The sequence below is a fragment of the Triplophysa rosa genome, linkage group LG15 (assembly GCF_024868665.1).
Source record: "Triplophysa rosa linkage group LG15, Trosa_1v2, whole genome shotgun sequence".
In the NCBI taxonomy this organism is placed as follows: domain Eukaryota; kingdom Metazoa; phylum Chordata; class Actinopteri; order Cypriniformes; family Nemacheilidae; genus Triplophysa; species Triplophysa rosa.
Window position 1 is genome coordinate 21,686,423 of NC_079904.1, and position 277,036 is coordinate 21,963,458.

The 277,036-nt window shown below is 39.4% G+C and overlaps 12 protein-coding genes and 4 non-coding genes across 33 annotated transcripts; 7 read left to right on the forward strand and 9 right to left on the reverse strand.

Moving 5' to 3' along the window:
* Positions 1 to 43,615: 43,615 nt before the first annotated feature.
* papola (poly(A) polymerase alpha) lies at positions 43,616 to 56,495 on the reverse strand. Its single transcript, XM_057353028.1, has 23 exons — positions 56,321 to 56,495; positions 54,960 to 55,130; positions 54,601 to 54,667; positions 54,438 to 54,519; positions 54,221 to 54,330; positions 54,083 to 54,136; positions 53,550 to 53,661; positions 53,339 to 53,428; positions 52,871 to 53,009; positions 52,697 to 52,769; positions 52,249 to 52,369; positions 51,312 to 51,396; positions 49,007 to 49,060; positions 48,770 to 48,889; positions 48,559 to 48,668; positions 48,259 to 48,383; positions 47,732 to 47,865; positions 47,555 to 47,628; positions 46,574 to 46,731; positions 45,746 to 45,808; positions 45,540 to 45,593; positions 45,388 to 45,423; positions 43,616 to 44,838 (listed from the first exon to the last, which is right to left on the reverse strand). The coding sequence occupies exons 1-23, from the start codon at positions 56,326 to 56,328 to the stop codon at positions 44,743 to 44,745; spliced, it is 2,136 nt and encodes a 711-aa protein (XP_057209011.1). The 5' UTR covers positions 56,329 to 56,495; the 3' UTR covers positions 43,616 to 44,742.
* Positions 56,496 to 59,591: 3,096 nt separating this feature from the next.
* Positions 59,592 to 67,487, reverse strand: ak7a (adenylate kinase 7a). 3 transcript variants are annotated; one of them, XM_057353538.1, is made up of 18 exons: positions 66,523 to 67,487; positions 66,289 to 66,441; positions 65,792 to 65,900; positions 65,244 to 65,338; positions 64,464 to 64,574; positions 64,110 to 64,193; positions 63,933 to 64,021; positions 63,720 to 63,810; positions 63,086 to 63,163; positions 62,868 to 63,017; positions 62,608 to 62,736; positions 61,960 to 62,065; positions 61,471 to 61,599; positions 61,324 to 61,389; positions 60,538 to 60,735; positions 60,198 to 60,418; positions 59,861 to 60,019; positions 59,592 to 59,733 (listed from the first exon to the last, which is right to left on the reverse strand). In XM_057353538.1, exons 3-18 carry the CDS (start codon positions 65,865 to 65,867, stop codon positions 59,698 to 59,700), a joined length of 1,818 nt encoding a protein of 605 aa, XP_057209521.1. In that variant the 5' UTR covers positions 65,868 to 65,900; positions 66,289 to 66,441; positions 66,523 to 67,487; the 3' UTR covers positions 59,592 to 59,697. The 3 variants fall into 3 exon arrangements, with proteins under 3 accessions (XP_057209521.1, XP_057209523.1, XP_057209522.1); XM_057353540.1 differs by lacking the exon at positions 65,244 to 65,338; XM_057353539.1 differs by lacking the exon at positions 64,110 to 64,193.
* Positions 66,328 to 73,728, reverse strand: galca (galactosylceramidase a). Its single transcript, XM_057352193.1, has 15 exons — positions 73,686 to 73,728; positions 73,434 to 73,573; positions 73,117 to 73,244; positions 72,793 to 72,948; positions 72,583 to 72,707; positions 71,595 to 71,722; positions 70,445 to 70,534; positions 70,268 to 70,357; positions 69,911 to 70,055; positions 69,645 to 69,825; positions 69,001 to 69,164; positions 67,716 to 67,792; positions 67,519 to 67,631; positions 66,523 to 66,616; positions 66,328 to 66,441 (listed from the first exon to the last, which is right to left on the reverse strand). The coding sequence occupies exons 1-15, from the start codon at positions 73,726 to 73,728 to the stop codon at positions 66,328 to 66,330; spliced, it is 1,788 nt and encodes a 595-aa protein (XP_057208176.1).
* Positions 73,729 to 73,739: 11 nt separating this feature from the next.
* Positions 73,740 to 74,540, reverse strand: LOC130566234 (galactocerebrosidase-like). Its single transcript, XM_057353541.1, has 4 exons — positions 74,356 to 74,540; positions 74,170 to 74,238; positions 74,018 to 74,081; positions 73,740 to 73,799 (listed from the first exon to the last, which is right to left on the reverse strand). The coding sequence occupies exons 1-4, from the start codon at positions 74,482 to 74,484 to the stop codon at positions 73,768 to 73,770; spliced, it is 294 nt and encodes a 97-aa protein (XP_057209524.1). The 5' UTR covers positions 74,485 to 74,540; the 3' UTR covers positions 73,740 to 73,767.
* A 2,839-nt stretch (positions 74,541 to 77,379) lies between these two features.
* Positions 77,380 to 81,952, forward strand: lgals8a (galectin 8a). Of its 2 annotated transcripts, none has more exons than XM_057353411.1 (9): positions 77,380 to 77,544; positions 77,729 to 77,817; positions 78,020 to 78,230; positions 78,423 to 78,542; positions 78,723 to 78,773; positions 78,961 to 78,990; positions 79,712 to 79,800; positions 79,900 to 80,065; positions 80,267 to 81,952. In XM_057353411.1, exons 1-9 carry the CDS (start codon positions 77,506 to 77,508, stop codon positions 80,429 to 80,431), a joined length of 960 nt encoding a protein of 319 aa, XP_057209394.1. In that variant the 5' UTR covers positions 77,380 to 77,505; the 3' UTR covers positions 80,432 to 81,952. The 2 variants fall into 2 exon arrangements, with proteins under 2 accessions (XP_057209394.1, XP_057209395.1); XM_057353412.1 differs by having other exon boundaries at positions 79,715 to 79,800.
* Positions 81,953 to 83,008: 1,056 nt separating this feature from the next.
* zdhhc14 (zinc finger DHHC-type palmitoyltransferase 14) lies at positions 83,009 to 100,738 on the reverse strand. Of its 2 annotated transcripts, none has more exons than XM_057353410.1 (9): positions 100,488 to 100,738; positions 97,501 to 97,661; positions 93,193 to 93,351; positions 92,963 to 93,100; positions 90,479 to 90,527; positions 89,226 to 89,328; positions 88,577 to 88,686; positions 87,172 to 87,274; positions 83,009 to 84,896 (listed from the first exon to the last, which is right to left on the reverse strand). In XM_057353410.1, the coding sequence occupies exons 1-9, from the start codon at positions 100,736 to 100,738 to the stop codon at positions 84,525 to 84,527; spliced, it is 1,446 nt and encodes a 481-aa protein (XP_057209393.1). In that variant the 3' UTR covers positions 83,009 to 84,524. The 2 variants fall into 2 exon arrangements, with proteins under 2 accessions (XP_057209393.1, XP_057209392.1); XM_057353409.1 differs by having other exon boundaries at positions 83,017 to 84,941.
* Positions 100,739 to 101,346: 608 nt separating this feature from the next.
* Positions 101,347 to 108,356, forward strand: tmem242 (transmembrane protein 242). 4 transcript variants are annotated; one of them, XM_057353414.1, is made up of 4 exons: positions 101,347 to 101,452; positions 102,049 to 102,199; positions 103,108 to 103,208; positions 107,231 to 107,562. In XM_057353414.1, exons 2-4 carry the CDS (start codon positions 102,115 to 102,117, stop codon positions 107,528 to 107,530), a joined length of 486 nt encoding a protein of 161 aa, XP_057209397.1. In that variant the 5' UTR covers positions 101,347 to 101,452; positions 102,049 to 102,114; the 3' UTR covers positions 107,531 to 107,562. The 4 variants fall into 4 exon arrangements, with proteins under 4 accessions (XP_057209397.1, XP_057209399.1, XP_057209400.1 ...); XM_057353416.1 differs by having other exon boundaries at positions 101,359 to 101,468; XM_057353417.1 differs by lacking the exon at positions 101,347 to 101,452 and having other exon boundaries at positions 101,956 to 102,199; positions 107,231 to 107,368; positions 107,445 to 108,356.
* A 277-nt stretch (positions 108,357 to 108,633) lies between these two features.
* On the reverse strand, positions 108,634 to 191,460 carry arid1b (AT rich interactive domain 1B (SWI1-like)). Of its 7 annotated transcripts, none has more exons than XM_057353406.1 (22): positions 189,989 to 191,460; positions 186,327 to 186,515; positions 171,563 to 171,703; positions 160,121 to 160,219; positions 141,764 to 142,007; positions 137,774 to 137,857; positions 136,529 to 136,699; positions 127,241 to 127,583; positions 125,778 to 125,903; positions 124,681 to 124,811; positions 124,481 to 124,587; positions 123,105 to 123,245; positions 121,696 to 121,902; positions 120,797 to 121,010; positions 117,109 to 117,247; positions 116,875 to 117,020; positions 113,951 to 114,083; positions 113,750 to 113,869; positions 113,593 to 113,662; positions 112,737 to 113,502; positions 112,494 to 112,624; positions 108,634 to 112,110 (listed from the first exon to the last, which is right to left on the reverse strand). In XM_057353406.1, exons 1-22 carry the CDS (start codon positions 190,994 to 190,996, stop codon positions 110,380 to 110,382), a joined length of 6,441 nt encoding a protein of 2,146 aa, XP_057209389.1. In that variant the 5' UTR covers positions 190,997 to 191,460; the 3' UTR covers positions 108,634 to 110,379. The 7 variants fall into 7 exon arrangements, with proteins under 7 accessions (XP_057209389.1, XP_057209386.1, XP_057209387.1 ...); XM_057353403.1 differs by having other exon boundaries at positions 108,635 to 112,110; positions 116,875 to 117,023; positions 189,989 to 191,459; XM_057353404.1 differs by having other exon boundaries at positions 108,635 to 112,110; positions 121,696 to 121,905; positions 189,989 to 191,459.
* A 9,074-nt stretch (positions 191,461 to 200,534) lies between these two features.
* pum2 (pumilio RNA-binding family member 2) lies at positions 200,535 to 227,214 on the reverse strand. 5 transcript variants are annotated; one of them, XM_057352279.1, is made up of 23 exons: positions 227,045 to 227,214; positions 225,263 to 225,629; positions 224,740 to 224,808; positions 223,850 to 223,955; positions 222,757 to 222,944; positions 220,990 to 221,165; positions 220,544 to 220,838; positions 219,975 to 220,068; positions 219,757 to 219,855; positions 219,527 to 219,675; positions 218,369 to 218,486; positions 217,644 to 217,784; positions 217,203 to 217,505; positions 216,199 to 216,426; positions 209,952 to 210,219; positions 209,739 to 209,868; positions 209,495 to 209,623; positions 209,114 to 209,251; positions 206,837 to 206,962; positions 206,407 to 206,478; positions 203,206 to 203,327; positions 202,884 to 203,076; positions 200,535 to 202,811 (listed from the first exon to the last, which is right to left on the reverse strand). In XM_057352279.1, exons 2-23 carry the CDS (start codon positions 225,614 to 225,616, stop codon positions 202,680 to 202,682), a joined length of 3,630 nt encoding a protein of 1,209 aa, XP_057208262.1. In that variant the 5' UTR covers positions 225,617 to 225,629; positions 227,045 to 227,214; the 3' UTR covers positions 200,535 to 202,679. The 5 variants fall into 5 exon arrangements, with proteins under 5 accessions (XP_057208262.1, XP_057208260.1, XP_057208261.1 ...); XM_057352277.1 differs by having other exon boundaries at positions 209,489 to 209,623; positions 227,045 to 227,213; XM_057352278.1 differs by lacking the exon at positions 227,045 to 227,214 and adding an exon at positions 226,848 to 226,970 and having other exon boundaries at positions 209,489 to 209,623.
* An 881-nt stretch (positions 227,215 to 228,095) lies between these two features.
* On the forward strand, positions 228,096 to 230,634 carry LOC130565507 (rho-related GTP-binding protein RhoB). The gene has a single exon (XM_057352283.1). It carries the CDS (start codon positions 228,164 to 228,166, stop codon positions 228,752 to 228,754), a length of 591 nt encoding a protein of 196 aa, XP_057208266.1. The 5' UTR covers positions 228,096 to 228,163; the 3' UTR covers positions 228,755 to 230,634.
* A 2,363-nt stretch (positions 230,635 to 232,997) lies between these two features.
* On the reverse strand, positions 232,998 to 253,688 carry LOC130565464 (apolipoprotein B-100-like). Its single transcript, XM_057352194.1, is given in 25 exon segments — positions 232,998 to 234,335; positions 234,445 to 238,784; positions 238,912 to 239,285; positions 239,398 to 239,513; positions 239,627 to 239,799; positions 239,890 to 240,062; positions 240,200 to 240,401; positions 240,520 to 240,644; positions 240,731 to 240,904; positions 241,096 to 241,301; positions 241,422 to 241,586; positions 241,735 to 241,938; positions 242,055 to 242,234; positions 242,349 to 242,577; positions 242,663 to 242,874; positions 243,006 to 243,152; positions 243,242 to 243,359; positions 243,573 to 244,023; positions 245,897 to 245,982; positions 246,059 to 246,183; positions 246,355 to 246,507; positions 247,300 to 247,444; positions 247,643 to 247,788; positions 247,931 to 248,043; positions 253,349 to 253,688. Coding segments are annotated over 25 exon segments (9,861 nt in total). The 3' UTR covers positions 232,998 to 233,171.
* Positions 253,689 to 259,697: 6,009 nt separating this feature from the next.
* Positions 259,698 to 267,220, reverse strand: LOC130565465 (protein phosphatase 1 regulatory subunit 14B-like). The gene is made up of 4 exons (XM_057352196.1): positions 267,050 to 267,220; positions 260,609 to 260,689; positions 260,345 to 260,377; positions 259,698 to 260,246 (listed from the first exon to the last, which is right to left on the reverse strand). The coding sequence occupies exons 1-4, from the start codon at positions 267,218 to 267,220 to the stop codon at positions 260,178 to 260,180; spliced, it is 354 nt and encodes a 117-aa protein (XP_057208179.1). The 3' UTR covers positions 259,698 to 260,177.
* Positions 267,221 to 268,549: 1,329 nt separating this feature from the next.
* Positions 268,550 to 268,643, forward strand: trnai-uau (transfer RNA isoleucine (anticodon UAU)). The gene is made up of 2 exons: positions 268,550 to 268,587; positions 268,608 to 268,643. It is a non-coding gene; the product is annotated as a tRNA-Ile (tRNA).
* A 185-nt stretch (positions 268,644 to 268,828) lies between these two features.
* Positions 268,829 to 268,922, forward strand: trnai-uau (transfer RNA isoleucine (anticodon UAU)). Its single transcript has 2 exons — positions 268,829 to 268,866; positions 268,887 to 268,922. It is a non-coding gene; the product is annotated as a tRNA-Ile (tRNA).
* A 174-nt stretch (positions 268,923 to 269,096) lies between these two features.
* On the forward strand, positions 269,097 to 269,190 carry trnai-uau (transfer RNA isoleucine (anticodon UAU)). Its single transcript has 2 exons — positions 269,097 to 269,134; positions 269,155 to 269,190. It is a non-coding gene; the product is annotated as a tRNA-Ile (tRNA).
* A 174-nt stretch (positions 269,191 to 269,364) lies between these two features.
* Positions 269,365 to 269,458, forward strand: trnai-uau (transfer RNA isoleucine (anticodon UAU)). The gene is made up of 2 exons: positions 269,365 to 269,402; positions 269,423 to 269,458. It is a non-coding gene; the product is annotated as a tRNA-Ile (tRNA).
* Positions 269,459 to 277,036: the final 7,578 nt, after the last annotated feature.

Sequence of the window (277,036 nt, forward strand, 5' to 3'; positions counted from 1 at the left end):
AATATATATTGCTGAGGCAGCTAATGTTCAGAACATGGCCAATGATGTTTACATCAATGAGAAAATTTGAGGATTGCGGTCCAAATTGCTCGTATTCATTTGTGTACTGGTCACGGGCGTGATCAAAATTGTATTAATTAAAACATTTTTATAATGAAATCTTCTTAAGGCTGTGACATTATTGGTGAAGTGTTTAAAATATTAATGTTCAAAAATGTCTTCTTATCTTACCCCAATTTGCAAGCAGTAAGCTTATATTCATTTTGTATTTGAGCTGTCATGTACGTTTTCTTGGGAAATGTTAGTCTGACATCATTTGACCTCAACCCACATAAAAGTACTGAAGATGCACTGCAATAATCAGTATCAGACGATGAAAGCATTTTTTCACACTATCTGCCGATATATCCTATTTTTCGAAAGAGGACAGGAAAATGCAATGAATTTGTTCTCTGTACATAGAAAATGTTAAGAAACCTCACCAGTTTGATGTTCAATATTAATAGTCATTATAGGAATGAACAACATTTAGAAAGTTTAAAAAAAATGAATCTTCAGAATCTGTATCGGCAGATCGGTGCATCTCTAGTAAGTACGTTATGCAACCTGCAAATTTATTCTTCAAACAAAGATGCTTAAATAGAGGCAAACGTTTTGCAGCTTTAATTATAGTGTTGAACTAACAGCTTCGATTCTTAGATTGTAAACTCGTGTACGTTGTGTCGATCAGTGCTCACATCACAAGTCATGACCCAGTGGTTGGAGCTGTCAGATAGTGAATGAAAGACGCCACAGGTGACAGCATCAGGCCCTTGTTTCTCTTAAAGAAATGAGCTGACCCAGAGAGCAGGCTGCCTTTGAGCTGAGGCCAAACCATCTGAATCCACTCTCTCCAAATGAGAGCTTAACTTTCAAAGCAGATCCACCGAGGTCAGGCCTCAGCATCCCCACACCATGTGAGCGAATGAAAGGGATGGGACCACAAAGCTTCTAAGTCATAAGACATGGGATACATCATTTTGCTTGATGCTTTTCTTGTCATCATGATCGCATCTGGATGTTACAGCATTAAATGCTAATTCAGCAGGTTACATTTATGGGCCTGACCTGTTGAAAAATGTTAGTTAAATTTTTTTTCTGGCGCCACAGCTGCCAGAATATTATGGTTTTACAGTTTTTTTACAGTGTAAAATAATTAAACTATTGGTTGACTTATGTAATACCACCTGGAAAATGATACATGTCACTACTGTAAAATAATAATATATACTTTGGTGTCCTATGATTTTATCACTATGTGTTCCTTGGGAATCAAATTTTTTGTTCTGCTCATGTAATGCTCTACAAATACGAAATGTATATTTAAAATATTGTTTATTACTGACATAAATGGGTATTTGGCCACAAATGACTAGCTAGACTTTAACTGAGCGATAGCTTAATTTAGGCTACATTTGCAATCCTTTTCCTTGCAACTTTACTGAAACATATACTATTTATCACACAAATCAGAATTTTGAACGATCCCAAATTGTGGTTATAGGTTTCAGAATCTGCAATTTTGCAAAATTTTGCAAAACTTAAAGCGCTCACATAATGTTTAAGTCAACCTGATCTCACAGGAATTGCTATTTTACGAGGTGGCTAATTCGTATGAATTCATGTTGTGAAATGAACAAAAACGTACAATTAGTAGAAAAAAAACATCCAGAATCCCCACGCCTTACTCCGCCCTAACCCTTAAGTCACTGGTGCAAAAGCAAATCGTGCTAAAATGTAAAGCATGAAATCGCATCCTATCACGCCTTTAAAGGTTACGCACCTCTTTACACTGACCAATTATTACATTAACTTAAATAACTGTATTGCCCTGTTTTGTACCCCAAGATTTAAGATGGAAACATTTTGTTAACACATCCCATAATTTCAAGCTCTCACCGGTCATGCTATTCCACATGTAATACCCAAAGCAATCACAGTGAGCATAAATTATTACAAATGAATTAACAGAGTACAGGCAGGGTGTTAGAGAGAGAGAGAGACGTTGCACATCAGAGCATCTCTGATGTGGTCTGGCTCCTAGTTCACAAGTCAATCCACACATAACACTCATATATCTCCAAACAAGACGGACGCAAAGGAAACTTAGGCGCATGCAGTTATGCACATGAAGGTCTGCCAAGCGCTGCAGATCACATTAGGCATTGGCTTTGCAGTGATGCTGATCTCGTCATATCTGAGGTGACTCATTGACGTGACAAACCCAAACAAATCAATTCTCGCTCACAGTGCCGCTTTTGGCATCTCAGCGCTGAGAGAATGTGCTTAAAGTTTCCATATTCTTGTAGTCCAACACTTTGAAAATTTTGTAAAAGATTTGTTGTCAGAGGGTTGAGTTCTGAATTTAAGAGGCAGTCAAACACCAGGGGATGTGAGAACTGAAGAGGCGTAGCCATGTGGTTTAAATGATCATCATTTTTAAATTATTCTGCTCATTTTTCTTTTAGATATTATTTTAATTGTTTCAGCATGCATTTTGCAATTTTGTATTAATTAACTTATTTATTTATTTTACTAGATTTTTTTCTTTGCTGATTGATTCCCCCCAAAGAAATTCCGGAAACACTTTACATTAAGATACCCTTTATGAAGATTTTTTCATTTATAAAGACATTTATAAATGTGTTCATTAATGATTAATAAGTAATTTACAAATGCATTATAAAGCAGTTATAACTGCATGAATAAAAGGGGGATTCTAACGAAATACCTGCCAAATAGTGAGCAGGTATAAGAAAAACAACATAACACCCTACCGTGTCCAGTCTGAAAGCCTATATTGCAAACAACATCAAGACAATAATGAATCTGCTTTTGAGTCAAATAAATAATGAATAAATACATTCATTAAGAATTTATAACAGTTAAAAATGGCTCACTACTTGGCAGGTATTTCGTTAGAATCCCTCTTTTTATCCATGCAGTTATAACTGCTTCATAATGCATTTGTAATTGACTTATTAATCATTAATGAACACTTTTATAAATGCTTAATAAAGGGTACTTTAATGTAAAGTGTTACCGAAATTCCTTCTGTTTTGAATCTGTACTGTTAATGCAGTTCTGTTATGGTGGCAAATTCACAAATTCCAGGCTACTGTACATTACAGAACTTTACCTACTGAATATCTACTGGTATAAAGAAATGTCTTGCTTGTATAAGAACTTGTGTATTAAAGGGACAGTTCACCCAAAAATAAAAATTCTGTCATCATTTACTCATCCTCTAGTTACAAAAGAAAAATAACAATGGTTTCTGTGAACAGAACAAAGTAATTTACAAAAAAACATTTCCTACTATGGTAGTCAATGGTGGCCAAGAAATGTTCTTCCTAATAACTTTCTCTGTGTTCAGAAAAAAAAAAAAAGATTATACAGATTTGGAAGAACTTGAGGGTGAGTAAATAAAGACTGAATTTTCATTTTGGGGTGAACTGTCCCTTTAAGACCTCCCTGAGTAATCATGGCATAAAAACATGAAAAACATACCGATCTCATCTTTCCTTTTTCAGCTTTTTGCTATAAACTTTAGTAGACCTATAACACATTCATTTTAAAGACACACTTTTACTGTTTCTTTTACTTAAAACACTCCCCACACAAACAAAGAGACAGGTGTCACACCCACACTGTGCTGTGTGGCGGAGAGCGCAGGCAGCCGGGTAGATAAAGTGAGCTCTCTTCCTGTGTGAGGTTAAACCCTGTGCCTGCATTGCTCTAACCACAGCCAGTTGTCTTAAACACTGGTCTGGGACCAGTATCCCCCAGCCAGATCCAAACTTTAACCACTACAAGCAAAACTACGCAACAGGTCACAGATCAGCATGTAAGGATAACATCTAACAACATCTCCACATGTCGGCAAAGCGACGTGTGGTTAGACGCCCAGGTGCCTCTAAGTTCGAGATGCTTTGAGAACCTCCGTAAGTCTCTGGTCTCATGTGTAAGCAGGTTACGTGTCATCTCAAGGGTTGAGGTATTGCCGTTGAGACGGTGGTTTAAAATTGTAATCGTTTATGTTTCTTCCCCTTTAAGAGCCCATGAGGTGACTTCTTATCAGTTAGTGGCTTTTTAAAAACAACACTGCTATTTATATGGCCTGGCTCTTAAATTACCTGGGTGAGCGTAGATCATGAAGTAATATTACACGTTTGGTCCTTTGAAGTTTAAATGAAATGGGTGGATGTTGGTGTAGAATGGAAAATTGCTTTCTATCACAATAATGAAGGTAAAGGTTTTTTACTGTTTCAAAACAGCTTTTATGTCATTTAGCTTCCAAGAGCTGGGCTTTGATTGCAGTAATCCTTTCTTGAATGTGGTATTCATTTTACATTCTGAATAACTGTAAATGAATTGAACTCGTATCAAGTGTGTTATTGAGCACATGCACACAGCTAGAGCTCAGGCATGACCGGAAGGCCATACATTCCAGCTGTAATGCACCACGATGATAGGTATTGTGCTGAAAAAAATATTTTACATGGGGGCAGGGGCACTGCAGACTTGCACTTGTCGTGCAGTGACAAATAGCTTCCCCTTTGGATGGGACTTTACAGGTCACAACCAAGCCCTGCCAAGACACTGCAATTGTGGCAAATCAAATCTGCATCTATTAATAATTTTTCCAGGGTTCCTTTTGGCAGAGGTATGTGTCTTCCTCCTGTCAAGGAGTGTGTGATAGAGCGTGGTTTTTATCCTATCCAGGGTTTCTGTCACAGCGATAAACAATTTACATAGCAGTGTGAATAAAGACCTTCATTGTAGACCTCTGGCTAAACAACTTTCTCTTTGTCTTTTTGCTAATTTGCTTTAGCTTGTTATTGTAATGGTTTACTTTTTCTGAGGTTACATAAGTTGACTGGACTGGTGTGACCATTAGGTTTGGAGTGCCACAAAGCTCTGTTTTAGGTCCTTTATTGTTCTCTTGCAAATGCTTCCCATAATTGATATTACTAGGAAACAAGGAGTTGCATTAGCTTTAAATGTGATGCTGATAACATTCATTTTTGCTACAGACGATTTTCATAGTTTCCGTTAATATAAATGTAAAAGTTTCTAATTCCCAAAGAACACACAAACTGATTAGATATAGCTTGAATGCGATGTGCTCTCAGTTACGTTTATGTGAATGACCAGGTTAAAACATAAAAATAAATAAATAAAATAAAAAATCTTCTATGAACCAATGTTGCTACACAGTGTTTGCTATCTCTTGCTCTACTATATCCTCTCAAAATAAAGTTAATAAAACAAAGAATTATACAGCTTCTCCAAAGTGGCAAATAACAGTTGCAAGATGAATTATCTGTAAATAAGCAGATACAAATGTGCCAGTGGGCGGTAAGGGGATAATATATATATATAGAGAGAGAGAGAGAGCTGAGTGTAAGTCTCAGAGGAGGGAAAGAGGGAGTGCCCTGGGGTTGTCATCCTTTTTTCGGGCCAGCAGTCATGGGAAATATGTGGTGGCAGCAGGAGCAGCGGGTTGAAGTGGGACAGGTCCGTAGCGAGAGACGCACTGCTGTGACAGACCCGGCAGAGTGAGAAATGTGCTGCACACCACCAAGTCCCACAAACATGCCAAATTGCTCCGCCTCTGTCTCTCTCTCTCTTTCACTGCCGTGCTTCTCTGTTTGACTTTATCTGTCTTGTTGTCAGCATCCTTCTTCTTTTGTTGCACTGGTATTATGTATATATAGCCATTTTAATAAACGTGTGAGACCTAATAGAGTAATTTATCTACTTATAGACTTGTGGGGCAGTCGTGGCCTAATGGTTAGAGAGTCGGACTCGTGACCGGTTTGAAGGTTGCCGGTTTGATTCCCAGGGCCGGCGGGTAATGACTGAGGTGCCCTTGATCAAGGCACCCTACCCTTACTTGCTCCCCGGGCGCTGCAGTGATAGCTGCCCACTGCTCTGGGTGTACGTGTGTTCACCACTTGCTGTGCGTGTGTTCACTACTCTCTGGATGGGTTAAATGCAGAATTCACATTTCGGGTATGGGTCACCATATCTGACTAATAGGTCACTTTCACTTAAATGTTACAATTTAGGAGAAAGTGGGCCAAAACACTGACATACAGTAAGGCCAAAAATGCTGGAGTTCTTCTAGCTATGAATCCTTTTTAATGTGTAGTTGTTATAAAATGAGTTTGAGACCTGTTCAAAATGGAAGCGCACATTGCAATCTCAGTGTTGCCACACGGGGCACTATAGCGGTGGTTAGCGTACAGTCTTCTACAGTCAGTTTCCTTTTTAAGGGGAATTACGGTCATACCAGACTTTGAAACGAATGTTGTACTGTAAGTGTGTCCTTTGCACTGGCCTAAAATGTTGATACCTACACATTTGGTCTATTGGTACAGACAAGTAACTTATTGAATGTAAACAGCAACATTGCACAGTTGCAACGTGTTCGTCATTCATATCTACATTTTCTTACTTTCATAAAGTATGTGAGGTAAGTATGTGAAGTATGAAGAATATACATCTATGAAATAAATGTGGATAGCATAGCTCAGATCATTCGAACTTGAATCTTCCTGACATTTTTAATGTCTTTAAAAGACTTTTAACGGAAGCCTTAGTATTTTGCTAAATGTGATAACAATATCTTCATTCTTCAGACTTTGGTTGTTTTTTTATTTTTTACATATCACAACCCAGTATGGGTATATTTACATAACCCTCACATATACAGTACCGTACGTCTATTTGATTTCTGGTTGACATTCTGCTGACTTTTTATACTATTTTAGACACTCATTTATTAGAAAATGTGATTGTTCTGTTTCACACTTTCCCCTGACGCATAAGCTCTGACTGCAAAACTATGCAACAGTCTAAAATATGGCACGCATTTCCAGCACTGCAGTAATCATAAAGAACAGATGTTTTAATATAACTGACTCCACTCCTAGCGTCCCATATGCAATTCTGTTCGACATGCAAAAACTCAATGGACGAAATATAGAAATTGCTTTATGCATATTGAAGACACTTGTCATCAGCATGTCACATAAAGCGTGGAAGGACAAGAGGCAGCGTCCCTCTGAGGCCTTTTTCTTCTCAAAAGTATCAAATTAGATTCGAGGAAATGGCCTTGTGTCGGCATGCAAAGCGGAGCGTTTTTGTGTGCTGTTTTGCATATAAAAAAATGGGGACCATGTAAATGGTGCTCGATACACAGACAAATTGGTCATTCCGGATCGGAATGAAAATGACACTTGAGTGCAAACAGGAAATGGAGCCGTGCACCGTGAGAATTAGAGCCGTTAAAATGTCACGCCTTTCAGGTGTCCAGATGTATGGTTGAAGGAGACGCTGAAAAAAGAGAGATGTTGATGAAGGTGACATATTACTAGTCGGGAAAATGCGCCGGCCGGAATGCAGTGTCTGTTAGAAATGCTCTAGGTGGGCTGCAATTTGTACCCAATCATCAACATCACTAAACAAGAGAAGGTGACACCGAAGGGAAGGCCACGCTGGGTACGCGTTTCAATTGGTTCCATATTTTTCAAATCATTCTCGCATCTCATTTAGGGGTTATGGCAATCATTCCTACCCGCGTCATAATTCACGACTCTGTTTTTCTTTTTGGAAGCAAATGATATCCGTTCTCAAGACAGAAGACTAAATGACCCCTTTAACTCCCACTTTGTGTTTTAAATGAGTCACTGTGGCAATTTGCCTGTTCAAATGGACATTACTGCAATGTAATGCCAAGCTCAACAACACGGGCTGCCCCGTTCACGCTGAGCCAATCATCATTTGGACATTCAGGGGTCATGGAATGGAACGCGGTGGAATGGAGATATTTTCGCAGACGGAGTGTGCATTCTGTCTGTATGCAAGCGAGGCGGAAATAAAAGGCTTCTAAATGTAATAATCCACATTCAGTGCATTTTAAAGTGTGTCAGCACAACATTGGCAGCTCCAACTGCAAGCCCGTGGTCTGCTAATCTCGAGGGTCTACCCATTCTGAGACCCCAGCCCGAGGGCTGACAAATGACCTTAATGAAATTGGACAATTCAGCACACATGCATAAAAAGGGACCTTAAATATTGATGCCGTAGATTAACCTAGTCCTGGATATTCTGACGTTTAATATTTTAAGTACCTGGCAGCCTCCATCTGATAAATAGAGCTGAGTATAATTGTCTGGTTTAAGTTTTTGCAGGCCCCGGATAGTGGACGATACGTGCATGAAAGGATGTTGATGTGTGATAATTGTATCTCTTCGGCAATAAAAAATGAGTATGCACATATTCTTTAGAACCACCGCAAGGCATTTACAAGATTGAATTAAAGCAATAGATTTGCACCAAGAGCGTGGACAGATCTTTATTACAGAGTTTCATCAAAAGACAATGCAAGCGTGATTGTTCTCAAATCAAAAATCGTGATCTACTGAATGATGGTCCCGGATGTCAAAGAACCACAAGCCGTGTAATCTTCAGTTGCTTCAGCTACTCTTGATGTGCACTCTATCAACGCTGTCAATTTTATTTGATTGCGCTTATTACGATTTGAATTGTATCAATAAAGTAAAAAGACACAAAAAACATGTTAAAACGAAAAACTATCATATTTTGTATTACTTTATATACTTTATTAGCATATTTTCAATTATTTTATATAAGGTCAACCCTGTTTGGGGTTAATGGTTTAAGATCCTGATCTTTGAAATTTAGCACAAAAAAGAATCTATGAAATAAAAGGTATATACAGTATTAAATATGAAACATATTGATCAATTCATATGATAGCAGTTTCAAAAATACCCCAGAATGGGTTGCAAGTAACAGGGTTGAATTTATTTATTCAGCTGATATTCTTACAAGTCTAGTGCAACCATCCTATACAAGGTAAATTAATCATTTAATTTACCTTAAAACGCTCAATAAAACAATGAATCAAGTGAATGTATAATACTGGCAGAAAAAAAAGGCTTGGATTTAAAAAAAGAAAGGAAATAATGAGAAAAATTGAACGTGAGTAAGATTATCTCCTCTGCTTCTGTCGCGGCCTCATAAAGATGACATGAATAACAATTATTCAAATTCACTCTGATCTGGGTTCTCACAGCAATCAGTTAATGTCTTAAAAATCAATTTCAGTCCCATACGGACTGCCGTTGAATGCCCTCGGAGCGGGCAATTATTAAACACACACACAGACCAAAACCATAATTAGGGGGAGATCATAATAAAGCGTATGCACTGAGAGCGACTGGCGTTAATAAGTGAACGCAGAGCGGGACGCATGGGAAGCGCAACCAGGCCTCATTTACTCACTTCCACCAGGGTTGCCAGATATGTGTAATAGTGTAAACACAGCCGTAGCCCAACAACAACATTTCAAATATGACAGGCTTTAGAGTCTTTATTTTGTGTTTTCAGATTTTTAGGCACGCAATAAGTAGCCACATCAAACAGTTGTAAAGTGCAGATTTTATTTGGTTTTTATTTTACGCTGGAGTACCCAATCAAATCAAGCCAAATCAGATAATATGCATTTATAATATATATGTGTATTATATGAAAACATTTTTACAGTGCCAGATTTTGCGGGAGGACTTGGCAACCCTGATGTTCAACTCTTTCCTGGCACAGCTTGTGGGCACCTCCCCCTGCCCCGCCGCTCCTTCAACCCCCACCCCCGCAGACCGCCATTACTGTGGTGGTGACGCTCCAGAGGGATGACCCTGACAATCTTATTATGCATGTACCCAAAGAAGCCTCCGGCATTTGCATACAGAAGACAGACCAAATAAGGTCATAAATCAGTATCCTATATTCAAATGAATTTGGAGTGGGTGGGGGAGACCCCTGGCTTGCACTTTAAAGACCTATATGCCACATACGGCGTGTGGGGGACTTGTTCTCATTAAGAGACGACGCCCATCTGACCAGCGAGCTTGTATATATCCTACTCATAGCATTGCCCAGGGACAAGCCATCACCCCTAAACATCAATATTCAAACCCAGATGCGACGCAATACTTTCACGCCGCCTCTGTCTTCCGCTGTGAAGTGAAGGTCATGCATTTTTGTATGGAACAGAGAAACACTTTGGACCTCTCGTGTTTTCTATTCACATTAGACATCGTGTGTTTTGAGTCACACTACAATGTGATACACAGTATTACAGGTAGCACAGCTGCGTTTACTGTAAATTTCACCTAGTGTCAAGGATAATGCAGTAGCCTCATGCATACCAAACCCTTAAAACACAAAATACTGTAGCTGTGGTATTGAAGTCTTCAAAGCACTTAAAAGAGTGCAAACACAAAAAGAGGCATGTTCAAATGCTTTTTATTCAAGACAGCGTAAAGCAAGACAGATTTAGCTGTCAGCTAACTGCAGATAAAAGTGAGAATGTTTACATTTTACAGACAGTCAATACTTGAATGAGAATTTCCATACGAGAATAAATCTCTCTAATATTACTTTCTCCTTGTCTCCAGGTGGGGTGGGGACGGGCTTCATTTTTTTAGTTACATGTAAATAACTATCCATCAGTCAATTTGGAGCTTCCAGATCCACCATCGGTTGAGCAGAGGCTGCGAAGTGTGCGATTCAACGCCAACAAAGCACAATCCTCAGCGATTAATTCCAGACCTTCCTCTATTGCTTAGTTTGTGTAACTCGTTTCGAAACCAAACGTAAGATGCCCTCTTATGAATCTCTGCACAGGATTTGCTTGTTCGACATTGCTGGTCTTGATCCTGTGCAAAACAGGAGGCAACAAAATCTGCCTGTTTTATTACCGGCCTTGAACCGGCTGACAGTATCATTATTTCTTTCCGAACACATCGTGATGCAAATGTGCTTGCTAATAATGCAGGTTGGAGGGGAAGATCACTTTATCTACATGCGAGGGAATGAACTGAGGACCGATCGCAACAGCGGGCAAATGGAAATATTATAGAACAGGTTTCCTTTGTAAGTTCATGTTTTTTAGGAGGTGATGCTGAATTCAGTGGTAATGGGTATATAGTAATGCTCAATAAATCATGAGATTCAACGTTTATGAACTGTTTATTCTAAAGAACTACAGCGATTAGAAGCACTAGCCGCTTGGTCCATGACGCTAACATTGTTTCTGATCCTATCATGAATAAAAACTGAGCCTTTGTGGCATCAACTGTGCATACATGAGCATTAGAGGTGTCGCAATATATCACTATAACCCTTATTTTCATTACCATTATTGTTCATACATATGTAACTCTGGACTACAAAACCGGTCATAAGGCAAAACATTTTAAAATTTAGATTTATACACCACCTGAAAGCTAAATAAATATACTTTCCATTGATTTATGGTTAGTTAGGATAGGACAATATTTGGCCGAGATACAACTACTTTCTGTAATCTGGAATCTGAAGGTGCAAAAAAAATCGAAATGTTGAGAAAATTGCAGATGCGCGGTAGCAGGCCGTTGCTAAGAAGAAACGTTTGTCTTAATGCTCTATATCGGCTTACTGCTGTAATGGCGTTGTGGAGGGTGGATGAACCAGAAAGCTTTACATAGATACCAAACTTGAGTGGGTAATTCTCAAATAGCGGGCAGCAGCGAGTTCTTAGGCATGTTTCCGGCCAATTTTGCTGCATCCACTCACAAAAATAAAGTTATGATATATTTATGGTAGGAAATTTACAAAATATCTTCATGGAACATAATCTTTACTTAATATCCTAATGATTTTTACATAAAAGAAAAATAGATAATTTTGCCCCGAAAATGTATTGTTGGCTATTAATACAAATATACCCATGGTACGTATGGTTTTGTGGTCCAGAAAAACATATGATGATATCGTAGAAAATTCAGCACCCCTTCTAAATTTCACCTTAAGCAATGAGAAAAATAAACGAAAATTATATCATTATAAAACATTTAATATGACGCATGTATGATATCAACTGCCAAAAATTCAATCAAATTCCGAAGGATGTAGTTCCAGAAGTAGTTAACTTAAATGTACGTCACCATTTGTAAGAAAACACTTTCACAATCTCCGTTTCATAATAACTTCAAGTCAATGCAGTTGTTAGAGCCACTGCCATGACATAAGGAGGGAGATGACACGAAGCTCGGTCTAGGGGGTTTTATTTAAATAAACATAATATATAAACAAACATGGTATGGAAAGAGATTAATCAGGTAAGACACAAAGAGCAAAGCTCTGCTAGGACGATCGCTCCAGTCTCGCAGCCTGAGTGTAGCAAAGCGGCTTCCTTTAAGTGCACTATTAAGGGTTCACAGCTGGTAGGAATCTGCTCAATGAAAACACAAACACAAGTAATCGCCATTCCAGCCCCTAGGGGCAGACATAGCTTTATAACAAACAAACAAAAATAAATAAATACATTTCAAATGTAACAGCAGTCAATATGACGTTGACTGATATCAACATTTTTTCTTTTTTTTACAATTGATTTAAGTACATTTGTGGGTTACCATGTAGTGAAGGTCTGATATCGAGACAGCCCTAACGGACTTTTCTCACAAACTAAGATCATATCCAGTGAATATGATGACTTGCATTTTAGCAGTCTGAAGACTACAACACAATCTCACAGGAGTTCATAACTATTTTACAAGGCTAATTCGTACGATCTTATTTGTACCGATTTGCTTTCTCGGCAGTCACGTTAGGTGGGGTTAGGGGAGGGGCTTCAGTATTGCCTTTTCTAATAATCAAACATTTTTGTACGATTCACATTACACAAATTCATACAAATTAGCCACCCCTTAAAATATGTACAAGTTCCTGTGAGATCAGATTGGATGGCATAATTCTAAGGTAAGGAGTTTTTCTGGTGATTGACACATAGGATTGCAGATACTGTAACAGTTAAGAAGATTGTGGAACATTGTGGAATAAAATATAAGGGAAAATAATGGCAGATCTTTCATTTTTATTGAATCGTTCCTTCGTAAAGAAACAGAGTGACAGGTGGGGCCACTTCAAAGCCAATGTTTCAAATACCATTCGTGCAAAAGTTGAAACACAGAATTCAGATTTCACAGCAGGTTCCCAATTATATCTTGGTAAACACAATCACAACTCCAAAAATGCATGTAGAGCCAAAGGCCCTGAAGTTTACTCAAAACCTTGAATCCAGTTTTTGGAGAGAACTAAATGAAAATGAGCCAGAGTAAACAAAACATGATTAAATTTCCCTCTGGTGTAAAAGTCAATTGAAGAATGTCTTCCTCCCCCTTAAAAACCCGAAGAAAACGTAGGTCTCTTGAATAACTTGTGACAGAGCGCAACTCAAACAAAAGATCAGTCCAAAGTTCATTTGGATATTCAAATCCTCTTTATTAAAACCCTGCATGATCCCTAAACCTCTTCCCTGATTTGGATTTTAGTGGAGCTATTCGTGTCTGCAGAGGTTACGAGTGGTTGAAACCTTTACGCGTTTGCCCTAGTTGAGATCCGTTGGCTCGCACAAACGAATGTTCATTCGTTTCAGGATAATTCAACAAAGCATCAAACAGGCAACGGTGAGCAACCAGGCACAGACATACAGTGTGATATCTGGCACCCTCTCGAATACTAGGAACAGTATTATTTTGTGTAGTGATAGGCTGAGATTGGGAGCATTTGATAAATCGGTGTGACGACTGAATCACTCTGTTTATTTAAGGGGTATTTTGAGCCAACCATTCAAACCAGTGTGCAAGTTAAGCAACGGTCCTTGGCTAAAACAATTAAGCTCGGTAAGTGGTGGGGTTGACTACGACATCCCCTGTGCGTGCTGAAAGGTATCAGCTCTCAGATGACTGGCTTCAGTGGTTTAGATGTTTAACTGTGCAAACATGTGTCTCCTTTTGTCACGTCCTGTTTAACAGTTCATTTAGTCATCAGATGTTCATGGCTAAACTTCTGTCACTTGTAGTGAAATAGGTCTAGATAAATCACCATCAGAAGGCTAAAGTTTTTAGTAATTGCCTGAGAATTTAAGTCCTATAACCGTTCATTTACCTTTAGCAAACTTACACAGTTTTTTTATTATTAAAGGGGTCATATAGCGCGAACACGAGTTTTTCTGTGTCTTTGGTGTGTTATAAGTTGCCCGTGCATGTATTAGACACGTAAAATTGCAAATATTAAAGTGTCGGAACAAAAGATGCATTCTATCTAAAAGCGAATGCTCACCCAGACCTCGTGTAGCCACACCCCCACAAATCTACGTCAGTTAGTGGTATGATTTGACTAAAACCGCCCAAATGTATATGCAAGTAAGGTGGGAGTACCTGTCAGTACAATTGAAGAGGAACCTGACGTTCCAATTATGGTAAGAGGCGTTACATTTCCATCACACGCTTGCAGTATTCAACCAATCACAACACACTGGTTAACTGGCCAATCATAGCACACCTAGCTATTCAGAGCAATGAGCTTTGTTCAAAATCCACGCGTTTCAGAGAGGCGGGGCAAAGAGGAGACACAAACATGCACGGTATGTGGAAAATACAGCATTTTTAACCTTAAATCGTGTATACACATTGCATTACATCTAAAACAAACGATAATATTCGTTTAAGCCATGTCATATGACTCCTTTAAAATGTCTGCCACATAAATGTAATGTAAGGAATCTTTGCACAGCTCTATCCCTTATATAACTGTAAAAAGTGACCATGGCTGATGGTTTCCTTAAGAGAAATTCTATCATTAGTTACATATCCTCATGTCATTTCACAACCGTAATGCCTTCGTTTATCTTCGGAACTCAAATTAAGATAGTTTTGATGAGGTCAGAGAGCTTTTTGACCCTCCCATTGACAGTAACTCAATGTATTAAAATAGTCTATATGACCACAGTGGTTTCACCTCAATTTTACGGAGCGACACCAATACATTTTGTGCGCAATAAAACAAAAGTAACGACTTTATTTAACAATTTCCTCCCTTCTGCATTAGTCTCCAACGTCCACTTTTATTTTGTAATATTATTGATCAGAGCAGAGCATAATCTTCCTGTCTGCATAAACAATACTGCAGGAAGTTCAATTAGTTTCGCTTAACGCATGCTAAGATTTTCCTCAGTGGTGTCAAGCTGCGTAAAAAGAAAATAAAACCAGGCAAAACGGTAAAAAACGCCAGCTCAAGAATGGCTATTTAATTTTGTTGTCGTTACAATAATTGCTATCGCTATGACACTGTAAATATAATGATTTAACCCTTTTATTTTGTGCTATAGCAAAGACAATGTTTGGCAATTAGCCGTGAAATGGTTTCATCGATATGGGACGATTGTGTGATTACTCCATGAATAGAATGTACTTCTCTTGAATGAGTTGCTATCGTTAGGCATCTGCCATTAAACCGTAGCTTCAGGGCGCCCAAGGCTTCGGTACTCATAAACAAATGATTTATCTGAAGTTTCCGCATCAAAAATCTACTACTTAATTATTCGGCGGGGCGGGCAGATTCATCTCGAGCTGAGTTATGGAGTGGCTCTCCTTTATGAGTGAAGTTGATGGAATATCTAGCACAGAGTCTCGCCATAAATCCTCAATAACGCAAACGTTTGAAGAATCTCTCAAAATAAAAATGCAAATGTGATTAAGAAACGGTTACCTTGCGCTGATACGGCAGCTCATTTTCAAACCCCCGCTGCCTCGTACGCCGCTGGCGCTGAGGAGCGACGGCGTAAATATAGCATCAGACGCGCGATAACATCTGCTTTTACTATGCGCAGCAGAGAGGGCTCGCTGAAAAATAAAAGTGTCCCGCATTTTTAATCTTAGACGACTGCTTCGTCTAATGAGGGGGCATAAACTTTTAGAGGGGTTGCGATGGAGTGCAGGCTCTGACATGCAAATGGAGGCCGTTTGAAAATGGCATCTGTACAATGTGGCGGCTTGTTAGCGAGCGAGAGCCAAACACTGAGGACAATCAAGACACCTCGTCACTTCCTTTTTATCTCTCATCACTCGCAAGATGAAAAATCACTATGAATCCGCTACATCCCTCCACATTAGCATAACAAAGCCCCAGAGGGGGGAGAGAGAGAGAGAGAGAGCCAGGGACAGAAAGAGAGGGAGAGAGAGAGAAGGCAAAAAACCTGTCTTTTTCAAATCTCCCAAAAGTCCCACCGACATGCTTGAAATGAGCAAACTCTCTCTATCTGCTGCCTTTCTTTTTCCCAAACACACGCGCTCGTAAACGTGTAGAGAGTGCAGCTGTCTGTAAGGCACCTCGACATCTCCCACCGCAGCTCCTCACCAGTGCTACGCTGTCAGCACAATAGATTAGAAGCATTAAAGACAGCCGTTCCTGAAGAGGAAGAGAAAAGAAGAGTAAAACACACACACACAAAAATCCCAGCCATATCTTTTTCCCTACCCCATTCTTATCTCCTGTTAAGACACTGGATGAAGAAACATTATGCATATGGAAATATGCTGTGATTGATGTACGCATGGCTTGCACAATCCATTATGGGACACCAAGGCTCTGCTCCAAAATCTAGCGAGCTACCTTGCTAAAAGGAGCACACAATAAGTCACACATTAAGCAAAAGGGCCATTCAACTTCCAATTCATTTCAGTGTAGTTTGCTGATTACCATATTTTGATATTGCATATCAATGTACGTTTATTTGTTATCAACCTGTTTTGTCAAGGCGTGTCGCGCACGTCCTGAAAAGTGAAGCAATTTGATCGCTCCCTTGTGGCTGCCTGCAGAATAGGTTATAAACCCCACCCTCTCAATGTAAACAAACAGGAATAAAGACAAACTAAAAAATCCAATTGCACTTCAAATACATTTTTGCTAAAGATCGTTTCTGTGATTTTAGTTAGTTTTATCACGCTGATGTATGTTCAAGTTCGTTTTTCGAACTAGTTTGGCTGTAGTAAGTTTTAAGAAGTTATAAAAATGGGTGTGGCAACATGTTTTTTTCATTTAGTCATCAGGACACATGGATGGGATCTTGATACCGCGGCGCCCAGCACTGCGCAGACTCCAAATGACGTCAACATTTCTTGGCCATTTTGGGTTCATTTTTCTTTCGTGGAAGTGAATGGGGGAGCATCGTCCATCTTTTCTACCGTCTTGCCATCATAGCTTGTTGCAATGCATTCTAGGATTGTCTACGCTGGAATAGATACAGTACGTACAGCGATGGACAAAGATGGCCTTGTGCTTGTGCCGTCTAGGTAGGAAGCTCAATAGATTTTGGAACACAGCCACAGCTTAAACGTCTCTTCATTTCACTTCTGTGTGCACTGGGCCACACTGATCCAACCAGTTCTCATTATTTTTTCAAAGCAATGAGAAAGCAGGTGAAAAAGAGCAGTTTATATACAAGCCTTAACACATGCCATCCTCAGGGAGGGGATCTGCTCCAATCTGGCCAGGTTTAAACACGCATTAGTACGTCTGTGCATAACAGCACGACCAGCCAACAAGACGCGTATCGCTCGCTAATTCTCAAGCACACATTCTCGCTGACATGTTTTTTTTGTTAATCACGTTATTGTGAAGATGAGGGACAGGTGGTTTAGGCAGGGAAAATGCAGTACCTCTCCTGCTTCTCCTCTCCAGCCTCCAGTGATTGAGGTAAGGCAGCCATTTCCTTTCTGGCCAGCTAATGTGATTGCATCTGAGCAATCCTGCTAAACCACATCCTGCTCTGATCTGCATAGTAATTGGCTGTGCTCTCCTTGGATGTGACCTTGGTGAGGTGCTCTGTCACTTTCCCCTACACCGCCAATCATGCAGAGACACCCAGCTCTCTCTCCATCTCAAGTCTTATCGTTTTTTGCTCGCTTCTTTTGTTCTTGCACCCCCTCCACACACACACACACACACACTCCCAGAATGCACTTCTTCATTTTCAAGACATCAGGCTAACAAATAGGCCCCGGTCAGTGAGACAGATCCATCAAATATTTGACTGGAATTGGAGGCTAATGGCGGTTTTGCTGATCGGCTGTAATATTTTATATTGAATGTGGAATTCAAGGTTTCACTCAATTGTCACGTTAACATTTATGAATGCAGTAAATATGGGTTTATTATTTAAGGCATCAACGTGTGATTTTGTCGGACACCTGGCAGTGTGTGGCTGACCCGGGTTCAAATCCACTGGGTTAAACTTTTCTTGTTCTCTGAGTCAAAATATATAACTAACAGTTGATGGCACGGTGCACTTGGTCTGCGTCAATCGTCATTTTTACTCTTTTCCACAAGCTTCCACTTCCCCCTAAAGGCGTACAAAAATGACACAGCATATCTCTCCGCAAAGATGCAGGCAAACTTCTAAATCTCACTTGTTTGTGTTCTTCAGTGAACGGCTGGCCAGTGCTCCCCAGTCCAATTCCTCCAACGTTCCTCGTGGTCCTTTAGCAATAGTTGTATTTATGATTGATCTTTAGTAGAGACCGCAGTCATATTTATGTTTTATGAACGTGAGCCTCTGGAATGACTTCCAATACACCCCCCAGTCGCACATTTGAAACAAAGGCCTCCAGATTCATACGTCCCCAGATGTCACTGACGAGGTACGTGGCGTCTTTTTTTGCTGATTTGATGTGAATTTCAAACAGAGAACTTCACAATGCCAATGCTGATTTGCAATGGAGATTCTGCTTTTTTCCATTATTCTCTCCTTTGGAAGCAAAACAGAGTGTCAAGTGAGTGACAAGTTTGTTTTCCTGTGAAGATTCCTCCAAACTCTCAGCCCGTTATGTTTTGTTCTCTCCGTCAGTTTGACCTAGTTGTAGTCGAATGCAGCGCCTTTATTTTTCTCTCTCCATCTTACGCCTTGTTGGGTCCCCAGTGCTTTATGTCTATTGTTTATTAGAATACAGATGACTGCCAAACAAACAAATGAATGACTCGGTACCACTGGAAGTGATGGGGAATATGTTAAATCGATATCCAAATGATTTTCGGCAACTGTGCCAACTGCGAATAATTTTTCAGTCTTTGGTCTATCGCGCATTTGTTTTTTTGAGGAACGTTAACTCATTTTAATTGCGTACAAGCGACGCCAATTTCATTGTAAACATTATGCATGAGGCCGGCGGAGATTGCGTTTTATTAGGTCCCCGAGAAAGATGCCGCTGCCAGGGGACCCACACGCCCTACGCACCCAATGGATTTAGCAGGAATGTTCTGAACCGTATTCAAAATGGAGGAATGCTTTGTTACGGGAGCAAACTGCATCCCCTGGGCTGTCTCTTAGCATAAGCCAAAGGCTGTGATGACTTTTCTCACACCAAAGCAGCACCCCCCCTTCTTTATCTCTTTCTCTTCTTCCGTCTATCGCTCACTCTCAGAGCAACGGTGGCATAATTGTGCCACAGGGCTTTAGGCGATGACATATTTGTCACCTGGAGATGTGCCATTGCAGTCTCAAAACAAGGCCCTTCTTCCTGTTAGGGCTCTCAAAGATAAAGTCTTCTTGTTGACTCGAACTCTCTTTCTCTCGCACACTTTTCTTTTCTCTTTTGTCAGAGCTCTGAGGAAAGTTTTCCTCCAAGTGCTTCCTTGCCAGCACGGGAGCTGTCAGAAGTCGACCTTCTCCTTTGAGACCCGGCTGGGTGTTAGTTACATTTAACTGCATCTGCTATTTCATCACTGTCTTGGGAAAATTGTTTGTACACGGTTTGTGCAATGATTGAAAAGATCTTACAAATATCTCCCTTAATCGAAATATGTAAAACTAGGATTGTAGCCATAGTTTTTTCTAAATGTGACCATAACCATAAAGTTTCAAAATTAAACTAGAATTTCTTTAAGATTATGTGGTCATACCGGCCCACATAATGAGTTTATTGTTCAGTGTTCAAACTCATTTCAATTCATTTTACATTTTTACCTAATTTTTTAAGCAGTGTTCCATTATTTTTAAGGCAGCGGCTATTTGCGCTAAGTGAAAATAGTAGTAGGTTCTGTTTGCACTAAGTGAAAAAAGCAGCATTTCTTAGCGATATGCTATTTACACTAACCAAAAATAGCTGTGTTTTCTTCGGATTAAGTAGAATAGTTAGATGCTATTGGTACTTCTAAATAGTGGCATATAACGTTACTATTTGCACCTCAGTATTGTTGTGCATTAAACATTATGCAATAATCAGAGTGTAAATCATTATATTTATAAATATGATTACAATTTTTAATGAAAACAACTGCCTTTGAATGCCAAATGATCTGTAATGTCATAGAAAAGGGTAAAAAGAGCATTTTCAGCGAGAGGTGGATTAGAACCCTGGTCTCCAGTGCCAAAGCTATACAGACCTTACACCACTGGAGTTGCTGTTCTTACACTTTCTCTTTTCCAATCACATATTGGTGGGCGGAGCTAGTGCAAATAGTCTCTGCCAACAAGGCGGGCTATTTATACTCAGTGTAAATATAGACACTCCGTATTTTTAAAGGCACAGATCTCGTTTTGTGGCCCAAACTCAACTTCACAAAAATCTAAAACTGTTGAGTAGTTTATAGTTTACACTAATGCCATTATTATACAATAAAATATTCATATAAATTAAATATAAAATAAAATTTAAATATGAATTGTTACTAGCCACTAGCCAGACCAATAACCAAATGCAGACCGGAAGTTAACTTCGGCCCAGTCACGTGTATCCGATGAAACTGTCTATAGGACCTTTTTTAACATATAGCACTAGTTTTTAACATAAGTATCCCTGCCACTATCCAATAATATCCCTGCCCCACAACACTTGTATCAGTGTTCTTATATAATCTGCTCAAATTAATCAAATTAAATATAGTGAAAACATTATATTTTTATTTTCACATTTTTTCACATTTTATATTATTCACATTTTGCCCACCATGTTATTGCATGATTTTTTTTATTACAAAAAGTCACATTCCGTAAATGTGTGACTCCCAATTGTACTCTTTGTGCAGCATCGTAACAAATAAATAATCCATTTTTATTTTTTTAATTGGGGCATAGACTGCATTTGTTATGGTATATATAGGATCTATTTTGTGGAAAATTGTGTAACATCCAGTAGCAAGGGGCCTCATAACACAGGAGCTATAATCTGTATAACAGTGTCAAACACTATAGTCAGTTTTCAGTGGTCAATAAGGATTACAGCAATCTGACTTCCCATTTTTAGCCGTCTACCATACTGGTGCCCTCCAGATTTACCTCTCTATGAGATACAAGCGTGCAGAGAACTCAGTGGAGAAGGTTTAAGCTGCTCTGTTTGGTGACCTAATTGCATCCAGTCTTATCCTCCTGTTTGTGCTCCGTTCCATCACTTCACATGGCTTCATTTCTTCATTCAAATTATTCATCAGGCATTCAAGCGTTGGGGTTTATTTCTCCCCTGCTCTTTTAGTTTCTGATACCTTTGGTGTGCTCTGGTGGGATTTCAGCAGAAGAAAAAAAGTGGTTCTTTTCTCCTCCCGCGGTACGTTATTGTTGAAACACCTTAAGTCCCAGGTGCGAGGGGGTGCATGCAGGACTGACAGACATGCCTGGCCTATTTAAATGCTTCAAAGGAGGTGTGCCATAACCCTCGGTATCATCATACATGTGATTTATTTTCTCTTTCTGTCTATAAGAAAGTTTCATGTGTTACTGAGTAAAAAAATTGCCAAGGCCCTTGGAGACACACTGGAAATGTTAAGCAATTAGCTTAATGACTATTGACATGCAGGTGTTTAGGAAATGTCTGTGAATACAGTTTTAAAACTGCAGGCATGATAGCAAACTTTATTCTATTGTTTTTGTTTTCTATTCTTTGTAAACCATAAATAGAAAATAGCTTAAAGGAACAGTTCACCCAAAAAGGAGGCTCCTGTCATAATTGTGTAACGCTTTCCATTCCCAAAGATACATGTTGTATACTGTTGTGAATTTGTATTTGTATTTTACGATTGAGCTCATAGTGATCAATGGCTGTCACTGTTAAAAAAAAGTGTGATTAAATATTTCATTATGATATAGCTTTATATACACAAATGGCCATTTTGGTCAGTTCCTAAGACAAACTGTTTGCATGGCAAGAGTTGAATAAAGTTTTTTTTTCATTCCTTTTATGGCTAAAAAAGGCATACGCGTTTGGAACGACTGACAGAGTTGTCATTTTTGGGTGAACAGTTCTTTTAAAATAGATAGTTGGAACAAGCACACAAAAAATCACTGAACATTCAAAGAGCCAGGAACGTGTATGCTGCGCCAAACAATCAAAATGTCAAACAGACAAAACAGCTACACGCATAATCGTGAGTAAAGTGAGCGCCAAAGGTGAGAGAATAATCTGACGTACTCTGCAGCATGTTGGCTTATTAGTATGCACCCTATTTATTGGCACACTGGCTCAGGGTTGGGCTCGGCACTGCGACCCCGCGGGGGGTTCTGGGAAAGCGAAATCCACAGCGAGGCGGGTGACAACAGCTGTTGTGTGGCAGGGGACGCGTGTAGCACTGCTCATCAAATCCTGTCACTCACATTTTCCCCTAATTAACAAGCATCTGCTTCCCTGCTTCATTTACACGCTTTCCAGCGACCCCTGACCTCGGGAGAGGCAGCGGTCGCAAACGGCACTGTGTCAGGAGAGACCGAAAACAACTTTAAATCAAAGTCCACAAAACCCGCAGGTTCCAAGGGGAGTATTTCTTCCTAGGAAATGACTGCATAGGTGTGGCAGATGAGGTAGAGCTGTATCTGTCTTCATCTGTGTCAGGTATCAGCTTCTTGACTATTCGAAAAATTGTGTGTTTTATAAATATTTGTTTGAGCTGAGTCAGTGATATTCCTGACCAACAAAAAGTGAAACTAACGAAAGGTTTTTTTTGTTTGTTGGCGTGCACGTACAGCCTCACACATTTTGAGACTCAAATTGCACAAAATATGTATCTGCCTAACCGTATGTGGGTAGATGACAAATAAATCGCACGTGTGTCATATGATGTGACAGCAAAAAAAAAAAACAATGAAGATAAATCCCTCTTATGTTATTTTATAACTATATATATATTAATATATATAGAGAGAGTTATACTATTATATATATATATATATACTTTTATAAATATAAATATTAATCACATTGAATAATATATTATTAACCATTTGTTTTCTAAATTTTGCTGTCACACCATAGGACACACGGTACGGTTTATTTGTCAGCTACCCGTGTGCTTTGAATACTTTACTACATGTGAATTAATATGCAAGACTACTGATGTATTGGAACTGACAATAAATAAGACATAAATGTCATGTTTGAAAAAGCAAAGGTGGCAGCGTTTGAGTTTTATTTTATTTGAAGTAAAAAAATGGACTTGATGCATTGTTCCTTTTTTTCCATTCGTCAAAATTGTTTCGCAGCCAAAAAGTGACTTGATTGAAGCTAGGATTCATTAAAACTTAATTAATATGCATCATTATGTAAATGAGGGTGCTGTTAATGAGTTTTTAAAAGAAGCATTCCTTAATTAGTTCACTTTTAATGGCATCACCATTTATCTTCCTCTGCTTTGAAGCAAAATGATGAGCCAGACCAGACAGTATCAAAATGCTAATCTATATTTTATCATTTGGATATCTCTGATTTGGTTGTGATTGGAGGGGTTGTTGCGACACGCGCTGAGGAACCACATTATCGAGCATGAACTTGAAATGTACCTAATGACAATTTTATTATTTTTAGTACCAGTTTTACAGAAGCATCCTAATGTGACTAGCTACAAATAAAATGCAAGTATAGTTTATATGGAATAGAATAGAATAGAATAGAATAGGTGTTGTAGTTGTGTCTCTGTTGAGGTAAAGCTAGGGCTCATTATGCTAATGAACATCAAGAAAACAATTAAAAACACATGTACATCTATGCTTCTCCTCGTGGCTGTGAAAAGTCATCAACAGCTTCTTTTAAAAGAAAGAAAACAAGAAAAAAAGATAAAGAATTTCCATTGGCCCTACTGAGAAGGTTGGTGTTTCCCCCTCGCATCACACCATGTACCTGCACCTCATCTTCCTGTGAAAGCCCATCAACTTCCTGTCTGAAAACGGTGTGAGCTCGTGCTGTTAATTGCAGCAGGAGATCCGTTCTGATCTTTGTTAATTTTGTTCTTTGTGTATCAATCACTACACAATAAGCTGTAACCCTACTCCTATACGGGTTGGCAAATGTTTTGAGTGCATTGTCAGGCTTAAAGACCATGTCTGTTGTGTTAATAATATGTTATTTATCTAAAGCAGAAGTTTTTATTTTATAAATAGCATTTCATTTATTTCTGATGATGTCATTACGCCTCTCTGTATTTGTACAGTAACTTATTATTAATAATAAATAATACTATAATAATAATTTTTATTGTTATTATTATTATTATTATTGTAATTGTATTATTATTGTCAAATTCCATCTCAAGTATTTTGGCTTGTGTTATTTACATGTGCATGGCTGCAGAACCTATTCTGTGCGACACATATAAATTACTGTTTAACGAGAAGCCGTATTCCATAAATTATTCAAAACACCTGGGATTACAATATGAGATCAAATGATGGTAGAGAAGCCGCTCTCTTCTGGGAGCCGCATGCGTTCTGCTTCACATCCTCCTTTTCATCTTAAATAAGAGGAGAATTCTGCGAGGCCAGAGGAATGAATGACACGGCACACCTTCACAGCAGCTTCTACAGGACCCCAGTTCCTCGAATCCCACCTGCAAATGTTTCTTTTCTCTATATCAGATTTAACATGTTTGAAGATGACTTATTTAACCGAGAACGTTTCTGTAGGTATGAGCCCTGTGTCCCAGGATGGTGATTTTTAACTACATTTCTCATTTTATTATTTAAAGGTCATATTAACACTTTCTTAGAAACATTTTACCATGCCTTCATCAATTATTTTTGCTAGTTTTCAAATATACTTTTATTTTATGGATTTTGGTGTTTCACCTGAGGCTTATGTGAAACCCCACAATAAAGTGATTGATTTTTCATGTTTATGGTAAAGCTCTAAACAGAAAAGTATATAAACTAGCAACATTGTGTACATGATTTATGTTCATTTTACACATATACACAATCTTGACTCAAGTATCATTTCCACAATGACCAACATGAAAAGTTTTTCATGAGTTACTGCTTACAGATTTGTCAGTGATGCGATGAAGTGTGAGATTTGTGATGTTTGAAGACAAAAAAATCACTGTAAACACCCCCTGCGAACAGAAAGTTTATTGCGTGTCGTTTCCAATCAGGCTGTAATTTTGTCAAATTATGCAAAAAAGCATGAGAATGTTATCAAATAAAATGCTAACTATAAGATTAACCATAGTAAGACAAATCAGTCTGTCACTTTTTACAGGAAATATTTGAAATCTCATTTCCACCACAATGTTATCAAACAAACTATTTAATTTGAAAATTACATTTGTTGGTTCAATAATTGATGGTTTACAAAAAAGACAATTGTCCTGTGAAAGTCAAATGCTGATATTTATTTTCTAATAAATGTCCCCTTATATTTGTTATCAAAAGAAATTACTATATTTTAACTGAAATAATTCATCTAATCTTTTTGCTTTAGCTCATGCATATGCACCAACACAACACATGAGTCACAAAATATAAATATTTATAGTATTAACACAAAACATTTTTGTTCAACTAAACCATATCACACTTTAAAAAAAGATTGAATGCATGAATAAATACAGAAAATTGCCATATTAAAAAAAATACCAGGGATAAGACAATAAAACTATATAGATGCATTAATTACAATACAATAAAATAAAACAATATATACTGTATATATATATATATATATATATATATATATATACAATGTTTTGCAAACAGTTTGTAGAAAAAGCTAAAGTTTAAGACTGTAACTGCTTTTGCGTGTGAGAGGAACTCCTCACCTGACAACGGGCGATGTGCTGTTTGATTATGAGAAAGCATAAGAAAACTGGAGGAGTTGTGTGTGTATGTGTGTGTGTTCGTGCTATGGTACTGTACAAACTAAATCAACTGTTTTGCAAGATTTGCATCATACTCAAATGATGTACTTTAGCGCCCCCCATAGGTTGCAACAGTCTATATTTGTCACAGCTGTATTCGCAAGTGTGAAGAATTTGGGTAACACAGCTACTGGGCCCTTTTCTTGTAACTTTCAAGCACTTTCCCCAGTTTTCCCAGTTGCCATCTCCGATCAGTAATACACACAGAGCGCTGCTTCTGTGGCTAAAGGAACAAAGTCACAAAGCAGAGATGCTTTTCTATTGTATTATTCATCCCAGGGACAAGAGCCGTACTTCCTGTAGGCCAATGTACCCCCACAATGACACGTCAGGGGACTACACATGACACTGAGAGTGAATTAGCAGCATAGCATTTAGCCATCTGCATATGGGTAGGGGCCCAATTTCGTGGCCCTCCAAGGACGACACTGACAGTAATGTTAAACTGATTTCCCATGGGATAAGCCAGAACGCAGTTTACAGAAAGCCAATGAGAAAGTTGTGGAGATGAGACGGGGAGATGGCCAGGCAGGATTATGATTTTTGTCATTTTTGGTACTTTTTTGTTTATACAGAAGGCAGGGTGGTTGACAGAGCACTAATAGACTAATAGTTTCTTCAATACTTTTAAATACACTGATGTAAAGTTCACGATAGTTGTTTATGTAAAATTACTAAACCAGTGGATCCCTTCACATTTTTAAAAAGTCCGGTCTCTAAGATGCTATTTATATACGGTATATTTGATTGTTTGCTCATCTGCAATATACAGTATGTCTCTAAAATGTCTCAGTCAGACGTCATATAGATGTTGTACAATGTTTATGATTTAAAATGTAGGCTATGTAAAACAGCCTTTTCTAAGACGTTTCTAAGATGTTTTTACACAGCAGATGTTTTCCAGATCTTTAGCAGACATCTTACAGACGTACCTCTGCTATCTGGGGTGGCAAGATTATTATTAGCTAATTATAACCAAATAAAAAAATAAAACATTTCATAATTCAAATATTTCAAAAAAGATGCAGGGGTATAGACTTGTGGTGGGCATTATAATTCTGTGGAAATCGACATAACTGTCTAACTATTCGCTATTACAATAAAACAAAATAAGGGTTAAAATTACAGGGAACAAACTGACTTGTGTGATTCTTTGCAAATGAAAATTTGCATCAAACCTTCACCTTCGCTTCGTCATGACTATCATTGTACATCCAGTCAACACGCAAGACACAAGCTTTTCTGCCTCTGTTCCTTCTGTGCGGGTTTAAAGAGTCTGCCCAATAAAAAAAACCTTGTCGTGATGCATGTTGCCTCTGCTGTGTAAAGACATGTGCCACAATTACATTCGTTTATGAGATGGTCCAGTCAACATTCACGTATTGCTGTGCTCGCTTAACAGCGCCGTCACACATATTTATCCTTCGATTTTCAGAGGATTTCTCCCAAAATGTGTAAAAAACGAGAAAGCGGGGCTGCATCGCGCCAGCGAATGACAAAATAACTGCAGATAATTAGAAGCTTTTGTAGCGTGAGCTTCTTTCAACAAAGACACCTGCATTTCCTGCGACACACACGGTGATTGTCATTTTTAATCTGCCTCTCCTGCGGGGCTCCCTGAGTGGCTGCGGGGAGCCTGGTGGGTGTGTGAGTGCCGGGGCGAGAATTCACACAGCGTTCCCGAAGCGTTCCGCTCTGACAGGGCCCCTGCTGATGGATTAATCTGCGCCCGTGCGCGGTCCGCGACAACGCTGCAAAATCTGGAGCAAAACAACAGTAGGGTCAGCTGTTAAACTGTCATTTGAATGTCTTTTATTTTAGCGTAACAAATTAAATTAGCATAGAACCACTGGAGGAAAGGAACGTTTTTTCGAGCTACGCTAGGTGGTGGGAACGTTTTGCTTTTCTTGAAATTGTCATGTTACAAGGTAATGAAGCGTCAATAAAATAAACGTATGGTCTGTTTAATGAGCAAGTCATTTTGTTCTCAGCAAACGTGGGTAAGGAAAAGCGCTTCCACAGCCTAGGCCCGAAGCGATCTTTACCCCGGAAAATTAGCGTGGCTTGCTCTCCTTCATGTCTTCTGCTGAACGGAACTCCGTGTCTGATCGCCAAGCCAATTTGCCAGCCCATGTGGCACCGCACCCGACCCATCCGACCCCGCCCGCTTTCTGGCAATCCCTGCTGAATTATTCCCCCACCCCTCCCGAAATGAAAAACATGCCGATATGCACGGCTGCGTCCGAATGCCCGTCTCTGGCATTGTCAGGATCATTTTGGCTTGATTCCAAACGTATTATATTGATCTCTCTTTTCCACGCACTTCAATGGTTTCAGACAATGCCGATTTCCAGCAGAACATATTAGGCAAATAACGTGAGCCCAGAGGCCGGCGCTCGGAGACCTGCGTCCTTAATATCAATGCCTCAGTCTCAGCCTGCAGCTCAGAAGCAATCAAGACGCAGTGCTCTCAATTCCATCACCATTCACTGCAAATTCTCCACTTCAACTCACGTCTTGTGTTTTGAAAAGTCTGAGAGATTGGGTGTTTCGCCAGCTATGGGAACTTTTGACCCCAAGGACATTGAGAGCATAAAACCACCTTGGTTTGTTTACTTTCCACATGGAAAATGCGTTGCAGGCAAATTCTGTTTTTTTTTTTGCAAAACAACAAATTGCATTTGCATCGTATCTTAAATTATAATGTTTTTTTTAATAGTTTTTCTGCATTGACTATTTTTAGGTACGTGTTTAGGTAAAATGATCATCTTTGTTTCATTCTGTGAACTACTAACTAAATTTGTCCCAAATTTGAAATAGAAAAATGTTGTTTCTATTTGCACTTATTTGCAAAACTTGAAAACTGGAGAAACAACTGAAAAGAAAAGAAAAGATGCTCTTTATTTTTTCAGACCTAAAATACTGCAAACAAAACAATTTCATATTCACTTTTAAGCAATACAACAGTCATATTTCTACAAAGGTTTTTTTATATGATAATCTGGATTTTTATCACAGTTTTCATGTCTGCAGTCTTTCACGTGGCTGTTGGATGACTTTATGTCACTCCTGAGGTTTGATTTTGTTGAAATTCGAATGGCCACAATAGAAATGCTATTAAATGAAAATTTGGAATGGTCTTCTTTAAAAAACTACACTCTAACATTAGATAAAACTTTAAAGGACCAAATGTTGGCTGCTGTTCAAATGCCATGAGTGTGATTCTATAGCAGAAAGTAAAGGATTAAAATATTGTTTGCTTTTTAAAAAGCCTCTTGTTGAACAAAATTCTGATAGTCCCAAGGAATTATACCCTGCTGTTTCGGATTCTGTTGTCTCTGTTGGCTTTTAATGACACTTATCGGCTTCTATCTGCGAGCAGGTCCGCTGGGTGTCCAGTTGGCATGGCGCACTTTGGTTCTTTTGGCACGCTCCACTCTTCGGTGCTTTCCAAAGCAAACGTGGAAGCAGCCGTCTGCTTAAACTGGCTGGGCACAATACACCCCTTAATGGGTTTGTCTAAGAGAGCATCCCCCCATCTCCTGAGAGATCGGGGTTACATTCAACGGGAATCCTCAACACACTTTGCTTGCCAACCTGGCAGCTAGTTACACCCGTGTCTCGTGCCTGCAAATGTGAAATGACTAAGCGTCGGAATCTTTTTGACATGTTTAACGGGCGTCATATGCCTGTGATTGGCAGAACTGTGATGAGTTTGCTATCAGGCAGAAAAAGGCCAGGCTTTTACTATCATTCGTAACACGTCTACGTCTGCTTACGTTATTTCCTTTTGTGAAATATTTAATTTTAAATTAAATAATTTTTTCTAAGGAGCTGGTTATAAATTGTGTAGAAAAAGCGTTTTGATCCTTTTTGTTTATTAAACTGGCAATAGAATTGGCTGGTTATAACCTTGAATTGACACTGATCTGAGTCAGCTGTATTAGTTACCCATAAAATGAGATCTTTTTATATCTCAGTTATTCCTCCTGGACATCAATGAGATTAAAGGGAGAGTAGTTTGCTTTACAGTAGTTTAGTGTGGAATGAGCAGGTTATAAACTTCTAAAACGTATAAAACGAGTTGCTTTAAATACGAGTTGATTATAGAAATGATACTCTATAATACTCTGTTATGTAAAAAATCCGATTATTTCTATTTTATTTCTATTTTGATTTCTATTTAATTTAGAATTTAAATGTGATAGGTCTATACAGTCATTTAAGTTGCACAACATTACGGGCACCACATGGTCTGGTGTGAAATGATGTGGAATAAGTGGGCTAATAAAGACTGAAAGAGAAACAGTAATGGCATTAGACATAGATTCATTTGTTTTAGGTTGAATAAGTATTTGCGCGATTCATTATTTATTTAATTTAATGTGTGGACCTAGACATTAAGACATCTGTCTGCAGTTAAACCGTCCAAAATGAATTCATTTATCAATTAACTCATCTTTGTCGGAATCAATCACTTCCCCATTAGACGGTGGTTTCCTTGTCTAAGTCTTCATGGTCAACACCTCTCCGACTTCACAGAGGACACACATGTGGGATTTTAATTCCGAACTCATTCGCTCAGCGGCTAGTAAGGGGACTCTGGGGAGCCCTATCACAGCTCTATATGCAAATGTCCGTGCACCTGGGCAGTGGTGCAGGCACGCTGCGAGGTTATTTATGCAAATCTGAGCGCAAGCACACATAGCCGCAGACGCTGGCGCTATGATTTTAGATGAGCGGTCTCCGGTTCGGACAGGACGGTAAGGATGGAGTACATGCAAACACAAAAACGAGAGATTTGAAAAAAAAAACTTGCAATGGAGTCCCGGGGACTGCACACACACATAGAATGTTTAACTTAAATGCGCCGTAAATTGAGTGTTACACTGTGTCGCAACCAAATGTGAGGGGACACGCATTTAAAAATTTCCGATGAAACCCTGGATCACAAAACCAGTCATAAGGGTCAGTTTTTTTTATTGAGATTTATAAATCACCATAAGCTTTCTACTGAAAATCTGGAATCTGAGGGTGCAAAAAACAAAAATATTGAGAAAATCGCATTTTTGTCCATCAGGGGCGCTGTAGCAGGCCGTTGTTAAGAAGAAACAGGTTATTTTAACACTCTCTATTGGCTTACCGCTGTAATGACGTTATAAAGAGTAGATGAACCCGAAAGCGGAAATTCTAATCTTTACATAGATAATAAAACTTGAGTGGGTAATTCCCAAAGAGCGGGCAGCAGCGAGTGAAGTTTGTAGGTGTGTTTCCGGCCATATTGTTCGCGATTTTGCTGCATCCACTGACAAAAATCCATTTATAATATATTTACGCTATAGGAAATTTTCAAAATATCTTCATGGAACATGATCTTTACTTAATATCCTAATGATTTTTGGCATAAAAGAGAAATCGATCATTTTAACCCATATAAGGTATTGTTGGCTATTGCTACAAATACACCCTTGCCACTTATGACTGGTTTTGTGGTCCAGGGTCAGTTTTTGTCCTAACCAGCAACGACAGCAAAATGCGGCGAGCGATTTTCTATGTTTGCGACTGCGGCTTATAGCTCCGCCCACACAGCAATCACATTTGCTGGAAGTTTTGCACCTCCTGACTATTCATCATGAAACATGGACGTGGAGAGACTGATTACATAAAAAAGAATTAGAATTATCCATTACAGCATAGCATCCGGTAAGGCATCATGGAAGTCACAATAATAGGATGCATCTCTGTATATACACAAACAGAGACTGTTCTTATTGTCTGTGTTTTGTGATTGATTCACGCCGCATTTTTCACGTTTCGTCTAATCTTTGGAATCTTATCGTGCCACGTTTAGTTGGATAGAAAGAAAAGGAAAAACAAACAGTTTTATTGAAAATGTACTAATGACTTTGGTATTTTGTGTAGAACCATTCAAAAATACTTAACTATGGTTATACATATTGTTCATGGTGTGAAAAGCCTTTTGTCTTTTTATATTAAGATAGGATTTAAGAAAGTACTTGAACATATGTATTAGCACACAAAATATTAGTGTACACACAGCACGTCAACTAACCAAGTATCTCACTGACTTACTGTAGTCCAAAAACAAAAACCACAAACTAATTTGAGCTTGTCAGTAGACAGTGTCTGTCTCTCTCTCTCTCTCTCTCTCTCTCTCTCTCTCTGAATGATGTGGTCGTGAATGTGTTAAAGCAGTGGGTTGTAAATGAGGACAAAACAAATGATCAGCACGCGCAGTTGGAACGCCACCCAACCGCGTACCACTCCTGTGAAAAACATCACACAGGAAATGTCTTTTTAAAATAAACAAGCTCTCACAGCAGACAATGGGCAAAATTAATGTGCAAATGTATGCAAGAAATTAAAAGGCAGAATTAGGCAGGCAAATGAGGAAGCTACTTTCTCAAATTGTTAGAATTACGAATGATTGTGGCAAATTCACCGCTTCTAATATGACTTTTTGGGGTGTAAACAAAAGCTTAATTGTGGAAATTCATAGGTGATTGTGAGGGGCCTTGAATTTTCTTCCATAACTACTGACGACAGTGAATAAAGGGACAATCAAAGGTTACTTGCTTCTTTTGCCAAAAGGTAGTTATGACAAATTCTGTAATCATTTCTGACTCGTCTTTGAGGTCAATGAGGGCTGTTTTACTTCTGGTCCGATGACAATCTGTCAAAGTTGTCCAGACTTTTGTCTTCGCTTCTCAAATAGCGCCTGTGGGTGGACCGGCAGCTTCACCATCTTCACCATCAGCAGGGCGTTTCATCTCAACTCAGGTAGAGGTAAAAGCGATACCCCTCCTTGCGTTTTGATTGACTGCATGAGCTAACAAACTCGTGGTTGTGGGAGCGGCTGTCTGAGAAGGGATCGGAAGATTGAACATTAGAGGAGGATAAAAAAGCCTGGGAAGAGGTGTCGTGGAACTCTACGGAGACTGTGAGGTGCTGGTTTGTTTTGATGTGGTGCTTGACAGACCTTCGAAGTGCTCACAACACACCATGCCAGAAAAAGCCTGTTTTATATGCATGCATACTGTACACCAGATTAAGATCTTTTGAGAATACATCATTATTGTGTGTACAGATGATTATATGTACCAAGACAGGTCAAAAGCATATGGGTGTCCCCTTATGGACTGCTTGTATAACTCCTGCCGTCGTTTTTCAACGAGCGGAGTATTCCGTTGCTTTAGATTGTTTGCTATACACTCCAGACCGAGACGCGTTTAATTCGTTGCATTTGTAAAAATATAACTGGTTTCATAAATATTTATGGTTTAAAGATATTTGGAGCTCCTAACCCCTTTTCAACCATATAAAACACAACAGACAAATAAAAGTACAGTCACCGGTATTTGTTGCACAAACAGACCCAAAAAAGTATGAAAGTATTACAAACAATCAACTTGCGTTGCAGACCTTTTGCCGTACGATAACTTTATACAGAGAACTCCGCTTTCACATCTGTTCCTCATACTAGTCGGTCGTTTGGCTTTGGTACACTGATTTGCATACTTGTATTTTTCGAACAACACTGTGACTGCTTGTATTTTGTGTTTTATATTATATAATAAATAAGCTGTTACGTTACTTGCTCAAACTGCCTGAATAGCGTCCAGGGGCGCCTGAAGGGGGGAGGATTAGAACGATTCTAAGGGCCCACGCACTTTGAGGGCCCCCGCCAAGGTCTGTGCCGCCTGCGCTGCGGTCGTACGAGGGATATATGCTTGTGATGTCCCTTTGAATTATAAAGTGTGTTAAAATGAATGTGAAAGTGGATGATACAAATACATTTATTAAGATTTAATATTACTTAGTTCATTAAGCAAAAAAGAAAAATTGTATTTTAAGAAATAAAGTTAAGTAAGAGTAGGCTAATTCAAGTATTGTTATCAGTTCATGGTAACAAATGGCAGAATGGTTCTTTAGGGTACTAATCCTGTGTTTTAAGTTGCATTGCTTTTATATGTAGACTAATGTGCACTTATATGAAACATTGACTAGTAAAATTGTGACTAGAAAAGTGTAAAACTAAATTGATGCGAACCATACCTTTATACATAGGAACATTTCTCAATTTAAATGTACTGATAATATACTGTAAATACTGTATTTGGTTATTTGACAAACAAACATTTTAATGTTGTAAAAGTAAACACTTAATGTTCTGTCACATGTGCTTTGACCACTTTTAGTTGAACATTGTACAATTATATTTTTAGGACAAATATATATTCGCAAAAAATGTCTCTGTTACAGTTGACATTTGAGGCGTTCTCAAAGGCTTATGAGCCGGAACGCACACCTCAGCTTGCTTTCAAGTGGTACTTGAAGCTCCTCAACGCCAGTGAATTTAGAGAGTCACATATACGGCTTCCAGTGAAAGGACCGAACGGCTCATTCTCACTTTTCCACTCTTTCCTCAAGACTGACAGGAAAAAGAAACAATACAAGATGAAGTGAAAACTTCGTAAGAGCTAGAAAGCAATTAACAGAGTGTTAATGAATTCTGTTTCATTATCCGTGAATCAACAGGCTTGTGTTAATTACGAGCAGAACAGGCTCTTCTCCTCCACAGCTCTACCCTGAGACATAAAACACACTCAGCTCGTACCTGGAGCCACAGGTGGTCCTCAGATGAAATGATGTCCTCACTCAATTTGACTTGATTTACCTTCATCATGAAACAAGAGCCTTTGAACCTGATTGAAGATGAGTGGGAAAATTGTGTGTGGCGTACAGAGCTGCTGGGGCGCGAAAGAGACACACTTCCACTGTTTTCTTTTCTTTTAATGAAGGGGTAGGTACGTCTTCACTGTTAAGCTTGGATGTTGTTGGTTTAGTGCGCATCATACTGAGGGAATACAATGGAAATGGGATATAAATACACAGCTACGGAAAGAATTTCAAAATCTATTTTTCTGATTTTAAATTTGACTATTTATAGGTAAAATTATAGTTTTTGTCTCATTCTGTGAGCTATTAACAATTTTTGACCAAATGTCACACAAAAAGATTTTTGTATTTATTTGCTGAAAATAAAAACTGGAGAAACAGGTCAAAATAACAGAACAGATGCTCTGTATTCGTTCAGACCTCAAATACTGCAAAGAAAACACGTTCAGATTCACTTTTAAGCATTACAACAGTAATATTTGTACATGTATTTAGGGAAAGTTTATGTGATAACCTAGATTTTTATATGTCTTGTCATGCTGTCAGTCTTTCAAATTGCTATTGGATGACTCTTCTGAGGTTTGATTTTGTTAAAATGTAACAGACACTGGACTGGAATGACCACAATAAAACTTTGAAATTTGGAAAGGTCTCTTAATTTTTTTCCACGGCTGTATATTACATAGTAGCAACATGTGTTATTACATAGTAGTAACATGGTAATAGTGTATTTTATTCCAATCTTGTTATAGATAAGTCTGGAAAATTATTTTTATAATGAGCAAAGTAATAATCAGATTAACACAAAAATAACTTTGTTCCTTTCAAGACCTGTAAGGGCAAGTGTTATAACACAAGTGTTACTGCAAAGCACATGAAATAAAATGTGAGAAACGTAACAGATTTGAAGGAAAGAGTTGAACGGAACATAACATGTTTGTTTGTGAAGCGCTTTAGTAGCCAGCTGGAATTTTCTTAGTCACCTTCTGCTCTGGCTTCTTTACTTCAATAGCTTTATATTGAAACACTTAACGTTTCAATGTTTCAATGTTAAGAGCTTGCCGTAATTGTCTTTATCATCAAGTAGGCGGCCCAGCGTCACGTGATGAAGAAACTTTTCACATTTTTCAGTCTGAATAGTGACCATCATTATTCTCTCTACAAGCCCTCAAAGAGACTGCATACCTTCCCATATGCAAATCAGCAACCTTGAGCTTTCTGACTCCTCTATTGGCTATTGAAATCTTCCCGCAAATAACATAGACAAAAACCAATTGTCCCCAAAGGGACCAGAGAAACCTCTTAGTAGAAGGTCAAATCATTTGTATGTGACCATCCGATCAGGAGGTTTTTTGGCGCATTTGTCAGGCCAGCTGATCCAAAACATTTCAGAAAGTCACTTTGCTCAACAAAACATTTGCGTCCCGCCGCTATTTTTCAAATGCAAAAATAAGTTGCTAATTTTGTCAGTGCTCTTTCTAGACAGTGCAGGTTTAATTGCTAATTGTTAACTGGGAATGAATGCATTTGCATATTAATTAGGAAGGCCATTTACATTTTTAATTTGCTGCCTTCAAAGGGGGTGAGATAAAAGGTCGCACAATTTTAAATAATTTATGCTTCACCGCTGAAAAGAAACTGAAAAGAAGAGCTCAGCTGATTTTAACCCCTGAGAGCTTTTACAGAATAAGGCTCTCCAAAAATTGTTTTTACAAATCTAATTAAACGGAAGATGGCTCGGAGCAGACAGGAACTCGGATGCACGTCGGTCCGTGGGTTTTGAAGATCTGTGTGATACTTTTATGTAAGAATTTTACTGTTTGTTTTATTTACTTCGATTTAACACTTTATACATACAACTTTAATTAAAGAGAGTGTTTCCCCAATGATGCATCATACTATGGTGGTTAACCAGCGAGTTATGTGGATGTTCGGGAAACGCACCCCTGATAGGTCACATGTCATCATTTGGTGGTTTCAATACCCATGTGAAGTCTCTACTAAAGTTTTTAAAGCACTTTTTATTTGTCTTTTTATAGTATAGTTTTCCATATTCAGGTAAGTGAATTGTCACATGCATAACAAAATTGTCACATACATAACCATCCATATTTCTCATAAATGGGCACATTAAAAATATATATATTTTGTGGTCCATGAGGTGCCATCCCTTCTCCTGTTGTTTGGTATTATTGCTTCTGGTTTATACATTTTAATTCACAGAAATCCTACAAAGTATCTCATCTTTCAAAAAAGTGCATGCTATTTTGTCACATCCATAACGCATGATTTTTTTCCTCTTTTAAAATAAAAAACTCATGCATAGACTGAGATTTTTCTGATGTCTGGTTCACTAAAATATAAACAGATGGCTCAACATAAATTCTCTGCTAATTTCAAGTTTTGGTTGAAAATGTCACATCCATAACGCTGCAATTGCCCCGTCACAGAACACTTTTCATATCGATCAATATCGATAATACTTGATGTTGTGTTACCATGACAACAGTTTTGTTCAACTGTATAAAAAATTCACAGCACTTTCGTTTTGAACCTTAAAGTCTCAACCCTTTAGTGGGCAAGCTTTTAATAGCCTAGCCCATTAAACGATGTGTGATGGTGCTATGAAACATAGCCTATACGGTCTGTGGCATGCGTTCATTTCTTTCATTCGGCGCGATCGTTCTTCCTGCGTCTGAAGCACATTGTGATTTTTCTGATTCCTTTCTGTACCACTGATCCTAATTACACACCCCAAATGAACCAAGAGCGGCTACGTTTAAAGCCGAATACATTGTCATTGTCTGTTTGGCATTCGCTTTCTATGCCCATGCACTTAAATTACATCCTGACAATCCCGGCATGCATTAGGCGCGAGAAAAGAGAAAGGGTGTGCGTGCAGGAAAGTGTAACTTGTGACATCTACAAAACCAGATTGCATTAAAAAACGTTGAATTCCACGAAACGTCCGGTGAGGAGAAACGTAACATTCGACTGAATTTTGACTGGTGTCTGAAATGAAAGGTCTGCAGTCATTCTCGCCGGACCTGAAACGAAGTGAACAAACGCCATTCAGCCACTATTGAATGAAAGTGAAGGAGGGGTGCCCTCCTGATTGAATAATTGATTTTCTGGAGCGGTCTGTGTTTAAGAGGGATAAGACGACATCCTTCAGGCTGTAATGATTGTAATTACTGCAATGACTGGTCATGTCAAATATGACACTGAAAGGACTGTTATTAACCTTTATTATCCAGCCTGAGAAATTTGGGGGGCAAAGCAACTTCGGGTTCTCTTTGGGTTGCTCCGAGACCCACCTCAGCTGAACGCATGGATGAACCGATTCGAGATCAGCTCGTTGGCGCTTACGTTCGCCGGCTGGTTAATTGACTGTGTAGACGGAGTCACTGAGCTGTCCAAAGTATTGATTCTTAATGTTCCCCTCTCCATTTTAATCAAGCATGATCGACACTCAGCGGGGCGGAACTTCAAAAACAGGTTTACGACGATTCAGGCGTCAATATGTTTCAATATTTATTTGTGCAGCGAAGCAGAGGTCAGGTGACCCCGGCCATCTGATGAACCCAATGATGCTTTAATCGGCTGGTTTTGGGCCTGTCGAAAGCTGTTCCACCACCGAACCAAAGCTTCATTGAGCTACTAATGAGTTTTAGGAAAAAATGCCACGCTTTGGCAGCTGTGCTCATTTGCATATTCAACCACTAATTAGCCCTTTGAGCAGAGAGGAGTGCGGGACCAGGGGGCATCGGGCAGGGCAGAGGGGGGGCACACTCACCCAGATGAATGGAATAAGGGTTGGTGGGCTATTCCTATGCATTGTCCTTTGTTTTTTTGTGTGTTGTCATTTCTATAAAAGGATATCACAGACTTACAGAAATATAATCAAATACACAATAGTTATTGGAAGATCAACATCAAACCCCTGATTCCATCCATCCGTATCCTCTGCTGGATCATGGGCTCAAGGCTATAACCCTCTGTCCATGTGTGGAAAAACAAAGAAAATGTTGTTTTTACGTATTTACGTACAATCATTATATTTTACTTTTAAATTAACATCAGTGTAAAATGCATTTATTGGGTCAAAACAATACTTTGAAGTACCAGACCAAAACAGCACAAGAAAACACTAATGTTGCCACACAGTGACTGTTTAGTCCAAATGCCTTAAATTTAAGCAAACAATTTAGTTTTAACACCAGTTGGCAGTTTTTCTATCAAACACAGCCATGCTGCAGGATGTTTTGCATCTTAGTTCGACTGGGGGGTGGGGGTGGGGCTTGTTCCGGTGGGAAAGTGACGCAATATCAGTGTCTGTACCTTTGTGAAAAGCAAACTTGAACTTGTAAGCTAATCATATAATGGCCCTGATGTCATTGACTCGCTATATGATGCTCAGTGTTTGCAGATAGATTTGAATGTATAGTGCCATAAAACTGAATTTATTTCTGATTCATTTATAAGATGTTTGCCCACAAAAGTTCATTTAACATACTAAAGCATCTCCTATTGACTTCTGTATCGAAAATGCCCATTTTGTCTCTTTGCCAATGTACTGCCACATTACACTTTGTTTTGGTGTCTCCTAAGAAAGAATATAACAAATATGATGTCACTTTCTGCAGGACATTTTTTTATATCTTTATTACTTGATGATAAAAACGAGTGAAAAATATATTACAAAAATCTACCAGTGTGTAAATTGATTGAGGTCACATGAAAAAAAATCTATAAATTAATCAACATAAAACAATATTACAAAGAAAGAACAATGTTTGAACAGTCTCAGTTAGAGGAAGAAAAATTTAAGCACCTGGAATATTTATGATTGAATGGGTATTTTTTTGTTTCTTTCTTTCTTTGTATTTTAATTATGAAGCTATTGTGCAAAACATGGAAAAATGGCAATCTGCCCGAGCCTCAGTAACGTTAGTTCATTTCAAAATTTTCCGTCCTATGATCACTCTATTGTGATGCAATCAAAAAAAAAAGTTGTGGTCCAGAAGCACTTCCGGTTTTATTTTACTTTTTACATCTTAATTACATTTTAAAGACATTCATTTAAACTTTTAATTGGGCTATACATGCTCTGTTGGTCGTTTTTTGATCAAACGTTTGTGCGGTGTTAAAACCGGAGGTTTTTTATAAATGCGTGCTTACATTCAGGCTTAAATGATGAGGACAGGAAACATTTCGACAGCTAACTGATAATTATAGAAAGTCATTTTTCTTTTACATTTTCTGTGAAGAAGAAAACGTAAATTAAAGCAGCCTGGCAAATGTGAAAACAACAGCGACACCTACAGATGGTATTATCGCACTACACACTATTTTTATTGTCTAAACTACTAAATAAACAATTTACTGTTAAGTAAATTCTGAATTTTGAAGACTGCTAATGCTGATCTTTTCCATACATGAAGGCAACGATGAATGAGCTGTAAAACAAACAAAAAAATCGCTATTTTAATGACATGAGGGAAGATTTGTCATTTTGGAGAAAACTTCAAAACAATGTATGGCCAACATATCGAACCTTACTATTATAGGATTGAGTGCTTTAGAAAATACCAAAATTATACACATTTAACTAGCAACTAAACATTGAACTGAATATGGGAAAAGACCTCTATCCAGGTCTTCATTTCAGTCGGCCTAACTTGACAATGAAACAATCCCCTCTACTACCCATAATGCTTTGTTCTCATTAAAAGCGCATGTCTCCGTGCCACAGTGTGTTTTTAACTTCTGAAGGTTTTGATCTGAATGAGAAGACAACCCTTTCATTGCATGAACATGGCATGTTACTTTGAACACAGCAATGTTTTAGCGTGAGTACTTCATTAATGTAAAGGTTACGCTTTTATCACCTGTGCTAGAGCCGTCAGCAACCGAGAGAACGGTCACGTGGATAGACAGGCTTACTGGAACAGAAAAAAGGCAGTACACGGGGTGAAGTGTTTGGTTATTGAGCCTCACAACAACTCTTCAGCACTTACAAAAGGGAAAAGGGGGAACATGCTCCTCTGACCCGTTTGCTAGCTGACTAGCACCAAAAGGTGGCACGCAGTCCCAAACCTGAAGTAGCAACTATCCTGTCACTACAAAAACATAATTCATATAGCATTCACACTTGTAACCACTAGAAATTCATTTCAAAATCTGCCGTTTTCTGAAGTGTGACTAAATATGGAAAAGTTTGTTCACATTAAACAAAACGGCCTACTGATTCACTAGACAGCGGTTCATTTTAACGGCCATTATTATGTCAAGTTAAATAATAAATTAAAATTAAATTATGGGTTGATCAAGTTTGTAGTATCATATGTTTATTAAATCTGTTAAAGTTTTATAGATTCCTCGTGATCATGTAACATTGTAACAAAAATGTAGCAAACATTAAATTGGAGGACAGTCGATTTCTGAAAGACATAAAAACATTTACCAAGGAAAACCTTATTTTTTTAACTTGTTTATATTTAGAAACATTTAACATGTTCGATGCATTAGTGATGTTTGCTATCGTTGTTGCTCATACTAAGATTAATTTGATTTGATTTTGATTGTTTATTTTATTTTCAACGAACTTAAATCTTGGTAGCTCATACAAATGGATAAAATCACACCTCGGTTTTTACGAACACGTGACAGTTTGCGTCAGTCAACATTCTCTCACCCTCTTGTCTTTCAAACCCGTGTGATTTTCGTTTTTCCACAGAACACAAAAGAGGATATTTTGAAGAATGTTGGTCACCAAACAACAGCGAGACCCATTGACTTCTATCGTATGGCACAAAACCAATGCAAGTGTATTGGTTACCAGAGGTGGACAATAACGAAGTAAATTTACCTGAGTACTGTACTTAAGTACACTTTTTGAGTATCTGTACTTTACTTGAGTATTATTTTTTCTGAGTACTTGTACTTTAACTTCACTACATTTGAAAGACAAATATCATACTTTTTACTCCACTACATTTATAAAAAGGTCCAAAAGAAGAAAATGGTTACAATGCAGCGGGGTTTCCTGTGTGCGCAATTTATCTGGCTTGCGATCTGCCAGGACCTTTTACTGTTGCCAAGTATTTCAGTTTTTCTAAGCTCGCGGTTTTCCGGCAGGCTTTGAATGGCCATTTGACAGATTTTTTTACGCAAATCTGGCAACTCTGGGATCTTCCCCGCTAAACTAATGTAAACGTAGGCGCTGCTACACCATTGATAGCACTCTAAAAAGGCAAATAGAACAATAAAAGACGAAAAAGGCACATGTTAAAGTGTGGTGTAATCATCTGTGGGTTACGATCAGTCAAAGATCGTAGAAACATAAATAAGCATCACATACACCTTGAGCTACACGTGCGTGTTAACTTCTGATCTGCTGCTATATCATTTAAAGCGATTTGGAAAATGAATGATGTTTTTACTGAAGTAACTATAGTTGAAGTATTCCTGTTGAAATAAAAACAATAGAACCCTGCCCAAAATACAACATAACATGTAATGGATTTAATGGTTATAATGGGAATTGTACTATGGATACTTGTTGTCTACTTGTATGTGATGGATTATATTGGTGGGATGGTAAATCCTATTGGAATAAAACCCAAAACACACTACAAAGAGGAATTTAATTGAAAAATCTCATTCTAATTCAAAAATTCATTGTTTTTTTCAGCAGGGATGGTATTTGCAGTAAAACCACAGTATCCACAAATGTACCATTTTCTAAATATAGGAACCATACTCCAATTAATAATCTTTAGTAAAACCACAGCAACTAAAAATACCATAGTTTCATTATACTAGCTATAGTTTATGTTTGTAGTTAAATTATGGTAATACAAATGGTAATAAATCCAACAAACACATGGCTTCTTACACTTTACTATTTACAAGAACCTTGGTAAATTGCTGCTAAAACTGGTAAAGGGAATATACAAAATAAAAGAACACTGCTCATAAATACATATAGGCCTAGGGGGCTAATGAGGATAATTAGGCTAAATGATAATACAGGATTATATCTAAACTAAACATATATGTGCTAAACATATAAAGCTCTTAAAGGAGTTGCTCACTGCAAAATTTGCCCCCATTGACTTTCCATGGTAGGAATAAAAATTACTATGGAAAGTCAATGGGGGCAAATTTTGAAGTGTACTACTCATTTAATACCCCTGATGAGCTACTCAGTGTATTCGGTAGGTTGCTTCAGAAACATAAGTTATACGACAATAAAACAATGCACAACTGACATAAAGGAAATTTACTTTTAATACTCGAGTACTTTTAAAAGCAAGTACTTCTGTACTTTTACTCAAGTAAGAATCTGTCTTTACAACTTTTACTTGTAGTGCAGTAATATTTGACCAGTAGTATCTGTACTTTCACTCAAGTAAGGAAGTTGTGTACTTCGTCCACCTCTGTTGGTTACTAACATTCTTCAAAACATCTTTTGTGTTCTGAAAAAGAAAGAAGTCTTACAGGTTTAAAATAAGAGGGTGAGTAAACGATGACAAAATTTACCTTTAATGTAATCCAATGGTTTTATTTTTCATGCTTGTTTTTACACACAAATGTTAGGTTACTTGCCAAATTATGCAAACACAATATAAACTTAAGAGTTGAAAAACCACATACATTTGCCTAACTGAAATCAAAAGCTTTCAGATCTCGATCCCCTGTGACACTACCACCAGCATTCCCTATACATTAAGGTTTATTTTTGTTCTTTTCAACTTGTGCTGCGAAAGCACACTCGCAGCAGTTTTTAAAACTTTCATCTGAAATCCAAACAAACATAAAAATGAACAATCACGCAGTGAGGTTTCTTTTGCAACCATGTAGATCTTTATTTGTGAAAAAGTACAATACATTGTCCTTACAAATAAGCGTATGAAAGAAATGAAAGAACATAGCAAGGCCGTCGAAGGCGTTCTATAGAAGTGAATCTGTGCTGTGACAGTGCTCCTGGGTCGGCAGATTTACTCGTACACAAATCCCCAGTTAACACAGACCAACAAGACAAAACGTGTCTCTGACCGAATCGGCAAAACAGAGTAAGAAAAGTTTTCAAATTGAACGAAATCACTCGTCGGACCCAATAGACATCATTACAGGTAACATTACAGGTAAATTCAAATTAAATGTCTCGCATCCACAACCTCAAAATCAGGTGAACGGTAATAAGTCGACGTGCCATTTTACCGATGTTAGTCGCATCATTCAAAATGCACTTTTGATTCCACATTAGGAAAAAACAGCATTTTAATAGGACAACCAAGCACATAAAACTGTCATTATTTATCATTTAGATTTCAATGAATATATATATAATATATATATATACACACACCCACCATCTAAATTAACAGCCAGCACTGGTCAGTTGGCTGAGATCACTGGAATCAGAGCATGCTGGGAAAACTAGCTATCCCACTCCTTACAACAACCCGAACCAATGCCAAAGGCAAAAAATGACGCGAACGCTAATCTCAGCCTGATCTGGTTCAATGCATTTCTCACGTCAGATCAGCGTCGTCATTAATTCACGCTGCTTCAATGCATCTCCTCCACCTACTACCATCTAACACCTTCAGCTCTGTACAATATGATGGACCGACTGTACCCTGGAATAAAACGACAAGCCTCTTTATTGATTTACCAACAAAAAAAGAAAAAAGCAAAGCGTCATTGTCTTTAAGGTCGAACAAAGGGGTGTGGTTGATTTACAAAGCATGTGCACCTAATCACACGAACACAATTATGAATCACATTGAGAGGTTGTCGGGTGTGACTTTTTTTTGCATTGTATCGGGAAGGGGGAGGAAGGGAGAGGGCACAGGGAAGTTTGTGGAAGAACAGAGCTGCCCCCTTGTGGAGAGCCGCGTCGCACGTGGCCGGAACGCGACCAAACGTTGGCCTCCTGAGTACGAGAAGCAGAGGACTGCGGTTCTATCTGCTGAGTCTCAGCTTGATAGAGTTCTTCACCACAGGGATGGGGTTCGCCGGGAGAATCGGAACGTCCGACAGATCCGCATTGGCTGTTTTCTGAAAGAACATCATCACATAACTGTTTGATGAAGTAGAGAGACTATATTGTTGATTTAAATATAATAAAACATCCAAAATAAAATGTCTTTTATAATTCATTAAGATAGTAGTATTAAGGGCATAGTTCACGTCAAAATGAAAATTCTGTCATTATTTACTCACCCTCTTGACATTTCAAACCTGTATGACTGACTTTCTTCTGAAGAACACAAAAGAGGATATTTTGTAGAGTGTTGGTAACAGAAAACTGTCGGTCCCCATTGACTGGTTTTGTGTCCATACAATAGAAGTCGATGGGGACCAACTGGACCAAATTGGTTTTTGCTTACAGAATTTCTTCTTCTTTCGTGTTTTGCAGAAGAAAGAAAATCACACAGGTTTAAAATGAGTAAATGATGACTTGAGAATTTTCATTTTAGGGTGAACTGTCGCTTTAAGTGCGCTGGTTGCGCCTTTGTACTGTTTTTAGCTTTTAGTTGAGGACAGAAACGTTTCTTGACGTTTTGGCAAGGCAACAATAATGACATAAAAATCAACGGTCCTCACCTGGGTGGGAGGCATCTTCTCTGCTGTGTTCATCTCCTAAGCGGGACCGGAAATGACATCAGAATTGACCCATGCACCCATCAAAGTATCAATGTTAAATACAATGTTATTCTAATTAGTAGAATTCTTCAGATTTTTGAGTGTTTATTTACCGTTACTTCAGCCTCCATTGTGGGTTCAGCCTCTGAAGGATCCATTTCACCCGTCTGCGCAAACACAATAACAATACAGCAATGATAAATAAACACTATCTGTATTTTCACAATGTCCATAGCTTAAACTCTCTACAAATTCAATTACAAAAGAGGATAAACTGGAAACAAAATGTAGTGAAGAGAGCTTATAAAGAAGGAATTACCACTGGATCCACTGCTAAGTGGCAGTTAGCATCACCAGAGGACTCTTCTTCTAGTACTGAGTGCTGGAAAAGATGAATTCATCCATTAGGGAACTTTGAACATCTTGAAAAATTACAATCTAAAGGTCCAATGTATGAAATTTAGCAGCATCTAGTGGACTGGTTGCGAATTGCAACCAACGGCTAACTCCACCCCTCCCTTTCGAAACACTACGGTGGCTGACACAGGACAAAAACGTTGCCACGTTTTTGCTTCTTCGCCCAAGGAGGAGATAACGTATTTACAAAACGCGCTCTGTAGAACAGTTTGTTTAGGGATACTGTAGAAACAAAATGGTGAATGAATTCAATGAAAGGGGACCCGCGGTGTATGTAGATAGAAATAGCTCATTCTAAGGTAATAAAAACATATCCCTTCATTATGTAAGCTCTTTATACACCTCTGAAGTTATAGTTATGTATATTATATTGCATTTCTGTCAATAGATCCCCTAAAAAATTACACATTGGACCTTTAATAAACTCGTTATTTAAAAAGTCTAGGTAGAGGCCAGGCCCAAAATTGACAACACAATTTAAACGTATAAAATTGAGGAGAATAATTCGATCGAAATACATTATAATTTCTGCTTTAAAAATTCACGTATGTTTCATTAGGGACTAAACACTCCTGCTTTACAGCACATTGTTTGGAGAACATTAAAAATACTTTCTCCATAAAAATAATAACAGAACCAGAAATAGAGACCCATTCTTTCCAGATGTACAAGTACTATGTCCCTAAAATGAAAATAAATAGCATGTTAGAAAATGAGAGTGTTGCCTTACGTCCTCTGCTTTGGCTTCCGCAGACAACTTATTCTCGAGGGGTGAGTCGGGTCTCTCCTCAGCGGGTTCAGCTGATAAACACGGACTCGACTGAGGGTTCTGCTCTACACCATCCTCCACTTTGGGTTTCTTGCTTGCAGTGCCCACGTTGCTATCCCCTAAAATAAAATAAAACAACAACAGTTCAGAAAATGTCCACCATTTCTTCGCTCTCATTCAAAACCCATAAAGAACACACAAGCGCCGAAGAAAAAATCTACAAGTTTGAGGTGTGTAAATGACAAAATATGATTATTAATTGGTTAAATGTACAAAAAACGAACAATTCCGAGCAGCATTAACGGCAAGTTGTTACAAATCTGTATACATTTTATTGTTCCACTAAACACAAAAAAAGATTTTTGGAAGAATGTTTGTAAGCAGTTCTGGGGCACCATTGACTACTATAGTAAGAAACCAAACTACTATGGCAGTCAATGGTGCCCCAGAACTGTTTGGTTTTCCACGTTTTTCCAAACATCTTCGTGTGTGTTCAATAGGGGTGTAACGATACACTCAGCTCACGATTCGGTATATATCTCAATATTTTGAACAAAATTAAAAATTCAAACAACATTTATTTTCAAAATATTAATAATTTCAGTAACTTATTTTGTTGCACATACAACTTAATAAAGAATTTTAACATTTTACTGAAAATTAGAATTAAGATCAGTGTCAATTTTGACAGCAAATTTTGATTTAGTTTTAGTCATAGTCTTTTGACTCACTAGAATTAAACATATCGTAAAATATCCCCATCTCTCTACGATGCACATCGTAACATTTTTGCATCGCGAAATATCGTAATACGAAGTATCGTTACACCCCTAGTGTTCAACAAACAAATTTATACAGATTTGTAAAAACTTGAGGCTGAGTAAATAATGACAGATTTTTATTTACGGGAGACCTGTCCCTTTAAGACTTGGATAAACATACCAACAGCTGGGTCTGTGCTTCCACTCAAAACATCCGTTTTACCCTGCGACTCTGAGGCGGTTGACACGGTGGAGCTACAGTCAGAGAAAAAAATCATCATTAAGATTTCTCAAAAGTTATGGAATTGAACAGGTTCACAGGTTAAGTGAACAGATGAGACGAGGGAGATGTTTTTACCCCTGAGGACTGGTGGCACGGGCACACCTGGCAGTTGAAGCTCCAGTGGGGGACGGCACTGACATGCTGTTGTCGCTGTCAACCGATAGATCGAGACTGCCCTCATTCATCGCACGCAGGCCATCAGACAAATGCTAAAGGAAACTCAGTAATGTTAGCATTGCATTGGAATTTTTATAATGTATAAAAACCTCAAGATTACACTTCTGAAAACCTGTTTTAAACGGATAGTTCACCCAAAAATGAAAATTCTTTCATCATTTATTCACCCTCGTGTCATTTCAAACCTGTACGAGTTTCTTTCTTCTGCAGAACACAAAATGAGATAATTTAAAGAAGGCTAGTAACCGAACATCACTGACCCCCATTGACTTTCATTGCATGGAAACAAAACCACAGAGACATTTCTCAAAATATCTCCTTTTGCGTTCCATAAAATAAAGAGTCACATACAGGTTTTGAATGACACGCTGACAAAATTGTCATTTTGGGGTGAACTATGCCTTAGATATAGTTATGACGCTTGCCTTTCTCTTGCCCCTGGGAATGGCAACTTTGGGCAGCAGCTGATGAAGTTGTTTTCTCTTCACATGCATGGCTGTGATTTTCATGTCCTGTTCAAACATCTTACTGGTGATGGCCTGTCTGTAAACTACAGATATTCAGAAACAACACATGATCATTAATAAACCTGAATATTATAGATAAAAATATAAAACCATCCATTAAAGTGTGCGTTGGAACTATATTCCTGTGAAATAATAATGTCATTAGCGAACCACAAAAACGTTGATGATGATGGTGGGATGCCAAGAAAAATGTCTTACCCGTGTCTGTGAAAGACTGGATGTCAAACGTCAGGTCCACGTTAAGATTTTCTGATCCCTCCATTTTCTTGAACACAATCCCTATTACCCACATGGTAGTGAACTCCTCCCTGTACACAAATAAAGAACAGACTCGCGTAAAGAAACCCTGATCCACCTTTTGAATCCCTTCCTTATGTGCTTAAGTGTCAATAAAGGCATCCGGACTCACTTGTCATTTCCCTCTTTTGGTCCCGGGAACGACTGCGGATTAACGTGGGCGAGCGTAATGAACTCGTTCTTCTCCAGGCTTCCCACCAGGATTCGGATCTTTGACTCCACGAGGCCCACCCTGTCGGGCAGAACACACGTTTAGTCGTAATCCCGCCACATTGCAAGTGACGCAGGGGACACGCGCACAACACTGATCCCACAAAGAGCGGAAGATATAACAGGAAACTCTACTCACCATTCTAAGTGCTGCTTCTCTGTCTGTGCGCTTGCTAGCAACACTATATAATGCCTTGGGACATAAAAGACAGAACAACGCCATTACATCTTTTAGTCTACAGTTAATCATTCAGACCCGGCAAAACCTACAGGGCCGACCCGCCCCATCTCAATGACAGCGTACTGTACAGTACCACACCCCTCCACAGACACATACATACGGAGTCATACACACTTGGGACATTTGAGATCATTCAAATCCTCTTTTCTCTGAAACTCCGAAGATCGACAGGTTCAGAAATTGTTTTAAAGGGACAGTTCAACCAAAAATGAAAGTTCTGTCATGATTTACTCACCCTCGGGTAGTTCCAAACCTGTATCGATTTCTTTGTTCTGCTAAACACAAAGGAAAATATTTGGAAGGATAACCAAGCAGATCTCATCCCCCATTGACTCCCATAGTATTTATTTTCCCTACTATGACAGTAAACGGGGATGAGATTTGTTTGGTTACTGACATTCTTCCAAATATCTTCCTTTGTGTTTAGCAGAACAAAGAAATCGATACAGGTTTGGAACTACCCGAGGGCGAGTAAATCATGACAGAATTTTCGTTTTTGAATGGAGAATCCCTTAAATGCCGTTGGATTATGTCGGCTCTTATTGTCATACACTGCAAAAGAAAAAAATGTGCATTTGCCTTGAAGAAAAAAAAAAGATCAATCGACTAAGAGAAAGTGAGGTGGAAAATACATTGTGATTGGGAATTTTGTTTTTGCAGTGTAAAACACAAACTCCATCATAGAAGATAATAAAGGGATAGTTCAGCCAAAAATAAAATCACTTGTAAATCGATTATTTACACTCATATCATTCAAAACCTGTACATGACTCAATTTCGATTGAAAATGAAGGAAAATATTCTGAAAACAGTTTTGGTGGTTTAGTGACCATACAATGAAAGTCAATGGGGGTCAGTGTTGTTTGTTCTACCAAATATCCTTCGTGTTCTGCAGAAGACAGTAAGTCACACAGGTTCGGAATGACATGAGGGTTTCGCAATCTCAAAACTTAAGTTTTACATGCACACCACGATCCGGTACTAAAACACCAATTTGAATACAACTTTCCATTTCAACAGCACAATGCCATAAATACTTTCATACTTCTATGAATAGGAATAGTGATACATTCCGCATTTTGAACACAAAGCACGTTATTTTTCTCAGATGTACTTGTGGCTTTCTTTACGGCGCAGCACACACGCGATATTGATTGGGTGCTTGTATGGACAGAATGAATGTTTCAAACCTTTCTGTACATTTAAACTCAAGTGTGTCAATTCACAAAGAGAGTTTTACACATTCCTGTGACCTACTGGAATCTAATGCTGCTATGTTGGAATGTATAGATAATGTTTTGATAGCTCCAAAGCCAATTTGCTTTTTACATTTTACAGACATCATCATGGCTTGGTTGTAGTAGTCTTCGTTTACAAGGCCGGATGAAGTATTCTGGCATCAAAAATATGTTTTCGTCTTATAGAAATAAATAGGAGCGATAATGAATCCTAAGCGATATTGTCCACACAGTCACTGCAACCCTGTGTGTAGAACGATTGTTCAAAGGGGTAAATAAAAACCCACCTAAAGAATTGAGCATCATGTTTTTTTTAGAAAGCTGGATCTTCAATAAACAAATGGCAGCCACACAAAAGAAAAAATGGTGACTGGCAAAACATCAAGCAATGTGAATTTGAACCTCCTTAATAAAAATAGAAAAAAATAGCGCGAAAAGATAGAACTTCACAACGCTAATCTCAAATAAAAGAACAAACACATACAGACTAACTGCTAAACATTGAGGGGAAATTGAACATAAAATTATGAATGCTATAAAAACACAGACTAACAAGAAATACATTGTACGAATTGTGAACTAAAACATTTTATTTTTGAATTGAATACAAATTAATATGGCACAGGAAAACCAGTAAAAACCTTTTAAATCAAGCAATATTCAACTAAAATACCTACCTTTGAAAATGTTATAAATGTACCATCTCAACAAAGTGTTACGTACATTTCAAGCATACTCTACAATTTTGTTTAGCCAGACTATTACACACAAATTTTAAGGCATTGTTTTGTACTCCATATCAATAGACTGCTAGTATGCAAAATTCTGCTTTTATTTCAAACTGATTGTACCGATTACATAACAGTATCAGAATGAATGTGGGTGCGGTTTTGAAAAAGAAATCTTTATTGAAACGATTTGATCTCACCATGTGTGTCCAACAGGATAAGCAGCTTAATACATACTTGTATTTCTGAAAGAAGTTTGGTGCTTCAAATAGTTTGGACCAATCTGCTTTATTCAGCAATATTTCATCGGTGATGGCGAGACCTGTGGAGAATTAAACAATCAAGATATGCGAGTCAAACGACAATGAACTTTAAACCATCTTGATTCAAAAGAAAAGAAAACTGGCGTTATTCTCTCTCCCGCATGTCCTCCTAAACTGGTGAGAATTTCTTGAGTGTTCTATCAAACGGACTGAAATGGTGAAATAATGATTTTTCAAGCAGAGATGCACCAATACTAAATTTCTCCACCTATACCTATTATTCAGAGCGATATCTGACGGTACTGATTCTGAAGATTAAATGAATATTTCTTAACTTTCTGAATGTTATTAATTCAGATACTATTGAACATCAAACTGGTGATGTTTCTTAACTTTTTCTATATACGGAGCACAAATTCATTGCATTTTCCTGCTCTCTTTTGATGGACAGGATATATCGGCTCTGGTCATCCGCTGTTTTTAGACTATCGGTCGATAGAAATTGCATTTGTCGACCGATACTGATTATCGGCCGATATATCGGTCATCGGTGCATCTCTAATTTCAAGCTGTGACAAAGATTTTAATTAAGATTTTATATGCTTTTAGAAGACAGCAAGCATGCTATTTTAATAGGCCTTGCGTGTCATTTTCTGAGCTTGATGTCAGTTTAGTGAGTCTAGATGGCTATAATGTGTCTGCGCTGACAGGTTTCACTTCAAGCTTACATTTCTAAAATGGCAAGAAAACTCCCTTTAAATAAATCACATGTGCGCGTTGCGACGTTACATTACATTTACCTAAGTTGACATGATATGAGGATGAGTAAATAATGCCAGAATTTTCTGATTTAAGTCAACTATGACTTCTAAGAGACTGTGTGTCTGAAGATGTTCGGAAATGAGACTGACCACGCTTGAACTCTTCCACCATGATGGCTCGGGTGGACGCTGAGACGTTGTAGGTGGAGTTTTGCTGAGGATAGGCTGGTGTAATGATCGGCATGAGGTGGTACCGGTCACTAGGGGTCACCTAAAAAGTAACAAAAAAAATAAGAGGCTAGATAAATAATGACACAGTCATATAGACAAAATCTGAGAGCAAACTTAAAAAATTATGCTAGACAAATTAAATATCACATTGACATAATTGAATATCTGTTCAAAATACTAAATGTGTGGCATCAGTCCGATGTTTAAGAAACTTCAAATATTTGAGGAAAAAAATGATATTGTTAAGTAATAATTAAACATTCTTTAAATTGGTTTTTAACCAGATTATTGCTTTATTTTACTTGCACTAAACCACTGTTTGTTTAAAATGATTTACATCCATAAACAATAAGTACAACTAAAGTACCCTCGGATCCCAGACTGGCAGGTTGAGATTGCAGTCTTCAGGCTGTTTCAGAAGAACTGGGTTTGGCCATTCCCTATAACAGCGAGAGAGAAACGGGTTCAAACACAAGTCTGACTCTCTTTTACGCATTACCAAATTGCTTTCAACCGGATATGCTTAGTTTGTGGAACTCACCACTTTGAGAAAACCAAGAAGAACTTATGGACCAGGGTGGCGGCCACAGCGTTGGGGTAAAGTTGGCAGGTTCTTGCAACCAGCATGGCCCACGACACGCCGCCCAGAAAACCCAAGATGTTCGAGTAGATATTGTGACCTGTAAGAGTTTCAAATAGTGTCTGACGTTCAAAACGCAAAAACGTAAACACGGCAAAATCCGGCTTACAATTAGAAATGTCCATTTATTTCGGTCAAAGGTCACATTCAGTTTTCACAAGTGTCCACTGCACATCTCGACTGAAGCATCACATGCAAGCCAAACAATTTTGATGAGGAACAATGAGCGGCGTTGTTTCTTTGAACAAACTAACAGCCCACAGCAGGTCATGAAAGGTCACTCCGGGGCTTGTTTTCACGCTGGCAGTTCCAGTGACGCATTTAACCAAAAACAAAATACAAAAAAGCTGACGGAAAGCGTCTACTCACGTTTGGCCCACAGTTTGATGGCTCGGAGAGTCAGTCTGAAGTTCTCTATGTTGGGCACAAGATGTAGAATCTCATCCGTCACTCTGCAACCTAATGTGACACGATAGATACGTGTCAATATATGTTCGAAAAAGTGTAACAAGAACACCAAAGAACAATAAATATGCAAACAAGATCCACTGAACTGAAATAAAATAATACAAACAATTACCGTTCAAACTTCGAATGCAGCGAATGTCCAGGTTTCTTAATAAGCTGTCGTCTCGCAAATCCAGGTTTTCTGGAATGGTTTGCAGCGCCAGTCGGGCAAACAGTATGTCAATCTGCCACAAACATATCCATATATTACAAAAAAATATTTAAAAAAAAAATTGACTAAAATTTCATGTAATAGTACACACCGAATAAACTGGAACAATCTTTTTTTATTATTGTTGGATGAAATATTCCTTTAAGATAATGTTCACTGTATATTTATAATGATGATGTTTGACGAGTGTTGCTTTTTTAAATGCACGTTATAAACGATTCAATCTCGTAGAGATTTTACATCGAGCAGTACTTCCTACGGATCAAAGAGCTGTGTTTCACGAAGAAGAGCAGTGCATAAAACACAGAATCGACCTAGACAGGTATAATTAGTGTGAATCGTGATGTACATCGTCACAGCCCTACTGCCAAGCATCCCTCCTTAAGTTCCAAGAAAAACTGTTTTGAGTGTGAATAAATCAACTTGAAAAATACCTCAATGCTATCAAAGCACAGCTTTATCACAGGAACAAACGCTTCCTCCACCGCCTGAAGGTGAAAAGTCACAGTTAGACGAAAAGCAGCAGAGACTGAAAGAACAGTATGGACACGATGCTAATATGTGGAATATACCCTCAAGTCTTTGACTTCTTCCTGCTCCTTTAATTTCTCATAAAAGGAGGAAAAGAAGTCTATTCTTTCCACATGACGGGGAGTGACGCACAGAGCATCGATATCAGCACCTATACACGTAGACATATTTACAGATATTTATATAATACACTATAAACGTCTGTCTATATACCTCCACTGGTCTATAAATTATACTATAGTTATTATTATAACTTACCCTTGGTATGAACTCCAAGCCTATAGGATCCGAATGTGAAGATTTTTCCGCCAACGTTGTCAATCACCGCAGCTGGAATATTCTATACATGTAAAACACCAGTCAGTATCGATCCTACATTTATATATTACTGTTATTTTATATAAAAGAAAAATAAGCATACCTTAACTTCACTGACTTCACAGATCCACTCCTTAACCAGCGTATTTAATTTTCCAAGCACTAGAATTCTACAGGGAGGGAAAGTACACAATTGTATGCTATACAGTAGGCATGGATAGGGAGGCACAAGATTAAAAAAAAGTAATGCAAAGTTCAATTTGCAATACACTGTACAATATACATTACAGTTCGAATTGTATTAATATTTAGCAAACTATAAAATATCATATCCGATATACATGTTTCACGTAATTTTACTAAAAGTTTGCATCCAAAAAGTACAATCCAGATAACCTCGGACTCAACTACATGTGACGCATAAACATACATGTGACTCATTAAAGTGACACACGCACTTACCTCCGCTGCAGCTCCAGCTCTTCCTCAAAGACTCCGAAAGGTCGGAGCGTCTCCGTCAGCTTCCGGGTGAGCACGACATCGGCCTCTTTCGGCTGTGCCAGGCTGATGGGAGATGTGATCCCATAGTGCTTCGGGGTCTGCTGGGCCGTTTGCACCTGATTGGTGATTGGACTGTGAAAAACACAAATATTTCCTTTCAGACTCTGCAATACCTGGGAGAATTTTAACATCAGGTCAGCAAATGCTGCAACAGTTTTCTCATTTATGGCTATGATTACAGGCCGCATCTAATTCTTCAAAACATCTGTTCAGTTTCATAAAAGATATATGTCAAGGTGAGCAAATAACAATATTATAATAGAACGTATTGCAATAATGTATCGTTCAATGGTATTGAAAATTGTAAGGTATATCAGCCAATTTATGCCACTGAGAATTTTATGAAAAAAACAATTTTGAACTTAAAACAACCCAAAAGGCAGTGACCTCAACAATTAAAGGTAGATATTTACAGTTACAGCTTGGGTTTATTTATTATTTAAGTTAAATTGTGTACATATATTTCCCATTTAGTATTTTTCAGTGATCGAACAAAAACACAAACTCGGGATGAAAGACAAAATAGTCAGGGACGATAAAAAATCAAGACACGGTTTTAAAAATCACAATATTATCGTGACGCAGATATTGATCGAATCGACTGATCCCTTTCTTGCATTTATCTCCGCAAGACACGGTAACTTACAACAACATAATTGTTTGTCCAGACTGTTTTTTTTCCATTGTTTACGACGCAAAGGTCATGGGTTCAATTACAGCGATCACAATAAAAAGACATAAAAGTGTTATGTGTTCATGTCCACACGGGCGTCTGTGCACTCGCAGGTTTTTTAACCCTTGTGCAATGATCGACACATTTTAAGGCGTGAAAAGTAGTTCCCACTTTTTTTTTTAAAGCGTTTCTGGACGTCCTGTTGCGCTCGCTCAATCTAATCGCGTTTTAACGCGTCACGTGAGAGTAGCGTTAACATTTTTCACTGACCAACATCAGCACGATGTATACAGCTGATCTCCATCTCTAAATAAAGAATACGCCCAATAAATGCAATATATAAATCATATACGTTATACATGCAAGCCGGCGTGCTTACTGCAATCTGAATCTTCTGTTGGGTCGTTTTATCTCATTACCAGTGACATACGGATTAGTTAAAACAAACACACGGCAACTAGTTCAACAACGTAAGTGTTTTTGTGAACATGTAACGTTAACGTTAGTCTGGACTGATTCGTGACATTAGGCCGCAGACCTGGCGTTTACACTAATCACATCCGCGTTAAAACTCCGGCGACATACTTACAAAGGCATTCTGAAAACCTTCGGTTTATGAAATGCTGAGAAGCATGTTATATTCCGCCATTGTTTTCCTGCTTGCCGTGAATTGTTATGAACCCATTAAAGTTGTTTCTTTTGTTTGAGCTAACATGGCGCTCCGGTAACAACGGCTTCCAATTGGAACGGGAAGTGACGCCATGACGCACGCCGTGCTGACGCATGAGTGTTGTTTTTTAACGTGAAACTCGTGCCATCTATTGGACACGTAGCGTATACCTAACTAAATTGAACAAAAACATATTTTTTACTGTGGACGTTATAAATGAAACATTTAACTACACACATTTTAGTATCTATAAAGTGCCCAGACAGGTATCCCTTTATAAAAGACACGGTTTTTTTTACACTGGTATCTAATATAATGTGACTTAGATTTTCATCTGATTCAATGAATAATTACAATTGCATAAATAACATTGTGAGATTAATGCTTTAAATATAAAATTAAATGTTAAAGGCAAATCATAGTGAAAGTAAAACCGCCAGCAGGTGGCAGCAAGTTATTAGGTTAGCCATTCATTCAACCTATTCTTTTAAAAAGACAAGAAGCAAGTGAATAGGCTTGTTCGACTTGATGCGGCGCCGCAAGATCCGACAGGCGGATGACATCAAAGTACCGCGAGAGCCATTCGAAAACCCATAAAATGTTTGGTTTCGAATCGCTCTCGCGGTACTTTGATGTCATCCGCCAGTCGGATCTTGCGGCGCCGCATGAAGTCGAACAAGACTAATGTGTTTACTGTAAACACACCCACACGACACAAATGTGTTACATAACATCGTGTTATGTGGACTTTATGATGTCATAGGATACACGGTCTCAGGCTATAGAGCACTGTGTTTAGATATTAGAGTCAGGATAAGAACGCTGAAGCACCATCATTCTCACTCTATCCCTCTATCATTCTATCATTCTCACTCTATCCCTCTATCATTCTATCATTCTCACTCTATCATTCTATCATTCTCACTCTATACCTCTATCATTCTATCATTCTCACTCTATCNGGTCAAACCCAGCAAATCCAGCAGCATTTCTATTGTCAAGGGCCGGCTTACCAATGACAGGTTCTGTATAAAGGGTGAGCCCATACCAACGGTCACGGAAAAGCCCATCAAAAGCCTTGGACGGTGGTACACCGCAGACCTTAAAGACGCCGAACAGTTGGAACAACTCAGGCAAGAGACAGCCAGTGGACTCAAGAAAATCAATAATACAGCTCTTCCTGGGAAGCTGAAACTCTGGTGCTTCCAATTTGGCTTGTTACCACGCCTGATGTGACCAATTTCAATGTATGAGCTCACGGTGTCTCACGCCGAGAACCTGGAGAGATTGGTGAGTACACAAGTGAGGAAATGGTCTGGGCTACCAAGATGCCTTAGCAACATAGGGCTGTACGGGAATGGAGGTTTCTCTCTTCCCATTTCAAACCTTGTGGAGGAATATTAATGCACCAAAACAAGGTTAGAGATGACGCTCAAAGAATCCTGTGATCCCTGTGAAGAGATACTGCTCCAACGGTAGCGACAGGGTGGAAATGGAACCCAATAGTGGTAGGAGATGCAAAGGCAGCCCTCAGACATAAGGACATCCTGGGACAAGTTCAACATGGCAGAGAGGGACTTGGTTTGGCATCAACCACACCCACATGGTGAAAAGCGACACCAAAGGAACAGCGTCACCTTGTAGTGGAGGAGGTTCGGGGTCAAGAGGAAGCAAGTAGATGCGCCAGAGCGGTCTCTGAAGCCCAGCAAAGCTGTTGGATGAGGTGGGAAGGCATTGAACAGCGCAAAATCACTTGGAGTGAGCTGTGGAGTATGGAAACAGGCTAAGTTTTATCATAAGAGCTACACATGATGTGCTGCCCTCACCAACAAATCTGCATGTTTGGTGTGGACAGGATCCAGCCTGCCACCTATGTGCAGCTCCAGCAAACCTTAAACATATTCTTGTGGGTTGTAAGAAGAGCTTGACACAGGAGAGATACACATGGCGCTACAATCAAGTAAAGTGCTTGGCTTTAGCAGTAGAGACCAAGAGAGTGGCAGCAAATGCCATCCCCCAAAACGCCCAGGCTAACTCGCTAAAAAGGACGCAATATGGGCTGCCAAATGACCACGTAATAAAATGGTGTTGTGTGTTGGAATGTTACGCCATACGGAACCGGGGGCACTGAGCATGCATTAACGGTGCCAGTGGGGCTAGAACAGCCTTAGCCAATGGGTTGGCGTGTATGGTTGCGTTGATTTTTGGTAATGTGTTGTAATGTTATGCCATACGGGACCGGGGTCACTGAGCACGGGCAGGGCAGTAATAGGACTAGGTGTTGGCTGAGATTGTCTTGTGATAAAGGGCCGAAACACCCAATGAGGCTGAGGTGCACAACTGAAGCAAAGGGCATTATCAGCAACACCTCACCAAAAGGCATCTTTCACCCAGGATAATGGATGTGATGAAAGTGGGACACACAACTCATGAGATGTCTCTCTGATAATGGTAAGGAAAGGTAAGTATGCTATGTATTTCTATAATCATTTATCCCCCAAACAAAGAGGATGCCTACCAGACGAAACAATGAAACCTCAGACCTCCTTGATATTCTTGACTGCTTCCCCCTGTCATGCATAATGCGTGGGAAATGTCCTATTGTGCAATTCAACTGTGCTGAAATAGTGGGATTATAACACCTAGTCCTATTAAGAGAATCCAAAGTTTTATATTATTTATTGGAATGAATTAAAAGAGCCGTTTCATGTCACTTAACTAAGGTAGGTTTATATAGTATATAAAGTAATTAGTAATAAGTAATTCGATACTTTTTGAAGAGAGTAATTTGTACAGTAATCGAATTACACTACTGAATATGTAATTTGTAACTAGTAATTAATTACTTTTTCAGAGTAACTTGCCCAACACTGAACACGTTTGACTTCAGACATCTATGCATGGACCACAAAGTAAACACACTTATCTGTAAGTCATTATGTCTTTTTCCGCTAAAGATTGCAAAACATTAACAATAACACATATAACAAAAGCGTAGCTTGGTGACGATGTGAAGGAGAGAGGAATGATGGGAGTTTTAGTCTTCACTTCCACTGCCGATGGAAATCAATATGACGAGACTCACAAGTCACTGAAGTTCATTTCAAGCCACTTTGCACCTTAATATCATTGTGATTATAAAACAATTATTCATAACAAAAAGACAGAAACAATTTTTAAAAGACTTTATTATTAATTAACGAAAACACAATTAATTACGTTGATAATTATTCATTAATTGACAAATAATGAATCAATAAATCATTTTACATGTTTCATTAATAAATCATTATACGCTAATCTTCAGAGTTGTTCTGGAATAGATATTCAGCCTGAAAAGGAGTAAAAGAACACCATGTAATCCTAAATAAATAGTTTTATGGTGAAATGTTACGAGAATAAGTATTTAGTTGCTTTGAGTGAAAGCGCCTGCTAAATGAATAAATGTAAAGGTGATACCAAAAACTCCACGGGGTCATCAGGTTTGACCTTACAGCAGTCCACCAGTCCTTGTGTAACAGTAGGCATGACATATTTCATAAGGTAGTGCCTCATGGGAACAGACTGTGCCTCTAAAATCTCATGTTCCTGCCTCTTCACCTCAGCCAGGTTCCTGCTCTACACATCCACATAGACAACAACAACAAATGAATATTAAACTTTACAGTAGTTTTAAAATCTGTGCTTGGTTGTCAGGTATTGTATTTCATAGTAAGCAAGTACACTCGATTTTCATGATACATTTATAAAACGAGAGGTATATTTTGCTTTGTTTCACATTTTTTGAGAAACGTACCCATTCCTCCAGAAGCGCGGTCATTTCGGCATGGTCCTCCGTCTCCCTGAGTTCATTTTCAACTTGTTTCTGTTTGAGCTCCTGTTGAGATATCGCTTCCTTCTTCTTCCTCTCCTCCTCTATTTCCTCTGGAGTCAAACCGTAGTTCAATGGCCGTCCCACCGATTTAATAATCTTCTCCAACACCACCATATTCTCACAGTCATCAACACTGTCAATCACTGAAAATGACGGCACCAAATATTAGTGTCTATATACGATATTGCTTCATAACAAGCAACAATTTGATGGAATGGCATTTTCTTATTTGACCACAACAACATTGGTTTCTGTTCCTAACCGATGTGTTCAGGGTGAATTTCCAGCTCATCGAAATAGTCAAGAACAGACTCGTCTTCTGCCAAAGCTTCTCTGAATTTTGCAAGTCTCTCTGTAAACTCATCTTGCGTGTAGTGCTTGTCCTCTGCCACATTCTGTGGAAGATTTCGAACACGCTCCTTAAGAAATTCGTCTGTGGCATCAAGTGAGAAGATGAACTCTAATGGGGAAAAAGTCTTGATGAAACCGCATTCACAAGCCATTTGATTTTCATAGTTCAATGTATTTCTAAGTTAAACAAGAAAAAAATAGAATTATTTTTTTTATCCATTTTATACTGGAAATGGATTGCTTTGGATATCTCATGAACTATCATCAATACATTTACGTACATGCAATACTGTTATTGGATTGGACATGCCTGACTAACAAAGGTTATTTTAGTTTACTAAAATTAAAAGTTTGAAAGCGTTTTTGTTTATTGAAATCAAATCAAATATTGGCTTAAAAATTACTGGGGAAAAATGAATTAATAAAAAAATTAGCTTCAAAAATAAACTGAAATACGTTTAAAGCACTACAATTATAATAATAAACAACACTAAAATGAATTAATCTTATATAGCATCATAAAAAAATACACAAAGAAATAAAAATGGCAAGAGCATATAACAAAGCTGCTAAATATTGAACTAAAATGAACATAAAAAAATCTAAGACTAGAAGCTAATTTAAAAGATAAACGAAATAAAACTAAAATCAAAACTAACCGACTAATACCGCCCATGTCTTTCTGTACATGACCAACCTGGAATCAACACCTCACTATAACTGGGGATTGTTGATCTGGTGTCCTCTGCCTCCATGTTCTCGTCTGAAAAACATTTAGCACATTTTTAGGTAATAAAAGTTGTAATTCTGTTTAATTTATTCATTCAATGTTTTGTTTGCTGACCACGGAAAAGATCTTTAGCTTGCGCATAGGTGTTTGGGTAGCCGTCCAGAACAAATCCTTTATTCCTGCTGGGCACTGAATTGAGTTTCTCTCTTATGATATATATCACGTGTTGCTCATCCAACTGGCCTGCAAGAAAACACAACACAAATTTTAAGTTTGTTACACATATTTTTGTGAACTCCTATTACATCTTTACTGACGGTTTCATTGGATGCTCACGCCTGGCCTGAAGTTAACTGTGTTTGGTTATAATATAACAAATTATTTTATATTTAATTTATATTATTATTTTATTGTATATTTATTGTATAAATTACATTAAAACTACTCAACAGTTACTGATTCTTCGCGGAGGTCTACTGGAAGTTAAGTTTGGACCACATAACGTTTGTTTTTGCCGCTGAAACGGTCTCTACAAAAACGTTTTTTAAACAATCAAACAAAAACATAGACCTGAATGGTGTTAAAGCTTCACTCAATGCATACCGTCATTCTCAAGCATGTTGTTCTTAAGAGTTTCAAGCTGCTTTTGAGCATCACTGAGCATTTCTTCATTCTCGCTTGTCTTCTCATTTTCTTCAAGTAGTTCTTCCTAAAAACATGCAGTCAGATACTCAGTATGCTTCATTCCGATATTTCAACTGTTTTTCAAATCAATTCCACTTGATCTAATAACTTGTAAATAAACTGTAACACAATGACATTTGTTTTGACAATTCTAAAATCGCAAATTCTGTTATGAATTGCTCACCCTCTAGATGTTCCAAACCTGTATACATTGTGTATAATTATGTTGAACACAATTAAAGATATTTGGAAGAATGTTAGCAACTGAGATTTCTGGAGCACCATTGACTACCATTAAAATGGTTGTAGGAGGTGCCCCAGAACGGTTTCCTTCAAAATATTTACTTCGGTAGTCAATGGTGCCCCAGAAATCTCAGTTGCTAACATTCTTCCAAATTTCTTTTTAGTTTTCAACCAAACAAAGAAATGTATACAGGTTTAGAGCAAATTGAGTATTCATGACGGCATTTTCATTTTTGGGTGAACTATTCCTTTAAGGATTGGCTTAACTGTCCAATAACCTTTCCGAGCCATTGCAATATACTATCTGCTATATGCAGCTCTTACCAGTTTTCTGATTTTCTCATCGATGGCTTCCTTCACATGAATATGTTGAAGTTTGTAATATTTGCACAGCTTTTCAGCCACTGAACTTTTGCCAACTGCGGCGGGGCCAAGAAGACAGATCTTTTTTGGCTAAATACAAAACAAGAATAAAATGTTAAACAACCTGCAAGCAGTCTAAAACCGCATACTCAAGAAGTGTGATGACTATATTAAAAAACTCAACAAAAATAAAACAACTAAACATATACTGTATTGCTCACCAGCAGTTGCCTTGTCCGTTTGTATTCCTCCACCACAGTAAATATGTTATCGACTATTCCAGTTTCACAATCCCATCGGAGGTTAAATCTGTCCTTTAAGAAAATGGACTCGGCCCGAAGGTTGACACTGAGGTTATGCAAGCCAGTTTCCTGAAAATATATTCACAAATTCTATATTGTTTATAATGTGACAAAAATGTGTTCAGCTAAAAGCATACCGTAACTTCCTTTGTGCCACAGGCTTCCTCTTTTGGGACTGTTTCTGTTTTTCCAGAACCCAGAGCAGAAGCAATGGCCTAAGGACACAGATAGATGCATTCTAGTTATTTTTTATCAATGCTTGCCTACAGGACTATCACCGGCATACTTTCACACTGGATCTGCACCGGCATACTTTCACACCCTCCTACACCCCATCAAGAACCATGCGTTCAGCAAACCAGCGGCGTCTTGTATTGCCTTCTCATAAGGGCAGTAAATCACTTTCCTGGTGCAGTCCGGTCAACCACATCCCTCACAACATTCAAAAAAACTACTTAAAACCCATCTCTTCTGTGACAGACAAATGAGAAGAAAAAAACACTAACCCTCTCTCTTTCTCTCAACAGGTATTGATCTGGCTTTTGTTGAAACTAGTAAATTTGTATTAGCACCTATTGTATTATTGCTCCTGTATGACATATCGCTTTATTGCTCCCTGAACTCTCTGTAAGTCGCTTTGGATAAAAGCGTCTGCTAAATGACTAAATGTAAATGTATTCTTGCATACTCCGTAGCACGCTTTTGACTAATTGCATTCAGTGCAATATCTAACACAGACAGAAAAAGATGGAACGTCAAATGATTTTATACTTTCACAATGTCTTCAAAAGTGTTCTTGGATTCATCCACAGCAATGAAGTAATGGGTTTTTGGTCGGTGATCAATGATGTTTTGTACCACTCTACAAAAGAAATATTGACAAAATATGAAAATGATTTCGAGAGTAAAACAAAACATGAATCGACACAATTGCAACACTGTAACATTTTCTATATTAGTCTGTAACATGTAGTTTTCTCAAACCTTGAAAGGTCGTGGATGTGAATTGTTGGAATGATATTTGTGCCGGGCCCAAAAATTGGAACGCTGCTACGCTGTCCAAGCCAAGCTGCCTGAGGGAAAGTCAACAGGTAACAAACTGTGATTTTACATTATGACAAACAATTATTCTGTACTCACAAACTATAGTCATTTAAGTACTTTGAAAAAAAAGTGGAACACATTCTCGCCCATGCCGTACTGCAACCCTGCTGTTACAACATAAGTAGCCAGCTTTGACTTTTTCTGTAAGACAAAATCAGCAAGTTGTTTTAATGTTGAGCTATGTTAAATAAAACTTACAACAGGGCCCAAAATTCGAAAACCACATTTTATTGAAATGTCCCTTTAAAAACATTAGTTTTACATTACAATATGACTAGAATGGTTATTGTTGATAACATAATTTATAACAAATTAAAAAAGGGGAAAAAAAGAAGCAGTTTCACTTGTGGTATGACACTTTTGGACCCCACAGAATTTATGATGTAGGCATGGTTCTGGATTCATATTTACAGTTTTTCCAAGTTTAAGCACAAGTTTCTCTGTGCTTGTGTGTTCTTTAAAGTTTGGATGTGGTCTTCTTCTCCTGTAGTCATCTTCAGTCAAAGGAATCTCAGGATCGTCCTTAATTTTAAATCACATAAAGTAACATTTAGCCTTTTTATTCATGTTAACTGTAATGTATAATGTATGTATAACGATCAGTGTTGGTAAGTTACTCTGAAAAAGTAATTAATTACTAGTTACTAATTACATATTTGATAATGTAATTAGATTACTGTACAAATTACTCTCTTCAAAAAGTATTTAATTACTTATTACTAATTACTTTCTATATCCTACATCAACCTTGATGAGTTAAGTGATTCAAGGATAGACATGAAACGGCTCTTTTAATTCATTCAAATAAATAATATAAAACTACATAAAGTAGTATTATTAATTACAAATGTGAGAATTATACATTAAAGCACAGATTTTAAAGCTAGACTTTGAATTTTGATGTCAATTCCACTATTGCACACACATATATTACACAAAGTATTTAGTTTAATTACATCAGAAGTAACTAAATATATTACAGAAAAAATAAGAGTAATCCCTTACTTTACTTTTTCAAGGAAAAGTAATTAAATTACAGTAACTAATTACTTAGTAACTAGTTACACCCAACACTGATAACAATAAATATTTGTCTAAAAATAAAACAATAATAATTGAACGTAATGGATGTGATCATATGTACAGTATAATAATAAATAGTTAGGACCATAGGATCTTAAAGGCACTTACAGGTTCAGCTGGTTTAGTCATAGCCCATGTCATGATGGTTGACAATAGGATAAATATTTTGGGGGCACTAAAATGTTCGATTTCAGAGTGTAGAGCTATGTTAAATACAGAAATAATACATTTAATATATTGTATTGATAAAGAAAAAAATGGACAAAGTAAAAGTTCTTCTATGAATGAATGAAAATGTTGCAATAATCTATTCACCTTCATGCCGTTCTAAAATTTGGATTGGAGGGGAGGATTATGGAGGGGTAAACGGTTATCAATAAAAAATTTGCTAATATGAGTCCGTTCCTCAGATAAAGCTATTGTACGGCTAAAAATGTCTTCAAATGTTCACTAGTTGTAGACTATTGTTTTGATGTATTTAGTCTATTTTGGAGCTTAATATGGAAAGAAGCAACCCAGACAATCCGTTCATCTTTTTGTAAAAAAACAAAAACATAAAAGGTTTGGAGTGACATGAGGGTGAGTGAAGAACAGTAAATGTAATTGAACTTGGTCTTATAGTGAGCTATTTTATAGACACAAAACAAGGTTGTCACCTGATATGGCCCATGTCGCCTCATCTATCAGATCAGCGTTTTCCGTGATATTATACACAATAACATCACACTGCATCAGACACTGCAGAAGCTCGTCTCGACTCAGAAGCTGAAATATGACGCGAGACTGTTTTAAAAAGCACGCTGACAGCCTCTTGATTTTATTTAGTAATAATCGGAATAAGCATAACAGATGTGTATAGCCCACAAGACACAAAACAAAGGCTATAAACAGATTATCTAGGTAACATGAAAACAGTCGTGATAAATGACTGATGAGCGCGCATGAAGAACTTTGTGCATGTGCTGGCACTGCACACGCGAGCGCGCGCACGTCACGTCACACAGGGATGACATGACCGAAAACGCTGAACGCAGTGTTAAGAAATAGGTTTCAAGTAATAAAAGTCACAGTCTGCAGTCATAAGCTACAGTGTTGTTGTGTAATGTTAAAATCGAAGAAGTAAATATATTTAAAGAATACAGGATTTACTAACCGAATATTTCTCCGACGCGAAATTGAGCTTTTCTCCATCTTAATCCGCAACTGTTCCGAATATGCTGAAAGTGTCTTTTGAAGACGCTGGATGTTTGTCGTCTTCTTCATCACCATCATCCAGAGATTGCCCGACCACACACGAGGACAAGAACTGAACATAACATAACATTAAACACCAGCACCCGTGTTATATATTATATGTTTTATTCAGTCGGTGAAGTCTCTTGTTTACCTGAGCGATATATCTGGACGAGTATGAATCGATGTTGTTGATAAAGACTCGTTTAGTGCTGCTCGCGCGGCTGTTGGCCATGTTTGTTTGGTTGCTATAGACAACAAACACGAGCACCTTTCTTAAATGCTATTTTATTGAAAAAATCCCGATGTAAAATCCCTTTTCATTTTAAAAACGATTATAAAACATTTCATTTGTTGACATATGCTACAGTGGAGCTTGGACACTGCTCGCCTCAGATTAGTTGTTGACCAAACTATAAAATAACCCACCACTAACCCTTACGAATATTACCCATGATTTTACCACAGTAAACACAGTTTAAATATGGTAGCCTACTTATGACATCAGGAACTACACTCTACTTCGCCACCATTGCCTACCATACTAGGAAAAGATACAATGGTAGTCAAAAGTGCCCCACATTCTTCAAAATGTCTTCTTTTGTGTATACCATAATACACAAGGGGGGGTGATCTGTCTGGTTATAAGCATTCTTCCAAATATCTTTCTCTGTTCAGAACAAAGACATTTATACAGATTTGGAACAACGCGAAAGTGAGTAAATGACAGAATTTTCATTTTCATTCTTGGGTGAAGTATCACTTTAACCATAATATTAGTAGTAAACTATGGTAACCAAAACTTTACTACATTTTTAATATATTAATATCATGGTTAATTTTCCTAAGGGAACTACACATAATTATACAATAGCATACTGTCATACATCATCTGCTGTGACCATCAGGGTCATTTGCACATTCGTTGTCCCATTGCACATTAACAATCAACAACAAAAAATCCAGAAAAAAGTATCAGAAGATTATTACATCAAATATATATTCATCACAGTGTGTTAATCTGCCATTAAACAAGAAAAAACATTAGGTGAATTTTCCCATAATGCAGAAAGTGTGCAATGTTCATGTAAACATGGGTGTGAAGACTCAAAGTGATCAGGAATCGACAAGCACTTGAAAATTATCAAACTGCGCATATTCAAACGACAGAGTTCCTAGTGCTGCCCAACCTCTCTTGGGCTCAAGGACAACAGCGTTCTTCCACAGTGGGTAGCCATTCAGCATCCCAGAGGCAAAATATCCCTGCAGACCAAAATATCCACAGTTTTATGTCACAAACGATTGTGTAAAATGGCTACTAAAAATAACATAAGACATAGATGTTACCTTGACACTAAGAGTTATCGAGTACCATACACCTGCCCTTGTTCCCGAAAGCCCTTCAGCAAGAACTCTTTGTCCACCTTTATTACGGACAAAAAACATTTGATAATAATTAATAGAATGCATAAAAATCTGTCACAATAGTTAGTTCAGACATTTCATTAAATAATAATCATTTTTATTAAGATAAATATATAGTAAAAATAAAAAATACAATTAAGAAAAAAATAGGAATATTAATTTAAATGAGTAGTTCATGTCAGAATTAAAATTTCCTGGAAATTTACTCACCCCTTGTCATCCAAGACGTCTATGTCTTTATTTCATCAGTCAAAAAGAAATGAAGGTTTCACGACTTTTCCAAATGACTAATTATTTCGCTAGACGACACCCTTATTTATCAACTGGTGTCATACAGCCCTTTGAAGCTGCGATGAAACTGAAATTTGGACCTTAAACCCATTGGTCCCCGTTGAAGTCCATTATATGGAGAAAAATCCTGGAATGTTCTCCTCAAACCTTAATTTCTTTTCGACTAAAGAAATAAAGACATGGACGTCTTGAATGACATGGGGGTGAGTAAATAATCAGGACATTTTTATTTTATACTTGTAATACTGTGCAATTAGCAAAAACATATTGTGCAATAGATTTGTGCAAAAACGATTACAAATATTTGTCTATAGACCAGTGGTTCTAATCAGGGGGGCCGTGGCCCGCAAGGGGGCCCCAGCTGACTTCCAAGGGGGACTCAGGATGACTAATAATTTAAAATTAGACAAAATGAGCATTGAAATTTTGAAACTACAAAAAACCTCATTTTTACATTGAATAAACAATTTTCCAGTTAATATCAAGCTCTGAAATATTTTATTGGGTAGGAATTATGAGATTTTGTGAGTGGAAGGGGGGCCTTTGAATAGTGTTGAATACAGTGGGAGGCCTTGGAGTCAAATAGGTTGACAACCCCTGCTATAGACGGTTTCATTGGACGCACGCGCCTGGCCCAAAGTTAACTGTGTTTGGTTGTAATATAATAATTTATTGTTTAGCTAATTTATATGAATATTACATTATATATATGAATATTACAATACTACATTGCATCACATTAATATTTTATTGTATATCAATTTGATTGAATTAAAACAACTCAAGTTATTATTATTATTTTTTTTGCAGTGGTCTACCGGAAGTTAAGTTTGGGCCACATAGCGTTTATGTTGTTGCTGCAGAAACGGTCTATATAATGAGATTCCAAATAGCGTAATGGAAAACTAATGGTTACCTATGTCATTTGACACTTTATAGGTTCCATTTGCGTAAAGCCAATAAAAGACACCCTTTGCTCGTCTGATGGACTCTCCTCCTTGATCAACCCTGGCTGCCAGGAACACACCTCCAGTGTTGGGAGTTTCAAGAAGCACGTCACATGACACACTGAGGTCTGTCCTGTTGAAAAATACAGACAATACAGTCAGCAGAGAGAGATTTTTTATACAGTCTGATCTGAAACCAAGCAGAAAACTAAAGTCGACTACTATATTCTCAAATTCCTTTTGCAGGGGACAACATCCAGTAGAGATCACATTAGAGTCTGAATATTTGAAAACCGCACAATTCCTAAACTGCAACTGAATAAACCTGGCTGGCACACACCTACAAAAAAGTGTGAACAGCTTTGTTGAATGTGTCTTATTCAGTCTCACTTATAATGTAGGTCTAACTTTTATTATTACTCATGATATAATAATTCATAGCACAACTCCAGCACAACAGTTAATGTAATAATACATTAATTACAGATATATAGCCTAAACAGCTACAACCAATCCCATCAGCAGAATGACACCTTTATCATCAGTCATATAATCAAAACTCACATAAACGCATAATGCATAAACAGGTCATTTAAATAATGACAAAACACACCAGCTGTAGTCCCCGATGATGCTGATTGTCTGGTCGGCATCTGTAGCCCAGCAAACCGGCCGCTCCGTGATCACCTGCCGTAAGGTGAAGGCATGTGGGCCAACGTCTGTGACATTTCTGAAGTACTCGAACACGCCGGTTTGATCAGCAAAATATGGAGCCTCAGAGAATGAAGGGTTATCTTAGTTCCAAAAGACAGTTGTATTCTGTTAGACATGTCGATCAATTTAAAGCAAGCGTACTGTAATATTCCTTGAAGCACTTACCAACAGTGAAATCATCAGAGTAATTTTTTGGAAACAAGGATGGTTTGGGGGGCTCAGGGTAGAAACCTTTCTGACCAGTAGTGATGGATGTGATTGTGTAAACTTCATCAACATCTAATTTTAGTGTAAAGGAAAAGTCATAGACCTGTGTAAAAACAGGAAGAAATGTTCCTTTTTTGAGGGAAACCGCTTATTCTGAAAATAAATTCAATGGTAGGCTTTTTTTTGCCCAACAAACCTCACGGTTACATTCATGTCTGTATAAACAATGCACTGAAAATGTAATACTTTGCATCAGAGGTTTGTTTGAGTCTCTAACCGTAAATGAACAGTTATAATTTCCTTAGCAAGCATTACCTTAATAGGTCTTCTTTTATTTAAAAGGGTATCGTTTTTGGTCTCAAAATCCAGTTTTGAGTACCACACTTGAAGTTCAGTAAGATGTGCCTAAAAAACACAGACGACGTTATGTTAAGCCCCAAGGTTTACAAATAGCCGCATGCAAATGTCAAGATCAGACAAAAGTCAACTTACAAAAGAACCTTTGAGCTGAAAAGTGACTGTTTGCGGGGACACATCAAACTGCGGTAGAGGCGGTCGGATGCACTCCGAGTGATTGTGTGTCTATATAAAAAGAAAGGAGGAGTGTTCATCGTGCACCAGTATGGAAGCATATTGGTAGCTATTTTCAATTTGAAATGCAATACGCAAAATGGCAATGCAGTGTGTAAAATGACAATGCAATTGTGTATTTAAATATACATTTGAAATAACATATGTGCAAAATGAAAATAAAAATTCAATTATATCAATTACATTTGTCAGTTCCACTAGTTTTAATAAGTTATTTAAATGGGTATTTTTAACGCTCTTTAAGTTGCAAAATGAAAATGAAAATGCATTCCCCGGATTGATTATATAAGTTTAAGATAGTCAAGCAAAACTTTAGCAAAATGTAAATCCAAATGTTATTTTTCCTAAATGCATTAACAGGTTGAACATTTGGGATGCATTTTCATTTACACACAGCGCGTTGGGTGTTGCAAAATTCAAAGTGGACTTGAAAATGCATTTCGAGCTGGCCACGCCCCCTCCCCAATACAGCGTCATTGCGTAAAGGCGGAGCCAGCATCGCTCGTTACGTGCATGGATGTGCGGCTGCAGAGCTGATAAGAACATTAAATCGCATGCACACTAAAACTAGTGTAGGAACTGGCAAATGTAATTGAATTTTTATTTTCATTTTGCACTTAATGTTGCACATATGTTATTTAAATGTATATTTAAATACACAATTGCATTGTCATAATACATACTGCATTGCCATTTTGCGTATTGCATTTCAAATTGAAAATAGCTACCAATATGCTTCCATACACCAGGGCTGTCAAACGATTAATCGCCATTAATCGCATCCAGAATAAAAGTTTGTCTTTACATAATATATGTCTGTGTACTGCACATATTAATTTTGTATTCATAAACACATACGCAAACATGTATACATATTTAGGAAATATTTACATGTGTTTATTTATATTTACCAATAATTTAAATTATATATAAATGTTTTTGTATGTGTATGTTTTTATAAATACACATTTTATGCACGAAGATCAAAGTAAATGAGTCACTGAACTAGTGACCTTCACAAGACCGAAAAATATAGCAACTAACCACCCACCATGGTTTGAATTACAATAGTCAGATTCCCTTTGAGGTCTGTTAAGGCCACGTAACTTCCTCCATTGGTGAAATTGCCCACGGTCTGCAGATAAAACCAGCCTGGTTGTGCAAATTGCGTTGTGTGTGCTACAAGATAAAGCGAAAGAATTCTTTAAAAAATAACGTCATTGTAGCACACAACTAACACTTACAATTGTAGATCACTTCGAAGCTCATTATTTTAAAGGAATAGTTTGGGCTGTTCAACAATTAATCGCATCCAGAAAAAAAGTTGTGTTTTCATAATATATGTCTGTGCACTGTGCATATTTATTTTGTATTTTGAACAAAATAAAATATAAAAATGAATAAATGTGTATATATGCATGCAAATATTTCCTAAATATACATACATTTTATAAATACGCACAGACATATATTATTATGTGAACACAAACTTTTTTCTGGATGCGATAAATTGCTATTAATTAACAGCCATGATTTTCTTTAATATGTGGCTAAAAATGTCAAATAAAGCCAGAAAGTAATTAAAGCGATTTATACGCCATATTTTTTAATCTTCCAAAGCTGCGTGTTAGCTTTGTATGTGATTTATTAGATCTATTAAGAGCTATGTCAAACATTATTATAAAAAAACAATGACTTAATGGGTGTGTTCCTTACAGAAAGCCATAGTTTAAACTGAAAAATAAAATGAATAGGTCCTACGTAGGGATAGGGATGTAACGATTCACTCAGCTCGCGGTACAATCTTCTTAGAGACAAATTAGAAATGCCCTTTTATTATTTCTCAAATGCTGCTACAAATTCAAATTTACATAATCACTGTAATGTTTTCATTTGTGTGTAAAAGACATTTCCGCAGCAGAAGAAAACAACACCAGGCTGAGTAAACAGGGACAAAATTGATATTTTTGGATCAACTACACCTTTACAAAAAGAATATAATGAATGAAACGCAGTCTATTCGTTTGCAAACGCGTTACCAGTTATCCATATTGGAGACTCCACTACATAATGTCCACTCCAGGGCTCCTCAGCTGTCATCAACCCATCTCCACCAAAAGACAGATCCTCGTAGTAACTCGCTATCAGATTCCACGATATCGTCCTAACAGGAAACAGCGTAATCTGACCACATGAACATGAAAAGTGCTACAACAGAAACAAGTTACATACGTGTGAAAACAGCTTACGAAGTCATTCTGCCGTTCACGTAGTTCTGGTTTAGAATGCGAGCCCAGCATCCAGCGCCAACGTCATTATTAAATGTGCTGTAATCTTCAGAGGACCAAAGCTTTTTCTGAGTCCACAGAGCTTCCTTCACTGTGTTGGTGCCTGGATAGTGGACACTGTAGGAAGAACAGAGGTCTATAGGTGTCCATTTATTTAAACATTAATTATTTATGTTTAGTTTAGTTTTTATATATTTTTACGTTACATCATAAACATTCCTTTAATATTAAAGCTGTTTGTTCACCAATTTGTGTTTATAAGACCAAAGGTACCACATTTCTCACCCTATCACCTCAACAGCATCGTTCAGATATGGATCCTTAGCCATGACTGGAGCAATTTGCCAGTCCCCATCTGCAGCGATGATCCCGACATCTGTTAAATTATGTTGGTCCAAAGTGTCCCGCAGCACCTGGTTCAATGACAAACGGTGTTATACAGTATTTAAAACTCAAACCCGTTAACTGTAATGATTAACTCTCTTACCCTAATGTACTGTGCATCAAAACTTTTTTCATTCCATATCTAAGAAAAAAGTGGAAAGTTAAAAAAAACATTTTCCTCTAAAACAGCAGTCAATAAGCAGATCGTGCACACATACCCCAACGTAGTCAATGTCCAGGTTATGATGCTGCTTTGCACCAACAATCCAGGAAACAACATAGTTAGCAGTAACGTTAGGAAAAAAGTACGGCCATTGCGTGCCCTGACCGATCCATCCTGGAAATGCCCAGGGAAGACCTTCAAAACCAAACCATTCATTATGTTCAGTACTTCTGATCTTAACATTGCATGCACTTTGTAGTAGATGTAAACAAAAGCTCACAGGATGTAAAAGAAATGAACCGCTTACCGATCAGCTTGATGTCTGGATTTCTTTTTTTGGCTTCTTTCATAAGCCACCACTCATATCCACGGAAAAAGTTTTCATCATCTTAAGTGTGCATATGAGAGGGCTCCGTCCCGTCTGTCAAACAGTGAAAAATGTGAGGTATCAACACTTGGTCAGTTTGGTAAATGTATGGTTTTACGTTCAACTTGTTTACATTTACACATTCAGCTGACACGTTGATCCAAATTTGTTTTGTCAAAGAAGAATTTCACTTCAAGTGGATAGAATTAACGTTTTCACAGACCTCAAGATATTAGACAATTTTTAGATCTAGAAAAGAATTCTTAAAAGACCTGTAGTTTGGGCATCACCTCCTATTTCAACCTTAAGGATATGCAGCGAAGCCCCAAAGTTAGGCTGAATGAAACCAAAACAACAATAAAAACAGGTCACTCAACATCATGTGATAAAATGTCATGCATCTGTAGTTCCTGTGACTGACTACCTTAAACAAGAAATCCAGGATTTGGCCTCGATATGGCTCTTCATAATTTATAAGAAGCCTCGACGTGGCCTGTGTACAAAACGACAGTTTAAGTCAACCACAATGTCTGACACCAGACACACACACAAACAAACTTACAGTTAGTAAACATGACTGCACGCTTGAACTTCCTTTCACATTACTTACCCCTCCTCCGCTTAATCCTCCAATGCCATCAAACTCTCTTCCTAATCCAATCCGATCATCTATAACATAAAATTCTGCAAAACACCTGAGACTGAATGAGATTATGAAAAGCACAGAGTGTGTATACATGATCGAGTGCGCTCGCACGAATGAGGAAAAGCTGCTGAAGGCTCTCACATGGTAAGGGGCGTGTTGACTTTTAAAGGCGCAGCACTGCGCAGCCGATCGGCGAATGATATCGCGAGATTATATCATGATCGTGACTTTCGATTCGCTCTCGCGATGCTTCGTTGTCATACGCACTTCGATCTGCGAAGAGCCGGCGAAGCACGCGTATGACGTCCTGTACAGTAACTTCCGTGTCATGTGCTACGCGAGAAATTCCAGTGGCATCGTTGTTTGTATGAGCACCTACTCGTGTAAATACGAGGACTCTTACAAATAAAAGAACAATGCATTCAAACGTCAACATTTATTTAATTTATCTAGTTTATTTTACTTTTTAGAGTACTTCTCTCATCGGATGTTTTCCCTTACCAGAATGCAACTCACTTTTTAAGTAATAAAAACTGACAACTTATTTTTAAGTAAGTGTTTATTCTATAAATCGTTGAATCAAAATGAAAATGGAAAAGGGACGACGTATTTTTGTACAATATTCTATGCAAGACCCGGAAGCGAGTTTTTTAACACCTCCGGAGACATCGCCTGCCTACAAATGAAGAGTTTGTTTCAAAATGAGATAACTCTTGTTTTTAAATGTCAAAAATCATGTTTTTTATTGTGCAATATCAATCAAACTGCAGTTGGTTTGTTTTGATTTAAGCCATAGTAACTTCAAAAAAATACAGCAAATAACACAATAAAACATGATAACACAATAAAAAACATGTTTTTTGATTTTTTTTAAAAACGGAATTATCCCATTTTGGAAACAAACTCTTCAAATATACGTCAGCTCTGATCCGTAAATATTACATTATCCGTTGTGGCTATTACATAACCTTACAATAATAAGAATAATAGCAGAGGTGTAAAGAGTACCTGAAAACCATACTTAAGTAAAAGTACAGATACCTTGCAGTGAAAATTACTCCATTACAAGTTACAAGTCACCAATTCCAAAACGACTTGAGTAAAAGTCTTCGAGTATCTGATTTGAACAGTACTTGAGTATTTTACTCATACTGAATGTAGGCTCAAAGCAGCACTAGTCCTCAACACTTAAGAGACATGTCAGTGGAAAAACTAGAAACAGTCGATTTGTGATGAGAGCAATCGCATTTATTTTCTTAAATCATAATAAGACTGAACACCTCAAAATTGCAACAAATCATGGCCGACATCATAACCTACTGTATGTCTATTACAAACACCCAAGTCTCATTTAAGCTCAACTGCTCATAAGTAAACCAAACTCCTTCAAAAAGGTCTCTTCAATATAACGGATAAATAAAGTAATGTTAAGTAAAATCAAAAAGTCAAAGCCTTTTTGCACTGGACATGCTGGTTTGGGCCTCATGGCCAGCTGCAGTCATGTCCTCATTTCACATACACTGTTAGCCCTTACCTGCCATTTCTACAGTAATATACTGTATTGGCAACACTGTTGCCTGCTAGTTACTGTAGGTGTTTTACAGTAAACTACTGCAATGGCTGTTTGAAGATACATTATAAAGAATCTATTAACGCACTTAAGTCACACAGTCTTAGATGAACACGTGTAAATAACAGATGAACACAATAAATCTGTCAAGATTTCACCAGAGGAGAATTAAACACAAACATCAATAACATCTTCACATATTACAGACACCACTTTCACTTTATTTCTGTCATCTGTGTAAGATCTTATTGAGATTGAACTCTAGTTCATAGTGGTTCAATTGTGTTTTAAGTCACCATTATGGCGATCAGTGTTTGCTTTGGTTGGACTCTTTGACTTTCTTGTAGCTTTAAAATGTACACTTATACAATAACACTGAAAGGGACTTTACAGGAACCGCAACTTTATGTTTGCTTAGTAACTGAAGATACATCTGAAAGAATTCAATCATTAAATAATAATAATATAGCATTTAAGATTTATTAAGATATGTTTGGTAAAGTGATTACATGTTGTAATGGAAAGATCTCTGTCAGAAAATCTTTCTTTGCAATTGAGACACAATTAGACACTTGACATACAAACCTCATCAATGGTGACAAACAATCATGAATGAGTTTTGTACTATGTACCCAGCATGCATTGCAGCATGAAGCTGTTCAGTTGATTGTCACCATTGTTGAGATTCATATGTGAATTGTTCATTTCTCTGTGTCCGACTCATTCTATAGGTTAATATTTTGTCTATATAGTGTGAGAGCACTTTTGAAAATTGAAATACTATACATTCTTTTTACTGGTTTACATCACTTCATGGCAATAGTCCCACCATATGGTCAAATTTTGAGCAAACATGTTTAGAGCACATTTAGGAAGAGTTAGTTTTAAAAACAAGAGCTTTTGTAGATGTGTGACCTACAGTAACTAGCTGGCAACAGTGTTGCCAATATATTACTGTAGAAATAGCGGGTAAGGGCTAACCATGTATAAACCGCCAGCGATTGACATCTACCTGATACTGCACTCATATTCATATAAAGAAGCCATGTTGACAAGTTTTTGTAAGTTATGGCAAAATCCACAAGATTGTAGTACCTTCATTGCCCTGTAAATGGCAATATTAATTATAAGATAGGTGGCATGCAAAATGTAATGTGTAATTGCATTAGTCATTACAAATGTAGTGGAGTAAAGAGTACATATACTTGTTCAAAAATGTAGTTAAGTAGAGAGTAAAAGTTGCTAATATCTTTAATACTCAGTACAACTACAAAGTAGCCAAAAAGATACTTAAGTAAAGTAACTAAGTACATTTACTCCAATACTTTACACCACTGAATAATAGTAATTAAGTGTTGTCAGCCTCACAAAATATAAGCGGTTTGAAGTGCGCATGACCAGTGGAGGTAACGTAGCTGTAGCCCTTCTAGCCACACCCACACACACTCGCGGACGCGAAGAGGAAATCGAAAGTGTAGCGCAGACTATTTCTTATTTTAATTTTCTGTTGTTAAAGAGACACTTGTCTATACAACATCGACAGTATGGCAATCGGAAATCCGAAACAACCAATACTAAATCCGGTAAGTTTTACGCTTTTCATTTAACGTTAGAGATAATTATTTACGTGGTCTGAAATTCATTATAATCCGTTGATTTACGTTTATTTACTCAGCATGTAATGCCCTTTAGGAGCGTTGCTGTAAAGTAGATGCTGTGACGTTAGAATGATTAGGAAGGTTAAACTGGCTTTAATTCTGCATGTAGGCGATTCCCTTTGCCACGACCATTCTGGATGGACTGCACTGCGGAACGATGGTTCTCATTCAAGGCAAAGTACCTAGTAAAACTGACCGGTGAGGAGAAACCCAAACTCAAATACTCTTTATTAATATTATAATTACCCCCTTTACGGCACTGAATGTCATTATGCATCAGTGATGTTTATATGCTGAAATGACCACATGAAAAGTAGAAAACATCGTCGCTATAGAATCAAGTGTTTACGTCATATTTGATTTTTGCGGATTAAAAGAGTGACGTAATTCTTGCTTTTAGATTCCAGGTTGACCTGACCTGTGGGAATAGCATAACGCCCAGGGCAGATGTGGCGTTTCACTTTAATCCTCGCTTCAAGAGCACCCCACACATCGTCTGTAACACCCTCAAACAGGAGTGCTGGGAAAAAGAGGAGCATCACTACCAGATGCCCTTCAAACACAATGAAGCCTTTGAGATCATCATTCTTGTAGAAGAAGATTTGTTCAAGGTTATAAACCAAGTTTGATTCAGCTACATTTACCGTTTGCTCACTATGGTTTCAACTTTTTTCAATGAAAGAATATTAGGCAAGCATCCAATGCTTTGGAGAGTTTTTGGAGTCCAAAATTCCACCATTAATGTAAATCTTATCTTAACCTGTACCTTTATTATGATCAAACTTTGTTTTAACTGCTCCCAGGTGGCGGTAAATGGCTCTCACCTGCTAGCATACAAGCACAGGTTGGAGCTCAAGAAGATTGACACACTGTCCATATCTGGAAAAGTTGAAATTCGCGCCATTGCATTTATTCCCGGTTCGGTGAGTATTTAACCATTTACCTTAATTTTTTGTGAGTAAAACACATTTCGCTGTGCTTGTCGTTTGTAAGCATAGTACTTGAGGTTGGTTTAATCAGTACAGTGTTAAATCATAAATAAACACACAGTGTTGCTGGTATTGCACTTTGTGATTTAAACTTGATGATGTCATCGTTTTTAGAGTGCCATCAAGTCACCAAATAAAGATGAGAAATCACAAACCACATCTCATGTAAGTTACAACAATCCCGTTTCATTTGTATAGTGTTTTTAGATCCTTTGTCTGGAATTTTTAAACTGCTCAAATACAAAACAAGTAAACCGTATATTAACTAAATATAATATTATGTTTCTTTAAAGTTTAAAGGTGTAGCTGAAACGGTTTTAATAATAACAGGTCCTCCTTTTTTGTCCAATAGAAAACCATCAAATCGGAGTCAGGTGACCTGGTAAGTACACGGAAGGCTGCCACATGAAATTTCTTTCACGTGCATGACTTCATCAAACTAGAAATTCTTCACCAAAATCAGGACATTGAAGCTTTCTGGTTGGGTAGGGCACAAATGCTGGAAATAAAATAAGATTTCCTATTCTTCCCAAACTTTCCTATTATTGTTGCTCGTACTTAGCACAGATACATTAGATTTAATCCTTAAATATTCAACATCAGCACGTCATTTTTCAGAATCACGCAGTGTGTTGATGGAATTATTTCAGCTCCAATGTTTTCCAATAAACTATGCGGCTTTTGTCACGCTACATTAAAGGGACAGTTCACCCAAAAATGAAAATTCTGTCAACATTTACTAACCCTCAAGTTGTTCCAAACCTGTATACATTTCTTTGTTCTGTTAAACACGAAGAAAGTTAGCAACTGAGATTTCTGGGGCATTAAAATGGTAGTCAAAGCTGCCCCAGAAGTGTTCGTTTTCCTCTTCTTCAAAATATTTTCGTTTGTGTTCAACAGAACAAATCAATGTGAAGAATTTTTCTACTGTGGTAGTCAATGGTGCCCCAGAATTGCAAACATTCTTCCAAATATCTTTGCGTTCAACCAAACAAAGAAATGTATACAGGTTTGGAACAACTTGAGGATGAGTAAATGATGACAGAATTTTCATTTCTGGGCGAACTGTCCCTTTAAATACGATGGTATGTTTTTCTCTCAAGAAGCTTCCTTTTAAGAGCCAATTTGACAAAGGACTGAGACCAGGAGATACAATTATTGTGAAGGGTCAGATCAGCAATTCTTCAAACAGGTACAGGAGGATAAACATCATAAATCCTGGTAGTCATAGTTGCTTTATCCAATAAGCTTGTGTCTACTCATATGTCTACGACTTTCTCTGTCGCTGAAGTTTTGCTGTAAACTTGCGAGTCGCTGACTCGGAGGACATCGCTTTGCACCTAAACCCTCGATTCAAGACCAAAGTGTTTGTCCGAAACTCTTTCCGGTCTGGGTGTTGGGGACCAGAAGAGTGCTCCCTCCCCGGCTTTCCCTTCATACCCGGACAATACTTTGAGGTATTAAACATGGCTGTAACTCAGGAAGAGCTTTTAATCAAAATCAAAGAATTTTGACTACAAATGAACAAGAAAATTGAGAACCTTTTAGGCCTTTAGATGTTAGGTATTGCATCACATTACAGTATCGAATGACATTTTATGTTGAATTTAAAGTCTAATAACTTGGTGTCTGATGTCTTCATCTAATGTTTATGGCAGATGATCGTCCGATGTGAGGCTCAGCAGTTTAAAGTGGCAGTAAACGGAGTCCATCAGCTGATTTACAAGCACCGTGAGAAGGATCTGTCGAGGGTGAACAAGCTCGAGATTCTGGGTGATCTAGAACTGGTGGTTGTCCAGATGTGGAATGAAGCTCCAGTCTGAGGACCAGATTCCAACCAATTACAGTGGTTCCGAAATTAAACCTATATTGCCTTAATCTAACTAACTGCACTAATCCAATGTATGCGTGGACTACAATGCTTGACCTGATGTTTGGTCTGGTTTTATTTTAGCTCACTGACGTGTGAACAGTAAAGATGCTTTACAGGTTTATCTAAATGATTCTGGGTGATCTAAAACAGGTGGATGTCAAGATGTGGTATGAAGCCCCAGTCCGAGGATTCCCGATTCCAACCAGTTACTGTACATTCAGTTGTCCAGAAGTTAAATCTATACTGCACTAATATAACTCACTGCACTAATTTAATGTATACATGTCATGTTTACTAAAATAATAGTTGACTTTGAGCTACCTCATTGCTTTTCAAAATCAGTGCTTAATATATGCGATAAAGATATAATAATTGTATGTGACATAGTGGCGCCATAATGGCCACAAAAAATGAACACATTAAACAGGCCAAATGAAAAAGGCAACAATCAAAAGACCTTCCAAATGAAAATTCTGTCATATTTGACTCCTGTTGTCATTTGAAACCAGTGTGATGTTCTTTCTTCTGCAAAACACAAAAGAAGATATTTTGAAAAATGTTGGCAACCAAAAACCGTTGGTCCCAACCGGACCAACTCTGTAAGGATGTGTGAATACACTGTATACAAAAGTCCAAGTTAACTGTGCGGTCACAGTATTTTTTCAAATTACGATATTTTAGAAAGATGTCTTTGAATGACATTCCTGTGCAATGGTCAGACAATATCTGGCAATAGTAAGCATTGGTGATATGCAAATGAGATATACCAGACGCCAAGTAAAGAGATGGCACAAGTTCATCTTTACCGACTTGCTTGAGTTGAATGTAGTAAAAATGGTCTATTCAGCGGTCTTATGGTTCAATATAATTGGTCTCTGCCTACATACAGCAATGTAATACACAGACATAACAAATCAAATGCTAATGTCTTTAGCCATTTGTTTACAGAATCCTCCCAGGCTAATTCCAGGCTTTCTGGAAATTGCAGATTGTGGTAAATCAGATCGTTTCATACTATTACGTTAGAAGCAGGGTTGTTAAACATACCCATTCTGAATCAACCGTGAATCAAGTACAAGTTACGTTTCCTCACTTGCCAAAGATGTGATTAAATCTTTACATCTAGCAAGCTAATGCCCTGAAACTGTATTTTTCATGTCTTGATGAATATGCTTATAAACAGTTTTTCCATCTATTTGACATTACTCGTTACACCTTTTATAGTAACTCTGGTGTCGATTAAGGTATCTTATAGTCATATTATATGAATATCAAATACATTTTTTCCAAACCAACTTATTAGAAAAAACTGTGCCGGTGCTTATTAGAAAAAAAAACTTTAAAGAAAACATGAAATATTGTTCCAATACTCTGCTATTGCTTTGGGCTGTTATTACTACTGTTAAGAACAATGTTATTAAGCAATTTACATCATTAAAATATTTTAAGACAATCTTTTATCTTCTGTTTGACAATGTATGCAAAATGTTCATACTTCATTTGGTTTATTAATCCTTGTGACAATGTAGTATCCTTATTTTTGTGAGATTTCTTAATCTAACATCAATGTAATGCCCACTAGAGAGCACTAAAAAGCTTATGGAAGTTGTTTATGTTAAAGGTATAGTTCACCCAAAAACTCAGCATCTTGTCATTTCAAACCTGTATGACTTTACATCTTCTGCAGAACAGAAAAGATATTGTGAAGAACGTTGGTAACCAAAAACCGTTGGTCACTATTCACTTCTATTGTATGGACACAACACCAGTGCAAGTCAATGGTGAACAACAGTTTTCTGATACCAACGTTCTTCAAAATATCTTCTGTCGTGTTTTGCAGAAGAAAGAACATCATACTGGTTTGAAATGTCAAGAAGTTATATATATTTGATTTTGGGTGAACTATCCCTTAAATGTTGGCGCATTATACTGTGCACAAAATGCAAATAGTATACACTAGTTAGTACACTATAGACGGTTTCATCGGACGCACATGCCGAAGTTAACTTCCGGTCTGTGTTTGTTGATCGGTCTGGCTAGCGTCTAATAATATAACTATTTAAGATTAAGGTTAATTTTTATAAATATTTTATTGTTTTATAACTTTGTTAAATCAACAATTTGTTAAATGGATCGCGTAACTTTGTCGCATTTAAGTTTAGCCAAGTAATGGTGCTTCTACTGGTAACCCAAAATAATACTGGCTAGACATGCTTTTAACTTGCTAGCTAATGTAATTATCTTATTTCTTATGCTTATTATCAGAAATAATCTGCAAGGCACTCTATTCTTTGCAGATGTGTACAACATGTAACAGAAGTTATGTTTGGGCCACAAAAGCGTGCATTTGTTTATTTTGTTGCTTTGAAACCGTCTATAGTGAATATAAAGCCAACTGATATTAGCACCCATACAAAATTTCCCCACCGATACCGATTATTCAGAGTGATATCTGCCGATACTGATTCTGAAGATTAAATTTATATTTCTTACCTTTCTGAATGTTATTAATTCATATAATGACTCATATATTGGCCAATAGTCGATAGTGTGAAAAATTGCTTTTATCGACCGATACCAGTTATTGGCCAATATATCGGTGCATCTCCATTATAAACTGCTAAGATCTTGTAACTCAGACTGATGCTATAATGCTTTCTGTTTTTTTTCTTTTTGTAGAAAGAACTATAACATTTGGTTCATTCAACCACTAGACCCACCTTGTACACATGCAGTGATTTAATGTCACAAACGAACAAATCACTCACAGCACTTCTTTAAAAAATTGTGAATTTATTAACATCCACAATATTCCGCCTTTGCGGAAAACCAGTAAACTGTTTTTTGGCACAATCACATATCACCATAATGTGTTGGCACCTGGTTCAAATCGGATGCAAGACAAACCCAAATATTTCACGAAAGCATCATTATCATAGATAATACCACTGAAGTTGTCGACAGAAACCCAGAGAAAGAAGGCAGTGACGTTGCATTATGTGACCAAACTCCGAATCACAGGCTGTACAAACAAACGTTGGTGTGATTCTCCGTTGTCCCAACAGCTCAGGTAATGTTCGAAGACCACAAATGAAGAGATAAAGTCACACATAGGAACACTGTCCATACAAATAATCCCACCTGTGGGCTGAATGACAGCTCGTGAAAGACGCCCGCCTTGTGTCTGCGCTATAAGTGTACACCAGTAGGTTCCACATGTAAAAATCCCGTTCATGTTCTCCATACAGAAATAATGTATAATAAACAAATAAATCATATATACCATTATATACAGTGTGCCACAATTCATGGATCACGTGATTTGAATTTGCTTCGAAATCTTTCGTTTGAAGGGATACTCCATCTGTCATCATTTACTCACCCTCAAGTCGTTTCAAATCTTTATAAATTACTTTGTTCTATTAAACAAATGTTTGTAACCAAACAGATCTGGGGCACCATTGACTAGGAAAGATGACACTGGTAGTCACTAGTACCCCAGAACCATTTTCCTTCATACAATTATCAAAATATCTTCTTTTGTGTTCAACAGAATGAAAGAATGTTTATAGCCAAACTTGACTACAAAAGGTCTTTGTGTTCAGCAAAACAAAGAACTTTATACAGATTTGGAACAACTTGAGCGTGAGTAAACGACGACAGAATTTTCAGTTTTGGATGAACTATGCCTTTAACAACCAAATTCATGGATGAAATCATAATATATCATCATAAACCTAATACCTTCATATATACTTCGGCTTGAAATTCCAATGGAGAAGGTGAACAGGAAAAATACTTACAGAAAACCACAGAAAAAGTGTCCAGTCACTAATGCGTTCCATTAGTGCAGCTGCTTCTGTAAAACAGCTTGGTTATGTGATACCGGAGCTGGAAGACTTGCTTTGGTCCTCGCTTAGTCCTCAAGACGTCAGTAAGTGCTGCTGTCTCCCCACAAAGTATTAGAAACACCCAATAGAGGCTGGCTGCTGTACATGTATGGCTTTCGGTTCAGTTCAGCAAGGCGGTATTGAAAACACTGTTCACACTGAGCTGAGCTTCACCAAACCCCGCACAGAATCTTCATGGAGCGAGTCTTGGCTGACGGGGTCGAAGAGCTGTGCCGGGTGGATGTGGTGGCCCAGGTGGGTGGCGCAGGGCAGGGCAGCGGGTGGGGAGGGCGTCTCCTCTGGACTGATGAAGTGTTGATGATGCAGGTGATGGTGGCAGTGCATCTCTGAGTCCCGCAGGGCCATCAGCTCTCCTCCGCAGGTGAGGCCGGGGATGGAGGAGGGCAGCGTGGGCTGAGGGGGGCCCAGAGTGGAACACGGGCCTCCCAACGGGGTCTTGGGTTGGAGGGCGGGACCTCCGCTCAGAACCACAGCCTGACTGTGGAGAAGCGGGTTGGTGGCGGCCTGCAAAACGAATTTGGTGCTCTGAATGCACTGGTCTTGAGCACACTGGAAGGAAGAGGGAAAGAGAGAGAGAGGATAGGCAGCAGGAAGTCAGACTTAACAAGGAAACACAAGAATCAAATGTAAGAGAAAAAGAAGTCGCAAGGATTCAAACTGCAGCAGAAATGGTCGCCAACACACAAAATAAAAGAATTGAGACAATATTTCTTAGGTAAAGCAAAAATACTTTGATAATAATTCTAGCATTTCACCCATAACTAAAAATGTTCTTTTCTACTGGAAAATAATTCCCTTCACAAGGCTGGGTCAGTATATTCTTGCATTTTCATTTTTAGGTGAACTATCACTTTAAACAGAAACACTGTATAATATGTAAGGGACAATTTCGCGATAACAGCCGGCTGCTTGTACATTATCCCGCTTATTACAAGGCTACTTGCCACATGAGACAAAAACTAGACATGAAATGTGAATTTGAAATATTTTTGCTCATTTTTACGCAAGGAAAAGCCGATTAGTTTCATTTTTAAGGTAAGAAACAACGTTCAAATGTAACAAACAGCCAATTTGGTTGAATCATTTGTAAATATAATGTCACATATGTTATCAAAAGACATATTTATATTTAATTTGTCAAAAAAAATGATTTGTTGCATCTGGGTTACCGTGTGTTATTTAGTTTTGAGAGGTTGTTATCTGGGAATAACGAACCTGCAAATGTCGCGACATTCAAGCATTCCAACGAGCCGTGTAATACAATAATGTACATAACAGTAATAAAACAGTTTATTATACAAAGGCTACCAAAATTTGAACAAAAATCAAACATCGAAATGTATTGTTTTTTCATCTTCCTTTCTTAAAAGTTAAGCACACAGTTTACATTCTTTAAAAAAAGGTGCTTCAAAAGGTTCTTCGATGCTATTGAATGCATAAAGAACCTTTAACATCTTAAGAACCTTTCTGTTTCACAAAAGGTTCTTTGTGGCCAAAAAAAATGTTCTTTCGATTATAAAAAAGCAAGAAAGAGATGGTTCTTTAAAGAACCTTTGACTGAATGGAACCTTTTAAGCACTTTTATTTCTAGTATAGATAGTTAAAAATGTTCCAAATGGTTTTATTTTGTTCTAATATAGCAACTACATTCAAAACAATTATCACAAATGTGTTGTAATGGAAATGGTCAAAAGTGCTCTATAAAAAGTTTAATTGAATTGAAAATGTCTGGTTTTGGAAGCAGTTTCTTCTGGTCAGAAAGACACATTTGCCCGGTTTCACAGACAAGGCTTAAAACTAGTCTAGACTAAAATGAATGTTTGCGCTTTCCAAGCTTAAAATGACATCTTGAAATATATCAGTGCCATTGGTTTGTCTCAAGATGCTCACCAGAAATGTTTTTTTCCCAGGCATTATTATAAAAGCGACTTCAATATCTTAATGTAACTAAGGCATAGTCCTGACTTAAGCTAAGCCTTGTCTCGGGGCCATTATCATATTATGAAAGATTAAAAAAGTGAAGCTCCGAGGACCAAAAGTGGAAAGAAATACAGAAAAACAGAATAAGAAAACAGAAATCCTATTTTTAAATGAACATTGTAGTGTTTGTTGTATTGCCTTTGGATTGTTTTAAATCAAATCAAGTAGTACAAGTACAGACAACCTCCAAAGAATCGAATGAGATCGGGGCGTGTTTTAACGCGAATTATCTGGTAAGATTCATCCATCTATAGATTATAGACAAAGAAATATTGTTCTGCTAAAGTTTGCAAGGGGTTATTCTAGGTAATAGTACATTTAAAAACACTGCTGAAAAATCTCATGAGGGAATGAATAATTGCCTTTAAATCAGCGTCTGACACATCAGAATTCAGCAGCCCACACTGTCCCAGTCACTTAAATACTGCTGTGCGTCACAGAATGAATCAATGTGATCCATGTTCAGCATTTCATCCAATTCAATTCAACATATGAAATAAAGTCAATTATTATCAAAACAAAGATATGGCATAAAATCTGTGTTGTATTTTTATCTCAAGTATTCTTATTTTTACTCGAGTACATTTTTCAAGTATCTGTATTTTACGTTTTAATTCTGGAAAAAATACTGCACTACATTATATAGCATATACTCACTGTATCATGTTTTACTCTTTTACCTTTAATACAAAGTGCATTTTAAAAATGTAGTAGTTTCCCATTTTTACAAATACAGCCGCATTAGTATGATTGAATAACACACACGCACACGACAGAGGTCAGAGTACAGTCCACCTACCATATGACTCTGAACCTGATTGGAGGGACAGGCGCTGGTACCGTTCGTCTGGGCCACGGGCTGCGGGGTATCTGGCTGAACAAACCCTCTCCTGTCAACCAAACTGCAAAGAGCAAAACAAGCTAATACATTCTGATGAAGTCAGGAAATGTGGGCGAGGAAGCCGGAGGATCCGTGCGTGTGTGGAGTCCTCCTCCAGCTCAACGTGCCCACATTAACAGAGCAGATGGCAGCTAGTGATGCTGTGTGCCCACTTCTGCTTTATGTTCCTGGCTCCACGCGAAACTCCTTAATGGTGTGCCGAGCTCTCGTGTGGGTGTGTGAGCGTGTTTTGACGTCAGCAAACGTCCCCGCTCGCCGAGACACCATCTGAACCAATTTAAGATGTACCTCGGTTATCTAAGAAAATCGCATTTACGGGAGTAAGAAAGCCAGTTTGGTTTTAGCCTCTCGTATTCGTAAATGAGTAAGAGAACTGCTGAGGTCACTATTCTTTTTACAAGATCAGCACAAAGCTCTTGGCTGATATCGCGCCTGGGTAATGATTTGCTGATGGAGTTCCAGTCGATAGACATCTTTTTTTTTTAAAAGGCATTTTTTCTGTAGACTGGCGAATCACATTATTTGATAGTGATACAAGGATTTTGTACACATACACGTATACATTTTATACGGTAAATACAGCCATGGAAAAAATTCACAGTTCAAAATTATTTTCTGTTTTTCTGAATTTACAGGTATCATTTTTGTTTCATTCTGTGAACTGCTAACAAGATTTCTCCCAAATTTCAAATAAAAATATAGTCTCTATTTGCATTTCTTTGCAGAAAATAAAACTGGAGAAACAGGTGAAAATGACAGAAAAGATGCGCTGTATCTTTTCACACCTCAAATACGGCTAAAGAAAATTCATATTTCATGAAATTCAAGTTCATATTCACTTTTAAGCAATTCAGTAGTAATATTTTAATAATAATTATAATACGTATTTTTTTATGTGTGATAATATGCAAAAAGCCTCAACTCCCCCCCAACCCCCAATTCACAATAACTCAAAATTTCTACCCAATAAAATATTTTAGAGCTTGATATTAACTAGAAAAAATGTTTATTCGTTTTTTATTTAGTTAGGTTTTTTGTATTGCGATGCTCATTATTTTCAAATATTATTTATCTTGAGGCTCCTTGAAAGTCAGCTTGGCCCCCCTTTTTGGCCCCCCCGTTGAGAACTCTTGCCTTAATGTAAATGTTCATTTTTGACCCTGCATACTATTATTTGAAACATTAATGCTATATTCAAAAACGGTAGGCAGTATACAGTACATATAGAATAGCACGCAGTGTCTCAGTGTTCAATTCTAAACACAACCAAGGAAACAAAGAAATGAACTGGTCTTGCGTTTACCTCGGCGGCAGAGGTCCACACAGCGCCGCGCAGCAGTTAGTGATGAAGTTTCCGTAGCTGTAGGGGTTGTAGTTGCCTTTGCCTCGTTTGGATGACCATGAACCTTTGATCTGAAACATTGAGAACTACAGTAGCTGAGAGGGACAAGCTGCCAACACGAGAGCAGACAGCCAGACACTGAGATGAACGCTGCTCTCAATACAGCCTGGCAGTGGGATTATGGAAATGAGATTCATTATCTTGTCGGTTCTTCGAGGTGTTGTCAAGAGAAAAATACCTTGGAAAACAAGGGTGTTCAACCCCGAGTGCTTAAGTATTGTCTTCCTAGTCAAACTTTCTCGTTCTCTTATTTGTCACTAGTTCATGGCCTCATGCCCAGGCAGAGGTTTGTCTGAAGGGTCTAAAATCAATGTCATAAATGTTTCATATTTGTGTCAGCACCTGAAGAAAACTAACTTGCATTTGCTTTGGCGAGTGTTCATTCTAGACTTTGTGTGACTGTATTGGCAGGCCATTACGATCAATGCAAAATTAATTTCATTGGTCATTTCATTTTTTTCCTATAAAACATTGGTAAATTTAAACAACAGCATGTTTGATCAGTTAATTACTGATAAAGGAATAAATATACAGAAAAAGTGTCACTCACATCTTCATTGGTGGTCTGGTTGGAGCTGATCAGGTAGGTGTGAAATCCTGACAGACCTACGATGGACCAGACGGAGAAAAAGCACACCACCACTTCCAGAACAGTGCACGTGTTAAGGACGAAATGGAAAAAGAAATCTATATTTGTATTAAAGGGATACTCAAATTGTTCCAAACCTGTATCAATTTCTTTCTTCTGTTGAACACAAGGAAAGACATTTAGAAGAATGTTAGCAACTGACAGTTCTGGGTCACCATTGACTACCACAGTAGAAAGAATTAAAATGGTAGTCAATGGTGCCCCAGAACGGTTTGATTTACTACATTCTTCAAAATATCTTCTTTTGTGTTCAACAGAACAAAACAATTATACAATCATTTTTCCTACTATGGGAGTCAATGGTGACCCAGAACTGTCAGTTGCGAACATTCATCCAAATGTCTTTGTTCATTCATCCAAAAGTTTGGAACAACTCGAGGTTGAGCAATTCATGACAGAATTTTCATTTTTGGGTGAAATGTCCCTTTAACAAACACTTACAATATAACGTAGGGTAAAATGTAGCCTTTAATTTACCCTCATGCCGCCTCATGTGTATATCTATGACCTGCTTATTTCACAGCTCTCTGAAAATCTGGAAATTTTTCTAGTAAGATACCCGCCTAAGTAATGCTTAACTTAATACCGTTGTCCGTGGCAACCAGTCTCCTACACTGTGTCTCACATATCCTATCACACTCTTTCGTCTCACACGCTGAAATAACATCCATTTATATTGCACGCAGCCCCATAACAAGCGGAATATTGTCATATCTGATGATCATTATCGCCAAATAACCCCTCATATCACAACATGATTAAGGAAATGATTTTTGTGTACTCTTCAGATCCTATCGATGCTGTAACTAAGCATCCTATGTTGACTTGCTTGTTTATGTGCGCGAGTCCATCATGAAGCAACGAATGTTGCTTGACAAGCAAATAATGACACGTGTGAACACGACAGCACCCACCGCAACACAAATCACCGTGATACAGGCTGAGGGGAAATCTCGCCAATCCCAGATCCGCAAAGACTTCCCACAGACCGTATTTCATAACATATTTCAATGGCGTTGAAAAGAGAGCGCTACAGAGCGAGGGAGAGAGAGAAGAGTCATTGCGGGTGATGTGCTTTTCTGCAATTGTGTTCTGGAGGTGTGAAAACCAGAAATAGCCGCTTCCCACACGCACACACTTCAGTGAAAGGATATCTAGCTGGGCTGTCTTTGAGAGCGCTGAGAAAGCCAGTCCTGTTGGATCCTGCAGGAAAAGAACGGGTTACGTAACAAACAAAAGCAGTCATGGAAACGAGCAACTTGTATATGAAATGGCAGTCGGCGTAGTGAGCGCTGGAAAAAGAATTTAAACAGCTGCTGTTTCGCAGATGTCTAAAGATGCTTTTAAAGATAGAGACGCAATACCTAGATGCTCCTTCAGCAGCTGTTACCCATAGACACGGAGTACTTAAATGTGGCATTAGCAGCTATTGGAAATTACCGCGATATATAAGAGGACTCTCTGGTGATTTGATCTCAGGTGGATGGTGAAGAAAGACTGAATTTAGAAATAACTTGGAAAGGATTCATTTACTAGAGCTGCGTCACAATATACCGGTATTGTCAATAACCGCGATATCGGCAACCACGATAATTGATAGAATATCGCAAATAAAGGGATGATAAATTCTGTCATCATTTACTCACCCTCTTCTTTTCTTTGCAGAACACTAAAGAAGATATTTTTTAAAACGTTGGTAAACAAACCACTGCGGTACCCATTGACTTGCATTGGTTTTGTATCTATACAATAGAAGTCGATGGGTACCGCCATTGTGCGGTTACCAACTTTCTTCAAAATATCTTCTTTAGTGTTCTGGGGAAGAAAGTCAAACAGGTTTGAAATGACACGAGGGTGAGCATTTGATGACAGAATTTTCATTTTTAGCATTATTAGCAATATCATTTTTTATTTCGCAGATATCACAATAATATCGTTATCATGAAATTTTCAGCCACAATGATTGTGTGGTGAAAGTCTGATATTGTAACATCTGAGAATGCAAATGCGAGTCTGTTGATACCATAACTCAAGTAGTGTACCAAAAACTGGTCTGTGGTGTTGTGAATGATGTACACCTTTTCGGACCTCACAGTCGTCTGCTGTCTTAATGCTAATGGTTTCCGGGGGGCATCTCAGGAGAGATTGGCGAGTAAATAAAAGCACACTGAGTGTGCCCTGTCCAATAAACATCTTATAAGAACCATTTGTCACTACAGCAACCGCAGAACGCCCCTGTCCTCCTGGCCTGATTGATCAGTGTTTCAGTGCAGTAAACAGCGCTGGGTTCAGGCTTACAGACTCTTCATCACTCCCCCCGGGACTTCAACTGCTTTGTCAGCATATTCATGGCTTCTTGCTGCCAGTCAAGGGCCAACGGGAGCTAATCGATGGGAACCATACTGTACCGCAATGAAACACCAGCATTCGGTCTTGAAGGGACAGTTCACCCAAAAATGAAAATTCTGTCATCATTTACTCACCCTCAAGTTGTCCCAAACCTGTGTTCATTTCTTTGTTTTGTTGAAAATAAAAGAAGATATTTGGAAGAATGCTTGTAACCAAACAGTTCTGGGGCACCACTGACTACCGTAGTATTTTTTCTACTATGGTAGTCAATAGTGCCCCAGAACTGTTTGGTTACAAACATTCTTCGAAATATATTTCTTTGTGTTCAGCAGAACAACAAACTTTATACAAGTTTGGAACCACTTGAGGGTGTGTAAATGATGACAGAATTGTAATTTTTGAGTGAACTTTCACTTTAAATAAAAACTGGTGATTTCAGACAACGTTAAACGTGATTGTTACAGTAGTTCTGAGTGCCAAAAAACATGTTCTTTGTTGTTATTTGTGTCTTGTTTTCCATCAAAAACACTAAAAATTACAAAATAAAATCATTGTTTTATCTGTGAAGCAAAATTGCACGTTACATCTTATACATGTTTTATCTTTTTATTATCTTTTCTTATTATTACTTTTCTCATCAAATAAATGAATATTGGTTTAAGAATGTTTGAAGTCGCCGTGAACCAGAAGTTGCTATTGTTTTTACTTCCGTATTCGGACGCATTACCGTGTAAAACAGAATACCGAATGTTAAAAACAGAGGGCGTGGCTTGTGTTTTCCATTGCGAATTAATTGGTTGTATAAAAACTGGTGTTGCATTTTATGGAACCGGCAGCAGACTGATAGTTGAAGGGGAGGAGTTAACGGATGCTCCGCCCAAGCCGTCTAACGTACATCATTTGAGATGGATAGCCACTAGAGGGCGGAAGTGCATTTTCAGATTTTAATTGAAGATTTTGAGGGCACATGAATTTTAAAAAGAGAATGACCCACACCGATAAGATATGTATAATAAACACGTCTGTATTTCGTGAAAAAAATAGGAATTGTAATCTTAATTTCACAGGGTCTTTAAGGATTTTTACTGTTAAATGCTAATGTATTGCCATTTCTATCAAAATGCAAAATGCTCCAGGTTGAAACAACGATTCTCTGTCATGGTCAAAGTGTAACCAAACAACATGGTTGTTTATCTGAATACCATTGTAACTTGTATTATTAAAATTTGTATGTATTCTGGAACTGAAGAGTGATACTACATAAGGAAGTAGATGGTAGACGCTCTTACTCAGTATGACGTGCGTAATGACGAAGGCAAAGATGAAGATGGTGAGGAAGGATAGAGACAGAATAAACAGGTAGAAGAAACGATAGTTCCTCCTTCCCACGCAGTTGCCCACCCACGGGCAGTGATGATCGAATCTCTCTGAGGAAGAAAATCATATGTTAGCGCATCTTTGCGAGGATGCTAACTAAAACAAAAACATGCTAATAAAACACTTTTGCACACACGCTTACCCACGCAGTTGTCACACAGGCTGCAGTGTGAAGCCCGCGGTGGTCGGAAGATCTTGCAGGTGAAACAGTATTTTAGCTTGACTGTTTGACCGTTAATCGTCACTTCTCTTGTTCTGGGTGGCGGTCTGTAGCCTGGACCGCTCGGCCCGTTGGCTGCATCTGAAACATAACACATCAAACCAAACCAGAGGTCAACTCAGAAATCTATGCTGGCAGACAACAACAAAGAAAAGGAATTCTACCTTGCAGCATTGTATAAGCCCTTAAAGAAATACTATTATTATAAACATTTAAAGCTACAATCCGCGGTAATTTTGTGGTAAAAATAATTAGAAGTAAATTATTGAATAAATACATAAGACAGATCAGTGTTCAAAACGATTGTCTTATCTTACCTTGATTCACAACGGAAAGCTTATAACAATGGTTTATAATTTGTGCTGTCGGGTCGCTGTTGTGCTGTCGGGTCAGGTTGTGCTGTCGGTATTTTCCATCTTATTTCGAGTTTTTGTCTACATCAGATGCGAAGCGATACCCAACGGTACAATTGATTCTTATTAGTGATGTTTTAAATGTTTCGTGTTGTATCCGGTCATCATCACGTTGATGTACATTTGCGCTGGCGCTGCTCTGATGCGGAGAGCAGCAGTCAGTAAGCACAGAGCTCGGATTCATCCGCGCGGTGCAGCAGTGCCAAAGCACAACCCACGTATGAAAATAACTCGGCATATAACTGCAATTTTATATTTTAAACTGAGATTGCAACACATTGGCCAAACTTCCGGACTGCAGCTTTAAGAAATTTGGTTTAATAAAAATCTAGTTTAGATAAAATAAGAAATGTGCAGCCTAATTATTATGAAATCCATTACGTTTTTGAATATATAAAAGTGTACATCTAGTAACTTTCTAGGCAGATGTATTTCTGGTAATCCATTTCTAGATGTGAAGAGTTTGGTTCCAAAATGAGTTAACTCCGTTTTTAAAAAATTTCAAAAATCATGTTTTTTACTATGTTATCATGTTTTTACTGTGTTTTATTGTGTTAGTTAGCTGTATTTTTTTAGTTATTATAGCTTAAATCAAAACAAACCAACTGCAGTTTGATTGATACAGTATTAATTGGAAATCCAGATTATTACATAAAAATAATTTTTCATCTATATACATGTACAAATATGACTGTTGTATTGCGTAAAGGTGAATATGAACTTGTTTTTTTTGCAGTATTTGAGATCTGAAAAAATACAGAGCATCTTTTCTGTTATTTTCTGTTTCTCCAGTTTTCTTTTTTTGCAAGTGAATGCAAATAGAAGCAATAGTTTTATTTGAAATTTGGGAGAAAAATTGTAAGTGGTTCACAAAATGAAATGAAAATTATTTTATCTAAACACATACCTATTAAAAAGTAAACTCAGAAAAACTGAAAACAAATTAGAAATTGGTCTCTTAACCTACTTCGACTGTATGTGATGCCATCAATGCATTATTGTTGTCCATTTTATACCTTCTCAGTTTATATTTCTTAGTAAATAATGACTTAAAGATGGGGTAACATGCTATTTCATGCATTCTAACTTCTTTACACTGTTAAACGTGCTGGCTTGTCATGCTTAACATGGTCAACTTGTTAAAAAACGAATTGGACGTATGATGTAGTATTTCTGTGCTCGACACACTCCCCCAGCACTCCAACTTGTTTCGGAAGGATTTTATAAGTCTGGATCTCTGTTTCGTAAAAGGGATCCTATTCCTTTTATTGGCCATTCTCCCGGAAAAGCATGCCCACACGTCATCCACCGAGCGAAAGAGCACGCCCACGTGTCAACCAGCCAGCGTGAGAAAGAGCACGCCCATCAATGCCGCTTCACTCAGCTGACGGAAATTTAGCTGTGTTTGTTTGCTCACTGCATTTCGGTGAAGAATGCTCTATAAACGGTGGATATAACGCTGGATTTGGAGATCGTTTGAAACTGATAGATGGCGCGGTCTCAGCGCTAAAAGATGCCGGAAATGAACCGCACGCGGTAAGTCAAACTAAGTCATATGTCAGTGTTTTGTGGCAATCGGCGTGTACGTGCATAATGTAAACAACACAAAGGGATAATGTGATGATGTGTTGTGTGCTCATGCTGTAGTTACGCCCCCTGCCTGCCTCCAGCAGCTCGTCTTTTCCCGGAAATAATCGTACAGCTGTACCTCTCTCTTATAAATTTGATCAAACTAAATACTCTTCGAAGATACCAAGTATGCAATACTACTGTATACGTACTCAAGATTAATATGAGATTTGCAGAAACTGCCTGTGTTACCCCATCTTTAAGTTTCAGTCTGCTCATTAAGAAAAGCAAATTGAAAGAACGTGCACAACTCCTACCGACCACTTCATTGTTATATTTTTTCCCCCTTGGGGTTCCCCAGGGTTCTATTTTGGCTCCTTTGCTTTTTTCTCTCTATATGTTCCCTCTTGGCTCGATTTTTAGAAAACATGGGTTGTCTTTTCATTGTTATGCGTATGACACCCAGGTTTATTTGCCTGTTAAACGCAATTTTGTGGGTCTTGAGTCTCTTATGGCATGTTTGGCGGATGTGAAGGCTTGGCTCTCATTAAATGTTTTAATTTTTAATGAAAAGTATGAAAAAATAGTTTTCAATAGTTATAATGAAAAAAAAAAGTTATAATGAAATTATAGTTTTAGCCCATCTGAATTTTCAAATTCCATGACTTTGGATTTGGGTGGGATGTCTCCGTGTTTGAAATCATGGGTAAAAACCTGGGTTTCATTTTTGATGATGGCTTAAAGTTTGACCGTCAAATAAATTCAGTTGTTAAAGCTTGCTTTTTTAAACGATTCAAAGAAAATGGTTGTAAGGTCAGATCAAAATAAAAAAGGAGGGGGAGAGAAAGAAATAAAGGCAAAACCTTTTCTTTCTTTTAAAGATTTTGAAAAAGTAATTAATGCTTTTATTTAATCTAGACTGGACTACTGTTACTCACTTTATTTTGGGATTAGCCAGACAGCTTAATCCCGCTTGCATCTTGTTCAGAATGCTGCGCCTCGACTTCTAAGTGGTTTGGCCCCTGCTCATCTCTGTGAGTTACTGACTGAGGATCGACCTACTAGATCCCTTCGGTCTTCCAACCAGGATCTGTTGTTTACCCCTTAGTCGAGGCTTAAGTGCAAGGGTGATCGCGATTTTTGTATAGCTGCCCCCAGGCTTTGGAAGGCCTTGGCACTATCTATTAGACAAGCTGGTTCTCTTAATATGTTTAAGTCCAGGCTAAAGACATTCTTATTTTCTCAAGCGTATGGCTGATGGGCTATTTGTATGATTTTATAATCTTCTTTGCACATTGGTCAACAGAAGTTGTAATTAATTGTGCTATACAAATAAAATTGTCATTGTCATATTTCTTAATATTGACTGCATATTGGAGCATAAAAACGAAAGTTCCAATCCGGGTGTACGTGTGTTCACAACTTGCTGTGCATGTGTTCACTACTCTCTGGATGGGTTAAAAGCAGAGGTCACATTTCGGCTATGGGTCACCATATCTGACTAATAGATCACTTTCACTTCACTTCATTATATGAAAAGCACCTTTTGTGTTGTGCAAAATAAAGAAAGTCCTACAGGTTTCTGGACTAACATTAGGGTGGGTAGAATTTTCATCTTTGGGTGACACTCTCCAGCATCTTCTAAACAGCATGCCGCATCCCTGGGGCTTACAGCAGTGTTTACTTGCTACTATATTATTCATTTGAACAGCAGGGACACATACAGTAACTCCAAGTCCCGAGCTGAAAAACCTCAGCCCAAGTGCACTTCACAGGCTAAGACCCAGTGATTTCCATTTCCCATCCCTTAGGGTTCACCGTCCAAATGCAAGAGAACAAATTCTGTCTCAAAAAGACGGGGACAATCTCATTAGAGCCCTGAAAATGACCACATTAAGTTATAACAAGCATATTCATACAGAGTCCGAGTGAATGAGATCGATTTGTGGTCCTCGCTGGCTGCTTTAATAACACCCTAACATACTCACGAACAAGCGCTAACTCAAAACTGATTAAAATCTCACACCGAATAACGTGAACAAATACTTTAAGAGAGTTGGAATCTTTGCCAGGTATAAATATTTTAGCAGATTTGATATTACTCCAGGCTGACAGCAGCATGCATTATTCATATCACACGCAAATGCGAACAACATCAAAATGCTTTGGCTTCACACTGAGCATTCTGAACATTCAGCTCCATGTGAAAACGAACAGGAAGAGCTATCATCTCAGCATTTCCTCTCACCTATCTGTCTCTCTATGTCCGCCGCTTCCTCTGGTGTGGCCCTGGGCAGGACGCCCGGGTCGCTGAAACTCGCCCGGAGCAGCATTCCCATCACAAAGAAGAAGAGCACTCCTCCGATGGCCGGAATGGCCGGAGTCAGGTTTGACGCCAGAAACGGACAGCTAAAAGAGAAGGAATGGAAACGGTATAAATGCAGCTTGTGTGTCGCTCAGTGCAATGTTACTATATTGCGTAAAAATGCAGTGTTGACTTTAAACTTCAGTTTACATCACTTCCCTGCTGAAAAAATCAATAGAAACCATTAAAGAAGTTATAATGGTTTTATTGGTTTTAAAGGGATTTGTATTGGTTTAAATGGAAACTGTAATGGTTCTACTGGTGTGTGATGGATTCTATTGGTGGGATGTTAAATCCTACTGGAATAATGCCCAAAACACACTACAAAAAGGCATTTTGTAATGGTTTTAATGGAAAAAGCTTATGGTTCATAATGGTGTTTTATAATACAACACAAAGAGATGTGAAGAGGTAGGCTGTTGTGTTTACATCGGTTGCCATAAAAATGCATCACGATCGACTAAACGTTAAATTCCGAAAAGTATGCGAGATTAACGGCATAAACTCTTAAACATTGCTGCTGTTAACTTTTGACACGTCCGTGAATGTACACCGCTCTGTGACTGTGGGGACACTTCCACGCCTCTAAACATGACGCGACACAAAACGAAACGTGATTGGTTGCTTTTTCTGTCAGTCATACGGCCTCTTGACCTTCAGTAAGAAGGTCTGGCTAGTACCTGAGAGTAGACATACCCTAACCAGTCCAAAAGCCTGTGAAAAATACATTTACATGTATTGAAATGTTATTCACAGAGTAATGAGAAACCATTAAAGTTAATACGTTTAATTTTGCAATCTGGGTTCAATCTGTCTCCACTAGTTGCTGTTTTTTTTGCTATTTGATGGCTGTTAAATTGACTAAAACGAAGCATGGCAATTCAATTAGCCAAAATGGTCAGATGCTATCGACTGGCATGTTAAAACAGCTATTCCCCGCGGGGCATTTTAAGAAAGCCTTACTGCGTTTACCAGTATACTATAGCATGCTGTAGTTTGCTCTAAAGCGTCATTGTAAAGTGCTCTCCAGGAAACAGTTACACAGCAAAATCGCCAGTGTTAAAAAGGGTCAAATTAACTTATATATACACTGTGAGTGTTCATTTGACCTTTTTAACACTGGCGATTTCACTGTGTATGAACACATTATGTTAGAGGGGCTGTTACATCCTGACACACATAAGGACGTTCATTCTGGCAACGGTTTATATTACGTCGTACTTCTTGTATTTTGTAAATATTGTTTCTCGATTCTAACACACATGTTTGCATGGCAGACTTTGGTATGCTTTAACAAAAACGTCTTGCCCCACAGACGACCGCTGTAAGTGCATTACAGGAAACTCGATGTTTATGTGATTTTACAAGCTTAGGTACGAGACGAGTCAAAAAGATTTTCCCATCTACCATGACCGTGATATACAAGCTCACTGCAGCCAGCTAGATCATTATTTACGCCTCGCAACGGATTCCGAGTAAACAGGCCGCACTAAACTGCGCAAAAATGCCAAACCCGAATGGCTTTCGCGGATGCTGTGATTTCCGAGATCTGGCCTTAATGGCTTTAAAGGCCTCTGTTACGACTTTTCAAAAAGCATGACACAATTAACCTTAAAGCACAGAAAATAAAACTGCGGGCTGGGTCGTCCCGTTGTTTCCTAGGAGACACAGCCAGTTCCAAAAGCACACAAAGATCGAGAAGGGGAAACCGTTGCCATGGAAACAGGACCACACCACGTCTATGTTTTGGAAGTTGTGGTATGGAATGCATGGGCTTCGGAGAGATGGGGGATGGGACGCATCCTGTGCAGCAGTCTCAGGATAACACCGACACGTTCTTCCACGAAGAACGATGGGTTAGTGGCAGACGAGCGTAGGCTGAATTTATTGCGACCACCTGACACGCTGGCTAACAGTGTAAAATGCTTGCTTGTTTTTTTCCAACAGTGAACCCACACAGCTCCGAGCACAAGGCTCGCTTGTGTCAAGTTTGTCGGAAGTGTCCGGAATCCAGAACGTTATACGTCGAGAGTTACTACATCTTCATTTAAGCCCAACGCACTGAATTGTGACTCATGATAAGTTAACCACTTAAAAAAATGTTCTTCCAAGTAAGCTTACTGGCTTGCTTTGAGGGCACTCCGAACGCACTTCAAGATGTGCATTTCATCTAAAACGCCCAGATAGCAGCACAGGCACGTCTGTAAGACGTCTGCTAAAGATCTGGAAAACATCTGCTGTGCAGAACCATTTGATAAACGTCTTCGAAAATGCAGAAAAATCACAACATGCATCTTCTAGACCAGTGGTTCTCAAACTGGGGGCCCCTGGGGGGCCCCAAGATGGATCCAGGGGGGCCACAGATTTTGTGGCATTTTATGAAATATAGAAATTTATCATAGATTTTATGCAATCAAACATCAGAAAAATGACACCACCAACCAAAAGAATTGAGGTTTTAGCATTGTATAACTGAATGTTTTTGGTTTAATTAAAATTCTAAGTTTAAGACTATACATCTTTATATGGGGGGACGCAAAGCGATGCACTTAACACAAAGGGGGCCTTACAACGAAAAAGTTTGAGAACCACTGTTCTAGACGACTATTTGACATTTGACAGGAAACGTCTCGTTGACGTCTTGCAGATGTAATGCAGACATCAAATAGACGTCTCCCAGATGTGTATGTGCTATCAGGGACACCTGACACAAAAACTCTTATCAAGAGCAGTCTAAAAAAAGGCGGCGAACTAGGCAGATCTGTTTATCCAAGTTAACTTAATTCTACTCTTATAAAAAGAATCACCCCACGGTGTCGTGTTGTCTGGAAAACAAAAGTGTTACTACAGTACCCTCCTATTACACTTACTCGAAAGCAAAGAAGAGGCCACTAGTCACCAAGATGAGAACCATGGTGAGGTAGAAAACCCCCGTCTGCTTTGCCATCATAATCCTCCCGTTGCAATAAAACTTATTTCGGCCAGGAAAGGCCTGCCACTTCCTCTTGATCTTCTTTTTGGTGTGAGGGGTCTCTATGGGCAAGGAGTTATGTGTACAAATCTGATTGTACTGGCACTCTCGGATGGGCTCCTCTCCTCCTAGATGCATGTTGCCTGTCATTGACCCCAAAACAGGCTGGAAAAGTGAACCAGGAATTCAGATGTTCTCCACTTAAGAAGGAACAGACGAAACGGCCGGATCCTGGAGGAACATCAGTGATAGAGAAAGCATTACAACAGCCAGTCAAAGCAAACCAAGCAACCATTTTCGTTGCTCCATGTTTTGAAAGAATTCTTCAATTTTTAAAAGCAGTGGATTGACAACGACATCCGTAACGATATAAGATCCGTGTGTTTGTTTGGATAACTGATTCATTGCAGATGTCTTCACAACAGGATGCGCTCCAGGAGGACACGAAGGCATGTGGGCATCACGTCCAGAAATGTCGCTTTGTCCGTTGCCTTCTCAAACACGCGCTCCGATGAACTCACATCCACCGAAAACATTCAAACGCGTCCTTCCGACGTCCTCTCATATCCCACTCGTGAACGGATTTTTATCGCGTGGACCGCAGAAGAAACATGTTACTGATGGCGCGAGGCGAATATTAAAACATCAGACAGACGCGAGCAGAGAAGAGCACGGAGTTTGTCATCTGTATCGAGAGAAGCTGATGTGGAGGGAGGAAATCACCGCGTGAACTGCGCGAGCGAGCCCAGCGAGCGCGATGACCCTATAAACGGCGGCCGTGTCTCAAACACTAGCGAGCTGACTTCCTACACGGCGTTTTTTAAGCATGAGTGCCAAACCCGTGTGCGAGCTGAAGTCAGTCATGTGAGCTTCCCAGACGGTATTTTACGCACGTGCGTCAAAACCTAGTGAGCTCAGAGCTGACTTGCTAGACGTCAGTTTCTGAGGTGGCGATTTAGGAAATCGTGTATTCAAACCGATTAACCTAATAATATAGGTTAGTTATGCAGTAGAACAGTAAAGAATACTCTAAAAAAATAGGCATTACATTAATTCATATTTAGTTTGGACTAAGTCTGCTGTGTAGACATACAGCACATAGAGTTCACAAATGCCGCCTGTGTAGGCAGCTCAAATAGGTTTTGACACACAACCAATCTGATTATTTACCGACATAAACATACGCATATTTTCCATACCACTACGCCATTAATTATGATTTGTAAATTCAAATATAACAATTGTTTTTGTAGAATTATTGATTTGTGTCAAGTTGGCATTGTGATACATCAAAACCCTGTCTTGTACTTGACATTGTATTTGGTTTCATATGTAATGCATTTTTGCCATCTATTAAATTATACAAATACGCTATACGTCTGAATATAATAACATAACTGCTTAAAACGAAATTTCGTTCAATGACACGTGATTAACAAACCACCTAAATAATTTAATAGTGGGATGTGAAAGGTTCCGCCGGACATGTTTCCACCGGACGAGTGAGAAAGTGGTACGCGTTCAAGATGTCAGTGCACCAGGACAACACGAGTGTTAATGTTACTGCTGAGAATGACAGGGATAAGGACGACAAATTACTCTTGATCAAAGGTTTGTTGTCATTTAATAACTTGTGCAGACGCTATCAGAAAGTGAGAGCAGCTCTTATTAACTGTTGCACGACGTCAATCATAAAGCAGCTGTCGGGATAACCAACTTTAGGTCAGATGGGTCACATCAAATAAACAAATGTAATGTTGTTGTAGTTTTATTTCGGCATTTTGAAAGAGTGGTGGTATAACAGAAAATCAAAAATATCAGCCGGTTGTTATTATTGACGTTATATTATTATTAATAATAATATATTTTATTATTATTAATAATAATATTGATGCAGTTGTTGTTATTATTACTGATACTACAAATAATAATAAACAAAACAAAGTTTAATATTAAAAAGGTGTAATATTTTAATAAATGGTTGAATTGTGGGCTGCTTATAAAAATATAAATAAATCGTAATAAAGCCCAACAATGACCACCAAGTTATTTGGCTGCTTTGTTTATAAAAGTAATTTTCCCCATTATTTTCTCCCTTTCTTCATTAAAAAGAGCAAATAGCAATTTAATCATAGTCATAGCAGTTTTATAGCATTTTTGGGGATTTTATTGGTAGTGTAGTTCATTGGAAATTGATCTTATAAATATTGACAATTTACAACCTCAAGTGCTCGGTATTAAATTCGTATTAATTTGGATCATTCATAAAATGAATAAACATAATTGTATTCTTGTTAACTAAAGATGCTAGCAAGTGTTCAAGTAAAGATTGTTGTGCAATAGCAATTGTAGTTTACATATAAGCGTTTAGGAGATGCTTTTATCCAAAATGACTCAAGTGAGGAGGACATCGAATGAAGCACTTAAACATATAAGGGCAATAACATGAAAATTTGAAGTTCGCTCTCATCTGTATCAGCATGTTAACCTGTGTGGTGTGACTTGTTTATGTTATGCAGGAGGCGCTTTTCTCACTACCGTGGCCACTGCAGGCATGATTGCAGGGTTTGGTACCACCCTTGCCATGGCTAAGAAGAAGAGTCCCGATTGGTTCAATAAGGTATCACGGTTTTCAGCAATATCATATTAACATAGTACTAATATCAGTTAAACCAGTGGTTCTCAAACTGGGGGGGCCAAGATGGATCCAGGGGGCCCACAGATTTTGTGACATTTTAGGAAATATAGAAATTTAACATAGATTTTATGCAATCAAACATCAGAAAAATAAGAGCACCAACCAAAAGAATTGAAGTTCCAGCATTGTATAACTGAATATGTTTTTGGTTTAATTAAAATGATAAGATTAAGATGATTATAAGTCTTTATTCGGGGGGGCCACAGAGCAATGCACTCTACACAAAGGGGGCCTTACAACGAAAAAGTTTGAAAACCACTGGGTTGAAAACAGAAATATACTGATTTGTTTAATTGCAGATAATTACATCAACATCTGCAATTCAGTTCAGTGCCATAATTGCAGAGGCAGAGGTGTGAAGGATTGAATAGATTTTTGGAAAAACTGTCTTCAGAAGTCAACATAGTGGATTAGTGATTTTATTTCTGTATTACTGAACGTAACCCTGTCACTGGCCTTTATTACACAAAAGGCCTGTTTTCTTTTCGGTGAGGCTCATAACTGGGCCGCTGACACACATACGCTTTAAGGTCAAATATACATGTAAAAATGCATTGTACTCTCATCATTTCAGATAAATATATATAAAGTTTCTTTTTAATCATATGCTTGCAATGCCATGATGCAAATGATCTACTTTTTATCTCATTCTATTAACAATCTTACTCGCTCTTTTACTTCCTCACCGTGCGTTTTAATGTGACCGCAAAATCATCACGGAGAAAAATGACAGAGACGCAAAGAGAAAGTTTAGAAACACTACCGGTCAAAAGTTTTTGGACACTTACTTATGTGTTCATATTTTAAAATAATAATAAACTCATAAAACAAAGGAAACTATGGGAATTATGTTGTAACTAAATAAAACGTGAAATGTTTTCTTGTCATTTTTTCCGGCAGCTTCTTGAGGTCTCACCCTGGGATGCTTTTTAAACCATTTTAAAGGACTTCCCTTCTATTCTGTGCTCTTATTGGCTGCTCTTTCGTCATTATTCAGTCAAAGTCATCCATTTCAAAAACATTTTTCATTAAATAAATGTTGTCATAAAAAAGCATGTTTGTTTGCCCAATTATATATTTGTCTTCTAAACTAATTTCAGACATTGAAGCATACACTGTCAAATCAAAGCTTTTTCAAAATAACGACAAACATTGAACTCAAGTGTCCCAAAACTTTTGACTGGTCGTGTATGAATTATTCATCAAATTGTGTGGCCTATATTCTAATCCCTTTAAAGCCATTGGATTTATTTTTACTGGTAGACGTATAAATAAATCTCAGATTGTCCAATATCCCCTATGCCCTCATTCACTGCTCCCTAGATTACGTCATTGAAATGGTACACTTGAAGGACGAGCGAGCTAGTTCGGACGGTAAAGTGCAGTGTGCCGGAAGGGATGCAGGCGGGTTGTTTGCAGATATGTGGGAATTCGTTTGGCATCACAGAGGATCAATAGAGGCTAGCTGTTGAGTGTTCATCGGTTTACACTTGTTGTTGCAGTGCATCATGGGATTGAATGAGTACACGTCCATGTTGTTTATAGAGAACAGTGCTTCTTGTCCTTGTTTATGTCCGATTCTTAAGAAACATGTGCAAAAAGAGATGATTACAGAACATGATGCTCCGTTCCTAATGTTTCTGGATGTCTGCAGAACGCAGAGGTCTAATAACAGCTAATCTAATATGTAGAGCACTGGAGAGATAAATGACATTAGAGCGGGTAACATCATTAGTGTGTCTGTATCAGGAAGTTTTCGTGACTTCTCTACACAAACAACTAGTTTAGTCGTTAGACAATGTGAAATAAAAATGGACGCAAGGTATGTTTCTGGTCTTATTGCTCTGTGCATACAATGTCAATAAAGATTCATTCATTCATTATGTCAAATGAATAAAAAAATAGTAAGATTCTGCACTAATCTGATTCATTAAGTAATGTCATTTGTTAACTTTAGGACCATGCTCCTGTGTGACAAAGGTCAGATTTTCTCGCTTCCACAAAGTACGAAAAATGCTTATTTAAACATTTGAAAATAATGCTAGAGTAACTAGGTCCACTGAGTTTTGAGAAAACTTGAAGGCCCGGCCCGGTTTCACAGACACGGTTTAGCTTAAGCCAGGACTATGCTTTAGTTGAATTAAGATATTTATGTCGCTTTTATAAAAATGCCTTCGAAGAATACGTTACTGGTCAGGGCGAGTCCAGGATTTTATACATGGGGTGGCAAAGGGGGACAAGAGCACAATGAGGGGTGGCAATACGTATCAATCTTCATTTTCGCAGTTGTATTGTAAGGATTAGGAATATTATAGATTCCTAATTATTGATCCCTATTTTAGTCTGGTTTTAGTCAGCAAAAAAAGGAAAGTCTTTAGCCTACATTAAAAATGCAGAGGGTTTAGGTGATGATTACCATGTCGACTTCTTTCTTTGAACAATAGTTAAGGAATAAGTAGTGTTCACATAAATTGTTTAAGGAAAAGGGAAATTCTCCCCTTAGAGGACTTTTACAGTACATGTTGTTTCAAAGCAGTTTTACAAAGGTCACAAAAGAGTGCCTTAAAATCTCTCATAATCATACTGTATGTGAAATTATACACACTTCTTCTTTCATGTCTGTTTCCCAGCACAATTTAATCCAAACATGTGCTAATTTGTATTGTTGTTTCTGAAAGACAACTGCAGACACTTGAAGTTCATTGCTGATCATAGAACAGTTTTGAAAAGGGAATGTGATCTGAAATCCTTCCAGGCTACATCATATTTATAAAAACAGACACATGTATAAAGAATAAGTATGAATATGTACACAAACGTGCAGTTGAGTAAATGGCTGTTATCTATCGAGATCAGATTGACAGATGTAGTCCTCACCTTCTAGCATGCACAACGACTCTTGTCCAGCAGCGCACATTTTGTTTATATCAAACGCATGTAGGGTTGGGAATCGTTTCAATTTTATCGATTCCGATTCCAACTCTGATTCTGCTTATCGATTTCGATTCTTATCGATTCCCAGTTTCGATTCCACAGTTGAAGTAAAACATTTAGATATCTACCTGTATGGTCATTTAGCCTGCTTATTGACTTGTTTGCAATATATATATATATATATATATATATTTATGAGCACCGTTTTGTGTATATTTACACATAGAAACGCACCTTTTCTGATTTATTACCATTTGTATTATCATAGTTGAACTACATCATGGTTAAACTGCAGTTACTATAATGCAACTATGGTTAATTTGTGATTCCTGTGCTTCAATGCAAATTCTATAACTAAACTATGCTTACTATAGTAAAAAAATCGATAATTTTCATAAGGGCTTTTATTGAGATATCAGCAGATCATGCAACGCATGTACTTTTCTGAAAATATGCACACAGGAATTGATAAGAGGAATTCAAATTTTAATCTCAAGTATCCGATTCCTATTCCTTTCGATTCCGATCCGATTCCTAGCCTTTCGATTACGATTCCAAATTGGAATTGATTTTCGATTCCCAACCCTAAACGCATGTGATAGTTTGTTGGGGTGGCAACAGAGGTGGCAAAGCTCATTTTTAGGGTGGCAAAGCTCGTTTTTAGGGTGGCAAAGCTCATTTTTAGGGTGGCAGCTTCCACCCAGTGCCACCCCTGTGGACACGCCACTGCGTGCATCTTGAGACAAAACAATGGCACTGATATATTTTAAGATATATCTGGGCAAGTTATATTCAGTTAAGACAGGTCACGCATTCATTTTAGTCTGGGACTAGCCGTAAGCCTTGTCTGTGAAACCGGGCCGTAGAGTCCAGCGCAGGTTTACTGCGTGCTACCATTACAGCAAAAGAGGACATGCCAAATAATACGAGTTGGTATCTTTCATAATGATAATATACTTTGTAATAAAAAATAATAACACAAGACGCATTTTTTGTCTCCACATGTTCAGGGTGTAGTGGGAAGTGCTGCGGTGCCAGAAAGCGGCGCTTCATTAGCGTTGCGAGCGCTGGGCTGGGGTTCACTCTACGCCTGGTGTGGTGTTGGCTTCCTCAGCATCACCATATGGAAGGCACTGGGTGTTCACAGTGTACGTGTCTCGTCTCGTCATATTTCCTACTTTAATCTGCAGCTGTGGTTTGATATGTATCGTTTCTCTATTGCAGCTGAAAGAATTTCGCCAGAAAATGCAATCCATTTTTCCCGCCATCCCCAAAAATGCAGAAGCTGCGGAGGGCCCTGCTCCGTTTGACTGGGATTCCATCTTCAAGTCAAAATGAGCAGACATCAGACTTTTTCAAAATGGAGTTTATTTTTATCAGGTGGTCTGCCCTTGCGTGAGGCGATGGGTCAGTTCATTTGACCGCTTTTGAGCCCAGCAACTGTAGGTAATATACTGTACAAGGTCACAGCGTTGGGAAGAACGCTGCTGAAGACCAGCCGGACTCAGTGGGATTGTGTTCACCTTCATTTTGTTGGAGTGCCAAGAAGAATCCTTCCGTTCCTTCCTGAAGCACACCACAATAATCACACATTTGGCAATATTGTTAATTTGTACTTAATAGAGTATGTATACTCGCACTTTTGACGACGGTTGAGCATTTTCAGCTCATTTGTGTGGGCCTATTGAATAGAAACTGCCATTTGGCTGGGCGTATATTTCTTGCAATAACTTAAGTAACAAAATAAAACTTCTCTTGTGATAAAGTGGCATCATGTGGCTTGGAATTCATAATAAAAGCGTCATGCAACTTTTTTTCTCCGAAAACTGCTTTCAGTGTCTTGGAAAAGCAAGATTTCCTAGAAAAGTAGGCCAAAGGACGAAAATATTTTACAGCGCCCTGCAGTGATAACTGAAGTTAGAAAAGCAGCAGTTTTAAATGCGCCTGTGTTGTCTGCATATTTACAGCATGTAATCTGATTAAACCGATGTGCGCAATACATGCGACAGCTGCAACACATAAACCCTCAACCTGTGCTTGGCGAAATAGTGCTTTTACCTAGTTGTTTTTGTGCTGTCAAATCAATTCATCACGATTAATCGATTCCAAAATAAATGTTTTTTTGTTTGTATAATATTTGCGTGCGTGTTGTGTTTATTTGTGTATATAAATGCACACACATTCATGTATATATTTAAGAAATATGTGTAATATACTGTATATTTATACATTACATAGATTATAATTAGGACTGTCAAATGATTTATCGCATCCAGAATAAAGTTTCTGTTTACATAATATATGTCTGTAAACTGTGCATTATTTATTTTGTATTTATAAACACAAAAACGTACATGCATATACATTTGGGAAATATTTATATCTATTTGTTTATTTTAACCAATAATTGAAATTATATATCGTTTATTTTTTCTTAAATATATGCTTGTACTGTATTATGTATGTTTATAAATACAAAGTTAATATGCAGAGTACACAGACATATATTACGTAACACAACCATTATTTTGCAATCGATTAGTCACAATGAATTGAATGGACACAACTATAATATATTATTGTAACGAAACGTTTTTTGGCATGTTCAGTGTTATGTTTGAACCCTCCGACACAACACTCAAGAACAACATTCACAGTGGTCGACCAAATTTCGTGTACATTTACTTTTAACATGTGGAACATGTATAAAGACTTTATACTGAATAAACAATGGTCATCAAATCATAAGGAGCAAAAAGAGCTTACATAAAGAGTTGTACATACTTTTTTGTTAAAATCATAGAAGTCATATTGGGGTAACTTTCATTTTCACATTGAAGTACATTTACGCCAGCAGACGTTCAGTTAGCCTGTCATTTACAAAATCTAAGGCCATTAGAGGGAGCCATTGCTATTTCTGTCACACAGACGTCCAATACAGGACACACAGGAAAGTCCTCGGAGGCGTTCACATGGAATGCGTTCTTACGTTATAAAAGGGGAGCATTTATTGGTGCACTACTTCCCATACAATATTTTCTCACATACACAATAACTTAAACGTTAAAATCCATTCCCCAGATTGGTCCTTTACTTTAAATCTGACATTGGACTTTTGAACTATTCTACAACCCAAAAATTGCTGTTCCGTCCATCTGGCAAGTGTACACAGACCAAAAAATGGTGAAAATTCCACACGAGAACGTATCCCGTGTGAACAGCCCCTTACATGTCACATGACCACCCTCACCTGAAAATGACGATTTTATATTATTTGGCAAAATGTCAATAGCATGTAGCATTTACTACTCACTTTGTATAATACCACATCTCTTGGAGAAAAAAATACATGAAAAGGGGCCATTTAATGTACAGTTCCTATATACAAATCGACCCACGTGTATAGAACAGAGAGGAGGGGTAACCGAAGCACTGAGTTCACCGTCAGAGATACAACCCTCTGCGGCTGCACTAATATGGAAGCAAGTCAGTTCACAACCAACACTCACTTGACCCTCAGATACTGGTGTGGTGAAACAGTGCAACACTGATAGTCCTTTCTGAACACGGCCTGTGGTGATTCACATTTCATCATTTCATGTCCCCTCTGAGCCAGCTAAAAACTATTGCACAATGCTTTTATCAGAGCTGTATACATGTACATCTTAAAATCAGTGTTTTTTTGTGTTTTTTCTTTTATCGCAACACATTGCAATATCTACAACGTCTCACAATTTAAATAAACCTGCATTCCCCGAACAAAGTCCCATAAAAAAAACCACACTGCATAAAACAAACATTCTGAGAGCAAAATACTCTTAAAACTAATGGTATCAGATGCCAACTTTGGTTAAACGAACAAAATAAAATACACAGATGAAACAAAATCTTTAAAAAAAGAAAGAATAGAAAAAAAACGAAAAGACCAAGTATTAAATATTTGTATTAAAATCATTTAAAAATCCAAAATGAAAACTGGGAAATGGGGCAGAGGAGCTATATATATTCTCTATATATTTATTTGTATGTAAAAACATTTTTGTTTGTATTCTTTTCCTTAAATAAAAATATAACACCGACAGTTCCGTGTGATCTCTGTGGCTCAGCTTGACCGGCCGGTTCCGTGATGGCACTACAGGCTCCCGCTCCTTTGTGCGTGTCACGAGCGGCCGAGCTTGAACAGTACCTCACACAAGATGGCCGCCACACCAGAGTTCAGCACGGAGGACAGAGAGATATCGAGCAGCCTGCTCTCGTAGAGCACAAACTCGGGCCTGTTTTCCTCCACCTGGGCCATGGCTAGCAGGGCTTTGGCAGCCCGGCACATCATGTTGATGCTGGGTGGCTCAGGGTGGGTGGGGTGTCCCATGTGCAAGAGACTGTGAGGGCTTTGTTGATACTGTGCCATGGCAACGCTGTCCTCCAGGAAGCTTATCAAAGCTCCCACACTGCCTTTCTGAAGGGTGATGGCTCGGGCAGCCGTAGGGTCGCCCTGTGCGAGGTTGGAGAGAACCGCCACGGCCATCTCACGGCAAACCTGACTCTTACGTTCGCCCACGTGCCACACCAATGAGGCGAAGAGGCGTTCCTGTCTGCTAAAAGGGGGTGTGGCCAGCAGAAGGTCTACGTTAGAGTCTTGGATGCTTAGCTTGCACAGACACTCCAGGACCAGTCTCTGTGGCGTGAGCGAGGAGAAGCCGTTGGCCGTGCAGAAGGGGTCCTGGGCCTCCGCAGAAGGACACACCATCCAGTGGAGCAGTCCGTCCAGGATGGGAAGGCAGATACTTTCTGGATAAATGGACAGGTCAAGCTGTCCTGAAATGTTGGCTAGCGTGACCAAGGTGTTCTCACGCAAGGCACCGAGACAGTCCCACCACCATTCATCCTTGCTGCAAGCCAGACCTCTCTCTTCCTCGCGCTGGTACGTAGGCGGCATCCTTTTTCTCTTGGGGTGCTCATGGTGCAAAAGCACAAGCTTGCCGAGAATGAGCACCAAACCTGGGTGCCGAGCTATGTCGCTGTCATTACCAGGGACGAAGGAAAGTCCGCGAATGATATTGGACACGCAAATGCAGCGCCTTGCCAATTCATCCTGCCAGCCTTCTGCTACTGAAAGAGGTGCTTCGTCCCAGCAGCGGGGCTCGTCCTCCAGCAAAGTGATGCTGCCCAGCTTCTCTCTAGTGCGGAAGGGGAACGTCTGAGTTTCACCTTTCGCTAAAGACCCGGGCCAAGAACTTAACAGGTCATCAACAGTGGCAGTGACAATTTCCTCTGAGGGTCCTGGAACGTCTCTTTTCAACTCCTCTTCCCCGGTGGGCTTCTCTTCAGATGTGTCTTTTGCATGCTCCTCCACATTTTGCTGATTCTCCAAAGGCTTGCATTCTTCCTTCTCTTCACATCTCTCGAAGTACGTCTGGATGTGAGTGGTGGAGTCCCCTCCGCCAGCCTTCCAGTGTAGCAGGCCGCTGGTGAACTCCCCAACCAGGCCTAGCAGCTCGGACCGATCCTCCACTAGATCAGCCACGGCCTCCCTCTCCTCGACCTTAATGGGCAGCTTGTCAAATTTACTGGCTTGCTTAGGTCTAGGCTCCAATGGAGAACATGGGTCATCTTTTCCCTCCGTGGATTCCTGTGTCTTCTCCACAGCGTCTGCTGTTGCTGAACCGCTGGACTGAGGTTTCTCCGAGTTCACGTCCAATCGCTTGTCCACCTCTTCAGATTGGCTTTTTAGGTCTTGACTGGAAGGTCGATCTTTCTCTGTGGGCTCTGAACAGGGACCAAGAAGAGTTTTCTGACCCTCTGTGCCAACTTCATACTCCTCCAGGATGCCAAAGATCTCTATTAAACACCTTCTGAAATACTCAACGATGATCTCCATGAAACCGGGCAACTAGAAGAGAAAAAGACAAAGAATTGAGTCTATTCACGAAAGACTTCCGCGATCATTTCCGGGCATTAGCATACAAACAAACGCAGTGAGATTTGCTCTACAAAGGTTTTAATCAATATCACGCTTTGTACTAACTACACCAAATAACAGCATTAAATTACTGGAGGTCATCAGGTTAATGTACTGCTGATTTTTAGTGGATGTAAACACTTGACTGCTGTATTCGATTGTATCAGAAGACAACTAAACTGTTTGTACTCTTATTGGTAGCTACTGCACCATGTGACCTCTGATTAGCAACTCATTGAAAAAAGGAATGGCTTGCTGGCCCTAACCGTGAAATTGTAGCAATGTTGGCATACTACGCTGCGTTCAGAACTTACCTGGGATAAGGTAAAGGAAGACACTGTGCTATCATCATACAGCAAGATATTTATAGTATCTAGGGCCCATGTGGTCTCTGCGAGCAAACCGGACTTCAAAGACATCATCACACGCCAAGCCTCCGGTGTGCCTGTGAGATATAACCAGCGAGAATCTTTTCACAAACAGACCATTCATAATCTGCTTCCTACAAAGCTTTTTATTCCAAGTCCCGCTTGTAAAGGCCAGTGTGGAGCACTTACCAATGTCTTTGGATGTTAACCTTCGACGGGGTTTAAGCTGGGGCTGCGTAGCCTCCACCGAGTCCATCGGAAAACTGAACTCCCGATGGATTGCTGGGAAGCCAGGGCCAGGAAGGCCACCACTCTGAGAGCTTGGCATCGAGCCCAGGCCACTGGGCTTCTGCATCTGCTTCATAGAGGTCATCATATGAGTCTTATTGGGTGACATAGAACCACCCACAGGCCGAGGAAATGGCGCAGGGCTTGGGACTCTGGATATGTGGTTTGCCATAGTTGGAGGAGATTGGTAGGAAGATGGCGGTTGCCGGCTAATCATGGGGGCCATGGAACTGGAAGAGGAGGAAGAGTGTGGTGGGTATGGGGATTGGCGCTGAACAGGCCACTGACTGTCCTGGTTGATCCTGGCTTCTGGATCATCCGCACGGCTCATGGAGTGGTAGGGTGGCCCATGGCCCTGCCGGCCGGGGTAAGGGTAGTTCATGTCGGGCCTGGTGTGCCACATGTTCCCCTGGGGTCCACCGCTGGAATTGGAGCCTGGGGGTGGTCCACCACTCATCATGCTGTGCTGGGGAAGTCCCTGCCCGCCAGCCTGCATGCGATCACGTCCATATGGGTAAGAGAAGGGGCCTTGCATGGGCCTGCGATCTGGGTAGCCATACTGGCCATACATGTCAGGCTGCTGGCCACCGTATTGCATACCGTAGGCTTCGCTCTCATGCCGCTTAGATGGAGGTCCATACATCCCTTCACCAGGCCGCTTGTAACCCTACAAAGCCAAGTATATACAGTGTCTAAAACTATAACATTATTAGCACGCGAATAACTTCTAGGGAAGACATTACAGTAGATCACTGACCTGCTGCTGGGGATACATCCCGTACGGCATGTTGTGTGGGTACTGCTGCCCATAACCGTCATGTCCATGTCTACGATAAAACGCCACAAATACTACTCAAAAGATTTAAACAGCAAAGTACGTTGATATATGCTAAACAACAGTTGTCACTTCTTACCTTTGATGGGAGGGGTATCTACTGCCTGAGTACATGCTGGGATCACTGTTGGAAGGCACCAGGTTGTTTTGATTTCCAGGGGGCACAATTCCACCCTCTGCACCCATGACATGGTCTGGCCTGTGGACATAAACGTTACACACTGATTGATATGTTTGTACTGTTTTAATGCAGTGAACAAACAGTGGCAAACTGTCCTACCTCCTCTCAAAGCCAGGATTATAGGGATATTGGTGTCGTGAGCCCATACCCATTCCTGAAGGTGGTCCACGTGGATACATATCCTGCATGTTACTGGCAGGCATCTGCCCAGTCATGTAGGGGTCAGAACCACCTGAAAAAAAGAACACTTTAAACTTCAAAATGCATTTGGAACACATTTACCTCTGTGTTAGGAACAAAAAATGTATTTGATGTTGAAAAGTGGATATTCTGTTCAGCATCTTTTCTATTGAAGTTGACTGTGGGGGGATGAAAAAATTGTCCCAGGAATGGTTTATTTAAGCCTCTGCTAGTTGGGGAACCAGGATGGTGACCAGGACACTGAGGCTAAAGGCTAGGTTTACTTTCAGAACTTAATATAGTCAAATATAATCCTCTTTATTGTCTTTTCTAAACTTGCTTTTGAAAATTGTGCTCTCAAATTGTGGAACTCCCCACCTTCTGATTTTAGGGAAGCTCAGGGTATCGTTTATCCTTAGCATTTTGTTAGTTTACTTTTTGTAAACTACATTTTGTTAGCTTTCCTGTAGCTCAGTGGTTAGAGCATGGCACTAGCAACAGCGAGGTCATGGGTTCGATCCCAGGGGATTGCAAATACTCTGATACAATGTATAGTATAATGCTTCGGATAAAAGCGACTGCCAAATGCATAAAATGTAACATAAATGTACTTTGAATTATGTTCACGATAAACTGGCTTTAACACGTTTGTGTGTTTTATAGATGTGTTGCAGATGATTTGTTTGTCTTTTATCAATTTTATCATTTTATACAGTGTGTTGCATTTCATCTCTTTTATCTTTTTTTAAGTGTTTTTATTGGATGTGTAGTTGCAACCAATATTTGATTATATAAAGTGCTTTGAGCTGCATTTCATGTTTAAAGGACCCATTGCATGAAAGTCACATTTTTTCTGTGTTTAAGTGCTATAATCGGGTCCCCGGTGCATCTAGCAACCCAGAAAATGTGAAAAACAAGATCCCAGTAACTTTGTTTTGGTAAGCCTTTCTCTGCAAGCATGTGAGAAATCGAGCCGTTCAGATTTCGCTCCTGATGTGACGTAGACGCAGGCTCTTATTATAATATTACCACCCCTTAATTCCACCCACGGCGCTGCTGCCATTGTTGTTTTCACAAGCGACAGCGGTGTACGTGACGCCATGGCTAAAGTTTGTGGACAGCATGCAATGTAGTCCTAACCTCAGAAGAGACAGGAGTGGATTTATTTTATTTTTAGCAGAAATCCTTAAGTAAAAACCTGCTTGTTTGCGCGAATCACTTCAAGCCGGAGTGCTTTATCAACCTGGAACAGTACATGCAGGATTAGCTTCAAAGTTGTTCCTCAAGAGGGATCGAGACCAACTGAACGAGTCAAAGCTGCCGATGTAAGTAATATTTATCAACAGTCTGAATTGACGTACATGTACCGTATATATAGGAGGATAACGTTAGCATACGATAGCGAAGGGAGCTAAATCAGTCACGGGCTAAATAGAACATTCAAAGCCAGTGTTAAACTTACTCTATATACTGTATATATGTTATTTGGCAAATGGGCACTTGGAGTTTAGCTGTATGTATGTTAATACATTATGTGCGTTAACATGTTTAGCTGCGGCAAGCTGTTTGTTTTGCTAATGAACAGGGGCGAACGCTACGGTTAGTTTCGTTTTAAACGTCTCAAATCAATTGTCCTTAGGCTGAAAAATCTGTCACAGCATACTAGTTATGCTCTCACGTTGTGTGTGTAACGTTATAACTTGTCAACGACACGCGCTAAAATCCACGTAATTTTGCTGAGATCTGCAAGGGTGCATTCTGTGGATTTTAGGCGAGCATACACGCACAACGTGGTGAGCGCATAGGATACGCTATTTGCTGTGACGGATTTTTTAGTCTCCGGACGAATGATTTGAGACGTTTAAAACGAAACTAAAAACAGAGGAGTTCAGGAAGCATAATTCAGCTAAACCATTGCCATGGCATTCCAGTACTACTCGTGTGTTGTGTTGACACGCCAGACGGAAGGGGGGTGGGGTTCACTGTAACTCATTATCATTTAAAGAGACATGCACCGAAACGGGTTGCTGTGAGCATAGCTGTTTTTGACGAGGCAAAAAGGGTTTTGCTTACACAGCCATTGAGTGTTTTTAAGCAAAATATGTTCCAGACATTTCATGAAGACCCTAATAAATCATACCAACTTGTTGAAATTGCTCATCCAATGAGTCCTTTAAAAGGTGCTATGTGAAAAAAGTTTTATAATTATTATTGTTATTATTTAGAACTTTTATAAACGTTAACTGGCATTAAAATACTGCATTAACATTTGGACACATTTTGTACACCCTGGCCTAAAACAAACCTTAAGTACCCTGATAGCACAGGTACGTCTGTATGATGTCTGCTAAAGATCTGGAAAACATCTGATAAACGTTTTACATACATTTTAAATCATAAACATCTTATAGACATCTCTTAGATCTCTATAGACACCTGACTGGAGACATCTCAGACACGTATTGCAGATAGAAAACAAAAAAATTCTTGCAGATGTAAATGTAGCCATCAAATTGACGCCCCAGATGTATTTGTGCTATTAGGGTAGCTATCTATTGATTAACATTGACCTGCTCAGCCTTTGTGATAAAATTGTTTTATTTGATAAAAATGAGAACTTTTAACGATTTTTAAAGTCATTTACATGCACAAATGAATCACGTACAACAGAACCAGGAGCATAAATCATTTTAAAATAATTGTTACGTATTGTCTGTAACCTGCACATGCACACTAGAGGGCAGCAGTGTCCAAACAATTCTGTACCTCCACTCAACAGTGTTCAAGGAGGCACCGACTGCCGATGTAAAAATGTAAAACCAGACAATAGTAATTCCACGTACCTTTTCTGGGGGCTCCATAGGGCTCCTTACTAGGGTCAAACTGCATTCTAGAGCTGGCATCACCACTGCCTCCATGCATGGTGTTTCGCTTCTGGAAGGCCGGGTCACTACCTTCAGAAAAGGGGTCTTGTACACTCACCCCACTGCTTCTGGAGTAAAACCAGCAAATCAGTACATGCACACAGCGAAGTAACAGACACTAAATATCACACGATATACATGAACGTAGCACACCTGCCACTTGGCTGAAGAGTGGCTTGTCCGTGGGGTGTGGTAGCTGGTGTGGGAGGCTTTATGTCGCCGGGCATCTCTGTCATAGTGCTGCTGCCGGTCGATTGAGGGGTCTGGGGGCCCTGAAGAGAGCCTGAGTTTGCTGTTAAACAGAATAAAAAGGTTGTTTATTAGATTTATAAAAAATAAGAATTCTAGACAAAGATGCTCAAAATAAGGGTGCTTTTTGTTGCAGTTGTGAAAAAAAAACCCTCTCCCTCGGAAAGGTGGTGAAGAGAATGACCTAAAAAAATGTCAGTTTACAGATTTTGTAATACCTCATTGACAACTGTGCAACTTAAGCACTGACGATTGTTTGTTTTTGCATTGCAGTTTCCTGACTCGAAATGATGTTTTGCATTGTGCATTACAAGATAAAGAACAAATATATAAAAAAACTGCAAGGTTTTCACATAAAAAAAATATTTTTGAACTTTTCCTAAATACATGTACAAATATTATTGTTGTTTTGCTTAAAAGTGAATCTGAACTTGTTTTCTTTGCAGTATTTGAGGTCTGAAAAAATACAGAGCATCTTTTCTGTTATTTTCACCCGTTTCTCCAGTTTTCATTTTCTGCAAAAAAATGCAAATAGAAACTAGGGGTGACCCCGAATAGTCGAAGATTCGATAGGAGGAGCCTGAAGATTCGACTACCAGTCTCACAGTTGAATCTTCGCAGAGATGTTATGCGATGGGGATCGTGCAATTTTGGTTATATGGGCAGTGGCATAGCAGACAGGCATGCACTGCGCCGCCAAAAATATGATTTATGATTTACTATTTGTGGCTTGTGTTTTGAATATACACTCACCTAAAGGATTATTAGGAACACCATACTAATACGGTGTTTGACCCCCTTTCGCCTTCAGAACTGCCTTAATTCTACGTGGCATTGATTCAACAAGGTGCTGAAAGCATTCTTTAGAAATGTTGGCCCATATTGATAGGATAGCATCTTGCAGTTGATGGAGATTTGTGGGATGCACATCCAGGGCACGAAGCTCCCGTTCCACCACATCCCAAAGATGTTCTATCGGGTTGAGATCTGGTGACTGTGGGGGCCATTCTAGTACAGTGAACTCATTGTCATGTTCAAGAAACCAATTTGAAATGATTCGAGCTTTGTGACATGGTGCATTATCCTGCTGGAAGTAGCCATTAGAGGATGGGTACATGGTGGTCATAAAGGGATGGACATGGTCAGAAACAATGCTCAGGTAGGCCGTGGCATTTAAACGATGCCCAATTGGCACTAAGGGGCCTAAAGTGTGCCAAGAAAACATCCCCCACACCATTACACCACCACCACCAGCCTGCACAGTGGTAACAAGGCATGATGGATCCATGTTCTCATTCTGTTTACGCCAAATTCTGACTCTACCATTTGAATGTCTCAACAGAAATCGAGACTCATCAGACCAGGCAACATTTTTCCAGTCTTCAACTGTCCAATTTTGGTGAGCTCGTGCAAATTGTAGCCTCTTTTTCCTATTTGTAGTGGAGATGAGTGGTACCCGGTGGGGTCTTCTGCTGTTGTAGCCCATCTGCCTCAAGGTTGTGCGTGTTGTGGCTTCACAAATGCTTTGCTGCATACCTCGGTTGTAACGAGTGGTTATTTCAGTCAAAGTTGCTCTTCTATCAGCTTGAATCAGTCGGCCCATTCTCCTCTGACCTCTAGCATCAACAAGGCATTTTCGCCCACAGGACTGCCGCATACTGGATGTTTTTCCCTTTTCACACCATTCTTTGTAAACCCTAGAAATGGTTGTGCGTGAAAATCCCAGTAACTGAGCAGATTGTGAAATACTCAGACCGGCCCGTCTGGCACCAACAACCATGCCACGCTCAAAATTGCTTAAATCACCTTTCTTTCCCATTCTGACATTCAGTTTGGAGTTCAGGAGATTGTCTTGACCAGGACCACACCCCTAAATGCATTGAAGCAACTGCCATGTGATTGGTTGATTAGATAATTGCATTAATGAGAAATTGAACAGGTGTTCCTAATAATCCTTTAGGTGAGTGTATGTATCACACATTTTGCCTAAACACATTTATTTTGCACATTGTGACTTGAATCTGGCTTATTTTGTTTTTATTTTTATTTATTATAAAGGTATATTCTGTTCTAAACAAATTCTGTAAATGAATGTTTGATTGTTTTTTGGTGCATCAATGTTGCGCTGTACCCTTGTTAACCACCTGGTGTCCACGCCACGCACGCATGCACACACACACACTTGCGATTCGACTATCAGTCGACTATAGGCAAGACGTGACGTTTCTGATTCGACTATGTAAATCCCTAGTCGAGGACACCCCTAATAGAAACAATATTTTTCTTTGAAATTTGGGAGGAATATTGTTAGTAGTTCACAGAATAAAACCAAACAGATCAATTTATTTAAACACATACCTATAAATAGTCAATAAAAAAAACGGAGAATCATTTTGAAATGGTCTCTTAATTGCACATATATATATTTTATAAGAAAAATAATATCATTTTGTTTTTTGGAAGACATTTTATTTTCTGGCATGTTAAAGCTTTTTGAAGCTCCAAGAAAATAATGCAGAAACTAATCAGTTCTTCCAGCTCGAGGAAAAGGACCCAAAAATCGTACAATTCCCAGAGTGCATTTCCATAATCCAATAACATTTGAATACACTAGTTATTAATTTCAATAGAAATTCAATTGCATAAAAGGACACCACCCTAATAACTTCTGAAATTTTCACGGCTCGGTTGATGCAAAGTAATAAAACCAATTTGCATTTTCCTCTGCAGCTCAGAGCGCTAAAAAGAGCTTCAAAAGATGTCAGCGCAGAGAAGAAAGCCAATAGGGTTTGAGGGAATGAAAAAGCGTCTGCTTTACGAGTCCTTGATCTGCTGCCAGTCGTGAAACCTTTTTTCAGCGCCGAAAATAAACAATACACGGTTTTACGGCGCGACGCTTCCACTTAAAATGACCGCTGGTGGCCTTACGCATATTCACAGTGAAAAAAAGCGAAAGAGAGAAAGTGCTCGCTCACTGGTCTGCAGTGAGCGAGGGGTCAGGCTGAGGTCACTTCTGTTTTCATCCCACACTCCTCCCCCATTAATCTTCTCCGAGGGAATCCCTCCCTCCCCTGCTGTTTGACAGCCCTCTCTCTCTTCCTGTGTGACATCATCAGCCATTCGCCCGCGGAGGGGGGAGATCCTTCAGCTGGCTGCTTGACAGCTCTCGCTTGCCCCACCTCCCCGTCTTTTTTGTCTTTCTCGTTTGGATTCAGTCACTTGTCAGATATTTATAGCTCTGTCTACAGAAGCTTTGAATTTATTGTATGGCGACATGTGGGCGATGCAGACAAATCGTGGCAAGCAAAGGAAATAATATTATACTCCAAAGGCATCTTTGACAGATACTTCAAAGCGCCTCTACAAATCACGACAACTCATCCGAGTAATTGAGAGAAAAGTACGGAAACATTTTCTGACGGAAGTGTGATGGATGCTGGTGCCGGTGTGGTGGATGCAAGGGTGCTCTGTGTGCTTGCCTGATTCGAAAAACCGTTTTAAAACGATAAGAATTCACATTATTCGTCTTTTAGTACATTTAACACAAGAAATGGTGACCGCGACTGAATGCTCAGCCAATAAGGTCCTTTACCAGGTGAGGGTGGCTGGATCTTGGCCTGTTGCGGTTGCTTCTTGCTCTCTCCCGTGGCGAAGACGTCGGGCGGGGGCTCCTCTCCGCGCTCCACTTTGCACTCGTAAGCAAACAGGTACTGGATATAGTGTTTCTTCAGAGAACTGGCTGAACTGCTGGACGTCCCCACCTTCAAGTGACCGGACAGCTCTTTCCATTTCTTGTTCTTATTTACCTGTTCAAGAGGAGACTTTCAGTCAGAAGTACGTCCGCCCGGCGTTATGGATGTGACATTTTCAGTCAAAACGTGAATCATAAATTCTCAGAGAATGCAATATATTACCAATATATTAAATCATCTGTTTAGATTTTACTAGACCCTTGATGATAGAGTCCAGACATCAGAAAAATATCAGTCTATGCACAAGTTTTCTATTTTAAAAGAAGGAAAAATTCATGCATTACGGATGTGACAAAAAAAACAGGACCAACGTTTTTGAGAGATGACATAGGATTTCTAGAAGCAATAAAATAGAGAATGGGTGGCACTTCTCAGACCTCAAAATAGATATTTTGTGCCAATTTATAAGGAATATAGACTCTTGTGCATGTAACAGTTCAGTTATGGATGACCTCTCTGACTATGGAAAACTATGCTTTGAAAACAAAAATGAAATGCTATGAAAAATGTATTTTACCATGAAAGTATGTGTAAGGCACGCTAAAGCAATGTGCAAACTAGTGCAAAGGTACATTCTTTGTAAATTTCCTCCTCGTAAATTGTCTTTGAGACATTTGATTGATGGTTGCGACAGATCCAAGGAAAGGTCACAGTGGTATCATTGTGCTTTGGGACTTCATTACGTTTTTAAGAAATCATACCGGCAGAAGCAATAAGAGATCGTCTGGCCTTTACTCACCATTGCCAGGCCACCGATCTCTCGAACACGGAGGTACAGGCGGCACAGATCCAATGGCTTTTTGCCCACCAACGGCAGACTGGGAACAGGTGTGCCCCTCTCGTCCATGAAGGCAATGTAGCGATCCACCCAAGCCGTCCTCTCCTGCTCACAGCCCATGTCATAGAGTCGTGTTATCTTCTCACTCGTCATGTTCCCCAAACTTTGCTTCTGAATAACATGAGTAAATGAGATGAGACGTGTGTCCACCTACATACGGATTGTCCCAGGAATCAATGTTGTCTAATGTCCAATGGAACTTATATACGATTCATTTTCATGTTGTATGGCTATGTACTGTACCATGCTCAACATACATGTTCATATTCAAGGTATGATTCAAGCTAGAAAAGCTTGTGTACAGATGTCAGTGATGGCAATATATATATATATAATATACCGCGGTGTTATATATAAAATAAAAATAACGTGATCAATCGTATACAGAATAAAAGTTTGTTTTTATAATAGTATATGTAATAGTATGTCTGTGCGCTGTGCATATTTATTTTGTATTTATAAACATACAAATGCATGTATATATTTAGGAAAAATATAAAAATGAATAAATGTTTATATATAATTTAAATTGTGTATGAATATTAATATATACTGTACATTCAGATATTTCCTATATACAAGTATGTGTACATGTGTTTGTAAATATGAAGATAAATATATCCAAAAGATATATTTTTTAAATCATGTTTTTTATTATGTTATCATGTTTTTATGGTGTTTTATTGTGTTTAGTTAGCTGTGTTTTTTCAGTTATTATGGCTTAAATCAAAACAAACCAACTGCAGTTTGATTGATATTAATTGGAATGCACAATAAAAAACATGATTTTTGAAAATGTTTAAAAACGGAGTGGAACCAAACTCTTCATATCTGTCTGTCACTAGTCATTTTTACGGAAGATTATTTTTTTTACAGAAGATTATTTTGTAATACTGTTCTTCCCAGTTTCCAGTCTCCAGTCAATCAAGCACAATTTTCCGGCTCAGTTTATTTAACAGTTGACAAGAAAATAATATCCCAAATAAAAATTCGTAGTCGACCCATATGGGTTTTTTTAACTGTGGATACCGATAACGATATTAAAAAAGCACTGTGGCCGATATAACACAAATGCAATGACATACAGTAATTGAGAGACAAACAGAAAATTGTTGAAACTAAACAAACAGAAAACTGTTGAAACTAAACTAACAATTATTGTGTTTTACGTGGCTAGTTAGTAGCATGTAGCTAATCATTTTCTCAAAATGAGAGAGACTCCCAAGTATTATTTATGGTCAAAACAAAAACAAATCAAAAGGAATGGTTGGAAAAAAGAGAAGCAAGTGAAAAGTGCGTAAGGCACTTACAGGGCTGCTGGGGTTCTTTTGCCAGGCAGGGCTACTAATGCTATCGCTGTCATCCCCCTGATAGGAGGACAAACTAGCTGGGCTTGGGGACAGAGGGGACGGGGTGGGAGGCTGGGACACGCACTGAGAGCCGTAGCTGTCCTGTTACAGAAAACAGAGGGACAAAATGTAAACTCACACAAACACACATTTGTAAAGGACATTTCTTTCAGACGTATGTGAAAAGTGGCTGAAGCTGCTGTGTAACATGTTAGGACACGCTGCATCTGGTTATGCACAAAATAGTTTCATTTGACCGTTTTTACAGAAAACCACACTTTCAATTTGTGTCTAAATGGCATAAGACTTCTTTCATCTTTCGATGACCTCTGTGTGTTAAGATTTTAATACTTGTTAGGAAAGTGCGCACACAAAAACGCTTGGCCTCCCGTGTTTCCTGTGACCTGATAAAAAAACAAAAATCTGTGCTGCCAGCTAACAGCACGACAAACACGAGACATTGAGGTACAAGTACACATCTAAAATGAAGCAATGATGTGAGAGGCAAGATAAGTTCAGAGAGAACGTTCTGCGTCATATCTCAACCAATCAAAAGGAAGCTGAACTTAATGACACAATCAAATTCTGATGAAAGTAAAAGCAACGGCTGAGGAAGAACAATCTATACAGACGTAGAAGTAGAAATCAAGTCTCAAGGCGTTAACATGGGCGTTCATGAGAACACGTGAGAGAATGGTTTTCTTTCGCTTATTGAATAACATACAGAAGTAGAGCAATATTCAAGAACTGACAATTCAATTTAGGTCGAGAGAATAAAAAATGGCAAGAGCATTAAATGTGTGTTCTAACAACGTTTTGTTAAGATGATCATTTTTTTTATAAATGATAACTGAATCAGTAGTTTGGTTCAAATTGTCATCATTTTTTAAAGCTGCAATCCGTAACTTTTGTCTTTCGATCACCGTGTCTGTTTAAAACATAACTGCTGGTTCCTATATGTACAAAAAGTGTTGGTCAAAGCATGAAAAACAACAAAGCAAGGTTTTGAAGTATACTAAATATCCGAGTGATATCTGCCGATATTATTCTTAATTCATTAAATGACTATTTATATTGACCATCAAAATGTGACTTCACATTTTCTAAATACAGAGCACAATCAATTAATTGCAGTTTCCTGTCCTCTTTTGATTGACAGGATGTGTTGGCTCTGATCATTAGCTGTTTTTAAACTATCGATAGCCGATACTGTGAAAAATTGCTTTTATCGACCGATGCCGATTATTGGCCGATATATCTGTGCATCTCTATTTTGAACACAGCACAGAAATTTGCGAGTCTATCCTTGTAAACGAGCTTAATGAGTCTGTTCATACCTTTGGCTTGGGGGGCTCTGTGGTGGGTGTGCTGCCCTCCTCCTTGTGCTCAGGTCTCTGTTTGGGATCGATGGGAATCATGGCATCTCCTGAGCCAGTCAAGTGCCCTGCAGATGATTCGGACACTTAAGATTGCAACATTGAGAGATCTGAACATGTTTCTCCGAATGAAGGCATATGTATGAACAGGGATGTCTTACCTGTGGGGGGCAGGGTGTTGTAGGAGGGCCCTTGAGGGGTCATCCTGGCTGAGCTGTTGCACGGTGGATGGTTGTACGGACCTCCGGGGCCCATTCCAAGCATATAGGAACCACCCTGATACCCGCCTGGCCTGTGAAAAATAACACGCAATCATAAGCAAACAAACATTTGACTTCTATCCATGATGTGGCCAGTTCATCGGTAGATTAGTTAGAATCTATTGTCTTATTTCAGCTGGAAAGCAACAAATACGCAGGGACAGAGAGGGTTAAGACATTCAGCATTAAAAACAGACGAAAAGCAAGTGTGCATCGGTTGTTTGTACCCAGCATTTTAAACGTAAAGGTGGAGCAATGTGTCAAGTAAAATGTGAATTTGAAATATTTTTTACCGAATACTGACCTTCCGCGAGGAAAAGCCGTTTAGTTTCGGTTTTAAAGTAAGAAACGACGTTCAAACGTCACGAACAGGCAAATTGGTTTAATCATTTGTAAATATAATGTCATATATGTTATTAAAAGACATATTTATAATTCATTTTTGTGTAATATTAAACTGCCCCTCTCAAAATGATTTGCAGCATCCGGGTTACAGGGTGTTATTAGTTTTGAGCGGTGGAATTGGAATGTCGCGACTGGCCAATCAGAAGCACACTCAGAAAGTATCGCCAGTTATCACTCTGAATAATCGGCTATCGGTGGAGAAATTTAATATCGGTGCATCTCTAGGAAATTCCACCATTATTTATTCGCCATCCTGTCACTCCGTGTAAACATCCTTTTGTGAAAAAAAACTGATACGAAGCTAAGTAGATAAGGACAGAATTTTCATTTTGAGGTGAAATATTCTCTCTTTCGCTTTGCACAAACGCAAGTCGATTTTTCATCTCTGCAGGCTTCAAAACGTTCTCCTGGTTTCCCCGGAGAATACTTCCTTCTTTAATGCTTAAAGCGTAACACAGCCACAGCAAGGAAGAAAGAAAGGCCGATGCAGACGCTGAGTGTGAAAGTGAGCTTTGTTTCTAGCAGACACGAGCAGAATTAAGCCGAGTAAAGCCGTCCGGCCTTTCACAGCAGGCCGCAGAGCTTCAACCTACCCATACAGCTCAGAGTGCGGCTGCGCTTGGCCCTGCCCAGAACTGTAGTGGGGGTGATGGGGGTGAGGGGTCCGCCCCCCAGGCCCACACAGGCCGGGGTACACGGGGGATCTGGCAAAGGGAGGCCTGAAGCAGGGGAAGAGCACAACAGTCTCTATGGTGCTTACTCACTTTTCATTAGAACTGACACCCCAAAGGATATCTGGCCCTGTCCCAAATACTGACCTCCTCACTTTGGTTAAGTAACGCTAGCGGCCCACCAGTGCGGGCTCAGCAAAAAAAATAAGAGTAAGCATTCTTCCAAATCATAACATGACAAATGGACACACCACATCAAGTGCACTATTTAGAACAGGGCCTTTCTATTATATGGGTTGTCGTTTACTTTCTAAAACAACTTTATCGTAAACAACCCACCCAAAACAAAGAAGTTTCATCTTTTTAAAATGTACTCCATAATATAAAATAGATGTACATTTTTTATAGCTTATTAGAATATAGTTTGGTTACATTAACAACATAACTGTGGCTGGCACAGATTTTTACTCGTGGCCAAAATACTGTAATTCACACATAATTAACTAATACATCTTTAATTTGGAGTTTTCTCTTGTTCTTGACCAATCACACTCACAATGTGAGTGGGTGAATGGGTCCAAACCCCCCACCTATATACTGTATATGTGAATATAGAAAACAAAACCGATATATTGTGACACCCCTAAGAATGACATTTATTGAAATCAATTGTAATGTAATTACGTATGAAGTGTTTTTTGTATTTCACAACAACAGCCCTGTATAAGGATCAATTGTATTTTTTATTTTTAGCCAAAGCCCATGAATGGGCATCTGCCCTACTGCTATGTAGAAAAGACCATCTTTGTCAAATCCACCGATATGAATTTATTCACTGCTTCAAGTGTAGTGCAATTATAAAATGAGACCGTGTCATTTTTATTGTTGCCAAATTTCCCATCAGTTTAAAGGGATAGTACACCCAAAAAAAATGTAAGCATTTATTAACCCTCTTATCATTTCAAACCTTCTTTCTTCTGCAGAACACAAAAGAAGATATTTTGAAGAATGTTGATCACCGAATAACAGCGGTACCCATTCACTTCTATTGTACAGACTCAAAACCAATGCAAGTCAATGGGTACTGCCATTGTTCGGTTACCATCATTCTTCAAAATATCTTTATTTGTGTTCTGCAGAAGAAAGTCATACAGGTTTGAAATGCCAAAAGGGCGAAAAATAAAAACTGATTTTTTTATTTTTGGGTGAACTATCCCTTTAAATAATTTGCACAGATATCTTTTATGTTTTTAATATATTTTCATCTGCGTAAATATGGGTCAACTGTAAACCCCTTTTAATTTAGACCACACAAACCATCTGAGCCTGCTGAAGCAGGAAGCCACATGGGAACTTACAGAAACATAATTAAAGCTGTAATTTACCTGGGCTGGCCCGAGGGCGTCGGGTTCTGCTGGGCAGGTGCGGGGCCGCTCTCATGCGGTTTGCGGCTGACGTTGGGTGGAGGCGGACCCATCCCTGGGCCAGCAGACTGAGGCATGTTAGGAGACGTTGGAGCCATGCTGCTGGATCCGGCTGGGTACGGCCGGCCTCCGCTTGACTGCCCCGGTCCTCGAGCTGTGGTCATGGACCCACAGGGTTGCCCGGGACCCTGCCCGTGCATTGGACTGCTGGCATTCATACCGAGACTGTTGCCCATGCCTGGGCCGGGGCCACTGTTGTTGGCACCAGGTGTCCCTCCATAATTAGGAGGCCGTGGGAAGTTTCCTAGAAATATGACGGGAATGTCATTATCGACACAGTGAAAGTTAGTTGCACATTAAGCTTTATAGTTTTTTTATCTCCCCGGAATTGGACTTTTAATGCAGATTAATGCAGACCAAGTATGTACAACATACAATGTATACAACAAATGACATACAATTCTGGCTTGGAATCTGAAAACATTTATTTTCAGATTTATGTGCACTCTGAATCACAGGGTAGAGAAAAACACACCATGTATTAATGAAGTAAATAATCCTATTTAAAAACTATAATATAAAGATGCACCGATACTAAATTTTAGTGCCGATTATTCATGGTGATACAGATTCTGAATATGAAATGAATATTTCTTTACTTTATGAATATTATTCATTCATATAATGACTATTAATATTGAACATCAAACTGGTGATGTTTCTTAACTTCTTCTATATACAGAGCACAAATTCGGTTCTTTTATGAACCGATACCGATTATTGGCCGATATATCGGAGCATTTCTAATCAAATATAACATTTTTACTCGATATCTTTATTCCTCTCCCTTAAATCAATCCGATATTCAGATCTTAGTGTGGGGCAGCACACCGTTTTCTCCAAATTAACTTTCCTTATAACAAGTGTGAGACCGAACCCTCAGCAATCCATCGGAGAGTCTTTACTTAATGAAGTGCGTCTCCTCGTGACACGTTTCAAGAGCATCTGAGGACATTCAGCCTGACACCCTGACTGGACGACGGATGTCTCCGTAAATTTAATCGCGCCCAAGTCGCTGGATGGCAGGAGGACTTTGCCAGGCATCGTTTCAGTCACAATTAGAACTGGGATTTCCACTCTTGAAGCCGTCCAAACGCAGAGATCTCTGGCTCATTCAGATTTCATGAGTTCCCTGTGGAAATCAAAGCGTCTTTGCATGTTTTCCTCTTTCCCCTTATAAAAAAAGAGAAAAAAAAATGTATTCCAAAACCAGGCTGAGAAGGAAGGAGGGGGAGAGCTGGCTTCTTTGCCCCCGTTTTGTAGTTACAGCGAATGGAGGCCCTTAACAAGCTCCTTCACGGTGGGGAGAACGAGCGCTGCAGCCTGCCAGGATGTAGACGTGGACCTGGAGCAATGCCAATTACACAGAGATGCTGTACCGCTGTCAGACGCTCTGCGGTGACTTTCCTCCAGCCCTGTTAATCCCAACATTCCCTCGGGTGAGGAAAGTGGGAAAGGTGCCATGAATCTGAAGGATACAGGTGGCTGCTCCGCTGACAACCCCTGGAGCGATGCACAGATGATGGAGGGTGTGAGACACAAGAACACAAAGTGAAGGCTTCTGTGAGCTAAAAAGATGCGCGTACCTCACCTTGTTCCAATGACCCTGTGTTTCTGTGAACCTGCTACGTAAAACGGCCATGCTTTTCTGACAAAACAGCACTCATCTTCAACCGGAGTCAAGGGATAGTTCACCCAAAAATATAAATCATTTATTCCTCTGTTACGTCATTTAAAATCTGTGTTTGACTCTTTCTTCTGTGGAAGACAAAAGAAGATATTTTGAGAAATGTGTTTGGGCCCATACAATGGAAGTCAATGGGGGCCAATGTTGTTTGGTTACCAACGTTCTTCAAAATAACATCTTTTGTGTTCTGCAGAAAAAAAGACAGAGTACGAGTACCAATTTTTTTTACTGGTACTTGCCAATACCAATGCCTGTACCTGTATTTGTTTCGGTGAGGTGGTCATTTTCTAAGCACAACACAGTGAGACTAATAAAAATAGAAACGCTTCATAAATACAAACAACTCCACCTTAAACACAAAAAACAATCATTTTATTTGCTTGTCACAAACTTTCAAATGTTAGTCAGTTCTGTCACATGATGTATTGGTCTTTGGTAGGGATGTGCGCTACGACAAATTTGACAGTCATTTAAACAGTTTGTAATCGTGTAGTCGGCTAGTCTAAAACTAAGAATGGCCCAGAAGGCGGTCCAAAAACTCCCTGACCGGATCGTTTTAGAAGTGACACAATGAGCATTTGTTTGCTTTGGCTGGTCTGTGCCTGGCCTCAAAGTATGTAGCCTACACAAAATCCATTTTATTTTCTCCTTTAAGTCTGTTTTTTCGGACTCGAAAAGTTCAATTAAATTTAGTAATCAAATTCAATAAAATTTTAGTAAAAGTACACTGAAATCACGAAACTTAAAATATTTAACAACAATTATTTACAAGCTTAAAAATGAATGTTTCATTATTTGTTTATTTAAATTATGTTGAATGAAACATTGCTTTTTTTAATTATAGCGCAATTTAAGTAGCCTACACGTTATAATAAGGGTAGGCCTATAGCAACAAACAAGATAGCCTACATTATATCATATTTTGATTATTTATAAAGCAAAGCAATGTGTGTAAACAAAAAAGCGAATAGAAAGCAATGGACAAAAAGTACAGAACAAGCTACAGAACACATTTGATCTCGTGCAGAGCGAATGAAAAAGCTGCTAATAAAGCATACTGCCCATATTAGCTAATTTATAGAACATACATAGGCTAAACACTCGAGTCCGCATGTGATTATGATGTTAATATTATTTTACATGTTCTTGTTGAGGAAATGCAAGCATTATGCTCGGATATAAGTTTGTGAACCATAACTCCGTCTGAGGGATCTGTGCAAACTCTGCGTGGGCACACAGATAACAGTGCTAAGCGATCATGTTTGTTCAAGCGCTTTTTTTTGTGATAAACATTATAATCAAAGACATTTCAAAGTTCCGTGAATCTAGAAGCTGAGACATTCTCATCTCAGTTTGTGCTCAAGATGCATTCATTTACAGCTCATTCTGCCATCAAATAACGTCAATCCGTCTTTCATGCATTTTAAATATTAAAATATTGATATTTATTATTAAGTAATTGTTAACATAACTGTTGCTTTAGATCATATCTACTTTTTCATTTTTATGCTTGCATTCCGCGCTTTTGTCCGCATTTTCCACGTCACGGCAATAAGAACCCATTACAGTATGGTTACGCATGGCTCCAGTGAAATTATTGTTATGCTACTTTGATATGATTTTTTTATGTAAAACCTACCCATTTTCCTCCTTCAAAACACCCCCACAATTCATCTTTCAAGTGGTCATTTCTGAGCGTGCTGCAATTGGCACAAAGGAAACGTTTTAAATAGTTTTAAAATTAAAACAATTCGTTCCTGATACACTTTTAAAGACTATTAATAATTATTTTTTCAAACATATTGTTTTAGTATGTAATTAAAAGGTTTTTAAACGAAAAATTAAAATGAAAGTCATTTACATTATAACATTTTGTGTAATTTTTCGTGTAATTGACTGTTGTTTTCGATGTCGACTAGTAGGAGCTCACCGTTTAAACGACTAGTCGATTAGTCTCACATCCCTAGTCTTTGGTATAGGTGTGTTTTTACGAGTAAGAGGACATGATCTTAGTATCGGGCCCAATACCGATACTGGTATTGGTAAATCCCTAAAAAGTAGATGAGACAATGTAAAAAAAATTGTCCCAACCTTTTTATAGTTCTTGTACAATTCTGTGGTGCTAATTGTTGTGGTAATATTTTCATGTAGCATCAATGTTTTAGTGAATATTTAGCTCAAGTAAATTTTGAGCTTATATCACTAATTACGATATATCGGTATATTGCAAATAAACAAAAACTGTACCAATTTTCACATATTTAAAAAATTATTTTCCAATTGTCACTGTCACAGAATTCTAGAAATTTCTGTAGCAAAGGGAAGGTGGGATAAAGCGATGATGGGTGACTACGTCTAGAACTTGGTTTGTGAGGACAGTAGTAGTCATAAAAGATAAAAACGATCAAATGTACACTACTAAAGTTTTGGACGATAAATTTTTATCAACTGTTATGTTAAACTGTTGTTATGAGCTCAGTGTTATGCCAGTACCTTGTAATTTCTGTGTACGAGTAATAATACTGAAATGTATAAATTATAGGGCTGCCAATGTTAACGCGTTAACGTATGCGATTCTTTTTTTTTCAGATTAACGCTTTAAAATATTTAACGCAATTAACGCAGCATCCGTTTATTTGGTAATCCTTTGTTTAGCGTTACGTTATATAATCACGCTCTTATTCATGTAAAGGCCTTTAAACCATTTAAGCGCGATTTGAAACAGTTGCTTTGACGCGTTCAGAATAAGTAGATAGACAGCTTCTAGCTGTGGGATGCGGCACAATGCAACGCGACAGCGGTCCCGTCTGGTGTATACAGTCACGGGCTAGAGGCTGCATTAGTGAATCTCTGTCAGACAGCGCACCAGTAGGCTATCAAGATCTCTTTCATGCTTGAATGAACAAAAACACACAAGATTATGCCAGAAAGCCCATTTTTCGTAAACACAGATTTCAACGTGTTAAATAAAATCCTAAATGAATGCTTTCCTGTAGCTCATTGGTAAGAGCATGGCGCTAACAACGCCAAGGTCGTGGGTTGGATCCCAGGGGATTGCACATACTTAGAAACAAATGTATAGGATAATGAAATGTAAGTCGCTTTGGATAAAAGCATCTGTCAAATGCATAAAAATGTAAATGTAAAAAAAATGAATGCAAATGGGAAAGGGTGTCAGATCTGTGTAGAGCGGCAGCTCTTAAAGGGGCCGCATTCTTAAACCTGCTGCTGTGAGTCACTCCTGTCATTAATGTTAATCAAAGAACAAAAGAAAAAAGGAAATCAATGTGTTTTGTAGCTTTAATTCTGCATTTAATTTAGAATTTAGCATTAAAGAAGTGTTTGAGAACTTAATTCAATTTCTCTATATTTCCTACCTGTTAGACATGATAGCTCTCAATTATACTGTACTTCAGTGTTTAACAGCTATAATTCATGTTAAAATAAAGAAAAATCATCAAAATCATTAGTTGCATTACTAATATCAGAATGTTGGCTTTCATTCATAAAATGATGTTGTTAAAGAAATCTGTTGTTTCTACATTAATCTGGAGATTAAATGTTAAATTATTAGAACGTAAAAGTATATTTAAAAACGTCAATGTTATGTGCGATTAATCATGATTAATCACAGAAAAAAGGTGTGATTAATCGGATTAATTTTTTTAATCGATTGACAGCACTAATAAATTATAATATTTTTGTGTTTTTTGTGAGTACCGGCGATGGTAAAATAATTTATGTGATTTTCGTATTCAGCATGTTAAACTTCTCTAAAAATTAACTGTAAAACTTAATTGTACAATTTTAAGCGAAACAACTTTTTTTGTTTGTGCACTTTATACGATTTACATGGTTGAAGGAACTGCAGACCGCTGGGTAGAACTGACCAATCAGAATCGAGTATTTTAAATATGTAGTAGGTACAAATACACTTTTAGACATTCCTGTAATTTTTACAGTTATTTACTTTATATCACCCAGTATGATACAGCAATTTCTCTATGCAGTAAATAACTGTAATTTCCATTGCATTGTGGGAATTTTGTGTGAGGTCAAACACTAAATACAGTGATTTACTGTATTTTTAAAAATTGATGTATTTTACTGTATTTCCCCTAACGGTCTTTAAACAGAAAGTAATTATTTTGCTCATTTCTGAGGGATAGCATATAGGCTTTGCCCTGCGTTTTGAAAAAGGAACCCCACAGCAGCACGGAGAAGGTTTTTACCGGGGAAGTATATTTGAGAGACACAGTTCTGGAAAACACCTGACCTGAGCTGAAGATGTAACGGTGTTTTTTCGGCGCAGCTGAGAGGGACATTGCCATTTCAGCGAATATTTTATACCTGAGAGAACCGCATATTTCCGACGAGCTGCAAGAACTGCACATTTCCAACGAAGATTTTTATTCCCATGAGAGCAAAAAGCAAGGTAAAGTATTATTACTAAGTTACTTTGTTTAAGCATTTTCCGTGAAAGACTGCTAGCAATATGTATTTCTGTAAGGTTTGCAACCACCATACTGCCCGTTTTAAAACTTGCCCATGCAAAAAGTCATAGAAACCTAGCTAATTACAGATTTTCATGTGGCATAGAACATTGTTTTCTGCATTGAAGTCTCACATGTTCAGAAATCACACACCTGCTCTGTCACAGAAACCAAGCACTTTCAGTGTAGTGGTAAGCACAAATGCAGTGTTCAAGGATGTCATTATGTGGCTGATAATGTTTACCCAAAAATGAAACTTCTGTCATCATTTACTCACCCTCTTGTCAGTTCAAACCTGCATGACTTTGTTTCTTGAATGTTGGTAACTGGCACCCGTTCATTGCATTGGTTTTGTGTTCATACAATAGAAGTAAATGGGTGCCGCTGCTGTTCAGTTACCAACATTCTTCAGAATATCTTCATTTGTGTTCTGCAGAAGAAAGTCATGCAGGTCTGAAATGACAAGAGGGTGAGTAAATGTATGAAACGTATGGATGCTTATTACTTATTTTCCAGTTTTCCAATTATTTCCCTATTAATTTAAGATTTTTAGTGAGGATAAATCCAGAGGATGGAGTCGAAAGACAGGCGAAATTGTGAAGAGAAAAACAACAGCTATTAACACCAGGGTATCATCCTTCCTTCGCCACCTCACGGAATTTGGATTAGGTGAGACACTGCTCAATTCTCAATAGGATATGTACAGTATACAGATAGTTTTCAGTTTACTGGGGATTTATCAGTACAACTAATGCATAGGTTTTGCTAGATCTACCTAATAAACTGGCAATTTAATGCATAACATACTGTTATACCAACTCTCTCATAAGGCATAAAACCTTTTTTTAAGTTTCATTTCTGCCAATAACCTCTGTCTAGTCAATTATCACAGCAGGCTTGAGCGTGAGATGTGATAGCTAGATATACTCTGAGAACAAGGTAAAGCAACGTGGTCGTATTTGATGTACAGGGTTTGCCCTCCTGCGTCCTTCTGCTCACCATCCATCCTTTATCTCCAAAGTCCCTTCCAAGGAAACAGACATTCATCGCTTAATGAAATGTTTTGTTTTACTTATGTAGCTGTTGTCTCCTGATTGCCCTTAAATTGAACTAGAGTACACCAACTTAGAATTGTCATTACATTAATTGTCATACAGAATTGTACCGAAAATACAGTATGTTTACTGTTATTTATATTTATTTTCTTCACATTGTTGCTGTTAACTGCTGTTGATTAACTGCTGTTTGATGCAGTTAATGGTGAATTCCATTTAAAATCAGTTCTGTATGCAGTCCATAGACAATTCTATACAATAATTTATTTCTTTACATTTCGTATTGTAAGTTAATGGTGAATTCCATTTAAAACAGTTCTGTATTTTTTCTTTACATTTGATACAACGGTTTGAATGACAGAAGGGTTCATGCATCGCTGCAAATAACATGAATTGTTTTAAATAGATTTTTGTGCACATTTCCATTTTCAAGTGCTTTAAGCATTTATAATGTAACAGCTTTCATGTGGCTCAGTGGTTAGAGTATAGCACTAGCAATGCCAAGATCATGGGTTTGATCTCAGGGGATTGCACATAGTCAGAAACAAATGTATAAAAAAAATGCAATGTAAGTCGTTTTGGATAAAAGCGTCTGCCGCGTAAATGTAATGTTTTAAATAATTTAAATAAAGAATACTTGTTCAATATTGTATGTGGAGTTACATGTGTTGGATAAAAGTAAATTCTATATAAATATTATTAAAAGCTCATTTATATTTACTAAAAACATAAACCAATAAATATGATTGCAGTGGTGTACTGTTAATCTAGGGTTTTACAGTACCTGGACTGTATTATATAGTTACAGTAGTGTTTAATTACTGTAAAAGTGAAATACAGTTATGGTACTGTAAATCTTAATTACAGTAACTTAAAGTTACTGTAAAAACCCTTTGAAATGTCTAACAGTGTAAGTTGAAAATGTTAGCGTGGTTTATTTCAGCAGTCGGCTAACTTTTAGCTTGGTCCAAGAACATTCTGAGGTGACGTGTTGCGTCAACTAACATCGTTAGCATGCAACTTTTGGGCTTGTAATGTTTCCTCGTTTGTTTGTGGCTTTAGACAAAATATTCAATATTTATGTAATGAGCCTTTGTAACGCGTCAGTGTTGGATCGATGCTATAGCTCCGCACCGGCCCGTTCCAGCTGTCAGTCATGTGAGTGAATACAAGGCAACAGGGACTATCAATCAGCCACCAGCGGAGGCCACAACATTATAAAAGCACGCTTAACAGCCATTCATTTATTTCACCAGTATGCCACAACATTTATGATGAATTACTGCCAAGGCCGGTTAATGGGCTCTTTTCACACGCACACACACAGCGGAAAAAAACGGGATGCTTCTAAGAAAAGTTCCCTCAGAAATTACAATCATGTTGTTCCAAACTTTTTTTCTTTAGTGGAACAAAAATGCAAGATGTTTTCATTCCACTAAATGAAATGCAAAGCTGGCATATACAAGCATTAAAGTAAATTGCTTCCATTGTAATTGATTTTAACTCTGAAAGCGCTTTTGCGACATGACAATATTTATTTGATAGACTCTTAGTTTATTTCGATGTGCACCACAGCCACTTTGTTTTATCAGCTCATGCCAATTATCTGCTAATCATATTTAAGGGCCATTCCACCGATGGGTTTCTGTCCCAAAGCCATTATAGGTCTATTTTACATCCTATATTCACAATGTGTAAGTGGGCAAGTATCAGGATGAAAGAAGGCCACAAATCCTCGTATAGACCACTTTGCAAGATGTAAACACTGTTCCAGAAGCACTTCCGGATTCGTTTTTTAATCTTACATATATAATTAAAGCTATTCGTTTAACATTTTGTTTGGTTATAAATGTTCTGTTGGCTGTATTTTGTACATTTGTGTAGTGTTGTTGAAGTGGTATATACTGTAAGTGGTCTCGCAAGCAGAAAAGCTAACTGACATAAGTGAAGTTACCTGAAGGGCCATACTGGCTGCTCTGGGGACCGTATGAAGGGGCCATCTGATAGGAGCCCACACTGTGATGCATAGGGCCCGTAGGACAGGAATGTGGGGACATCGAGGGTCCAGGCTGCTGGGATCCGTACTGAGGACCAGGTGTGTTGCGCTGCATGTTAGGTGCAAATCCTAAAGCACAAAACAGCAGGAACAAGAGATAAATCTCTGATAGTCTCACACAGCCAAACCTTTGAATAAACCGCATAAAGTCTGGGGCTGGATTCACCAAACGGTTCTGAAGATAAATTATAGGAAGTTTGTAAGCATGTACGATTGTTGAAAGTGCAATTCTTGAAAATTTCCTATTAAGTTCTTTATTCTGTTATTCAAATGAACTTTATTTGTGTAACAAGCACCTTGCAACTCCCATTCTCACATTAGCTAGCATTATAATATTATTGTGACAAGCAGAGCGGGACGAGGGCCGGAGGAGCTCCGGAAGCATAAAAGGAGGAGCGACAGCAGTGAAGGACGAGAGAGAACCAGGCCTGGATTTGATGTTACGTTTTATTATGTTTGTGTGGCCGGCGGTCGACCGTGAGGGAAAACTTTCGTTTTGTTGGTCCTTTAAGTTATTAAAAGTTAATTTAACGTTCGCAGGTTCCCGCCTCCTTCTTCCTTACTTGGAATACTGTTACAATTATTAGTATTATAATACTTATTTGTGTATTACAAATACATCATAATATTTGTGACCTTCTCCAATGTTAAGTTGCTTTGACCTAAAATAAATGTTTTCCAAAAAAAGAAGGCTAAACATTGGTAAACTTATATCAACATTACATTCATCATTGGCAAGTACACAGTCAAAATGATGGCTTCTCACACGATATGCGTCACATGTAAAACAACCAAATACATTTATAAAACCTCTTAGCTTTTAAGAATTATATTCGTATAAATTATATTTATATTCATAGATATCCAGTTAAATGTCCTTAAGAGACTTGAAGCCACTATTGTGACAACACACACAGTAATAACTAATAATGTTTTTGTAGGTTATGCTCACAGCTTCAAACCATCAACATCCCACATCGCTCTATACTCAGAAAATGGCAGCGTCAGCACAGCTCATGAAAAAAAGTTCTGCAGCGTCATGTGGCAGTCATCAATGAAAGGAAAATGAATCCATAACATTCATTAATATATGAGCCCAGTCAAACACTCCGGCCAGTGTGGGACTATGGTAAATGGGCTCACCTCTGTCTTGAGACATGGGCGACTGACTGTGGCTGGAGCCTACATCTGGAACATTCCCTGGGGTCTGAGGGGCCATCTGTGTACCTGAAAAACAAACATGTTTGTGTAAACCAGAGCTGCGTGAGTACACAAGCTTATGATTACAGCTGGCACGATAACATCCCTGATAGCACAAATACATCTGGGAGACGTCTATTTAAAGTCTGCATTTAAGACGTATTTTTTTATTGTTTGCTTATCGGTAATACGTCTCTAGGACATCTCCTGTCAGATGTCATATAGACATTTGGAAGATGTCTGTAAGATGTTTATGATTTAGAATGTATGTAATACAGCTTTTTCTAAGACGTTTATCAGATGTCTTTACACAGCAGATGTTTTCCAGATCTTTAACAGACGTATCTGTGCAATCTGGGAGATCATGAAGTGTAAATCACAACATTTACTATCTCTGCATTAAAAATGCCTTGTCGCAGTGAGCTTCGTGACCAATCAGACACTCTCGCCGTTTACATAAACGCAGTGGCCAATCAGAGGGCAGGGCCAACCAGTCCTCACTTAAAAACAAAATCTCAGTGGTTATTTTAGATTCTTTACCATAGATGTCTTGCTGCTAGCAGTGCAACACCCATTATCCACCGAGCAGCACAGAAAAATCAGAACGTTCCAATTATAATCAAGCAGACATACAAGCACGGTATAAAAGAGATTTATTGTGCAGTTCAGACAGCTTTGTTGATTATAATGGGAGCGTTTGCATAAACCTCTGCGCAGACGACCGGTGAGCTTCTGCCAAACTGCAGGGCTCAGACGGTCACCTCAAACTGCGTAAACTTGCAGCCAGCGACAGCTTTGTTGAGTATAATGGGAGAGATCTAGTATTGTTTCACTGTGTAATTTATTCAGATTGGGCTTTATTCTGATTCAGCATCGCTTTTCATGCTGCTATAAGAGGGCCAATGTGCAGATGACCGCCTGATATAGTCTTGAATAAAAACAGCAATTAAGTATTTTATTAGCTTTCCTGTGGCTCAGTGCTTAGAGCATGGCACTAGCAATGCCAAGGTCATGGGTTCGATCCCAGGGGATTGCAAATAGTCAGAAACAAATGTATAATACAATGCAATGTAAGTCGCTTTGGATAAAAGCGAAATTTCAGGAACAGTTTTTAACTTGTACATGTAGCCTACACGAATAATATAAAAGTCTGTTTACGGAAGTCAAGCCACTCGGCAGCCATGTTTTGTAACATCTCCGGGCAGTCCTACCTAGCTCAATGGGGAGCTCAATCAGATATTTCGAAAATCGCTGGCAAAAACTGAATGGCATATTTTCCACCAACAATTAAACCTGACAAAAACTGTACCATAGGTTTTGTGTCCTAAGCGTCACTCTAACAAAATAAAGGTGCTATATAGCACTAAAAGTGATTCTTGGCTTGTAATCATGGAGAACCACTTTAAGTGACACATAGAACCATATCTTGGTTCTTCAGTGGTTCCTCAAAGGTTCTTCAGGGGTTCTCTGGGATGACTAAGGCGCTACATAGAACCGCTGAAGAACCATACAGGGGCTTAACCGGTTCTTTATAAGGAAGCGGTGCTATATAGCACCTCTGTCATCCCAAAGAACCGTTGAAGAATCTCTGAAGAACCACTGAAGCACCAAGATATAGTTCTATATAGCACCTAAAGTGGTTCCCCTATGATTACAAGCCAAGAACCACTTTTAGTGCTATATAGCACCTTTTTTTAGTGTTCAATTGAGCTAAAAAACACCTTTTTTAGGTCGCTTCAGCTACCGCGCATACGCACAGGTTGGCAAGTGCCTCATGAGCCTCTGTGTGAAGTCCCGCCCCTGAGAATAATCAGGCTTTGTCGATTGGCTCTTTTTACTAGAAGGCACGACTTTCTTCGCTAACGCGGCTGTAATAATATTCGTATAAAAGGAAGGAAGGAGGCCGGAAACGGCGAACATGAAACAAACTTTTAATCAAATAAACAAACAACAAAACGAAAGGGCCGGCAGTCGACCGTGAGGTGGCTACACAAACATAACTAAAACTTAACCAATGTCTAGGCCTGGTCCTCTCTCGTCGTACTTTCCTGTCACTCCTCCGCTTATGCTTCCGGAGCTCCTCCGTGAGAGATGCGAGACCGGTGTAACGCACAGCTGACACTCATTATCACTCGCACCACCGGCCTCGTGTCGTTCCCTCACGGCTATGGTCCCGTCTCCCACGTCACAGCGGCCATATAGAGTACCGCAAAGATGACGTATTTTCGAAGGCCAACCCGGAAGTTAGCGCCACACTGGTTCTCTTGACCAAAGGCCAAATTTTCTCATAGACTTTTGAATTGACAAAGGTCAATGATGTTTACAAGTTTTGTCTATCAAGATTAATACAACATTTGTTACTTTTGAAGCCTAAATACAATTGCCAGAAGTAAAAATCTAACATGAGGCTATAAACAATATCAACCCTCGATATCAACGTGATGCGCGGGTCGTCTCATAACCCGCGGGTAATGTCATAGATTAAAACGTGAAAATATTTAGTTTTGTTAACCACAGACCTTATTTTAGGCATTTCACCAAAAACCATTCAAAAAACCCATAGACTTTAGGGAGATGGAACCGGAAGTGCTAAAATGCTAACTCGATTCCGGGGTTTGCATACAAAAATACGTCATCTATGCGTCATCTCTAAATAACTATATTTCCAGTGCAAACTCAATCTCGTACACAAAACCGCAAATACAGTTAGGGGTCTCGTCCCACAGCTACTTTTCACGATAAATGTCAGACAAATTAGCCCAGAGGGCAGAATATCGAACCGCAAGTCTCATGGGAGGTGTTTAAGGCAAATGTCCTCTCTCCCAGGAGCAACCTGTGTGTGCAGGATATTCACTGTCTGGTAATGGCACCGAGATCATATGTCAGGGTCAGTCCTGCATGCGGCTAATGGCTGTCGGTTCTCCCAGTAGGCATGAGGCAGTTTTGTGTGCAGCGGGGTAAACGCTATCCTGTGGACCTTGTTAGTGACAACCAGAACGGAAGGGAAAAACAGCAGCTTTGGCTACACAAAGCCCTCTGCTGCCGGGCTATCAAAGAAGCCCCGCTAACAATGCAGCTCACAGCAGGAAAGTAATTGTGTCAAAGTGACTCCAAACTGCTAACAGACTTTCAAAACTATTTTAATGACTGGGTGGCTTTTTCAGAGTCAGCTTGAATCTTGTCGCTGACCCACTGCTGCCCGGAGCTCAAATGCAGGTTTTTTCTACCCTCCAGCATAACCAGAACAATTTCATGTGGAAAATTCTACAAGTATGTTCCTAAATTGCCTATTCCCAGACTATTGAAATATATAGAAATCTATAATGTATATTATTTTATAATATATTTAAAATATAACTACATAAATTAGTGCTGTCAAAACGATTAATCGCAATTAATCATTTCAAAATTTGTTTATATAATATATGAGTGTGTGTGGCGTGTATATTTATATGTCTACTGTATATAAATACACAAACAAATGTATATATTTAAGAAATACGTGTACATGTATACATAATATAAATAATATTTAAATATATATATGTGTGTGTGTATATCTACTGTATGTATGTAAATACTTGTTATAACATACAGTATGTGTGTGCATTTACTGTAAACATACATATAAATATACACAATACACACACACACATACATGAAATAAACAAAAACATTTATTTTGGAATCGATTAATTGCAATTAAAAATATAAATGGAAAATTAAATTAGCCAAAATCAATGGGTCTAAAACGGAAAATTAAGATTCTGTGTCATCTGATTTTATACAGAATGAAAATTCTCTACTATTGAATGACAACAAAAAAGTAATCTTAAAGGTTACATTTAACTTTGTACAGCAATCAAAAATTAGCAAGATTTATCGCAGCAAAATCCAAAAATATTTACACAGAAACTCAGGTCAGTTTCTTACCTGGCCCGCTGGCAGGTGATATGGGCCCAGAACGTGATTGGCTGGAACCAACGGGTGAGCCGACCGGTGAGGGCGAAGGCCCGCTGCGCATGCTGGGGACTCTAGGAGAGGCGTGGGGTGAAAAAGGTGACTGGGCGGGGTTACTTTGCTCGCCCTGGCTACTGGTGGAACCCGAAGCGCTGACGGCCGAGCTGAGACCGGCCTCTGTTCCTGTGGGGAGGTCATCGATAGAGCCAGACAGATCCTGAAAAATAAACAGGAGAGGAGTTTGTCAAGACTGAGATTTGGGAACATCAAAAGAGCCAACCGGAACACAGCTATATAAATAGTACAGAAGTAGGTGTTTAAAAAGCATTAACTAGTATTTGATAAGATTTGACTGCACGTCGCAAGGAACAGCACGGCTCACATTATTTTCCTAAATGCTGAGGCGATAACAGCTTCTGGCCCGGATTTCAGAAAAGGAACTTTGGTTTATGTGGTTGTTTTATGAGCTCCAGGCAAGCCGGCGGTTGTCGGGTCTCAACGAGCACTAATGTTTAATCCCTGTGGTATCAGAATGCAAACTGAGGGAAAACGGAATGCACAACATCAACGGCACCAGCAATCTTCTGGTACTACAGAGAGCCGAGCCAAAATAAGACAAATATACGACTGATTTCTTTTGCCATGTAGCACAACAATCTCAAGAGTGCTGAAAGACTATGGAACAAAACTTTCCTACAAGTCCTCAAACTCCACGGCACATCTGCCCGAGCTCCGCCAGAGCGCTTCATGGTCTTAAATGAATTATCGTGATGGAAACTCACTTGGTCTTTGGAAGGGGCTAACTTCACGTTGCAGACTTAATCACGATGACCTAGTTGTGGATGAAGAGGAACATATGTTGGGCTTTGCACAATTCCGCATGTTATCCTCGATGACAGAGCGTCGTGAAGGAAAAGTCTCCACAGGAAAGTCTCTGCGTTTCCAGTTGCGCTAGACAGCTTGTTAATGGTATCGTGCACGTTTTTTCCACATAACCCGAAAGAGGTTTGGCCTAATGTCATCACGTTGGGTTAAGATGGCATAAAATAGAGCCGGTATCTTCTATCTTAGCAGAAACATCATATTTAGTTATTCCAGCTATTTACAGACATTTGTTTTTAGGGTTATATCTTCAAAATCTTCCATTTTTGTAAAACGTACAGTCAAAAAAAGCCACCAGAGCCCAGGCTATCAGAAATATTCTTATAGTTAAGCCCCATCTTTTAACGTTTGCCTCATACTGCATTCATACCAGCACAAGCTTCAAAAACACCCACCCGTACACGTCAATCCACTTCAACCTTGCAGAAATTAGCCTCGACTTCAGCTTGCTTGATTTATGCCCATAATTAGAAATATTCGTTAAGTCTCCGGCTTCTTTAATTGATGAACAATTATTCAGGCTCATTGGTCACTCAAGCTTCCTCTCTTTCCAGAGGAGCGAAGACAGAAACCCAAGAAAAATAAATGAATGCAGCGTCTCTCTCTTCTGATTGGTGGGACTGAGTAATGCGGCCCACCCAATGCTCATCCTTCATCATTCCACATGACAGCCCCTGTACGAGCCAATTAAAACACAGAGGAATTATGGGAGTTTAACTGGGGAGCCAGGCGTGGCAATGCTTTATAAAAACTCTGCAGTCTTTAAGCGCTCGGACCAAGGTCAACACCTGGATTTATGTCCTTCGTCGAAGCTAAATGTCAAAGCGAACCATAGTAACAAGAATAATGGCGATAAATCCTTTTTTAAAAGAATGGTTAGACGAACATTTATTAGCCTTAATGCTATCCCAGGTGTACGAGTCTTTCGCTTGATTATTTAAAAAAACATGGCAGCTCTCCTCGTCTTTGAATGCCACCGGATAGTCCTCAATTTTTGCAGCTCCAAACAGCACCTACATCCATCATAAAAGTGACTCCAGTGGGTTCATAAATGTCTTCTGAAGCAAAACGACGGAGTTGTGTTAGAAAAAATGTTAGCTTTGCCTTAACATGGTTAATGCTGCTCACGCCGACAAGCTTCACAGAATATTTCACAGGAATGAACGCAAGATTTCCATAAAGCCTGCTTTGGTAAAACTCAGATGTGAACCGAATCACTTTAATAAATGAATTGTTAAAATGTATGTGGAAGTATTAACCTTGGAACAAGAGTTCTTACTGATCTTGAAAAGGGATAGTTAACCTAAAAATGAAAATTCTGTCATTATTTACTCACCCTCATTTCATTTCAAACCTGAATGACTTTCTTTCAGTGGTGCCCATTGACTTCTGTTGGATACAAAACAACCGGGACATTTCTCAAAATATCCTCTTTTGTTTCCCCCAGAAAAGGGGGAAGGGGTCATATACAGGTTTTGAGCAACAAGAGGGTAAATAAATGATGACTGATTTTTTTTGTTGGGCTATTAATCTTTACAGTAATTTTTTTTGGTTTGCTATGAAACCATGCTATTTCAAACCAAAAAAATTAATTTACTGTAAAGATTAATTAGAATTATTCGAGTTGAACCGATCGTTAGTAATTTACTCGAAAAAGCTTATTGACTATCGAACTTAATACAACTACATGAAAAAATTCAGTCAAATGACCCCTAAACTTTTGAACGACTGTGTATATCATGTACCGTCGCTGCAGCCGCTGCTATTGACTTGATATTTGGAGGCTTCAGTCTGTGCTTTATGGTATTAATCGATTAATCGAATCGATTAATCAATCAATAATTTTAATAGGGCTGTCAAACGATTAATGGCTTTCAGAATAAATGTTTGTGTTTACATAATAGTATATGTCTGTGAACTGTGCATATTCATTTTGTATTTATAAAAACATACACACACATGCATATATTTAAGAAAAATATAAAAATGAATAAACATTTATATATAAAAATGATTGGTAAATATAAATAAATATGTGTGAATATTTCCTGAATATGTATACATGTATGTGTTTATAAATACAAAATTAATACGCACAGTACAAAGACATACTGTATATTATGTAAACAAACTTTTATTCTGAATGTGATTAATTGCGATTTATCATTTGACAATTTACAGATTGGACAAAGTGCCTGACCAACAACATTGTTCTTTTTTTTTATGGATAATGTTGATAATGATAATTGTAGAAAACACTATCCAACCACAGATCTACATCAGAAAAGAGCTTGTTTCATTATAGTCGACTGCAAAAGCTGGAGGACAAATTCATTAGGAATAAAATGAGAATCTTCTGCCTGACAATGCGAGAATGCCCAACAAACCGATGCCATTTGGGCCAGCCAATCACACGAAGGACCGACAGATAGGTGCGTAACCGCGAGCGTGAGGGCTGTAAAGCGATACGAGCACACGTGACACGCACACAATGCCCTGATGGAGGAATTCTCTTCCACTGTTTGTGATGCCTGACAATCTGAGGAGAGAGTGACATATTGGGTTTGACGAGAGCACTCCCCAGACGCCGAGAGCGTGCCAGAGCCAGGAGTGGAGGTGGATTAGGCAACCGCGGCGGAGACCTGGGAAAAATGACATTCTTCTGACAGGAGAAGGCAACCATAATAAGTCTTCATACTAAAAACCACTGTGGGCACAGCTGGGCTTTTCATACGTCTGGTATAAAAAGGTGAACAGGTAGATCCAGTTACTAACACTAAGACTTCAACCACAAAGATTGGGGAAATAACAAGGTCAGAAAAAACGTCATGCTTTTGAAAGGACTATTCACACAAAAAGCTTTTTTTGTTCTTTTGAACCCAAAACAGATTTCAACTCACATCTCTATTTATTACATCATTTTAAAACTACGAAGGAGATCCATAGGAAAGTACAGACGATCAGATCATTACAGCTTTACTGCAAGAGATTGTGTGTGTAGATGGAAAAATGAATGAAACCGCCCCCCTTTAAAGACACAAAGATAAAACGAGGGACGGAGAACAAAAGATTACTTTATACACACAATGTGATAATGAGAAACGCTGTGACGCGCGTGTGTGTGTGTACAACAGAAGTGTATGAGGGAGAGGATGTCAGGTCTTTCTCCCGTCACCTCATCACATCTTGTCTTGTCAGCGGTAGCATCAAAGCGCTGTCTGTTCGAGCATGCAAAATTTCTACCACCGGCACACGTACACACATCACCGAGTGCAGCTCTCATTCACAGCCCATTAAACAGTGAAGTGTGACAGTGGCTTTCTGTTGTGGCTGATGTCAGTTCTTCAGCTCTGGAGGATCAGACTCGCTCAGCAGGTGCCCTGTCAAAGCCATCCCAGCCATCCTTTCTCACCCAGAACGTCGCACGCAGGCCTTCAACCAAGAAACCCAAGCTCTGTGGTAAAAGATATGGGCTTTCAATACGCTCACCGTTATTTATCCTCTTAGGATGTGTTACGGAACCAACAAGTCTGAATTTGTCAATACTGATCAGACCAATGAATCTCATTCAGAAGGCCAAGGGCAAAAAAAAGGTTACGCTATGGTCATGTCTTTTAAAGTAAAATATCTGATTTAATTTCTTTCTTTTTTTGACACAAAAAGCTTTTAACAATTACTTTAAAGCAGCTTTATAGAAACATTTGAACACTAGTATAAGTAGAGATGCACCAATGCTACATTTCTCTACCGATAGCCGATCATACAGATTCTGAAGATTAAATTAATATTTCTTAACTTTCTGAATGTTATTAATTCATATAAAGACTACTAATATTGAACATAAAACTGGTGATGTTTCTTAACATTTTCTATATAGCACAAATTCATTGCATTTTCCTGTCCTCTTTTGATTGACAGGACACATCGGCCCTGATCATCGACTGTTTTTAAACTATCGACCGATAACCGATTACACAGTGTAACACATTTTTGTTTCGACGAGGATACGTTTTGTGCGCAAACAAACAAAAAAATACCGTCTGTATTAAACTATATTCCTGACTTCCGCGCTAGTTTCCAACGTGCGTTCACGATAGCATCCGGGGTCAACATTGCACGACGCATGCGCGTGGTGCTGACGAGCACAAAACGTATCCTCGTCGCTTAATATAATTAAAGCTGAACCACTGGAGTTACATGGACTTTCAACAATGTCTTTACTCACTTTCAGCGCTTTGAAGTTAGGTTACGTTGCAGTCTATGGAGGAGTCAGAAAGCTCCAGGACCTATGCAAAACTATTTTAATTTGCGTTTTGACGATAAACAGAGGTCCTAGGGTTGACGAACGAATTAAGGGTGAGTAATCTATGACAGAATTTTCATTTTTCAATGGAGGGTCCCTTTAATTGCGATATATCAGTATATTGCAAATAAACAAAAACTGTACAACTTTTCACATATTTTAAAAACTATTTTCCAATTGTCACTGTCAGAAAATTCCACAAAAATTTGTAGCGACGAAATGTGGGATGAAGAGATGATGGGTGATTATGTCTGGAACTTCGTTTGTGAGGACAGTTTTGGTCAAAAAAGACAAAAACGATCAAATGTTCACTTCTGCAGTTTTGGACGACTTATTAATAGTAGGGATGTAACGATTCACTCAGCTCACGATGCGATGCGAGTCACGATTCTGATCTTACGATGCGATTTATTCACGATTTACTCACGATTTATTTTTACAAAATGAGTTGAAACAAATTAGAAATGAACAACTTCCCTTGCATTATTTCTTAAATGCTTCACGTTTCTTCGTATAATTAAATGTTTTATTTCAAATAACAAAACTAAACTGCATTTTATAACAAATTAATAATAGAAAAAGTCTCTTTAATATAAACAAACTAATACTGTCTGAGCTTTTCTTGGATTTTTTTGCAGTTAAGAAATATCAGCATGTCCTCGTTTAGATTTGTAGTGAAAATAGCGGCCCCTGCTGTTCAAAAAATGTATTGCGATTCAGTTCACACCTCAACCGATTTGAATTGTCACTGATTATAACCGATTTTCAACCGGCTCACGGTGAATCGTTACATCCCTAATTAATAGTAACTGTTATGAGTTTTGAGCTCAGTGTTATGCCAGTACCTTGTAATTTGTGCGTACAAGTAATAATACTGACATGTATAAATGTATAAAAAATGTATGTGATTTCCGTATTCAGCATGTTAAACTTCATAAAGAAACAGTAAAAATTTAAGCGAAACAACTTTAAAAAATTTTGATCGACCGTTATTGATTATTGGCCGATATATCGATGCATCTCTAAATGTAACCCAACAAAACCCCCCCAAAAAGTCACTAGTTTTGCTGTTCTGTTTGGTTTCCTCAGTGGCATTTGAAAAAACCCTGCAAGGTATGTGGAATAAATATATGTTAATTTTTTTTATAAATGATATAAAATATAGTTAAAAATATCATCAAACAAAATAGATTTTGATGAGCTGGAACTATGTTTTTGTTTTTAGAGGCAATTTACATCGTATCTGCTTTCAGATCAGAAAAACTGTCTCTGATGGAACCCACCCTTCACACTTGGAGGTGACATTGAGTCAGCTGGAGGTGTCGTTTGGTGTCTGATAACGATTGCTGGGAGTCTAGCGAGGGGAGACAGTGCTGATGAACTACATCCAGATGTGAACATCAACCATTCTTCAGTCAAATCAGAAATGGTGAATCTTTTCAAAATGCGGTTTACCTTGAAGATGTATAATGACCATTGACTGACTTACAAAAAGTTTGAATCATGGATAAAAACATTATTTCCTCAGATATCTCAGCAAATGTCCAATGTCATAAATGTCATAAATTATCTTCTTTTGTGCTCTGCAGAAGAAATAAAGTCATAAAGGTTTGAAATGACAAGAAGGCTAGAAAATGAAGAGAGAATTTTCATGCCTCTCCTTGAGAGACCGATGTCTTGCAGGTCCAGAACAATACACCGGTCCCACACTACAGCAACCAAAGAACGAGTCCCGCTGCCAGGTCAAGATGTTTGCCCACCATACCTCCAGTCCATCAGGACACTATTAAAGCTGAACCGCCACAGAAGAGGTCTCCTGAGTCGGGCCTGAGCCCTCCCCTACATGAACCAAATTCTCTGTGCACATCCTGACCTTTACCGTGCCCTGTTACCACAGTGTTACCAAGCCTTCTTTCAGTTGTTACCATATTCCCCATAGACATTTTATTTCCCAGATTTTAACGTTCAGAAAATAAAATGCTTTGTTCTGGCCACAGAGGGTACATTTATTTATCCCGTAGCAACACAGAAGTAAACGGATGGAAGACTAAACAGAAAAAGGCGGCGAGCACACTTCACCTCAAGTGCATCGCAAATTCAAGCTCGGCTGCTCTGAGAATTTACCACTACGAGCTTAAAAGAGGGGGAATGAGGGACTAACATTCAAGAGCTTCCCTTCTGTAACCCTCGAATCCGATCTTTGTTAAAAGCAGTAATCTTTCATTCCCTGTCAAAAAGCCAAGAGGTCCACAGAGTAAAGCTACAGCAAGACTAAGCTCCAGCATCTCAGCGGCCGAACGACCTTCTTGTCAAGGTTTCGGCATATGATCCACTGGGCTTCGAGCGAGAAAGTGCTTAGGGTTTGGAGTTCCGAACCGTACGAGGAACGATGGCCCTTCACAGTCGGTTTTATATCTCCCCAGACAATCTGAAAGAAGGTCAAAGCTGAAGCACTCTTCCGTCTCCACTTTAACTTCAATGGTGTTCGCTTTGACAGAGTGCCAACAATCTATCCGTCTACCTCGGATCACGAATCCCTTCAGACATCATCAATTAACAAAACAGCACTGTTTGAAGCCTACAACCCAAATTAAAAAAAGAATTGGATCCACTGAACCAATTAGTGTTCTTAATATGGGCGACGAGGCTGCCCGAAGGCGCGAAACAGCTCCGAGATTATCTTTCCTTATTGACAAGCCGGGGTAGGCTCGTTATTTATTTGGAAAGGCGCGAGCGAAGGGGAATGAAAGGACAGATAAAAGATTTGGGCGATATGTAAAAGAGCTTCCTTCGTCTCTCATGCAAGCAGTGACTAATGCATGCGTCTGCAGAGCGAGTTAGATGCGGCAGACAGCGCCAAGGCTGCGCTTGATTTGATGAGCTGTTGATGAGAGCGGCCTGGATCCCTGCAGAGGCTTCGGAGAGAAAACGAGAGCAAGACGCACACACACTGGCGCTCTAGGCCTCGATCCATCCTTCACTTCCTCCCCAAAGAGCAGTTCCAGCCAATCGCGTGGCGGACTCCCATCCCCCCACGCGTCCCCTGCCAACGGCTCGGCCAATCGCGCGCCTCTCTCGTCTGCTTCATCAGCACGGCCCCGCTCTCCCCTCCCTCATTTTCCATCTCCTACGTGCTCGTTCTAATTATGGAGAACAAGTCACGGCGCTCAGAGAGAGGGAGTGGAATCAAAGGAGCACGGCAAGATGGAGTGGAATGGAACGTCGGAATGGTGGGGGAGAAGGGCGCATTGACAGGATACAGATCAGCCTGCAGGGCTCGGGGATAAACAACGCTTCTTTCAAGTTCACAGTAAATTAGAGCGCTGCGGAACGGCGGCGAGAGCGAGTCGGCCGTGTCTGTCTCGCTGCAGCTGAGCTCTTGTGGGAGAGACACCATCCTCCCCCTTCCAGCTAGAGTGTGACGAGAGGATGGGACGGGCAGAAATAGAGCGAAAATGAGTGAAGGAGAGACAACGGGAGGAAAACGAGAGGGGGTAAAACAAGTGAGGACAAAGAGAGAGCTGCTTGTTTAAGCGAAAATGATAAACCCCAGCAGAGATCAGGGAAGCGGCGTAAGAGCCTGTGAATCATCCCTTCACAAATCTAATGAACTGCCTCCTAAAAAATTTAAGGTAGCCTCACATTTTGTGAAGAAGGCACAGTAAAAAATCTAGTTTGAGGTAGTTTGCTGATCCTCCTTTAGTTTGGTTTCAACTAGTTTGATGGTGTTGGAGGTCTAGACCACCTGAAAACCAGCACGGCCCGGCTAAATCAGGCTGGTTTAATGCTGTTTTTCAACAGGGCACTCGTAAACATTTATAAACCATTTGTCCCCTGTGCACTACATTTGCATGACATACAAAGTTGCTGCTTATGTAGAGCATTTCAAATCGGCCACTTATGAGGTTACATTTCAATTATGATTCTGGCTTAAAAGGTAGACAGCAAGCCAGCTCGTTCTGTTTCGGAACAACTCTTCCTCTCCAAATCTCTCTCTCCTTTTAAATTCCAACCCAGATTTAGTCGTGCCCTGTCTGCCTCTTATTAATGGTGCTGAATATTCAGCTCCTGAAGGCCGCGCTGAGCTCTCATCCGCCTCCCCGGCTTTTCCTCATTAACTGCTCTAAATTCTACCTCGCTCTCACATAAACATTGGCCGGCTAGACTGTGTAATTCAAAAACTCAGGACCAAAAGGAAAAAGGCCATGATGAAAAGAGTGATTCAAGAACAGGCAAACATATCATCAACCTGCTGCCTTTTTGGATTTGAACCAAGCATTAAGGTTGAAGGCTCGATGTGTGTTAAATGTAAGATTTTAATGGTATGTAAGTCAAGACCTTTTGTGGAAATACATAAGAATCCTTCAAGCATTAAATGTGTATGGAACAGTGCTGTTTAACACCCGCTTTGAGAAGCACGACTCCATCATGCATACTTAAGCTATAAACAACACAAACAAACATGTTTCGTGCTACAGCTGGAGGTGGACAACAGCATGGCAACTGGCTGATGAAAACAGCTGGACAACCGAATCCACAAACACCCACAATCATTAAAACTACCACCAACTGTTTTTAAATATAATGCATTTACCACAGATTCCACAGGAATCAATTACACAAAGGCACAACCGCAAACACAACAGGTCAATAAGAACAACAAGAACATCTCTTTCTAATAGGACACAGGTTTACCTTTTAAACATCTCATGATAGCAGCTGTTGTTGTATTCAACAGATTCCTCAAAAATTGTCCAAAAAAACAGCCTTTTAGACCTTTCACGACTTATATGTATTATATCTGATAGTACGCAAATGTTATTAAAATGTAATCTTTTGCAATCAATATCAATATTGTGACGGACACAGTAAACATTTTTTACCATGTGCCATTCGCCACATGGGAAATAGTAAAAAAAAATGTCGGCACAACCAACAACGACTTTTAAGTTTTGTTAGCTTTTATCGTCTACATACAAATGTTTGTGTCATTGTTTTGAAACACAGCAGATAATCTTAAAGCTAACATACACTAAAATCTAGAGATGAACCAATATTTCGACCAATAATCGGTATCGGCCGATAAAAGTAATGTTTCACAATCGGATATCGGCCGATAGTTTAAAAACAACCGATGATCAGTATACAGAAAACGTTAAAAAAATATCACCAGTTTGATGTTCAATATTAATGGTCGTATATAAATTAATAACATTCAGAAAGTTAAGCAATACATACTAATTTAATGTTCAGAATCGATATCGGCAGATATCGCTCGGAATTATCGGTATCGGTTAAGAAATTTAGTATCGGTACTAGAATCTACAATACTTTTCCATCTCATGGGGACTTAAAAAAAAAACATGCAGGACACCTGTTGTGATGCAAAAAAAGAGGACACGTGTTTGCATGTGAACCCCCAATTCTACGAGCTAAAGAAAAGGAGCAGCTATAATCCCTAAAAGCTTTCCCAAAAACCTTCTTCCACCAATCAAAAGCCCCCCAAAAACAGAATAATTGACTAGGAGAGACCAAAGTGCAGCCAATTACATCTGCAAGGTCCAGCGCATGTTTATTTGATTCTTCTCTTAAAGGAAGTGCTTGATTAAATAAATAGAGGCCAGGAAAAGCATTTCAAATTCTCTTTAATGGGAGATGATGAAAAGGCTCCAGGCGAACCCAGCGCGAGAGAAACGCGGGCCATCAATCTCGCTTGGGCTTGTACACGCCGCACATCCTAATGTTTTCCCCAACCGCACCGCATTGATGTTTCGAACGCAGGCGAAGACAAAGACTTTGAAAGAATCAGGTAAAAAGGGGATAAACTGTACAGCAATTCCCGCCGGCCGGTGATACCCAAGGCACAGAGAGAAGTTTTAAAAAATGAAGCAGAACACCAAAGCAATATTTGTTCAGAGAGAAATATGACACAGAGGGAGACATGAATAAAGTGTGTGTGCACATTCGGGCTGCGCTGCCGAGACGAACCCATTTACGATAACAGCAACACAAACGTTACCAGAGTAACAGCGTTTTACCCTTCACAGAGGTGAGCGCTGAGCAAACCGCAGGTGACAGTAGCTTTGATACGCAGATAAACAACACTGAGGCTTTTCTCGAACACGCCAGCTGTGAGGTGAGGACTTACATGCTTATTCCCTCTCTCATAAATACAATTCATCTTAGCACTACTCATCATGCAAACGGAGAGATGTGGTCAAGTTGTCCTGTCCCTCCAAATCGACTGCCTAGCAAGGACAAAAATGAAGAAAAACTGTGACAATGATTCACCCCTTCAAAAGCATTGTTCTCTAATTAAACTCAGATTGAAGCTCTTTCTCTCTCTGACGCACTTTCTAATGAAGTCTCTGGAGGTGGAAAACTGTGTCATCATGACTTTAATGTATGGAACATTTCAACCTCGTCTCAAAGAATCCATTATCACGCACATCAGGGATGACAAAGCTGCTGGCACAGGACCGCCAAATAGAGCCGAGAAAGACACCTTGAAAAGCAGACGGAAAAGAGTGACCGTAAAGCAAATGATAAGAAACAAAAACTAAAGCACATTATTCCACGTATTCAGCACACACTTGATCATTTTTCTGTGTCCCCTGAACCCCGACTCTGAAATTGCTACTGCAGCTAAATGTTTTACTAGTTAAATTACACCAAATCTTCAACTTCATCATTTGAATCTACTCACCCTGATGCCATCTCAGATGTATACAACTTCCCTTTACTCCTCAACTAAACAGACAATTTTATATGAAAATGCTTATAGGAGTCTAGATGGCGTAGCTTCAAAAATCACATGCATTCATCATAAAAGTAATCCAAATGAATTCATTGGGATAATATTGTCTTCTAAAGCAAAACAATGTCTATAAGAGAGAACTATTAATATTTTGATCTTATTTAGCAATCGATATGTCGCTTATTGATGTAAACAGACAGACCAATTTCAAATACAGTAAAAATTTGGAATATTTGGAATATATATTTTTTGGGACCAAAAAAAGCTGAATGATAATATGTTAAGAGAACAGTTTTGTAAATTCTAGTCAAAGGGTGGCCATTTTTAAGATGCTGAAATGAAACAAAGGTTTACTAAACAGGGCAAAATAGCGAGGGAGCGCTATTGCGTTGGTCATTATGGGAATGACGCACTGCATGTTTTTAATGTGTAATTTAATTTAATTTCCATCGACGCTTTTTTGAAATTGTGCTCTTGTGCTATTTTGCCCTGTTTAGTAAATCTGGCCCATGTCACACTATGTACGTAACTTTTTTTTTCAAACAGGTAGTTTTCCACATTTAAAAAAAGTTAAATTTTTCTATTTAAATATACTTCATTACACTGGGTTCCAAATTATTATGCAAATGATATCTTTCTCTGGTTTTCCTAATTTGTCGATGCAAATGACAGTCAGTATAATTTTCAAGTAATCAACAGTTAGGGTACATTTGGAATTTTATTGAACAAACCTCCCACTGACAACAGTATTTATTTAAAAAATGAAAAACTCAAAATGCACTGTTCCAAATTATTATGCACAACAGAGTTTGAAAACATTTCATAGGTTGTAAAAAACTGAAAATGGTCATTTGTTGAATTTGCAGCATTAGGAGGTCATATTTACTGAAATCAAAAGCTATTTCAATCAAAAACATCCTAACAGGGCAAGTTACATGTTAACATAGGACCCCTTCTTTGATATCACCTTCACAATTCTTGCATCCATTGAACTTGTGAGTTTTTGGATAGTTTCTGATTGAATTTCTTTGCAGGATGTCAGAATAGCCTCCCAGAGCTGCTGTTTTGATGCTAACTGCCTCCCACCATCATAGATCTTTCGCTTGAGGATGCTCCAAAGGTTCTCAATAGGGTTGAGGTCAGGGGAGGATGGTGGCCACACCATGAGTTTCTCTCCTTTTATGCCCATAGCAGCCAATGACACAGAGGTATTCTTTGCAGCATGAGATGGTGCATTGTCATGCATGAAGATGATTTTGCTACGGAAGGCATGGTTCTTCTTTTTGTACCATGGAAGAAAGTGCTCAGTCAGAAACTCTACATACCTTGCAGAGTTCATTTTCACACCTTCAGGGACCCTAAAGGGGCCCACCAGCTGTCTCCCCATGATTCCAGCCCAAAACATGACTCCGCCACCTCCTTGCTGACGTCGCAGCCTTGTTGGGACATGGTGGCCATCCACCAACCATCCACTACTCCATCCATCTGGACCATCCAGGGTTGCACGGCACTCATCAGTAAACAAGACTGTTTGAAAATTAGTCTTCATGTATGTGTGGGCCCACTGCAACCGTTTCTGCTTGTGAGCATTGGTTAGGGGTGGCCGAATAGTAGGTTTATGCACAACTGCAAGCATCTGGAGGATCCTACACCTTGAGGTTTTCGGGACTCCCGAGGCACCAGCAGCTTCAAATACCTGTTTGCTGCTTTGCAATGGCATTTTTGCAGCTGCTCTCTTAATCCGATGAATTTGTCTGGAAGAAACCTTCCTCATTCTGCCTTTATCTGCACGAACCCTTCTGTGCTCTGAATCAGCCACAAATGTCTTCACAGTACGATGATCTCGCTTAAGTTTTCGTGAAATATCTAATGTTTTCATACCTTGTCCAAGACATTGCACTATTTGACGCTTTTCGGCAGCAGACAGATCCTTTTTCTTTCCCATATTGCTTGAAACCTGTGGCCTGCTTAATAATGTGGAACGTCCTTCTTAAGTAGTTTTCCTTTAATTGGGCTCACCTGGCAAACTACTTATCACAGGTGTCTGAGATTGATTTCAGTGATCCAAAGAGCACTGAGACACAATACCATCCATAAGTTTAATTGAACAATATAAAATTAAATGTTTACGACACTTAAATCCAATTTGCATAATAATTTGGAACGCAGTGTAATGTCTTATTATGTCTGATGAATAAAAACTTAAGCAAAAAAAGCTTAAGCATCATGGCTTCGCTTTTATTTAGCCAAACATGATATGGGATTGACCGTTTAAATGGTTATATTAATGAGAATTTTAAGGCCTTTTTTGTAAAGAATGCTCAATTTTGTGTTAAACTCAGTAAAAACAATTATGCTTTTAAACATGTCATACCTTGTTTTTAATGCATCAAAAGGAAATTTGTTGAGTATTTTTATGTAGATGTTGATGTTCAAATCACCAAAACAAACACACCCCTACCCCCATCTTTCGCTTTCGTCAGCACTCGGCTCGGCTAATGTCCGTCCTGTGCACTATGCACCTTACTGCTGATTGGCTACAAGGTTGTTTTGGTACTCGGCCCGACTCAGTTGTCTAAAGTGTAATTCGGAAATCGGTTACCCCGCCTTTAATGTTAGTAATTAAATGTTACATGATTAAAAACACACAACTGTTTGCCAAAAATAGATATTTTTCACTTAGCAACACAAAAACGATCCATTAGAATTACCCAATTCTGACTGCCAATTTTGGAAGTATCAGTTCAAATGTTTATTAGTTTAACAGTCACCTAAACAATATTTAATGAAATAGGTTGATGGTTTGTGCAAATATCTTATGCTAATGTAAAATAAGATGTCGTTTACAAATTGCACCCCTTGAGTAGTTTACATGAGGCCTACTTTTAATTTAATTGTAAAGCAATACTTCATTAAACAATAATTGAACACAAAAAGTAAAGAATACTGTGGCCTCAAGAGACTTCCATACACAGCCACTAGATGGCGCATCTACGTCATTCATACAGCGGTTTTTGCAAACGTTGCATGTTGCGGTTTTAGTTCATTTAAATGTATGCTTTCAGTAAAGACTTCAAACGCGTTTATATTACAGTGACTAGATCGGCCATTTATATAGTTTCAAGCCATCAAATCACGGAATGGCCTATTTTAGTCTCTGTATATAGATAATGTTTTAATGTTAAATCATATCATCTAGACGTCTCAACTTCCAGACTCGGGATTTTCTGTATACGTCACAAAACGCTGTTCAATTCCCCGCTTAATTAAAAATGACACCACACATTTTTGAGTACCAAAACAGCTGTGTTTGGCTTCTATTAGTCTGTTTGGACTCTCTGAAAACATAAAGATAACTCCCAAAATGATGTTCTTCTGAATGAAGCGGTCGCTCTGCATTTATAACAAGCGTAGAGCGTAGAAAGGATCCTGGTGGCCAGCTGTATGATTACCACGCGCACATCCCCAAACAAACCAACCCCCAATCCCGCCACGAATTAAAATAAATCGAATTTATGCCATTTACGCGGGTGATCCCAGCGAGGTCAAAAAATACGGAAATCCGTATTTATAAGGAAAAATGAACCTACACCAGAGATGATTCTAAACGTCTGTCAGTACACAGTTTAAGACTGTTTATGATCTTAACCGATTCGACTTCGCATGACACGCTGGAAGCTTCACACCTCCAAGGGCAAACGCAACCCTGTCGAAGGCCACATCTTGCTATCGTACCTCACTCACATCGTTCAAAGACTCTGTAGTCGGGAAGCATGAGAGTGGATTACGCCGTGCAAAACTCACGCTGCTTTGGTGCCAGTTAAGTGGATTACACTGCGCTTTCGTAAATAAAAGACAATGAGCCAAATCCGTTTAAAAATCACGTCAGATTTTATGGGGATTCTGCAATTAGGAGCACGACCAGGTGGAGAAGACCGAAAAACAAATTTGCTCCGGCGTTTGACGCACCTCCAGAACGTTCCTCATTTCACAACATACATTATAGCTCGTCCTCCTGATGTCGCGTTGATCCATTTCCCATAAATTCCATGGGAGGAATAACCTGATATGACATCAGTGCACGTTTGTAGGCCGCTGGTCGACGTGTTGCCACGGAAACGCCACCATCAGCACCAGGGCTTCAAAGGCACAGCAGAGAAGCCAGATGCATACTGAATATGAACTAGCAGGCTAACTAAAACAGCTTAATGGATATCCTAAAACATATCCTTACATCATTTCTTCAAATGTGGATAAAACCTTACGGACTAAAACATGACCATGCATCACTCTGGGGTGATTTTGACAGTTTAGCTTGATTTCCCCAAATGTTTGCACATTTTAATAAATTTACAACTATTCAGGTTGTCATAAGTGTGGATCAATACCTACCGAACGTAAACTATAAAATCCGTTTAATAAATCTATTCAATTTGTTTAGTTAGACTATGTTCTGGGTCACATTGTGGTTTCTAAGCCCCATTGACCTGTTGTCATTTTTCACAGTCTGTGGCACTTACATAATTATCCAAACACACGCACACACACACACACACACACACACACACACACGCACACACACACACACACAGGGCAAAGCAGCCATTCATTATGCTGTTCTTCACTCTGTCCTTGCCAGAGTTCACTGGGCCATTGTGTCAGAACCATTTAAAAATAGGTCTGCCGGCACGATACCAGCGGCCGTCTGAGGCTTTCAAACAACGTTACCTCATGCATCAAACCCCTGCGGAAAAGCCATCATGACAGCACGAGAGACTGCAGCTCGATCTCGTGTATACCCATCATCCCCCGACTCCCTGCAAACACTAAGAGCATTACGAGGGCCTCAGGATTGGATTACTATGTTAGGAAATGGACAGTAACTGGGAATTCCTCAAAATAATTTGCATCTTCACAGAGCAGGACTGTGTCACATTTAAAGCGACAGTCCACCAAAAAATGAAAGTTCTGATGACTTATCCTCATGCTGTGTGAGAACGCCTCATGCCAGGTTTGACATCAATTAACAACAAACGCAACAAGCGGTTATTTTGTAGTAACCAATCACTATATGCACCAGTACAAATATGAATTGGAAGACTTGAAATATACCGCAAAATTGAAACGGACCACCTCACAATGTGTGACAAAAACAGAAATTGTGTTCAGCAGTGTCAACGTAAAGTTCTTAAATCTATTTGAGGACTGTGGTTTAGAGACTGAAGTTGTGTCCTGAATGACACACTATACACTACACACTATACATTCTACCATCTAGTGTGTGAATTTTAGAAGGGTAGTATCAACCCAAATGGGATACTTAGCAGTTTTATACTAACAAACAGTTTCCCAGATAAGGGCAAATGACATCTGTTGGATAACATCAATAAATATCAATTTGTACATTGTACATTCGATGTAATTGTGCACTTCTATTTAGGAATTTTTAATGTGAACACACTACTTACACTATTTATGCAACAAAATGGCTTAGAATTGTGCATAAATGCCTTGTTTTGTGTAGATATAGTTACAAAGTAAAACAGTGCAGCAAGAGGGTTTTTTTTAAGCCTGTAAAATTAAATATTAATATTTTTTTAAATAATACATTTGGTTTATGAGTAAACTCCTTTGTCGTGACTTTGTAGTATGTTCCTGAATTCATAATCGATTAGCTCTATTTATTTTCTCACGCCTGAAAAAAATAACACCTGTTATACTGTGCACATTGGCTGTCACTATAAAAATGGGACTTCAATTGTACTTTTTTTATTAAAAGTTATGCATTTTATATCAATTGTAAAATATAAAAATGAGATGATATGTCAATTTTGGCCGTTAGTGATAACTGACAATTATTTAATGTTGGAAGCCGATAACCGATATATTGGCCGATATACAGTATCTAAATATTAATATAAATTTGCCTAAAACAAACGTCAAAAGTGTAACTACTTTTACTTTAAACATTTCAGAAAACAAGGAACCTTACATTTTTTTATGTTCCGAGCCTACTTTACACTAGTTAAATATTCTTTATTTTTTATATTAAATATTCAATACTGATAACAGTAAAAATGACCATTTATCAGCCGATACCGATATGGCCCATAATATATTGTGCATCCCTATAATAAATAAAAAAGGCTAAAACCAGACTCTAGCATGCACTACAGTCTAACCTTCTCAAAAAACATCACTCATCAAATGTCAAACTTCCTGTTGGTTAAACAAGCTACAGAGCAAACCCAAACATTACAGAGGAACCTTAAAGAAGAACCTGTCCTAAAAGACTCGCCCTGCTTTTATAATTAGTTTATAATTTGTGCCACTAGTTCTTTGCCAAACAGGTTTCCCAAACACTCAGAAGAGCTGTATAACGACTTACCGGGAGGCTTGATGGGCGGTCCTGTTGAGCAAGACCCATGTCATCATGGTTGGGTTTTCCAGGTTGACCCCTGCTGCCGTATCCCTCCTGCAGGGCATCCTGTGAAGACAAAGAAACGATTTAAGTGAAACAAATGTTTACAAAATTAACATAGAAACGAGCGACCCCTAAAAGGCAAATAAGGGCCGTGCTTCTCGTAAACTAACAGCCGTTGACTCACGCGGGAATCAAGTAATTAGACAGTCTCAGACAGCGTGATGGTAACACCATCCCATCATTTCTCCTTGTTCAGAGCCTCTGTGATTCACACGAGCTGAACGGCTGTTCACGCAGAAATGCAGAGGCATGCCTGATGCCTGAATTAACGTGCACTGATATCAAGCATTAAATAAGACAATCCACATGAGGGAACAACAAAACAAAACAAAAATAGACCCAAAAATGATTGATTCACTTTTATGTTGTTCTGAACCCATGACTGACTGACTTCTGTGGAGATGTTAAGCACAGCATCCAGATAAATAAACAATGAACACTGTAAAACTAATCCACTGGACTACATTTCAAATGTTCTGAAGCAACAGACACATATTATTTTATTTTATTTTTTGTGAGACAGTTACATAAAAAACTGCCTCTCCATCATCTCTCTCATATCTAATTTGCCCTTGCCACTAGCGATATTTCTCTTCTCAGTACGTGGGTTAAAGTGCAAGCAGGGTTGGGTGAATGTATTGAAGATGGGATAAAGCCTCAATCAAACACCCAGTTGAAAGCTCCTGGATATCATACATTTCAAACTGTTTCAAGTGCCAATGCCAATTCTCACGTCTTGACCGAGAACAATAACTAAATTTAGCTAAAGGTAACAATAACGTAATGTTTATTAATTCATGCTTTAGTCCCTCATTTAAGTTAGTGGCTATAACAATATGTAAACACTATTTGTGATATACTTAGGGATGCACGATAAGTAGGGTTGTTTTCCGATATCGATACCAGTATTGGAAATAACCACCAATACTACATCAAATTCTGGCATCGGCGAGTACTTTAACCCATGTTCCGATCCGATACCATTTTCTTAAACAGGACCTAGCTATGCCTGCTAGCTTGGCTTAACGCTGCAAATAGGAAATCACTTCTTCTTCGCTGCTCAGAATGCAAACACAGGAAGTTGTGTCGTGTCGTCACATGCAACCACTGTTTAGAGCAACGAAGAAAAAATGAAAACGTGCTAGCAGTATGTCTGCTGTTTGGCAGCATTTCAGAGTCGACCAATCAGCCAGTAAAACTGCAACTTAAGAAAAATAAATAATATTACTGTCAAATGTCTGTCAGATAATAAAAATACTCTAGTTTACTGTATGTATTTGTTCATGTTTTATTAAGGGATGAGTCTGAAGCACACCATAAAATAATGCTATCAATTTATACAGGGCTAGTAGTACACACCCAGGTATCGGAATCGGGAAGGGAAAAGGGGTATCGGAATATCCCTAATGATTAATTATCGGCCATATCGGTATCGGACCATTAATGGACATTTTTAATGTTATCGGTATCGGCGGATAATAAAATTTAGGCCGATATATTATAGCCGATAAATTATGAATCATTTCATTTGGTTGAACCACTTCAGCTGCACGCTGCTCACAGTTAAAGTCCCGTACAGTACTGTCTTTCTGTCATGATCATTCACTTACTGTTATTAGCAAAACATTGTTGATGTAGGTACAGTATGTAGATATTTATGAATGTTTAAATTATAGGACCAAAAGCATATTGTTGCACTGAAAGAACATCTATAATTTGTTCATTAAATAAACATTATACCAGAAAAGTTTGAAAGTTAAAGAATCTTTAATTAGTGTAAAGTAGACTTGGTGCATGATTTTCTGGGAAAAAAGTGAACTAATGGTTATCTTGTTCTCTGCAGTAAACATTTTAAAATAAAAGCAGTTGTCCACTTTTAGCCTTTTGTTTCAGTCTCAGAAAAATGTGTATTATTATTTAGAAACTGTATATCGGCCAATATATCGGTTATCGGCTTCCAATGTTAAAGATTTATCGGTTATCAGCCAAACTTTACATATCGGTGCATCCCTAGATATAATATTTGGGTGACAATTTATTTTAAGGTACCTGTGTTATAGTTTAAAGGTCCAGTGTATGAAATTTACCGGCATCTAGTGGTGAGGTTGCGAATTGCAACCAATGGCTCACTGCACCCGAAGAATATAACGTATTTACAAAACGCGCTCTCTAGAGCAGTTTGTCCGTTTAGGGCTACTGTAGAAACAACATGGCGAATTCCATGCAAGAGGACCCGCGGTGTATGTAGATAGGAATATGTCATTATAAGATAATAAAAACATAATGCTTTATCATGTAAGGTCTTTATACACATCTGAAGACATAGTTATGTATAGGGCTGAACGATTAATTGCATTTGCGATTAAACCGCGATGTGATAAAAAGCGATTTTCTAACCTGCGAATCATTATGGGGATGTACAGTTTGATGCGACCCTGCTCGGAGCTGACCAGTACTATCTCAAAAGCATCAAAAAGTGCTCGGGACGGGAGCTTGCTCTCTCTTGGTGACTGCGAGTGAAGAGAGCACGTTGCAACTCACGCGCACAACTAATTTCATAATAAGCCTGGCCTACAGTTTATGGTTAATCTGTCTAATATTCTGTTGGTTACAATGATTTATTGATTTTCTTTATTAAATAATACAGAAGATAAGGTGCTTAAAAATAATCACATATTGGTAAAAATAATAGCAGTTAGATTATTTTTCGTGCGTGTGACGGAAATGTAACGCCTCTTACCATATTTGGAACATCAGGTTCCTCTTCAATTGTACTGACAGGTACGCCCACCTTACTTGCGTATACATTTGGGCGGTCTTAATCAAATCATACCACGAACTGACGTAGATTTGTGGGGGTGTGGTCACACGAGGCGTTTCAGGCAGGTCTGGGTGAGCATTCGCTTTTACATAGAATGCATCTTTTGTTACGACACTTTAATTTTTGCAATTTTACGTGTCTAATACATGCATGAGCAACTTATAACACACCAAAGACACAGAAAAACAAGTATTTGCGCCATATGACCACCTTAATTATACATTTAAGTACCGAGTAATAATAACTAACTACATGTACTTACAGTAGAGTTAGGGTTAGGATTAGGCTGTGGTTTAGGATAAATTGCATGTAATTAGGCATCATTTATAGTAACACTATAGTAAATACATGTAAAATGTGTAACAAGGGCGAAGGGTGAAATAAAGTGTTACCAATCTTTTTTGAAAAAAAGACTTGAGGGTAAGTAAATAATAACAGAACAATCATTTAAGGGCCAAGCACTCTTTTTAAGTCTTTTGTTAATGTTTTTGTTGGGTTAAGAAAACAGCGTGGAAAATTTGGAGTAAAAGTGGATACTTGAATTCCCTCGGCAAATACACTTAGGAAAGGAAAACAGGCTTGGGGGAAAAAAGAGTTTGAAAGTGTGCCAGCTAAGGTCGCCCTGCCTGTAATTCCCTCATGTACACAAACATTACCAACAACTCCCTCTCCACTTACTTCACTCAAGAGTGCAAAGAAAAAAGCAGGGCATTCCCACGCCAGACGGCCGTTTGTGTGTGTGTATTGACTCTGGGTCATGGCCAGGCCAGGCCACACACACAGACGGCTGTTTACAGTCGGGCCATTACATCACAGCTCAGGCATGTGCTGAATCAGAGGCGTAACAGCTGTTCCTCTGTGATAACGGCCAGTGAGACCTCAGAGATTCACAGCGTCACAGCACAACTATGTGTGATCCCTCCCTTGCTGAGTGTGACATGCATTTTCTGTTGAAGACTCGAGATTCAATTTAACTCGGCCTTATACCAGCAACGTCACTTGGCGTTTGAGCTGTCAGCGTTATTAACAGATCTGCAGAAAATGTCTGGCTTGAAAAAAATTCCATCATCAGCTTTTCCGTTCCCTTTTCAGTGCTGTAGGACTGCAGAGCTCTAGGGATGCCCATGATTTCTAAGCATAAAAGCCAGTCCGTAGAACGTGTGTTGGAGGCTTGTTTAGTCTCCATTCCTGCAAATGTCCTCTTTCTTTATACTATATATCTATTTTCAAAAGCATAAATTATGGTCCTGGATGCTAATTGGATGATTTGCTAATCTTGGATCAGAGGTATACGACAATCAGCAGATAAAATAAACAGAAGATTATTATTATTAATTTATTGCATGAATGCACTTGTTGTATAATGTCTGTATAAAGTCAGCTTTTACTGTTAGTAAACATTGTAACGTGTTTTTGTGGGCGGAGCTTAGGAGGAGGCACAAAGATCCCTCTGACTGCATTACTAACGCTAGGTAGCACGTTTTGTTTGCTTGCTTTTTGACAATGACTAAAAAAATTGGATTAAATTTTGACATGTAAGGTCACTCACTCTCTAGGACCGCGATTGTTTTTGAAAAAGTAAACTTTAACGCAAGGAACCTGGCCGACCTGTACACGCTCACTTAATGGATCCAGGGATGAACTGACAGGATTACCTCCAGTTAAGTGGCCTGACATCTACACCTACCTGACAGAGAAACCAAGCGTGTATAGTAAAGAGAAACCGAGAGCGTATACATCTATAGATGCCTGCGTGTACTAACAGTGGCAAACGTTAGTAACGTTAAATGCATTTACTTGAACACAAACCTGACACATAACATGAGCCTTCTCACTGTTCCCTCTCCCTTTATACTAATGCACTTGTGACAATTAAAGAAAAAGAGATGACAAACACTTTCCTTTATGTTTAGTTTCTGGTCGATAGTTAACTGCTAGTTGTATAACTAACAAAGTTAGCTAGCACACCCTATGCATTCAAAAGTGAATGCTACGTGAAAAATAACCTTGCTCCCCAGTTTCTGATTTAGGCATACGTGAGATATTTTTAGACACATGCCCAAATCATAATCCACACCAACAAAAGACAGTCGTTTTTTAATCTTAAATTTTATGAAGTGAAAGCGCAAAAGGGGTCTATTGAAAAACTTAATTACCTCTGAGGGTTATATTGTCTTATTTGTATTTTTAGGGCTATTAAACTATATATATATATATATATATATATATATATGTAAANATATATATATATATACAGTGAGGGAAATAAGTATTTGATCCCCTGCTGATTTTGTAAGTTTGCCTGCTTACAAAGAAACGAAGGGTCTATAATTTTTATGGTAGGTTTATTTGAACTGATAGAGACAAAATATATGAAAAAAATCAGGGGTAAAAATAGCAGTGAAAAAGCATAATTCCATCTGTGCTTCATGCTTTCGAGCCATATGACCCATTTAATAATGTATGAGTAGATACTGAAATTTACATGAACTAAGATGAATAAATCCTGTACAAATATTGTTCATTGTTAGTTAATGTTAGCTAATGCATTAACTTATTGTTAACAAATAGCACCTTATTGTAAAGTGTTACCGATAAATCAAATAAAATATGAATTTAAATGCTGCTGGAAGGTTGTAAGTTTAAGTTACCAGTTACTAAGGCACTAAAATGAACTTCAAATTAATCTACAAAAAAAAAAAAAAATCGACAAAAATAATTTGATGAGGCGGCTATAAAATAATGCATGCATTTTTAAATTTAAAACAGCAATTTATTTTGTTAAAATTGCTATCGGCCAAAACAAATCATCCCTACCAAAAAAAACATTCGTAAAATCTATAAAGAAATACGATTTTTTTCCATCTTAATATTTCCATTTGAGTTTTAAAAAAAAGTGTTTTTCTAATGTAGCTTTTCTGGATGGTAAAGGCATCTATTCTGATTTCTCTTTTAGTTGTTCCTCTGCTTTTATGCAGATGCTTTATAAGATTTTAAACAAAAACATTAATAAAACATCAATAAAGAAGCTCACGTTCCCTCAGGAAACATGATTTACGTCAGTACATCTTGATTTAAGTCAGAGCTTTCTGCACGATTCTATCGTGTAATAATTGTTTTGTGTTTCTGTCTGACTCTGAATACAGGCACTGTGTTGGATAAGACGCAGGGTGTGTCTAGCAGAACCCTTCGGAGCTGTTAGACAAACCCACCTGACACTGCATGAAAAGATCAAATACTTTCAGGATATTAGAGATCCAAAAAGATCTTTCTAAATCTCTCTCGACTCTGGAGTTTCAGCCTGTTCAAATGTCCTTCATGTGTGTTTCACAGGCTGTAGTGATGATGACACATCTAAAATGATCTGCACAGGTGTGATCTTTAGTTCCTGTGTGAGGGATGTAATCTCTCTTTGAAGACGACACAAAATCAAAAGTAAACAGTGACCCTATTTACTTGTCGCTGATCTCATTGTGCACAATTCCTCATTCTCACTATTGAAAAGAAAAACGATTTGTTTGCATAATCTTTCATTAAAATGTCATTTCTTTCTATGCCTCTATAATGACTTTTCTTTTCTCTTGATTATAATCAAGGCCGTGTGCAGCAGGAAAATTAACTGGTAATATTACAGGCGCGCAACAGCTATCCAATCAAATCCCGATGGATAAAATTAGGTCCCGCCCTACATTATACCCTACGAAATATGGATGTTAAATGCATTGCGAAATGTGATAGATTTATATATCAGACATCCAATATACACTCATTTTTCATTCTCATAATCAGCGTTGGATATTTAAAAATGAATATAGGCCGACAGCTAATTGCAAATTGTGTCTTTAACCCACACACAAAACTCAAATTTGGTTTTGAAAGCAGCCTGGCATTTTAGAAATAAAGTGGCCAGCAGATGTTCCGTGATGGGGTCAGCTAGCCGCGCCTTTCATGACCAACACACGGTACTAATCGATGATGTCAGGCAAACGAAGAAAAAAGTCAGACCGGGGGTCAGAAGGGGGCTCTTTAACGAAGCTCTAATGAAAGCCAACCTTTGATTTTACAGGTTGATTTTAACCAGACACCATGCGATGATGTCTCAAGAGATGATGAGAATGCCTGACATCAAACAGGCCTCAGGCCCAATTCACATTGATTTCTATTTTTTTTTCAAGTATTATGCAAGATTAGGATAGTGTGTCCCAATGTTTGAAACTGTGTGCAATGCTGGCCAGATGGTAATAGTTCCTGCAAATGTCTGAAAAGTGCACACTCAGGAAAGTTCTGAGAAGCCTTTGACAGACGCATAAACGCATAAAAGTCGGGTTACTGTAATAGCGAGGAGGGAGTACGGCAAATTAGATTTCCAAATGTGGTTCATTCTCACGAAAACACAGAAACACGGCAGTAATGATTGTAAATATTAATCATATGATTTAGCTAGTAACACACACAAAAAATATTTGTGGTTTACACCTTGAACAAAGAATATTTTAACATGGGAATGGATTATTTTTTTAATCTTACTGCATTTTCTGCTAGAAAACTCTCATTAACGTAATGCGTCTAGCGATGTCTGAGTGCATGACATGCTGTAATTTAAACAATTAAAGTTAAATTAAAATATTCTGAAATAATAAAAGGATGTTCTACTAGATGTTCTCAAATTACAAAAAACCTGACAGAATATTAATGTATAATAAAAATGATTAAATAGAGGAAAAACTAAGCGTCCATGGTTCTCATCCTCCACGCATATTTGTGTATCTTTAATTAAACGTGATTGTACATCTGCTAGTACCTTCCAAATGGCTAACAGGTTAACAGATTTCTTTATATTTCTATATAAGTTTAATAGTCTCTTGACGTACTGTGTACTGTGACAATATTGATAATCATTACCGATACAGGCAGCTTTCCACATGCAAAAAATTGTTACTTTTATAATAGTGTAGATCCCCCAAAAATAAAAACGATGTCAACATTTACTCACCTTTGAGTTGTTCCAAATCTGAAGAATGCCTTTAACCAAAAAGTTCTTGGACCCCATTGACTACCATAGTAGGAAAAATTGCTTGATCATTTTTTTGTTCGGTTGAACACAAAAGAAGATACTTTGAAGAATGTAGGACAGCAAACCGTTTTGACTTCCATTGTAATTTTTCCTACTATGGTAGTCAATGGTGGCCAAGAACTGTTTGGTTACAAGCATTCGTCCAAATATCTTTCTCTGTGTTCAACCAAACAAAGACATGTATACAGATTTGGAACAACTAGAGAGTGAGTAATTCATGAAGGAATTTTCATTTTTGGGTGAACTATTCCTTTAAAGTCAAATTATCTATGAGGAATAAAAACTTCTCTTTTCCTATTGACATTTGCAGAGGGTTACGGTAATGACATTTTTAAGGTCTTGCTTTTTTTTTTAAGTTTGCAAACAGGTTTGTTTTTTGAGAGTTTTAAAATTCATTTGAGACCTTTGTTTCAAAGTCTAGAAAGGAAAGTGTTGATGAAAGTATTTTTAAATGTCATTTTTGTTCAAGTTCGAATTAGAATAAAATCTTTCGAGAACCTTGTGTTTTTCCTCTGCATTCTTGTGATACACAAAATGAACAGATTTGTAATGTTCAAGACAATGCAATCTACAAGACTACTATGTCACACTTTTACTTTAATGACAATTAATTAAAAACTGAAAACTAAGAACAAGAAATCTATATTTCCAATGGTTTGTTCTCAATCCTAAAAATCTAAATACTAAAACTTTGTTTATCAGCAGATTATTTCTAGGTTCAATGTTGCTGATGTGTTCATCTGCTGTACAATCTCTTCTGTCTGAGACATTGGAAATCGCAGCACAGAGAAAGAAAATGAAAGCGTTTTTTCTCAATCAGCTTCAGTGTCATAAAAGAGAAACTGAAACTAATGCCTTTAAGGTCCAGGGAGTAAGCAGGGAGTCTGGTAGCAATATGAGACTCACAGCAGTGATGTCCAAACTGATATTACACGCACACCCCAGAGAGATCGACTCAAGGCCAGTTTCTTATTACTGCCATCTCCGAGCTATTTGTTTGTGTATCTGTGTTACGCACAAGCTGTGTGTAATACAAAAATGAAGAACAAAAGATGAGGGTGTACATTTAAGAGAAAAAGAGAGAGAGAGAGAGAGAGAGAGAGAGAGAGAGAGAGAGGGAGAGGGAGGGAGCTAATTAATGTTGTGCAAACGCATTAAGCATATGAATTCTCCAATAATCATTAATATATATATATATATATATATATACAGTATATGCAGGGTTTTTCCTGCATAGAGAAATTGGAGGCGGCCGCCTCCGTCAAATGTCGTGCCGCCTCAGACTCTCGCCAAAACTATGTCGGGTGTCTTCACAAGAAATGCTGCGTGCATTTAAAGCCACAATATGGAATATTTGGACCGCTAGATGGTGCACTTTCGAAACAACAACAAAAGGCGAAGCTTAATGACGTTATGTAGGAGAGTGGAATTATGGGACATGTCGTTTTCACCATCCAGAGGCGTATGGAGATCGCCCATCATGTTCACGGACGAGGTAATGAATTAATTTTATTTTATGTCATCGTAATGAATTAGCTTGCAAGAAACGTGGAATGTAATGCTACGTTAGCCCGCGGCTGATATTGGACTTTGTCCATTGATTTGGTAGCGTAATGCTACACAGCTTTACCTGTTTAAAACAGTCATACAGTCATCGTTTAAAAAGTAAATTGGAACGAACCCACAGCATTTACAAGTAACGTTATTGGCTACATATTTTTGTGCGACATATACTGTATTCATAGGGTAACTGCATTCATAACTATTCAAATAATCTGTGCATGAGTATTTCGTGTACAATAAAAAAAATGTGCTTACCTGTCTATTAAAACACATGTGAGAGCGGAGTCTCTGTCGAGTCCAAGTTGGTCGCGAAGCTCTCTCCATTTAGAAAACGCCACGCAGATATTAATCCTTGTTTTATTTCTAAGTTTGTCCATTGCCTCATTTGGCCTACGTTTACACTTTTTTGGGTTGCATTTACTCGCCAAAGTCACACGGATATTAAGTCACTGATATGCGACAAATACAAGGGAGACAAGGGACGGGCCATTATTTTAAATAGGAATTTCTCTGGATTTGCACATTCTTGGGAACATTTGGGATAATGTAAGTACACAACTGCATGAAATATATCACACTGTGCAAGTGATTTTTGGATATTTCATAACAAAAGTCTTCCATATTGTGGCTTTAACAGACTGTCATTTGTAACTGCAGTTGCGGCATTACGCCACAGTGGAGGCGCTGTTTCGTTATCAGCACACTGAGGCGCTAAAAAGAGTTGCAGAACAAGAGCTGGCTGTGTTTGTTTTGCATCCAAGTACGTTTAATTTCTTAAATTAACATGACGTTAATACATAGCAATACATAGCTGTACATAGCTGTGCAGGGGCAACCTAATGGTTAGAGAGTCGGACTCGTGACCAGAAGGTTGCTGGTTCGATTCTCAGGGCCGGCGGGTAACGACTGAGGTGCCCTTGAGCAAGGCACCTTACCCCTACTTGCTCCCCGGGCGCTGCAGTGATAGCTGCACACTGCTGTGCGTGTGTTCACTACTCTCTGGATGGGTTAAATGCAGAGGTCACATTTCGGGTATGTGTCACCATATCTGACTAATAGGTCACTTTCACTTTTCGTTTTCACGTTCAACGTTGGGTCGTTGAATCAGCGTATACTGTACACAGCGAGTTCGCCAGTATGAACGCACATTGCGTTCAGAACGACTCGCACACGAATGACTCATTTGAACCGATTCATTTAAACTATTGAACTTTTCAGTCACTACTAGCGAATATAAGAGATCATTGAATCATTTAAAGTGAACCACAGAGAATGCAAGATGTGAATGAGCTTTGCTCATTTTAGTCATTTAGTAAGACTGGTTAATTCAGTTGACTATAGTGGGCTGAAAAGTTAGTTAAAAATGAACTATATGAGCAAATAAAAACTTTATTTGATTAAAAAAACATTTCTGTTTGGTTGAATAAAAGTAATGTTTTATATAACTTAATAAATGTCATATTCATCTCATTTTATTAGAACTTTTAATGTCAAATTCACTTTGGTTAAGCCACTTAAAAGGCACGGTAGGCCTACTTGTGTGTGTGTGTGTGTGTGTGTGTGTGTGTGTGTGTGTGTGTGTGTGTACAAGATCAGGATGGCACCACCTCCGCCTCATTTTGAGCCAGGAAAAACCCTGTATATGTTTGTATAGGGTATTTTTCTGGAGTCCCATTGTTTTTTATTCATTTTGTATTTGATTTTGGGGAAAAATATGACCCGGATATTTCTTTGCCCAACACTATCGAAACCGCTTAAAAGCCACGTGAAATACATGATGAATGGTTGAAAAGTTTTTTTGTTCCAGCAAGGTGAAAATATGTTGTTAAAATAACAAACTCAAAATTGTGGGGGTCTCCAGGACCCTTAACATCTCCAAAGTGCTCACCTGCTGTGCCGGACCCCGCTGCTGCATGTAAGGGGGCTGAGAGGGGGCGGCAGGCTGCTGTTGTGGGGGGCTGAAGTACGGGGGTTGCCCCTGTTGGCAGTAGCCACCTATGCCTTGAGGCCCATACTGCGACGGCATCTGCTGAAAGAGACGAGGACAAACACATGAGACTCACCTGAACATTCACTTCTCAAACGCTTTACACGGCATGTCACGGCAGAGAGGACAATTATTATTCATCTACGAAGTATGTTAAATGGTGATCCTCCCCAGAACATTACCTGTCTACCTTACAGAGTTGTTTAGAAACTTTGACGTCTGGGGCGTGACACCTACAGTCGAGAATTAAGGATTCTCACAGTGCTGGAAAACCGATGACACAGGGGCTACATTCACAAAGTTCTGAGTGACTGAGATTTGACTGTAAATAAAGTTGTTTTTGGTGTGAACGGAGGTCGTTACATGAGTGAATCTCAAATTGAATAATGAATAATCGATAAATTGAATAATGTCAGTGTGAATAGCGTAAAGTATTAACTAGGGCATACTTATAACATCAAAAGTGGAGATGCACCAATACTAAATTTCGATACTAAACCGATATCGATATCCGATTATTCAGAGTGATGTCTGCCGATACCAAGATTAAATTAATACTTTTAAACTTTCTGAATGTTATTATTCAAATAATAAATATTAATATTGAACATTAAACTGGTGATGTTTCTTAAAATTTTCAATGCATTTTTATTTATCGTCTGATAGCCGATAGTGTGAAAATTGCTTTTGTCAACCGATACCGATTATTGACCGATATGTCAGTGAATCTCTAGAAAAAGAGAATGTCACAGTTTTAACATTTGATTCATTAATGTGAATCAGTTCAAACTGACTGTCTGAATTTTTTTTTAACTCTGACTCAAAAGTTTTGAGATAAATATTGAGATTCACTAAATATTGTCCAAAAAAATGGAAAAATATACTGCTGGGCACAAGTAATATCTACTGTGAAGGATGAAGATGGTAAGTATCCAGTGTTCCAGTCTTTTGTTTTGGATCTTTGGAGATTTAATTTATTCTGAACTATTTCGGGGAGCTCCTGCTGCTTTTATCCTCTCAGATACGCAGCCAAAAAAATCACATTCTGTCCAATTAGTTTTATCTTTCGCCTTCATCCAAATGCATAGCTGGAGCCTTGTCTTGTTTTACAGCCACACAACACCCTTATTTTCAGGCACTTTTTACCCTGAGAGGCCGGACGCCCCAAACTTCCCATCGAAAAACGACAGAAGTCTGCAACATACTCCGGGATCAATTTACACAGCACACATCAACCGAACGCTTTGAAATTATGGGTTCAAAAAATTGTAGCAAGATCATAATTCTCACTCTCGCAACCTTGTGTGAACAGAACCGTGCTATACGCCCCAAACAATAATGACAGGCGTATTTCAGCGTGTGAACGCAGCCAGTGAGGGATGATGGGAGACATCCGAGGGTCCCGGTGGGTGTGTTCGCGCCTTAGTAATCCACAACTGTTCCCCCCGATTCAAATCACGACAAGCTGTTATTGTGACGCTCTTACGTAAGTCTTTCAAGGCAACAGCTGTCACTGGCACGCTAGCCCCATCCCCCCCCCCCCCCCCCCCCCCCCCCTCATCCGCTGTATTTCTAATTTGTCATTCATAGCGAACCTGAAAACAAATCCACGAACCATGATGATGTGTTTTTCCCGCTCATCTCTGAAATATATCCAGAAGTGTGTCAGCGGGCGTACGCACTCACACGCGCGCGAGGGGCTCAGATGGGAATTGAATGTAGAGCTGTGTTCTCCGAGCGCTTTTTAAAGCTTCTTTAATGAGGAAGCGCGAGTCAAGCAAGGACAGACCCGAAACAACACGGCAAAAGAATCATTAATTAGCGTTTCTTGTTTTTCAGTAAAAATAACTAAACATCTCCAAAAAAAAAAGAATAAGTTATTGTGTAAGATAATAAAGTTTAGTTGAAGACATATTTTCTTTCAACAGACTCACTGTAGAGTAAGCTAATGAGGTTTTATCCGATCGTGAACGGAACAGTCAACCTGTTTTGCACTGTTCTTGGTGACAGGGCAGGTGAGTGGCGTGTGGTCAGATGGCCAGTGCCGCCCCTCAGGCAGTCGATAGATTCTGCTGACTGAGCCGTGATAGGACACAGCGTCCCCTTACTGAGCCAAAACACCTGTCAGGACCTGCAGCCCCTGTCACGCACCTGCTCCTTATCCACACATGCATTAAGACACATCCACCTTTTTTATCACACTCTGAACACACGCACCACCAGTGGTGTAAAGTATTGGAGTAAATGTACTTAGTTACTTTACTTAATTATCTTTTTGGCTACTTTGTAGTTGTACTGAGTATTAAAGATATTAGCAACTTTTACTCTCTACTTAACTACATTTTTGAACAAGTATATGTACTCTTTACTCCACTACATTTGTAATGACTAATGCAATTACACATTACATTTTGCATGGCACCTATCTTATAATTAATATTGCCATTCACAGGGCATTGAAGGTACTACAATCTTGTGGATTTTGCCCTAACTTACAAAAACTTGTCAACATGGCTTCTTTATATGAATATGAGTGCAGTATCAGGTAGATGTCAATCGCTGGCGGTTTACACACGGTTAGCCCTTACCCGCTATTTCTACAGTAATATATTGGCAACACTGTTGCCAGCTAGTTACTGTAGGTCACACATCTACAAAAGCTCTTATTTTTAAAACTAACTCTTCCTAAATGTGCTCTAAACATGTTTGCTCAAAATTTGACCATATGGTGGGACTATTGCCATGAAGTGATGTAAACCAGTAAAAAGAATGTATAGTATTTCAATTTTCAAAAGTGCTCTCACACTATATAGACAAAATATTAACCTATAGAATGAGTCGGACACAGAGAAATGAACAATCCACATATGAATCTCAACAATGGTGACAATCAACTGAACAGCTTCATGCTGCAATGCATGCTGGGTACATAGTACAAAACTCATTCATGATTGTTTGTCACCATTGATGAGGTTTGTATGTCAAGTGTCTAACTGTGTCTCAATTGCAAAGAAAGATTTTCTGACAGAGATCTTTCCATTATAACATGTAATCACTTTACCAAACATATCTTAATAAATCTTAAATGCTATATTATTATTATTTAATGATTGAATTCTTTCAGATGTATCTTCAGTTACTAAGCAAACATAAAGTTGCGGTTCCTGTAAAGTCCCTTTCAGTGTTATTGTATAAGTGTACATTTTAAAGCTACAAGAAAGTCAAAGAGTCCAACCAAAGCAAACACTGATCGCCATAATGGTGACTTAAAACATAATTGAACCACTATGAACTAGAGTTAAATCTCAATAAGATCTTACACAGATGACAGAAATAAAGTGAAAGTGGTGTCTGTAATATGTGAAGATGTTATTGATGTTTGTGTTTAATTCTCCTCTGGTGAAATCTTGACAGATTTATTGTGTTCATCTGTTATTTACACTTGTTCATCTAAGACTGTGTGACTTAAGTGCGTTAATAGATTCTTTAATAATGTATCTTCAAACAGCCATTGCAGTAGTTTACTGTAAAACACCTACAGTAACTAGCTGGCAACAGTGTTGCCAATGTATTACTGTAGAAATGGCAGGTAAGGGCTAACAGTGTATGTGAAATGAGGACATGACTGCAGCTGGCGATGAGGCCCAAACCAGCATGTCCAGTGCAAAAAGGATTTGACTTTTTAATTTTACTTAACATTATTTTATTTATCCGTTATATTGAAGACACCTTTTTGAAGGAGTTTGGTTTACTTATGAGCACTTGAGTTTAAATGAGACTTGGGTGTTTGTAATGACGTAGGTTATGGTGTCGACCATGATTTGTTGCAATTTTGAGGTGTTCAGTCTTATTATGATTTAAGAAAATAAATGCGATTGCTCTCCTCACAAATCAACTGTTTCTTGTTTTTCACTGACGTGTCTCTTAAGTGTTGAGGACTAGTGCTGCTTTGAGCCTACATTCAGTATGAGTAAAATACTCAAGTACTGTTAAAATCAGATACTCTAAGACTTTTACTGAAGTCATTTTGGAATTGGTGACTTGTAACTTGTAATGGAGTCATTTTCACTGCAAGGTATCTGTACTTTTACTTAAGTATGGTTTTCAGGTACTCTTTACACCTCTGCGCACCACATATCTTTGCTGGTACAGATATACCCACACAAGGTGGCAAGTTTGTAAATTCTTATTAAGTAAATCGTACAAAAATGTTCAATTATTTGGAAGAGCAATTATGAATGCATGAATGCAGAACAAACTACAACTGTGGTGTTCAATTGGCAGATTTGTTTTATCCGGACACATCATGAACCAATAAAAACATCTGAGTGAACCATCTCAAATACACTTACTGAGCGTTCCCACCAAACGCGACTTGCGCGAATGAATCGCGCTATTCGCGCGTAGTTGGACGCTTGAACATTTTGAGTTTACTCGCTTCATTCGCGCGTGAAATTCACAACAGACGCAAGATCGAAAAAATAAAATGGCGGCCGAAACGCCCGTTGGAGCACAGTTTTGTATAAATGTAAGTTTCATTTTCACTTTCAACAACTTTTGATTGCATTTCTAGCGAGAAATTAGTATTGTAGTTTTTAAATATGTGATTAGTTATTGCAAAGACGCTCTCTGTTTATAATTCAAATAGACTTCAGTTGCGCTCCTTATCTGTTTCTCTGGGCTGCCTTCGTGCACACTCACAGACGCTCACATCACTACTAGAGCAAGCTCCTCATTGGTTAACGCGGCGCGAATTTTCGCCAAAGATCAGATTTTTCAACTCGCGCGAATCACGCGTCAAACGCCCGAAACGCTCAATTCGTGCGAATCACATGATTCGCGCCGCCTCATTCGCGCGAATCGCGCTGCAAGGAGGTCTATCACATCTTTGCATTGACTTAACATGTAAATCACTCGCGCTTAACGCTTCATTCGTGTCTGGTGGGAACACACAGTTACACTTACATTTAGTCATTTAGCAAACGCTTTTATCCAAAGCGACTTACAAATGAGGCAAACAATAGAAGCAATTGGAACAACAAAATGCATAAGTTCAGTAAAAACTCTCATATAGCCCACCGCAGTATACAAAGCTAAGTTTTTCTTTTCTTTTTTTAAGGATAGAAAGTGTAGAAAACCATCCATCGATTGTCTTTTATCGTATCCTTCAAATCATGAGATAAAGTTACATTTTTTTGATCTATAACTTGCATTTCATGGACCAGAAAGAGCACGAAAATCAAGTGAATTAAAAAATAAGAGTTATACAATCTAAATCAGTAATATAAGCTTCTTCATTAAGTTCGTCACAAGGCTGTTCAACGATGAATCGCATCCAGCATAAACATTTTCTGTGTACTGTGCATATTTATTATGTATTTATAAACAAACACATACGCGTCACATACATGTATATATTTAGGAAATATCTGCATGTACATATTATATATTACATATATGTGTATGAGTTTATAAACACAAAATGAATATGCACGGCACAGAGACATATGTTATTTAAACACAAACTTCGATTAATCATGAACAGCCCTGGTTCGTCATGAATTTGCATTGTGCTGTGGTACACCGAACTTTTGGCCATGTAATGTACATCCGAAATGAAAAGAAATCACTTTTATACAAGTACAAAATTAAATACACAAAACGACCTCTACGGAAGAGACATATTAACCATGGTGTCCTTTTCTTTAGTTGTTCTAAACTTTTAGTTTAATTGTCCTGAAATGTTTTCAAGCCTTCCCTTCTATTTTTTGCAAACAAGTTTTCACAACTAAAAACAAAAGCGGCCGAAAGATCGATATAAATAACCCAGCAGGGTTCCCCTGGTATCAGACCAAATGAAACATCCAATTTCAGGTAGAGTTGTTAAAAACCGCTGTCCTTTGGCCATTCAGGGCCCCCTGGTAGATAAAAGTCATTACAGGTCCCCTTTCGGTACAGCTGTACAGATGCATTGCCCAAGCCTCGGGTTAGAGATTACCCAAAACCTCTCTCCTGTAATGATCTCATTATGTGCTGGCCGCACTCGGTGATGTCTTTCTTGATTAGTGCCTCTCCCACATTCCACCGCGCCAGGAGGAGATTGCTAATTCTGATCTTTACTTCGAAAAGGTCACGTCCGTACCCACGGGCAATCACAGGAGTAAACTGCACAAGACTGCTGACCGAAGATCAGTGCAATGGGATCTGGAGGTAATAAAAAGTGGCTGATGGCCGAGATAGCGGCTGATGTTTCTGTGCTCGAGTATGTGTACACAATGCTTTTAGCTTTGCAACCCCGATTTTACACAATGTTGTGTTCCGAAAGCACAATTCCTAGTGCAACGCAACAACACAACAATAGCGTTCTTAGCGCTACCACTAGGGGCTCTAGTTTTCTCTCAGGTCAGCTACAATCAGAAAGCAAAAAGCAGGCAGCACAAAATGAATCCCTGCGGCTCTTGGATATATATTGATGTCTTATGATGTGAAACGATCGTCCTGTGCAGGAAACTGGACATTGTTATAACATTACTTATAAAGTTCAGCTTCTTGCACAGAGTAATCGTTTCGCTTCATAGGACGTCATAAAGAATCCACAATCTGTTTTTTGGACTTCCAATGACATGACACCTAAGAAAATGCATTTTATCAATCACCAATGACCAGTTTCAGAAAAAATATTGACTATTTTACAGAAGAAACAACAGTGAGTCAATTAACTACAAATGTTCATTTTTATGAAGGCATTATAATGCCATAAAGAAATGAGCGCAAAAGTGTCTGAAGACTGTCCATTTCAATAACATTTCTTAAATTGGATAAACTCAGTAGCAGTTGCAGGAGTCCATATAATCTGAAAGGCTTTTATCTGCTGAGTCTGCACAGAAATGTTGTACAGAGATGAGGAAAATACGATTTTGTCATGCTATTTTATTGCTTTTAGGCCTGGTTTCACAGACAAGGCTTAAGGCTAGTCCCAGACTAAAATGAATCTGTGACCTGTCTTAACTGAATATAACTTGCACAGAAATATCTTAATATAACAGTGCCATTGTTTTGTCTCAAGATGCACACCAGTAATGTATTCTTCTGAGGCATTTTTATAAAAGCGACGTAAATATCTTGATTTAACTAGGGCATAGTCCTGTCTTAAGCTAAGCCGTGTCTGTGAAACCGGGCCTTTATGTTTTGTGAATTATTGATTTCTCTCCACAAAAGGCACATCCATGTATACACTTTTTAAAGTCTTTAAAGGTTGAATATACACAAATTTTTTCAAAAGCAAAAACTTCAAAACATTGACCTTGACAATATAAAGAACACAAACCTAAAACTGGTGATTTAGTTTTAAGAAGATTGCAGATTTAGAAACTATTTCTATATTGTTTACTGACTTAACATTCTTGACTCTTATTGCAGGTAAAATATGACTGATACCTGCCTATTATCTATGGAGATTAAAAATAAAATGCATGTGGGCCTAAGCATGTTTGTGTTGTTTTTTTATTTAAGAATAATAAAGAAATGGTATTCCAAAAGTTATATCTCATGAAGCTCAGTTTGTTTAGAGATCATCATCAGGCTGCTTCTTCATCACAGGCCTCCTCTCTTTACTGATGATGTGTGTAGTGTAGCACATGCAACAGTACAGGCCCTGTCAGGTTCATCCCTTCATTCCTATCAGTTGCTCAAAGGTCATTTCATGATCCTGTCCTGGCTAGGGCTGCAGTGTAACAGGTTTGGGTCAGGGAATGGTGTCTTCAAACAGTCCCATCATAAACGTGACTGAAGATTGTTTACTCATGCAGATTCAGGTCATTTTGCTTCAGTGCTGGTGAAACTGTAGGTGTCACACACCATCTAAGAGTTTCCATCAGTCAGCTTCCTTATTGATTCAATTGCTTTTTGCTTAATACTATCTCTATTAAAATGAATATTACCTACAAATATTACATTTACGCATTTGGCAGACGCTTTTATCCAAAGTGACTTACATTGCTTTGTACTATACATTTTGTTTCTCACTATGTGCAATCCCCTGGGATCGAACCCATGACCTTGGCGTTGCTAGCGCTATGCTCTAACCACTGAGTCACAGAAAATATTATCATTTATTTTAAGAAGATAATCTGAGGCCTCAGAGGCCTATGGTGCAGTCTATGACATCAATCAAGACACATACTCATTGACATGATCATGACTGCAGAATCTTAAATTCCCTTATATAATATTAATTAAACTGGGGTCTTAAACTGAAATACCACAAATTTGCAAATGGCAGGACAAACTGCATTTTTCATCAATTCCCTCCATCATATGCACTGTCTGTGCTTATACAGTATATACTGTATATTTAAAATGAAGGTCCAACAAACTAATGGCAAATATCTCCTTCACAAGGAAAAAAATATATTTTATTTATTTATTCATTCATTTATTTCGCTCCTCACCGAAGACTTTTCACAGTAAATGTGTTATATAACATTACAATAAATATTGTTCTAAAAGCAAAACATTGCATTAATTACATGTTAAATTCGCAAAGCTCTTTATATTAATCCTGTAATTTGCGCAACAAGTTGCTTTTGTATGAAAGAAGCCAATTTGACTGCTTCATGGCCGCGATCTAATCCTGTTTACATAAAATAAGCCTGCTCCCGAGGAGATTTAAGTTAACGGACCTGTTGCTAAAACAACAAGTCAACAATCAAATCCAGCTAACTGAGTTAGCGAGGTAAGAAGAACGGGCCCCTGGTCCGTTGACAAAGCCATGTAGATTGATGATCACGGAGGTCCAATCACAAGTGACTTCCGGAAAAGGGGAAGTAACCAATGACGTTTGAGGTTACAACCAAACAGCAAGTCCCGCCCCGCGACTGCCAAAATAAAAATGTTCGCGCGAGCAAAAGCAGCAGGTGAGAGCGCGACACTGTATATGCACGTCCTTCGCGCACGAGGGCTTGTAATTGCGCGCACAGAAGATGTAATGCGCGCACGAGGGCTTGTATTGCGCGCACTGTGGATGCCATGCGCGCGCGAAGGTTTCAAACGAGCTCACGAGATCCCGTTTCCTCGCGTGTATATCCGTTGTCCTCTCGCGGAAGTTATTTGCCGTGTGCTGCCAGCATCAGCATTGCGCTCGTTTCTTTATGGCATTATAATGCCTTCATACATTTTCCCTTTAAAGCGTTAGTTAACGGATAGCTCACCCAAAAATGAAAATCCTGTCATCATTTACTCATCGGAATAAATTTATTCTCATCAGAATAAATCTCTTTGTTCTGCTAAACACATAGGAAGAAATTTGGAAGAATGTCAGTAACTAAACAGATCTCATCCCCCATTGACTCCTATAGTATTTATTTCACCCGCTATGGCAGTAAATGGGGGGTGAGATCTGTTTGGTTACTGACGTTCATTTTTGGGTGAACTATCACTTTTAAAAAATTCCATTTGACTTCTCTAATGTGTTAAGGGCAAAGGGTAGGGCTGTTCAACGATTAATTGCAAATAATCGCATCCAGAATAAAAGTTTGTCTTTACATAATATACACCAAACGCGAATGAAGCGTTAAGCGCGAGTGATTTACATGTTAAGTCAATGCAAAGACGCGATAGGACATCCTGCGGCGCGATACGTGCAAATGAGGCGGCGCAAATTGAGTGTTTCGGGCGTTCGTTTGACGCGCGTAACGTGTGATTCTCGCTAGTTTAAAAATCTGAATTTTGGCGAAATTCGCGCCACATTAACCAATCTGGAGCTTGCTTTAGTAGTGACATGATTATGACGTAGCGAGCGGAGGCAGAAATCCGAAACAACAATAGAGGACAAAATCATCGTCGCTGTATGTGGATACCCAGAGCACGATACAACTTCTAATTTTTTCGAAACAGGAATAAAAAGGATCTTGGAAGAAAGTGAGTGAGGAGGTCGGACAATCTGGTAAATTGTAAAAAACGATCTTTACTCAATTTGAGCTATATATACATACACGAGACTGGAGCCGCCTGGCAGAAGCCCCTCCCATGACGCGAATTCGCATCTGTTGTGAAGTGAATTTCATGCGCGAATGAAGCGAATTTCACGCGCGAATGAAGCGAGTAAACTCGAAATGTTCAAGCGTCCAACTATGCGCGAATAGCACGATTTATTCGCACAAGTCGCGTTTGGTGGGAACGCTTAGCTAGGGGTGAGGGATAAATTTGATTCTTAGATGCATCGCGATGCGGACGTGGACGATTCTGAATCGATTCACGGATGTGAAAAATCTATTTTCTAAATGTTAAATATTTGACGGCGTGCAAATAAGAGACGACGAAGATGGCGGAGAAAGAAATCCGACTCAGTTTACATTAAAAGCTCATGTATGGAAGCATTTTGGTTTCTATGAAGCTGAAGGTAAAATGGCCTCGACAAGACCCACATATGCAAGTTGTGTCAAGCTAAATTAACATATTTTGGAAACACAACAAACATGATACACTATATTAAAGTCATAACAGGGCTCGACGTTAACGCTTGTCCGGGACAAGTGAATGTTTTGTATGGGCGAGTGAATTTTACGTGCCCGACAGTACGACATATATGTAGAATAATAAGAATATTATTATTAGAGTCCATGTAACTAGATGCGGAGCGGAATCCTGTTATTTAAATGTCATCTGGCTGTTCTGCATGTCTGAGTGAATTATGTGCACAGTATTTATCTACGTCTGCACTGAGGATATGAACAGGATATGAACTGCTCTGAGAGTTTATTTTACGAGCGTTTACTGTTTGAGTGAAGCTATCGTCAAACTCAAAAACTCAAGCGTCTTCCCAAAGACCCGTCAAAATAAAAGTCCCGTTAAATTGAACACACAGACAAAAAATACTTTAATGAAATATAGTATTTGCCATTGAAAATTGTAGTGCCCTTGTAGTAAATTGATAAACACTGTAAACTGTAGTAAAGTTCAAAAACACGATAGTATCTAAGAATTTTACTGCAGTTTACTATAGTAAATACTATAGTATACTACAGTAATTTTTGTGGACAAATATACCACTATTGTATAGTAAAAATGGAAAAACACACATATTAGAAATATTAAAACAAACTGCTCCTACTGTTTTGCCTGTGCTACCAAACTTTAAACCTCTCTAGCTCCAGTGCTATGTGCACAAAAAGTCTGCATTAATTTACTGCATTCTGTATGCTACTACAGGGCACTGAGGGCAGTCACTCTTTTCCTGTTGATTCTTTGCAATGCTGGCAAATGTAGCCTTTCAGTTGACTTGCGAAATCAATTCCATTTGTTTTATTAATAAAGGACATTGGAAGTAAAATCGGTCCGGGTAATTACAAATACTTTGATTTTAATAGTCACACAGCAAGAAAAAGAAAATTCGTATAGGAAAAAAGATGCATCGAGAATCATTTTATCATCGCATCGTAGCCCTCTGAATCGTAATCGAATCGTGACCTGCCTAGAGATTCCCACCCCTACACTGTGTAGCAATCTTTGCACTACCTCACATCTGCACTGTTGTATATTTCACTGGTTTGCACTCTATCTGCCATTACCTACTGTATCTTCCTTTTCATTTTTTAAATAAAAGTTGTATTTCTCATATATATAATAATCTGTATTTATTTGTATCTTTTTTACATATTTTTATTCTGTGTTAGTGTTATTTGTATGCACCATGGGTCTGAGAGTAACGCAATTTCAATCCTCTATATGTATGTAATGTACATGTGACAGAAATGACAATAAAGCAGACATTGACTTTGAAAACCTAGCGGAAACGATACACGTTTGTGGCTTTTAATTTCTTTTTATTAATTCACCAATGTAATCTGATGTTTACTGTTCTTTTTTTTTTTAGAAATATCTATATGATTTTATCTGTGTGCATGCATTGAACCGAATCGAGAATCAAATCGAGAGCTTGAGAATCGAAATCGAATCGGAACATCTGAATCGATATTCAGCCCTAGCACTGTGTATATTCATTTTGTATTTATAAACACGTACACACCAATACAAAATAAATATGCACGGTGCACATGCACAAATATTATTATGTAAACACAAACTTTTAGTCTGGATGCGATTAAGTAAGGAATACGCCCTTTCACATGACGTCACGCATCTTCCGTTCTGCCGCGAAGCAGTGTATCATTACTTCCGCTAGCACTCCAGTTCATGAGGTGGCGGTAATGCACCTATAAGCTGGTTTGCCAACCGCCAGTAAAACTCAAGAAGAATAAGTTACTTCCGCTAAGCGCCTCAGAATGGAGTTTACCAAGTCCCTTGCACATCTGTGCAAGGTTTATTAATGCATTTTGTTTTTCTATTTAGTTATTTTATTCATTCGATTTCAGTATATGTATATGCTTTGTTTATTGAAACGAAACTGCACACGTTTCCATTAACAGTAAAGTTTGACATTATAAACGTCAGATCAAGAGCAGGGTGTTGTGTGCAGTGACGGCCTGTAGGTTACACTATAACTTTTCTGTACCAATAGAACGTTTTTCAACCAATCAGATTGAAGCATTCAACAGCCCCGTGGTATAATCGCGATTAATCATTGAACAGCCCTAGTGGAGGGTGAATGTTTAAAAAATGTTTCTGTTAAAACAACAACAAAAAAACATATTCTGTCATCATTTACTCTACCCCATTTGGTTTCAAACTCGTATGTCTTTACATTGTGTTGTGAACATGCAGAAAAATGTCATTATTACAAACTAAAATCAACATAATAACGTATTAACACAACCCCTTTCTTTTTGCTTTAAACTCTTTAAGCAATAAAATGTTTACTCTTTCATACAGTATATATAATATATTAATATGGTCTTGACATGCACCTTTTCTGTTGGTTCAAATGAATTTAGAGTGCAAATTTGGTCCGGTGTATTCAGAGTTTAAACAGTCGTCTTAAATCAATAACAAAGCTTCTCTGCCTCTTTTTAAATAAGCAGAACCAAATCTGCAATCAACTGCATTAAAATATACAGTATAAACAAGCAGCATTTTAAGGCGTTACACACAATTATAATTGTGGACCAATGTAAACACATCTGATATTATTCCACAGAATTCTGCAGATATTTCCCAAAAGAAGTCTGCAGATTTCGTATGGCCTTGCTTATGAGGAAAAACAATTTGAAAAAAACGTTATGTGAGCAAAACCTATGAGAGGGAAGATATACATACAACAGGATAACTAGAAGTACGTCATTTAAAAATGTAAGTTCATGTTCATGTGGCTCTTAAAAAAATAATTTGGCCCCTGTGTTTTTCCTCTATAGGAGCCAATGGCTCCTTAATTGATTTTTTTGTCTGGAGCCCTGAATTTAATAGGTGTCTCTCACATTGTCTCACAGCAACATTAAAACAGTGTAGATTAGTGTACAATGTTTTATAAATATAATTTATTGCTTTTAGTTTCCATTTCATTCATTTATCATATTTAGTCTAATATTGGAGGCATCAAAGTTATTTGACATATTTGAACATTTTTTAAAAGGTAACGCAATAGTTACATTCCCTGGTAATTAGTTACTTTTATAACAATGTAACTCAGTTACTCTTTGTGAGAAGTAACACGAACTATAACAAATTACTTGTATAAAGTAACATGCCCACTACTGCTCTTTCGTAGTTAAAACGAAAGTGAATGCTGACTGACTGAGACTGTGAGTCACGTAGATTGTCTATTTTTTACAACAAAATATGGTCTGAAACAAGAGTAAATAGTGACAGAATTTTCATTTTTGGCTGAACTATATCTTCACTATCACAATGAAGTATTAATCGTGACTCGGCTTCAACTATTTCCCCCATCAAACTGTTTTATTTAAAAACATCAAATAGTGTCCAAAGCTTGGAACAGGGCTGACCAACTTTTGTGTTTTTGAAGTAAACACACCTATCCTTCAGGGATCCGGGCCATATTGAGTACCAGCCGGTCTGTGGTGCTGAACTTAACTCAGTCCAGCAGTCCGGTCTAAATTTAGTAGTGCAGTCTGTACCCTGAATAGGCTGCCCAGCCCGAGCCGACAGCCTGCCAACCTCCACTGACAGACACGCGGCGCATTAGACTGTCAACATCTCTGGTACACTGGGAGCAGTGTCGCTCCATGCTGACAGGCATAACAGAGCTGTTCCTTATGCGCCACACTCTGCGCTTCCCCTCGGGCTGTCAAGTGTTCAGACTAGCAGCCTGTGGGACATTCTAGTTTTCCGTTGACTCACTAGCGTGGAGAGCCCCGTTGCTATCTCTGTTTGAAAGCTATGAGTCAATGTTGCTAATTCTGATAGTCTAAGATAGCATAGAAAGAATATATCATGGAAGGACAGCCTACTGTGGAAGCCAAAAACATCCGGCACGGTAAAAACTAAAGCAATTTAACTGGCCCTACGTCATACATGCACACTTCAGACTGGCGTTTCATTTTTTGGGTTGTGCTGGCACATTAACCAAAACAAGTTGTATGGAGATATGTGCGCATTACGATTACGATGTCTGCTTTCCTGCTACCTAGCAACCGTGTAAAATCGACTTTCCGTGATGCAATCTACAGAGATTTTCTTGTGGAGGTCAAAACATTGTGTGACTTAATTTCGACAGTGAAAGACTTTTAAAGTACATTTGACTAGTTCTTACCTGTTGCTGAGGATACTGCATCCCTCCCAGGCCGACCTGGCCACGCCCCTGAATTCCCATCGGGTATCGATGAGGGGTGGGTGATCCGTACGGCTGTCCTGGATAAGTGCCGCCTGACTGAGAATAGGGGCTGTTGCCCATCCCGTACATCTGAGAACGCTTCATGGCCATCGGATCCATAGGCGCCACCTATTGAGAGGGGTGTCAACACTTTAGCGTAACACAATAGCAATCGCAATGTACAGCAGTGTGAAAACATTCATACGATGATTATGCCGGACCAGACAGGAATACAAATAGCAATCATAAGGCTCAGCAGTTCAGTAAATGGAGAGATTTAGGGCAACATGCCATCAACTGAGAGGGGTTGGGGGGGTCAGGTTTACTCTCGAGCGTCTCATCTCTGCCAGAAAGACTGAGAGCCATCCAAGCTAATCTTCTCATGTCACTGCCAAATTCAGGCCAATTGAAGCACCACTTACAGAAAATGTGACCAATTTGAGAAAGCCTGGGAGTGCACTATAAATGAACGGTTTGAGCGTCAGCAGTCACGCCAGAGCGCTCCGCAGACGCGCACACACATTTTCGCTCACTATATTGTCAAATTAGAGTTACTTTATGAGGAGACTTGCTCTTATCTTGAAGTTTTGTGTACTATTAGGCCATACCCAGCTTCTAGGGCATTCTTACATAACGTATCTGTTAGTACAAATAGTACTATTATAACTTTGCCATTATTATAATTCCCTCACAACACAGTTTATTAATGCACCATCAACAAAATAGGCGAGTACAATAGACTGTGCTATATTGTAAATACAGCCGCGAAAAAATAGAGACTTAAACTGAATTTACTATTTATATGTATGTGTTTAGGTAAAATGATCATTTTTGTTTTATTCTGTGAACTACTGATAACATTCCTCCCAAATTTCGAATCAAAATATTGTTTATATTTGCATTTTTGTGCAGAAGATGAAGATCCAAATAACAGAAAAGATGCTCAGTTTCTTTTCAGACCTCAAATACTGCACAGAAAACAAGTTCATGTTCACTTTAAAGAAGTACAATAGTAGCATTTGAACATGTATTTAGGAAATTCTACAAACATTTTTTATGTGATAACCTGGATTTTTATCTGGAGTTTTCATGTGTCTTCTTGTCATGCTGTCAGATTTCACATTGCTGTTGGATGACTTTATGTCACTCCTGAGGTTTGATTCACTGAATGGCCACAATACATCTAGAAATGCTGATTAAATGAACATTTGAAAAGGCTTCTTCTCTTTTTCTGTATGTATAAAAAGTTGGCAGGGCAAATCGTGAACCAATAAGATGTAAGTTGGTTATGAATTGCATATTTTATTCCTATTCAGAGGTGTCCATAAAGCGTTCATACGTTGGTTATGGATATTTTCAAATAAAATTCAGTAGTGCGTAAACTGTAACTTGCTGGCCATTTAGGCTATGTCGCCAAATGTTTCCCTACCAGAGAGTATATTGTCATTTTTAGCAAAGCTGGAACAATATAATCGCAGTTACTACAAAATCCTGCTGAAACCGAGCTGGCTGCGATAATGCAAGTTATCGATTATTTTATTGATGCGTAGCTTGTCCGTGAAGCACGTCTCTGGGATCAGTAGGAAATGCTGCTCGATCTAAAAGAAGTGCGAGTTTGAGTCGCTTATAACGTGCATTTAAAAAAGCAACACCCATCAAACATGATCATTATAAATATACTTTATTATCATGAAAATACCTGAGGAGGCTTGAGGAACAGTGATAAAATCATGTCCTTAGGCATTTCCTAGAACTACGTGTGTTATGGTCTTCTTCTGCAGTGCATATGTGGAGTTTCTGCACGAGAGCGCCCCCTGGCTTTCGGATGCAGCAGCATTTTACCGTACTTCACTCACAAGTTGTGCATAATCACGTGATATATATTTTCGGTTAATCGGGCAGAAGTCTAATGAGAATTCAGTCCCCAAACACTGTTAGAAAGCAAGTTTAATTTCATCAAACTTTCTATTTACTTAACTTAATCTAACAATTCCAGTTAATTGCAACCGCTTAGCTAGTAAAACAGAAGCACGTAAAGGCAATTACTCCATGTCGACTGTGGATGTTTATGCGGCGCAAGACACAACAGTAAGAACAAAAATATTTCCCAGAATGAACTGTAGTCAAAACAGTAAATCATTTTAATTACTGACTACATTAACCTTTATTATCAACTCTATTCATCTGAGGTGTGGAAGCACTAAATGTTAAGTGCCTCTTGCCAAGTAACATCCAAAACCCTTGAAGTGCCTCCTAGTACTTTTTCCAGGAATGAACGGAGCGCATACGGGGTATCAGGTGTCTTGGCATCTGTTCCAGTCATGTTGTGTGGGCAAGCCTTGGAATTACCCTGGGCAATACAACACAAATGCTCTTCATGTGCCACTATAGGACGGAGCACATGGCTAATCTGCATGTGTGAAGGTCAGGGCTGCTCAGCCATACAGACAAGGGCCTTAAGCCAAAAAGCCTCATGTAAGATGCAGAACTGCACAACAGACTCTTCAAAGGAGCGAGCCTTTTGTGCTCTGGGTGCATGTTATTATATGCAAAACTATTCCAATGAATTCACCTGCTTTCCTTTTAAACATGTATCAGTAAAATGATTCGGAAGACAGTATCTCGGCCAGCTGTGCAGGCAAATGCAAGATGTTGAAAAATCAATCAACATATCTAATCATTTTGTTTCAAAGCCTACTGACGTGCTTGCTTAGACTGTATTTCAAAGACTGTATTTCTTAAGGAGCTGCCAACCTTGACAGCATTTTCAGCCATACTCTGTCTAAGTGATAAACATTCCTTCCTAGACAGCATTTTTGGGTCATGTGTCTGGGGGGCATCTCACCGAGTTTTGAAACAAAGCTTTTCATTAGACTACATCTTCATATCGTAATTAATTGTGTACAGACGAGGCGCAATGGCGCTAACGCAGCTTAACGTTAGCGCTCAGCAACGTCTAACCATTCACTGCAAACAGACATTGTTTACAACGCGCCATAGGATGAAAACGACCATTTTATATATAAAAAACAACCCACAGTCGCTTTATTTATGCGACGCAGACGCTCGATCTCGCGAAGAAAGCGCGCTAGCGGAGAATTTCTCATCATCGGAGTGCTAGAATCTTCCATCTTTTTATTGTTACTGAACCGATTTCCTTATCGCTTCCTTATTTACTAACTTCACACAGACCGCTCGGTAATAATGTTACATTGTTATGTTGTTGAAGAATACAACCCGTCCCTCACATTTGAGGGCGGTATCGGGCATGTGTTGATGCTGAAATGAAGTCTGTCTCGGCGCAGGCTAACTCGCGCTAACACCGTTAGCACAGTCACCTTGGGCAGAACTTGACATGTTCTTCCGTCTGTCAATACGTGCGCAAATAACACACAAGCCCTAAAACGCCCGAACAACAATAGGTGAAAATGAAAGATACCAAATTCATAATGCTATCCTTCAACCGCTCATTTAGATCACGTGAACCGAATAATTACAAAAACAACTCAACTGAAAGCTAATATTTCGAGTAGCATCAGGCCACGGCGAGACCTGCTTTCGAAACGTGATACATGCGCACGCAAACGGGCGAATGCGGTTACCTGAGCTCTGCCGTTCCCGTTATTGCCGGGGCTCATAGCCGGGTGGTTTCTTAGTTGTGTCCCCCAGCTGTGACCGGCAGAAGGACTGTACGGGTCTTTCCCCAGACCCATAGCGCTCTGCTGCGGCTGAGGGTTACTGTAATCTTGATAGCCGCTGCCGTATCCCCGCATCATCGGACTCGGGGATGTCAGAAGCTGATTCAGGGTGGGTGTCGCTCCTGAAGGGTGCTGTTGGTTCTGTGAAGGAAACCTCTGAAAGCCCCCAACATTAGCACCGGGAGCCGGGGTGGTGGAGGCCATAGCAACCTTGTCGTGGCTAGCAGCAGTAGGCAAATTGTTACCTGGGCCCATCATGCTCCCCTGCCGTGACGGGCTCATCATCCCGTATCCAGCCCCAGCGTACCCCTGCCGGTAGTTGGGATAGTGGTTGTACGGATTGTTATGGTACCCGTCGTGGGAGTTTTGCACTTGATCCATGTTGCCCTGTGCCGAATGCATTAAAGCAGTCCGAGGGCTTTGTTGTCCGCCATGTTGATCAAAGCTAGGCCCTCCTCTTCCATTCCCGTAATAATGATTAAACTCGGAAACGGCGCTGTTACCGCTTTCGGACGTGTTGCCAACGCCGTCGCTCCGGCTGCTGTTGTTGCCGCTGCCGCTCGTCGGTCCAAAGTTGGAGTGCTCGTGCCTGCTGCCCATCCGATCAAAACCGATCGTGGACGACCGATCCTCCTCGTCGCTTGTATTCAGCAGACGCGGAGAGTGCTCGACTCGTTTCTCCAAAGCGGTGTCCTTCCCTCCATGCTGTCGATTTCCAAAATCTCCGCGAGCGGGTGTCGGGCTGCTGAAGCTGTTGTTGTTATTGTTGTGAATGGCTCGGTGCTGCTGCTGTGGCTGATGATGGAGTGCTTGCGACTGTTGCTGTGGAGGTGTGCGACGATGAGGCGAAGGAGGGGGATCTCCGCTTCCAACATTTTTCACTTGGTGATTCGCCACCAGACCCGTTTCCATGCTCGAAAGTCGACTTAAATGAGAAGAAAGCGACGTGGGTTTCTTTCCAGCGTCCGTGTTTTCGCTTAGGGCACAGACTTTAGACGCTACGGACTCCGATGCCCGTCTACATTATTCATTCTGCATCGTCTTCTGCATCATGCATTGCCACCCATCACTCCGGTTGCGATAGATGTGGGCTTGTGAGTCGCGAACGGAGCCCTTGCCACCCCTGTCCTGTCACGAGACGTTCCTTTTCTGGGTGCAAGCTGTGAAGAAAATAACTAGGGCATTAAACAGACGTAGACGACTTGAGCGTACGTACGCGTTTAACTGGGAATGCTTGATGTGTCAGAGACGCACGTTTTCGCATCAGTTAAGATGTGGTTTTTGCAATAACACTCTTTATTTTCAGAAGGCGACGTTGTGGTGTACTGATGTAAATACGACCCCTACTGAAGCCCCTGTTGCTCCAGCACGCATGGCATTATCAAACATCTCCCCCCAGCTCTCCACTGCACTCGGTCTGCTGGAAAACACGGAACGGTTACATTTAGCAGCCTTCCATCATATTTTTTTAATACTTCATGGATTGATCAAATGGAATAACGTTTTGCTAACATCGCGTCAGTTTTAAAAGCTAGTAAAATTAACCTTATCAGTAGATAGGCCTACACGCTTATTGTTTCAACCCGTGATTGTGTAAAATATGAACAAACTCAACCCTTGGATTCATTTCGGAGCCGATAGCCTCGTGGGCAAGTCCTTCGACATATGGCACGGTTGCGCTTTGGGTGACGCACGTTCGAATCCCGACTTGTGGTCCTTTCCCGATCCTGCCCCCCTTTTCTCTACCACATCACTTCCTGTCCTCTTTTTCCTACTGTACTATGTAAATAAAGGCAAAAAACGGCAAGTGAATGTTAAAAAAAAGTCAAGTTTTGACCCAACTAGGGCTTGAAGCAACAAAGCAAGTTTCATTTCAATCCAGTGGCTGGGGTTTGTTTACTTACCCAACCATGTGTTGAAATGACCTATCCAAAGCCCTATTCGTACGGGATTAGTATTACCCGGAGACCTCTAGTCATTTATATTAATTGCAGAGGTTGTCTGTGAACTTAATCCCATGCGAATCGGCCATGTCTGTAATTTGTCAAGTAAAAATTCCCCCACAAATAACCTACCATATTTTGCCGAACACCGAGGTCCTGTGATAATATTAATACCGTGCGAATCGGCATCTCTGTGATTTGGCGGGCTCATATATCATTTTCCAAGGTTTATCCACCGTTTGCGAATAATGGAGTCTGTGTTGAAGTGTTTTGTTATTATTTCGGGTGTTGGGTCATATCCATACTTGCCAACACTGTCGTTTTGGCCGGGAATCTCCCGTTTGTTTATCTCTCATGGAAACTGTCGTTACATTTGAGACCCGCGATCGCGGTGATCTTCTGTCCGGTTCGCGATCACGGGTCCCAAATTCTGACAGGTACGGTCATATATCATTAAACACCATACAACTATAGGCTATACAAACTACACGCAAAGCTTTGCCATCATATCCGGGAAATAAGCCAGTAAATTTGAGTAAAATCACAGGCTTCATTTATCCCGTGCAAATGCGCCACATGAAATACAGATGTGGGGAGGTCATTTCTAAATCACACGAGGTCCCCAGATAATACTAATCCCATGCGAATAGGGCTTAAATCTGTTTTTTTTTGTACATTTTAGGTAAATATTATGGTAAATGTGTTTATTTAGCTTAATTAATATCCATAGTATTAACACAATATCAGTAATCACATTCTTCGCAGGGTTATTTACAATAATAAGAGTCCCTATTCTAGTGACTTGTAGTGCATACAGGGTACTTTTATTCATTTTGATCCTGGGAACTGGACAACCGTCAAAGTATACAAAATATTTTTTTTACATATTTTTTACTTTTCCTGTGATTTAAACCAACGACGTGTTAGAATTTTAAATTCAAGCATAAGTCATAACCAAGAAAATATTTAATGATTTCGGTGAATGGACCTTCATTTTTGTCTTCTAATTAACTTCTTTCAACTGCTCTACAGACATGATTTTTTTAACACTAACAAAACACACAGAATTGTGGATGTCATAGACGGCAAAAGATACATCTACACTGCCTTCAAAAATTTGCAGATAAAAGTGTAAAATACTTTTAGCTCAGAAATGCTCTTCATTATGTAAAAGTGTGTGTGTGTGTGTGTTTGAAACACAGTCATTGCCATTACAGCAGAAATCAAACTCTCCTTAAATACTGCAACTGGCAAATCCAGGCCAGATTTTCCTAGATGCTGTAGAAATGTGCGCGATCCATTTCTCTGCAGCCCTACACACACACACACACACACACACACACACACACACATGGATGGAATGATTTGTATTATTCTGTGCTTCAGACAAGTCACAAATTAAACATTTTGATTTCCCAATTAAGTTTCATTCGCAAGGCACCAGCTCTATTATTTGCATTAACCAATTCTGTTAGATTTTTGTCTCATCGTCAGTGACAACCAAAACCATTTCAAACATACACGTATTAAACATAAATGATTATACATAATGACAACAATTTGTTGTCATATTTTTAGCCACCATATGACACCTATAAATATTGTGAGCGGTGGACTCTGGGGACACCGCCCCCCCAGCCCCCCCCCAGCAGTGGCAATAGCAGAAGCGCAGAAACTGGGTCAGATAAAAAAAACCTCCACTGAGGCAGTCAAACTCAGCTCCACAGCGAGGCTGACACTACATGCTCTCTCTCTCCAATAGCTTAGAAACATGCTCCGTGCAGAATACCTGAAAGCTTTTTAAGGTCCAGAAAATAATGGGCAGAATTTATTCTGTATTGTATTGTTTTGTTCTTTATTTGTTTCATTAAGTATTATTGAAAATGTGTGCATTATTTATGCTGACAGACACCAAGAGAGCTTGTCATGTCAATTTGAATTTAAGCATTTGAAGTGAGGCTTATTGGGACAGTTTGTACTCCAGTGGATAAAGGCGCTTTTCGACCGGATAAGTTCATGAACAAAGTCGTGGAACAAACTCATTCGTGAACTAATGCTGTGTCCGAAATCGCCTACTTCCATACTATATAGTAGGCGAAAATGAGTATTAGTCATGAATAGTATGTCCGAAACCTCAGTATGCACAAAACAGTAGATTTGGATGGACAGATAGTGTGGATCGGATGAACACTTTGCTATCCCATGATGCCATGGAGCTGAGCAACGGTGAACTTTCAAAAGTAAATCACATAAAAATAGCGGAAAACTTTAAGGCGGGTGTCTGTTTTCATATGTAAATACCGATAAATACATTTCTCAGGACTAAAGTATGTTTTTACCAGCGCCTGAGTACAGGTTGTTGTTAATACGTCATAGGTCAAAGAGCATACGGGTCACATGACAATAAAACACGGCAGACACAGTATGTCTGAAATCTGTTCATACTCCCCCTCTCACATACTATATAGAACGTATTGTTTTAACGGTCGATAGGTAGGTACTTAATATAAGTACTGTCATAGTATGCGATTTCAGACGAAGCTAAAGTGTTTCTCAAAAAAGCTACCCCCGAACTAAAATTCCAGCAAAAATCATTCCAGGGAACTATGAAATCGTTCCTGCCGTCCGAAAGCCCCTTAAGTCTCACGGCTAAATACGTAAAAGCATATACCGTTAGACATCTGCCCGGTTAACCGAAAATATATATCATGTGATTTATGCACAACTTGTGAGTGAAGTACGATAAAATGCTGCTGCATCCGAAAGCCAGAGGGCGCTCTCGTGCAGAAACTCCAAATACGCACTGCAGAAGAAGACCATAACACACGTAGTAGTAGGAAATGCCTTGTATTTTTATGATAATAAAGTATATTTGTAATGATCATGTTTGACGGGTGTTGCTTTTTCAAATGCACGTTATAAGCGACTCAAACTCGCAATTCTTTTAGATCGAGCAGCATTTCTACTGATCCCAGAGACGTGCTTCAAGGACAAGCTACGCATCAATAAAATAATCGATACCTTGCATTATCGCAGCCAGCTCGGTTTCAGCAGGATTTTGTAGTAACCGCGGTTAACCGGGCACTCAAATGCCTTTGAGCCAAAATAGAACTGGCCATTCAGTAGCATAGTATGGGCTTTTATCTATTTAAATACAAAAACAAAACAAAATTAAACATTTTCAGGCAGCTGGGGTGCCAGAAATATATTGTAAAATAACATTTTTTCTTGTAAATTCTTTTTCTGTGATTACAGTTTTTTGGACATTATACGTGAGAATTTAAAAAAACAAACGAAAAAAAAAATTATAAATCTTTTACGTTTCATTCAGTGTATAGTTAAAAACTGTGATTTTACAAAATGTTACTGTTTTTTACAGATTTTTCACATATTTTTGAAATACGGTAAAACCATCCAATTACAGAAAGACTGCAAATTTACAAGAAAAAATGTAATTTTATGTGAGTTTATTCCTGTCATTTTACAGGATTTTTTATAGTGTAGTTTAGGAGATTTTATAGACATCTTGGTTGTGTTTCATTCAAGTATCAACTTAGTCTGAGATAAGGAAATAAAATAAAAAAATGGAAACAAATAAGACAATCAACGAGGTGTACAATGAATGTACTGTATATAAGTAAAATGATCTGGATTTCGGTAATTTTGATGAGAAATGATTGAGTTCATATTGAGATCCTCAATAACATTGACTTTCTATTGCAGACTGAGCTCAGTTTGTGACATTGTTATCATCTTATCTGTGCATCTGCGTTGTGGTGCACATTTTTTCAAAAAGAAAAAAAAATTAGGTTAGTAGCAACCAAAGCGTGCAAAATTTTCTTTTTAAATGAACCATTTCTGTAAATGGCGTATAGCATGCACCTTCTCTTTATCTGTATCTTTCTGACTTCGTTTGAAACAGCAACACAAGACAGCAAATCTCCTTCGATAACACGCCGTGAGAGACGTACGCAAAACTGAAGCTGGCACAGGCCCAGACAGCATTTAAAACAAGGCACGGATGTCGCTGATTGCTTTTTTCCTAATTAAGCCTCGTCTGACCTTGGCAGAGGCAAATCATTAGATTCCCATTTTAATAATCACGCCGCAGCGGCTCTATTCCTCTGGGTCTCCGGCTGCACTTACGCTAGTCTATAAGCTTTTCTTAATTTTCTTGTTTACAAGGGGATCTAACTTTACAGCAAGATTAAGGCATTTTGTTGGTGGATATGATCACATAAATGACTCTCTAATTTAGGCCCACAGTGTATGTTTGAAGAACAGAAATGTTTTGGCTATAAAAGCATTTCATTTAAGCATGCATCTTGGCAACGGTATAGAGCTATAGTTTGGCTTTAGTCATTTGCTGCAAAGGACGTGAATCATTATTAATTACTAAAATTAAGTAATAATTTGACTGTCCTCAATTGCGCTAATGGATGGTTACCTAGCAACCAGTGTTACACTTGCAAGGCGCCGTTCAACGCACTGATGTCATTAAAAAAGCAAAACACAAATCTACAGTTCTCAGAATATGTGGTAAGATAGACAGAAGAACAGGTGTTTCCATAGCAAGTGAATTGTCACGTCCATAACGGCCCATAATCCTCATAAACGGACACATGAAAATTGAAATAAAACTACTTTTTAAATCCTTTCTATATTTGTTGGGTATTACTGCTTCTGATTTGGACACGCTAAAGCCCATTGCACATTGAGTCCGTAATTTGCGTCCGAAATTTCCGCACGTTAAAAAATAAATACGACCTCATGTTGTATCAATCACATTTACACACTGCCTCCGATATTTTCGTCCGTCATAAAAAAATTCGGACCGGGTTCGATCTTCTGCGTTTTCCGCATGCGTCAAGCATTTTGAGTGGCCTTTTTTAACAATTCAGAGACACCGTACAAACGAGAGCCAAATATGAAAAAACGCATACGAAAATTTCGGACTGTATGTGCAAAGACCTTAATTCAAAGAAATCCTACAAAGAATGTCGTCTCTCGAAAACGTCCTTTTTGTCACATCCGTAACCCATGAATCTCTATTTTAAAATAGAAAACTCAGGCAAAGACTGATATTTTCTGATGTCGGTACTTCATCATCACGGGTCTAATCTAACCAGCCGATTCAGTATATTGAGAATAAATACATTTTCTGAGAATTAAGATTTCAAATTTTGACTGAAAATGTCACATCCGTAACGCTGGAATTCGTTATAGAAAATGTAAAAGACAGACTTACATTAGTAGCCTACTAGTTAAGCATGATTGCCGAGCACAGACATATTCAACTGTATTGTATTGTTAAACGTGCAATTTCAGTAAATCAGACATGGTCTTCGATCTACAAGAATCATCATTCATCATTAAACCAGCGGAGCACTGGGTCGAGTCTTCGGTTAAACTGGACTGGCTCACCGTTAATGGGTTCATCCTCCCTGAAAGTCAGTGAATTATTTATTAGATGGGAATGACAGGGATTTATACCTGTGTTTAATGCTTGCTCATAAAGGTTTGCCGAGGTTTATTCTCTCTGCTTTTACTCTGGTTAAATCATTAATCAGACAGGAATTAAGCGTCATAGATTGCTGTTATTGAGTCCCATGCATTCTTTTCAATGAAAATTGCAACAAAACAAGCTAACGGGTGTTAAGGGTGACTACGCATTGTCAGTGAGGAAATACGCAGTGTAAACCAAGGTGATACCAGAAGGATTCATTATGTTGATGCATCATAACGTGTAACTATAGGCCTACTTTTTTTCTGCAAATGTAACATTTGGAAAAATGTGGTTGTTTGTTAACAAAAACGAAGTCAATACAAAAATTGAAAATAAAGAACCCTGATAGCACACATACATCTGGCTTACGTCCATTTGACATCTGCCTTTACATCTGCAATACATCTCGGAGACGTCTGCTCTCAGATGTTTATGATTTAGAATGGCTGTAAAACTGCTCTTTCTAAGATGTTTAGCAGATCTTTTTTACGCCGCAGATGTTTTCCAGATCTCTAGCAGATGTATTACAGACGTCCCGACGTCTCTGAGACCTATCGCAGATGAGCATATATTATGTATTGCAGATGTAAATGCAGACGTCAAATAGACAAGCCAGAGTGTGCTATCAGGGAAATACATTTATACATTTGCTTAAAGTAGATTAAACCACGGGCATACACCGTAGGCTATCTAATGTGTAACTTGTCATCCATCTATCTACAGTTTGTAACAGAAATTTTCCGAGACAACCTTCAACCATTTGCTTATTTCTTTGTTATGTGTGCTGTGTTACGTAATAAAAAAGCAAAAGAAATCAGCAAGAAGAAAAAGGTGAGTGGATCTTTTTGTCTTTATTTGGAAAATATTGTAATATTTGTCACAATGCACAAATAGCACAGGTTAAAGAAAAAAACACACACTGACAAGTGACAATGGTTATGCAAGTACTGCCCTCTGCTGACAGCCAAGAGAGGAGAAATGCTGTATAATGTAATTCAATTCATTTGTTGAAACTGAATAAACACGTTTACAGATCATTTACTTGTTTTCACAATTCTCAAAGTTTTCACTGTTGTTATTTGTATTTTTTTATGGTTTCTGGTGTAGACCCGCGATCGCGGTGATCCTCCTTAACAATCAAACATCATATTGCTAAAACCTTGCACGGGGAAAAATGAACTATCTTGATAGCCTAACCATAGAGGGTATGCACGTGTCGTCACTTTCCCACGTCAGCACGCCGGCACGCGCCTGCTTGAGTGGTAAAACACTGGGCAAAATGAATGCTTACAATATCAGGAAACGCAATTCCGCGCAACATTTGAGTGTCTAAGAACACCTGATTCCTTTGTAAGTCATAAGGCAGTCGTAAGGATCACCGTCCAGTCCAGCTGCTCGTATCAGCAAATAATTGCGTGTTTTAGTCCCGATTTTTTGTTCCTCCTGTTGAACGCAGCCATTTCGCTTTAGTTTTGCCACTCAAGGGAGCGTGTCCCGGCGCGTTCACGTGGGAAAGTGACGTCAATGCATACCCTCTATTGAGAGCTCCATAAATCACGTGACTGCGTGGCGGTGAGATCAAAGTTGGTGACTTATCACAGAAATTCACTTCATAAAAATGCACTTCATATAACGTTAGATCACAACAGAGTAACTAAATTTACCAGACCTTAAAACTGATTCTTTTAATATAATTATTTAACATTTGTTGATTACAACACTGCCTGCAGTAACGGATTATTTTAAACTACATCTATACGCGACAGGTCACAACATAATGAATCATCTGCTCTTGTCTGCCACCTTGTGGCCTTGTTTCAGTCAGGAGCAGAAGACGCTTCAACAAAGTTTTGATTGACGGGTGCCATTCCAATTTTCATATTCACATATATAAGGCTTAAAAACATTGTGACCGTAACTCTGTAACTGATTTTTGTGTGACAAATCTAACAAATGATATAAAAGCAGCAGTTTAGCTTTTTTGTGCACAAATAAATTTGGCTGCGATTGTTGTAATGACATGTTTTCTTGAATATTTTTCCTGGTTGTAAAATATACACTCAACAGTATTCATCCTGTTATATATACATACATTTGACATCATATTCCATCTCTTGTATGTAGTTTGCTATGGATGAATCAAAGTGACATGTTCTCTACTGTCCCCCGAGAAGGGATAATGTACAGATTATTGCAAAAAAGATGATCAAAACCCATTTCTTTGCATCGGAGTTCTTCTATAAATCTCTCACCTGTTTAAGGACCACTCCCACGCAACCTTGATGACGTGTTTGGTTTTACATACCTGCGGATATTCTAAATCAGGGGTCTTGGGAGCCCCAGAACGTTTTAAAGGAATTTTGTAAAGGTCTACAAAACATTATTGGTTCATTTTTCAAGTGTTTATCTCTTTTTTTTACCTTCATCATTCTAGTAAGTTTCTAACTACAGTTCTCCTTTTCACACTCAAAGTTAAAGTTGCTACAGCACAAATACATTTGAACTGAAAATGTCTCTTTGGGGTTATACACATCCAACAAGTATAGACAATTATTTAAGTTTGGAAACAGTACCTTGTCTTTATATCACATTTACATTTATCTAACCAAGTTGAAATGTTTCTTTATATTTCCATCTATAATTTTTTATGCTTAATGTAGGAAGGGGGTCCCTCACAAATCTTATTTGGGGGTCATTGGGATTCTAAAATTTGAAGACCCCTGTTGTAGATCATATCAGTAGTTACATAAAGTACCCATGGTTATCAAAATGAATGCACATTTCAATGTTATGGTATTAAGGTTATTAAAAAAAGAGTTTCACATATTAAATATTTGACAGATGATGCAGAGCTGACTGGAACCCCGTTGAACTACTTTGGAAAGAAGTGTAAGATTGTGAGCCAGGACTTCTTGTTTGACCTCGCTTTCCTTCTAAACTAAGGAATGTTAAATTCGTTGGTGTGAATTGATGGAAATAATAAATTAGTTGGACACAGAAGTCAAATGTTAGAAGAACAGTTTAATCATACATAGTCACAATTCTGCTTCCAAAAAAATGAGTTATTTTCTCCTCGTCTAACATCTGGAAATGTACATAAGGCCACCTGAAAATGTACATGACTTTGACAGTGTGACAAAACTCATATGTTCATATTTATATAATTGACAATATCTTACAATTATTTCACTTACAAGTTAGTGGCTGTTCCAAAATACAGCACTCCTTTATACAAAAATAATTCTTGTCGTGTGTGATATTTCCACGGTAGCAGGTAGGACCAAAGACAGCTTTTTTATCAACGAATTTCGATTATTTTACTCAACTGCCACACGTCAAAATGAAAATGTCGACAGAAGGTGTCGCTGCTCCAGGTACATCATGAGGCAGACCTTTTCCGAGAACGGATTAAAACAAAACCGCCTTGAGATTGTGAGGCCATAAAAAGATTTTCATCCTTAAAATAACGCTTGTTCAAAGAAAACTGTATACATTATATTCGAGGGGAAAGGAGTGATGAATATTCACACATCAAAATGCACATTTTTGCTCATTTTTTTCTTCCCCAAAAAGTGTAAAAGACATTCCATTTACAGCGTTAACGTTTACAAATGTACAACTGTACAGACAAAATAAAAGCAATCACTACGCGATTTAGCAAGGCCTGTCCAACATCACAACTAGATACTTTTTTTCTTCTATTCAACTAATAAACTTACACTTAATAACTCCACATATACTACATGTATTCTACATTTATTCATATGAAGCAAAAGAACAAAAGCCATTAATATACTAGCCATACAGAAAAGTTGTGTGGCAGAAGACGGCAGCGCCACGTCCGATCTCATCCCACGCATTTTCGTTCTCGTCTCGCGTTTAAAAAAAAAAGCTAATCCAAAGCTAAAAGTCCTGGGATGGCACCGCGGACGAGGTTGTCGCCTGCCCATCTCGGCATCTGAATGCCGTCTAAAACTCAAGCGCTGCCCCCCTTCCACCCCCACCCGAAAAAGAGCAACAATTTCATATTTACTTGTACATAAAGATGCTATACATTTCGCCTAAGCTATTACAATGTAAAGAGATGATAATCAGTACATAACCATACCGTTTCTAAGGCAGTGTTTAAAAACAACTCGACGGATAGATGTTTCACAAACATGATGACAAAGAAAAATCATTCCACTAAACATTAAATCCAGACGCGGCATGCCATACCCCTACCCGGCCCCCCCTCCCGAACCTCACGTACCTGCCCCCACCCGAACGGAAAAATGAATTCCAGGTTTCCATCACGGTACAACTGGTAGCTGTCCTCCTCTGATTTAAATCCAGACGTCCTTCGAAACGGCAAAAGCGAACCAAGACGAGATCTTGGTCATTGGTCAGAAATGGTCACGGTGGGACATTTAGTATCGCAACCGCTCAAATGCGCTCTACTCCAAGTTGGGTCAGTTAAGAAAACAAGCACTAAAGATGGAGCACACATGAGGGAGGGAACGAACGAGACTGCCGGCACACCAAACCACCACCGAAGCTCTTTAATTGGAACTCTTAAAGCCAACTCAAGAGCGGTCGCCTACGAGTAAGTTTCTTTGAGATCGGCTGACTGGTTCATTTCATCGGCAGCTTTGGCATGTGCACCGTCGTCTTAAAACGGGCCTTGAATGTGCCACGCTGCCGTTAAGAATTCTGGCTAAAAAAACGCAAGAGAAAGGAAAGACGATTAAAAAGGATCACCCAGTTTGGCCTTATGAAGTCACTTGCTGGTGTAAATTGTAAGAATTTGTACGTTTTCAGCAAACGTCTCCTTTTCTACAGAGAATTTACAAGGTAAAAAAAATGTACAAGATATTTACTAGAAAAGAAAAAGTAAACAGTCAGTTACATCATAAACAAGAGTGTTGTGCTTTACCCAGAAAACAGCTTCTAGACCATGCACTCTCTCCGGTGGGGGGACACTGGCGACTGCGCCAGGAACGGCAAAAGGGCACGGTCAGACGTCACAGCATTCTTAGGTGAAGCCCACCTCACTTTTTATTTGGTAAAACCCCTATAGGGTGACGGAGAACTCCGCGGTGGAGAGGAGATGCCCATAACAGACGTGATTTGAGGGGAAAGGGGGTGAGGGTGGGGTGTGAGCCCCCTACATGAGGCCGTTGGTGGGGCCCCCGATAGGCCCCAGGTCTGAGCCGCTCTTCATGTAGTACTTCTCCAGCTTGGCCAGGATGTGTTTTCCGTACGTGTATTTGCGAAGAGTGGCGATGTGGGGCCGAATCTGAAATAAGCGGCACGATCTCAGAATGAGGCATACAAAAGACATCATTCATAAAACCGACGGGATTTATACCTTGTGCATGATGATTTTGCGCTGGGCTGGCTCTGCCATGTCAATCATTCTCTGCACCACGTAATTGGCGTACTGGTCCTTCATCATGGTGTAGAGGGCGCTGTGGGGGCCGTCCTTCTGACAGCAGACCTCATCTATAAGCAGGGCCCTCTCCGCACGAGATGAATGAATCACGCACTTCTCTACAACATTACTACAAGACAGATTTTCAAAACACATAAGCCAAAGCGCTCTCACAAATTTCAACAATCTCAAAACCAGTAAAACAAAAAACGTATGTTTCGGTGACACCAAAAACGAAGCAAATAATGCCTCAACTGACCTTGCGAATTTATGCTGACTCAGAGCCAGAACCTTCCCCCTGACCTCTGCCACGATCTTGCTCTTGTCTTCGGGACGCCCGTGCTCCAAAACATGCTGAATCACATAGTTACCATACTGATCCTGTAGATGGAGAGAAAGGGGATGTGACGTTATCGCAACAGTCCGGTATAAAAGGCCATTTTAATACCATAACCCCCTTAATAAGCTGAAAATCCAAAACCAGCAACCAATCGCCACTGATGAATTAATAGGGCTGGGTCAAACATATCTATTCTTCGATCGATCTTCAATTTAAAGAAACAATATCGATTCGGGAAACCGAGTCGATTCTTAATGCACCTGCCTCAAGAGAATATGAACTGTATTTCGCCTCTCGACCAGAGGAGGGCGCCATTATTCAAGTTGAATTTTGAAATCGGTTTTATTTCTTAAACATGTTTCAAGTTGTTGGTTACTCAAGCAAAAGTAAAAAGTAATTTCAAACAATTGTGTGGGCTATACTATTAACGTGAATGTGTATTTATGTATTTAAATATGGATTCCATGTCTGCAAAACTAATATTTTAAATGAAATACGGATAACTAATTTATATGGTTTCAATTCGATTCAATGTTGATAAGAATCAAATCGCCAAAATGGTCTCAAAACCCAGCCCTATGAATTAACACTATATTAGCGCCCATATTTTCTAGGTAAACGATTGGCAACAAACGTGCCAACAATCACTGTGAAGGTGGCATAAACCTGTCAAGGTCAAAATCTCTACGAGGACGTGTGGCATTTGGTTTGAACCCTCCTGCCAGTCTTAACATAAAGAATCGAGTAGTGACTACGTTTTGGGTTGGTTCAGTTGAACAAGATTAGTTCAGCTATTAAAGTGATAGTTCACCTAAAAATGTTAATTCTGTCATCATTTACTCACCCTCTGCTCATTTCAAACCTGCATGTAATTTACTTTTATTGTATGGACAAAACAACAATGCCAGTAAATGGGTACCACCGTTATTTGGTTACCAACATTATTCAATATGTGACCCTGGATCACAAAACCAGTCTTAAGTAGCACGAGAACATTTGTAGCAATAGCCAAACATGCATTGTATGGGTCAAAATGATCTATTTTTCTTTTCGATTTCCTACCGTAAATATATAAAAACTTGATTTTTGTGAGTGTGTGGAGCTAAATCGCTAACAAAAATGGCCAGAAATACACCTACAAACTTCACTCGCTGCTGCCCGCTCTTTGGGAATTACCCACTCAAGTTTGGCATCTATATAAAGCTTAGATTTCCCGCTTTTGGGTTTATCTACTCTCCACAACGTCATTACAGCGGTAAGCCAACAGAGAGCGTTAAAACAAACCTGTTTCTTCTCCGCAACGGCCTGCTACAGCGCCCCTGATTAACAACTTTAAAGGCCATTTTCTCAATAATTTGAGTTTTTTAATATTTTGATTTTTTTGCACTCTCAGATTCCAGAGTTTCAAACAGTTGCATCTCGGCCAAACATTGTCCGATCCTAACAAAGCACACATCAATAGAAAGCTTTTAGGTGATGTATAAATCTCAATTTTAAAAAATTGCCCCATAAGACTGGTTTGTTGTCCAGGGTCACATATCTTCGTTTGTCTTCTGCGGAAGAAAAAAGTCATACAGGTTTAAATTGCCAAAAGGATGAGTAAAAGACAAAATTTTCATTTGTGGGTCAACTATCCCTTTAAGGATGCCTGCTACAAATCACAGGTGTTGATCCGGAATGCTCAGGAGTGGAGCGGAAAAAGAAAACAATTGTGAAGCAAGCAAGTACAAGACCAGAAACGTGAATTGCGGAGTTTAGGAAAATATCACGTGAAGGAAAGAAAACAGACCTTAGTCAGAGAAGACGGCGTATTAAATTTGATGCAAATTAAGGTTAGGGTTAGAAAGAAAGTGAAGAATGTGTTGCTTAAAGGTTAAGTGTCTACTTTCTGCACCACTGTCGTCATCAAACGGATCATCAAAAGAAATTTCTGAAACGCTCCATTCGTCTACTAAGCTGACACTAATATTTTGAAATGAGTGCAATAAAAAGTGAGTCAACTCCCATCCAAACACACGAGAGGTCAAATGCACTTCTTGGGTTAAAATGTGCATCTCTGTGTATTAACGTAAACACGAAGTAGGGCCAGAAAAAGATCCGATTTAAAATACTACAAATCTATGCATTAGGCTTTCTTAAAGTGTGTCCTAATCAGTGTTGGGTGTAACTAGTTACAAAGTAATTAGTTACTGTAATTAAATCACTTTTCCTTTAAAAAAGTAAAGTAAGGGATTACTCTATTTTTTCCTGTAATTTAATTACAGTTACTTTAGATGTAATTGAACTAAATACTTTGTGTAATATATGTGTGTGCAATAGTGGAATTGACATCAAAATTCAAAGTCTAGCTTTAAAATCCGTGCTTTAATGTATAATTCTCACATTTGTAATACTTTGGTCAGTTAATAATACTACTTTACTTAGTTTTATATTATTTATTTGAATGAATTAAAAGAGCCGTTTCATGTCTATCCTTGAATCACTTAACTAATCAAGGTTGATGTAGGATATAGAAAGTAATTAGTAATAAGTAATTAAATACTTTTCGGAGAGAGTAATTTGTACAGTAATCTAATTACACTGTTGAATATGTAATTAGTAACTAGTAGTTAATTACTTTTTCAGAGTAACTTGCCCAACACTGGTCTTAATAGACCAATCACTGATTCCCATTAAAAAAAAAAATCACTGGAATTGGGAACGGTTTACTCGACTAAGTAATGTTTAACTTATAAATCCTTTCTACATTTCACATATTAATATTTCTCTCTTTAATAGAGCATGTGCAGTAGAATGTTTAATCATCTTTAAACCACACTTGTATTAATATAACCTACAGACATTTAGGTACCGTGACACTCACAACCTCACTGGTGCCAAATGAAATATGCCGTCTACTCTTGAGGTCAAAATTGTATTAAAAGTGGATTTCAGGCAGACAGAAGAGCAGTAGGCAGCCATGAAGAAAGGCAGGCAGGCGGGTGAAAGAGGACAGGAACCCTTCAGAGCAAACGGTGACTGGAGAAGAAGCGTCTAAGTGTTAGACAAAGGCTGGTTAAGAGGGAGACGAGGAGACGCCAGGAGGTTTTTATTAGGAGGAGGAAGGCGCGTGACTCTGACCTTGAACAGTGCATCGCTGGACACTGTATAATATGTTTTGGGGGTCATCTCCAATGAAACGCCTTGATACTTCTAGATAAAATAAGTGGGGGTCAAGGGGTGGGTGATGTTTTGCATCAAAATCCATCAAGCACATCTAACTGGACACATGAACACCCTTCACAGCAACTGAATAAGTTACAATAAAATTGGCAAAAGATATAAATGCATACGTAGGTCATGCAGAAAATGTCATGCAATTGCCTCCACCCCGAACCGTTCTCAGGGAGCTCATCTAATTGCGTGGCCTCTCTTCCATTCACCCTACATGTCACACAATCCTTCAAACCACAACTGTTTGTAAATTTAAAAGAATGAGAAGAGAGGCCACCCACTACAGTAAATGTGGTATACACCCGAGAGATATCAGCGCCCTTTCTGGAAAACGTACCTGTCCCAGTTGCTCCGAGTGCTGATGAAGTTCTTCCAGGATGGGCAGGGTCTGCTCCTGGGTGCAGTGCTCCAAGATACGCTGGATCACCCTGCAGCCATACGGGTGAGTGGACAAAACAAACACCTACCAAACACGCACACAAACAAACAGCGATCAAGTCTCTGTTGCAAATTCACTTTAATGGGACCATATCCGGTCAGCCTCGATATGTAGGCAAAAGTACCTAATTATTTTATTACGGCTTTAAATAATTATACAGTAATGCCTGGGTGACTCTCACAAAATCTTGCTTTTAATCATTAAAAAACAAAGTATGACATGTTTAAAAGCATTCATTTAAAAACTTGAAGACAGAAAAGATCTTAAAAAAATCTCATTGCCGTAACCATTTAAGATGGTCAATCCCATTGCATGTTTTGCTAAAAAATGAGAAGCCGTGATGCCCAAGCAAGTTTTGACTAATCATACATAATGAAAACATTAATGAAGTTTATATTAATAGAAAATGATACATGTAATGTTTTTAAATGCAGAAAATGACCTGTATCTGTAATGAGAATCTAAAAATAATGTAGCGTGACAAGAGAATATGAAGCTAATAGGAAAATATAAAATAATCCTGTTAGTCATTTGACAGGTACTGGTAAATGTGTTTCTTCAATTGAAATCCAACTAAATGTAAATATCTTTGCGTGCGTGTGTGTGTGTGTGTGCAAACAGTCCTTTACAGAGGGCGAGAATATCAGTCATGGACACTTCTTCACTGCTTCATTATTAGAAATGAATATTCTGTCAATGTTTTGTCATTCGAGAAGATCTAGTAGAACATTTAATGACATTTTTCAGAATATTTGATGTTTAATCCGTTTAAATTATAACATATGATGTACTCAGACAATTCGGGATGTGTTACGGTAATGAGAATGTTTAACAGAGAAGCAATTAAATACAAAAATAACTCCTTTTTATCTGAAAAGTATACTTTGTGCAAGGTAGAGAACATAATTGTGATTATTATAATCATCTTTGTGTTACCAAATAGTTTTATAATTAATCTCGAGAATGACACGCCTCTTTTTTATAAACCAGTCAATGAAATACAATACCCAATAGGGATGGGCGATATGGCCCTAAAACTTTATCACGATAATTCCTGGTATTTCTTGCGATAACGATAAAAATGACGATATATCCATAATGTCATCCACCGCTGTTTTTTGCGTCAAGTGATAGTAGCTGCATGTAGTCTAGACCCTCAGAAAAACAAATATTATCAAAAAGTAAAACTTACCCCAAATCAAACAGCTCCTAAAATATACCTACAGTGTTTTTGTAAATATAAAATGTAATAGTGAGATTCGACTTCAGAAGGTTGTAGTAAAGAAAAGTTAAATGAACTAAAGCTCAATAAACACATCATGTCATACCTAAAACTGTATATATTCTATTGTTGGGTGGAAACGATCGATCGCATCACGCTGTCAATCACTCTCTCTTGAACTGTGTGAACCTTCTCTTCTCACAGCAACATACACTGAATCTGTCTATGACTCGCGCTACAGAAAGAGAACAGAAAAATGCGGGTAAAAGAAATCTAATTAAATAATCCATGCTTTTATACGCTCATAAACGTATTTAAAATAACGTAATACAAACTCGCATGTGTACCGTATGTAAACAGGCAGCAGTGCTGTGCGCGCTGTGTCGCTATGAAAGCACATGTGGGCGCGAGCTGCGCACGGGACGCTCCGTTCATCCTGTATATAACAAGCAAGAAATCATACTGAACTATTTGCGCACGCGCACATAACATCTAACGAATGTTTAAATAAATACTTTTAGCCAAACTAAATGTTGTGGTGTAACGCATTATGACTATCAACGAATACTTAACAAACGAATTAAATAAAACGAAAGTGAAACTAAACATTAACTCGGACGCATCTACAGTGCCAACCTAAACGAGATTTAGAGCTTTAGTGCAAACTCTTTCTCAGCTTCACGTCCGCCCTCCGCTATACCCGTTTTCACTTCACATGTGAGCTGTGAATGGGTCTCACAAAGATATCTACAAAGAGAGGGGATGAAGTCATCAACTAGAATTTATCGTTTATATCGCGGGAAGACTAATTCCTATCGTGTGGGGAATTTCTACCGGTATATCGCAAACGATATAATATCGCCCATCCCTAATACCCAAGCGATTTCCTCTATCCCCATCTTGTGCCTAGCCCTAAATGAAATAAAAAAGAAACAAGCTTTATGTCATGATACCTGGCCCTGGAAGGCGTCAATGATGAACTGAAGAGCCTGGGGTTGGACACACTCGATACATTTCTGCACCACATGATTCCCATTCTGATCCTTCACACACTTAAGCACATGGCCGTCCAATTCCCGCACGATGTCGCTCTAAAAAATGGAAAAAAAGAAAAACAACGCTTGAACACAGTTGCTGTTGATCCCTCCATGGCTAAACTTGTCCTCTTAGGATAAATGAAGGCTTGAATGGTGACTTAACGGTAAATTTGCCAGAACTGATCTTGACTTCCACTTAAAATCACATTTATACATCATAAAATGCAACGGTTACTTTAATCGTGTCAAGGTGTAATGTGGAATGTGCAAAGGAAGCAAAAGGCAACTTACAATTACCTGCTGGTCGGAGGAGATGGATTCCAGAGCTTTCTGGATCACTCGACAGCCATACATTTGCAAAGCCAGTGGCAAAACATGGCCGCGGATACGAGTCGCCAGAGCGAGTTTCTGATCCGCACTACCAAACTACAGCAAAGATGAAAGGTACAGTTAACTGCAAATACTGAAACAGGTCCGACAGTTTGGACTATGAGTGACAGTAAAACCGTGCTAACCCGGCTAACAGGCCAAGACAAGTTACCTCAAAGAACTTCTGGATCACATAGTTCCCAAAAACGTCAGTCATGAGCTGGTACGCAGCCTGCAAGATCTCCCCGAACACCATCTGCCTCTCTGCGGGTGTAGCACGCTCCAACTTCTGCTGGATAAACCTGCACATTGAAAAAAATGGTGTTGCGTTATATCTCTGGGAACACTGAACAAAACCTTTGAAAATGTTGGTAGACGTTGGCACCTGGAGCCGTGCTGGTCTTGCGAGAACTCCACCATGTGTCCAGGCAGGTCTCGAAGCTGCAGGTTTGGGAAGCGATTGTTGCGAAAGTCCTCCAGCAAGCGGCTGCGTCCTGAAGGCATGACGTCCGAGCGGCTGTAACGGGCTCGTGGTGGGGGGAAAAGCTGACTGCTGGAGCTGAACAGACTGGAGGTGCTGCCCGAGCTCCTGTATTTGGCTTCCGCTCCTGGGGCAGCAGAAATAAAACGGCCGCTACCATTGGGCAAACCACCTGTGAATAGCAGCAAGAAAAACGGTTCGAGTTTGATGAGTTTTCTTCATTTTTAAAAGCAAATATAGAGGATTCTGTTGAATCATGTTCACAAGGAATGGCTAAAACAAAAGACTAGTATTCACAAATCATTTTTCCTCTATAAACAGTCCCTGCAAGATTTTGCAATCGCAGAATTTAACACAGTCAAACAAACTCAAAAACAAATTGCGGCAAATTTTGAGATTGTCACAGATTTTCCGCATAATTTAGCCAAAGACATCACGCATTCCGTCAAAGCCTGCTCCAAATGTCAAGCAGAGATATTATAGAAGGGAGATAGAAGGGTCTGTAACGCTCACAATTTGCTAACAACTTCCATTGCCATCTATTTAAAAAAAAAGTTGAATTATGCATATAACTACTGTTCCCAGAAGGAGGAAATCGAGGTACAACACATGACTATGGGATATCGCGCTCTTGCGCCATCTACTGAAGACACCTATATACACGCCTTAAAAGGCAAATGATGCATGACGACGTGGGCGGGACTGCCTGCCCACAGCATATAAATACAGTCGCATGTGTCATTCCCTTTGTTCAGTCCAGCTCTTCGCCGAGCTTACGACTGTGCAGGGCCAAGATGTGTTGTACCTCGTTTCCCTCCTTCTGGGAACAGTAGTTATATGCATAACTCAACGTTCCCATTCAGTCGGTCCACTCGGTACAACACATGACTATGGGACCTGTATTCATGCCCCGCCAAGTCGCTGAACTAAACGTAAGGTACCAGCACCGTCACTTAACCCATGCATCTCACGGAAGTGACGGCCCCTGGCCTGAAAATCCTGTGGTGAGCACGGAACGAGCCACTGTCGTCGCCGTGACATTTAGTCGGTAAAAACGAACAAACGTGTGCAGTGACGCCCAACTAGCTGCCGCGCAAATGTCCTCTATAGGGACTCCTCTAAACAGTGCCCATGATGTTACCATGCCCCTTGTTGAGTGCGCACGCACCCCCATAGGCAGGTCCAAACCCCTGCTCTTGTATGCAAGGGATATCGCCTCCACGATCCATTGTGAAATGGAGTGGCTTCCCCCGAACTGGATTGGCAAAACATACAAACAGTTGATCTGAGGAACGCGTGGCTTGCGTCTGCACCCCATACCTACGCAGAGCCCGAACTGGACACAAAACACGTAGTTTCTCGTCCTCCCCGGAGTCCGCAGAAACTGTTGACAGGGTGGGCAGCTCAAAGGGGAGTGTGTTATATGCCCCCGACAAGACTTTAGGTGTATACGCTGCGTTTGGGCGCAGCGCCATCTTCGACCCATCCAGAGCAAACAGCATACATGAGGGGGATGCACTGACAGTGCGTGCAGATCGCCCACATGCTTTGCCGATGGCAGCAGCAGTGCAGTTTTACACAACAGCATTCTTAGATCCAAAGAATCCAAGGGTTCAAAAGGGGGTCCCACACATCGCATCCAGAACTGAGACCAGGTCCCATGACAGCACCATTGGTTTTACAACGGGCCTCAGATACCGTGCCCCTTTCAGGAACCGAACAGCGAGTGGGTGTGCGCTCGGGGTAGCTCCGTTTATGCCCTCATGACAGGCCGAGATTGCCGCCAAATAAACTTTTATAGTGGAATGGGAGCGACCCTGCTCCAATAATTCCTGCAGGAACGTCAAAACCCCCGCAATCGGGCACTGATGCAGTGATAACGCTCTTTGCCCACAACAATTTTCAAATTTCAGCACATAAAGTCCCCTTGTCGATGGCGCTCTAGCACTCTGAATTGTTTCCACCACATTGGTAGGGAACCCCGTTGCCATCAGGTTATCCCTTTCAGCGGGTAAGCCCACAGAGACCAAAGCTCTGGACGAGGATGCAGAATATGCCCCCTGCTTGTGATAGTAGGTTGTAGGAGTGGGGAAGACGCCACTGTGCCTCTGACAACAACTCCATGATACCCATGAACCATGTCCGTGCCGGCCAACGAGGTGCCACTAGAATTAGTGACAGACCCTCCTGACGTACTCGGTCTAGAGTAGGTTGTATCAGATTGAGTCCCCCCTTGCCTGTTTATATAAGACACCACTGTCGTGTTGTCCATCCTGACTAACACATGTTTGTCCCGCAGACGCCAGGCAAAGTGTTTCAGCGCCAGACGAACAGCCTGCAGCTCCAGAAAATTTATGTGACGCTGTCTTAGCGCCGCTGACCATTCCCCTCTTACGGAGCTCTGCTGGCACAGAGCTCCCCCTCCATGTAGCGACGCATCTGTCGACACCACAATACGTGACGTCACCCTGCCCAGGGGAACTCCCTCCTATAACAAAACTGGGTTTCCCCAGGGAACCAGAGTCTGAACGCACAAAGGCGTGATCGTCACCCATCTGTGCAGATGCTGTGCCGCGTTTAATCTCGTGCTCGGTACCCATCTCTGGAAGGCACACATAAAGAGAAGAACTTCCTCTCTGCTGTCTCAGGCCAGGAGCAGGTCGTCTAAATAGGCGAACACTCTCATACCCTGGCGTCGCAACGGTGCCAGTGCTGCCTCCATGCATTTCGTAAAAATGCGTGGTGCTAGGGACAGCCTGATCGGTAGGACCTGAAATTCGTACGTGGCCTCCTCGAAGGAGAACCTCAGAAACTTCCTGTGCCCCGGGTGAATTGAGATGTGGAAGTATGCATCGGTTAGATCCACTGATGTTAACCAGTCTCTGGGACGCAAAGAACACAGATGATGTCATACCGTAAGCATCTTGAATTTTATTTGTCTGAGATGTTTGTTCATTCATCTCAGGTCTAGGATAGGCCGTAAACCCCCGCTCTTTTTCGGAAGGAAGTAACGGCTGTAAAACCCGTCTTCCGTGTTCCCCCGCGGAACCATTTGAATTGCTCCCTTCTGGAGGAGAGCACGGATTTCCCCTCTCAGCACAGGCGAATATCTTTCTGGGACTAATGATGCGATTACCCCGCCGAAGCAGGGGGGGGGCGCAAAAGAAACTGTAGTCGATAACCCCACTGGATCGAGCGAAGCACTCATGGTGCTGGGGCGCATGTGCGCCATTGTTCTAGGCAGACAGTGAGGATCCCCGTCATTACTCAGGGAATCTCCGCATCCACTTGCCCATGATGTTGTGTATGAGACATCGATGCACCTTTTACCTCCGTCAGTACGTGGCCTGACTGCAAGGTTAGTATTTCTAAAACATTCTGATTCTGCAGACAAAGCAAGACATGAGGCATTGTATGCTGAACACAAAACTTTATTTTCTTGTTTTTGACAAAAACTCAAAACTGAACCCTCCCTTTTGTAGGGTCTTGTCTGCACCAAGAGAAGAACACGGCTGCCTCGAGACCGATATTCTTCTCTCCGCTGCTGGTCAGGGATACGACTTTCCCTTCCTTGCTGCGGCGGGAATTCTGCTTTTCACTGGGGGCGGGCCTCGTCTTCCAGGACTGTACTGCTGTCTGGGCTGTGCACGCATTCTCTGTGTTCCCCAAGCATCGGGTCTCGGTGCTGCCGCTGGAGCCGGTCTTTTGGCCGGTGGTGGCCGGTAGACTGACCTGAGGCCCGCGTTGGAAGTCGACGGCCCCGGGGCGTTAAACCTCCGTGGCATCGAGCCTCTCAAGGACTCCGCCTGCTTTTTGGAATCCTCAAACCGTGCTTGGAACGCGCCTAGCCCTTCTCCGAAGAGCCCAGACGGGGAGATCGGTGCGCTGAGGAACCCACTCCGATCCCGCTCGGGCAGGTTAGCCAGGGTCAGCCAGAGATGACGTTACACCACCACCGTACTGGCCATAGCATGGCCCAATGACCCAAGAACCCCATAGGATATAATCCGCTGTGGAACGTACTTCCCCTATGAGCGCATCACACGGCATTCCTGCTGACATGGCCTCGCTCAGCTCTCCCAGGCAGATGGCTTGATATGTCTGTAGCAAGGACATAGAGCTCAGGCCGTACGTGCTTGCTCGCCGTAAACCCTGCCCAGTTGCTTAAAAGAAAAATGGCAAGGGCCTGTCGGAAGAGTGGGAGTGCTTGTTATACTCTCCGGAAAAGATCAATGAAAGAATCCTCCCCTGTGTCAACACCACCAGTCTCTACTGAGGCCGAAGGAGAATCCTGCATTTGTCCCGCCTGTAGCGTGTCATCTTAGAATTCCTCGCCCGCATCTAACGAGACAAGAGTCATCCTCTTGATAGACAAACTCAGGAATATTCATAGGGAAGCCCGTTTCCTCCTCTGCACGGTCACCCCAGGTCCCCGCGACCTCTGCGAGGACGGCCAAGGCTGCCTCTGGGTTGGTTTCCGTGGACAGAAGCGGACCATGCCTCGCTGCTGCCCCGCTAAGCACCCGCTCTACGAATGCTACACGCCGCTCGAGCGTGGAATGGTGGAGCTGCTGGCAATGTGCACATGCCCCGGGATTAGAGACAGCAAGCATAGAATGGACTATCCCCAGACACACCGGGCAGTGCTCGTGAGTATCCTTTTCTGATAGTGAATACCCACATGCCATAGGGCAGGGGCGATCTTTTTTAGACATTTTCAAAAGAGGTTTATTTAGCTGTTGTTAGCAGTGCTAAACTGAAGCTGAGAAACACACTTATTTTATTACAGTTTCAACCGGAATCACCACATGGGCTACCACTCGTGAAAACAGAATTGCGTGACTGTGTCCTAGCAGCACGGTGAAGAGCTGAAGAACAAAGGGAATGACACATGCGACTGTATTTATATGCTGTGGGCAGGCAGTTCCGCCCACGTCGTCATGCGTCATTTGCCTTTTAAGGCGTGTATATAGGTGTCTTCAGTAGATGGCGCAAGAGCGCGATATCCCATAGTCATGTGTTGTACCAAGTGGACTGACTGAATGGGAACTAGCCTCTGGTCTCCTTTCCTTCGTTCCGCTGAAGGCGTTAGCATTAGCCGTTACGCTTTTTGGCTAAAGGTTGCAGGCTAGTGGCTTTGAGTGAAGTTAGCCTCACCGATGTGTGCGTCACGTTCTTAAACAACACACCTGGAAACAACATAAAGCCATCTGATCTGTGAAGAAAGCTGTCATGTTTATTTCGGCGTCAATGAACATTCATCACAATCAACAAAATGCTGATTTCTTAAAAGCATGCGAGGTTCATGGCATAAACTCATAAACATTATCGCAGAGACATTTCCACAACCATAAACATGAAGCGGCATGAAACTAAACGTGATTGGCTGCTTGACCTGTCAGTCACAATGGCCTCTTGGGCGGGCCTTAAACTTCAAGCGACCAAGGTTTCCAGACCTTCAGTATGAATCAGCTGCATGCCTTTTAATCACAGGAAATGGATAAATAATGTTTTCACGTGGTAGTTTTAAAGAAGTGAAAGTGAAGTCAAAGTGACCTATTAGTCAGATATGGTGACCCATACCCGAAATGTGACCTCTGCATTTAACCCATCCAGAGAGTAGTGAACACACGCACAGCAAGTCGTGAACACACCCGGAGCAGTGGGCAGCTATCATCACCCGGGGAGGGATAGGGTGCTTTGCTCAAGGGCACCTCAGTCGTTACACGCCGGTTTTGGGAATCGAACTGGCAACCTTCTGGTCACGAGTCCGACTCTCTAACCATTAGGCCACGACTGCCCCAGTTCTTCAAAGAAGAACCCTATTTGCAAATTCAAATAGTTTGAATAAAATTTGAATAAAGCCGCTGCAAAATTAAGCATTTTAGGCAGCAGAAATCACAACAAATCTCAGCAAAATCCTGTGGGGACTGCTTTGTTCAGTAATACACTACAGTAAAGAACAGAGGATCTGAAGGGGCAAGACACAAGACCATACTAAGCTCTGACAAATGACAAACCGGTTTTACAGGGTCTTAAACTGGCGGTATTGAATGACGCTCTCTTGCCAACACCTTTTGTATTTCACACTGCAGCCAAATAGCACGTATTCAAACCGGTTGGATCAACCGACTGATCCAAGAAAACCTACCCAAGTGGAGGCTAGATGAGGACCCATGGGAAGAAGGCAGAGATGGTGGAGGTGTAAGAGGTGAGTGACCAGGTGTCAGGCCGATAGGGCTGGGCGAGGAGTATCCTAGGCTGTTGTAGAAAGGTTGGCCGATGGGAGTCAAACTGCTGCCACCTCCACGCTTGTACAGGTCAGAGCTGGCCAAAAGCGAGTCCCGGCGAGTCGCGCTGCTGCTGGTGGAACTTGACACTGCACATGGAAACAGAAATGGAAAACAAAAAAGGGAAACAAACCTCAAACTTCACAACACATGATCATTAGGTTGGTCTACATCTCACTGTACCACAAATCTCTGTTCTCTTTAAATCTGTAATTTAAAGGTGCAGGAAAGCCATTTCTGTAGAAAATTTTAATAAGGACCCAAAGTAGAGATACACCGATATATCGGCCAATAATCGGTATCGGTTAATAAAAGTGATTATCTAGAAGATAAAAGAAGATAATATAAGAAGATAATCTAAAAACCGCTGATGATCAGGGCTGATGATGTATTAAATATGAACATAAAAAATTATTTAACCTTTAGAATTTAGTTAATGCGAGTTAACCACCAAACTATCGGCCAATAATCGGTATCGGTCAATAAAAGTGATTTTTCACAATATCGGCCAATAGTTTAAAAACAGCTGATGATCAGGGCTGATGATATATAAAAAATTAACATAAATTATTTAACCTTTAGAATTAGTTAATGCAAGTTAATATAACCACCAAACTATCGGTTTCGGCAGATATCACTCTGAATTATTGGCTATCGGTATCGATGGACAAATTTAGTACCAGTGCATCCCTAACCAAAACAAAAACATTTGAGAGTATTTGCTGAACAAATTCTGTGAGCAGAGCAACGACGCAAGAAGCTATGTTTCTTTAGAATAGTAGTACATTTGTTTGGGTGTCGATTTCAAAAATCAACAGCGTTTCTCAGAAACCATTCACAGCTCGTTTAAAGTTTGACAACAGACCTGAGGAGCCGAAGGCACCGAGAGCAGAGCCGAGCCCCACGCCCAGAGATCCGCTGGTACCGCTGAAGCCCAGAGAGCTGCTGGGTGGAGGTGCCGCGCTTGTGTGGGAGAAGAGCGAGCTGCTCTGGGAGCTGGGTGCCACCGAGCCAGAACCGTAGAAAGAGCTGGAGGGCAGGCCGCTGGACTGTGGCGGCTGCTGCTGAGGTTGAGGCTGCTGGGGCTGTTGGCAGCCCATGGAGCGGTACAGGCCGTTAGCAGGACCGGACATGCTGTTCCCAGAGCCTGAGGCAGACGCAGCTGCGGCTAAGAAATATTAGAATTTCTATTTTTAAATATTTATAAAACAGTGAGTATTGATAAGCTTGGTGTAATTGAAACATGCATTCCATTTAATATAAAATCCTGAGAATTTTTTTTGTTCAAGGAACTGGTGATACTGACCAGCCTGTGCAGCTGCTGGATTGATGAGAAGTGGGGTCTGGACCAGTCGGACAGGTCCACCCAGGCCAGTGCGAGCCCCAGGACCCATTACAAGTGCTCCTGTTGGATCGAAATACGCTGTTTGTGCCAAAACTTGATAACCTGATTCAAGCATAAAAAAAGGTCTGGTCAAAACTAGAAAAACATTTCCAAACAGAAACTTCCTGGCTTTTTAAGATCTTGGTCTAGAAAGCACAATTTTCAAGACTTCACATGTACATTTAAAGGCTACGCTCCACTAGCCAACGGCTCAACTTTAGTCAGTGATATCACACCTACTGACTTCTTTGCCCAACTCTCTGTCTGAAATGAAGTTGTGAAGCACTTACACCGTGTCTACACTGGACGCAACATGACAACCTGCTTGTTCTCAATGGGTTTGTCATGTCGCGCCATATCCAGTGTGGACAAAATTTTAAATTATAATGAGTTCTAATGCATTTCTAATGTCTTGTCGTGTCGCGTCGGTCGCATCCGGTGTAGACATGGTGTAAATGGCTTTGATAATCTGCTTAAAATGGGACATTTCTGTTACAGAGAATCTGAGGCAAATGTCAAAGGCAAAGCTTGTTGAAATAGGTAAAGGAGCATACATGAACAAAACACGGAAGATTTTGTGACAAACAAGGAATATAAAAGTATCCGCACAAGTTAGAAGAGGAAGAAAAGATCAGCGAGTGCCCTACCTGGCATGCCAGTGAACGCCAGTGCTGGATTGGCTGCGGCTGCAGCAAGGGATTCCTGCTGACTCTGCTGGCTCTGGCCAGGGGTCAGAGGTCGCTGGTTGTTCCCTGCACGCATCACCTAATTGGTGGAGGAAAAAGTTAGACAATAGAGACTATAATAATCAACGGACCTAAAAAGTAACACGTCTCCTCGAGCGTTCTAAGGTTAAGTTATATAAAGAAATCTAAAAATAAATAAATGTTTAAATTAAAACAATGTTGTTGTCACTGCCATAGATATAAATAACTAGATGCCACATTAGCATCTGTTTCTATGGGCTGCTATACGCAAGTCGTCCGTCATATTGGAACGTTGCGAGCCGGTCCGTTAACACTCAAAATCAAGCTGACTGTGTACGATTATGATTTTTTTTTTTTCTGTAAACTCAAACATTATATCTGCTACACTAACAAGACAACGACGAAAGGTTATCCCATTTTTCGGGAATTTAAATGCCCGTGGTTTTCACAGCCATGGCTGCGCAGCGTTGGGGCATTCTAGTCAACTGTGAGTGACGTCAGTGGACCGTTCCAAGATGGCGGACAAGTCTACGTGTCAGGAGCGCTTAAATGCGGCATCTCGCTATTTATATCTATGGTCACTGCGTATGACGTACAACTGCATATAATTTTGTACAATAACATTTATTGAACTGATTTTATGTTACTGATGCAACTCCTGCATGCAGAGTTTGCTCCACATGAACAGTTTTATACAATATTATGCAGAGACACTTTCTGGCATCACTGTACATGCTGTTTGCTGGATTACAGAGTTACATCATCATAACAACAATTAAAAGATTACATATGACCAAAGTAATAATGGATTAGATCATTCTAATTTGAGGTTTATAGACGGTTTCATCAGACGCACACCTGGCCCGAAGTTAACTTCGGGTCTGTGTTTGATTACAATACAACAATTTATTTTATATTTAATTTATATCAATATTAATTTAGATTTATATTTTACTATATATTAGTTGTATTCAATTAAATGAAAACTACTCCACAGTTACGGATTCTTTGCGGCGGTCTACAGGAAGTTAAGTTTGGACCAAATAACTTTTGTTTATGTTGTTGCTGCTGAAACCATCTATATGCACTATAATTCACCTGTTGTCCCGGCCCTGGGCCTTGATTGGACGCCTGCTGGTTGGCAGAATGATTGGCGGCAGCAGCAGCTGCAGCCTGTTGCTGGAAAAGGTTGGCTGGATACACGCCCCATGGGACGCCATAGTACTGTGGAGGGACCACTGCTGGACCTAAGGGAAAACACGCAGATTTAGATCAGCAATCCCAGCATTCTCTCTGCTATAGTTGAAAGAGCATACACACGCATGTACCTGCAAGCGTTGCAGCTGCTGCCAGGCTGGCGTACGGGTCCGCTCCAGGAGGGGCAGCGTTGATGATGTAAGGGTTTGGCACAAATGCAGGTGCAAGGCCTACCGGGAACATTTAAAGTCACATAGTAAAGAAGAGCAGTAGATTCAAAGCAACACAGGTGAAATTAATACTTTCATAAATACACAATAAAACGCGTGTGCGCGCAAGGTGCCATTACCAAGATGCTGCTGTTGGGCCGCAGCGAGAGCGTACTGCTGTTGCTGCGCTGCTGTCAGCTGCTGAACGGTGAGATGACCGGACCTCTGGAACAACTTAAACACAAATCATTTGTAAATATTACATCACACATCACCAAACATTTGGCCTTTTAAGTGCTACTCTGCATATATCATGCAAATTGTAGAAATATCCCCCAAAACAGTCATTCTGCCATTATTTTCTCACCCCTGGGTTCTTGTTACCAACATTACTACTGTACAAATGTTGAAAGTGCTTTATTTGAAGAATCGTTTTGCAGCTTGTGCCATAGTTTACTGCCAAGCTTCAAACCTTCTTTTTGCGTTAACCATTTTTTGATTTTTGCTAGGTTTCAAGTCACAGCTTGATGGTTTCAAGCATTAGCTCTGTGTGAGAAACAAGCCAAAAGCTTTGTGCAAATGACAACAGAAGACAAAACATATGTGTTTCTTTTATGCCTCCTGACCCAGGCTGCATGGATGGCAAACTATTTTACTATAAAATAAAAATACTGTAAAAGTCGTTTCGAAATAAAGGAAGCAGTTATACCTGCTGTTGGGAGGTGTAGTCAAACAGGCCAACTGTAGCATCAGATGAGTCCACCTGAATTTGGTTCCCAGCATAATCAAACTGGAGTGATTCCATGCCTGTCTGCTGCTCCATGCCGCCCATGCTCTGGTGTTCCTGGTTTTGGAAGTCCTCGGTGGGAGGTTTGTTTGCCATAGGGTTGGGTGGCTGCAGAACATGCGGGTGGTGCTGCCCCATCATTTCCAATCCAGACTGACTAGGACCTAATCGTTCCACTGCTTCTGTGGGCGACTCCTGCCGGCTGCCTGGGGTATGGCTGTAAGAGATGCTTTGAATCAAAACACTGCTAACATTCAAAACTGCAAAAATGCTGATAAGTGAGAAAAACAGCTCACTATTTTTAAAGGGCTTTTCTTTATATACAATAACCTTGTCTATTAAAATATCTGCAAACAAACTTATCATACATAAAGTCTTTGCAGTCACGGTCCATTCCATTCAGTAATCCTCTAGCATTGCCTTTAGAGGTGTCCCCTTCTTCTCCGAGCTTCATCATCTCGGGGCTTTTGTCTTCCTCGAATGTAGAAGCAATTTCTGTCGGATCACCCTTTTCCCTGCCATCTGCATCTGTGTCTCCACCACCCTGAAATCATCAGAAATCAAAGTTAAATGTACCGATCCCTAAGAGAATAAACCTAAGAGTCAACCTAGTCTCACCTCCATATGACTTTATGAAGAGAAAACTAAATTGTAGCAAATTTTTGTTAAATGTATTGTCAAAAAACTATATTTTCCTCAAATCATCATAATACATTCAGTTGGCATACTGTAATACTCAAATGAGCCAGATGTGATTAAAACTTAAAAGCACACAGTGGCGGATTGAATTATAAGAACATTTCAAAATTATTTTTACTTTTTCTGAATTTACTATTTATAGGTATGTGTTGAGGTATAATAATCACTTGATTTATTCTGTGAACTACTAACAATCCTCCTAATCCTCCTAACAAAACTAAAACTGCAGGAACAGGTCAAAATAACAGAAAAGACACTCTGTATTTTTAAATTCAAATTCACTTTTAAGCAATACAACAGTAATATTTCTACATGTATTTAGGAAAAGTTCATAATTATTTCTTATGTGATAACCTGTGATTTTTCTCAGTTTTCATGTGTCTTGTCCAGTGTTGGGTAAGTTACTCTGAAAAAGTAATTAATTACTAGTTACTAATTACATATTCAATAGTGTAATTAGATTACTGTACAAATTACTCTCTTCAAAAAGTATTTAGTTTCTTATTACTAATTACTTTCTATATCCTACATCAACCTTGATTAGTTAAGTGATTCAAGGATAGACATGAAAGAAATTAAACTACATAAAGTAGTATTATTAACTGACCAAAGTATTACAAATGTGAGAATTATACATTAAAGCACAGATTTTATGGTTAGACTTTGAATTTTGATGCCAATTCCACTATTGCACACACATATTACACAAAATATTTAGTTTAATTACATCAGAAGTAACTAGGGCTGTGCAATTAATCGAAAATTAATTGTAATCGTCAATTTTGGCTTCAACAATTACAAAAACAAAATAATCCAGGTAAAACGATTATTGTGCTACATTCCATTTTGCAAGGATCCTCTCTTTTCTCGTGGTATAAATCCACAGCGCACCCCTTTCCTTACAGTGGTTCAGCTGTGCTATTTCTTTACATTTGTTTTTCAGTTGAATTCACAGTTTAAAAGCAAAGTTATTTATTTTCTATGTTGTTTTAAAGGTTAATGAGTAATTGTGTTAAATAATCGGGATCTCAATATTGGCCAAAATAATTGAGATTATGTTTTTTGTCATAATCGAGCAGCCCTAGAAGAAACGGTAATTAAATTACAGGAAAAATAAGAGTAATCCCTTACTTTACTTTTTCAAGGGAAAGTAATTAAATTACAGTAACTAATTACTTAGTAACTAGTTACACCCAACACTGGTCTTGTCATGCTGTTCGTGTTTCACATTGCTGACTTTGTCACTCCTGAGGTTTGATTTTGTTGAAATTCAACAGACACTGAACTGAAATGGCCACAATACATCTAGAAATGCAGATTACATGAAATTTTGGAACTTTTGCCTGTGTATACGATGTCAGATTTGACACTTTTGCCAAAAGAAAACTTGATCATATTATTTGTGAATAACTGAGAAGTGTTGTGGAGTTACTCACATAGCCTCCGTTTCTGTAGCGATCATCCATCTTGTCTCCAGGAGAAGAGCTCAGAACGTACTCCACCATACTCACACCCAGACCACCCCCCTCTGAGCGTGGGGAAAGCACTGAACTTGCATCTCCGTTACCATTGTAGCCCTGGCCTGGTCTCCTCTGCACCATAATAGGCTGAGATACTGAATGATCTACACACAGCCAAGAAAATTACCAATGCCATTATAAAAATCACTTAAAAAAAGATTCTAAATATAAAACATGTACTATTAAGAATTCAGGCTTTGACAATAATAGAAAATGTACTCGTTTTCTCAACCAGTTGTTGTTTTACTTCTAAACTACAGTGAAAATCTGTATTTAAAAACGCTCAGGATTACGAAATTTGGACAACGATATTAATCGGCCGATATTGGATTAATTTAACACCATCAGCATATCGGCAAAAGAAAGAAAAATGCTGATACCGATGGTTTATTAATTAACTAAATGGAGGCAATGACTTGCATGTCTGAATAATCCAACAATTATGCAAAATAATTAAATAGCAAGAACACAGACTTTATTTATTTACTAAAGAAATGTTCAATGTTAAGTCAAACATGAGCTAATGTTGTTATAAAAGATATATTGGATAGCAAAAATCACCTTTGAAGATTGTCATGTTGTCTTATTGTATTTATATCTTAACTTGTACCTCTCTTAAAATGTTAAATAGATCCAGTTCATGTTCAGTCAAATGAATTCAATGCAGAAAAAACTAGCTAATATTGTAAAGTACTATGCAATTGACCAATATCGGTATCGGAATCAGACGATAGTTGTTTGTTAAAATCGGTATCAGCCCAAAAAATCCTATCGGTGCATCCCTAATTATTTGGCCATCAAATAATTGAGATTTAATAGACTACTTGTCTCTTTTAGGCCATTCAACAATTAATCGTATACAGAATAAAAGTTTGTGTTTACATAATATATGTCTGTGCACTGTGCATATTATTTTGTAATGTGTAAAATATCTTTACAGGTCAATTTTCACATTCAACATTGACAAAAATGATCAATCAAAACACTATAGAGGTTTAAAAGAACTTACGGGAAGAACCCCAGGCATTGTCTCTCCATTCCTCACCCAGCATCATCCCTTTACGGCCATCCTTTGCCAATTCATCTGATTCCCACAATTTTTTTGCCGGAAGTAGCTGAAACAAAAGTCAACATATCACTTCTGAACGCGTTTAAAATAAACTGAGAAAAAAAAACACAAAAACCAACTACAAACTAAAGCACTTAAAGGGGTGATATGACATGGCTAAAATGAATATAATCAATTGTTTTAGATGTAATGCAACGCGTATACACGATTTAAGGTTCAAAAACGCTGTATTTTCCACATACCGTGCATGTTTGTATCTCCTCTTTGCCCCGCCTCTCTGAAACGCGTGGATTTTAAACAAAGCTCATAGCTCTGAAAAGCGAGGTGTGCTATGATTGGCCAGTTAACCAGTGCGTAGTGATTGGTAGAATACTGCAAGCGTGTGACGGAAATGTAACGCATCTTACCATAATTGGAACATCAGGTTCCTCTTCAATTGTACTGACAGGTACGCCCACCTTACTTGCGTATACATTTGGGCGGTCTTAGTCAAATCATACCACCAACTGATGTAGATTTGTGGGGGTGTGGTTACACGAGGTGTTTCAGGCAGGTCTGCGTGAGCATTCGCTTTTAGATAGAATGCACCTTTTGTTCCCACATTTATATTTTTGCAATTTTACGTGTCTAATACATGCATGGGCGACTTATAACAGACCAAAGACACAGAAAAACACGTGTTCGCGCCATATGACCCCTTTAAACATCATTAGGTCAAAACAATTTTAGTTTTATAGTTACTTATAGTTATATAAACCTAATATTGGCATTTACAGGATTGGGACAGTAATACAGGTCACAAAACAACGCTATATCATCTAATCACATACCTCGCCCATTCCACGAGACTCCAGAGCCAAGGCTTGAAAATCATAATTCATATCATCCACCGTGCGTACCTACAAATAGAAAAAGCATTTGTTATGTCTGCCGGCTCTACAAGTTTTCACTTTCACCAGGCTAAGCAAAGAAAAAACAAGTTACAGGCAACAACATAAACCCCTAATAGTGTAACTGGCTTTCAAGAACGCGTTACACGTGCTTTAGTTGCATTTTAGGTTTGTGATTTAAAGACCCCATGAACACACACCTAATGCAATAAGAATTTGAGTTGGATTGGACATTTTTTTCAAAGTTTTGAGAATGACCCCCAACCAATGCATGCTCATGTTATAATAAACTTCAAGAACGAAGACGTATCTAGACTAAAAATAAATCAATCGACAACAAACCGATTCAAATAACAATTAAATGTGTCCTCAGACACTGAGATCTAGCCTTCAAAATATATTGCGGATCAAACATGAGATCATCCCCAAGCAGATGTCAGTGCGCTCCGAGTCGCAGTCATACCTGGTCAACATGGTTTCCGTCCCCAGTAGGCCAGCGGTGTTTGCTAGTAGTGCATCCGCCAAGCTGCTCCCCAGGTTGCCTTTGAAAGAAATAGCCCACGGTGGCATCATCTTGGGAACGGCCACTAAGGGGAGGCTGAGGGGTGCCGGGGTTCGGATTGGCCCCACGATCCATCCCTGGCAAAGGGTGTGCACCTCCAGGCCCCTGCCCAGCACCTCCTACAGTGGCTAAAGAGCCTCCTGCGTGGACTCGGACCACTCCGGCCTCTGGTGCACCGTTTGTGTGCAGCATCCCGCCTCGCGTCTCCTGCCAGGCCACGTCATTCATACCTAGGATGCTGCATGGAACGCTCATTCCACGGGGAAACCTAGAGATAAATGTCCAGTTTATGCACACTTTGCCAATAAAACCAACCTGCTTGTACTGCAATCATTTTATTGATTGAATTACTTCTCCTGAACTGTTTGGTCTATTTTGAATATCTGGCATCATTGTCAGACATGGGTTATGCAAATCGCTGCCTTGCTACCTTGAAAAACTTGTTTTACACATTCAATAAAGACAGACATATGTAAACAGCACTAACATCCCTGTTGAAAAAAAAACAGCATATGCTGGTTTGGTATGTTTTGATGCTGGTTTAGCTGGTCATGTGCTGGTTTAAGATGGTCAAGTGCTGGTCCATAGCTGGTCAAACCCGAATCAGAACATACCTAACCCAGCATATGCTGGTTTTTCCAAAAGTGAAACAAATGTCCAAATTCTTAACAAAAAAATGTTTCTTTAGACTCACAGAAGAATAAAACACAACTAAACCATTATTGACACGTTTGTAACTCCATAAAAGTGTCGTGAATATAAGCGCCATTTCATTAATTTAAATACAAACACTTTCGAGTATCATAGGAACGAAGCTATAATTTCATACGATATTATGAAAATGTTATTGTTGCTGGATGTTTTTTTAAACCAACAGACCGATTTATTTATTCAACATTGAACTATGAAAATAGCAATGCGTTGATATCAAAGTGCTGATGAAATCATGCGTTTCTGTGTGAATGTTTTGGGTGGACACTGCTAGCACACTGCTAATGGCTAACCCACTGAAGATGGACGGAGGTGAAGTAAAGCTTCATTGGATATAAGGTAAACTGACACAAGGTTGTCTTTAATGTCGTAGTTTTACAATCCCCTATTAAAACGTTTCGCCCTAATAGTTGTCTTACTTAATCGAGTGTGTCTGTTTTTTTTTTTAGCATCACAGGGCCCGTGACTCCGCCAGTTAGCGCCTCGCTAACACTAGCACCAGTAAGGGGTTGTGTTAGCACAAAAACATATTTATTTACACGTAAAAGCTTCAAACAACGCTTGAAAACGTATAGCAGTTTATAAGTAAAAAAGCAAATCTAAACACGAAGCTAAGATTCCGAGGAAATCTTGCTGTGCTACGTTTGTCTCTGCTAATGTGTTAGCTCAGATGCGCGAGCCGCTTTGTTGATAAGACAACACAGGCCTCTCGCTTCTAAAAGTTCATTTGACAATCAACGGTGGTCTTAAAGACAAACTTCAAACAAATACACACCTCTTCGCGTTGTCCACGCGGTAAAAAAAACAATAGCGCGACTAACTGTTATATGTTAGCGATTATTAAATAAAGCTCCATGTCTGCTGGCTGATAGACTCACAACATGGCCCCCCTGCACGAGCCCCTAAACAAAAGGGGCAACAATTGACGCTCTCTCGCCGATATATCCATCACATCTGCTCAAAGATACTCACGCGCTGTGTGTAATGATGTTCAAGGCCGATGCTCCGAGGTTGTGAAGGACGCAATACTGTGTGTAAGTTCAGTTTCCGTGGAGATGTGGTGTGTGTGTTTTAATGATTAGGTGTTGGAGACGCTTGTGTAGGAGTTTGGGAGGATTGGTGCCCTCCTCCCCTGTGCACACACGCGCGCGCGCGCACACACGGGGCGCATCTGACATCAGACCTGCGCACTAACGTGTCAGTAGATCACATTTATAATCACTCAACCCTATGCAAACCCCACTGATTTGAATGCATTTGGTGATGTTTGATAGAGTGATACAAGCTTAAATATGACGACGTGTTATTTATATTTTGGGAAAAGGTGTGTTCAATCAACTTAAATGTGCAAAAAATAACAAGACGCGCGCGTGTGTACAGAAAATGTCTTTAAAAATATCTTGAAAAATGTTTACTGGTTTAAAAAAAGTCTATACGAGCATTAAAACACAATAGAATAATACAAAATGCCACTGTAAATAAGAGTACAAGAACACCCCAGTAAACGCAGAACGTTCCCCTAACGTTAGTTTTTGGTTCCCCAGAACGTCATGGGAACCAAAAACTAACCTTAAAAAATAAAGTTCTGGGAACCAAACTGTGATGTAATATTTGAGCAAATTTTAGAAAAAAAACAATTAGGTCACTACATACCGTAACTATTTTACAGTTGTTACGACGACTATTATGAAATGTGGCATAAGTTTCAAGGTGTTAAAAGTCAAGTCTTGTTTTACCAAAATGTTTCTTGCACTGGCTCTGACAACGAAAACGAGGACGAGGTCATCCAAAAGTTCATATTTCCCAGAGTGCATTGTGTTGATAACTCCTCCCTTTGGTCAAGATCCATTCTGACTCAATCAGTGTGAAATAAGAGAAAAACTGTCCCAACCCAACAGGCATTTGAGTCATCATGTTGAAAAAGTGAGCTCAGAGTGTGCCTCCCTCACTGATTGGACTGCTATATTAGGAACTCACAGAACGCTTATAAAGTCCGGCACTGACACGACGTGTTTGTTAAACAGCACTGCCTGCGCACCACTGAGCACTACAGGCGTTATTTCTCTGCTTAGTGTGTATATCTCTTCACAAATGGCAAGTATTCGTAAAAAGCTGGTGGTGGTTGGAGACGGAGCGTGTGGAAAGACGTGTCTCCTGATCGTTTTCAGTAAAGACGAATTTCCAGAGGTTTACGTGCCCACTGTTTTCGAAAACTACGTGGCGGACATTGAAGTGGACACAAAACGAGTTCAGCTGGCTTTATGGGACACGGCGGGGCAGGAGGACTACGACCGCCTACGGCCCTTGTCTTACCCGGACACTGACGTTATTCTTATGTGCTTTTCAGTGGACAGCCCGGACTCCCTGCAAAACATCCCCGAAAAGTGGGTACCGGAAGTGAAGCACTTCTGTCCTAATGTGCCCGTCATTTTGGTGGCGAATAAGAAAGATTTGCGAAACGACGAGATCGTGAGAAGTGAGCTGTGGAGAAAGAAACAGGAGCCCGTGAAGACGGAGGACGTGCGCGCCATGGCTGCGCGCATCGGAGCGCACGCGTACGTGGAGTGCTCCGCCAAAACCAAAGAAGGGATTCGGGAAGTATTTGAGACCGCTACGCGAGCTTCCTTGCAGAAGAGATCCAGACCGGTCACTGGTTGTTTAAACTGTTGTCGATTGATGTGAATGGCGGAATAATACGGTCGCAAACAGATGACACAATGGGGAAGATTCACTGGACGCCTATTGAGAGGTTCGAGGCAGCAGTTCTACACGTCCTCAAGTTGTAGACTTCTCAGGATTGCTTTTGTGGGTGTGGAGCTGAAAATGACTCGATTCAGAGAAAACTACACTTCACTGTGTATTGCTGTTCCTAAAGTGGTCAATGTTCGAAGTCGTCTGAGCCACGGAAAAGAAGGAAAAGTTGTGGCTGGCTTAACGTTTAGGCCTACCTTTTTATGTGAATGACTTCATAGTGCACTACGAATGGGGCTGTTCAAACAGTCTTCAAGTTATGTATAGATCTACCGTTAGGCTACAAAAACCGATTGTTTGTATTGTTGTACTTTGTTTTTATTTGCACAGTAAAGAAATGGCTTTTGGTTTCCTGAACCTTTTTCACTATTGTATTATAAGCAGGGCTGGAAATGGAGAAAGGCAGGTGGCAGTGTCCAGGGGGTGAATTTCTATGGGTATGGAGTTCCACCTCAAAATGTGAAGGATGCCCATCTTTTATCCATCCAAGTAGTTTCTAAATGCTGTGCACTTTTAATACATATAATTGAACTTTCTGAAGCGACGTTTTAAGAATATGAAAAAATCCCCAAGCAGTTAACCTTTGCTATTTCCAGCACTGACTATAAGTAGCTATCTACTAAAGAGACATATTAGTAAAATTCTGTTATTTTTTTTAGATTTTCTGTCTGGATCTTATTTGATTCACCTACGACTGGTTCCTAATGATAATATAAACTAATTAAAAATTTAAAGAACAAATAGTCTAGATTTGATAGATGCATAGAAAGCAATAGGAAGTATCTGTACTGTATTTATATTTTTTCAAGCTGCTCTGTGTATGACAATTGAACTTTGTTTTAGAATGGAGATAGTTAAACAAAGTCAAGTGTAAATATTGCATTGTAAAAGAAATGCTTTTCCTGTAATGCCATTGGAGTTTAAGTTTGCATAAATGGGTCAAATGTATTCTTTGGACCATCCAAACATTATGTTGTGTTTATTGTCATATGATGGGCAGCGAACAAGTAGGCTACTAAATATGTTTTGTTTTAAGTTACAAGAATAGTCTCAGACCATTTTAAATGTGTTTAAAATTAAAAACAATTGTTTACTCTAATTTCTGAGACATTTGCATTAAGATAATATAAGTAATGGGAACATGTTGGTTTTATTTCAAATGAAATCATATTTTCTTTAAATGAGGACAGTGTCTTTAGCACAAAGTTTGACTTTTCTGATCTTCAGTGTATTAGTGAATGATTTAGAACACAAAAGTGGGACACCTCCCACCCCCCAGCATATTGTAAACTAATTTGTAGTGCTTTTAAAATGGGCATTAAATCGTTTGAATTAAGTTGTATTATTTCTCTAGGGTATGTGTAGCCTATAATCTATTTACATATTTGGAACATCTTCCTGAATTTATTTTTGAAGACTTTCATCAAACTTAGCCTAATGCTGTGTTCACACCGCGAACTGTTGCGTTGCTCGCTCTTTATTACTCGCCGGAAAAGTTCGTTATTTTCGTGTGAGTGACGCGAGCTGCCAAAAGTGTTCAACTTGAGCGGAAGATTCGCGTCATTCGCATCGCCTGACGCCAGTTCGCGTCTATTCGCGTCTTGACTTTGTATGTAATTTACTATTTGAGTTTTGCTGTCAGCTTCACATAGAAGTCAACATAATATTAAAAATACACTCTGCATACTATTTTGTTATCTTATTGTAGGTTTAAGGTTTCTGACCTAGTTTGGATGTCTTTGAATTGTTTAAGAATGTCAGAATGTAATTTAGTAATAAACTAAATGTCTGGGCTAACAAGAAGTAGGTTTTTGATGTTCATTACTAATTTTATTATTTTTGAAGCAACACTCCACTTTAGCTTGCTCACTTGGAGTTATAATGCTCTTTGTTAAGGTGCTATTAATAGAATATGAAACATTTTGTACAAATACATGTAATTGAATTAAATTATAAAATAAATTACACCAAAATTATATTAAATAATAAATTATAGGATTATGTTAGTATTACATGTGTAAGGATGTGAACAGCTCTGACTAGAATCTCTGGTTGTCATCTGGTAATTTTCATTCACTTCTTCCCCATATAGGACTCAAATGTCATTCGCTATATAGGGAATAGTGAAGGAGTGAGCGAGGAAGCGGTTTGAGACACAGCATGAGTTCGATGGATCCTTAATCAAGAACACATCCGTGTTCTCTGTTCTTGTGTTCTTGAGTATTGGAATGGACTTTGAGGGTTATTGATGACGTAGAGCGAGAACACGAGGACACAAGACCGCTGAAGAACGCGTATTGAGAAACAGGATTTAACTCCGAGTCATTACAAAATACATTTAATAAATTTATATTTTACAAGTAGCATTTTGTAGTATAAGTATCAATGTTAATATTGCTGAAGTTCTTCATTTTACTGTAGAATATACATTTTTGCATTTATGTACTATTTTGCTATTTGTTAACTATTTAACATACATCTTTCAAATTAGTTTATTAAATGTATTGCAGGAACTGACTTTAAGAGACAATTGTAATATGAATATGCCCAGTTCTCAGTTCGTCTGTATAACCTAATCAGCATGTATTAAAGGGGTCATATGGCACGAATACGTGTTTTTCTGTGTCTTTGGTGTGTTTTAAGTTGCCCATGCATACTGTATATTAGACATATAAAATTGCAAAAATTAAAGTGTCGGAAACAAAATATGCATTCTATCTAAAAGCAAATGCTCACCCAGACCTGCCTGAAATGCCTCGTGTAACCACAACCCCACAAAGCTACGTCAGTTCGTGGTATGAGTTGACTAAGACCGCCCTAATGTATACGCCAGTGAGGTACCTGTCAGTACAATTGCTTTGGAACCTGACGTTTCAAATATGCTAAGAGGCGTTACATTTCCGTCACACGCTTGCAGTATTCGGCCAATCACTACGCACTGGTTAACTGGCCAATCATAGCACACCTCGCTTTTCAGAACGATGATCTCTGTAAAGAATCCGTGTGTTTCAGAGAGGCGGGGCAAAGAGGAGATACAAACATGCACGGTATGTGGAAAATACTGCATTTTTTAACCTTAAATCGTGTATACACATTGCATTACATCTAAAACAAACGATAATATTCATTTTAGCCGTGTCATATGACCCCTTTAATTGGCAAACACGTGTGATAAATGTGTCTTATGTACGTCAATATCCATAATAATGAACAATCTTTAAATGGGTTATTAAATTGAAGGGAAAGAACAGTCCCTAAATGTTTCTTTGGGGAGAAAGAGATTTCTGATTTCAAATTATAGAACTGTAAAACATATAGCATATTTAATGTTTTAAATGGAACACGAATGGAAAGTCTACATGGAAAACTAGGCAGTTAGTTGATCAATCTGACCCATTATTCCAAGTTTCATAACCACTTTGAAGGCTTTGTGTTTGTAGTTTCAACAATAGAATGAACAGTGAGTCAGCAGCCTCATGTCTGCCGCTTCCCTTTGAAAGGGATGGGACGGGACGGGCCGTGACCTCATGTCTGTGAGCTATATTTAGATCTACTTGTTAGACTGGACCATGTGTTGGGGTTTCCAGCTGGGTGATTTCTTTGGAAGAGTTACCACATCATATGAACATTATAAATATGTATTAATGTATTAAAGTTAAAATCTTTATGAGTTCTCTTCATGAGATGTTAAAATGTCCCCTTTTAAATAGAAAAATTAAGTTTATCTGACTGGCAATATGTATATGTTCCTTTTGAAGTCAGTGATCTTTGATTATAAATGTAGATTTAAATATAAATCACCAAGTGGATGGCTAAGTAGAGCTTTTAGTCATTTTTCTATGATATACTAAATTGGATGTATGAATACCTAAGAATAAGTCTGATTTCTCTTAGCCGTTGTTGATGTTCAAATCACCAAAACAGACACACCCCTACCCCCATCTTTCGCTTTCGTCAGAACTCGGCTCAACTAATGTCAGTCCTGTGCACTATGAACCTTACTGCTGATTGGCTACAAGGATGTTTTGGTACTCAGCCCGACTTTGTCTAAACAAGCATAATTCAGAAATCGGACACCCCACCTTTAAGATCATTTGGATCATGGCAAGAACAGCAGCAACAAAGCAAATTTATAGCAACAACACAACCATTGCAGTACAAACGTTTTTATTGGTATTTCACTGTCATTGCTTTCAAAACACAATAAAACACAGATTGTAACATTCAGATATTTACTTTGAAGAACACTATTTTTAATTAGTCATTTACACAATGCAAGGGCAACCAAAGCAGCTTAGACATGTTGTTAATGCATAACACTTTTAATCTTGATCATTAGCTAAATAGTTTACCGAAGGAGTGTCTTGATACAAGGATCAGAAATGACTCTATTGAAGAAATCCCATATTAATGGAAGAGGAATGTCAATGTCCATCTCTGTCTCGCCCACTCTCACGTAGGATTGAACATTCTTGGCGGCATCTTTAATGGTCATGATGATTTGATTCACAAGGACTTGCAGACGTGTCGCAGTAGCATCAATCCAGGCATTGATATCTGCAATCAGTTGTTCAACGGTTATCTCAGCAAAGATATCCTGGGCTTTAGCTTTGACAGTTGTATAGTATTCTACAATGATTGTCCTTGATGTCTCAGCTTGCTCAAAAACCTCACGTAGGATGTTGGAGTTGACAGCATCTGTGTAGAAGGTGCTCATCCATTCACTGAGCTTGTCAATATCCTGATCCTTCAGAGTGGTAATGAACTCCTCTGCTTTCTCCACAGTGAATTTTAGGATTTCTGAGAGTTTCTACACAATGTTCTCAAAGCTGACATCTCCAAGACTCTTCACGATGGTGATGGTTTGGCTTTGGATCTTCTGGAAAACAGCACGGAGCTCATCCAACAAATCTCTTCCACGAATAATGTAGGTGCATCCTGGAATTGTGATTTCTACTTCTCTGATACGCTCAGTGACGGCATCGGCGTATGTGCTGAAGATCTCTGGTAACTTTGTGATGGCTTCCTCAATAACATCGGCAACAAAGTCACTGATTTTGTTGTAAACTTCAAGTCCGGAGAGTTTCTCGGCATATCCGGGAAGCTGGAACTGGGTGTCCCTCATAAATGAGATGGCTGCATCCAACAGGGTCTGAATATTCTTCTGGTAAGCTCTTAGGATGATGACAATGTTGTCGGAAATTTTACTGCTGACTCTTACAAAATCGGCAGCACCAATCTTTTCAACTGCTCTCTTGTACATGCCTTTAGCTTGAACTTTTAAGTGATCAATGGTTATTTCTAGCTTTTCATATTTCTCGCTGATTTCTTTGTAAACTGCATATATATAATACGATGTTGTGTCTTTCAGATCCTTTAGGGAAGCAACTTTCTCTTTCAGCCACCTAAGAATCTCAGTCGGGACCTCCTTGTTCCATTGTGTCTGGAAGCTAAGTCGGTTTGAGTCCATTATTGAAACATTCACCTCCAGAATGTCCACGATATCCTCAGACTGTAATAAAAAACAGAACATACATTATGGCCATGTCAACTGCTAATTTACAGTTCTAAACAATAAAATCACAGTATTATATATTCAAATCAAAAGCAGAAATTCTTACTATAGATGTGCCGAAAAGTCTTCCTGTATGTTGGGATAAGCTTTTGCTCTGCAGCTGAAGACCGAGCAGTCCAGCAGATGGGGAAGATACTGAGACTGTAAGACCCTCTTCAGCATTTCCAGTTAGCTTGTGGTAGAGCATAAATTTCACATCTGGCAGATTGACTTTAGCGGCATTTGAAATGACAGCCTTGGAGACGTCAGTAGTAGACTCAAGAAGTCCATTATAGCTGTTCTCAAAATATTGATGCTCCACATTCAGGTTGGTAAGCAGTTTCATCCCTGACTTTCTGTTCAGTGTGGTCTTGCCACTGCTCTTGCCATTAAACACATCAAACTCTGAAGTTAAACGTGTTTCAAACTGAGCAACAAGTTCATCCTGATTAAAGATTTCGGCCTTGGCATTTGTGGTGATCATAGGTGTTTTAACAGAGAACTCATAGGTCAGGTCTCCCATGACAGGAATCATGATTGGTTTCTGGATACTGGGAAGAGTGACTTTTGAAAAATAAGGACATGGTTTTCTTTCAGATGTAAAATCAGGTGCAAAAATTGGTATTTTGCTGATGATGGCATTCAGGACCGGCTCCATGTTGAACATCTCAGGGTTCTTCACATACTTGAACCTTGCGTCCAAATCAAGGGTCTGCTGAGGTGTGATCAAGATTCTTTTAAGACCTGCATCCTCCCACAAAGAAAACCTCTCTACAGATGGTGTTTCCTGGTCAACCAATGGGACATTAATTTTGGGGATGTTAATCGGTAAGGTCAGCACATTAAGATCAGCCTCGCCGTTAACCAATGCAGAAATCTGAATTTCCTCCTCACCATTAGCCATTGTGATGTAATGAGAGTACTTGTACTGATTGAACCTAGCAACACCGGACCAGCGTGTCTGTTGCACGGTGGGAGTCAGAGTTAAAGACATGTCATTCTGCAGATCGACTTTACCAGACAGGTTAAATGGAAGCTGCAGCTTTGTGTTCTTCTTGTTCTTGGTGTCAAAGATTATTTCATAGGGCATAGCCTTGAAGGTAACCGAGTTAGAAAGCGTTCCCTCGACTTTGCCGGTCAGTTCAGCACTGTGAGACCCACTCAGCTCAACCATGAGGTTCTTTACATTGAGTTGCCCTTTAACTGCTGCAATGCTGTTTTTGATGAAGGGAGTTTCCGTCTCAGAATGTATGTTAAACTTGATCTGAGTCAACCCAACAGTCTCAACATCCACTTTCTGGTTCATCTTGATTAGACTGCTATCTGTATTGCTGCTGAAGGTCAGTTTGAAAGATTTTACGTTCATCACAATCTCCAGGTTGCTCTTGTGTGTTCCTTCACTAGACAAATCATGAATAGAGTACTTTCCTTTGCCGTCATTTCCAATGGTGAAGGTAATGATTCCAGATTCCAGCTGAGCAAAGGCTTTCTGGGTCATTTTGGCTTCACTGAAGATGTTGGCCACTGGCATGTTCACACTATGATCATAAGAAGTCTCCAAAGTAGCTGAGTATCCATTCTCAGTGCTCAGGAATGCATTGATCACAAAGTCAGCAGTGTATGGGTCAGTGGTTGCCTTTGCAGTGGTCTTGGAAGATGCTTGGGCTGAAGCGCTATTAACAGACAAGGATCCCTGGTGATCAAATGAGAAAGCCATGTGATTGGCTTTTACGGTTTCAGTCAGGGATAGATGATCATTCATGCTTGGAAATTTAAGGTTAGCAGTGGCATCAAAAGTGTAAGCCAGCAGATCAAGAGGAGTCTGGAACTGGGAATTCAGGACGGCAGTGAACTGATTAGAGACATCTGTTGAGTTCTTGAGTTCAGCAGTCGTCTTCAATGAGTGTTCAGAGGCTTTGATCTCAAACTTGCCAGACAATGTTCCGAAGCAGGGAACTCTGCTCAGGTCAGTGACCATGTCCATCATTCCATCAGCTAAAGCATCATAATCAATTGGTTCACTGATTTTGGTATATAGTTGATTCGTCAACTCATTCACCTGGTCAAAGAATTTATCAAACAGTGGTTTTATGTCCAAAGATTTTAGATAACTTGCAGCTGATTGCAAAGTTTCTCTTAGTTTATATTGCATCATTAGGTCCACAGCATCATCAATGATCTTCTCTACAACTGCCTCAATAACATGTTCTTTCAAAATCTCATCAATTCTATGGTAGATTTCATTTACCTTGCCGGTAATGCCGGTTTTTTGGTACACACTGACAAACAAGTGCCTGATGGTTTCCAGGTTTACTTCTATTTCCGAGACTAATTTTGTCACGAACGTGGTTACACTATCATAAATCAGGCTAAAATCAACATTTTTGATTACCTCCAAAAGATAACTTATTTTGCTCTGGACGGTGGCTGTAATGTCATATTTACCATTAATATCATTAATCATGATGATGCTATTGTCCTTCATGGTAAGCATTACAGTTTTGAATTCTTCAGTGAGTTCAGGGAGCTTCTCTGTGAAGGGAAGGGAAATAAAATAACTGTCACCGTTCTTCTCATATTTAAGAGCACCTGAGATGGAAAATTCCTGGTTGACGTTGCCGTCTTTATTCAAGAGGTTGGTAGACACTTTGTCTAGCAATGTAATACCCATGTTTTCGGGATTGTTGAAGATTTCTAAGGTATAGTCACAAGCATGGTCATTTAGTTTAGACTCCGTCTTGATGTTCAGATTTTGCTGCTGAGGAGTGACAGTGCTGGTTATTTCATTTTGGAAGTTAGTTTTAATGGAGTTTCCGTTGTTTAGCTGGTGGGAGGTTGAGGCCTTGTATTGATGCTTGTGTGAGAAAGATTTAGGCTCGGCATGTAGTAGCAGCATGCTGTTCACCTGGCCACTGTGTTTTCCATACATGTTGAGTTCTCCATCAGCACTGAAGGAGCCCTCAATATCCACTCTGAAAGGTTCTGCTTTGGTAAGGATATTGCTCTGCAGTTGGAGGGAGGGGGAGTTGAAGCGCATCTCATTGGTGAATTTTGAGGAGAATCCAACGATCTCAAGCTCAGAGCTCTGAGTCATTTTAGTGCCCAGAAGTTTTCCGTTGCTGCTGCACTTTGCGGTGGCTGTCTGGTCAGCATAGGTGATTTCATATTTATGCATCAGTTTCTCTTCACCAAAGGTTCCCTTCAGAGTTCCAGTCACTTCCATCTTGTAGAGCTCTGCCTTCACGTGAGCATCATTGATAAAGTTGACACCAATGACTTTGAGATCATTGTTGACATCCAAAGATGCTGTAAAGTCACGCATGTCAATTGCAATGTTGTGCTTGTAGAAGTTGTTCTCATTCAGGAAGTTGTCAGACTCAGAGCGGATGGTCAAAGAAGTGAGAGTAAGTATGATAGAGTCTGTGTTTTCTATTTTCATCTCCTGAAGTGATGCCATTAAGTTGTTGGACAGGTTCAGGCCGTCTTCATTCAGCTTGACAGTGATCCTGTTTCTAGTGTTGGCATTGAAGATGTCACCCTTATACATGCTGTTGAAATACACTTCAGAGCTTGCAAGTCTTCCCTCAACTTTGAGCTCAGCGTTGCTCTCATGGACTGCTCCCTTAGTAGATACAGACATTGTTGCACCAGAGCTTGAGACGCTACCATGGAAAATGTTTTCAAAGGTCACACTGGCGACCTGAGCATTGGTGGTACAGCTTGAGGTCAGGCCATCCTTGGTGAAAGACAGGGTACCTTTGTGGGAGGCACGGTTTGCTGCAAAGTTAATGCTGGCATCAGTATTGAGTTCCACTCCCTGAGTGTTCAAGGATCCAGCAAACAGGGAGATTGCTTGATTTGTGCTATCATCAGCCTTGGACTCAATCCTGATTGTGGCTTCCTTCACGGATGCAGAGAAGTCGATCTGGTTGTGAAATGTGCGCTTAACAGCAGCTCTCTGAAGTCGGTCATTGTCGATGTTAGTGTTTGACTCGAATGAAAGTTTTCCATTTCCTGCTGAAGCTTTCATCTTGTTTCGGATTTGGAAGATGGAAGAGGTCACCTTGAAAGTAGATTCAGCTCTTGCCTCTCTGCTTTTGGGCTGTAGTACAAAAGTTTGCGTAGCAACTGTGCTTGCAGACAATGCACCCACTTTCACTGATCCATCCAGATTTCCATCACCTGTAATTTCAGAGGAGATTGAGGCCTGGGCTGTGTACTCCAGGGACATCTTCATACCCAGAGGGCTGGAAGCTCCGATCTTGTAATTTCCTGTTGCCTTCACCACATCAGTAATTGTGGCTGTTTCCATTAGGCTGAAGTGTGCATCTATGAGCTTATGCTTCAGGGAAAAATCAATTTCGAACTTCGCAGTGTCCCTGGACATTTCAGCAATTTGTGCAGTTCCTGCATACAAAGGACACAGTTATTATGTAGTTTTTGCAATGATAGAAAAAACTCTCCAATGACTCATAGCAATTATGTAAACTTAAATCTACTAAAGCAGTTACAATATGCATTATTCACAGCTTACCGTTCACAGTGAAGGCGAGAAGGTTAACAGGGGAGTTTGTAATGACTGTATATCTTGCAATGTAGTTGGGCTCATTTTCAGTTTTGTTGCTAGCAGAGAAAACCACCTCGATGTCATAGAAGTTGTTGCTCACTTTTGCAGATATCTCTACCATTCTGAGGAGTGGCATTGAGAGGTCATAACTGGATGGGATAGTAAAGGTAGGTAGATTGAACTTTTTGGAAGGCAGCATTAGACCAATCTGTGGCATAGCCAAGTCAGGGGTGGCCATGGATGGAGGAATTCTGAGGTCCTCAGATGTCTTTCCACCAAGAGGCAACGGAACGGTGATTGTGACCCGATCCTTGTTGAACTTGTATTTGAATGTGCTCTCACTAGAAATTAAATAAAAAATGATTTTGAACCGTCATTGACCATTTGTAGTTTTTGTATGTATAATGTAGATAATAACCATCAAACAGTGATAGAGGTTAGCATTAATCTTACGTGTTCATGAACACCCTCTCAGGCATAGATGGAATGGTTATTTCTGAAATGTTCTCTCTAAGGTTCTGAATGTAAGGCATATCAGCAGAAATCTTGTCCATCCAAATGAGATAAGCCTGTCATAGAATTAAACAATGGAATAACAGACTTCCACATATTTAGCTATATGAAAACCAAAAAAATATTTTTGGTTGCTTTCAGAACATATAAAAAACAGACAAACTCATACCTCCCACAGTTTTGCATAAATGTGACGCAGCTTCATGTCAGTCTTGACAACTTTGTGTTCCATGATGCCATCAATGACCTGTTGCAGGTGACTCTGCAGACGTGCCGTGTTCCAAAGCCTCTAGATCTCCGAGTCCATATCAGACTTTAGCTGAACTGTCATCTCATCATCAGCTGTTGTACGAACCATTTCAGTAGTCACATTTTCAATATTTTTCTCGTAACATTCAAGAGCATGCAAAAACTGTGAAGGAGATACAGTACCATATTTGAAGATGATCTTTTGCACAGAGTTGGTCTCTGGTAGCTTGATGTTACTCTTGAGTTCTAGAGTTAAATCTTCAGCATGGTTCATGGTGGCAGAAAGGGTGGCCTCAGTGCTGAGTGAGGGGACAATCAACTGAGCTTCCAGCAAACGTTCTTTCATAGATTCAAACCTGTTGTTAGCAGGATCAGAAACTTAATATTATTCAAATCACATAAATAAAATCGACAATTTGTCAAACCTGATATAATTGTTGTGAATAATGTTGTATACAAGAATATTTTCAGAAAGATTTGGATCTGCCCTTACTTGGCACGACCGATGAGAGAAAGCTGAGGAATATTTTTGTTGGTGATATCAAAGAAGACCTTCTTTTCCTTAGAGGGGCTGTCAGTGTAACCGATTTTGACTCCAGCCTTAACATCATAGTCAGGGATCTCAATGCTGGTGCTTAACAAATTCTTGTTCCGGTTGTACTTGACAGAGGCAGTTGCCTCAGTGGGCTTAGCACCTTATGATCAAAACAGAGAAAAAATATTATTTGTCTCAAACTCCACTATAATAAAATATCTATTCATGTGCGATGCTGGGCCATGGCTGGAAAAATGCCTGAGAATCATGATACATGCCTTCTGCTCTCATAATTATTTTCAGGGAATCAACCTTGTTGCCGTCATCCTTGTTTAAGAGCTCGTAGGCAAAGGTTGCTGTGTAGTCAGTCACTTCACCGGTGGGCTCAATATCCACAGCAAAACTGTGGGCAGCAACAGTGTTAGTATAGCAAAGCCATGGAAATAGACAATTAGGCATGTTTATTCAGTCATGAAGACTAAATCCTACCTGGACTCTCCATTGAGAGGAAAGTATGGAGAATCTGGTCCAGTTCTAGAGTTAAGCAAACTGATGCAGTAGTTGATACCAGAGATGAGAGGGTTACACTGTGCTATAGCGGTGCTGTCGCCTGTGTCAGGCACAATGGTGACCTGGGTTTTGGACACCATCAATAGCTTGTTGCTGTTTTAAAAAATGAGAGGTTTTTTATATAAAACAGAGGTTTTATATTGCATCTATTTTTAAATAGCTTATAGCATATAGCATATAATGAATTATATGAAAAACATTCTGTTTGTACAATCGTGAAATATTTACGAGTACATATTTAAAATGTTTGAATAAGGAATTTCCAAATCATCTAGAAAATTTACCTAGCCCTGAAGAGTTGAGAGGTACCCGTAGGTGCAGGGATAGACAACTTTATTTGACCGTCACCCATGGTGATCTTGGCATTGAGAGAGCTCTCATGGAACAAGGTAGTGTGCATTTCCACAGCAGAATCAACAAACTTGGGCATGTGGACTCCCATATGGGTGACAAATTCGACTCCCATCGAAGGTGAGAAAGACAGTTCACGCTGTGAAGAGAACATCGTACATCAATGTGTAATACATTTGCGCATAAAAAAATAACAATAACGTGTAACAAATGTTCCACATATACTATGCGGTAATTGATGAGGAACTATATTTAATACCTTGCCAGGCTCCATACGCAGACCACCCTTTACTCCAGGCGCAAAGGTTCCAGACATAGCAAATTTCAGTGGAAATCCAGAGGCAGTTGGCAGGGAGAACTCATTATCCATAAAGATGTAGTGAGCGAAGATGTTCTGATCTCCAGACATTAAGGCCTTTGTAATCTGAAATGAAACAGTAAAACATATATAACAGCAATTCTTGAGAATACAATAGCACAATAGACATTAGGACTATATTTAAGTTGTCCGAAATTTGACAGAGTAAAAATATGCATGTGGAAGGGCAGCATATTATATGTACAGTACATACCCAAGCAGGTGAGTTCTTGAAGGCCTGAATGTATTTGGTCATTCTGCCCACAATGGCTGACAGTTCACTGGTGCTCTTGATGAATCCCATTTCATTTCCCATGATCCTCAAGTAGGCCATGGCCTCTGGGGATTCCTGGTTGTACAGGTCCTTAGCAAGCTTGTTGAAGTTGCGCACCATTTCTCTTACAATGTTCTCAGGAACCTGTAAAACAGAATCATGACCGTACTCAAGATATTAGCCAACATTTGATGCTTGCATTAAATATAAGTTCTATAATTTCAATGGTTATGGGCGGAGTAAGCAATGGTTTTCAGTACCTGTCTCTTAGTCTTTTCTGTTCTCAGAGGTTCAACCCACTCCTGAAGAATCTCATTGATTTTGTTTGGCATTTTGTCTCCAGCCCAGTACATTGCCTTGGAAATGGTGTCAGGGAAGAAACCATTGCTTCCAAAGATAGCCTCCACACTTGGCTCGAATCCTTTGCCCTCCATACCAAACTTGTTGCCAAAAGAAAAAAAAAACATTTAAATGAAGTGCAAATAAAGTCATTTTTTTATTATAAGTTCTATAATAAGGTTTATTTATGAGCAACAACACGTGAAGTTTTCTACCTCGATGAAGTCAAGGCTGAAACCGAAGGCCTTCAGGGTTGTCTCAAACAAAACTTCCCTGGGCAACTGGCCGTTGGCATCAAAAATAGCGCTTCCCTGCATGCTGGAGCCAATGGCGTCCTTTCCTGCCATAAACGTGTCCATCTTATAGTTACGAGAGAGCTGAGTGTAGTTAGCATGGGTAAGCACCTCATTGTTCTCCATGACCTCAATGATCTTTTTGCCCAACCTGAGAAAAGAAGAATGACAATGTTGAAAGTACGATAAGGAGTATCTGAAGAAATTCAGAGTCAGAAAATAGGCAAATAACATACTCTTGGAGTTCAGGGTCTTTGGAATGAACAATGTTGTAGACATGGGAAGCCACAAAGGACTTGACTTGCGCATTCTGATCCTGGTTAAGAATCTTTTTCACAACCTCAAAGTCGCTCGCCTCAGGCTTTCTCATCAAAATGAGATATGCAGCCAGTCTTTTCTGAACAGCACCTTTGCCGTAAAGGGCAACTCTCTGGATGTTGGAACGGATCTGTGTAAAAAGACAAAGCAAGATTTCAAAGGTTTTATTTTGAACCTTATTAGTCCCTAAGAGACTACAGGTACATTACATGGCATTACACACAGCTGGTTCTAAAACTATGTCAATTTAAAAACACCTACATCATTAGTCACAGACATGCGCCTGAAAGCTTGGATGGCAGCCAGCTGGACAGAGAGGGTGGTGGTAGGCTGTCTCATGCATTTCAGCAGGACGTTTTTAATGTTAGGATCAGAAGCTTCCATAGCCTCACCCATGTTTCCAACAACCTAAATAGGGCAGATTAAAATGAGAGAACTGCTCCAAAATGTATACGTTGAGAAACTAGTCTCGAAGGAAGATTCTCAAAAATACACACCCTTATGGTCATGAAGGTCAGTTCCTTCTCTCCAGCACAGTCGGCACCAAGGATGGAGGAGATGAAGTTGTACACATCAGTGATCTCGGGGGTGACCTGACCCTCAGCTTGGAAGTGCCTAACAAAACAAGTACAAATATTTACAAAAGATATTTTAAAGAAAGTGGGAAACCAAACAGTTCTGGGGCACCATTTACTACTACAGTAGTTTATTTGCCTACTGTTTGGTTTATACAGGTTTGTTACAACTTGAGGATGAGTAAATGATGACAGAATTTACATTTTTGGGTGAACTATCCCTTTAAAATGTGAAAGGGTTTGGGTAACTTACCTTCTTACAACATTGCTGAGAGCATACATGATTGGCTTGCTCTGCCTCGTCTGGGCGATCTCAAGTATGTCTTTCACCAGGAGGCCAGTGGGGCTGTGCATCATTACCAGAGCATAGACTGCAGCATCTACTTCAACAGCATCAGAGTCCATCGTCTTGAGGATACTGAGCATGGAACTTACGCATTCTGGGGTGCCACACTGGGTCACGGCCTGCAATGCCAAGAACTTGTCCTCCTCCATCATCTGGGTGGTAGCTTGTTTCAGAATCTCAACCTCCAGGCCACGGAGCTCAGACACCAGCCTCTGGAAGGTGTGGGCTCTCTCGTTGTCGTGTGGTTGTTTATGCATGGATTTGAGATCTCTGAAGATCGTCATCAGAGCATCAGAGGTCTGGACTAGGTTCTTATCTTGCACAGCTTCCAGTGCCAAGTCCTTGCGGTCTGTGGAACCTGCATTAAAGAAGGATATGAAATGCAGTCAATAAGAATAGAAATACTATAGCGTTTAACTACACACAGTCAGGTAAGTGAATTGTCACATACATAACTGTCCATATTTCTCATAATTGGGCACATTTTTTAGGTCTATGAAGAGCCATCCCTTCTTCATTTGTTGGGTATTATTGCTTCTGGGTTGTACATTTTAATTCACAGAAATCCTACAAAATATGTTGTCTCTCAAAAACATGCGTCCTTTATTGTCACATCCATAACATATTAATTTCTCTCTCTTTTAAAATAGAAAACTCATGTATAGACTGATATTTTTCTGATGTCTGGACTCATGAGCAGATGATTCAGTATATTGGTAATAAATACATTCTCTGAGAATTTATATTTCAAGTTTTGACATGCATAACACTGGAATTGCCCAGGGACCGTATTCACAAAACATCTTATCTTACCACTAAGAGCTCTCCTAAACAGCAGTAAAAGTTTTTAGTTAAGAGTTTCCTCTTAAAACCTATTCACAATGCTGCTGAGAGCAACTTGTACTAAGGAATTGTAAGAAATCTTAAACTAAGAGAAAGGGCAGGGTTGACCTTGTTGCTATGGATGATGTCAGCAAGCTTACTGACTATGACCACAGTGATTGGCTGATAGATTTTGGGTCTCTGTAAGTGATTTAATAATATAAAAATTGTACGGACTGGAATAATCATGGATGACTTTAAGGTGGGCAAACGTAAAATAAAACCAAATTGGACGCAAGAACAGCTGTTACTTCTTGCCCAACTTGTAAATGAAAAGAAAGACATAATTAAAGGACAATTTGGAGTGGGGATAACTTCCCAAACCAAAAAGGAAGCGTGGGAAAATATAAGTGTGCAAATAAATGCAGCTTTCCCACTTCTGTCCAAAAGTAAAGATGACTATGAAAAGCGCTGGTATTGCTTGCAGTCTCAAGCGAGGGTGGAGATTGCAGAATTCAAGCGACAGACAACTGCCACAGGTAATAGGACTTTATTTTCAACTTGACTGCAATGTTTTATTTTCCATCATTGACTGCATTTTGTCCATACATAAATTAACATGGTTATATCATCAGATATTAAAATGTATCATTCACAAACATTTTTGCAATTATTAGGAGGAGGCTCAGCACCCAAGGCTCTAGCACCTATTGCCTCAGTGGTGTATAGTGTCCTTGGGCATTCAGACACCAGCATACTGGGGCTGGAGGGATGCATTGACCCTGCAATGCAATTGCTGAACGAACTTGATGAGTAATTTGTTTTTAGTGGAACATTTGCCTGTTATAATTAATCACAATTGGGACAGTCATTAACTCTGTAATTATACATTTCTTTATTGATTTATTAAACATTACATAATGACTTTTAAAATAATAATCATAATTAGTTTGTAATTGTCTCAAAAAAATGCTTGAGATACACAACATAAGATTCCAAAATCAAAATGAGGTTCCCTCTCTCTTTTAGGGTACAAACTTCAGTTGCCAATCATGGCAATGCTCCTGCACACTTTTTAAAAGCTCATTATCATTTAATGTTTCCAGAATGTTTACATTGCGAGGCAGATTGCGTGCAACAGCCATTTTAGGATTGTTTGTGATTTACTCTTAGTAACTTAGGAGTCCTCTTCACTACCCCTAACGATTTACAGATTTAGGAGCTAGTTTTAGCGCTAAAACGCTTTGTGAAATACTCTGAGAGCAAAAATTTAGGAGTCCTAAAATTAGGACAGACACGCCCATTATTTTTAAAAGTTTCTCCTAAATCGGCAAGTTAGGAGCTAATTTTAGCCTTAAGATGTTTTGTGAATACGGGCCCTGATCTACATATAAAGTGAAAAAACTTACGGAAAGCAAAAACTCTGTCGTTGATCTTGCTTGTTCCTTGAAGAGTTAAGGTTTGCTTCACAAGAGAAGAGATGCCGTATTCATTCCTGCAAAGAGGAAATCATAATTGCCTGAATTCTAGCGAATTAAAATTGATACAAAATTGATGTGAATGCCACTCACTTGTAGGAGAAGGGAAGGAAGATGTGCTTTTCTGTGCACGTAGCTGATGTCATGTGCTTTTTCTGGTTGTCAAACTTGTAGCTGCAGGACTGGATGCTGCCAATCAGCTTGGACAGAGGGTATTGCTGTTGACAATCAAATATCATTTTAGAAAAACATGATAGTAATATTTTTGTATTTTTATATTTACGTTGGGGGTTTTGGTTGGTTGGGTACTTTTTGTTTGTCAAATGTTTAAAGTGATCTATGAAAATAAAGTTTTATTTGGAGAGTGTTATGCAGTGTGAATGCCTTACCAAACCAGTAACTATGGCCAGAGGGCTGTTGTGGCTCCTTTGGGCTTTGAAATGATCACATCCAGACAGATCCCTGGTGATGGTGACATCAGTGGCTATATCTTCTCTGGTGTTGACCTTGACTTCAGTGGCACAGATTCCATGGACAGTTATCTAGATCAATGAAATAATGTAATCTAAATCAATAAGAGTAAACCTATTTTATGTTTATGAATTAAAATGGTACTTTCAGGCACCGGATTACATCTTATATTTTCTGTCAGCAGAAAATATACCGTAAAATAATAGTTTAGGATAGAATATAAGGATATGTAATAAACAGTTTCTCCCGTTTTTCTTGTAAATTTGCAGTCCTTTTCTGTAATTTTACAGTTTTTGACCGTTTTTCAAAAATAAACTGTAAAAAATTAAATCTTGTTAAAAAAACTGTCAGCTGGGGTGCCAGAAATAAACTGTAAAAGAACATGTTCCTCTGTAAAATTACATGTTTCCCCCGTTTTCTTGTAAACTTGCTGTTTTTTTCTGTAATTATACGTTTTTTTACCATATTTCAAAAACACATTAAAAATCTGACATTTTTCATGGAAAATCTGTAAAAAAGTATTTTTTTACAGTGTTAACAAAAATGTTGTTTCACTTTTACACTATTTAGCAGTCTTTGCTGACTAAAATTGACCTTTTTAAAACTTCTCAACAAATCCTGTTAGTACTCAATTGGTTCATGATGACAATGTACAGGTAATATAATGTTATCATGAAGTTTGCTAAGGTCAGGATGACCATGTTCTTCATTGGAATTTATTGTTCCCGACAAGAAAAAAAAGATCTTATCTGCTCATGATGGCATTGCTTAAGACTCAAATTAAGCTGACCTGTGCAACGTACCATAAAAAGCAATTAATACCATAAATAGATCATGATTTTAAAAAGGAATTGTCTTTGTACCATGTCTTTGCTCTGCTCTTTCCCCATGACAGGCACAACCAGAGTGGAGATTATACCCCTCTTGAAGTTCAGGATGTGGGTTTTTTCATCCTCAGAGTAGAGTGTCACACCGGTCTCACCTTCCACTACAAACTTCAGTACATTTCTGGTCAAAAATAAAAAAATATTGTAAATAGTGGCTAAAATTATTATTTTAGGGCAGTGTAAACTTTTAAATGTAGTTTGTACCAGAATTTTTTATAATTTAGCTGAGATGTTGTACTGTCCTTTAAATGCACTTAAGTCAGATCTAGTTGCAAATCTAGTGTTAATAATTCTTAAGAACTGTGGCATTCAAACATACTTTTCCATGGCAGTTTGGAAGTTCTCAGCATCAGCAACAGGAGCATACGTGAGCGTCCCATCGGAGTTCACACCTACTGCTTCAGTCAGAGCGCACTCGCTAGTGCGGAGCTCAAAGCTGCATGCCTGGAGTACATCAATCTCAACCTATGAATGGAGAGGGGGGGGGTTATTTTCAAAAGTCTAGGAATCTAGCACTCAAAGGCAAAGTACAGCAAAACTACATGTGACCAGCCTGGTGTATTGAAAGATTGAGTTGTGAGAGATGACTTCTTAATTATAAATGTACCTTGCAGGAGATTTTGGGGCCATTCTTGAGAGGCGAGGTTCCTTTTACACCATTCTGGATCTCTGCTTCATACTTATATATATATTTTTTGAAGATCTTAAATCTTTTAGAAACTGAAAAGCAAATAAACAGAAGGACAAGGCGAGCATGAAACATCAAAATGTTTGTATGAAACATATTCTTACAAATTGTTTTCTATAGTCAAAATGTCCTTAGCATTTTCAAATGAAATTTGGCATGTAAGCAAAAGGCAATTTTATATTTTAACTTGTTCAGAGAATATGATAAATCAATATTATATCAATCAAACTGCAGTTGGGAGGTTTTGATTAGGTAATAATAACAACAAAAACAACAAAAAAATACAATAACGTAATAAAAAACATGATTTTTGACATTTTTTAAATCTTGATATTATTAATCAATATGTAAATTAATAATATCTTGAACACTATTGTATTATTTTCTCACTTGTTTTTCCTTATGTTTTTTTGTCGGGTAAATTTATCAGTACTTATTGGTGCTTTAAGGAGGCATTGCAATGTTAGATTAATTATATGACATAAATCGCATTATCTAATCAGAATAGACATTGAGAAATTTGGACTCTGACATCTGGACTTGTGGCAGGCCCATTTTAGTCTGGTGATGTCATTTATTGCAGGTTCAAAGTAATTGACAACAACGAAAGAACAGTTAGTCCAGTAGATAAAAGGTTAGAATGAATTGTGGAGATACTTTTACACGTTAAAGGTCCTAGATAAAGAGTACAGATAACTTTAATTTCATTAGAAAATGAGAAAAAAACTCACGATGACATTCTGGATGAGAACTGGACTCTTGCTCTTGCTCTTGCTCTGGTGACAAAGATGTAACAAAAAATATATAAATATAATATATACACTGCAAATGATATACAAACAATTAAAGAAGTATAGACCACTTCGGATGATTAACTTTTTGTTTCAGTTTTTAACACTACAACGTTTTTAACACTACAACACAAACGTTGGAACAAAATACATTTCAAAATGTTAAACGAATATATTTAAGATTTAATTATATGTGTAAGATTTAAAATAAAATAAAAATGTAACCGGAAGTGCCTTTGGACCAGTGTTAATACAATGCGAAGTGAACTATACAGACATAAAAGTTTAAGTAGATACAATTAAGTAGAATCAGTCTTTTCTTAGTACTGAAGAATTCAGTATTTTATAAAAAAATGAAAAGCATTTAAAAGAAAAAGTGCAGGGATATTGTACTCACGGGCCAAGGCATAGGTGCCAAGTAGCAGCAACAGGTAAAGCTTCATACTCCCTATGTTGGGTCAGCAGAAGCTCAGAAACTGAAGGGAGTCCTCCTTCAGACGAAGACTGGTGCTGCTCCTCTGGCTCGCTCCTTTTATACTCAAGCAGATTAGGGGGTTAAACAAAGGTTGCAACAGGTCCAAAGTACCATTAGCCAGTGTGGCAGGCCAAAGGCAAAGACCGTTTCATAAACAACACCCAAGACTTGCCCGTCAGCAATGGGACTGATGGAACTCGCTGATTTCATCGGCCCAACAGCAGCTAAAACCTTTAGTCTAGCTTGCTTGATTGATTGGTTTTCTCTTTCATGTTAAATACGACATAGGACAAAGGTTGTTTTTAAGGACGAAGACCAGACAAGCAGACTTGACGATAGTGTGTTTTTGTATTTGTTGTAAAATTTGTGTTTAAATGTTTTCTTTTTGAACAAAGTTGTTGTTATGATAACAAATCTGAACAACAACAACAACAACATGATAAATAAATGATGTATACTGTAAATAAACAACAACAAGCACATTATATCATAACAAAGCAATAAAAGTGCTATTATGTTTTGAAAAACCTGTACAACAAAACATTGTTTGCCCTAAATAAATATAAATAAATAAGTGGTAATACTCAAAAAGTAGCATTGTCTCTTGTTGTAATATTATTATTTACAGAAGAGAGGCCCTGACTGAAGTCATGTCCCTACAGGAAATGCAGTGATCCATGCAGTACTGTATGTGAGTCATGTTCTAATCATTATTATTTTTGAGGAACATGTCCTCTCTCGGTTTACAACCCTTATCATGTGAAACCAAGTCAGTGTGCAAACGTTCACAGAACATTTGGATCCCACATGGACTGTGTTCGGGATTATCTAACCCAAATTATCGCCAGCATCATTAGAACAGCACCTGGATCTTAAAAACTCAAAGAAAAGTAAGCATGTGCTAAGTCTAAAAGTATATGTTTTTTTAGACTCTGCATTCAGATATTATCATGGTAAACCTTTGACAGTCATCTTTCAAAATCAAAATAGCTGGATTCAGGCTGGGTTTCATGTAAAGAAATTGACAACTTGCTCAGGAATGATCGAAAGTTAACATAACTGAATTCTGAGACAATCAATTGGAGTGATTTCAGACATGTTGCTCTCATCATTTGGGTGAAATCACTTTCAGAAGAGATAACTTAATCAGAGAACATCGTGAGTTGCATAATACTAAAGATTAAAAGACCGAAGACTCTGAAACTCTACTATTGGAGCCATTATTTTTAATAAGATTAGATTAGTTTGAATTCAATCAAAAATTTGTTCCCAAATGTCTACAGTTTATTTGAGCACATTGTTAAGCTGTTTTGAAATAGCATAATTTTATTCAAATGTTTTTCATTTAATTCAAATTTTATTTAGATTTTTATATTATAGCCTGCAATGTATAGAATGTAAAATGTATAAAACTAATTGTTACATTTTCCTAAATACATGTAGAAATATTACTGTTGTATTGTTTCAAAAGTGAATATGAACTTGTTTTCTTTACAGAGCATCTGTTATTTTCACCTGTTTCTCCCGTTTTCATTTTCTGCAAATAAATGCAAGTATATATATATAACAATATCTTTTTTTGCAATTTGGTAGAAATATTGTTAGTAGTTCACAGAATGAAATAAAAATGATCATTTTACCTAAACACATTGAAAAATTGAAAATAATTTTGAAAGGGTCTTAATTTTTTCTGTGAAATTGAGAAAAACTGAACATAATGTTGTAGCTACAGTCACAGAAAAACCATTTCAAATTTTCTATATCAACATTTTATTTCATTCTGTGAACTACAAACAATATTTCTACCAAATTTCAGATAAAAATATTGTTTCTACAGTATATTGTGTCATGGTTTCACAATTATCAGCCAAGGTACGAGAAACACGAGTAGACAAAGCACATAAGCACAAGGTACAGGGTACAGGTACAACGCAAGACCACAAGACAATGAAACATGAGGACTATTTAAAGGGGAATACAAACGAGGGATAATAACACAGGGCAGGTGAGGGTAATGAAACACGGCTGGGAAGTAATACAGGAAACGAGAGGGGCGGGGCTAATGACGAGACACGAGAAAACACATGGAGTGTCAAAAGATAAACACCCCATGGCTTTCTCACACTAAACATAAGGGATCTGTCACAATCCTGCCACAAGACTAGAAAATAGAACAAGGCAGGACCATGACAGAGCCCCCCCCCTTAATGAACACCCCCAGGTGTTCACCAAGGGGCCGACTAACAAGACAAGACAGACTGGGACAGTGACAAGAACAGACAAAACATGGCAAACAAAATCAAGGGCAGACAGTTAATAATATCAAACGGATTGGGGTGGGATAATAAAAATAACATTACAGACAAGGGTTCGTAGGGGGCAGTCCAATAGGGCTGGGACTGGGGGGAATAGTCCTAGTCCCCGAGTGCGCCTGAGGGCGCGGAGTGCTGGGGGATCTAGTGGGAGAAGTCCTAGGGGGACAAGGCTGTGTTGCCGGCTAGAAGGCCGGCTGGAAGGCCGGTAGCACCAGACTAGACGCCGGCTGCACCGGCCTGGATCCCGGCTGCACCGGGTTGGGCAGCATACTGGGCCCACGACTGGTCATGGAACTGGACACCGGACTGGACGCCAGCTGGGACACCGGCTGCGCTGGACTGGACGCCGGCTGGGACACCGGCTGGGACGCCGGCTGCTGCACCGGCTGGGAAGAGGCCCGCGCTGCCCGCCGCTGCCACTTTTTCTTCCGCCGAGCAACCCGCCTGGTGGTCGGCTGCTGGGGCCACCTCCAGCGTGCGACTGGGAGGCTATTGACTCCCACCACACCGGGTTGGAGGTGCATGACCACCGGGGAGCTGTGACGTCCATTGCTGCCTACTGGGTTCAGTTGTGGCTCTTGCGTTCTGTCACGGTTTCACAGGGAAGAACCCAAATGCAGGCAGCAGCGGTGGTGAAGGGGTTAAACACAGACTTTATTAAACACGACAAAAATGGAAAACAAAAACCCACAATGGGGAAAACAGGACGCAATCAATAAACACGGATTCAAAACAAACACTTCCCTCGAGGGGGGCAAAAGAAACAATAATCCAAACACGACACAATGTCACAAAACAAGGCAAGGGAATCCACGGGCAATTATCAGCCAAGGTACGACAAACACGAGTAGACAAAGCACAAGGTACAGGTACAACGCAAGAGCACAGGACAATGAAACATGAAGACTATTTAAAGAGGAATACAAACGAGGGATAATAACACAGGGCAGGTGAGGGTAATGAAACACGGCCGGGAAGTAATACAGGAAACGAGAGGGGCGGGGCCAATGACGAGACACGAGAAAACACATGGAGTGTCAAAAGATAAACACCCCATGGCTTTCTCACACTAAACATAAGGGATCTGTCACAATCCTGCCACAAGACTAGAAAATCCTGAACAAGAAGGCAGGACCATGACAATATTGTTTCTTTGTTTATATTGTTTCACCATATATATATATATATATATATATTTTTTTTTTTATACAAAAAATAAATATATAAGTAAATATTTTCATGGTACACAAAATCAGGGGCATACAAGACAACAAGACCAAAGGGTTGGGGTGTGACAACAAGAATAATAAACATGGGAGAGGGGGTGGGGACAGACAAGGGTTCATAGAGGGGAACCAGAGGGGCTAGGACACAGGGGAATAGTCTGAGTCCCCGGCTGTGCTCGAGGGCGCGGAGTCCTGGGGGACTTTGGGGGGAAAGTCTTGGGGGGACCGCCGACTGGAACGTCGGCGGGAAAAGATTGGGCACCGGCTGGAAGGCCGGCCTCACAAGGCTAGGGACCGGCTGTGTTGCCGGCTGGAAGATCGGCTGGAAGGCCGGCTGCACCGGACTGGATGCCGGCTGGATCACCGACTGGGATGCCGGCTGCACCGGACTGGACTCTGGACTGGACGCCGGCTGGATCACCGGACGCCGGCTGGATCACCGGACGCCGGCTGGATCACCGGACTGGACACAGGACTGGACACAGGACAGGACACCGGCCGCACCGGACTGGGCACCGGCCGCACCGGACTGGGCACGGGCTGCAGCACCGGACCGGACGCTCCTCCCCGACGTCTCTCCCTCCTTCTCCGCACCACTGGGTCCGTGGCCAACTTTGGCTGAACCGTGGGGACCGGAGGGAGTTCTGCATCGGAGGAGACCGCAGACGTAGTCCCCGAATCTCTCCTCCCCCACTCACCACGGGTACCGCCAGGAGAACCGAGAGCCGTGGAGCTCGAGCCAGAGGGTACTGAGTCCCCCCGGGTAACTGCAGCCAGGACGAGATCTTCTGGTACACTCAACCGCGGGGCAGGAGTTCCAACTGGAACCTCACCCCCAGGAGCGTCCCGGTTGACCACGTACCTGACCATATCCGCAAACCCTAGAGGACCCAGCAGCCTCTTCTCTGACGGCGTGAGGTGCCGAGTGAGGCAGCAGTCAAAAATCAATTTTAACTCTGCCTCACTGAACTTGGTTTCCTCAGCCACCGCCGAGAATGCTCTGGCAAACTCCCGGTTCCCGTAACTCCCCTGACGGAACCCAAGCAGCAAGTGGGCTTGGCGAGAACGTAGGGACGACGCTGCATTGTCCATTTTAGCTGCCTGCTGGGTTTGAGCTGGCTCGTGCATTCTGTCATGAGATGTGTGCGAAAGAACCCAATTGCAGACAGCGGGGAATGAGGTTAACAAAAAACAAGACTTTATTTACATGAAACACAAAACAAAAACCCACGATGGGGGAAAACACAATACAATAAGATAATGACAGGACGACTACTAACTAACACTAAACTGAAAATAAACAACACTAGATAAACCAAACTAAACACTTACTAAGACTGACAGGACACTCCAGACGGACCACGAGCACGGGAGAAACAGGAAATCACAGGATACAATGAACAAGGAACGCCACCAAAGACACCATATACAATGCACGAGCAACAAGACAATGAAACATGAGGGTATATAAAGGCACGACAAACGAGGGATAACGAGCTAGGGCAGGTGTGAAACAAAAGACAAGGCAGGGAGACAATACAGGAAACGAGAGGGGCGGGGCCACAGACAAGACACGAGAAAACACATGAGAAGTTAAAAACAAACATCTCATGGCTTCTCACATAAAACAAGGGATCTGCTACAAGATCAAAAAAGACATGACAAGATGGGCAGAATCACGACATAAAGCAGTCCTTTCTGTATTATACTTCAAGCTTTCTGAGGCCATGTCATAGTGTTGTTTGAACTTTGCTGTGTAAATGATCATCACAACTGGTTTGAATCATTGCTGCATTGTATTCAATTGTATTTCAACTCCAAACTGACAAAATTGCCAGAACCCGTTTATCTTATCATGTACTTTATCAACAAAAGTCTTGTCTCTTTAGTTGACCTGCTTGGTCCTGTACAAAATCAAAATGCCTAAAAAATGGTTTTGTAAACTTTTATTTCATGATCTAATACTTATGTGACAGTCAATACATAGTTTGTTATCTGCATTTACAGTACATTAAATAACCACACAAGCTGGCTAAAAGACCAAATAGTGTTGTGCAGTATACTTATTACAGAGACAATCCACCAGGATTAAATCAAAGTGTGTTAAAATTCCATACCACAAGTCCAGTCCTATTCAATTTTAGGTAAAGTATATATTTTATATATTCTAGTTCACTCCTCAAAATTGACAGAATGTTTCAAAAGTGTGATGGGTTTTTGTACTGTGAAACCAGACATAAATAAATTAATAAATGGGTTTACCCAAATTACTGCACAATAAAACATTAGAATAATTCTGTACTTCCCTTTAATACCACATGTGATACAAGTATAGCAATAGCAACTTTCAGAAGTCATGAACTATTTTTTTCTCTGGGTCTCTTTGTTGTTATTAATATTTAAAAATTTGTTGCACAAGGATTGCATCGCGATTACATCATACAAAGGCGTTTTTATGGAGCTAAAGAACTTGTGATAACACTGTGAATCGAGACAACTCTTGTCACATGTTTACTGGGTTTCTGAGGGTTGAAGATGGGAAGAACATGGCGCTTTTCAAAGCACGTGTGTGTTATTTTGGATGCCTCCCTGCTGAAACATCATATTAGGGATGTACAAATATTTTTGTGAGACCATCATAAAGTATATGTCACCACAAGGTGATGCTGTTTTATCATCTACACATGAAAAGGCATTTTGCCCTGATACAGTCAAACCAGAATAAAAGTAACAACAACAAAATATTTAAACGTGATAAAAGACCAGGGCTGCGTTTCCCAAAAGCATCGTAAGCCTAAATTGATCGTAAAAACGATCGTACGAGTGATCTTAATATTACAGTCTGTTTCCCAAAATCGTCGTAGATCTACGAGTGCTCTGGTGTGATCGTAAAGCTCAAAGTGCATGGTAAGAAGACCGATTTATGAAGTCGGAGAATTGCGCTTAAACTTAAACATGGCTTGTGACTTATGTTTTTATTTATTTCGTTTTTTTGTTTGTTTAAATCTTTTATTAAAAACATTAATAAAAAATACAGTACAATAAAATTAAAGGACTGAACATACATTAATAAAGTAAAGAATACGAATATATATAGTATGCAGGGCCGGATTATCCAATGGGCATTATGGGCACAGGCCCAGGGGCCCATGCGCGCTTGGGGCCCAGGCAAGAGAAAACATTTTCACATAACAGCGTTTACGCCATATTCATTCTGCCGTGCGCTTCTCTCTCCCGCGCACACGGAGGTGCACACACAAAACACTGTTTCTAAATTAGGAAGTCTGTCTTTTGATTTAATCGGATTTTGTTTAGAAGAAGCGCATAGCGACAAATCTAGCGACTTCTTGGATAAACCTTAGCTTTCATTCAGTGGGAAAATATCGCCAGTGCTGCCCCGCGAGCGCAAGGTCTCCCTTTCCCGGCAGGAAGAAGCAGCACCATACGACAGGTAACTCGTCAATAAAATGAGTACAAAACAGCGTTTCCAACAACCTGTCACTAGCCGGGTTTCCATCCAAAATTGCCATGCGCAAAATTGGAATATCACATAAAACATTTGCGAATAAGCACCGTTTCCATCCAACTAGTCAACTAGTCACTTCCTAATAAACTGGCACTAAATATCAGTAAGAAAAGTAAGAGAAGCCACTGAATATAATAGTTTTCATATAGAATAATACTTGCGCAAACAGACGATTAGAAAACACAATAAATGCGTTGCTTTTGTGGATGTCTGCTGTTAGGGAAACACAGTTGTGACAGTTCTAAGAGGCAATTACAGAATACTTTGACGACTTTGCTCAGGCATTTAAGAATGACCATCACAACATTTCTGATGCTGTGTAACAAGATCATTACTCTGGTTAGTCAGGTTACACCGGCCGTCTCATAGTGCAGTTACGTGACTTTTTGGAGGAATTTATTCGGCAAATGCGTTTCCATCTCCTATTATTCGCATTAACCCTTTTTCGCAAAAATGAAAAACCACCTCAAGCGAACTTAAAAACGTTTTTGCGAATTAAGGGTTTTTAATTCGAAATTTGGCGTTTCCATCACTCGTGTCTGATGCGAAACTTCAAAATACGAATAAAACCAGAGTGATGGAAACCCGCTTACTGTTATCGACTGTTTGGATATATAAATATGAACAAAGTTCGTCGGTAAATATGCACATGGTTACCATGAGGCTGTGTGAAAGAACAAATAGTCGAAATCACCGCTTTTTATTGTGAGTTGTTAGATGATGTCGCGTCATGAACTGACAACAGAAACTGAAAATGTCAATGAGAACGATTTTATTGTTGTAAATATAATGAGTTGATATACCCTCGTGGCTGTCTTAAATCTTAAAAGATTAGAGGTTTTTTTACATTTGGTGGTGTTTCCTTGCCAATTGTGAATTATTTTATATTGATATAATGTTGATCAGTAACTGCCTTTATCTAATAATGAAGGCTAAATATTGGTAATCCACAGTGCTTTTACATACATCGCAAAATGTTTTTTAAAAAAAGATGTCATAATATATATGCTAATTAATACTTATAATACTTGTTAATGTCGTTTACTGTAACACATTACACGCTTACATAATAACGTGAGTCGAGAGGTGCTTGTTACACAAATAAAGTTTAACAAATGGACAAATTACTCTTGTAGTATAATCATTGACAAAGACTGCCCTGCCCGTTTAGTCTTTGAAAAAATGAAGATGGAAATATTTTAGAATTGCATTTAAGAATATTTTTAAAAACTTTCTGTAATTTATCTGAAGAAAGTTCTTATATTTTCTCTTAAGAACAGTTTTGTGAATCTGGCATGTTTGTGTTGAATTATGGAAGAATCTGATAGAACTGAATTAAAAGGTTGAGGTGTGGTAGTGTGTGCTCGAATATGACAGTGAGTTACAGTATGCAGGGAAAGGTCTTAATATTGTTGTTGCTGGTCCAGGAAGGCCTTGTTGCAATCTTGTTGTAAATCCTGTATGATGGGGGATGTGTACAGGTGTTGATATTGTCCTTCAGGTTGTGATCATAGTTTGTAATTTGTCAATGTAATCCTGTAATCCTGAAACATAGAGGTGTTTCATACACATAGTACCCTAGGCTAATTTAAAACTTTATTGTGCGCATGTGTGTGTATGGGGGGTCCATAACACACTTGTGCCCAGGGGCCTCTGAGTTCTTAATCCGGGTTTGACAGTATGGGTAAATTGTTGGTAACAAGGGATGCATGTTTGTTGCTGGATCGCTGTATTAAAGTTACTCCACATTTTATGAAAAGTAAAAATGTTGTGTTTAAAAGAGAAATGGTCAAAATGCTTACTTGGTGATTGTCAGTGTGTTTGTCTTTCTCCTGCTGCTGTAGTGCAGCCGTGATTTCTTCTTTGAGACCATTGTGAACTATCCTCTAATTATTTAGAGGAACCATGTGATTAAAGGTTTTCAGACTGTCACAAACCTTATGCGTTACACACTGCCTATGTAACCGGTCCCACTCGCACCGCTCTGCACGGGCCTCGAACCGACAACGGACGGTCCGGATAATTATTTAAAACAAAACTACAAAATTAAAGAACGCCTTTATTTATTAAACACTATTGATACTATAATGAAAAGTTAGCTGGATAGATTATAAATCATTTTGCATTTAAACAAAGTCACAATATTTCTGAAGTTTATCTACATTAACAAAGAAAAATGAAATGCCCTAATGTAAGTGAAGTGAAAGTGACCTATTAGTCAGATATGGTGACCCATACCCGAAATGTGACCTCTGCTTTTAACCCATCCAGAGAGTAGTGAACACACGCACACCCGGAGTAGTGGGCAGCTATCACTGCAGCAAGTAGGGGTGACATGCCTTGGTCAAGGGCACCTCAGTCGTTACCCGCCGACCCTGGGTATCGAACCGACAACCTTCTGGTCACGAGTCCGACTCTCTAACCATTAGGGCACGACTGAAACCTTTGATGTCCAAATTCGCCTTTTTTCAGGAAATAAAAACACTGTACTTTTAAAATGATTAAATACTGTGTTGTCAAAGTTGACAAACACCTTTTAATACTTTTTATTGGTTAGATATTTGCAAAACACAGTGACAAACATAAAGTGTAATAATGATTCATGGCAACAAAAAAATCACGAAATATGGAGATACGAAGTTACAGAAAAAAATGTTGGTTCAACATAAAAAAAGTAGTTACCTGGTTAATTTTGAGGTTATTCAATTTAAAAATATTAGTCAACACAACGAGTTTGAATCAAATTAATTGAGTTCACTAATATTTTTAAGTTGAATTAACTTAAAATTTTAAGGCGACCGGGTAACTTATTACTATTCTTTTGTCAAGTTGATCCAACACATATTTTTTTTACAGTTGCAGGGATATGTAGAATCTTAAACATACAGTTTTCATATAGTCTTTGTGTACATCTCTGTGATTGTGTGTGAGGGAGTCATCTCTCCCGTCAACTGTGAGTTTTACAAAGACAGTAACACATGAATTGATGACATTATGGATGAGATAAAATATATTATCTGACCTGATTTCATTTCCTGTCTGAGAATAAAGCAGCATTGCAGCAAGATCTCTATTCCTTTTAAAGGCCTGCTTATCATTGGTTTAATTATTTTATTGTGAGGTCTTGAAGTTGTCATAAATAAGAAATTTAGGATTACTAACTTGGCTTTCATTGGTGTGGTAGAAAAGTTCATTTGTGAAGGTTGGGACAATCCAAGCATTAAACATATGGAATATTCTTAATTAAAAATCATTTTGTTTCTAATGCGTCTCTATGTTGCAGCAATGGTGTCCATTCACAGCATCTTTACATTTTTTACAAATTTCTGTCATTCCTAATCAGGATGATTTTTTTCTGCAGAACACGAAAAATACTTTAAAGACATTGATAAGCAAACGACGCTAAACCGCATTGACTTCCTATATGAACACAAAACCACTGAGGCATTTCTGATAATATCTGTTGTGTTCCACAGAAGAAATAGTCATAAACAAGTTTTGTATGCACATGAGTGTGAATAAATGATGACAGTGAACTATAAAGAGCTTTGCTTTGGTTCAATAAAGTACTAGTTGCACTAATGTTTTTAGAGAACTTAATAAAATGGTTTAAGTTTTAAGTTTCGTTTTAAGTACTCGTATATACAAACAGCATCTACTACTACATAAACACTTAAATAGACAAGAGCTTGGAACTAAAAAGTTGTTGTTGACTTTCACACGTTCACAGTCTCATATGGCATCAGACTATAAACCTTTCTAAAGGAAAAGGAAACCTTAGGCTAACATTCTTTAACATCTATCCACAAAGTAAGCTTCTTTTGTCCATAAATTTATTTTTTCAAGGTTCCTGACATTTTTCGAAGTCCTTTTATTCGATATAGAAGTCCATCAATAAAGTCCTGTGAGGAAACAGAGTTGCAGCTTTAAAATTTGCTTTGAATAAAACTGTGCATTGGTGGCATTGCACTCTTGACAGAATATTTCGTCTTTTTCGTACCTCTTTTGGTCTGCCACAATCACGGAGAAGGTCCTGCAATTATAAATAATATTACTGCTATTCAAACAAATGAGGTCCTTTCTAAATCTTTGAATTGTGTTGTTATATTATAATATGGGATCTCAGAGAAAAACTGGATCAAAGCTTCAAAGTTTAGAACTCTAAAAAATTAATAATAAAAATCGAGAATCCAGACCAGTAAATAAAAGGGTGCTCATTGTGGTATTCATATGAATAGTTGTCCAAATATTATTTTTTTACAACCTGCAGTTTTAGTCTCTGCTCACAGTCTGACAGTTCCAACAGCTCATCAATGTCAATCTCCAGCTCTGGAATGTCATCCTCCTGGAAAACAAGACTTTCTCAATGTCACATGTCATTGGCTTTGGCATAATTTAGTGACATAACAAAAAGTTCCAAACGGAACTTAAAAAAATAAAAAATATATGTTTTAAATCGTTTTTTGAACATTGGCACCGCCTACCATCCAAGATGGGGCGTTATGCTTGATTGTTAATCATAAATGTATTGCGATTTGAACAAAGGAGATGGTCTCTTTGTAGTTGAAATAAAAGTCAGCGACATTTGGAACCATTCATAATTGCATACAAAACAACCTTGTAGTGGCTAAACAATTAAGGGACATTATAAGGAAATGCCAACGCAAACAGAATACTAACTAGTTGAGAAAAGGCATTTCTCAGTCTCACAATGACATGCACATACTTTATTTTAGGACACAGTACTTTTTGTTTTGGGTATGATAAGCATTAGGAAGCATGCCCTCTGTCTCTGCTCTGTGCACCCCAGCCCAGTATTATACAGTCGCTGGCATTCTGATGAATTACCAATTTACAAGCACAAAGAAACTGTAATGTTAATGTTACACACCTAATTTGTTTTAAAATTTTATATCCAAGTTTTATGTCCAAGTGCTGTGTGTGATATTTAGGAGGATCTATTGACAGAAATGCAATATAATATACATAACTATGTGTTCAGAGGTGTGTAAAGACTTTACATAATGGAAGCAGCCCTGGAGGGTTGGCGACACTGGTTGGAAGGTGCCAAACATGACCACAAGAACCTTGAATACCTATGATTTGCCAAGAGATTAAACACCAGACAGGCCAGATGGGCCCTTTTCTTCACACACTTCACATTCACTATCACCTATCATCTGGGCTGAAAAAAACACCAAGGCTGATGCATTATCACATCTACATGATTGCTACCCACCCGTTAAACCCAAGGAAAACCTCCTCCCTGAATCACTAATCGTGGTCCCGGTTCAATGGGACATCATGACGGAATTCACGCAGGCCAATGCACTAATCCCAGTGCGAATGCCCTCCTGACAGAACATTCGTTCCACAGAATTTCCGCGAGAGAGTTATACAGCAAGTTCATTCGTCACCTAGCTCCGGTCATCCCCGTATCACTGCCACTCTCCATCTTCTTCAGAACAACTTCTGGTGGTCATCCATGCATGCTGATACCATAGACTTTATTCACAATTGCACCACTTGCAACACATATAAATTTCACTACAACCCAACCTGCTGCAACCATTGCACGTTCCCCTTTGACCATGGTCCCACATAGCTATAGACTTCATCGATGACCTCCCCAAATCCGATGGCAAGACCACAATACTCACGGTTATAAATAGCTTCTCCAAGTCCTGTCGTCTCATTCCTCTCCCCAAATTACCCATAGCATTTGAGAAGGCTGAGATTTTGTTCAATTTATTCTGTCTCTATGGTCTCCCTGAGGACATTGTATCAGATCGAGGACCCCAGTTTACGTCTAAAGTTTGGTCTGCCTTCTTCCAGCAACTCAACATTAACATCAACTCAACATTAACATCAGCCTCACTTCAGGATACCACCTCAATCCAACGGACAAACGGAACGTCTCAATCAGGAAATTACCAGATTTCTCAGATCTTACTGCCATCAAAATCAGACAGATTGAAGGCGCTACATCATGTGGGCAGAGTATGCACAGAACTCACTCCAAAACCCCTCCACAGGACTCACTTCTTTCCAATGTGTCATGGGCTTTCAACCTTCGCTATTCCCATGGTCAGGTGACCCCAGAGAACTACCTTCAGTGAACGATTGGCTCCAGAGGAGTGAGGACATTTGGAATCAGGCATACACACACCTTCTGCGCGCAATCAGAAGACAAAAGTTACAAACTGACCGTCACCGACGTCCCAATCCATAATTCTTTCCAGGTCAATGGGTTTGGCTGTCGACCCGAGATCTTCACCTCCGATTACTGTGCAAGAAACTCAGTCCCAGGTATGTGGGTCCCTTCCAAATTATCAAACAAATTAGCCCAGTTTCTTTCGTTTAGAATTACCCTCTAACTATTGCATTTCTCCTACTTTTCATGTCTCACTGCTAAAACCCGCTGGTGGTCCGAGAGGGGAGGAGGAGGAGCAGACCAGTGTTCCTTCACCCATCTTGGTGAATGGTGAGGAGGCGTATCAGGTCCACGGCCCTCTAGACTCTTTTTTTATTTTCTATACAGGAGATTTTTCTTTAGCCTCAAAGGCTGTGACAGTGCTTTGCATTTATATGAACAAGATGTCGAAAAAGTAACACAATATTAAAGGAATCGTACATACGGGTATAAAAGGAAGATGCCATGCCCATTCATTCACCTTTTGGGCTGAGGAACCTGAGAAGCATTCTCGGTTGCTGCAGCGGCCGGCGAAGCGTTGTTGCATGACGGACACAACGTCTCGTTCCCTCCATCAGGGAACTGAGGTTACATCCGTAACCAAGACGTTCCCTTTCTGCCAAAGTGATGGCGTCCACGATCCAGTGTGCCAATCTCTGTTTGGAGACAGCTCTCCCCTTTTGCTGTCCCCCAAAACAGAAAAAGAGCTGCTCAGAGCTTCTGAAGCTCGGCGTGCAGTCCAAGTAGAGGTGCAGGGTGCGTACTGGACACAACATGGTAGGGGTTGGGTCTTCCTACCCTGGTCCTTGAAGGGAGTGGTGGGAACTTTGGGCATGTAGCCAGGCTGGGGTCTCAGCATCACGTGGGAATAGCCCGGCCCACACTTTAGGCACTTGTTGGACACAGAGAGTGTATGCAGATCCTCTACCCTCTTGATGGAAGCGAGCGCCACTAGGAGAACCGTCTTCATCATGAGATGAGGTAGAGCGGCTTCTCCTAGGGGCTCAAATGGGGCCCTTCCCAGTCCCACAAGGACCACATTGAGGTCCCAAGAGGGTACAAAGCATGGTCGGGGAGGTTTAATTCTCCTCGCGCCCCTCAGGAATCTGATGACCAGGTCGTTCTGTCCGAGAGACTTATCTGCCACAAGTGAGTGACGTGCAGCAATGGCGGCGACATACACTTTGATCGTGGAGTGAGAGAGGTTGCTCTCTAACCTTTCTTGAAGGAAAGACAGCACGACACTGATCGAACAATTCTGTGGGTCTTCCCTGCGGGAAGAACACCAGGACGAGAAGAGGCGCCACTAGTAGGCGTAGAGTCGCCTAGTGGCTGGGGCTCTTGTCTGAGTGATCGTGCTCATGACTGCAGGAGGCTCCTCGTCCCGTCCAGGAGCCAGACATGGAGGTTCCAGAGGTCTGCAACATCGTCCCCATGGGGGGAGGTTCTGTGGCTGGCAGCACAGCTGTCTCGCCAGGGACAGGGCCCTGGGGAGGCGAGCGTGTCTGCTGACTTACCTGCCTTAAGTCTTCACTGCACGATGCACTGTCGAGTGGAGAGTTCTGAAGGCTGCGGGATTGGCATGATGCAACATCGAGTTAAGGCTGCTACATGCTGGAAACACCCAGGGAGAAAGGAAGTTATTTTGGAGACAAAGTGGGTGCCAGGCCCTGAAAAAGCTCCATCCATGGGGAGCTGCCTGAGGAGGGGGCGCCGGAGCCGGGGCAGGAGGTGTGGGGCTGCTGGGGAGCAGACGCCGTCAGGGACCTCGACACCCTGCAGTCAGCCGGGTCACGGCGGGGCAGGATATGCTTGATGGCCTCCATCTGCATCTTCACCGCCGAAAACTGTTGAGAAAAGTCCTCGACGGTGTCACCAAACAGCCCACCTTGCGCGATGGACACATAGAGAAAGCATACTTTGCACAAGGTTAAGCCAAAGGTGTCGCTCTTGGACTACCAGAATAGACATTGTTCGACCCAGCATGCGTGCCGTCACCTTGGTCGCCCGGAGAGCGAGGTCAGTGGTGGTGCGCAGGTCCTGCATAACCGCTGGGTTGCGCTTTCCCTCATCCAGCTGCTTCAATGCCTTGGCCTGGTGGACCTGCAGGATGGCCATGGCATGAAGTGTGGAGGCAGCTTGACCCACAGCAGTGTAAGCTTTCGACACCAGAGATGAAGAAAACTTACATGCTTTGGAAGGGAGCCTTGGTCGGTCCCTCCAGGTGGCGGCCGTCTGCGGGTACAAATGTACCGCGATTGCACGCTCAACCTGGGGTACATCAACATAGCCCTTAGCTGCTCCGGTGTCGAGGGAAGTCAGGGCGACCGAGCTCGTTTGCCGTGAATGCGCTGAAAAGGGGGCGTTCCAGGTCTACGTGAGCTCTTCATGCACTTCTGGGAAAAAAGGTACCGGGGTGGAATGCAGTTTGCCAACATGCTCTGTATCCATGTACCAAGAGTCCAGCCGTGAGCGCTGCGGGGAAGGCAGTGTGGTGCACTGCAACCCGAGGCTCGCGGCGGCCCAGGCAAGCATGGCTGACATCTCCGCGTCAGACTCGTCCTGGGCTCGACCGACCAAAGCTGGAAGTTCCAGGGAGTCATCAGCGTCTGATGTCAGGAAGTCGCAATCCGATGCTGCAACAGAAACTTCATCCTCTGCAAGCTGATGCGTGGATCCGCTATGGGAAGGTCTACTGCCGCCCATCGGTGACAGGTTAGGTGAGCATAACAGCGCCTGGATGGTCCACGGCATTGACTGCGACGGGTTAACGTCCATGGAAACCCCCATATCACCATCGCTGCTGCAGACGGCTTGGCAGCCGCCGTGGAACGGAAAGCAGATGATGTTGTGGCTGTGTCCAAAGCGAACACAGCCAACCGTGACCGCAATACCTTGATAGACATGTGCTTGCAGTGTGGACATGCCGTATCCACGAACGCTACTTCAGCATGTTGGCGACCCAGACATGTGATGCAGGTATCGTGCCTGTCAGGAGGTCACATCCAAGATTACAGGGGCGAGACATGCCCGGCGACAGGTGCACGCTGTAAGACATTTCAGCTCTTTTAGAAATTTGCTCTAGTAGACACCTTCGGCTCGCTACCGAAACGCCCAGGTGAAGTCGCACACACCAGGACGAATCCGCTGCTCTGCATCGTAGAAATCCAGTAGAAATAATCAGGAGATAATGCGCTCAGCATTTAAGCTTCGCAGGTTCCGAAGAACAAAAGGTGAATGAATGGGCACGCCATCTTCCTTTTATACCTGTATGTACGGGGTGGAGACTGGCATGCCATGCCATTCGCCAAGTTCATTGGCCTTTTAAAAGTACAATCAGAGATGATAGGTTCTCAAGTCAAACCCCATTCTGTCAACACAACGTCGAGAGACCGACATAAAGGGAACCATGGTTTTGCCATTATTTACTGATACACTAAAAACATGGTTAGTACACTTTTACCACAAAAAAAGGGGAATACAATTATTCATGTTAGTTCACAGTGCATTAACCAATGTAAAAAATGATAATGCTTTATTTAAAAAATGTTTTAGTAAATGCTGAAATTAACTTTTAATTTTATGGAGGCTCTACTGACAGAAATGCAATATAATATCCATAACTGTGTCTTCAGAGGTGTATAAAGACCTTACATAATGAGGCGTTACATTTTACCTTAGAATGAGCTATTTCTATCTTCATACACCACGGGTCCCCTTGCATGGAATTCGCCATGTTGTTTCTAGCTTTAAACGGACAAACTGCTCTACAGAGTTATCTAATTTTGGAACCGAACTCTTCAAATACAACCTTATTGTAATGTATTACACAATAACTAGTTTTAGTGAATATAATATATATAATATTCAGATAAATTTTTGTGCCCATGTATAAACCTCCTATGCCCATTGTTGTCATTGGGGTCTACAATAGGAGCTGTGCTTTCTGCTGGCTCACTACAGTAACGGAACAGGAAAAGCATGTGAATAAGCCCACGCTCTGTCGTGTTCTTCTCACACTGGGAGTTTCATTCACAGACAAAGAAACAAGTATTTCCAACAGACAATCAGGGAAACAAACTCCCAGAAGCAGTCGGAGGGCAGAGAAGAATTGTGTAGATTACTGTACTTCATTCACTTGTGAAATAAGATCAATGAAGATCAAAACAACCTGTAATAAATAATGAATAAATGTTTTTTATCCCAGTTTAAATGATAAAAGTATAAGTAAATGTAATCCTAGTATAACAGTAATCCAAATGACTCAAATGGTATATTGGTATTTATAGTTTTTACAGCAACAGCGTTGGGAGGGTATGTTATAACAACAGCTTGTACTCTTGCAAGCTACTCTGTGCTAATTTCTAGAGGTTAGGATAAGAAGTACATTTCGAAACGACTTTAAAAGGTAAAAATAAACTATTGAATGCTATATCAACAGTTATTACACAGTGCAACAAAAGTGTTACACAAACAGAAAGAAAATGTTTCCAGTCTTGAGATGTGCCTCACCTCACAATCAAACAGCAGATGCAACTGACTATCAATCCATTCCTCAATGTCCAGCCTTCCCTGCAAGTCCTTGCGGTTGTACTTTAAAGTCAGTTTCCCGAGCTTGTGCTGGGGGGGTTCATTGTCCTCGTCCCTGCCTGGAGTCTGGAACATTACTCTGGGATGGTTCATGCCTGTGAAATGCTGGTTTGTGGGAAGACAGTATAAGGAAAACTTGAAGAGAAATTGCCCCCTCCCTCTGACCCTTTCTCCTTGTCTAAGAACTCCACCCTCCATCATCCTCCTCTCTACTCACCAGCTTTTCATAACATAAATATTTGAAAGAGCTGTATGATTGACAAACACAGACAATTAAGCCAAAAACATGACATTTTACACTAAAAAGGCTAATGTGATATCCATTGCAATGTTCAGAGATACATACTGACAGAGCCTGTAGCTTGACGTGGGGTAGCTCTGGCTTGAGGAATTCTGTGGGACTGCTGAGCCCCACATCCAAGCTTCCCAAAGTGAAAGTTGGAAGGTAGAGTCAATATATTCTACTAAAGTCCAATGAAAACTGTGCCAATGCAACTTATGATCTCTTATCTTTGATTGGACTCCCAGCTCAAGTGGTGCAATCGGTCTGCGCGTGGTACTTATAAGGCACTACACATCAGGGCTATGCCGAGGTTGTGAGTTGGAGCCTTACATGGAGAACATCTTTTAGATTCTAAAAAACTTTCAACTATGTGAAGTGCTAATGAGATTGGAAATTTGTGCCAGTGCAAGTTAAGATCTGTTATCTTTGAAGGGACTGCCAGCTCTACTGGCGCAATCGTTTACGGTGCGGTACTTATGAGACGAAAATGCAGAGATTGTTAGTTCTAGCCTCACCTCGTGCACATCTTTTATATTCTGAGATATGAGAATGGGAATTTGTGCCAGTACAATTTAAGATCTGTTATCTTTAACAGGAAAGCCAGCTCCAGTGGCGCAATTGGATGCGGGTGATACTTATAAGGCAGTACTCAGCAGGGCAATGCCGAGGTTGTGAGTTTAAGCCTCACCTACAGCATATCTTTTACATTCTAAAAACTGTCAACAATTTGGAGTCCTAATGACATTGGGAATTTGTACCAGTACATCTTAAGATCTGTTATCTGTGAAGGGTTTGCCAGCGCCACAGGCGCAAACGTTCTGCGTGCTGTGCTTATAAGGCAGCATGCAGCAGGGCAATGCCGAGCATGTGAGTTTGAGCCTCCAGTGGCGCAATCGATTGGTGCACGGTACCTATAAGGCAGCAGGGCAATGCCGAGTTTTTGAGTTCGAGCCTCACCTGGAACACGACTTTTAGTTTCTCCAGTGGTGCAATCGATTGGTGAAGGTACTTATAAGGCAGTATGCAGCAGGGCAATGCCATTTTTAGCCTCACCCCAAGCATAAAAAAACCTCGAACTTGTGAGATTAGGAATTTGTGCCAGTGCATTTTATGATCTGTTATCTTTGAAGGGATTGCTGGCTCCAGTGGCGCAATCGGTCAGCGCGCGGTGCTTATAAAACAGTATGCAGCAAGGCAATGCCGAGGTTGTGAGTTCGAGCCTCACCTGAAGCACATCTTTTAGTTTCTCCAGTGGTGCAATCAATCAGTGACAGTACTTATAAGGCAGTATGCAGCAGGGCAATGCCATTTTTAGCCTCACCCCAAGCATTAAATTTAGGATAAAAAAACTAAACCTTGTGAGATTAGGAATGTGTTCCAGTGCATTTTATGATCTGTTATCTTTGATGGGATTGCTGGCTCCAGTGGCGCAATCGGTCAGCGCGCGGTTCTTATAAGACAGTATGCAGCAAGGCAATGCCGAGGTTGTGAGTTCGAGCCTCACCTGAAGCACATCTTTTAGTTTCCCCAGTGGTGCAATCGATCGGTGACGGTACTTATAAGGCAGTATGCAGCAGGGCAATGCCATTTTTAGCCTCACCCCAAGCATAAAAAAACCTCAAACTTGTGAGATTAGGAATTTGTGCCAGTGCATTTTATGATCTGTTATCTTTGAAGGGATTGCTGGCTCCAGTGGCGCAATCGGTCAGCGCGCGGTACTTATAAGACAGTATGCAGCAAGGCAATGCCGAGGTTGTGAGTTCGAGCCTCACCTGAAGCACATCTTTTAGTTTCTCCAGTGGTGCAATCGATCGGTGACGGTACTTATAAGGCAGTATGCAGCAGGGCAATGCCATTTTTAGCCTCACCCCAAGCATTAAAAAACCTCAAACTTGTGAGATTAGGAATTTGTGCCAGTGCATTTTATGATCTGTTATCTTTGAAGGGATTGCTGGCTCCAGTGGCGCAATCGGTCAGCGCGCGGTACTTATAAGACAGTATGCAGCAAGGCAATGCCGAGGTTGTGAGTTCGAGCCTCACCTGAAGCACATCTTTTAGTTTCTCCAGTGGTGCAATCGATCGGTGACGGTACTTATAAGGCAGTATGCAGCAGGGCAATGCCATTTTTAGCCTCACCCCAAGCATTAAAAAACCTCAAACTTGTGAGATTAGGAATTTGTGCCAGTGCATTTTATGATCTGTTATCTTTGAAGGGATTGCTGGCTCCAGTGGCGCAATCGGTCAGCGAGGTACTTATAAGACAGTATGCAGCAGGGCAATGCCGAGGGTGTGAGTTCGAGCCTCACCTGGAGCACATCATTTAGTTTCTCCAGTGGTGCAATCAATCGGTGCAAGTTACCCATGAAGCAGTTTTCATCAGGGCTATGCCGTTTCAGCCTCACCTAGAGCATAGCTTTCAAATTCTAAAAAACTTTCAACAATGTGGAGTCATATTGAGATTGGGAATTTGTGCAAATGCAATTTAAGATCTGTCATCCTCAAAGCTATTGCAAGCTCCAGTGGCACAATCGGTCAAAGTGCGGTACTTATAAGACAGTATGCAGCAGGGCAATTCTGAGGTTGTGAGTTTGAGCCTCACCTGGAGCAAATCATTTAGCTTCTGCAGTGGCGCAATCTGTCATTGCAAGGTACTCATAAGTCAGTTTGCAGCAGAGCAATGCCGTTTGAGCCTCACATAGAGCATAGCTTTCAGATTATGAAGAACTTTCAACAATGTGGAGTCCTATGGACATTGGGAATTTGTGGAAATGCAACTTAAGACCTGTTATCTTTAAAAGCATTGCAAGCTTCAGTGCCGCAAACGGTCAGCACGCGGTACTTATAAGGCTGTATGCAGCAGGGCAATGCTGAGTTTTTGAGTTCGAGCTTTAGCTTGTGCACAGATTTAGAATTCTAAAAACTCTCAACCATGTGAGATTAGGAATTTGTGCCAGTGAAATTTAAGATCTGCTATCTATAAGGGGCAATCCAGCTCCAGTGGCGCAATCCGTCAGCACGCGGTACTTATAAGGCAGAATGCGGGCAGGGCATTGCCGAGGTTGTGAGTTAGAGCTTCACCTAGAGCTTATATTAAATAACATATCTGTAAGATTCTAAAAGAAACTCTCAACCATGTGAATTTCTAATGAGATTGGGAATTTGTGCCAGTGCAATTTAAGATCTGTTGTCTTTGACAGGCATACTAGCTCCAGTGGAGCAATCGGTTTGCAAGGGGTACTTATAAGGCAGTATGCAGCAGGCCAATGCCGAGTTTGTGCCTCACCTCGAGCATAGATTTAGGATTATAAAATCTCTTAACCATGTGAGATTATTATTTGTGCCAGTGAAATTTAAGATCTGCTATCGCTAAAGAGTGTGCTAGCTCCAGTGGTTCTTATAAGGCAGTACACAGCTGGGCAATGCCGAGGTTGAGAGTTCGAGCCTCACCTGGAGCATATCTTCAAGATTATTCTAAAAAACTGTCAACAACGTGGAGTCCTAATTAGATTGGGAATTTGTGCCAGTGCAATTTAAGATCTGTTATCTTTTAAGGGATTGCCAGATCGATTGGCACTATCGGTCAGTGCTCAGTACTCATAAGACAGTATGCAGCAGAGCAATGCCAAGGTTGTCAGTTCGAGCCTCACCTGGAGCACATCTTTTAGATTCTAAAGTGGCGCAATCAGTCAGTAAGCGGTACTTATTAGGCAGTATGCAGCAGGGCAATGCTGAGTTTGTGAGTTCGAGCCTTACCTTGAGGATAGCTTTAGGATTCTAATAACTCTCAACCATGTGAAGGGCTATCTTTGAAAGCTTTGCCAATTCCAGTGGTGCAATCGGTCAGTGTGCAGTACTTATAAGACAGTACAAAGCAGGGCGATGCCGAGTTTATGAGTTCGAGCCTGATCTGGAGCATATTTTTAAGATTCTGATAAAAAACTCACAACCAAATGAAGGGCTGATGAGATTGAGAATTTGTGCAAATGCAATTTAAGATCTGTTGTATTTGAAGAGCACACCAGCTTCAGTGGCGCAATTGGTCACCACGCAGTACTGATATAGCAGTACGTCGCAGGGTAATGCCGAGGTTATGAGTTCCAGCCTCACTTGGAGCACATCTTTTAGATTCTACAGTGGCACAATCGGTCAGCCTACCGTACTTATATGGCAGTATGCAGTAGGGTAATGCTGAGTTTGTAAGTCAAGCCTCATCTGGAGCATAGCTTTAAGATTCTAAAAAACTCTCATCCATGTGAACAACTGATGAGTGAGCTTCTCTCCTGTGTTGTTGGAACATTGTTATAGCAACTTATCTTTGAACAGACCACCAGCTCCAGTGGCGCAATCAGTTACTGCATGTTAGTTACAAGACTGTATGCAATAGGGCAATGTTGATTTTTTCGAGATGAAAATAGTTGTGTCCCAAATGACATACGATACACTATGCACTTAAACTATGCACTATGCATTCAACCATCTAGTGCAGTTCTATTCAACGCGGCTCCTGGAGGGCCGGTGTCCTGTAGTGTTTAGTTCCAACCCTAATCAAACACACCTGACCAAGCTAATTAAAGTATTCAGGGCTACTTCAAAATAATGACCTGGGGCCTGATGTATAAACGAGACGTACGCACAAAATGAGCATAGAAATGTGCGTACGCTGTTTTCGACGTATATATCCGGATTTATTAAAAAAAAATCTTGCTGTAAATATGTGCGCACCGTTGTTGGCAGACCGATCGGGTATGTCACAGTCATCCCTGAGCCGTGTCATGCCACATGTATGGGATGCCATAGTAGGGATGGCACCCCGATATATCCATTTTCCTTACATGCAAGCTGATCAGGCCAACATCAATATGCAATTTGCAGCAATAGCCGGTTTTCCGGCACCATCTGAGAATGAATTTGCTTTTGTTAACCACAAACATTTTCACTCATTGAACGTGCAGATCATATGTGATGCGCATATGTCTCTGACAAATGTAGTTGCGAGATGGCCGCGGTCAACTCATGATTCTTACATTTTATCCAACAGCAGTGTAGGAAACAGACTGCAAAAAGGAGATGTGCGTGATGGATGGCTACTTGGTAAGTCGGCAGCAGGGGGCATTTAATTGTGTGTAATGATGCAAATATCTTTAAAGCATACCTTTTAAAATGTTTTACCTCTCAGGAGACAGTGGTTACCCTCTCAGAACCTGGCTGCTTACTCCACTAACTAGACCTCAAACTGAACAAGAAAGGCGCTATAACGACAAACATTGTCGGACCCGTTCAGTGGTCGAACGCACTATTGGTCTACTAAAAGGACGCTGGAGGTGCTTGGATAGGTCTGGTGGCACAGTATTGTACAGCCCTACAAAGGTTTACCACATTGTGTTGGCTTGCGCAGTGTTGCACAACATCGCTCAAACACATAGGCTACCTGTTCACTGAACGCCGATACTGACGGCAATGAACCCGACACTGGCCCTCCAAATGGAGTGCACAATACTAGAGCAATACAGCTGCGTTTCAATGTAATAAATAGAATGTGAAAAGGCAAGTGAATTCAAACATTTTTATTTTTTCACAAGTTCTTTAAGTGAACCACTTATTTCTGACAAAATTGTTTTAATGTCTTTTAGTTCTGAACAAACAGCATTAACAGCATGAACCATGTGACGCTGGGTCTGCATAATTTCTTCTGTTAGTACGCGCCTTGAGTTATCAATGCTCAGTGGTGGCACAAAGGATGAGAATGTACTGGGTTGCGCACAGGATGGGGTTGCTGGGGCACTGGATGAAGGCGGCGGAGGAGCATTGGATGATGGTGGCGGAGGAGCATTGGATGACGGTGGCGGAGGCGCATTGGATGATGGTGGCGGAGGAGCATTGGAAGCAGGCGGCACACAGGATGGTGGCGCATAGGATCTACATCCATTGTCTACCCCAGTTGGACCACAGTCTGGACTTGTAGGCATTCCAGGATCAACCGTTCCTTTAAACCAGTGGTCACCAACCCTGCTCCTGGAGATCGACCGTCCTGCAGATTGCAGCTCCAACCCCGCTTCAGCACACCTGTCTGTAATTATCCAGCAAACCTGAACACCTTGATTAGACAGTTCAGGTGTGTTTGATTGGGGTTAGAGCTGAAATCTTCAGGACGGTCGATCTCAAGGAGCAGGGATGGTGACCACTGCTTTAAACATTAAAAACGTTTGAAAAATAAAGGTTGCATTGTACATGTGTAAATTTGTTAAAATAAATTTGCACTTGATGACTTACACTTTTGCCTTTATAAATAACATTTTTCATGTAGGAAAACACAGGACAATAGACTATTTTAATAAACGTACAGCTTAATATACATCTACATTGCTATATTTGTCATTTGGATATTTTAGGACATTTTCACTTCCACAGAATTTGAGTTGGTTTACTTATTTAAATTATCAATAAATAAATTTAGTTAGGAATCGACAACCTAAGGTTATATAAAAATACTTAAGAGCAGAATTTAAAACAGACAAAAACTGTTCTATAATGTTTATATAAATCAAGTACCACCTTCAGCGCAAATCATGTCAGTATCACCCCTAAATTCTGGAATAATCCTTTCTCCCCTATAACTACACCCACCCTTGCATCAAAGGCTGAGAGGTCACTGGTTCCTTGACCACCAGCAGTTGTTCCAACATTGTGCCTGTGGGCAGAGATTCTTTTTTTCACTACAAATTTTATATCGGACCATTTTTTTTGGTCTCTTGGACTGTGCAAGGCACCGAGGTAACAGTTTTGACTCCTGCTGTTACCTACTCCCATTCTACAGTCTTCCTTTTATTGGAAATGCCTGCGGAGTGCCCACCAAATAATATATTTTTTCGGGCCTCCACCTCAGACAGCAATATCTCCATCTCGCAGTCTGAGAAGTTTCTCTTTTTTGCTTTTAGTTTTTGTTCTTCCATTTTTAACCCAACAAATAATTGAAAATTTACGCCAGTCAATATGCAGGACGAGATCATACATATTCAAAAAGGGCGGTCTTTAGCTCCATATATGGTTATTTAGGGGAGGAGATTTGGGTAAGATATAAGCACATGCACCTGCGCACAATATTCAGATAATTGTGATTTATAAAGTGAACCTTAAGCAGAATCTGCCATTTGTGCGTACGCACCTTTTAATAATGAAATCTAAGGCGAGTTTTACACATGACACCCCTGGTGTGTTGGATTTGGGTTGGAACTAAACTATGCAGATCACTGGCCCTCCAGGACCAGAGCTCAGTAGCCTTGATCTAGTGTATGAATTTAAGAAGAGTAGTATCGTCCCAAATGGAATACTAAATGGTTTTATTATAACCTGAAGTGTGCACGGTTTTCCAGACGAGGGCAAATGACGTCAATCTCACAACACAAGGCATGTCAATAAAAATCTATTTGTACATCGTACATTTAATGTCTTTTTAATCTGATTTGCACAGCATGACTTCACTCAGCATTAAATTGAAGGGTAATCACTCTGCAGGAGAACTTTGCTGGAGTGTCCTTTATTCATTTATTAAATGAACTCTCCTTTCTTCCCCGTGCTCTAAAACTGTTGTATAAATAACTCACAGGTGTCTGATTGTAGAATGTTTCTCCTGTGTATCTTTGTATTTATATTTATATATTTTTAGTTTACATTTTACTATTGCTTGTATATTAATTTAATCCGTTTGTATATTACTATTTTATGCCTTGAATATTAGTAAATGTTAGTTTTGGAGCATGTATATGTTTGACTCGTTTCAGGGTCTTGTTTGGCAATATCCTGTCTTGTCAAACTTTAAATAAACAAACAAACAAACAAACAAACAAACAAGTGTCCAGAGTTCCACACCTCATATTTTCGGTTGAATGAGTGCATCATCCTGGTACTTGAAGTGCACTTATTTTTTGAGAAATGTTTAAGTCCCCGTGAACCGGAAGTTCGGATCGTTTTTACTTCTGTATTTTGACGCAATTCTGTGTGAAATGGAATTTCTAATGATAAAATAGTGGGCGTGGCTATTGTCTGTCTCTGCGATTTGATTGGATGTATAAAAACATTTGAAACATTTTGCATTTTAAAATGGAACTGGCAGCAGTCTGACAGATGAAGGGGAAGAGTAAACGGATGCTCCACCCAAGCTGTCTAACATACGTCATTAAAGATGGAAAGTCACTACACACAGACAATTCTAGGTACAGGAATGTACCTAAAAAAGTACAAATGCTTTGTCGCTCCAGCTGTACCCTAGTAGGGTACAAAAATGTACCAATGTTCAAAGGTACTTCTTGTTTATACCTCTAAAGGAATATTTATGTACCCCTATAGTGACATAAATGTCCCTTATATAGAGACGATCCATTTAATAATATAAAAAATTGCACCAAAACATTAAAAGTAGTGTTAACTAATCACAAGGCAACAAACTCATATTCATAGTTTTATTGTTTTTACCTTAAGGGAACACTTGTTAAAAGACAAAATACATTTTATGAATTCAGGCATATCATTTCCATGAGTGTTCAAACTGAAGGCATCAGGCTTTTAACAAGTTCTAAGTAGTAGGCACATGTAGTATAGCATACAGAACAGTCAAAAATTCAACTGTATAACCTACATAGGATATTCTGTATAAAACTCAGTTTAAACAAAATTCAAATAAACATATGATGTTTAAATTAATCAAGAGTTCAAATACAAAATTCAAATCACAGTGCATGTTTTAAAAATGTTAAAACAAAATAACAACATTCTTAGTATAAAATTACCAACTCAGTTGAACTCATATAATTGGTAAAACACACAACAGTAACAAATTTCAAAATAACCATGCAAGATGTGTTTGAATACCTTTAGAGCTTAAATTCAAAACTGAAAGCATCAGGCACAATGTGCACTTCATTAGTTTTAATACAGAAGATTAATCTTTCGGAGTAAAGTTACTGGCAGGGGCTTGTTTCCTTCTTCCATGATACTAATAATGCGCCTCTGAAGGAAAGTCAGTGTGTTTTTCACAACTGTGCTGGATATGCAATGTTTAAGGTAAAATACATACTGAAGGCTATTATAAAGGCTTCATCAATGGTGGTGCACTGACACACTCCTATTCCATCAACTTTCACCAGACTGAAACCTCTTCCACTGATTGCCATCATCCAGTCATCAGCTGTATGGTTGGATGAGGTGTAGCATGCAGGGTCTCCCTAAATAAAAGAAAAAGCACGCAAACATAAGAGATTTTGGATTTTACCAAAAGAAAATAAGTTACTTTATTGACGTTTTTAATGCAGGCAAATCAGACCTGCAGAGCCTAGACAGAAAAAATAGATACCTACCTCTCCTATAGTGATTAAGTGTTCAATCTCTTCCCTGAAGATAGATGGCAAAAAGACAAGCCCAGCTCTTAAGTCAATTCCTGTAATGCAGTTAAATATCCTATTTTCACAATCATATTTTTAAGGGTGCAATATGTTAATTACAGATAACTAGAGATCTATTATAAGGTTTACTGTGACTGTCATTACCTGGTAGATCTTCAGCCATGGCTTCCTGTCTTGCATCAGTGTAATATCTGGTTAGGTGAGATTTTCCCTTGACAAGGTTCAGAACAT

Coding starts and splice junctions, on each gene's coding strand:
- papola (XM_057353028.1), bottom strand. Junction 53,010..53,338: donor CATCAAACTGTGGGCCAAAC/GTGAGTAGACGC, acceptor AAACTCTTACAG/GTCACAATATCTACTCGAAC. Junction 52,370..52,696: donor TGCCAGTCTGGGATCCGAGG/GTACTTTAGTTG, acceptor GTTACTTTTTAG/GTGACCCCTAGTGACCGGTA.
- ak7a (XM_057353538.1), bottom strand. CDS start 65,867: ATGCAGTGTGATGTTATTGTGTATAATATCACGGAAAACGCTGATCTG. Junction 65,339..65,791: donor GGCGACATGGGCCATATCAG/GTGACAACCTTG, acceptor TATTTAACATAG/CTCTACACTCTGAAATCGAA. Junction 64,194..64,463: donor TGCTTAAACTTGGAAAAACT/GTAAATATGAAT, acceptor TTTGTCTTACAG/AAAAAGTCAAAGCTGGCTAC.
- galca (XM_057352193.1), bottom strand. CDS start 73,728: ATGAAAGAAGCCAAAAAAAGAAATCCAGACATCAAGCTGATCG. Junction 73,574..73,685: donor TCCAGACATCAAGCTGATCG/GTAAGCGGTTCA, acceptor TTGGTTTTGAAG/GTCTTCCCTGGGCATTTCCA. Junction 69,826..69,910: donor CTCTGATGATTTCACTGTTG/GTAAGTGCTTCA, acceptor TTTGGAACTAAG/ATAACCCTTCATTCTCTGAG.
- LOC130566234 (XM_057353541.1), bottom strand. CDS start 74,484: ATGTATACACACTCTGTGCTTTTCATAATCTCATTCAGTCTCAGGTGT. Junction 74,239..74,355: donor GAGGATTAAGCGGAGGAGGG/GTAAGTAATGTG, acceptor TTTTGTACACAG/GCCACGTCGAGGCTTCTTAT. Junction 73,800..74,017: donor AGGTGATGCCCAAACTACAG/GTCTTTTAAGAA, acceptor ACTGTTTGACAG/ACGGGACGGAGCCCTCTCAT.
- lgals8a (XM_057353411.1), top strand. CDS start 77,506: ATGGCAATCGGAAATCCGAAACAACCAATACTAAATCCG. Junction 78,231..78,422: donor TAGAAGAAGATTTGTTCAAG/GTTATAAACCAA, acceptor AACTGCTCCCAG/GTGGCGGTAAATGGCTCTCA. Junction 78,991..79,711: donor AATCGGAGTCAGGTGACCTG/GTAAGTACACGG, acceptor TTTTCTCTCAAG/AAGCTTCCTTTTAAGAGCCA.
- zdhhc14 (XM_057353409.1), bottom strand. CDS start 100,738: ATGACAGGCAACATGCATCTAGGAGGAGAGGAGCCCATCCGAGAGTGC. Junction 97,662..100,487: donor GGCCTCTTCTTTGCTTTCGA/GTAAGTGTAATA, acceptor CTTCTCTTTTAG/CTGTCCGTTTCTGGCGTCAA. Junction 88,687..89,225: donor ACCAGACCACCAATGAAGAT/GTGAGTGACACT, acceptor TCAATGTTTCAG/ATCAAAGGTTCATGGTCATC.
- tmem242 (XM_057353414.1), top strand. CDS start 102,115: ATGTCAGTGCACCAGGACAACACGAGTGTTAATGTTACTGCTGAGAAT. Junction 102,200..103,107: donor CAAATTACTCTTGATCAAAG/GTTTGTTGTCAT, acceptor TATGTTATGCAG/GAGGCGCTTTTCTCACTACC. Junction 103,209..107,230: donor GTCCCGATTGGTTCAATAAG/GTATCACGGTTT, acceptor CCACATGTTCAG/GGTGTAGTGGGAAGTGCTGC.
- arid1b (XM_057353401.1), bottom strand. CDS start 190,996: ATGGAAACGGGTCTGGTGGCGAATCACCAAGTGAAAAATGTTGGAAGC. Junction 113,503..113,592: donor GGATGTATCCCCAGCAGCAG/GTCAGTGATCTA, acceptor TTGGCTTTGTAG/GGTTACAAGCGGCCTGGTGA. Junction 112,625..112,736: donor GTTAACATCCAAAGACATTG/GTAAGTGCTCCA, acceptor TATATCTCACAG/GCACACCGGAGGCTTGGCGT.
- pum2 (XM_057352277.1), bottom strand. CDS start 225,616: ATGAGCGTTCCATGCAGCATCCTAGGTATGAATGACGTGGCCTGGCAG. Junction 223,956..224,739: donor AGTCTCGTGGAATGGGCGAG/GTATGTGATTAG, acceptor CTTTTGTTTCAG/CTACTTCCGGCAAAAAAATT. Junction 217,785..218,368: donor GGCGTTCACTGGCATGCCAG/GTAGGGCACTCG, acceptor TGCTTGAATCAG/GTTATCAAGTTTTGGCACAA.
- LOC130565507 (XM_057352283.1), top strand. CDS start 228,164: ATGGCAAGTATTCGTAAAAAGCTGGTGGTGGTTGGAGACGGAGCGTGT.
- LOC130565465 (XM_057352196.1), bottom strand. CDS start 267,220: ATGAACCATCCCAGAGTAATGTTCCAGACTCCAGGCAGGGACGAGGAC. Junction 260,690..267,049: donor ATCTGCTGTTTGATTGTGAG/GTGAGGCACATC, acceptor CTTGTTTTCCAG/GAGGATGACATTCCAGAGCT. Junction 260,247..260,344: donor ATTGTGGCAGACCAAAAGAG/GTACGAAAAAGA, acceptor GTTTCCTCACAG/GACTTTATTGATGGACTTCT.